General features: G+C 40.1%; 15 protein-coding genes across 15 annotated transcripts in view; 5 read left to right on the top strand and 10 right to left on the bottom strand.

Moving 5' to 3' along the window:
• The window catches only part of LOC310960658 (zinc finger protein 281-like), an 8,054-nt gene extending 5,299 nt beyond the window's left edge, over positions 1-2,755 (top strand). The window contains exons 6-7 of the mRNA XM_083932416.1: positions 1-21; positions 389-2,755. The exon at positions 1-21 is cut by the window's left edge and continues 98 nt beyond it. Coding sequence (XP_083788542.1) covers positions 1-21; positions 389-2,011 — 1,644 coding nt within the window. The 3' untranslated portion in view covers positions 2,012-2,755. The remainder of the gene's footprint in view (positions 22-388) is intronic.
• A 20,722-nt stretch (positions 2,756-23,477) lies between these two features.
• lrp2b (low density lipoprotein receptor-related protein 2b) lies at positions 23,478-63,426 on the top strand (the record flags this gene model as incomplete). Its single annotated transcript, XM_083932238.1, has 80 exons — positions 23,478-23,544; positions 24,516-24,626; positions 24,863-24,985; positions 25,453-25,569; positions 25,784-25,894; positions 26,737-26,853; positions 27,597-27,713; positions 27,999-28,142; positions 28,572-28,688; positions 29,113-29,241; positions 29,396-29,565; positions 29,828-30,051; positions 30,597-30,803; positions 30,945-31,147; positions 31,423-31,563; positions 31,944-32,153; positions 32,289-32,481; positions 32,807-32,932; positions 33,044-33,174; positions 33,754-33,891; positions 34,663-34,941; positions 35,046-35,285; positions 35,394-35,516; positions 35,689-35,805; positions 35,998-36,375; positions 36,485-36,733; positions 37,044-37,252; positions 37,374-37,558; positions 37,713-37,941; positions 38,083-38,260; positions 38,586-38,714; positions 38,837-39,003; positions 39,237-39,380; positions 39,847-39,956; positions 40,459-40,636; positions 41,044-41,257; positions 41,995-42,231; positions 42,327-42,518; positions 42,748-43,220; positions 43,617-44,064; positions 44,151-44,316; positions 44,417-44,575; positions 44,672-44,961; positions 45,423-45,626; positions 45,940-46,182; positions 46,309-46,434; positions 46,540-46,659; positions 47,033-47,164; positions 47,404-47,605; positions 47,716-48,011; positions 48,809-49,325; positions 49,413-49,568; positions 49,851-50,021; positions 50,156-50,379; positions 50,481-50,658; positions 51,077-51,273; positions 51,510-51,755; positions 52,280-52,408; positions 52,684-52,803; positions 53,135-53,251; positions 53,338-53,454; positions 54,311-54,448; positions 54,794-54,916; positions 55,713-55,841; positions 56,669-56,800; positions 56,986-57,111; positions 57,293-57,436; positions 57,540-57,705; positions 57,922-58,050; positions 58,425-58,645; positions 58,853-59,035; positions 59,468-59,587; positions 60,082-60,169; positions 60,293-60,529; positions 60,639-60,702; positions 61,328-61,465; positions 61,785-61,856; positions 62,120-62,203; positions 62,347-62,397; positions 63,400-63,426. 80 exons carry the CDS (start codon positions 23,478-23,480, stop codon positions 63,424-63,426), a joined length of 13,857 nt encoding a protein of 4,618 aa, XP_083788364.1.
• A 9,622-nt stretch (positions 63,427-73,048) lies between these two features.
• LOC310961235 (MAGUK p55 subfamily member 3-like) lies at positions 73,049-85,995 on the top strand. Its single transcript, XM_083933237.1, has 19 exons — positions 73,049-73,155; positions 73,679-73,797; positions 74,010-74,087; positions 74,249-74,329; positions 74,888-75,025; positions 76,230-76,311; positions 76,728-76,813; positions 76,937-77,011; positions 78,507-78,703; positions 78,839-78,903; positions 79,399-79,416; positions 79,730-79,771; positions 81,101-81,166; positions 81,405-81,563; positions 81,786-81,866; positions 83,277-83,370; positions 83,461-83,569; positions 85,273-85,392; positions 85,615-85,995. Exons 1-19 carry the CDS (start codon positions 73,119-73,121, stop codon positions 85,801-85,803), a joined length of 1,836 nt encoding a protein of 611 aa, XP_083789363.1. The 5' UTR covers positions 73,049-73,118; the 3' UTR covers positions 85,804-85,995.
• Positions 85,996-86,338: 343 nt separating this feature from the next.
• On the bottom strand, positions 86,339-91,451 carry psmc5 (proteasome 26S subunit, ATPase 5). The gene is made up of 12 exons (XM_083933299.1): positions 91,400-91,451; positions 89,640-89,711; positions 89,473-89,542; positions 89,254-89,351; positions 89,115-89,171; positions 88,649-88,879; positions 88,134-88,260; positions 87,826-88,016; positions 87,111-87,209; positions 86,918-87,028; positions 86,748-86,834; positions 86,339-86,493 (listed from the first exon to the last, which is right to left on the bottom strand). The coding sequence occupies exons 1-12, from the start codon at positions 91,421-91,423 to the stop codon at positions 86,440-86,442; spliced, it is 1,221 nt and encodes a 406-aa protein (XP_083789425.1). The 5' UTR covers positions 91,424-91,451; the 3' UTR covers positions 86,339-86,439.
• Positions 91,452-92,787: 1,336 nt separating this feature from the next.
• Positions 92,788-101,816, bottom strand: smarcd2 (SWI/SNF related BAF chromatin remodeling complex subunit D2). The gene is made up of 13 exons (XM_083932524.1): positions 101,240-101,816; positions 100,078-100,271; positions 98,838-98,880; positions 98,609-98,731; positions 98,002-98,121; positions 97,247-97,342; positions 96,150-96,251; positions 95,868-96,029; positions 95,499-95,596; positions 94,800-94,935; positions 94,573-94,695; positions 93,874-93,975; positions 92,788-93,746 (listed from the first exon to the last, which is right to left on the bottom strand). Exons 1-13 carry the CDS (start codon positions 101,375-101,377, stop codon positions 93,693-93,695), a joined length of 1,491 nt encoding a protein of 496 aa, XP_083788650.1. The 5' UTR covers positions 101,378-101,816; the 3' UTR covers positions 92,788-93,692.
• Positions 101,817-102,472: 656 nt separating this feature from the next.
• atxn7l3b (ataxin 7 like 3b) lies at positions 102,473-106,424 on the bottom strand. Its single transcript, XM_083932527.1, has 9 exons — positions 106,317-106,424; positions 105,751-105,798; positions 105,521-105,644; positions 105,256-105,388; positions 104,875-105,046; positions 104,400-104,500; positions 104,267-104,289; positions 104,051-104,096; positions 102,473-103,410 (listed from the first exon to the last, which is right to left on the bottom strand). Exons 3-9 carry the CDS (start codon positions 105,569-105,571, stop codon positions 103,331-103,333), a joined length of 606 nt encoding a protein of 201 aa, XP_083788653.1. The 5' UTR covers positions 105,572-105,644; positions 105,751-105,798; positions 106,317-106,424; the 3' UTR covers positions 102,473-103,330.
• Positions 106,425-106,717: 293 nt separating this feature from the next.
• LOC310960742 (nucleolar transcription factor 1-like) lies at positions 106,718-114,013 on the bottom strand. The gene is made up of 16 exons (XM_083932525.1): positions 113,772-114,013; positions 113,503-113,678; positions 112,100-112,177; positions 111,617-111,772; positions 111,459-111,523; positions 111,264-111,324; positions 111,025-111,074; positions 110,109-110,250; positions 109,982-110,023; positions 109,831-109,899; positions 109,471-109,514; positions 109,149-109,338; positions 109,004-109,051; positions 108,839-108,910; positions 107,605-107,670; positions 106,718-107,517 (listed from the first exon to the last, which is right to left on the bottom strand). Exons 1-16 carry the CDS (start codon positions 113,794-113,796, stop codon positions 107,473-107,475), a joined length of 1,329 nt encoding a protein of 442 aa, XP_083788651.1. The 5' UTR covers positions 113,797-114,013; the 3' UTR covers positions 106,718-107,472.
• A 2,179-nt stretch (positions 114,014-116,192) lies between these two features.
• On the bottom strand, positions 116,193-125,479 carry slc4a1b (solute carrier family 4 member 1b (Diego blood group); the record flags this gene model as incomplete). Its single annotated transcript, XM_083933176.1, has 16 exons — positions 116,193-116,919; positions 117,007-117,180; positions 118,233-118,402; positions 118,516-118,757; positions 118,867-119,033; positions 120,074-120,163; positions 120,279-120,527; positions 120,666-120,860; positions 121,035-121,183; positions 121,264-121,467; positions 121,567-121,777; positions 122,703-122,887; positions 123,020-123,062; positions 123,400-123,472; positions 124,844-124,979; positions 125,323-125,479. The coding sequence occupies 16 exons, from the start codon at positions 125,477-125,479 to the stop codon at positions 116,839-116,841; spliced, it is 2,526 nt and encodes an 841-aa protein (XP_083789302.1). The 3' UTR covers positions 116,193-116,838.
• An 11,325-nt stretch (positions 125,480-136,804) lies between these two features.
• ngfrb (nerve growth factor receptor b) lies at positions 136,805-166,400 on the top strand. The gene is made up of 6 exons (XM_083933290.1): positions 136,805-137,103; positions 141,654-141,795; positions 148,232-148,588; positions 159,850-160,090; positions 161,355-161,515; positions 162,368-166,400. The coding sequence occupies exons 1-6, from the start codon at positions 137,050-137,052 to the stop codon at positions 162,709-162,711; spliced, it is 1,299 nt and encodes a 432-aa protein (XP_083789416.1). The 5' UTR covers positions 136,805-137,049; the 3' UTR covers positions 162,712-166,400.
• Positions 166,401-175,219: 8,819 nt separating this feature from the next.
• LOC310960529 (IgGFc-binding protein) lies at positions 175,220-216,462 on the bottom strand (the record flags this gene model as incomplete). The annotated part of the gene is made up of 50 exons (XM_083932243.1): positions 216,445-216,462; positions 215,833-215,879; positions 215,650-215,673; positions 215,212-215,238; positions 214,645-214,668; positions 214,143-214,169; positions 213,251-213,369; positions 212,637-212,915; positions 212,395-212,493; positions 212,097-212,262; positions 211,353-211,753; positions 210,674-211,250; positions 210,000-210,583; positions 209,203-209,755; positions 208,518-209,116; positions 208,181-208,338; positions 207,670-208,070; positions 207,339-207,535; positions 206,664-207,059; positions 206,257-206,540; positions 205,239-205,516; positions 204,989-205,108; positions 203,858-204,042; positions 203,575-203,735; positions 203,159-203,410; positions 202,829-202,988; positions 202,639-202,741; positions 202,481-202,543; positions 196,019-196,134; positions 195,415-195,693; positions 195,036-195,131; positions 194,706-194,871; positions 193,558-193,958; positions 192,880-193,456; positions 192,207-192,790; positions 191,410-191,962; positions 190,730-191,328; positions 190,406-190,563; positions 189,865-190,265; positions 189,538-189,734; positions 188,771-189,166; positions 188,364-188,647; positions 187,997-188,274; positions 187,732-187,851; positions 187,398-187,582; positions 187,098-187,258; positions 185,403-185,654; positions 185,095-185,254; positions 184,891-184,984; positions 175,220-175,365 (listed from the first exon to the last, which is right to left on the bottom strand). Exons 1-50 carry the CDS (start codon positions 216,450-216,452, stop codon positions 175,220-175,222), a joined length of 12,495 nt encoding a protein of 4,164 aa, XP_083788369.1. The 5' UTR covers positions 216,453-216,462.
• A 9,353-nt stretch (positions 216,463-225,815) lies between these two features.
• On the top strand, positions 225,816-227,120 carry LOC310960531 (neurexophilin-1-like; the record flags this gene model as incomplete). The annotated part of the gene is made up of 2 exons (XM_083932245.1): positions 225,816-225,875; positions 226,383-227,120. The coding sequence occupies 2 exons, from the start codon at positions 225,816-225,818 to the stop codon at positions 227,118-227,120; spliced, it is 798 nt and encodes a 265-aa protein (XP_083788371.1).
• A 1,849-nt stretch (positions 227,121-228,969) lies between these two features.
• On the bottom strand, positions 228,970-243,672 carry LOC310960657 (speckle-type POZ protein). Its single transcript, XM_083932415.1, has 10 exons — positions 243,611-243,672; positions 235,175-235,378; positions 234,965-235,086; positions 234,346-234,497; positions 234,091-234,218; positions 233,823-234,000; positions 233,604-233,659; positions 232,501-232,623; positions 231,485-231,627; positions 228,970-230,721 (listed from the first exon to the last, which is right to left on the bottom strand). Exons 2-10 carry the CDS (start codon positions 235,250-235,252, stop codon positions 230,577-230,579), a joined length of 1,125 nt encoding a protein of 374 aa, XP_083788541.1. The 5' UTR covers positions 235,253-235,378; positions 243,611-243,672; the 3' UTR covers positions 228,970-230,576.
• Positions 243,673-245,975: 2,303 nt separating this feature from the next.
• cenpt (centromere protein T) lies at positions 245,976-254,864 on the bottom strand (the record flags this gene model as incomplete). The annotated part of the gene is made up of 13 exons (XM_083932247.1): positions 245,976-246,105; positions 247,226-247,330; positions 247,452-247,622; positions 247,766-247,862; positions 247,972-248,259; positions 248,747-249,859; positions 250,512-250,648; positions 250,768-250,825; positions 251,011-251,147; positions 252,760-252,853; positions 252,940-253,063; positions 253,149-253,269; positions 254,779-254,864. 13 exons carry the CDS (start codon positions 254,862-254,864, stop codon positions 245,976-245,978), a joined length of 2,661 nt encoding a protein of 886 aa, XP_083788373.1.
• Positions 254,865-256,318: 1,454 nt separating this feature from the next.
• ndufa4b (NDUFA4 mitochondrial complex associated b) lies at positions 256,319-258,637 on the bottom strand. Its single transcript, XM_083932401.1, has 4 exons — positions 258,472-258,637; positions 257,042-257,130; positions 256,815-256,875; positions 256,319-256,616 (listed from the first exon to the last, which is right to left on the bottom strand). Exons 1-4 carry the CDS (start codon positions 258,511-258,513, stop codon positions 256,560-256,562), a joined length of 249 nt encoding a protein of 82 aa, XP_083788527.1. The 5' UTR covers positions 258,514-258,637; the 3' UTR covers positions 256,319-256,559.
• A 2,147-nt stretch (positions 258,638-260,784) lies between these two features.
• On the bottom strand, positions 260,785-268,631 carry LOC310960467 (protein FAM117A-like). Its single transcript, XM_083932176.1, has 9 exons — positions 268,397-268,631; positions 267,980-268,261; positions 266,818-266,963; positions 266,048-266,167; positions 265,605-265,721; positions 264,901-265,029; positions 263,790-263,976; positions 262,551-262,722; positions 260,785-261,771 (listed from the first exon to the last, which is right to left on the bottom strand). The coding sequence occupies exons 2-9, from the start codon at positions 268,101-268,103 to the stop codon at positions 261,495-261,497; spliced, it is 1,272 nt and encodes a 423-aa protein (XP_083788302.1). The 5' UTR covers positions 268,104-268,261; positions 268,397-268,631; the 3' UTR covers positions 260,785-261,494.
• Between the last annotated feature and the right edge of the window lie 2,772 nt (positions 268,632-271,403).

Below are 271,403 nucleotides of genomic sequence, written 5' to 3' on the forward strand. Positions count from 1 at the left end.
CGCTGCGATACCTGCCAACAAGTAGGTTACACGTAGTGTGTTTAATAAATAGCCTACCACTGTTTTGTTTTGTAATTTAATTTAATTGGCTTTGTACATACCTATAATGCTTTTTGAATGATCCTTTTTTGAATAGTGTGTATGAGTAACATGCATTATTATCGTAAGCATGTGGGCAATTCAAAATGTTGTCTTTCCTCCCACACTTAAATCCCTTTATAAAGCCCTGTCTCAACAGGATTAGATGTCAGAGGTCAGGGAATGTCATGTTCTCTCATATAATTCAATGGTACATCAGCAGTTTATTTATATATAAAATAAAAATAAAAAATGAAAAAGCTCATATGCCTCTCTTTTCTTCATCTGTTTTCCCTCTGTCCACTTTTAGTTTTTCTCAAGAACAGACCGGTTACTGAAGCACAAACGGACTTGTGGAGAAGCCATAAAGAAGGGCCTGGACCCAAGCATGCTGGAGCTCAGCGAAGCGGAGTTAGGCCAGGGCAGCTATTCACTCACTCAGGGAAACTCTACCACCTCCGGACGCAAGAGGGCCAAGTCCAAAAATGGGGAGGGCGGTGAGCGCAAGAGGAAGAAGAATGCCTCAGCATCAACAGCCTCGTCCTCTGGGGGGATGGCCCGTGACCTGGGCCTGCAGGACTTCAGCATGGAGCACCCCTCAGGCTCTGGACCCAACATGCAGGGACGTACTCCCAAATTGGTCTTTAAAAAAGCTGGCCGCAAGGGCCTGGACAAGGGCCTGCTCTCTCTAGAAGACAGTGCTGACGAACACAAACGGTTGGGCCAGAAGCCTGACTCCATGGATCATGTGGAGGTTTCCGGTCTTGATAACATGGGTCTACTCCAAGGAGCCGGTGGAAACAAGCAGGGGCCTACTACCAGCAGCAACTATGATGATGCAATGCAGTTTGTGAAAAAGCGGCGTTACCTCCATGCAGTTAACAATGACTATGGAGCCGGTCCACTGCACATGTCATCTCAGGGCAATAGTGTCATCCAGGGCTCCCTGGGACCTGAGCCCACGCTGGCTATGCTGGATACTTCGCCTTTGGAACTCAAGCACGACAAGTCGGGCATTCCAGATGAGGTTCTGCAAAGCTTGCTAGACCATTATAGCCATAAGCCAGAGGGGACACACCACCATGACGTGACTTTCGACCTGTCAGACCACCCACACCACGTAGACCTCCAGCCAGCAGCCCCTGTTACCCCTGAACTAGAGGATGACTCTCCTAACGGTGGTGACAAGACAGCAGTGATGAGTGAGTACTCCAAGTTCCTCCTGCAGGCCCTGGAGCGCACCAGCCATAGTGGACCCTTCCCCAGCCTTGGCCAAACAGGGCCTTTCCCACTCCTGTCCAGCAGCTCCAGTCCCACAGGGCCCTTGTTCTCAGACAAACACGTGTACACCACCTCCCCACTGGATTGTGGCTACCCGCCTGCTGTCTCCTCCCCACTGCCCATCGTCGCCCCTTTGTCGAACTCCTCCTCATCCTCCTCAAAGTCCCACTATGGCATGCTCGTCGGGTCCCCCTCCCAGGCAGGCTACCACATCAGCTTGGAACCAACTAGCCACCAGCAGCTGACTCCATCTCAGGAGCTGACCGAGCAGTTGGAGAAGCAGCACTCCCCCGGCACCTTCAACCTACCTCCCCAGGACCTGACTGCAGCAACAGAGGGCTCCAAGGGGCAGCAGCCCAAGGCTGGAGGGAGCGCTGCACCCACCAATGGCTCCAGCTACCCAGACCTGTCCCCACTGAACCCCCCTAAAGAAGCCACGTACCAGATTGAGAACTTCGCCCAGGCTTTTGGCTCCCAGTTCAAGTCAGGGCGGCGAACCCCCCTGAGCTATGGCAGTGATCCTGGGGCAGAGGTTGACCACCGAATACGGACTCCAGTGTCAGAATTCTCAGGGTATACGAGTTTGTTAGCTGACGTCAGTGAGCCAGTGAGTACAGGATCAAAAACCCAGACAAGCCAAAGTTTCAGATAAGGGTCAAACGAGGTGAATCCAGTAGGCGGCTGTTCTGTTACTGTCCATACAGTCCCTATACCCATCCTAATTTTGTTCTTGTAGCAAAGTTATGTTTTTAAACACTGCCATTAAATGTTAATACAAAATGACCAGGGAGGGTCTTTCATGGCCTCAAATGCAATTTTTTAAAATATTCTCATTTTTATTATGTATTTAGTCGCTTCATTTTTGTTTAAGAGTAGTGATTTTGATATGAACGTACCGTAGATTTAAATGTAATTTAAAACATGTAGAGGGTAGCTATAAACTTGCTTGATTTTTTTTTTTTTTTTTTTTCTGAACCCTTGTGTTTTACCAATCATCATACCATTGTAAAGTAATAATGAATAATGTTGATAAGTTCAATAATAACATTTGTGGCAGGGAAAGGCCCAGAATTCAAATGGCAAAAAAGTATATATTGTCTGTTACAAGAAACGTATTAACTCAGGAAAATAGGCAAAATTGTGTAATAAGACTTTGTATTATGAGATGCAATTAGCACAGTTTTTACAGGTGTACTTTGAGACTACGAAGCTTTGATTTTGTGTTTTTTTTTTTTTTTTAAACTCATCAGAACAACAAATTACAATACATGATCATGTTTGGTTTCTACTGCGTGTAGCTTTGTTGAGATTATGGTACTGTTGTGTCAATGTGAAGATATCCACATTTCTTTTGAGAGCCGCATGTGTACACAAGGTAGTATAAATTGTAGTGGAGTTCAGCACTCAGCATGTTTTGAGGTGAAGAGGATGTTCGAACAAAGCTGACTGTTGCCATTAAAGGTGGAGTCTGTGATTTTAATCCAATAGGCCTTTTGTCAAATTCAGCAAAAATATGTCCTGTGTGCGCGCACTGAAAACAAATCTGGTGTACATACACAGCCCTGGCTCTGTTAGGACAAACAAAGATAGTGGCTCGGACCTGGCCACACAACACCATTCCAAACGTGCACAGGAAAGGTGAAGGGCCATGGGTGTATACAGAGAGACGGCAGGAGCGAGAGGACCGGTAAATCTGGTATTTGTTAGTGTGTGGAGTTCAAAGATCAACAATCTTCCAGAATCGCAGACTCCACCTTTTAAGCATCAGTTGATGACGCCCGTCTAACCATCCACTCCTCTGATTGTGCCTACCAGTGGCCAGTAGAAAAGATACAGATTTGCTGTTCCTCTGTCTCTGAAAGCAATGAACATCATTCTGTGATCCTTTCATCATGCTGTTGCTGAAGTGATTTTTTTTTTTAAGTCACCATTTTTCTAACTCCACTCCTTGCTGTTCCTTCTTGTGTCAATGGAATCAAACAAGCACTTTTTTAAAAAACAAATCATCATTGGAAGCAACAACTCATTCAATTTGCATATGTGATACGTGATTATTATGCTAATGATTATTAATTTTATTTTTAAGAGGAGAAAACTGTGAATGGGGGTTGGGAGGGAGGGAGGGAGGGAGGGGATGGTGGGTAGGCGTGTGGGCGGGAGGGAGGGCTGGGTTATTGTTTAATGGGGTTTGATAGGGGTTGACTAGGCATGACCATGGGCATCTTAATGTATGTTGTTGCTTTTTCTCAAGGGTAGAAGAGCGGGCTAGGGGGGACTTTTTTTTTTTTTTTCTTTCTTACGGTTTGTCGGGTGATGTTGTAAAAAGATGATTTGCCATAATTTTGTTATACAATATTCTGAGAGTACCTCTTTGTATTTAAGTGTTTTGAGAGATGGGCTGACATGCTGGAACCCTTGTATCTTTGAACCCATGGGTATGTTGGATGCATACCTAAACCCTTTTATTTATTCTTCACTGGCCACAACAGAACTCCGTTGCAGATATTTTTGGCAAGTAATCACCGGACCTCGACCCCCCTCGCTCCTTTCCTCCCCTCTACTTTTTTATGATTTTTTTTTAACCCCACTGTTGTAGAAATTGCAAGAAACTGCTTCATTAATACAGTTAAGAAACAAGACATGTTATACCCACCTCCTGTCCCCAAAATGCAGCCCTGCACTCACAAGAATAAACAATGGCCTTCTTTGTCTTCCGTGGCTAAAGCCATTCTATCCCGGCAGCCAGGGTTGATATTTAATTTAGTTGATTTCCTGTGAGCCGAGTCACCCCACCCCCCACCCCCTTTCCTTTTCCTATGTCTGTGAGCTCCACAGCCAAGAGACTTTGAAGCTGCTCAGATCACAGGGAACAAAGACTGACTGACCAGCCACCTCACTCCAAAACACACACTATGCTTTTTAAAGGAGAAACAAAGAGTGGGTGAGAAACTGAGAAAAAAAGACAATAAGATTGACCTAAATATACCTCATATCACTAAAAATGTAAGAAAGCAGGGACACGCATTTCATTTATGTAGTGGACATATTTGTAGTATAGGTCCGACATATTGTATAATCATTTAACACTGCCTGTTTACAATTATAGAGCGAATGACTCGTCAAAATGCAAATGTATGTCTTTTTTTTTTTCTTTCTGTAAAAACATCCACGCCAAGCAGTGTTGCATTCTAGATGCCTCATAGAACATTCATTTTTCTCATGTTATATCCTTTATTTTTGTTACTTGCCATATGTGTTTTGATATGATCTCTAGAAGGATATTGTTTACAAAAATGTACAAAAAACACTAAAAATGTGTGTTCTCAATTCTTTTTGAGTTTTTCTCCAGTATGCATGATAAAAGACATTTTTGTATGGCTTTTTTTTCTGACTGTCACCTCAATACCAAATTTTGTAGCAGAAGCCTCCCCATTCCCTTGTCTTATTTGTTCTAGACCCCTCGTGATATGATTTCCCAGGCTGTGTTATTGAGATGATGAACGGATTAGAGAAGCCAATAAAAACTTTTTGTTACAAAAAAAAAAAGCGCACGGTGTGGGATTTTTTGTCTCTCAAAAGCACAGATTCCCCAGCACTAAATGGTTTATTTATTGTCCTTTACCATGAAACTTGTTGCAACCACATGGCATCTGGATTTTACAAACAGTGAGGATATTGGTATTCCAAGCAACTATGGTGCCAACCATAACGCACTAGCTTGTTTGAAAGCGTGCTAAAAAACTCTCCAGAGCTAGGCTAAATTTTGGCAAGAGAAAAACTGGCATGCCAATCTTCAAGATGACCTGAAGATATCTGAATGAAAATGGGTTCTATCCACGTCTCCCCCTCACGTTACGATAATGGCATGCAGTTTTTCTCCAGCAGTACAAATATGCCTACTCTTGAATGGAATATTCGAACATTTCTGCACACTGGGGTCCCTAAACATTCTTGTAGTTACATAAATTGGGTATATCAGGAAAGCTCTGTGAATTCAATGAGCCCAATTGTATTCATGTGTGATGAATTTAATCCCCAATTACTTTGCTTGAGCTCACTATAAAGTGAACTGTTGTGACCTCTTGGATAATTGCAGCCTCATGAAACTTTACAACCACAAATTAGAAACCTGGAGCATTCAGAAGATGTACGGTTATGTATACTGACAATACAAGGTTTCTGAGCAGGTTCCAGTTCAATCGCTGAAAAAAATGCAATCCTTGAAGACATCTCCCAATGTCCAAAGTTTTTGATGCCACATTCTCTAAATGTTCCCTGAATATTCTCATACGTTTTTCTGGAGGTTTTAAAAACAAACAAAACACATTCCCTGAATATGGGGAGTTTTTTTTTATTAAACAAAACACTTAAAGAACCTTTAAGAAACATTCTCTCAAGGTTCTCTGGGAGTTTTGAAAAAGAAAAAACATTTGCTGCCTTTATGCTTCAACATGCACAGATAACACTGGCTTGCATTCGTACGGCGGATGCACCTCGCTCATACTGTGTGTGTGAACCGTCATATGACCGGGCTGCGATAATATAGTTTTATTTGTGAATTATTCAATTGTTTAGACACGAGGCTCTGCTGCCAGAGGATGGAGCTGTTTCCCACTGAGTAACTCAGGATTTCCTGACAGACATGAGCTGAGATTACATCTTGGCAGTTGATTTTATAATACCAGTTGCTTAAAGTGCTTTTTGAAACTAAATGTTGAAGTGTAAAAAAAGACACACGCGTACATTGACTCAATTACTTTACCTATGTACAAATTTGAAGGTGCCTCACTTGAGTGCTAGTTTCTGCTTTTTTTAAACTCCCCTTACATTTCAGAGGCAGTTTCAATTATTTGATAACTTCAGTTACATGTCATGTTTATATTGAACATAAATTAAAAAAGGTAATAAACTAATAAATTATGATGTTACATTATATATTAAGATAAAGATGTGTTGATCGCACATGCTACCCAGCAGATTAGGTATATTAGTTCAAATTAGCCCCTTCTTTACCACCTTCAACATTCAAGTAATGTACACATTGATGCACCAAAAAATGTAATGTATTAATATGTATTAGTCTGAAATGGGCTTCCTTTCAAACCAATATTTAAATTTGACTTTTAGAAGTATTTCTTCATGGGTAATGTGTTTCTTTTTCTTTTATGTGTCACATTTTTAGAAATGAACCATGACTTATATAAATATAATATAGAATAGAATATAAATATTTTGTTCCTTCTGCCCTGGCCCTGTTTGCTTTGTGTAATCTCCTTGAGTTCAGAGCGAAGGGTCTTCAGGGGAATGACTGGCACTGGCACCTTTTGCGAAGCTGGCATCAGTCTCCCTCCCTCATGAATCCTCAGGAACAAGAACATGAGCATGTTGTTCTAACTCTAATCACAATCATCATTGCCAGGAACAGCAGGTTGGGTGGGGTTAAGGATGGCCATAACTAAGTGACTTTGGACTTACAGTCAGAAAGAGGACCCAGTGGCCGTTATTGCTCTGCAATTGCACCTCTGTTGACTCAGGGCAACATGTTCATAAAAACCCGCTGGGGAGAAATGTCGCTGAAATGAAGCATTTACCTGCTCCGAAACTGTTGAGGTGATCACATCAGGTCAAAAGTGAAGTTCAAAAATTTAAAAAATCACTTTTGGAGGCATGAACTTTAACGTATGTTAAAGGATTGTGAGATAAATGATATCATTTATTATATAATGATTAATAATTTTTGTTCAGCAAAGCAATGGGATTTATGGGAAATGTGCTATTAAAAAAGCCTTAACATAGCAAGTAACTAAGTACAATTACTTAAGTGCTGTACTACAATTTTGAGGTACTTGTACTTTACTTGAGTATTTCCAATGTTTGCTACTTTATACTTTTACTCCACTACATATCAGAGGAAATATTCTACTTTTTACGCCACTACAATTATTCTAATTTATTTTAGATTCAGATTTATTTACACAAAATATTATCAATAAAGGAAATAACATATATTGTTATAGATTCAGCTACACCGAAGTCCATGAAGTAAATACAATTAGCTCCACCTTTATCAGCTGCAACATTAGATATGAACATTCATCTCTCAATAAGTATAATCAGATAATATATTATTCAGAAATGGGCCATTCCGCATAATGAGTATTTTTACTTTTTGTACTTAAAGTACAATTTGATGCTTATACTTTTTTTACTTTAGTAACATTTTGAATGCAGGACTTGTGGTATTACTACTTTTACTGAAGTAAAAGATCTGAGTACTTCTTCCACCATTGGTATTGGATACCCTTAATGTGATTATGTTGATTGTTGGGTGGAAAGTAAGGACTATCATGGTGATGGATAGAATCTAATATCTAATCTAATATAAGACCGTGACAATTTAAATGATGTATATGTCTATACATTAGATTCATATACAATTCAAGAGTTTACATGCAGATTAAAATTTTAAAAAAGTGCCTTTCTCAACTTATTACTATTGATGATGATGAAAAATGAAATTGATGTCAAACAAAGTTTAAAATCCCTAAAAACCTATACAACTTATAAGGCCATTAGAGAGTCAGAGCAGGTTCCAATCCAGCATTTCTCAAGATATTCATATTTTTAATAATATTGTTATTTTGCATTCAATGTGGAACAGATGGGTTTCTATTTATCTATAAACCCATTGTTTTGAAACCTATGGAAACCAGTACTTATCTGTTTTATCTTTAGGTCATTTAAGCCATTTTTCCACTGACGCCCAAGATGACGCTGAGGTGGTGCAAGACTCAAGTCGTGTCAATTCAGATATGCAGCTGGGATCGAAGTCAACCTGGAGATAAAATCGTTTTATGGTTGGTTGATGGGATGATAGGTCAGTTCTCACTCAATTGAAAACATAACTTCAGACTTGCGTTCCTACGGTTTTAAAACGCACTTTGATTCTCCAAATGTTATAACGCTCACTTTAAGCTCTTGGCAACCATCATTTTTTAATTGTTAAACCATTTAACACCATGATCCCATAGTCTCACATCATATGACGTCTTTGGATCAAAGGTCACATTATTCTTGGCCTAACCCCATTTTATTGGCCACATAGTTTCCGATAAGACGGTTCTAAGTGGGTTGAATAACTTTCTGAAGTCACATTTCTTGACCTTTGTTAGTAATTGGGCACAGCTTCTTCTGTGGGGTTGTGTGGAAACTGTCATTTTTGAAATGATCCTGGAAAGTAATCATGTTTGTAGAAGGCATTCAGGATTGAATGATGACGGGTGGAAGTGCCATAAATTCATAAAATGAAGGAATGCAATCTTTCTCTGCCCCGTTCATTGCAGCCCTTATAAGTAACTTATGAAGTCTGACGCAGAGATGTACTAAAAAAACCAAACTTTTTGCTTCAGAAAGAACCTGAAACTGATCATTAATGATGACTAACAGTGTTGCTCACTGTCACCGAGGTAGAATTTTTATTTTGGGCTGTTCTCATACTCATCCTCCAATTGGTTTCACATGTTTTTCAGTATGGAGATCAGTTCAGCCGTGAAACATGTGCGTGACAACACCTGGTGCTGCTGTGATTTGGTTTGATATTACATAAGGATATTGATAACAACCTCTGTTGCTCAACTCTCCTCTGATTTTGAGCTTCCTCTTAACCCAAGTACACTACAAATGCAGAACATGAGTTACCTATTCATTTATTCATCACTGACTCCTTACTGGCACAGGTCATTGCCTCCTTTTTTTGCTTTCCTCCTCAACTGTGCTTTCATGTAAAGATCGGCCACTCGATATGTTAAGAAAACAGAAATAATCCACTCTTCATGAGAAGTTTGGGGTTATAACATTAAACGCATAAAGAGTAAACATGTTCATGTGAATATTCAGGAAGTGAACAGGTTCAATATATGGCTATAAACTACTGTGTTCATGCATTTAGTCCAACCAAAGCTATAAAATGGATCATGAGATTTAGAATGAGTCCGAACTCTGAACAACATTAATTAAAAACTTATTTAGTGAAGAAAACTGTGAATATGATGAAATAAAGATCTAATGTGAGCCCAGGTCAGTTGTAGAATTTTAATTTGAATTGGATTTGAAATCATGTTTGAAAAAAGTGACTCTCATGCAAGCAAATGAGAAAAAAACACAAGTTAACACTTAAGAGAGACTCTTATTTTTTTTTAATATTTTTTTTTGTTGGCCTTTTCGTGCCTTAATCGATAGTGACAGCTTTTGAAGAGTGACAGGAAACCAGAGAGAGAGGGGGTGACATGCAGCAAAGGGCCACAGGTGGGAATCAAAACCGGGCTGCTGCGTTGAAGATTTGAACCTCTGTATATGGGGCGCCCGCTCTAACCACCGGTCACCAGGCACCCCAGAGAGCCCCTTCTTGTTCCCAATTGGACCTTCATTTTAGTTATGTCAGTTCCATGTTCTCATGAGACATTATCTTACCTGATGTGTTTTATCCAGGGTTGTTTTACTAGCCAGGAAGAGAAAGAATGAGGAAGACCCATTGCCCGTGTGAGTACTTCCTTTCTGGTATGAAACACAGAGGCATCGTAGCCTTTCCCTTAAATGTCACTTTTTGGTGTGTAGTCTTTCTAATTACTTGTTTACACGTATTTATTTGTCTCCTACTTTAACTTTTTTTTTTCAAATCTGTGACTCTCTTGACTTGCATGGTCCTTTAAATAGACAAACATCATCATTTGTGGCACAGTTCAAGTGGGATCCAAAAATAATAATTTCCCGCCATTCACTACTGTACATATGTTTTCTTTTGAGAGGCCACCCCAGCCAACCATGTCATGTCAGTTTCTTCTTTAAAGTTGGCCTATTAAAAAAAAAAAAGTGCACCGCGGCACTTTGTTGTGTTTTTATGAAAGCAACGTGGAAGCTTTTTTTAGCATCTTCTCCAGTGTAATTTTAATTTTTTTCTGATTTAGTAAGTCTTTGTTGAGATGATTTCACACTACACTACACTACACCTCCCAAAGATCCTTTTTTATAAAGAAAACATATTGGCCAGCTCTTCTTTTTATCTTTGGATTCTCTCTAGATTACGTTCGTCTGAGGTTGTGCTTATGATGCCTATAGTCACCTCTGTCTTAGTCTGGACCGGCTTTATATATACAGACAGAGACAGATCTATGTCATGGAAGATAAATGAACAGATAAATGGCTTGTAAGAGATGGAAAGAGAACCCACAAGTCTTCTTTTCTGGGCGGGTAATGTACTTTAGCACACAGTGTCGCCCTCAGAGGTGTGGCTAATGATTAAAACTGCCGGTGGAGAACACCTGAGCCCTAAAGCTTTGTCCACTCATACTCATACTCTCTGGCTGTCTTTCTTGTGGTGAAGTTGTGTCAGAGAGATATTTTCCAATGGCTCAGGATTTCAAGGTCTTTTTTGTCCTTTGGCTAGTTGCAGCCTGTCTTGGTAAGTCGCCTGCATGTTTGTAAGAACAAAACAATTTATAAATCTTTGTTAGTCGTTTCTGATCAGTGGAATAGGGTCAACTTTATAATTGAGGGAAATATCTGTTTGGATTATGTCCTAAATTTTCTCTTGGTTTCAGGTTTATATTAGTCACTTCCCAAACACTTTCATCATACAGCTTTTATTAGATATAAATAGATGTATGGCATTGCATTTCTTGTATATTATACATTTATATAGATCCAGTGATTGGAAAAACGAAAATGGAAAGTGATGATGTACTAGATTAAGTGCTGAAACATTGTTCTTTTAGATGCCAGTGTATTCATTTTCTAAACAGCCCGTTGTTTTCCATATTTTATGTCCGTTATTGCAGTTTTATTTTTTTCCTAATTTAAAATCAAGATATCGAGCTAGTCGGAAATCAGCAGGTACAATGAAGGCTCCATTTGTAAAATTGCTTCAAGCTTGACCTAACAACCATTTCTACCTCAGGATTGGTTTAGTGCACACACACACTCACACACTCAAATGTAAATATTTAACTGCGGTGTTGATGCAGACAATCTGACCTTTCCACATGACCCTGTTGTCACCTTATTTTACAAGTCTATTCTAATTAAGGAAGTCTCTTGTTCCTCTGTCTGCTTGCTTTACATGTTTGAAGCCTAAGTGATCTGTTTGGTGTTTATATTGATGTGCTTAATAATCATAATACCAATCCTGCATTCAAAATGTTGCTGAAGTAAAAAAGTATAAGCATCAAAATACTCATTATGCGGAATGGCCAATTTCTGAATAATATATTATCTGATTATACTTATAGAGAGATGAATGTTCATATCTTATGTTGCAGCTGATAAAGGTGGAGCTAATTGTATTTACTTCATGGACCTTATTTGGCCTTTGTTTTGTATCCACTTTGCATAAATATAGGGATATACATGTGTATTAAACAATACGTGTACCACAATGTGTATTGTATTTTGATGTATGTCTTTGTTTGATATGTTTGCATTAAGGAATCCCCTTATATCTGCACTATAAATGTGACATATTGCTCAAAAATCCTTATCCTTAGTTTGGATGTGGCTTAGAGTCCACTCTTTTTGGCACACGCCAATAAAGTGTTTCTGAATTTGTCAATGAACTGAAACCCTCTGAGGGCAGAACACCCTTACAGCTCTGTTAATACCACAGTGCAAATGTGCCCAGGATATTGTTTTTAGAACAAAGGCAGAACAAGCTCTGGATTAAACTTTCACTGTCTCAGCTTCAATGTATGCATGACATCGGTTAGTGTCACCTATTGCTATTGATGCCACTAACCTAATAAGCCGATGATTATGAAAGCACAATGTTCAGCCTTTTACACAGTTGAACAGCTGGACTTTTTCTATGCTATCTGTTTATAATATGGCAGGGCCACAAGTTCACCACCACCTCTATAAGCTGTGTCTCCTTGCTATGATTAGTCCTGTTTTTTTTTCCATCAGGTAAAGAAAAAGCACAGCCTATAAAGCCATAGTTCATGGTGGTGTCGCTAGCTCTCTTTAAAAAAAATCTGATAAATAATCACTATATTATTGATAAGTGTTCTCATGACATCTCTATATCATTATATCACTGAACAATCTGGCAATCAGCAATTATTATTTACTAAATGTTAAACTGTGCTATGTTAACCACAACAGCAGCTCCGACTACTACAACGGCATTGGCTACAACAACTACAGAAGCTCCGACTACTACAACGACATCGGCTACAACAACTACAGAAGCTCTGACTACTACGTCGACAGTGGCTACAACAACTGCAGAAGCCCCGACTACTACAACAACTACAGAAGCTCCGATATCTTTAACGACATCGGCTACAACAACTACAGAAGCTCCGACTACTACAACAACACCGGCTACAACAACTGCAGAAACACCGACTACTACAACGACAGTGGCTACTACAACTGCATCGATTACAACAACTGCAGAAGCACCGACTACTACAACTGCATCGCCTACAACAACTGCAGAAGCACCGACTACTACAACTGCATCGATTACAACAACTGCAGAAGCACCGACTACTACAACTGCATCGGCTACAACAACTGCAGAAGCTCTGACTACTACAACAGCATCGATTACAACAACTGCAGAAGCTCTGACTACTACAACTGCATCGATTACAACAACTGCAGAAGCTCTGACTACTACAACTGCATCGCCTACAACAACTGCAGAAGCTCTGACTACTACAACTGCATCGATTACAACAACTGCAGAAGCTCTGACTACTACAACTGCATCGATTACAACAACTGCAGAAGCTCTGACTACTACAACTGCATCGCCTACAACAACTGCAGAAGCTCTGACTACTACAACTGCATCGCCTACAACAACTGCAGAAGCTGTGACTACTACAACTGCATCGATTACAACAACTGCAGAAGCTCTGACTACTACAACTGCATCGCCTACAACAACTGCAGAAGCTCTGACTACTACAACCGCATCGATTACAACAACTGCAGAAGCACCGACTACTACAACTGCAGAAGCTCTGACTACTACAACTGCATCGGTTACAACAACTGCAGAAGCTCTGACTACTACAACAGCATCGCCTACAACAACTGCAGAAGCTCTGACTACTACAACTGCATCGCCTACCACAACTGCAGAAGCACCGACTACTACAACTGCATCGCCTACAACAACTGCAGAAGCTGTGACTACTACAACAGCATCGATTACAACAACTGCAGAAGCGCTGACTACTACAACAGCATCGCCTACAACAACTGCAGAAGCTCTGACTACTACAACTGCATCGCCTACCACAACTGCAGAAGCACCGACTACTACAACTGCATCGCCTACAACAACTGCAGAAGCTGTGACTACTACAACAGCATCGATTACAACAACTGCAGAAGCTCTGACTACTACAACTGCATCGCCTACAACAACTGCAGAAGCTCTGACTACTACAACTGCATCGCCTACAACAACTGCAGAAGCTGTGACTACTACAACAGCATCGATTACAACAACTGCAGAAGCTCTGACTACTACAACTGCATCGCCTACAACAACTGCAGAAGCTCTGACTACTACAACTGCATCGCCTACAACAACTGCAGAAGCTCTGACTACTACAACTGCATCGGTTACAACAACTGCAGAAGCTCTGACTACTACAAATGCATCGCCTACAACAACTGCAGAAGCTCTGACTACTACAACTGCATCGATTACAACAACTGCAGAAGCTCTGACTACTACAACTGCATCGATTACAACAACTGCAGAAGCTCTGACTACTACAACTGCATCGATTACAACAACTGCAGAAGCTCTGACTACTACAACAGCATCGATTACAACAACAGGTCTGAATGGTCAATCCGAAACATTGCCATGTACTGCACAACAACCCCAGTTCCTACAACCACAAAGCCTCCATTCAATTGAATTTGAAGAAATAGTCACTCTCTTTTTTTTTACAACTGAAAAAATATTACGTATCCCTCCTGTAACCCATGGCATCTCACAGATAATCTAGCCAGATCTAGAGAAACCTTTTAAATTGAATCTTTTGGTACAGTTGATTTTCTGTGTTGTAGTCATTTCAAAGTTAGCTGTAGGTAAAAAGCCTCTTGGCAATTGGCAGGTTATCTTTTACTAACTACTACATTGTTCTGTTTTAACCACAACCACAGCTCCATGTACTACAACTGCATCGCCTACAACAACTGCAGAAGCTCTGACTACTACAACTGCATCGGTTACAACAACTGCAGAAGCTCTGACTACTACAACAGCATCGCCTACAACAACTGCAGAAGCTCTGACTACTACAACTGCATCGCCTACAACAACTGCAGAAGCTCTGACTACTACAACTGCATCGATTACAACAACTGCAGAAGCTCTGACTACTACAACTGCATCGCCTACAACAACTGCAGAAGCTGTGACTACTACAACTGCATCGATTACAACAACTGCAGAAGCTCTGACTACTACAACAGCATCGATTACAACAACTGCAGAAGCTCTGACTACTACAACTGCATCGCCTACAACAACTGCAGAAGCTCTGACTACTACAACTGCATCGCCTACAACAACTGCAGAACCTCTGACTACTACAACTGCATCGGTTACAACAACTGCAGAAGCTCTGACTACTACAACTGCATCGCCTACAACAACTGCAGAAGCTCTGACTACTACAACTGCATCGATTACAACAACTGCAGAAGCTCTGACTACTACAACTGCATCGATTACAACAACAGGTCTGAATGGTCAATCCGAAACATTGCCATTTACTGCACAACAACCCCAGTTCCTACAACCACAAAGCCTCCATTCAATTGAATTTGAAGAAATAGTCACTCTCTTTTTTTTTACAACTGAAAAAATATTACGTATCCCTCCTGTAACCCATGGCATCTCACAGATAATCTAGCCAGATCTAGAGAAACCTTTTAAATTGAATCTTTTGGTACAGTTGATTTTCTGTGTTGTAGTCATTTCAAAGTTAGCTGTAGGTAAAAAGCCTCTTGGCAATTGGCAGGTTATCTTTTACTAACTACTACATTGTTCTGTCCACAACCGCAGCTCCAAGTACTACAACTGAAGCTTCTACACCAAATACAGCAGCTCCGGATACCACAATTCAAGATGCTAACACAACTTCGGCAAACCCGAGTACTACAACTACAGCAGTGCTTCTAGGTAATTCCACCTGTATTTTCCTGTTTTCAAGATTTCATTGTTTTTAGATGCAGACACAACTCTGTTAATAATTATAATTTTCGGGTATGTTTTTTTTCATCTTCTTTTGCCTCTAAAGGCCCTTGTGATGGAAACCCATGTCGAGATGACAGCAAGTGTGAACCTCGTGTGAATCATACCTTTGTATGCTTGTGTTTGACTGGTGACTACAATTATGTCAACAAAAGGTGTGAGAGTGGTGAGTATTTGTTTGCATACTACCATTGGTTGTTACTCCATGACACTTAATTACAATACCATGATTATATGAAATTAACTGAGATTGATGTCTGGTATTACCGGAAAAAAATGGACATTGAAAAGACCAGTGCTACATTTAATGAAATATTTCAAACGACATATTTTAAGCAATGTTCAATCAGACAAGAAAACCCAAACTGTAAATCAGTATATATGGAGCTGGAGGAAGGGGATGGTTATAACTTAGCATAGCAGAAACATTGGAAACAGTGGAAAACCACTATCCTGGCTCTACGGAAAGGTAACCAATGCAATCCATCTACCAGCACCTCTAAATTCAAACTATATATATTCAGGACTATATCTTGGGCAGGAACAGTTACTTCCTAAAGTCCTGTCTTTACCATGGGGTTGCTGGGAGAGGGGATTTCATCCTAGCTGTCTTAATGCTAAGCTCCCAGACTGTTGCTGGAGTCTCTAAGTTATTGCCAGTTATTAGTATTTCTTCTTGGTATGAAAATGCAATAATGTACTGTATGTTGTTCCCAAACTGTTAAATTATTCTTTAACATAAAGGTTTTGACATTAGGGTATTTTCAACTTTTTTAAGATGATATTTTGCTCTTTTAGCCAAAGTTTTCCCTGGACAACTAAGCCTGCCTGGATTAGAATACAAAGAGGAAATGTCTGACACGACATCAGCAGAATTTGAAGTAGCCTCCAAAGATATTGTGGCAGAGGTAAGCAATGCGTTCTCTCCTCTTTATATGGGGCATTTATTTTTTTATTGAGGTTGTAATACACACCCATTGCTTTGATGTTGTGTTTTTCATCTACTTTGCCAGGAGTGATACATATATTTATCCATGATTTGCACATATTCCAGTAGATGTTTAAACCAACAGCTAACCATGGCTGTTGGTGTATCTGGTGCAGTAGCAAATACTTTATGCCAACTGTATCATGGAAGAATTAACAAATTATAATTATTCATTTTCAGTCCCTTAAACACATTTGGAATTTTTTATGCAAAAATACCCTGAAGAAAAACTGTGGCATTCACCAGCACAGTGATAGTTGTTGATACACTTAGGTATTAACCCTGACGCATGTGGTAATGGATGTATTAGGTTGCAACAAAATAGGAGTGAAATTGCTCTATAAAGGGGCAGTACATTCCCAATCAGATGATGGCCTGAACAAAACTGCTTTTCCCCCCAAAACACAGCTGTCAAGAGTCTTCAACAAATCTGGTGATGGTTACTCTGGATCTACAGTGCTGAAACTCTCGTAAGTCACAGAGTCACAGTGGTATTTGCCCATGAGTCACACTTCCTACAGTATATTTACAGCATATTCCACTCACATTGCAGAACATAATCATTAATTGTGATTTTTATTTATATAGATCCACTAAAGACACCAAGTTTTGGTCAAGGAAAGCGCGTGGGGTCAATGCAGAAGTAGAGATTATCTTCACAAAAGATTCTGACAAAACAACAACAGAAATTAAAGCGGAGATGAAAGATGCCACCAACTGTAAAGACTGTCTACTGGCAGGAGCAGCTTTCGTTGGTAAGTTTATTCGCTAACTTTTACCAACTTTGGTTTAATGTCAGTCCTGCTGGATCAAGTTTGATGGTGAGATTGATCTCAATAACACTCAAACAAGACAGACTGGTTTTGAAGTGGAGTTTTGTTTCAAATCATTTTTCTGTCAAATATAGAATAATTAGTTGTGTGTGTGTGTGTGGGGGGGGGGGGGGGGGGTTAAAATGCCGAAACATCGGTTGCTGTGATGTTTTGAGAACTACACCCAGTTTTGTTTTGTTTCTGGGTTTTTTCAGTTTTCTGTTTCATGCTGTTGAGTCCTGATGAGCATGTAGTCTACATTGTTCCACAAAGTGTCTTAAAATAGGATTCCACTAGCATGCTTCTAGACATTGGATCATTTCATAGGCTAAATGTTGGTATAACATGTGGCTTTGACAAACTGTTCTTCTTGGTGTTTGTTGCTTGTAGATACTACATTTTTTTCCAGGAAGTTTTGTTTTTAATCCAATGGTTTTGTTTAACAGCTCGCATAGTGGCCTATCAATCTTTCACATAATGTATGCTAAATAATTAGCATGCACACTTGAGCTGTTTATACTGGGGCCAATCCTCTAGGTTATTGGGTTAGATAACCAATAGTCCAAACTTTTAAAACATAGAAGCAACGCATAACATTTAAAATATTGTGAAAGTCCTGATTTTAAAATCTGATTAAAAGTCTATTTCTGTAGGCCATTGCACATACAGTGGTGTACAGAGGATCATTAAGTCAATGAGTAATAATGTCTTACTGTTATGTTATATTTTGTACTATTTTATTTTAGTTAGTTTATTTAGGTGTAGTTAAGTGTTCTGACCCGTATCTTTTTTGGTTTCCTTCATTTAAAGAGAAGGATTTGTGTGAAAAGGAGCCCTGTGATGAGGAAACTACACAATGCAACTCAGGCGATGGAACTCATAACTGTACCTGTCTGGAAAATTACATTAAGACAAACTTCACTACCAACATGTGCATTGGTAAGCCCTTTAAGTGTGTGTGTGTGTGTGTGTGTGTGTGTGTGTGTGTGTGTGTGTGTGTGTGTGTGTGTGTGTGTGTGTGTGTGTGTGTGTGTGTGTTTGTGTGTGTGTGGTGTGTGCGTGTGTGTGTGTGTGTGTGTATGTGTGTGTGTGTGTGTGTGTGTGCGAGTGCGTGCGTGCCTGTGTGTGTTCAAATGACTACTCTAATCGTCTCTACTTTTGCAGCTTGTCCCAGTGGTCTGAAAGCCGAGGGTGATGACAAGTGTGTCAGGTAAGTGTTTAAATGTTCTGACAAACTTAATTATATTGCAACAACATCTCATGCAAATCATAGTGAGGAGGGAAAACCTGAGAGCCACCGTAAAAATGAATCTTTTTCTGTCTTTCAGCTGTCCATTTGGTTATTCTGGCTTTAACTGCAGTGAATGTGAGTATACAGCATTTGTGTGACAGTAAAGGCAAAAACAACAATGGCATGAACTGAAAAATAACATAATGACAATCTTTTTAAAATAATAAGTAAACGAATAGACGTGTTTTTTATGGATGAATTATTGACAACACATGTGTAACTGAAGAAGAACTAAAACATGAATATATATTTAAAAGAGAAGAAAAAAATAATCAATTAAAAAAAATCTCTCTTAAATTAATATATCGATATTTGGCACCAGTATATCAATAAGGTATTGTATTTTTTTTGTCCTACACCTATTGTTCATATGCAACTCCTCGCAAATGCAATATATGTTCTCGGAGAACATAATCCTGCTAAAATCCTTAAGCACATTAGCCATAAGAAAATTGATATTCCATTAATAGCACTGCATGGGAAGTAAAATAGGCTTTATGATACTGTCCAGCTGTGTATGCAACCATGCATATTTATATATATATATATATATATATTCTGTATCTAAACTGTTTGTAAGTAGATTTCATATAGAGGTTACATCATTTCCATGCTAACAAGATGCAAGACACTTGTTCATAAGACTTCAATATATTTTGAAATGCTCCCTCTGAAAAAGCTTTGTAACTTTCACATCAGAAGGGTAAACAGACTTGGAGATGTGAGATCAGGAGCTCATTATTGCTATGACTTGATTTGCCTTTATTGTGAAAACCTTTAAAGAAGGTTGTTGTTATAGTTATTTCAATAGCGTAGGCCTGTTATTAATGTCCTTGTCACTGTGTTTTGTTAGCATGGGAGCTGATTCTGTTAATTGTCGGCTCGGTGCTTGGAGGACTCCTGCTCATCACAATCATTCTTCTGCCTATAGTGGCACTCATGTGAGTTTCTTATCTGTTCACTCACCCTCACTTCTAGTTATTCATTATTGTCCCTGCCATGTCTTTGCCATCTTTCTCTCTACACATTAACTTTTATGTACCATCAGATTAATTATGAAACATTTTTTACTGTGACAAAGTCACATGTTGCTTTAACCCGCTGTTATCAATATATTGAGTCATAGAAAAATCGATTTACGAATGTAATGAAGACTATAATGCATAAATATAGTTACAGTAACAGTGAAGAATAATGTTAACTTGTTTTTATCTTATTAGAACCCGCAAGAAGAGCTCCAAGAAGAGCAAAAATGCAGAGATCGGGAAAGCTTATGTCAGCAACCCTCCTGCCAAGAAACCTTTGGGTAATAGCGGCTATGGCAATGGGCAGGCAGCTTCGATTTATGGGCAAGCCAATGGCATGTCAGCCAATGGCCTGTCAGCCAATGGTCTGTCAGCCAATGGTCAGTCAGCCAATGGCCTGTCAGCCTTTGCCAACGCTGGAGTGCCTAGGATCCCAAGGGCCACAACCACCAACAGCTGGGACAGCAGGACCAACCTGGAAATGACTCAGAGCAACAGCCGGCAAAGCCTGATCCCTCAGGGGAGGAACTCGGTGAGTATTCCTGTGTGTGTGTGTGTGTGTGTGTGTGTGTGAGTGTGTGTGATGTACAAAGAGGAGCAGCGTGAGAGAGTAGTAAGGGTAAAGTAAAGAAGGATAAAAATTTAAAAATTTGGGGTTTAGTCCCTGTAACAAAAAGAACTGAACAGAATATCTAGGATATACATGCTTGGTCTCACAATTCTCCCCTAAAGAAATTCTCTTTTCATTGTAGCGGCTATACGATGACCATAATGACATGAACCCATATGCTCAGGCTCGACCCCAGAGCAACCTCTATGCTCAGGCTCGCCCCCAGAACAACCCCTATGCCCAGCAACGACCTCAGACCAACCCGTATTCTCAGAGCCAAGGCTACAGCAACCCTTACTACAGGCAGGATGATGGAAGACGGTTCAACTAATGAGAAAGCATGAAAGGTGATCCCACAGTGACTTTTACCGTGACCAAAAACTGGTGGGAGTTTTGTTGGAAACACCTCAAAATTCTCTTTTTATCACCACTATGGTGAAAGTTGGTTGGTTGATGTGTCCTGTTAAAAAGTGTGAACTCTATGCTGACCAATTATAAGCTGTCATAAATCATCCCTGTCTTTCCTTGTTTAATCTTTGTGAAAGTTTGGGATATGAGATACACTGAAAGGTCTTTTGAAAGGTTTCTCAATATTTTATTTGTAATTCATTGAAATAATACTCTCTGAAGAATGTCTAAGTGTTTAATGACATTGAATCACAGAAATAAGGAGCTGTTTTATATCATTGCCCAGATAATGTCTCGTTTGTCTATGTATTTACAAGTCTCATTTCCTGTCAGGCTTGTTGTGATTGTATGTATTGGGTGTGTTTGAAGTGTTTGGACGTGTGCTGTTGTCTTTTGAACTTTTCTTATTTATCCCTTACCCCCTACCTTTTTAACTGGTTAAGTAAAGTTGAACCAAAAATAAAATAAAGCATTTGTTGGTAAAATGTGTTATGTTTACGATGTCACAATTTTCCTGTTTAACTCACTTTTGTGAATGAGACATGTTTTTTTTGGTTTGAATTCTGAATAGAATTTGTTATTCCTTCAAATTAGGGAGTGTTAAGTCCTTCTACATATTTCATAATAATTTGTGTAAAAATGTTTACATTGGAATTGTTTGATGTTCGATATTGTACAACTGAGAGTATATTTTGTTTATTTTAGCCCCTTTGATGTCCAATTGATACCAAGCTGTTAATTAACCTGAATAAAATAAAATTATATTTAGAAATATCTTACCTCTTGTAAGTTTATTATATATATTATATTGTATATTGTATTTTATTAGTTTTTCTTTGTCACTCATAATAGCTATATGGTATTTAATCCATTTGAACAATAAGGTTTAAATACATTAAGAACGACTACGTAAGGACTTTCCAGTACTTGTTTTGGTTGAATTTGCAAAAAACAAACAAAAAAACAGAGAATGATCCATCGGCCATAATCCATCCTGCCCGCCTCAAGGTCCCGGAGGCATGCACGCCCTGGAGGGACAGGAGCCAATCACCTTCTCTGTCCTTGTCCTTGGCGGTGGCAGTAGATGGTGATGGAGGCGGTGAGCTGCCATAGGAAGCACATCCTCTGACCTCTGCTGTGTTTTTTGATGAGAAAGCGAATGTTCAGCTTCTACAACATCTCCACTGTCTGTATAGCGTTACGCTCTAAGCTCTTCTGTCTGTGTATTTATTTTGGCATTTCCCAATTGATAAGATTTTCTGGCAAGACCTATGAGCTTTTATTACTGAGAATAAGCCTATGAAGCCTGTGGACGTGGTTATTTGACCGATTCCCGTTGCTTTTGATTTAAATTTCTTCGGGGATTACTGAGAATACTGATGAGAGTCTTGTCTTGCTTTGGACTAATGGTGTTTGGTCTCCTGGAAAATAGTACACAGAAAACACAATCAATCATCTCATTATTGTAATGAAATTAAATTATATATAAATAGGGCCCATCTTTTTAAGTGTTTTTGCTGATAAATTATGTCTTTATTTGAAGAAATAAAGGACATTAAAAGAAAGTGCACTGCTGTCTTTCCTACTGCCACGGGAGGGCGCCAAGGTATAACAGGTCAACATACAGTGTGATGCATTGTGGATTGGATGTCCGCAGGTGTTATAAGTTTGAGCAATGAGTTTTTCTGAAGGTTAACTTCCCTTTTAGTGTCCAAAATGGACAATGTTTCATTCAGGGTGTCCCTTTAAAGTTATAGTCCAAATATATTTCTACTGTTCATTCACTGATACATTCTTTTTATATCACTGTAGATCTACAGTTAGCGGAATTTGATCTAAAAGCCAATCATCACTTTTAAACAAATGTAATTTAAAACTGTGTCTACGGAGGTGAATCAGTTAGAAATACACATGATTTTAAGTTTCTGCGGGTTGAAACACTGTTATGTTGTAACCTTGGTTCTCTGAGGAAAGAGACTACCACACAGCATTTCATATTCCATATGTAGCCTACAGGGAATGATCATCTAAATACAATAACCTCGTATTGTTCATATCTGCATAAATTAAATGAAGTACTTATAAAGATACCTGTGTAGCGGTCATGTTTCTATGAAAAATATAAAAGTAGTTCCTAAAACTAATTTCTAAAGCACTGCTATTGTGCACAACTCATTCCCTGTATGTCATTTAAAAGGTGTCATGAATAATATTTATTGCAGTAATATTGTATTTGATTGCAATTCCTTTAACACCACATCTTTAACAAAAACTACTCACATACTTGTGTATACATCACATCAGATCATGTTCTTAAATGTCCTTTATGGGATGTAAAGAACTGATGAAAGACTGGTGGAAAACACTAATGATCACTATTTTAAGGGACTTTCTAGTCTGTATTAACTCTGGTTTCAGTCACAGACAGTGTTAACTTCCTTTCACAGTGTTACAAAAAACGAGTAGTTACTTTTTCTTGCTGATGTAGACAACATACCGACAGGTAAAAGTTAATCTTAGATGAAGTTTATGTAAAGGAGCGAGCCATAAAAAGCTGTATTACTCCATGTCACATTATTGGTCTGCTGGTTGCTCCTGGTTACACATCTCAGTCCCAAAGGCAATATCTTCACCAGGCTCATTAGCAGAGTGAGATTTAGCATGAGTGTACACACTTTGTCAAACTAACACCAAAATTAAATTATGGGCCTTATAGGTCTTCATCTTCTGTCTCTTCTACTGCTGTCCCAAGGAATTCAACTCACTCAAGGTATGTGTATACTAATCTAACAACAATAAGTGTCACAGATATGAAAACGAAATAGGTAGAATGATATCTATACTTAACGCTAAATAAGGAGCGAAGAATACTTCCACTACACTACAAAAGTATAATTTTAGGATTGTTTACATTATCACAGTGTCATTTGTCTATTTCGAGTTTCCAGGGATTTTATCTGTCACAATTATTGTATTTTTGAGCTGCACAAAAATGCTGAGATATTTGTACTAAAATGAGATGTGAGTAGTTTGACACCTCATGAGATCACATTTTTTTTGCAGTAATTTTCTTGTGAACCGACAGGGCTGCAATAAAAAAAACATCAACATGTATACTAATTATTAGTAGTAAAATTGTTTATTTATTTCAGTATATTTACTGCAGAAATTCACAATTTTTGCCTGTTTTGCATGTATCTTGAAAATGTGCTGTAAATATATTGTTTTGTGGACGGTGAAGAAAAGAGTTTGGTAAATGTGGTCTGACTGTTTGGTTCACACACTTAACACAGACTTGGTTCATTAACAGCTTTTGGCAATGTCACTGCAGTTCTGACCAATGCATATTAACAGCTGAGAAAAAAAACAGTATTCAATGAAATTAATTAAATGATTTTAGCTGTTAGTTCTGAATGTGCAAGTGATACAAAGTACAAGTCTTTGTGTGCTGATTCAAACATCAATTATGTATATAAATGATTGGCTGTATACTCCAAGGTCATAGGAAGGTACGGATGGTTCATTCATGGTTCAGAATTTACTGCCCTTTAAAGGCCGAATCACATGTTTTAAGGTTAAAATGTTGCAAGGAGAGTGTGTCCACAGCTGCCATAAACATGGTAACTCATTGGTCAAGGAAACAGTAAAAATCACTTTTTTATTTAGGCAACACGGACACCTGGCATTTTATTTTAAAACGGTATTTAATGTGTGAAGGACATCTGTTACTACAACCTGCAGGAAGTTGTGGCAGCGGGGAGTTTCAGTGCACTAGTGGACAATGCATCAACATAGCCTGGAGGTGTGATGGAACTAAAGACTGCGCAGATGACTCAGATGAGCTGAACTGCCGTGAGTATTACTACCAGTCACTGAAAACACAGAGTGCACCAAACAAAAACCATTAAAAAAACAGTGTTTCCAGAGATTTTGTAAAATTCACCACACAGATATATACAAACGTTTGTCAAATAATCTGTTTACTGGCAAAATAAAAAAGGATTGTACAGAAACATAAAACCATGCCTGAACACAGCACTATCATTTACGTGTAAAGTCTTCCATATTTGTTTTGTTCTTTGTGGCAGCACCTCCTTCATGCACTGCACAGCAATTTAAGTGTGTGACGAGCGGTGAATGCATCTCTTTGGGATTTGTTTGTGATGGAGAGGAAGATTGCATCGATGGCTCAGATGAGGAAAGGAACTGTGGTATGCAAAGAGATTATTTTTGTGCTGTTATCACACATATAGCATGAAAATTGGACATCACAGATGAAAAAAAGTTGTATGCATGTGAGGTAATGAAGAGTAAAACCACTAGGTGGCCACATCATCTAACTAAAGCCTTTCAGTAGAAAAATCCGGATCAAATTAAGCTTGAAGTAGTCCACATGCAAATCAGATATACGACCAAATCTTAAAACATCTTAAAACATAATTGGGATAAGAAAACAATTGTCCCAAACTTTAATAATTCCACCACTTTAGTAGAAAATACATTTATGTAGGTAAATGTTTTTCTGTGATTTCTTGATAAATGCTATTTATTCATGTCTTGTGTTCTTTGGCTGAAGTTGACAATCTCCCCATTGAGCATGTTGTCAATTTACATTATAAATAACAAGTTCGAAACATAGCATTTTGAAACAAAACCAGCTAACATGCTCTTGGTTCAGGTGGACGGACCTGCAGCTCAGACCAGTTCACCTGCCAGGAGGGCCAGTGTATCCCCGGCAAATACAGATGTGACCATGTAAAGGACTGTGTGGACAACTCTGATGAGAACAACTGCAGTAAGACTTTTACATCTACAGTGAATTTGTCACTGTACTTTGATGTCAGAAAAATTCACAATACTGATGTGAAGACTGCTGTTGAATAAAAGTGTTTACCCTTAAGCCTCATATCTCTAATAATTGAATGATTTTGACTGGGATCATTTTATTTGCCTTACTGGGCTTGAAATTGAGTTTAATCAATAGAATAACCTTCAGGTTTTTTTTGCAGACTATCCACGTTGTTCTGAGAAGACATGTGCTAATGGGGCCTGTTACAACAACTCTCAGCACTGCAATGGGCTGCAGGACTGCAGAGATGGCTCTGATGAGTTCAACTGCAGTGAGTAAATGAGACACTATCAGCAAACACAGATGTATAAATAGTAGTGGTGGTTCTGCAGATTTTTATACAGAAAGCCCTTTTAAAAGAAATGAATACTGAATACCCAAAATTGAATAATGATAACCATTTTAAAATGCTTCCTGTGCAAAATAGATGCTTAAGATGATAGAGCAGTGACGTTGCACAGTAATGTTATTCTTAACTGGGATCAAAAATTCTTCCCTGCTGCAAAATAAATCACCATGTGGACCATATGACAAATAATCTGTCAAATAATCCGTTAATTGTTCTAATACATACTGGACCACAGCTAAACACAGATGGCATATTGGAAGTGATTTGCTCAGCAGACAATATTATGTTCAAAATAAAAAGATGTATTATTATGTACATCTAAATTTCCATAATTATTTCTAATACAATATATATACTGTATATATACATATATATGATCATACATCATCATTGTTAGATATTTTTATATACAGGACGTATTATTATGGAGGGCTACAATGTCAGAGGGGGATTATCACTTCCGGTGGCCATATTTGTTTGGGAGGCTGCATTAACGTTAAATCTCCATTTTTGAGCAGCAGGGTGAATAATTTTATATCCAGCTGGAAATAAGAGTGGTCCAAGAATCGGGGCAAACATCTGTAAGTGTTGTCCAACGGTCTTGCGTCCATCTGTTAACCTTTGACAGTAACATTAGCGTAACATGAACGCATCGTCAATAGATACCGCTAACTTAGCTAAGCTAGTTAAGTCAAAACGTACAACGTTTGCAAACGTTTAAAAAAACGTTTGGACCATTTCTAAATTCAGTGTGTTGTTTTCAGCGACACACCACTGTCCCATCCACCAGTATGAGTGTGCAAATGGCCACTGTATCCCCCAACCCTTTGTGTGTGACCACTGGGACGACTGCGGGGACAACAGTGATGAGCAAGGCTGTGGTAAGGTCAAAGTGACTCGAAAGAGTTTCTTAACACAAGTGCAACTCTAATGACCATGATGATGCTGCTTTTTTTGTCCCGATTTCAGCATTTCTTCAAGTCACCTGAAATTGTAAGTGTTTTAACCCAGAGGGAAACAGTTTACTTATGTTGTCTTGTTAAAAGACCAACATATTCTTTAAATGGAAGAATTTCAATTCCACTGAACCAAAATTCAGTGTTTTTCTATTTCCAGGTTGTTCAACAGTTTGATGTGAGGTCCAATGGTGTATCATATATTTTATATTACTAAATATTGCTTTTTGAAGGTATATAAAAGTCTTCAGACACATGCATTGTCAAATTAAATTAAGATAAGTCCATATTTGACTGTTGCCCATTGGATTGGGTGTATATAACAATGGGTCAGTCATTTTTGTTTAAAGAGACGAACCATTAAAAAGATTGACATAAGTCTCAATGGCTGGGCAATAATCCCAAATCCAAACTTTTCAGCTGTTTGAAAAAAGCGTAAGTGTGTATCGGTTAGTACTGTATTTAATGTAAAGAAGAGAATACCTTTTTAATAGCCAATTTTATTAACATACTATTTGTTTGCCCAGAAGTTGTATAATAAAAATTATAATAATTACAGATATACAATATCATCAAAAAGTTACATTCTGGAAAAAATGGTGAGATTTTAAAATGTTCAATGTGGTGAAAGCCAGAATAAATAGGAGTCCTATCTATTTATTCTTCAGTGTACCAGAGCTGTAGTGGCGGTGAGTTCACGTGCTCCAGTGGCCGTTGTATTCCTCAGCGCTGGGTGTGTGACAAGTTCAACGACTGTGGAGACTACAGTGATGAGAGAGGATGTGGTGGGTACACTCATTCTTATGGATAGTTTTAACAGACAACATTTAGACTAACTTAGAATATTGCACCGCAGTGAGTTGTGTCGGTATAGGAGTAGTTTCATTCAAAAAGAATTAAAAGAAATGAGAAAGAAATCTTTGCTTGAAGTAATGGAATAACCCATCTTGAAACCATGTTAGCAGAAGACTTTAAATACTAGTTTGGGTAAATTGAAATATGGACACATCAAAATAGAAAACTGCTTTTTGCATAACTTAAACAATCACAAGTGTTTCTGTGGTTTTTAGATAGTAACTCTCGAGACTGTTACCCCGGTGAGTGGGGATGTCCAGGCTCGACGGCGTGTATACCAGTGGGCAAAGTGTGTGACGACAAACCTGACTGTCCTGGAGGAAGAGATGAGACAAACTCTACCGCACAGCAAACCTGCGGTATGTCACAAAGTTGTTAAGGTTTCATATGGGTTTGTGAGATCTAGAATACTGCCTATTTACTGTATATCTGTCATTATGCCTACAGGGAAAGTATTTGACAAAAAACACACTGAATTACTGTTTCCTTGAAAAAGAAATCTGGTCACATGCAGCACCTCACACATTTACAACACTTTCATAGGGCTATAAATTCAGACAGAGGGCTGTTAGACATTTTAGTCTATTATACTCATAAATGATTGTCAGAAGTCAGCTGTTGAGACTGTGGTATGATATCTGCACACTCACACCTGGTTTAAGATTAACTTCTATTGGGTAATTATCCTAGGGTTAACACTAATGGCCGCCAGACAGATCTCAGATAGAAACTTAAATTGCAGTCTAGATTCCAGCATGATGTTGATTTTATACGACTTTCACTCACAGGCCTGCAGCAGTGCTCCACCTTGAGTTGTGAGTACCTCTGCCACCCATCTCCTCAGGGAGGTGCTTGCTACTGCCCTGATGGTTTCACTGTTGCCAATGACAGCCGTACCTGTGTAGGTGAGTGCTATATGTCATATTTGTTGTTGTGAAAAAAAACTTTTCTATTAATGTGCACAGTAGTTAGGCAACACAAGAAAGTAGTACTATTCAACAAAAATAGCACTTAGTAACAATGAGGGGATGGATGGAGTTGGATCTTAAATCCTGTTAGTTCCTTAGTAATATAAATACATTTACAGGTTACTTAAATACGGGTTATTATTTAAGCTTACAAAATATTCCTTGTTTTGATGAAGGGGGCACAGAGCTTCTGGTCAAATACTCCCAGTTTTTTTTGTTTTAGCTTTTAACGTGAGTCAGCCTTGAAGAGCTAGAATTACTTGCTTGCTTACTTTCACGGTACTATGGCTGCACATTACTGGTATAGCTCCTCATCCTAATACCTACAACATAAAAAATGGCTGTTTGATCTGTCGCCCAGACTATAATGACTGTCAAATCTGGGGGATCTGTGACCAGCTGTGTGAAGACCGTCCAGGGACACACCACTGTAGCTGTGCTGATGGATACTTCTTGGAGCAGGGTCATGTCTGCAAAGCCAATGTGTCAGGTATTTATTTACTTCTTCTTCTTCTTTCAAATAACTTTTACTAAAAGTTCATGTTTTTCTGTAAAATTATTTTCTACATCAAGTACATCAAATATCAAAGATGACTATAAAGTTCTGAAATAAATTCACTGCTGAGGTGCATTTTGTTTACCAGCTGGAATGCCACAGCTCATTTTCACCAACGGGGGTGATGTGATGATGGCTGATATACACGGACGCTATGCCAGAACTCTGGTGCCGTCCCAGGGTAAAGGTTACGCTGTAGGGGTGGCATTTCACTGGCACAGCAACACAGTCTTCTGGAGTGATACGTATACCAAAAAGGTCAGTCTGGATCATTGTCTGGTGACATTTTGTGACAATAATATTCATTCTCCTTGCATTTTTTATAGTTTCTTTTATATGATTGCAAAACACCGGCTTGTGTATTTTAACTGCACCACTGTAGTCCGGCAGCAATATTTTGGCCACAGGGAACTTGTGCTAGAGCAGCTGTGGCTTATATGCTTTTCTTAAAGGCACTAAGGTAGTAGTTGAGTAAGGAAGAATAACCCACTCTTCCTAAACCCTTTTATTGTTTTGCCAGGTGTACTCTGCTAACTACAATGGGGGTAACATTAAGGAGGTTCTGACTGCTGCAGTACAGAGTGTCCAGAACCTTGCAGTGGACTGGATCAACTTCAAACTCTATGTCTTAGAGGCCACGATGGAGCGTATCGACATGTGCGACTTTGACGGAGGGAATCGGGTCACACTGGTGGCTGAAAACCTACAGACTCCTCGTGGCCTCGTCCTGGACCCTACAGTGGGGTGGGCTTTTAAATGCTTAAGTTCAGAGGTTTTCAAAGCGGGAGGCGGGCCCAGTCAATGGAAGTGAAAAATGTTTTACGTTAGTTACTGCATCGACATAAGTTATCAAAAGAAGATCATGTAGAATAGCCTAAATGTGTTTAATTTGCTTTTAGAGATAGTTCAGAGATACAGGGGGGATTTAATGGTTTTTCCCTATTTTAAAGAGTCAGAAACTAATGAAGGCATTAATTTACATGTCTTAGGACAGATTTTTTTTCATGCATCTGGCGTAGTCTGAAAATTATGTCTTGGCTCAATTATTGGAATTATTGGATTATCTACCGAATCATTGACAAATAATCTTGTTCCAAGCTTTGTCTGAGGGGAGGCCAACAGTCTCAGACTCCCCTGTTTTAGTCTTCATATATATATGTCAAGTAAATCAGTGGCAAACCCTTCAAGATTTCAAATGAAGGCTGTTAAAGAACTCTATAATTCTATCATGCCAAGATATATACCCTATAAGCTATCCCTTTAAGTCTTTATTTTTTGTTTGTTTGCAGCTACATGTTCTTCACAGACATGGGTCTATCTAGTGAGCAGATGAAGCTTGAACGTGCCTTCATGGATGGCAGTAATCGTGTAGAGCTGGTGAAGAACAGACTCGGCACTCCAACAGGAATTACCCTGGATATTGTCACCCAGAGGGTCTACTGGTCTGACAGCCACTTTGACACAGTGGAGACTGTCACCTACAGTGGTTTGGACAGGTAAAGGTTGCACTGAAAATGCTGTCAGTCATTAAAGATGTTTCCCCACCTGTAGTGTTACTTTAAGCTAAAAAAGACAAACTGTGAAACATCCATTTGTGCTCCCCTTGATGGCCATCCTGGGGTGCTGTTGTTTTGCAGGAAAATAGTCCTCAATGGTGCAACCCAGGCCCCACATCCTTTTGGAATTGCTGTGTTTGAAAACCACGTATTCTTCACTGACTGGACCAAGATGGGTTTGGTGAGAGCCAACCGGTTCAACGGCAGCAACGTGGCCCTCCTCTATCGTACCGCAAAGCGGCCGGGCCATGTTGTGATATCACACGCTGCCCTGCAGCCTGTTGGTAAGGAAGCGCACTTCCAAACTGTAACGAGTTCTGTGGTGAGAGATGTTCCAGAGTTTCTGCTGCTGCCATAGAGTAAAGAATGAATTCCTATTAACTTTTGTATGCCTATTCTATTTTGTTTTCCTGTTATCACACAGCAAATGATTATTTTAAAATACTGCCCAGAAAGTGCAACCCATTCTTTCATTTTGTTATACATTTTGGATCTCATTTGTTATGTTTGACATTAACACAACACTTCTGTCATAAAATTCCCACATTCTGCCTTTCAGTGATGAACCCTTGTGGCAGACACAACGGTGGTTGCCAGCAGATTTGTGTATTGAGTCACCGCACAGACAATGACGGTCTGGGCTTCCGTTGCAAGTGTCGCCATGGTTACGATCTGCACACTGACCGTCGGACTTGCTTTAGTGAGTTTCCCTTGACCTGAGGGCAAAATGACCGGTTACTCAGTTCCCAATATTCTGTGTTCTGCTGTTAGATGTGTGTTTTTTTAAATTAGTCATGAAACAGTCTATGAAAATTACAATCGTGTACACACATTTTCTCAATAGCAATGGTTTCATTTTATCTCATCAAAGGTAGAAATTCTAAAAGTTTTGCTATACATAATGATTATCAAAACAATTATAAACAGTATATTTAATTACTTGTAGGTTTGCATTACACTCAGTCCATTATATGCATAACACATTTTTCAGTTAGCTAACAAACAAACTGTGAAATCTGCAGAATTACATTTAGACAGTATCTTTACATGCTAATAATCCCCGCCTCATCCTTTGAACAGAGGTGAAGGACTACTTGTTGTTGGCCACCTCCCTGGGGGTGCGGGGAATCCCACTGAACTTATCCCTCCAGGAGGACATCACCCTGCCCCTGTCAGGACTCGGGACGTCCTTTTCTGGCTCTGCTGTGGAGTTCGACGGCAATGAGGAAGCCCTTTTCTACAATGACAGGTCCAGAGGCCTCGTGTATAAGTCCAACCTCAATGGCACTGGTGAATTTTATTACAATATTTGTGTTATAAAGCACCATTACAAGAACACATGTAAAGGTTGCAGAAGTACATTTTTGGCTCTATTCCCGTGTGTCACACGTCACTGTATTCATTTTCTTAATTTTGCATTCACAGTCCAACAGATTTTGACAGGCTACAGGGTGGGAACGATTGATGCCATGGCTTATGACTGGACCTCCAAAGTCTTGTTTTGGACCACAATCACCTATAGGACGGTGGTGGCTTTCAGAGTCACAGACAAGTCTAGAAGAGACATTGTGACAGGATTAAGAAACCCAAAAGGAATTGCAGTGCATCCCAGTGCTGGGTCAGTGCTCAAATTTGTAAGGTGTAAACACTTGAGAGTGATTGGTTTACTCTGAGGAGACTGAGGGACAGCGAAGGAATTTAACACACGGCACATTAAAGCACATTCACTGGTTTACAATCTTTGCACTGATACTCAGTATCTTTTTTTATTTGTATTCAAATGGTTCACTTAATACAGCTGTAATTGAATAGAACCAGGCTCCAGATGTCCGTTTATAATCCATAAAACGACATCACATTGAACTGATTTCATTACATTTTATTTTTGATTGACACTAAACATATCGGTCCTCTTTTATGTCTAATCAAACTTTTTTCTGCAGATACTTGTTTTGGTCAGACTGGTACCGTCCAGCAGTCATAATGAAAGGCTTCACTGATGGCAGCAATGCTGTTCCTCTGGTCAACACAACACTGGGATGGCCGTATGGACTTTCAGTTGACTATATGTAAGAAGAATGACGACCTAAAGTGAACAATCCTCAGGCTTTTTCAAGAAATAAAATAATATTTTCCTTTTATTTTTTGCTGACGGATTGCTTGTGAATGGTCTTCCACAGGATGGACAGGCTGTACTGGGTGGATTCCCAATTGGACCAGATTGGTCACATTGGCATCGAAGGATATGACCGACAGACATTTACCAATATCGGCCAGATCACTCAACCCTACTCCCTAACAATTTATGCAGGTGGGTTTCTTGGTTTTGTCCTCATGAGCCCCATTTATTTGTGTACACTTATATTACACATGCACAATATTATTCAAATTGTATATTATATTATTCGGGTTTTATCTTCAGCTTTGACATGAACTTTATTTTAAACCTCTATCATTACATGTGAGAATATTTGCAATCAGACCAAAACAGTGGTGAACAGAGGATAATTAAATGAATGTATAATATCAGTATATCCCATTTAAACAATTAATGATCAGTACTATAATAGTGTGTTATATTTATATGTATATACATACTATATTATATTTTCTTCCTGTCATATTTGGATGCTGTGTTTTATACCTTTATTTCTGCACTGACTGGACTGTATGTTCATTTTCTTTCTGTGGGAAATATAAATACCACTACCTTGGATGTATTTAGTCAAATGTTTAAAATATGTTGAGTTGACATTATTGTGCAAATAAAATGTAAAATGCCACAGGATACAATTGTGACTCATTTGTTATATTTTGTTAATGTGGATTTGTTTTCAGTATATTTGCTAGTTATTTTTTTTAAAAAGCAAAACCCATCTATTTCTTGCAGATTACCTGTATGTGTCTGATACAAGGACCAGAGCAGTGTTTGAGATGAGGAAGAGGGATGGAGGAGGAAACATTATGATCAGACAAGGAATCACCGGCATCATGAATGTCAAGGCCTACACAGCTGACCTCCACAGCAGTAAGTTCTTACACAAGGAATCTGCAGAAAACACTTCAATCATACAGTACTTGATGCAAAGTGGTGAATACAGGCCAAATTTCTGACAGTTTCGATAACTGTGGATGAAGAACAAGAGTTGCCTGTGTCGTGGAAATTTTCTGCTCTTGGTGAAGAATGAAATAACGAATTCTTGCCGGCCGACAAAGTTTATTTTCTTTGCAAAGAAAAGGTCAATCGACATGCGAGCGGTTCGAATGAGGAAAGACAAGTGAGCAAAAGAAACCTTGAACATTTATACCTGAGGAAAGCCCACTCCTTGAATGTGTATTACATCCTTTGTCTTACTGTGGGGTTGACCAGCCCAGACATCCTGCCGTATAATTAACAGGTCTGATCAACACAGTTTCAGAATACACAAGGGTTGAATACATCATGAGCGGTTGACTGTCTCTGAAACGTGAAATGCAATTACAAGGTCTAGACATTAAAATACACAAATGGGTAGAAAAGAAAAAGGGATCTGATATCTTGGGGGGAAAACCTTCTGTTCTGCTGTCTGAAAGGCTTCTCAAGGAAGAAGGAATATTCAAATTTACCATTACACCTGCTAGTAGGCAGGGGGAGCATCGAGAAAATGGAGCTAGAAAAGAAGCGAATTATATCCAAATCTCATTCTCGAAAAAGAATAATCAATAGCTGCAGGGCCAGGCTTGATACTCCAGCTTTGACTCAGTCAGGTATAATATTTCCATAGACCTGCTGACTGCTTTTTTATCATCCTCCTGACAGCGTTCACCAGCCGCTGCAATATGGTGCCCAACGGGCTCTGCAGCCACTTCTGTTTCCCAACTCCCTCCTACAGTCGAGTGTGTGGCTGTCCATACGGCATGAAACTTCAGGCCAATCAGAGGGACTGCATCAAGGATGACTCCATTCCCCCTCCTGACAACAACTGTGGCGACTATGCCTTTGAGTGTGACGAAGGCCGCTGCAGGCCCAACTCCTACCGCTGCGATGGAATTTCTGATTGCATAGATAAGAGTGATGAGGCAAACTGCACTGATACAGGTGAATATATAATATGAAAAACAAAGTGTGGGCGTTTTTAGAAGTAGTGGAAGGAAATTATTGAGCAAAACATTTTAATAAACCATCTTGTATCTCTTTACCAGGAGCGACTTGCTCTCCGTATGCGTTCACCTGCAACAACAAGCACTGCATCATGCGCAGTTGGCGCTGCGATGGCATGGATGACTGTGGCGACGGTTCTGATGAAATAAATTGCCCCACTAGGCTCCCTACCACTTGTGCTGCCAACTACTTCACCTGTGATAACAACAGGTGTATCTCTAAAACATGGGTTTGTGACGGTGACAACGACTGCGGCGATGGCTCTGATGAACACAACTGCAGTAAGTGTGTGGGGACTGTCCATTTTTAGCTCAGTCACTTCATGGAATACTGTGCGAAATGTTGTCTTGTACACAATTCTGATATATGAGTGAAATTTTGAATGACAGATTCAACCATCACTACATGTCCTCCTTCCTACTTCCTGTGTCCCGACCACCGCTGCATTTACAACTCCTACGTATGTGATGGAGACCAGGACTGCCTGGATGGCTCAGATGAGAAAAACTGTGGTAGGAATGACTATGACTTAACCTTTGTTTTTTTTTTTTTGTTGACCTTATTGAGCCGAATAGACAAATTTTTGGGTTCTGAAATACCATTGGTTATTTTTGCGTTTTAATTTAGTTTAATTTTTCAGTTTATGTATCTTTCACCTCTCATTTTTCTCCCCTCCACCTTAAGAGTTTGCCTGTGCATCCTATGAGTTTGCCTGCGCCAGTGGGGACCAGTGTGTCAGTTCGAGATATCAGTGTGATGGAGTGTTTGACTGCAGGGATCATTCTGATGAACGAGACTGTCGTAAGTTAGCAACACCGATTGGCGATATAACAAATATTGACAGTCGAGTTATTTAGTGATGTAATTACAACTGATTGCACCACTTTATATACCCTCAGCTTTATTGTTGATATAAAACTATTATTGACCTGAATAAATTAAAAGCTAATTAATACATTTTTTTAAATTGTTGAATACTTGTTGCCCCTTCAGCAACTCGAGGTCCAGGCCTCTGCCACAACAACGAGTTCCAGTGCCAGACCGATGGTTTCTGCATACCACATGGATGGGAGTGTGACGGCCATCCCGACTGTGAGGATGGATCCGATGAACACAACTCCTGCCCGGCCATCACCTGCAGACCGAACTATTTCCAGTGTACCAACAAGGTGTGCATCCCGGCATTCTGGTTGTGTGACGGCGACAACGACTGCCGGGACATGAGTGATGAACAGAACTGCCCGACCCCTCCATTTAGGTGCCCCTCTGGACAGTGGCAGTGCCCCACTGACCAGCTGTGCATTGACCTTGACAAGGTGTGCAATGGCCAGAGGGACTGCCCCAATGGAGCAGATGAGTCACCCATCTGCAGTAAGTTCTTAATAATAATGATGAAGCAAATTATGTTTTGTATATCATTAAAAGAGTTCTGAACAGCATCATAACTAAATTAATGCACAATACACTTCATTTCATGAAGACCAAGATGACTGTGCGCTGAACAATGGGGGCTGCAGTAACGGCTGTGTCCAAGGACCATTTGGGGCCCAGTGCACCTGTCCGTCAGGATTTCAGCTCCTCAACGACTCCAAGACCTGTGAGGACATAAACGAGTGTCAGATCCCAGGTTTCTGCAGCCAGCAATGTTTCAATGAGAGAGGGAGCTTCAGGTGCTACTGCTCACATGGTTACCTCCTAGAGCCCGATGGTCGCACTTGCAAAGCTGCAGGTAAGCAACAAACATTACATCACAAATGAAGCTACATTTAAACAATGCTGAATTGATGTAATGCCGAGGAAATATGTATTCTGGGTGTATTAACAGATGCTTATCTGTTTTTTGATATGTATATTAAATTAAGTTAATGAATAACTCAAACCATAAAATGCCCTAAATGCAGCATTAGCATAAAACAAAGTATAACATGGTAACATGAACAAAATGATATACATTCTTCTCTTTGTAGAGCATGGAACAGCACACACTGCACACAAAGATCAATTTGGATCAGAAACAAGATATTTTTTTCTGCCCTTAGACCCATTAGCAGCTGTACTTCTGGTTGCCAAGCGAAGTCAGATCATCGCCAACCGGATCAACATGAGACCCCCCCAGTTGCGTCCAGTGATTAGTGGTTCAAGCATCGTGACCGTGGACTTTGACCGCGTAACTTCCAGAATCTACTGGGCCGACGCCTCGCAGAAGAAGATATGGGGCGCTTTCCAGAACGGCACTGACAGACAGGAAGTAAGAGAAACAAAACACAGATGCGTTAAAGCAGGAGATTTCAACCACTGGTCACAATCTCGGAAGTGTATCATTTCGAGTGGTGCAACATTCTCAGTTCAATGTGCCCTTGTTGTTCCAGGTGTTCTCCACTGGTCTGATGGTACCAGAGAGTATAGCTGTGGACTGGGTGGCTCGGAACCTTTATTGGACCGACTCTTTAATGGAGAACATTGAGGTCTCCACTCTGGACGGTCGCTTTCGGAAAGTCCTCCTCACAAAGAATGTTACCAGCCCCCGCGGACTGGTTTTAGACCCCCGTAACTAGTAAGTAGAGACTTTTTGGGGGGAAACTGACATCGGCATTTAGATGTTTTTGATTTGATATTAAAACTAAGCTCTCTTTTTAATTATATGTTTCGCTTCATAATTCACCTTTGTGCCCCTAAACTGAAAGATAAATATGTATCATACCTCACAGCACCAACCTGATGTTCTGGGCAGACTGGGGTCAGAACCCCAGGATCGAGCGAGCTGACATGGATGGAGCCATGAGACGAGTCATTGTCAACACTAAGCTTTTCTGGCCCAATGGCCTGGCACTGGACTACACCACCCGCAGGGTCTACTTCGCTGACGCCTACCTCAAATACATCGACTACTGTGACTACGATGGCAATAACCGTCATCAGGTCATGGCAAGTGATATGGTAGGTTTAGTTTGAATCAGTTCTTTGAGGTAGTTCCACACTTTAAATTTAAGTATAACACTACCTTCTTTAAATCTTGGACGAATAAAGTTTTAATTTATTTTTTTACAAAAAACATCATCCCTGTGAACCACACATCAGGTTCTCCAGCACCCACATGGTATGACCATCTTCGAGGACAACATCTACTGGTCGGAGCGCTACACCAGCAAAGTGATGAGGACAAACAAGTTCCATGGTGGTAACATCACCATTCTGATGAACAATGTCTACCAGCCCATGGGCATCGTTATGGACCATCCCATCAAACAGCCCACAGGTAACTTCCAACTTAACAGTACGTATCGCTTACTTTTAGATTTCTGTATTGACGTGATGTAGTGTAGGAAAGGTAAAAGCACAACTAACGTGTGGAAAGAAAAAAATGCTGATACTAAAAAAATGAATCAACAGGAAATCCAGAACAAGAGAAAAAACATGGCAAGCTAGACACTTAATTCTGAGAAGTGAAGTGCATGTAAAAACTCCCCCACCACCGCTGCGTCAAATTATCCTTTTAGTATGACACCTTGGATAGTATGTGGAAAGTATGTCAAATGTTATATTAAGTCTGATTAAAGGTGACACTGTGGCTTTATATTTAGGCATCGACCCATGCAGAGAACACCTGTGCACTCAGCTGTGCCTGCTGTCAGGCATCAGACCCAGGTACTACACCTGTCACTGTCAGTCCGGTTGGAAGCTGGCTGCTGACAAACGCACCTGTATCAAAGGTAGGTTGTTTTTTTTCCTACAGCTTTTATCTTTTACAGCGTTATCCGCATCAGCATTCACAGGTTCGGACTGTGTTGAAGGCTGCATTCCTCTTGTCATGTGCATTTCTATTCTATTCCAGATGAGACTCCCTTCCTAATGGTGGTGAGAGATTCAGTGATTTTTGGCATTCCTCTGGACCCCGCTGACCCTTCCAACAATGCAATAGCCCCCGTGTCCGGCATCAGCCAGGGGCGCGACATCGACTTCGATGACCAGGAGCAGTTAATCTATTGGGTGCAGAACACTGTGAGTTTAGGACTTAATATGAACCTTGGAGACGTGTTTTATGAAATGGAATTAATACATTTATAAAAGTGTGATGACAGGCAGTTGTGTAAATTGTATACCATGTTATACTTGTATTCCTGTTGAAGAGAAGACAAAGGCTTGCGCTATGTATGTATTTTCATGAATTAGTTGATTATCTTCTGTTTCTACAAGGCTTATTTTGAACCATGGTCTCTTTGCTCTGATGTCAGGGTTCTATATGGCAAGTAAAAACCAGCGGGACCAATAGGTCTCAGTTTGCTCCAGCTGCTTTCATGGGCTCGCCGTCTGGTCTGGCGTTTGATTGGATAAGCCGAATAATGTATTACACCAATCCCACTGTTAAAGCCATAGAGGTAAGCACCTGTTCAGAAAAACAATTATGGATAATGTTGATTGTTGATACAATGGTAACTAGAGCTAACATTGTCAAAATTACTACAGTGTAACAAAAAAAACGAATGACTAGTTATTCTTTTACATCAAAAATGAGACTGTAAATTGATAGAAGGGGAAATCCAATCACCTAGGGCAAAATAATTAATTAGGGGGATAATGAAGATTTCATATGTGTATTAAATAAGCATGCATCCCTGTTTTCTGTTATAGGACAATAATTAGTTCAGTTACATTCATTACAGATGTATCTTGGATTGCTTCTTGGTCTGATTTAATTTGTGTATTCTTTATATTTAGAATATGTTTAATTAGTTTCCTTTACTAAAACGCTATGTGTGTCTTATATCAGTGTTTTATCACTTAATTTCTGATTTGACATCATCATTGTGCAAGTAAATAAACCAAACTTCACACTTCGATTAGGTTATCCGTGTGGATGGAAACCAGCACTATAGGAAGACCGTCATCACCTCCACTGGTAAACCAGAGGGAGCAGGAGAGCCCTTGGGAATAGCCCTGGATCCAGCTCGAGGGTAAAGCCTCTGTTCAACCTATGGAGCATTTGCTCTACTACTTGAAATCAGTGATACAGGAAAAACAATAGAAGGAACAAGTCATCAAGTATCAGTTTCTGTGGGTAAAATGGCTAAATATATTTCAATTACGTCTGCATTTCTGATGGCCAAAACAATACTTTTTCATTTACTTGCTGGCATTGGAAAGACAGAACGATAGACCAGGGCCAGATTAATTGGACAGCATTAACTAAGCAGGCAGTAGCAGGCTGACAAGGACAAAATGCTCTAGTTATTTGACTATCATGGAAAATGAATTCAACTATAAACAATAAAAACAATAAAAGGTAACACAGTCAGACATTTGCACCCGCATCCTAAAATGTTTCTACAGTAGGTAAAAAATCCCCTTCTCTGTATATTATGAATTTCCCACATAGCTTAATTTAATACATTTGATACAAACAGATTGATATCTAACTCATCAGTTGTTTCTCACATTTACACTTTCCCCTCACAGGAAATTGTTTTGGACGGACAAGGGGTCAAGCAATGGAGTTCCTCCAAAGGTTGGCAGTGCGGACATGGACGGAGGAAACCTCAGGAACCTCTACACAGGCAACCTGGAGAACATAGGATTTATCGCTGCAGACATCTCTAGCTCGAAGCTTTACTGGGGTGTGGCGGGCTCAGGGGTGGTATGTACACTATACGTCCATGCACAACATGTAGAACACAAATCTAATCATTTATATTACATTTTAGTGCAAGCTGCATTTGTGGGGTGTAGAATTGAATAAATTCTTCTCAACTGAGTTTACTCACTTTTTTATTTGTGAAAAAGTTACCAAAAGTCTATGTTAAACTTCATACTGAAACATGTTTTTGTCCTCCCTCTGTCCTTTTGATAATTAGAAATGTCACATTATGCAACAAGTGAGCTGCTCCCCAATAATGTGTTGTGTTCAGCTTTTTAATTCATGTTATCCTTGTCCTTATGTTATCTTTCGCTAATGTTTAACTCTTAGTTTCATCTCCAGCCTGGTCCTGATTCAACTACATTCAGTAACCTCTTCCTCTTCGCTCTCCTTCCTGGTTTGTCCAGATTGAGAGTGGCACTATGGACGGAGTAGCCCGAGTGACAGTGGTGAGTGGCCTGTCCCATCCGTGGGGGCTGACGATCCACCAGAACCACCTCTACTACACCGACCTGGACTACGAGGTCATTGAGAGGGTAGACAAGGGCACTGGCGCTAATATGGTGGTGATGAGGAGCGGCATGTCTGGCCTGCGTGCCCTCAAAGTGCACGCCAGAGACAGTATGTGGACTCACTGCTTTTTCATTTTTATCCACAGGTGTCTTTCCTTGAGCTTTTTGGTGTTTTCGTGCAGACTGTTACATTATGCAACAGATAATTTTTTCCAGTGAGTGAGTAGGAGTGTAGTGTCCTCCTCAAGGACAGCAGACAGGAGGATTGAGCACCACTTGTATCTCATCTTTTGAATATGCTTTTTCCTTGGAGATAAGGCCTTTTACCATTACATTTCATAACAGTTCTTCTCTTTTTAATCAAAATAAGAAAATAATTAGCCATTTTTGAAGATTGGGGGATTTTTTTTTTCTCTTTTATATCACAGTTGAATAATTTATCAATAATAAGAAAACACAACATGATCCGGTAGTAGTAAATAAAGGCAATACCTTTGAATGCTCTGTGAGTTACACCTGTGCATAATAACAAGTTGCACATGTTTTCAGAATATTCATAGTGCAAAATATATTTCCATACATGTACATGCTAAATAGTTAAATTAATACTGACGATAATAATAATAAACTTTCTTTATATAGCGTTACTTAAACACAGTTACATTGTGCATTACAATAAGACAAATCAAAACAACAGAAAATACCAACACCTATTTTTGAGCTGAACAGTAGCAGCCTCTTTCTCTCCTTCAGTTATTGTTTAATTGTACGTTGCATTACAGTAATATGGGCTCATACGATCTAGTAATTCTTGACTCATCATTATCTTTCTCATTCCCACTTCAGACTCAGCAGGGACCGCCAACGCCTGCAGCTCCAACAACGGGGGCTGTCCCCACCTCTGTCTTCCCAAACCAGGCAACCAAAAGACCTGTGCCTGCACCACAGGCTTTATCCCATCTCAAGATGGCTCCCGTTGTGAACAGTATGAATCTTTCGCAATTGTCTCCACCCCCAAGTACATCCGTGGCTTCCACATAAACAGCTCCGACCACTCTGAGGCTATGGTGCCTGTTGGTGGACGTATGTTGGCTTGATGTTGTTTTGCACTATGGTGTTGGCTATAAATACCAAATTATCAGTTGATACTAATTTAATTTAAAAAAAATCTTTTGCAGCTTCCTACTCTACTAAGGGCAAGTTGGACCTCCATATTGAATCTGGCTTTGTATACTGGACTGACAACAGCACCTCCACCTCGTACAGGGGCATCTTCAGAGCTAAAACAGATGGAGGGAGTTACAGTACTGTTCTCAACTCTGGTGTTGGAAGAGGAGGCATCCAGGGCCTCGCTGTAGACTGGGTTGCCGGTATTAAGCCACTCAATCATCCCTTCATTCATCCATTATCTTTACAGGGAGGCTCTAGGATCAAATATATAAACTAATCATCAAAAATCCTACATTAATAATTCAATTAAGTGTATTGATTTCATGTAGAACTATATTACCCTGTCAAGCACTGCAGTTGTGTACCTCTCTGCTTGCAGCAATCTTGTCTTGTCCTTGTCTTTCCCATCTCTCCATTAACTTTTTTTAGGTAACTTATACTTCACCAATGCCTTTGAGAGCGAGACCTTCCTGGAGGTGCTCGCCATAAACACCACCTACCGAATGATTCTCCTCAAGTCCTCCCAGGACCGGCCCCGTGACGTGGCTGTCAGCCCTAAGCTTCGCTACCTCTTCTGGACCGACGGTGGCCAAACACCCAAAATTGAGCGTGCCCTGCTGGACGGCACCAACCGCACTGTGTTGGCATCAGAAAGCCTAGCGTCACCTCGTGGCCTCACCGTTGATTACACCAGCGATTTCCTCTACTGGACAGATGATGTTCTTGATATGTTCTCCCGAATGGCTACAGACGGCACACAGAGGCAGATTATCCGGTATGGCAGCCGGTATCCATCACCTACAGGGATGGCTATATTTGGACACGACATGCTGTGGGTGGATAAAAAGCTTGGGAAGTTGTTACAGGCCAGTAAGGACCCGGCCAATACCGACCAGCCTCAGGTGAGAGTTGAATCTTAAACCTTACACTGAAATAACTAAATTGTTTTATATAACTTGCACAACTTGTTGGGGAAATACAATTTGTAGGCTCAAATATTACAGTTTACAATTATATAAAACAGAGAAAAACACAATTCTTTCATTAACAAGTTGGAGCAAACAAATGTTTGAAAATAACTGTTATTTGCATTCTTAGCCTTTATCAATAGTTTAAGTAGGTTTAGGAGCACCATCATTTTCTTGTGCCCTGATAGGGTTTTTGTAAGCGAGATTAGCTCAGAAAAGTACTTAACTAAAGAGGGAAACAGACTGTAAGACTCAACAATTTGTGATCCTGCTGTAAATGTGCTACGCCCATGCCACTAAATAACCAAACTTTTTTTTCAATGGTAAAAGGTAATTCGAGACAATCTTGATGGGCTTATGGACGTCACAGTCTTTGACCCTCATGTCCAGCCTACATCTGCCAACCTGGTGGGCTTTAACCCATGTCAAGAAGATAATGGACGTTGCCAGCAGCTCTGCTTTGCCATTCCGGACCAGGAAAAACCAGAATGTGGTTGTGCACATGGATCACTCCTTAGTAATGGAGTAACGTGTGGTTACGGACTAGAGGAGTTTCTAGTTTTCACTACAGACTACACGCTGAATAGCTTGAGGTTAGATCCTGCAGATCACAGCACCCCCTTTCCGATGGTGAACTTGGGCTACAACTTGATGGCTTTGGATTATGACTTCAAAGACAAGCGAATTTTCTTCACCCAATATATGGGAATTGGTCGTAGCAGAATTGGCTACGTCACCACGACATCCATCACCAGTCCGCCTGTCTTTTTAGCAACAAGTGAGTTTAGCATTAATCGGTACGAACCGATTGGTTTTTTTTTCTGTCTTTATTCAATATCATCTCCTCTCTGTTACACTGCTCAGATTTGGATGACCCAGAGGGATTGGCGTATGATTGGGTGCACAAGCGTCTCTACTTCACTGACTACTATAGACGCAATGTGCAGTCTGTGGGAGTGGATGGGATGAACCGCTCAATTGTCGCCAGTGCAAACCGTCCCAGAGGCATCATCGTTGACCCCTGCTATGGGTAAAAAGCAGCAGACAAATTACTTCACAGCCTAATGTCTACAGATTAGATATATGTTATTTCATTACTCACTCGTCTCCTCACTTATCACTCTGCCCAGTTACCTGTACTGGACTGATTGGGGCTATCCAGCTAAAATTGAAAGGGCCACTCTGGGTGGAAACTTCCGGACCTCCATCATTAACAGCGGCCTGACAACGCCCAATGGCTTGTCTCTGGATTACGAGGAAAGGATGCTTTACTGGGCCGATGCCTCATTGTATGTTCATTTTTTTAATAATATACTGTGTTGGAGCAGATCCCATACTGCTCTTTTTTTTTGACAATTCCTTTTCTCCGCTGCTGCTTCCCACAGAGATAAAATTGAGAGGGCCACTCTGACTGGTGGGAACCGACAGGTAATCGTGCAGGGGGTCATGTACCCATTCGCCATGACTGTCTTCCAACAGGACATCTTTTGGACTGACTGGACTGAGAGAGCCGTCTTTAGGGTCGGAAAGGACGATGGCTCTGGCTTTGCGGTGCTGGCCCAGGACTTGCAGTACCGGCCGAACGACATTCATGTTTATGCGGCATCTAAGCAGGAGAGCTGCTCCAGCCCCTGTCAGCAGTTTAACGGAGGCTGCAGTAATGTCTGTGTTCCCGGTAAGAGCACACTCCTCTTTGTAGGTGCTGCTAAACAAGGTACTGAATTCCCTCTGATAGTCCATTCTAGTGACACTCAACCAACAAAAAAGAGACAGGGATTGTACATTTTACAGGTGATTTTGTCTTATAATTTTTCAGTGCCTGAAATTCAGGCTTATAACACTTTTATAATTTTCTACAATAAAATCTTCCATAAAACCTCTTGAAGCTTTAATTATTAAAGGTTTTATTTTGATGGACACATTAAGGTAAGTGTTTTTTTTTCAAGTGAGTGCTTAACTTTTTCAATTGAGTGCTTAACTTGAAGAGAGAAGGTGCTCTTTAAGAAAGTGGAGAAAGTTTTGAACATCCTAAATAACACAAAGTGACACACAGCACTACTAATTAAGAAAAGACAGATTATCTCTTTCTTCCTCTCCATTCTTAAATTCCCTCACCTGCCGTAATCTCTCTTGCAGGTCCAGTGGGCCCAGAGTGCCAGTGTCCTCATCAGGGGAAGTGGTACCTGGCCAACAACGGCAAAGACTGTATCAAAGACACAGGGACACGCTGTCAGCCAGAGCAGTTCACCTGTCTCAATGGTAACTGCATCTCGGCACGCTGGAAGTGTGACGGACACAACGACTGCCAGGATAACTCGGATGAGCTGGAGAGAGTGTGTGGTGAGAGATGAGGTTCAATCTGACTTTAAACAGTGAATGGTTACAATATTGAGTGCGCAGATGGAAGCAAGCAGATTGTTTGCGGATACTGTACATATGATTTTTGGCACTTTAACCCCACTTTAGGTATCACGTGCTACACAATGCCAACTTGGGAAAGGGCTACACATTTTTTGCATTGGCTCTGACTCTAATATTGCTAAGATAGTGATGTCTGGTTGCAGCTCTCACTAGCTCTTAAAAAAGAGAAAAGACAGAAAGTCTAAAACATAAAAATATATATTTTTTACCCTCTGCTGTTCCTCCTGTACAGCTTTCCACACCTGCTCGGCCATAGACTTTACCTGTGACAATGGTCGCTGCGTGCCGCTCAGCTACACCTGTGACTACACTGATGACTGTGGCGACAACAGTGACGAGCGGAGCTGCCCCTTCCCCACTTGTAACCCCGCCACGGAGTTCACCTGCGGCAATGGACGCTGCATCAGTGCAGCCTTCGTCTGTGACGGCCACAACGACTGCCGAGACAACGCCACCTCCGATGAAATCAACTGCCGTGAGTGATGATTCTAAAGGATTAGTTTAAGTTCCCTTGATCACAGTTGTAATACCCACCTTCCAGTTATTACAATATGTTTCCTGTGTTGATGTTTTGGTCTTTGCCCTCCTCGACCCTCTCCAGCCGACAGGACGTGTCCTGCCGGCCAGGTCAAATGTGAGCGCAACAACATCTGCATCTACCCTGAAAACTTGTGTGATGGCTACAACAACTGTGGAGACAACAGTGATGAGAATCCTCTCTTCTGCGGTAAGTTGAACACTCAGCAGGTAAAACATAAACAGGACAAATGCTGAGTACATTCAGAAGAACTCTGCGTGGATAGATGTCAGAATCTGGGTTCCTGTTCTACAGCGGGTCGGACATGCTCTCCGGATCAGTTCCGCTGCGATGGAGTGAAGTGTATCCCTGAATACTGGGTGTGTGACTCCATCCAAGACTGCAGTGATGGGACAGATGAACCTCTTTCCTGTAGTGAGTTCTCTGCATTTACATTTGACATTTTGGCTTTTTCTTTTTTTTTTTTTTTTTTAGACAACTTCATTCAGAGCACATTCAGTGTCTTCATATCATGACAGGATTGCTGAAAGACAGATATCAGACCTTTGAATTAGTAGTTACACGTCACTACTTTTATCTCTTTTAGTATGATTTTTAGACTTGCATATTTTTTGCTTGTAACTGGTGTTTTTGCAGTTGAAATTTCCCAATAATATCCTGCGGTTACTTTTTTTATATAGTTTTTTATTGTATATAATTGGTTGGCAAGGTCACCTGTGTAAAAGAAATCATTGATTTGTGATCACTTAATGCATCTTGAAAATAATTAGCGTTTGTTCTTGTGCAGCGGATCAAATCAAAACATGCAGTCCCAACCAGTTCACTTGTACCAATGGAAACTGCATCCCCCAGTCACTGGTTTGCGATGGGAACAATGACTGCTGGGACAGCAGTGACGAGGCTGCTGAACTACAGTGTGGTGAGATTATTTATTACACTGTGTGAGAATAATACTGCTAGTATCTATTTTATGTGATGTGTCAGAGACTACAAACACTATATTAGAGCCATTTGTTGTTTTCTAAGCTCAGCCCCATGTCTCATTTGAATTGCGCCTCCTTATACACTTTAATCATGTGTGCTCTTAAAATCTTTACAGCTACATATGGTATCTCATAGTTCATCCATCAATTCTCATCCTCTCTCTGTCTCCTTCAGGCCAACGTACCTGCAGTTCCAATGAGTTCACCTGTCCGACCTGGTACCCCGGCCACCCACGCTGTGTGCCGCTAAGCTATGTGTGTGATGGGGATAAAGACTGCGCCAATGCAGCCGATGAGCTCCAGAACTGCCCCAACCGCACCTGCCATATGAACGAGTTTGCCTGTTCCAACGGGCTTTGCATCCTCCTCCCCTATCAGTGAGTAGGAAGTGTGCGTGAGTGAATAAAGGTAGACATTTGTTCACCAGTCTGGAAACAAAATTCACTTGTCTCTGAATAGAGTCTAATTAATTACTCCTCCTCCCCAGCTGTGACCGTGTGAACGACTGCGGGGACGGCAGCGATGAGTTGGGCTGTACCTATGATACATGTAGCAGCAATCAATTCACCTGCGGTAATGGAGCATGCGTCCCCGCCTCTTTCACCTGCGACGGTGAGAGCGACTGTATGGACGGCTCCGATGAAGCAGACAGCTTGTGTGTCTCGCCCCAGCCCACCTGTGCTCCCCAGCAGTACATGTGCAAGTCAGGCGAGTGTGTCGACACCAATAAAGTATGCAACGGACAGAAGGACTGCCAGGACAACAGCGACGAAAAAGGCTGCGGTGAGAGATGCGAAAATATATAGTTATGTGACAATATTGATGTGGTGAGGAAAAACAGCAACTTTCTCACACGACTGGGATATTTGGTTTCAAAAGCATTCCCATACATTCGCTTTTATTGTTTTTAATTTAGCGAAGACAAGCAATAGGGTTTCTTTCCAAGGTTATTCATTGTACTTAAATTTACATTTGTGGTGTAATCAGCAAGGTCATTTTTTGTTACAATTTTATTTACTGGTAAATAGTTACAATATTTGTTTGATGAATAACTTAAATTATAAATACATATAGGGTGAGAAGTGTAGAGTAGAGCCGCTGCTCCTTTGCATTGAAAGGAGCCAGTTGAGGTGGTTCGGGTATCTAGTAAGGATGCCCCCTGGGCGCCTCCCTAGGGAGGTGTTCCAGGCACGTCCAGCTGGGAGGAGGCCTCGGGGAAGACCCAGGACCAGGTGGAGAGATTAGATCTCCACACTGGCCTGGGAACGCCTCGGGATCCCCCAGTTAGAGCTGGTTAATGTGGCCCGGGAAAGGGAAGTTTGGGGTTCCCTGCTAAAGCTGCTGCCCCCGCGACCCGACCCCGGATAAGCGGTTGAAGATGAGAATAGATAAATACATATCCGCAATTCTGAATTGCATCGTGTGAATCAGTTCGTTGACAAATTGTTTCAACATAGTTTCATCCTAAGTGAGAATCTTTTTCACTCATTTAAAATCACATTGAGATCACTAAACTTGTGTATCTGTGTCACCTTCTCATTTCTTTTTTCCACTTTGTCTACCATCATCGCTCTGCTTAGGAGTCAATGAGTGTCGCAATCCGTCAGTCCACAAATGTGCCCAGCTCTGCACCGACACCCTCACCGGTTTCTACTGCTCCTGCCACCCCGGCTACCGGCTCATGCCAGATGGCAAAGCCTGCGAGGACCTTGACGAGTGTTTGAGCACACCTGCTGTCTGCAGCCAGATCTGCGAGAACAGTGTGGGCTCGTTCCACTGCAAATGTGCCCCAGGGTACCTCCGTGAACCAGATGGACGCACCTGTCGTCAAAACAGTGGCATTGCCCCCTACCTCTTGTACAGTAATCGCTACTACATCCGCAATTTAACCACTGACGGGTCACATCTGAGTATAGTCCTGCAGGGCCTGTCCAATGTGGTGGCGTTAGATTTTGACGACTATGAGAAGAGGCTTTATTGGCTGGATGCAGGGGCAGGAAAGATTGAGAGGATGCGTTTCGACGGGACCAACAAGGAGACGCTGGCGGATGACGGTGTAATAGGAGCTGAAAGCCTGGCACTGGACTGGGTGGGCAGGTGTGTGAAATGGGAGGAACTTCAGGCAATACTGTTGTTATGAGCATTTAATCAGTCTGGATGACCAATCTTTTTTGTCTGCTGCAGGAAGTTGTACTGGGTGGACGGTTATTACGGTTCAGTTCATGTGATGGAGCTGGATGGGCGCTACAAGAAGAGGCTGCTGTCAGGAGAGTTCACAGATGGAAATAACACTTATCTTATCAGCCGACCCCATGCTGTGGCTGTTAACCCTAAATATGGGTAATGACACGCACACACACACACACACACACTCCCTCACACACAAAGAAGCACTTCATCTGTGACTGACTCTGTTTAATAATGGAAAAATGATTGGAAATGCCTGATAATAAGTATTTACATAGGTAGGCTGTACAAACCCTGATATGAGGTACAAGTATTACTAGCTGTTTGCTATTTGCTGAAGATTTGTAATGGTAAGTATGCTATACAGTTTACTTTTGAATCCTTTGTTTGGATTTTTTCCCATCTTTCATTTTGTCTTCCTTCCTTTTTCCTCAGATGGCTGTACTGGACTGACTGGGGTGACACCGCATATGTCGGCAGAGTTGGCATGGACGGAAGCAATGTCAGTGCCATTATCACCACAAAGCTGGAGTGGCCTAATGCTCTGACCATAGACTATACCACCAACAAGATCTTTTTTGCTGATTCCCACCTTAACTTTCTGGAGTGAGTTTAGGGATTCAGACAGGAGTCCATTTTGAGTTGTCATCAATTATGCTTCAATTCACAAAGTTTTTCCTGTATAATAGCACCAGTAGCACTTGCAATATGTATTAACCCTCCAATGCTTCAACCTCAAGCTTTGCAGACATGGACGGGCAGAACCGACACCGGGCCATTGCTGGTACACTTCCCCATGTCTTTGCTGTTTCCCTGTTTGAGGACTATGTCTACTGGACGGACTGGAACACACACACAGTAGAGAAGGCTCACAAGTACACTGGCGAGCAACGCTCAGTCATGGGCAACAACACGCATCGGCCATACGACGTTCACATCTACCACCCCTACAGGCAGCCTCGTAGTACGTACATTTGAGCTGTAGATTTTTATATTCCCATTCTCTCAGTGGACTGCAGCTCAGAATTGACCGATGTATGATTTTTTAATCAACTTATCTCCCAGGTGAAAACCCCTGCTCCTCCCATCACCTGACCTGCAGTCACTTGTGTCTGATTGGCCCTGGTGGGCAGCAAGCTTCCTGCCAGTGTCCAGATCACTTCATCGGCCTCTCTGTGGGATTCAAGATCCAGTGTGTCGCCGATTGCTCCAGCACCCAGTTCCGCTGTGGGGACAATGAGAAGTCAGTCAAAAAAAGATCAGTCCTTTGGACAGTTTTCATAGTCCTTTACAAATCAATTCATCTCCCCAGCCTCACTGTTCTTTCACAGGAAACTCTATCCAAGTCTTTAAAGTTTTTTTATTCATTTATATGTTAATGCCATTTATTGCAGCTTATTGCGCAATAAATAGGGCTAAAGAAAGGCCTTTTTCAAAGCAAATTCTGTGTTACTCCTCCTTTAGTACAACTTTACTGGTTTGGTTTTCGGTCTTGAAATAACGCTATAAAGAGACAGGATGTAAATATTGTAGTTTATCTAGATTTCTGGTTCATTGTCAGTACGTTTGTACTGTTAGAAAGTAGTAATGTAATAATTTAAGTAGTAATTTTACATTTATATTATCTAAGCTAACGTGTTTGTGCACTCTGTTGTCCTCAGGTGTGTTCCTATATGGTGGAAGTGTGACAGCCAGTCAGATTGCGGTGATGGCTCAGATGAACCCCAGACCTGCCCTCCACGTTATTGCCCCATTGGCCAGTTCCAGTGTCAGGATGGCAACTGTACCTACCCCGGCTTCATCTGCGACGGCCACTCTGACTGTCCGGACAGTTCAGATGAGGATGCGGCTCTCTGCAGTATGAAAATTCACATTGTTACTGTATTTGACTGCAATTGTGTCGACGATCAGATAAAAACTTTGAATAGAAGCTCATCTACACTTCAAGTATTTCAATTTTAAAGTTCTTGTCGGATTTGATAAAGTACTGAAGAATAGTACATTTATTTGGCCAGGCTTTAGCTGAGAAGTCCTTGCAGTTTGGATTTACCTCAATTTTTCAAACACTGGTCAACCTGCAGTCTGCCCCCGTAGGTGACCACCGGTGCCAGGAAAACCAGTTCCAGTGTAAAAACAAGAATTGTATCCCTGTGTCCTGGCACTGTGACGGAGTGAATGACTGTTCTGATGGCAGCGACGAGGACACAGAGACTTGTTCTCAGAGGACCTGCCGACCAGGACAGTTCCAGTGTGCCAACGGGCGCTGTCTGCCATCAAACTATGTGTGTGATGCCCAGGACGACTGTGGGGATGGATCTGATGAGCCGTATGAAACCTGCAGTAAGTGGCACATTATGAGGCCGCCATTTAAGTGAATCACACATGAAAAGGATACAAATATGCTACCTAAACTGATGATCTTAGCCAGGAGAGAGAGTTAGGAAGTCTTGTTCAGTGGCTGTGGCAGGAAAGAAACCTGCAACACCCCTGTGATGAGCACACAAAAGAAAGACACTTCTGTAATTGATGACAGCAGTGCACTGTGGCAAAACAGAGCTGACAGTTTAATCAGGCATAGATTTATGTTTTTCACTGATGAATATAATCAATGTAGACTCATCCATGTCCCAAGAGGAGTCTGAGTGAATTAATGATTGGGTTTTTCCACATTTAAGAGACACAGACTATAGATCTTTTCTCCTCTCATCCTCTTCCTTCAGCTCTTCCTCTTTCTCACTTCTGTCTTCCTCATCACTTCCATCTTCTTGTGACCTTGTAACATTTTGTTTGTAATTTCCTGTGTCTCACACTCACCATTCTCACTTCTTTTCCCATGTCTCGCGTCTCTTTCGTTCTCTGTCTAGTGGGTCCAGACTACAAGTGCGATGAGGGCACCGAGTTCTCCTGCAAGACAAATTACCGATGTGTTCCTCAGTGGGCCCGCTGTGACGGCACCAACGACTGCATAGACAACAGCGACGAGCAAGGCTGCGGTCAGTGCTTGTGTCAGTAGATGTTTCAACATCAAACAGTGTCCCAGAGCCAAACAAGTTAAAGAGAAAATACGAGATAATGAAGACAAGTGCCAAATATTGGTGATGTAGGTTCTAAACGTACGGCTTTGTACAAGGCACAGCAAGTTATATATAGATCTGTATTGTATGAGCATATCTGGGGTTTTAAACACGGAGTCACTGTAGTCTTGTTTTTCTCACTGACCACATGTTAAATGATATATTTATTCGTTAATTTCTCTGTTTTCCAACAGAGGAGGTGACCTGTGATCCTCTGGGAGATTTCCGTTGCGACAACCACCGCTGTGTCCCCATCCGCTGGCAGTGTGATGGCACCAATGACTGTGGTGACGGCTCAGATGAAAGGAACTGCCGTCAGTGTCATATTTCTTAAATTGGATTATAGAATTTGATTAAGTGTTTTCATCTTCAGTATAGCCCTGCTTTTCGGAATATGAGTCAATCTGGGAGTTGCAAAAGACATGATAAAAATTTCCTTAAAGAGACACTTTGAGACACATGGGAACATGGGAATTTTGTTTTACTCATACTTACTAAAACAAGTCCTGCACTGTAGTTTTATATCATTATAGAAAACTATCTTTTTTTTGAGCCTGTGTAAGGTGTGCTTGAACAGAAAGGCCTCCTTCTGATTTCATACTGAAGATTTGTGTGTCTCTTTCTAATGGTGATTGTGGTGTATAGAGCCAAGGCCTTGCTCTGAAAGTGAGTTTCGATGTGACGATGCACAATGCATTCCTGGAAAGTGGGTGTGTGACCATGACAACGACTGCGGGGACAACTCAGATGAACGGGACTGTGGTGAGCAGGAGCTACACACAAACTTCACTTCCTTAAAATATTCTCTGTCATAAACAACACTCGTTACCGTCCTGGCTCTCCTCCAGAGTTGCAGACGTGTCGTCCAGGTTCCTTCCAGTGTGACTCTGGTCATTGTATCCCTGATGCTCTGCAGTGCGATGGCCGGCCAGACTGTCAAGACCTGTCAGATGAGACCAGCTGTCGTAAGTAAACAACATGAAAAATAATGGAGCAGTGCCTGGCCCTAACACATTTCAGTGTGCTTGTATTTTCTTTTTGTTTATGAGTGCGTGCTTGCGTTTGTTTGTGTGCAAGCTATCTGCATGTCCTCAGTCTTAAATTCTTCTACAGTATTCTACAGTACAATAATTAAACCACAGAGTAGCTTTACAAGAGCTAAAGGACTTTTTCAATGGACAGTTTGGGTTAAATCTATAATAGTTGCTTTTGTTTTCACATCCAAAGCACTGGTGTAGTTGATGAGGTGGGTGTATTACTAGGAAGATGGATAGGTTACAAAGGAGGAAATGTATACAATATGGACGCTGTCTCCCTGACGTCACCCATAGGGTGTTGAAGAGCTGTTATGAAGCTCAGTGTGGCTGGCTCGGAGGCTCCAGACATTGTCGTCTTGGCAGTGCCTAGCGCCACTGCTCCCTACTGATCCACCTGTCACTCAAACTGGCTGTACCCTTAATTTTGAAGAACTTTAAGCCTTAATATAATTTAAACAGGTGAATTATATGAAAATTCACCTCCACTAAAGTTGTTATTAAAGGGGAAGTTAGCTTTAGAGACCAAAACATGTTTATTTCTGTGGTAAAGTTGGGCAATTTTATCATGGAGGTCTATGGGGATTGACTTTTTCGACTTTTTCGCTTTCAGCGAACTGTAGTATTTGGTTTTAACAGTAGGCTGTGGTTATACTGGGCAGCTATTGAGTGCGACTGTTCCTGAAAGAGAGTGAAGAGTGGAGGAGCTGAGAAATCATGGAGTGATGACATCTGTTTGTAGTTGTTTACTTTAAGAAGATCTGTTGATTTTTCCATACCCCAACAGCTACTCGCTACCCAGGAGGCCGTTGGTGCCCCCAGAACCAGTTCCAGTGTGTGAACCATCTGTGTGTGAGCCAGGGCTGGGTGTGTGATGGCTTTGATGACTGTGGGGACCGCTCTGACGAACAGCTCAGTTTATGCCGTGAGAACCATTTGTTTATTGTGAATGACATGACACATGTCTGTATTTTTCTCTGTGTGATCGTCATAATCATTCATCCCTTAAAGTACATTACTAAGTATTGAGGATGTATTTTGAGCATTGTCATGTTAGTCATTTGTCTCATACATAGATGGGTAAATGTGAAAGAATCACCCGGTTGAATCTACCTCATATGTATCATATCATCATCATCAAGGTGTAGAGAGAAGACGAAGAAGAGTTTAAAGACTTGACAAGCTAATATGATTCAAAGTAGCAGTGGGTTTTTATTAATTCATACTCGCCGAGGTTGGTCTAAACTTGAATTTGTGTGTGTTTGACCAGTGAACGTCACCTGTGAGATGCCGTCCAGGTTCCGCTGCGCAAACGGCTACTGTATCTACGCGGGCTTGCTGTGCAACCAGAAGGACGACTGTGGCGACGGCAGTGACGAGACGGAACAACTCTGTATGACTCACACACATACACCATAAATTAGGTTTTGCGTACAATTTTATACAATTTTATTTTGTATATATATATATTAAAGACCAGATTTGTAATAAGGTAAGGTTCAGCAAATGCACCACCAATAATCAGTTTCAGGGATCCCCAGGGATTAGTGGGAACATCACTAATGCCTCCTGAACCTTCCTCTTTGAAGGCCAGTGAAATGGGAAATCCCAAAATGACATCAGCGTGTCTACACAGGACACAAAGCCTGAAGCATACAAGGGATAAGGAAATATTCTGTTTTATGGAATTGTTATACAATCAGCTTAAACATCAATCAGAGCAAATTATTTTGAGAGGAGATTAAATAGGTTGAGAGGGGAGGTGGACATCGGCTTGCTCTTTAAAGCCATTTGTTATTAGGGAGGAGATGGTAAAGACAAACAGTGGGAAAGCTCAAAGCTGTGGGGAAGCCCTCAATTGAGTGTGATTTAGTGAATATTGTATGAAATATGTTGTGTATATGCTATGTATATTGAGTAAACGCCTTCATTTGAGTACTCGACTGTGTTTGAGCATGGCCGTATACTGTATGTGCATGCTTGTTTTTTAGGTGTGGGCAGTCAACTCATTTTCACACATTGTTTTCATCTTCTTTGGTGTTTACACAGTTCAGGGAGTGAAGAGTGACACTGTAGAGAAAGCTCTAAAATTAATGTTAGACTACTGGAAGTGGACATCGGTGGGTTGTATACCCACCCACCCTTCCCTGTGCACTCGCGTTGACTCATTCTAAGTGTGCTGTTCTCAGGCCGCGAGCCCACGCTGCCGCCCTGTACACTGGAGGAGTTCAAATGCACCAACGGACACTGTGTGGCCCTGCCATACGTGTGCGACCACAATGACAACTGCGGGGACCGCACCGATGAATTAGGCTGCAGTGAGTAGCGTAACAAAACACCTGTTCACTTACTCTATATTATCCTCTTTTAATGTCAGTTTAAAGTCAGTTATTTAGTGCTGCTGTTAACTATGACCTCAGTTTCACCCTAATGTGTCAGTTGCAATAACTCTTAAGCAGATATCTCAGATGTTTGGGCTCTGGTATTGGAAAACATAATTATGTGTTACATTATGTACACAGATAATCACAGATAGAATGTCAAGACTACAGCAACAGAAAAAAACAAGATTGTTTAATAAAAGAAAATCTCATACTTATGATAATGTGAACATATGGTCTCCAAAATAAATTGGAGACGTTTGCCCATAATAAGGACTTCCACTTTTGGTCATTTTGACTTATCCATTCATCCATCCATCCAGTTTTTGCTTCTCCACCTAATTATGACTTCATGTCTCATAATTATGACATATAAATGTTGTAATTATAAGAACACTCTCTTACTATTGATCTAAAAAAAGATTGCATTTTGAGATCAGGCGGATGTTATAATTACCGGATCCTTTTCTCTTTTCTCTAACCTTGTAGCAAACATAATTTCAGAACAGAATATCCAAGTTATGGCCATAGACAGAGTTACTATCAGAGTTTGGTCTTAACACTACATGTGGACGGAGATAGCCTGTTGGCAGATTTTTGTTTATAGATATGAAGGTTCAGTATAAAGGTGCTGGGAATCATTGTGACCTGGATTATAATCTACAGTATATCCGAATTATTCAGACCTTTGGTAACAGCCATTGGTGGATTCCATAAAAATGTTTAAATATGTCTCATCTGTCCTCTGTGTTGTCCCGCTCCAGACTTTGGCCATGATCGCAACTGTGAAGAGAAGCTATGCCAGCATGAGTGCACCAACCTGAACGGCACTGGCTTCATCTGCTCCTGCAGGCCCGGATACAGAGTGGACCCAGACAGCCCCTACACCTGCCTGGGTACACACACACACACACACACACACACACGCTCTTTGGAGGCCTCTGAGGTTACATCCTTTTATTTATCTCATGGATAAACAGATACATATTTAATTAAATTATCATCATTCCAGTTAAAGATCTTGTGGGTTAAACTGTGAAAAACCTGAACTCTTTCTCACAATCTCTTCTCCGTCCTGCAGACATCAATGAGTGTGAGGTGTACGGCACCTGTCCTCAGGTCTGTAAGAACACCAAGGGCAGCTACGACTGTGAGTGTGCCCCTGGCTACCGAAAAGTAGGCAACGGGAACATGTGTGAGGCTGAGGGTGAGAAACTTTATGAGCTTAAGTTCAGACAAGAGCAACATACAAAAACTTGACATAGTAAAGCAATTCATCCAAGTTAACTTGATTGCTAACTGAAATGTTTTTGACTTGTATCTGTATGTATCTTTAAATAAATATTTTCAAGCATGTCAAAAACCGTGTAAATGTCTGTCTCCCTCAGGAGCGACTCCTCTGCTGCTTCTACCGGAGAACATTCGTATACGGAGGTTCAACCTGCAGACGGAGACCTACCACGACTTCCTTCAAGAAGAGGAGCATGTTATGGCCCTGGACTATGACTGGGACCACAACAACACTGGATACAGTAGGTCACACGCAGAGATAAATACTAGATAATACACGAAAGACACAAAACGACACATAAATTGGAGGATTTTACTTGCTGATGTCTTTTTGTGTTTTTTCAGGTATGGTTTACTTCACTCTAGCCAGTAAGGACTCTGTACCAGGTGCCATTAAGAGAGCTTACATACCCTCAGTAGATGACGGCAGTAACAACATCGGTGCTGCTGTTGACCTCGGCATTAAATACATCACCAGACCAGACGGCATTGCTGTGGACTGGGTTGGCAGGTGCATTTGAACTGAATTGTTTTTGAACTTTCCTGATTCCCAATCCTCCTGTACTGTGATGCATTCAGCTCGATCATTAGTTTATAAGTTGAAACACCTTTTTTAATTTAAAGATAATAAAGAATGTTATTGTCAAATAGAAATATCAAGCTTCTGGAAAGACTGTGTGTGTCAAGGCATATTTTGTAAACAGTTTTGAATTTTTTCTATCTGCAGGAACCTTTACTGGGCAGACTCCAGGCTGAAGAGGTTAGAGGTGGCCATGTTGGACGGACGCTACAGGAAGCAACTAGTCAAGACTGAGCTGGGCCACCCGTCTGCTGTGGCTGTCAACCCAAGACTGGGGTGCGACAGACAGGGCTACCACATCTGACTGACATATTGCAGTCAATTATGGAATATGTTTATTGAATATTAGTTAGATAGTATTGCTTTGTGTCACTTTATATTTAATTTGTTGGAAGTCCTTTGCTGGTAGAATTGTGTTTCCTCTGACACATTTGTGGATTTTTTTCTGAACTAAAAACAGTTTTGTATTTTTTCTCCTTTCGTGGAAAGTCTTATGTAAGGGAAAATCACATTCACACTACAGCAGAAATGACAGAGAATTTAGCTGTTATGCTGATGTATTTATCTGTCATGAAAAACATAAAAGTTAGGAACTTTTAACGCACCATATCTCAGATCCCAGAACTCTAATCTCTGCTACGTTCCTGCAGGATGTTGTACTGGGCAGACCGTGGGGACACAGCCAAGATCGAGTGCTCTTGGCTGGACGGTCAGGAGAGGAAAGTCCTGGTGGCCGATGGCCTGGGTTGGCCCACTGGTCTGTCAATTGACTTTACCAGCGATGACAGAATCTACTGGTCTGACTCCAAGGAAAGCCGCATAGAGTCTGTTCTGCCCTCAGGAGACGGCCGTAGAACTTCCGTCTTCAAAGGTGAGGATCAGGAAGGACAATCATGAAAGATGCCTGAGATGATAAATGTGAGACTAGAAATGAAATATTAGGTACATTAAGGACAATATGTTCATATGTGAAATCCTCATGAACCCTCATCATCCACCATATTCTATACATTCAGTATCTATCTCCATCATTGGGGCTCAGTTCAATTGTTCACACAATTTGTTTGACCTTTTCTAGATGTAAGAAACCCCTTCAGTGTGAGTGTATTCGAGGACCACGTTTATTGGAGTACTCAGGAGAAAGGCGAGGTATTTCGGCAGGACAAGTTTGGCCGCGGAGCCAAGACTAAGCTGCTGACTGCCGGGCCGTGGCTGACCCAGGTCTCTGTGTTCCAGCAGCAGAGATACAACTCCATGGCTTGTAAGCAGCGCACTCACTCCCATTCAAATACAGTAGCTCTAGACGGTTTTAGGCATGGAGTATAATGTGCATGTGTTTTTCTGTGGAGGAATTTTTATTTGTAGATAAACTATTTTATTATTGACTGATGTATTCCGTATTCGGCATGCACAAAAAATGTTTTTTATCAGCAATCATTTAGAAAGAAAGAAAGAAAAGTGACTATAGGAAGTCAACTGTGATTGATAGAAGTGAAAGAAATCATCATGGCAATGGCCAAATCAATAAAAAAGAGGATGGCAAAATTTTGCCTGCAGTAATAAAAAACACTTCTCCATCATTTTCAGATTACCATTATATTCTATTTATTTATTCTATATTTTAAAGTATGTGGGTCATTCACTCTTACTTGATGAAATAAAAGAATCAAAACAAACTTTCTTGTGTCTGCAGTGAAAAATCCGTGCAAAGGAACCTGCAGCCACCTGTGTTTGCTCCGGCCGGGAGGTTACACCTGCGCCTGCCCCCAGGGCACCAGCTTCATCCCTGGCAGTAACACTGAATGTGATGCTGGTAAGAAAAAGACCTGTTTATTTTCCTCAATATGTGTCGTACAAACAAGGGGCATCATGTGTTGAAGTTGGAGAAATTAATCTCAGACCTCAATTGCAGCGATATTGATATTTTACATAATTTTAAAGAGGGCAGAGATTCAATAGGGTTGAGAAATGCCGAATAGGAGGTGATATAATAACCTGACTCCTCAGCTGGTTCTGTGAAACAAACCAGCTGAGAAGGCCTGATTGGAAACTTCAAAACCTGGTAGGTGATTGGATGAACCACCTGTCTATCAAACTCTAGCCAGTGTCAATCAGGAGAGAGAAAACATCTTTTCCATCTAAGTTAACCTCTTAAGGAGCCGCTTTTGTTGTTTTTTCCCCGCCCCTAGAAAATACCAATAATATTACTAATTATTATTATTATTATTAATAATAAATGCTTGGTCATTTAGTATGTTTGGTTCATTCCGTTTATGTTATGATTGTTGTTCATATAAATTATTTCAGGGTTTGATCCACCACCCACCATGCCCCCACCATGCTTGTGTCAAAATGGAGGCACCTGCTACTTTGATGACAACAAGGCTCTTTGCAAGTAAGAAATGTTCTAGCCTTTACAACCTGAAGTGACTTTTTTTTTTACTACTCAGTCATGTATTGAACATGAGTGTGGTGTTTTGAAATGTTTAAACAGTAATGTATGTATTTTGTTCCACAGATGTCCTCCAGAGTGGACGGGAGAATCCTGTGAGACAAACGTATTCCATGTCGTCGCATCCTCAGTTGGAATAGCAATCGGGGTGACAGTATTGATTGTGGCCCTGCTGGTTGCTCTGGTCTATGCTGCCAGGAAGAAGCCCAAACTGGTGGAGGGGTTGTGGAACAACTTGCCCAGCATGCCATCCATGCCATCAATGCCATCCATGCCATCCATGCCCAACCTGCCGAGCTTCAGGTGAGATGGAGCCAGAAGAGCTGTCAGAACTGTTATTCCTGAAATGTTAGTAAATTATGTACAATAGCATGAAAGTACTTAATCATTTGTGTGTCTTGCTGATTCTCAGAAATGGTTCTTCTCCAAATGCGTCGACTACAGAGGAGGGTCAAACCAGGCTGAATTCAGAAGCGGTAAGTAGCAGAACAAAACATTCATGACATGTGACGTATGGGTATTATTAGGATTTTATTCATACTACTTCTCTCCTTGATACTCCTTAACAGTCTGGTTCCTTAGTCATACTCTTATTGGTTCATAGGTTTTCAATTTTTAAACAAAATTGATTTTGGTGCAGCAGTAGCAGAGACACTTTCAGTCGCTATATACACACTCAATATCTCCATGGAAACAAATCTGAACTCTAAATAGAATAACACTGTGTGAAGTTCAAAGAGAATGAAGAACACTTTCACTCATTCATCCTGTCCTCTAATATCCTCTCTCTAATTAATCATGTGGATGAAAAGAGGAGGCAGTAAAAAAATATTATTATTATTATTATACACGTTAAATAAACACAATGGTATGGTAATTTTTAATGTGATCTAAAACATTCAGATTACTTCTTACCGATCAGAACAAATGTGGCATTTTTCCTTATCATATTAAATCTAGTCTTTGGACACAAGTGGGTTTCAGGACGCATCCCTGTTCATGACAGGTGCAAATGTTTCATATGACTGCCAGTCCCCAGTGCTTCAGATAAACAATATTATATTCTCCGACTTGTTCTGTCTTCTTGTCGTCTGATGTCAGGTCCCCTGTATGTCTGTCTCCATGGTGGAAACGGATGGGAAGAGTTTTGAGAACCCGGCATATGAAGTTGGAGAAGAACCTGCTGCCACGAGCAACAGCGTGGTGGCAACCGCCTCCGCTCCTGATGGAACAGACAAGGTCAATAAACAGAAGTCACCGTTCACCTGTAGAGTTAATTGATTCTGCTTATACCACCTCTTGCATGCTGGCTGCATTGTGGATTTTTCCCCTGCTGCATTTTCATTTTGACATTTACCATTTTTTTTATATACTCACTATCATTCTTGCATCTGCTGTTTTTATTTTGTTTTATCACCCACCGAATGAGGTTGAGGTTGGATACCTATAGTACTTAGAAAAGCATAAAGCAAAAACATGACATTGTGCTCGAGTTATATAGTGTTAGATTTTAAAGTTTTAAATATATTTTCCCGTGATCCTGCATTTACTCCCTCAGGATAACATTAAAAATCCTTTGTATATGGAAGAAGTTCAAGTTGTGGACGAGCCCCCAAGAGCAGTCAACAAGGTCGGTTTCACATTCATCATTCAGATTGTCACACCAAAATTATTAACATATCTAATAACTCAAGGGTTACATTCTAAAATGAAGAAAATTCAGATGGAGAAATATCTATTGTTACACAATAAATCTGATCGTTATTGTCATGAATATTTTTCTAAGAGTAGATGTCAGGCCTTCGTGTCTTACTGACTGAACCCCAGAGAGTTTTGTTTTGTGTAAGGATCCTCAACTCGTTTAACATTTGTCTACCTTTGTGGCCATGTTAGGAGCCTTCTGAGAAGCCAGCATACGGCTCAGACCTAGAAGATGTTGACGTCACTTCTACACAACCAGCTGCTTTGAGCACACAGGTAGCCATGGAGACGCATGTGAAAATGTTACACAATGTTTACTGCTCAATATATTTGTAATCGTGTAATCTGTGTGTGTGTGTGTGTGTGTGTGTGTGTATATATTCCCAGTTATTGATGCATTTAATATCTCTTTTTTCTAGCAGTTTGAACCCATTGAGGATTTTGTGTCTTTCAAAAACCCCACATACACGGTGAGTTCAGAATGACAATAATGACTAATATAATGATAAACTCTGTGTATATAGCACCTTTCAAAACACAGTTACAAAGTGATTTACAATAGAAAATAGAACAAAATTAAAACAAAGAATGGAGCTCAAATTAATAACTGACTGAATGTAGCGGGGGCGGAGAGATGAAACACTGCATCGCTCTGGATTTATCAGGCCTGGATAGATGTTACTTTGACATGCAGCGCTGTTCTGCATCTGATGGTTTCATTTGACGCTGTAGTGTTGGTAGCAATTCACAGTTTACATTGTCCTTTTTGTAAATTATGTCAAAAAGTTTCAGTGATTCTCAGACTTCACCTGGCTATAAAATCAATGATTTAGTTTTGGAAATATTGTATTTGGCATTTATGTTTATGACATAAAGCTGCTTGGAAACAATTTATTTCAATTATTATTTTTTAATTTTAGTAATTGTGATCTTCCAACAGGAGCAAACACCAGATTCTGACATTTGATGTGACCTCTACATCAGAGATTAGACCGGACTGCGTTTCAGATCTGAAACCTCATTCATTCTCAGTGGAGGATGCAGCATGCTGCACTGCTGAAGTCACGGCACAACTCAAAGCAACTCAAACGCTGACAGTCAAAACAAATCAACTGAAACATTTTGTAAAAGAGAGAAATATTTTGTTGGCTATTACCTTGGGTGGACATAAATACTTAATTTTCCATGTATCTGTTTTTGTTGTCTACATTGACATGATTTAACTACGACATAACTAATGTGAGACTATAAGAGAGAATAAGTGAATGAAGTGAATAGAAACTTGTAAATTATGTTTGATTAGTCTCTTTTGTGTGTATGTATATTTTGATAGTGAGAAAGTGTATTAAAAACTATCATCATCATCACTGTATATTTGTGTTGTCTTTTAAATCCCTTTAGATAAATCCCCTGATAATGAAAATCATTACAATCTCCCCTTCCTTGTACCTGTCTTTGTGCACATATCACAGGAGGATCTGTCATTGCGTCAAGGCTGAGGCTCCCACTGGTGTTACCCACTGATCCAGCCACTGAATCCAACCCACTGAGCTAAGATGAAAAGCTTTCTCGTCCATTTAATGACACAGAGAGCCACAATTTGTGACCGTGATCACAGGGCAACAGCAGTGACACTGCTCCTCTCCCACTGACACAATGTCTGAACACATCAAGGTCTCTGAACAACTAGGCCAACCTGATGAGCGAAGCGATAAAAGTGAAAAAGAGAAGGATTGAAGAAATGTGCAGGCACAATAGGGAGGAATACAAAATAAGGGCTGTGACCGGTGTGTGTATATGTTGTCGTCAACACTTATTCATTGTCCGTATTTCATACCCTCGGTTCCCCACAAGGCATCTCTGACTGCCTGCCAAATCATGTACTGTACTGCTCACTGAGGGACAGTCAGACATGGAGGGAGGGGATGAATAGCAATAGATGGATTTGAGAGGGGCGGACCAAAGAGGCATGCATCCTGCAGCATGTGTGCACACTGTGCTGCCTTCATGAGCTGTCAGAAAGGGTACAAACACTCATTAATGATCCAACCAAGAGATTTCCATGATCCTTGAATGGTTGGGAAGTGTTTGTGGGAATACTAGGTTTAGGGGAAATAGAATTTTTTTTTTTTTTTTTTTTTACAGAACATTTTCTTTAACATTCAACAATTTAATTTATCATATGTTTCAGATACTTATCTAAACATGTATGTGAAGCCATTTCAGCTGCCCAAAAATGTCAGGGTGGTTGGTTTCAAAGCAGGTTCTAGTTTGTATGGAAGCCCATGTCCTATAGAAAAATATAAACAACATAAAAATATTAGTCGCACACATCCAAATAAGGTGCTGGACCAATAGAAGACAGCAATAACAAGAAAAAGTCTGCATACTCCACAAGTTACGCTTCAAGCAAAATGCTCTTCTACAGACTTAACTGCACCATTTTGGCAAGTCACAAAAATTTGAAATGCTAAGTGATGTTACGACATAAGTCAAGATTCTGGCTTTCCATAAAATATAAATTATGACAGGGTCAAAACTGACTTTGCATGTCGTGTTAAAATTATAATAATATAGCTTGTATATCATGGATCCCTATTTTTTTTTTTGTTTAGTTCTCAGTTGTAGCGTATGGAGGTAGAATTTTCTCAAAAAGATTAATACATATCAAAATGATATCTATAAATATGCATAGATAAACAAATACAAAAATGTGATACACATAAGTTAACTTATTTGTATGTATATGTATTAATCTTTTTGAGATGATTCTACCTCCATAGTAATAAAACTTAAACATAAAACCACTAATAGTCAACAATGATCAGTCAGGTCACTGGGCACACAGTTTAACTAATATAATAAAAGTGTCAAACAACATTTTGACACGAGACAACTCTACAAGACATGGCCACAAAGGTTATTCCACCCAGCACACGGCAGCGTTCGTCTGCGCGTCTTGGATGTTGGAGATTACGAGGAGCACCTGAAGGCAACACGGGCAGAACGAGCGAGTGAGGGCGAGAGCAAACTGAGTGACAGAGGGGGAAGGGGCGGCTCATGGAGGGATAGACAGGAGGGAGCAGAGACATAACAACCAGTCAGCTGAAGACGAGAGTGAGGAGAGAGAGAAATACAAAGAGAGAGAAAACCACGCTCGTGTTAGAAACGGAGGCGCTGTCGGGTTCAAAGGAGGCTGAGAGGAGCCCCCCCAAAAGGTAAGGATGCTTTAACGTGCACTGAACTCTGCACCAGCTCTGCACTGCTCATGTGTGCCTCACAGAGAAATTAAGGCTTCAGGTAGTCTTCATTTGCACCCATGTACACGAAGCGTCGCTCTGTTATTGCGTTAGTTAGGCTGTTTATACGTTTCCAAACACATGTCTGAGGAAAACCATGTGGAAAGCTGCCTGTGCTGCATGTTAATGGTGTGTTAATCACCCACAGGTGATGCACACCATCACCTGGGAGCGATTAACACATCCGATATTAGATTAAACTGCCATGGAAGAAGACCATCACAGACTCTTAAATCAGCTAATTAAAAGACTAAAAAAATGACCCTTCTCATTACTCCAACACACACACACACACACACACACACACACACACACACACACACACACACACACACACACACACACACACACACACACACACACACACACACACACACACAAAAAAACACAAACACACAAACAATTGGGGGTGGACATGACCATGCCATGCTTTGCTGACATGTTTTTTGTATGCTTGATGGCTGCTGTGGTGAGCAGGGGAGCCAGAGATGTTGAGTGAAGGCCGGGGTTTATGCACACAGGGTTTGGTAAACAAATGACTGGAATGGAGGCAAAATGTGCACCAGTACTTAAACCCAGTCAGAGGTTAAGAGAAAGTCTTAGGTCTACAAACATAGCTTCCTTTTATGATTATTTTTCAATGCAAATACTGTCCAATCAATTAATTAATTAATTGATTAAGAAGAGGTCTTTGTTTACATTCCCTTGTTAAAGCTTGATTTCCCCCTACATTTACACATATCACTATAAGCTCAGTGCTTAAAATCAGCCGTCAGTCGAAAAGCCTCTAAAGTCCGGCTCCCCACCAGCCAGAATGGCACTTTATCTGCCATCATGCCAGGGTCCCTAAAAACCTATTTTGACTGTTGAAATCCTGAAATGAGACAGACAAATGTGTCCCTCAGACACAGAGCCAAATTCAATCTCCCAACAGAGAAGTCATTCTTTATCCAGCTGTGTCTCAGTGGGCGAGTTGAAGGTGTTCTGAACCGACGTCTTCTTATAAGCCTCTTAAAAGCTGTTCTCCTCCTGACCTCCTCGGCACCTCATTATATTTCATTTCCAGCATTTGTATGCATCTAGAGCAGTTGAAGTAAAAAAAAAATCTCTCAAGGTAGCACAGATTAAAATTCCTCTCAGTTGAAACAGTGTGTAGGATTTAAAACGGTTGACTGGCTTGAAATATGAGAAGAGCTGAAACAATTTGATGATTAACAGGTAAATAATAGGCACATGTCTTATTTGTTTCAGTCTTTTTCAAGCAAAAATTGTGGCAAAGTGCCAATGATTCATGGTTCTTAGATGAGATGATTTGCTGCTTTTCTTTTCTTTTCTTTGTCATATACCATTTTAAACTTGATATATGGATTTTCATTTTGACTTGAGTGGAACAAAAACAAGGCATTTAAAGATGTTACCCTGAGCTTTAGGGATAGTATTTCTTGACATTTCATATATGTTTAATACTTTTGTTTTTCCACTTTAACAAATGGAAAGCATTTTGTTTTGATAAATACACTATATAAATATTTTGTGGAGTTACTTTAGATCATCTTAATACCCTTGTGAAATGTACAGCAGGCAACTCCCCAAACGGATATTGGAATGAAATCTGTTATATCCAGATATGTCAGATCAGCCATGTGGGTGGCATTGTAGGTGGTGTATGGAACACACACACACACACACACACACACACACACCAAAGACACACACATTGGTGGGCAGATGGCATCAGCAGTGCGTTGACGACCTCGCCCCTCTTTGTCTCCCTCTCGGGACCCGTCCAACAGCAAAATGAGTGATAAACAGGTGGCGTACATGTTTGTTTGTGTGTGTGAGAGAGAGAATAGAGAGGACAGCGACATGAGGTTAAGCTCTCCGATCACAATGCCGGTATAATAAAATAGTACGGCGACTTTACTGTGGATTTTACAAGTGCCTTGTTTAGTAGTGGGATGAATAATCTTGTCACAGTCCTCAAGTTTTGTGAATAAGAGGCAGAGAGACATCTGGGACAAAATCAACCAGTGGGAAACTCAGACAATCAGTCAGAGCATTAAAGGTTTTACTGTCATAATACAGTAAGAAGATGCATGTGATTACGTTAAATGTTTACATGATCCAGCAGTCATGTGAGCACCAGCAGCCAGGGGAAAACCATGAAATAATCTTTTTTTAAGAAGAAAGACATGGCTGACAGCTTCACTCTTTCACAATATTACTGCACTTTAAGGTTACCACAAGGTAAAAATTCTAAATAAAGTTTTCAGTATAACATTAATTTGTTTTTATTAGGATGTAAGCACACACCCTGTTTCTTTGTCTCCTTGAGCGACTCCTTCAACCCCTATGTTCAGAGATGATTAAACCCAAAACTTCCCAATTGGATTTAACAAATGATGAATGATGATACAATGAGTATGTCAGTGCTGCAAAGGTCAGACTAAGGTAATAATTAATGAACCTGACTAGCAAGTAAAAGTAAGCCAATTGACCAAATATAATTTTCCTGCTCAAACTAAGAGTCAAAATCAAGATGACAGCAATGCCTTAGAGCAAGCACGAGACTGGTGTAGATTTTAGTCAGCATTCAGTACGCTGTAGGGAAACTACGCGCAAATATGAGTAAATATATATATATTTCTAAAGAAAACCAATGTTACAGACCAGGGACTTTTTTTAGGCCAATGACCCCTTAGTTGACAGAGAGACTGAGCAGGGACCCCTACTAGTAGTACATGTATAAAATTGAGTTGCACATCAAGTTGAGCCTATACAATAAAGAAGGGCTGCCTAAAGCCTACACACATATACATGCATGGTTCTAACAATACTTATCTATTAAAATAATACGTATTTACATATTCAGTTACATTTTATTTATAGTGCCAAATCATACCAAAGTTTTCTCAAGACACTTTACACAGAGTCTAGACCACTCTATGATTTACAGAGACCCAACAATTCCCCCATGAGCAGCAACAAGTCTCACTATCTTTAATAATAATAATTATTATTATAGTTATTATATACAGTATTAATCCAGGAATCTTGAGCCCACACTGGCAACGAAACTTGAACTGTATATTTGTATATTTACAACAGACTTTAATGTGAACCTTGCATGTAGAAGGCACAGTGAATCATCACGCCTAATTATCTGAATTATGTACCTTACCTATAGGACAGTAAGCCCATCATCAACTTCATCATCAAATAATACAATGCCCACCCCTCCAGTAACTCTAGTAGACACAGACCCCCTGTTGAAGATTTATGTTAAAGACAATTACATTGACAGTTTACTGCTTCTAAAGAGAGTAAGGGCATTTTAGTCTGTGAAAGAATCAGAATTTGTGAAAAAAAAATTCTCTATTGATGTTTTCTTCCAGTTGCTTCTCCTCAAAGCAGTTTCAGTCAAAAGCAACTGGACTTGGTTATTTGTCTAGGAAGACGTTTCACCTCTCATCCTAGAGGCTTCATCAGTTCAGGTACACATCTGACCAGTCCCAGCCTGACTGAAATTGCTTTGAGGATAACGATGACCTGGACAAATGAGATCATTCACAGGCTTCTTCCAATTGCTTATTTTGTCTGAACAGACTAAAGCTGCGTTCACGTAGGATTAATTTGGGTGGGTCACCAAAAATGATTTAGGTTCATCCTGCGGGGATTCCATTTTTAATATGAGATACAGAAATGCTCCAAATCCTCACACTGGAAAAGCAGAAACCTACGTTTTGCAATGGAAATAATTTTTCGGTCAAACACAACTAATTCATTATTGAAATAATTGTTTAGTTTTCATTTGCTGTAGAGTTCTTCTTGCTTTAAATACAAGTGTATATCATCATTTTTCCTCCATTCTTATTACAGAAGGTAACTCAGTGCTACAGGGTCTGCTGCACCCTTGCTGCTCTTTAGTTTCTCTTCTAATCATCCAATCCTTTCTAATCGTCTTCATTGTATGCATTGAAATCCTCAGTGATGCACAGCTGCGAGCACTGCCGTCTTAAATCAAGGAGGCTCGATAATACCACCATATGGAGGGTGGTAACCTTAAGTATATAGATGATAGGCTCAGTGTGTGAGAGGAAAAAAAACCCAGAAAGATGTGGGCTTTAAGCTCTTCTCTGCCTCTTGTAATTAGAGAGCGAGAGAGTCGGATGGAGGGAGGGAGGGATGGAGAGAGGGAAGGTCAGGAGCGTCAGCCTAGGATTTACCTCTGAAATGTTGGCTTTGTTGTTTTTCAGTGGAGTGGGGTTGTGTGGGGGGCCAACAGACGGCACAAACAAAATGAAGTGTAATCCATTTTATTTAATGATAATTCACCTCTAAGTTGGGAAAGAATGAAAGTAATTACAAAAGCACTGAAGATGAGAACAAAAGGGGTATAACAAATACAATAGGTTGTGATGATCCCTTTAGCACCTGCATAATAATGTTCTTTCAGCCTTTGTGACCATTTGAACTTATTTGAGAAAATGAACTTTATTCTATTTACAGCCCAGCTTAAATGAGTTAAATGTATGTCTGTTTTGCTTGGTGTCTGTCTTTCCGTATAGGCTACTTTTAAATGTTAATAGTGAAGTCATTAATTGTTTATTCATTGTTTAAAATAAACGCTTAACGTCAGTAGCTATACATTTCACTAAAGGTAAAAGCTGAGATGGCATTTTTCCTGTTAATCTGCTAAGCTAGGCAGCATTAACATTATAGTTAATGTTGCATGAGAAATCAAAGCGACTTGCTCATTTCATTGCGTGGAATAACTAACTAAATAACCAAAGTGTTTTGTTTTTTTCATCAAGATGGATATTTTTAATTTACAGACAGCTGTAGAAAAATCCATGAAAAAATGTTGCTTTAGCTTTAGCTGAGGCTAACCGAGGCTATGTTACTAGCTAGCTTTCTCTTGTCACTGTTGCTTTCACTGCAGTTGGCCGTCTCTTCATTTCTGTTTTGGCCCTTTTGAGGGATTTAAATACAAATGACTGGAAGTCTCATCCTTTTAAGTCATTTCTTATGCAAAATTAAACGTATCTGATTGACATGATGGCCGCAGTTGCAGACCCTGGTTGCCAACATGAATACATATGTTATACCTAGTTTCGCTCCTGATTATGTGCACAATGGATTTTTTTTTTAAGAGTGCTGCTTTGTCAATGCCCCACAGAGCGAGTGAATATGACAGATATGCTGATGGTGGTGCAGCAGCATTAGACTGAATCAATCTGGGGGCGTTATTATTATTATCGATGCCTGATTGAGGCTCACTAATGGCATGAGGAGAGGTCAAGGGTCATGTGACGCTCCAGCTACAACATATTGTACTGTGCAACATATTGGTGATGCTATCCATCTGTCAACATGTGTGCAGAGGTCAAGACGGAATAAAGGAATAGTTCAAACAGGTTTCCTGCTAAAAGTTATGAGGAGATGTACTCTCATGACTGCACAGTAAATATTAAGCAGGAGACAGTTAGCTTAGCATTGCATAAAGACTGGCTATGTCCAAGGGTAACAACATTCACCTAGCAGCAATGAGGTTTGGCAGTGTTCTGGACTATTTCTAAGAAAGTGAAAGTTGCCATGCTAACCATAAAACCACAAAGTATTCTTTTTACATTTAGATTTTGTCACAGATTAAATTATATATAATGTGTTATACGTGCTTCAGAGGTGCTGCTAGGTGGAAGCATAGACTGTATGTGGATGTTGTTACTTTTGGATCAAGCTGTGCGCGCTAAACTAAGCAGCTGCTGTCTCTAGTTTTATATATGTATAACACCCAATTATAATGTGTAATAGTTCAGAGCAGCGTCTAAAGCTTATTTTCATCAAACCTCATCATTCTAATGCACAGTTGAATGCATTAAACATGGCTCCAATCTGTGCTTTATGTGCATGTGTCACCAGCTAAGTAAATGTCTGTTTGTGCTGTCACTGTTTAATCTAATTGCCACTTTGGCACAATGCCATCATGCCTTTTTTTTAAACTACAAATTTCCTTGCCAACTGTTTTTGTTTTCACCAGCCCAGCAGAGGAAATGTGACCATGAAGTGACAGAACATGACAAAGACTTAGCAGAAGACAATTGAAAATCGCCGTTTTGATAGAGTTGTCAGAATACTTGACATAAGATGGCAGAAAAACAAGAAACTCCCTCGCTCACTATTGTATTAATAGTCAAACCCTATTAAATATAATCTGCAGCGACAAAGAGGCTACAAGGCTGATAGATTCATTAATCTGTCTAAACAGTGAATCAATTTGACGAGCGCTTGCTACACTGCCACCATTCTGATCAGGTGCTTTTGTTTAAGGACATCTAACATGTGTTTGTGGTCATTGTTGATGTGTAGCAATGAGCCGCTGCAGGATTGTTTTGTCATTTTGATATCAAAGGAAATGTTGCTTTAAGAGGGAAATAACTACCTTTTGCAGTCAGTTTGTTTCCCATAGACCACCATGTCCACTGTACAGTACAATAATGTAATGTTTACTTTTTGAAAGTTGCTTTTACTAAAGCAGAAAACCACATAGTAAATGGACGAAGTGTAGGATGAAGACAGAGCAGACTCAAAAAATACAATATTCTCCTGCCATTATTATTACAGCGACCCTTCCACCTACACAGCCAGTCGCTCCAGAAGCAGTAATACGGTTAGAGCAGGAATACAGCAGGTGAAGAATATACCACTGTCACACGATTTACTGCAGGGACTTCTAATTAGGAGTCTGGATCATTGTCTTCACTCTGCCAGCTGAGGAGGGAAATGATCATCATCCAAAGAAAGGCGACATCCTCACTGTAAAATAAAGAATTAATGTCAGCTACCTTTTTTTTTTTATTGCTGCATTTGAATATAGAAGAAGAATAAGAAGAAGAAGAAGAAGAAGAAGCCTGTCAAAACACTTAGTTGGCCCGCTTTCTGTCCAATTTATCATTTGGACTAATCTCCAATCTTAATAGAAAAAACCCTGCACAAAATATAATGAAATTGAAAATCTTATCTTGATGTCATATTGAAGCGACATGCGTCACTGCCCACAGTGCTACACTAGTGAAGTGAATAATGTGACCCAATCAAAACACCATTTAATTAGTCTAATCTATGAGACAATTGAAATGTAAACATATGGAGAGTCCTACTGTAAGGTTGCCATGGTGACGGCCAAGGCGAAGCATTTAATTAGACAAAACTTTTCAGTTTAAACTGACCTCCCTTTCCTCTTGGTTTGACAGTCACAGTCTGAAATAAAACAAATGCTTCATGTGTCAGTAATGCAGAAGCAGCTATCACTTATGTTGAAACTTCAGCGCAGTAATGGGTGGATTCATCATTGTCGAAGCACGGCTGGCCGGTTCCCCCATCCAAATGTGTTTACATTTATAAGTCATTTTAAATTAGAAAGTATGCTTATTATTAATAAGTGAGCGCCATGGTACTGAAATCCATTTGTAGGACTTCACTGTGCTCTCCAGTAGCATCGGCAGACTTTTGCTTTTTGTTGCACTTATCAGCATGGAAATGATTTGTCATCTTTTTAAAACATCTGTAACTATGAGAACCGTAATCTTGTTTTTTTCAAGCTGGTGTTATTCCATATAAATATTTGAGTAGGAGTTATCAGAAAAAAATGACAATCATGAAGAAATCCCTAAATTCTGAATAAGATGCTTTGAATCCCCTTTTTAAGAATGCAGATTTAAATATTTAAGAGTCACATTGTGTTTATTTTTTCCCCATTTACAGCGGTGTCTGTGATTTTTCACCTTGGCTGTGCACAAGGAACAGAAGGAGCCAGTGGAGAGAGAGATCACTGGCTTTGTTTTCCCTCCCTCCCTGTTCTCCCCCTCTCTGCACCCTCCTGCCTCCACTGAATGATTGAAGCCATGCCCATCGTGTCTGCAAGCACAGGTACAGCCAGATCTAAATAATGAAAGTGCATTTTTAAATTGATTACATTTTATTGGTAATGACATTGGTACCAAAAGAGAAGCATAAAGAGCCTGTCTGTGAGTTTGCCACGTGTTTACCTAACATCTCCAACTCAACATGCATGCCAGTCTTATTTGGATCTACATAAACAGAAATTTGACTTCAAACAACCTACAATAAACGATAGTTCGATGGTTGGTTTCACTAAAACGATGGGAGCAAGGAGGATTTAGGACTTGGATGTGATTGACCATTAAATGGTAAAATAAGAACTTTTGAGAGAACGTGGGCAGGGCTTGGTTTTGGCTCAACTTGGTCACAAACTTTCTCACTTCTACAGCTATACAGTTCACTAACACATGTTTCTGAAAACGCTCTATAGGAGAAATATGCAATAACAGAAAGTAACAGAATCTTGATTCATATTTGAGTTCAGAGCAGTCATTGACACTGCATCAGAGACTCCTCGGCCCTGAGTGTTTTCTTTGTTTTTGATTCATAGGGCTGCATGAGACTCTGGCCCTGCTCACCTCTCAGCTCCACCCTGATGCCAACCATACAGAGGACCTGGTCTTTCTCAAAGATGTCTTCAGTGAGAAAAGCCTCAGTTACCTCATGAAGGTACAGCAGATATGTGTGTGTGTGTGTGTAGAAGTGTTTGTCAATGTTTGTGATTTCAGGCAAGGCTGTGTGACCTTCAAATCATGTTTGACAAAGAGACATCTAGTCACATGCGGTCTTCCTTTGCATGAAAAATAATTCTGCGTGTATAATGGTAAATTCCAGTGTGTGTTTGAGCATCTCTCTGTCTTTTTGTGTGCTTTACACCCCAGATTCATGACAAACTGAAGCAGTATGAGAAACACAGCCCAACTCCAGTTCTACACAGCGCCAGTTCTCTGGCAGAGGATGTATGTTCAATCTTTCCTCACTGTTTTAAAAACAAACTAAAGCAAAATATTAATAATAGTAATAATAATATTCTAAGTAGTATTAATATTGTGATCTTGAAAAGGCCGTTTTCTAAAGTAAATATATTTCCTGAGGAGATTTTCTGATTCAAATCGTCTAGCTGGCAGAAGAGATTCAGAACGGGCCGCTGGAGGACGATGAGAGAGAACTGCTTCTTCTGCTGAGCACTCCTCACCTCAAGGTACACACACACACACACACACACACACACACACACACACACACACACACACACACACACACACACACACACACAACCACACACACAACCACACACACACACACACATACACATACACACACACACACACACACACACTGTCTCTTTGCTTTTGACGTCCTCTCATTCCTCCTGAGGTTTGATCTCTGTAATGTCACTGCTTCACTGTGCTTTCACCCTGAGCTGCTCTGATTTTCCTCTAAGTTAACCATCTATTGCATAACACCAATGTCAGAGCTATCTTAATACTGACACAGACAAGACAGTGCAATTACTCTTATAAAGTGATTATGTTCTATATATTGGCTGTCTGGGTGGTAAGAAGAGAGTACAGCGTTGGAACCTGTACACACATTTTCAAAAGCAGCTAATGAAGCTAATCTTTCTTTTCTTTTTCTCTTCTCCCTGACCTTTTTTCTTTGCTTTATAGTTTGCTTTTTTCTTGCTTTCTTCATGTCCTCAGTTCAGGCTCTTCAATCTCACCCATCCCTGCATTTGTCTGTGTATTCTTTTGTAAAGGCGGTGCTGTCAGCCCATGACACAGTGGCCCAAAAGAACTTTGACCCGGTGCTGCCACCACTGCCAGAGGATGTGGACGACGACCTGGAGGAAGAGTCGGTCAAGATCGTCCGCCTGGTCAAGAACAAAGAGCCCCTGGTGAGTGCTGCCTCCCCCCTGAGGACATGAGGAAATAAGTGTCCCAGCTATTATTCTTGTGCCCTCAAGTGCAGCTTCAAAAACTCCATTTACTTTAATGGAGCAGCTCCGAGGCTTTAGAGAGAGCCCCAGGGTGTGAATGTGTGTCTCGGTGTGATGCTATAAAAATCCATTCTCAGGGAATTCCTTCAAGCAAAGGACAGAAAATAGATTTGGTGTTAACTTGTCAGAAACAGCTACTAGACTTAAAGGAATAGTTTGACATTTTGGGAAATACTCTAGATGAATATCAACACCACCATAATGTCTGTTAGGACTGTGTATTGACAAGTATCTGATGATTTAATATGTATCATGATACAGGGGTTACAATTCAATATATTGTGATACTATAAGCAAGGCAATATATTGCGATTTAAAAATCTAATTTTAGGAAACCTGTCAAAGTATAAAGAACACACCATTATATGCATACGTTGAGGCTATCAGCACAAAATGAACATGAAATACAAACAATGAAATGTCATTGTCTGCCACAAATCTCTGCATGTTAGCTATTAATTTAAAAAAAGGATATTGTGATTTTAAAAATAAAATCGTGATACTCAAGTGTATCACTGCTTTCTAAATTACACTCCTAATGTCCGTCCTCCAAAGCTGAAGTTACAGTCGCAGCCAGTTATCTTAGTTTAGCATAAAGACCAGAATCTGTCCCAATTAACTGTAGCAGTACCTCCAAAGCTTTCAACACATTATGTCCCGTTTGTTTAATTGAATTAAATGTTATAGTTCAAACAACTAAACGATTTATCAAGAAATCAACCAACCGATAAATCGACAATGAATATAATCGTTAGTTGCGATCGTTAATCGCTGTTACTTCATGATGAGCGGACAGAAGTGGTTGCTAGACCTTTCTCTATGATACAGTAATAAGAAATGTAACCACATGATTATAGCATCAAGAGCATGAAACGGCAGGAACCATGTAGCCAGTAGAGATAAAGCAGGAACAGGGAGGTGATCAATTATCAAAATCTCTAGTCACACAGTTTTGGCATTTACCACCGACCGTGTACTGTACAGGAAAAAGCCACCAACATGCACATGAGGAGCTGCTTTTACCCTTTGACCAGAGCATTGTATCAGCTCATTGAACTGAAGATGAGAGATGATGAGATTCATTCTTCATCTCTTACACCAGGGAGCGACCATCCGGAGAGACGAGGTGACAGGAGCCGTAATCGTGGCCAGAATCATGAGGGGAGGGGCAGCTGACCGCAGTGGTGAGACAAACTGTTTCAACACGTTTCATAATGCAAATGTTAGTTGTATTCTTTTATTTTCTCCGTAAAAGAAAAAACAACTTGCTGCCCAACAGAACTTCCTTATCTCTGCTGCTATACTGACAGAAGTGAGAAGATTATGTTGTGTAACCCCATGAACTGTCAACTGAGATCAAATCCTTGAGATTAGTGCCGCAAGATTGCATATTTTGAGATTACAAGGGATGCTCCTGGCTGTTGCCATGGAGATGTTATCAACTTCATGCCAACGGAAAATTGTCTGTTTTTTTTGTTTATATCTGAGCCTCATACTCTAAACCCTTCACGGGGCTACACTTACTGGGATTTTCTTTGCTTTATTTTGCTTGGCCAGTAGGCTTGTTTTCAGTCCACTGGTTTCGTGTGTTCGTTTCCAGGTCTGGTGCATGTAGGAGATGAGCTTCGAGAGGTCAATGGAAACACAATAACCCACAAAAGACCAGATGAAATTAGTCAGATTCTGGTAAAGAAAGAACAATTTTTTTTTTTTTGTCATATCGCATCACACTTATTCAGATACTGTGATTATTCACTGCTGATTACTGCGGGCACATGATGATGCTGCTGCTCTGATGTCTTTGATCAGTCCCAGTCACAAGGCTCCATCACACTGAAAATCATCCCAGCTGTTGCAGAAGACGACAAACTGAAGGAAAGCAGGGTGAGGACCCCTTTGTCTGCAACATTCAATTTACATATGCAACCAGTTTGCTTCAAAAAGGGTGAACAACCATTAACTCCTCCACCAGAAACTGGGAAAAGATGTCTATTTAATTGATTGCTTGATGTCTTTAATCATTTTTCCAAATCAAAACTAGACATAAGCATTTAGATTGCGTTTATTATCACATTTGTTTAATAAGACAAAAAAACGTAGACTTCCTGAAGGCAGGCTAGCTGTTTTCCCCGTTTCCAGTCTTTGTGCTAAGCTGAGCTAACTGGCTTATGGCTCTAGTTTTACATTTTAAAGGACAGATATTGATCTTCTCATCCAACTCCCAAAAGAAGAGCCAATATTAGCATATGTCCCAAAATATCAAACATTTCCTTTTAAAGTGGGCTACACGGTGGTGTAGTGGTTAGCACTGTCGCCTCACAGCAAGAAGGTCACAGGTTCGCATCCCGACCTCGGCCTTTCTGTGCGGAGTTTGCATGTTCTCCCCGTGTCTGCGTGGGTTTTCTCCGGGTACTCCGGTTTCCTCCCACAATCCAAAGACATGCATGTGTTAGGTTAATTGATGAGTCTGAAATTGTAGGTGTGAATGGTTGTCTGTCTCTGTTCGTCTCTCTGTGCCCTGTGATAGACTGGCGTCCTGTCCAGGGTGTACCCCGCCTTACGCCCGATGTCAGCTGGGATCGGCTCCAGCACCCCCGCGACCCCGACTCAGGGATAAGCGGTTGAAGATGAATGAATGAATGAATGAATGAATTCCTTTTAAAGCTACTACCTGAGCTTGACACTATTTTTTCTGCTCACCAGCGACTGTGGCTAGTTGTTTTCAAAAGTTACCAGCCACTCAGCATTCCTACTAGCCACAAATTTGTATACATAGTATATTAAGAAAAAAATACCCTATATAATGGGCAGCTTCTTCATAAAAAATGTTACAGGGATGTAGAAGATTAACTTGAGAGATAACTATACTGAAAAAAAACTGGCAAGATGAATACTGTCTGTTTTAATACAGCATTTATTAACTACATCATTAATCTATAACAACAATAAACACTGAAGCCTAGTGCAATTCAAATGCATACGATTCATAAAACACGGAACATTTAAATATTTTTATTTGACAGCCTTAGTAATGACTCTATATACAGGATATCTAAGCAGCAATCACATACAGGTGCATCTCAAAACATTAGACAATCATGACATTTGTTCCCCCATATATTAGATGAGTTACTGAAACACTGTTTTCTTTAGCAGTTTCAAATTTAACGTTTGTATTACAAATCACAAACGAAACCCCTTTTGCTTCTCCCCACGCTGTAAGAAAATTCAATCTGCGCAGTACTTTGTTTTCGGCCTCATACGTTAACCACCACCAGCAACTTTGTTACCCGCCACGGCTGAAATTCAACCGCATTTGGCAGGTGTTAATGTCAAGCCCTGGCAACCACCGCTAACAGAATTTTCCTGCTCCTAAAAGGTCTACCTTCGGGCTTTGTTTGACTACACGCCATACGAGGACAAGGCCACGCCGTGCCAAGAGGCAGGACTTCCTTTTAAGAGGCGGGACATTCTCCAGGTTGTCAGTCAGGAGGACGCCACCTGGTGGCAGGCAAAGAGGATGGGCGACTGTAACCTGCGTGCTGCTCTCATACCCTCTGCCCAGTTCCAGGAGAGGTAGTCAGCATCAACTCAGCATTTTACTGTCAACAAGATTACTGTATAACTCATTGTGCATTTTTTGAGAATGTCTGACTAGGTTACCTTTTTCATATCCTTTTTTTTTTTAATTATTATTATTATTATTCCCAGGCGCCTGAGATACAGGATGAAAATGGGTTCTTTCCCTGCCTCCATGTCGTCCAAAGCTCCTACATGTAAGCCTATTTCACTTTCAAAAAATGGTCTCCCTTAACCTGCAGTGTTACCATAAATGTGTAAACAGCTTACATGTACAGATACAGCTTGTATTGCAGGTCAAATCTAATCTAGCCAAGGAGATGCAATAAAGATAGATTATGCAAAAAGAAGAAGGCATCTGAGGTTAATCTCCATAGAAAAAACCTTAATCCATTGTTTCATTTCCTAATCCAATTCAAAAGTAAAATGAAACAAAGTGGTTTGAAAAACAACAGCTAGTGGTTAAGTCACTTTTTTTATGTATGTACACTGTGTTTGAAAAGGTGTTATACAAAGGACATAGGGTTTCTAAGTGTAAATGCAGTTTAGATAGACGTTTTCCAGAAAGGGAACATAAGATCACTGTAATGTAGACTAGTAGCAGAGCAGCAGTAATTTAACAGTATAGCAGTTGTAACATTGTCACTCTCTATAGTGATACTTTGTGTTATTCCTTGCATTGCTAACCTCAGATGATCGTGCTGAGAGAGGTATGTGGACAAACCCTCATGTTAGAAAATAGCACTCATCCCTGCATCTACTTCATGTTATCATGGTCAGAATTTCTATATGAAATTCTATCAGCACCCCCCCTAAAACTCAAAAAACACAAATTACATTGCACTTCTTGCTCCACAATTTATCCCATTTTTACCTTTACAGTCTCCTTTATTCCCTCAATATCTTAGTGATGTAGTAACTGCACTGTAACCTGCTGTGTTCTGACGTGAAAGTATCCTCAACATCGGCCGCTCCTCCTCCCCTCTCTTACCCCGTCTTCTCTTCCTGCATGCCGCCCTGCAGAAGACTGTGACAGTGAGGGTACTCTGAACGGAAAGGACATAGGTGAGGAGGCACAAGCAATTCAAATATACTAATGACTGCAACATCACATTTCTGCTCAATCTGTGTGCAAGGCCATTTTTTTCTTTTAGAACAGGGATTCTTAAAGTTTTTGACAACACTTTTTAATGACATACAATATTATGACTTTTTAAATTACATTTTTATAACAAACTTATAACTTTCTTGTGACGTGATGTCTTGCAAATTAGTCTGGTGGTGCACAACTCTTAATATCTTAAAATCATAACACTTCACTCCAGATTTATAGTATTCATTTCCTAATTGTACATTAGATTGAATAATTGAATTAGACTAGCATCCTGTCCAGGGTGTACCCCGCCTCACGCCCGATGTCAGCTGGGATCGGCTCCAGCCCCCCGCGACCCCGACAGGGACAAGCAGTTGAAGATGAATGAATGTATTTAATGGTTTCTTCATTATTTTCTAATTTTTATAGCATCCTCAGTGCAAAATAAATGTAAAAGTCATGAATTAACATAATAATGACTCATTACATAGTATTCTCTAAAGCATTGATACAAATTTGATATTTAACAGTTTAAAATCAGTAATGAGGTATTGCTCAGTCATTTATAGTTGAATTGGTGATATGGGTCCAGGGATAGCAATATTGTTCCGGTGTTTCCAGACTAACCTGACTTTTCCTCTAGTGCCAACATGGACCAATTTGTGACATTAGATGGGCTACCTCAGGATGAATTGTAAGGACTTTAGTGATCCCTTACCTTTTTTTTTCTTTAGCACCCTCATGTGCACATACACACTTGTTAGCATAACAAGATGATACATGGGGTTGGACACGGTCAAAATGACCTGGTCAACATCATTGTTGTGAGCATGCTGACATCAGCGCCTGGCTAAAGCAAGTACCTCTACAATAAAACACTTGTAATGATTTTGATGGACAATGATGCCAAAGTTGACGTGGTTAAAAAATAGCTGGACTTTTGATTTTTTCATGGTCACAGTTTTTTCTTCATCTTAAACATGACAGGATTGATAAGTGGCAGTGTATTCGTTGTGGGTGTATTTTCGTGCCCTTGCTTTGCACTTTTTGTTGGCGACTTGTCACTCTGGCGGGCTTTTTGCGCAGTATGCTAACAGTCCGCCGCCGCGCTTGTCACAGTGTCTTTGGGCCACCTCATGGCAGCTCATCACGCTGTGCTTCAGAAAATCATCTCTCCTCACAATACAAAGGTGCTTTGTTTGTGTGAGGAGGTAGAAACGTCATGCATGGCTTCCAAGCTTTGATTCCGTTTGATTCTGAGATTTAAGCTGGTTGAGTACATGGTCTAATATGAGCTGTAGTTTCTCCCAAAAGTAAGGCAGCCCCTGCCTTCTGTGGCCATGCTCTCTCATGGGATTTTTACTCAGGTACTCTTACTGATTTCTAACGGTGTTGTTCAGCGTGTCTGTGTTGTGTCATGTGTGGCCCAGGATTTGAATATAAATCGGTAAGAATATTTCAGATACTGATTTGAAACTAATGGAATGCACTTTGCTGTTTATTATATTAGTAACTTACATTTCTCAATGCCAAAGTTTGAATGCGGTCAGTGCGATCTGCATCTCTGTCTATGTTACATTTGTATTTGCATTTCTTTTACCACAGCTGGCCTGCGTAGAAGTTTCCGCCTCAGGAAAGATCGCCAGGGTTCACCGGGAGAACCTCAAACTCCAGACACCAATCACACAGAGTTCCTGATTTATGAAGAAGTAACACAATATCTGCCCCGCCCTGGTGAGAGGCCTCGCCTTATAGTACTGATAGGTAGGTTCACTGTGGGGTTCGATGACATTAAAGATGTATGATGGTCAGTTTTGGATCTAAATCTAAGAATATATCTCCCAAGTAAGAACTCTGAGTTTGGTTCTGTCACGTAAAAACCCTGTAGAAAGCAGAATCGACTTACAGATATTTTCCCTCGGCACAAATGATCGTGTTGTATAACCTTTTTATTCAGTTATTTATTGTGTTGTTATATGGTCACAGGTTCCCTGGGAGCTCGGATCACTGAGCTCAAACAGAAGGTGATCGCTGAAAATCCTCGACACTTTGGTTTGGCTGTACCTCGTAAGTCTTTATGTCTTGGAGATCTTTTTATGCTTTTGTACAAGGGATGCATGCTACTTTTATTTAGTACCTGTCAGTAGCTGAAAGATAGGATTCAAAATCATATGATTCCCCTGTTTCAAAAACCTTTAGTGACATTTTACGAAATACAATACTACTAAATTACTTTTTTGGCTTATTTTTTAGACACACTTTACTAGGACCTAGCTTGACTTTTTTCAGCAAGCTATGGTCTGACTGACAGATATTATATTTTGACTTTTTTGACATGCTTTACTATGCCATTTATTTTTTGGCTTATTTTTTTGGAGACACTTGACTAGGACTTTTCTTGACTTTGGTGCTATTTCTGTTCTAGACATGCTATCCATTGACTGATTTTAGCGTTTTTGGGACGTATTATATTTTGACTTATTCTGACATACTTTACTGTGACTTTTTATAACATACTAGGTATTTTTATGACATACTTTTAATATGACTCTTTATGACATACTATACTGGAGATAAAACATTAGAGAACAAGGTATTATTTCTAACTTTATTCTGAAATATTGTTGTGGCTATACCACTGCTGTACTATCATGTTTTTGTTTTTTTTAATTAACCAAGACACTTCATCAAAAACCTTTATTTTATGAGAAAAAAAGTGTGCAAAATTAGAGAATGTGTCAGAAGAGAAGATTTAAACAATGTTTTCTTAGGGCTATAGGATTAAAAAATGGGTAGAAGTGTAGAGGCCCTTGCTTTGAATGACTTCAGCACATCTGCGCCCATAGCAAATGTTTGTACTTTCCCTGGAGTACCTGTCAGTAGCTGTAAACTAGGATTTAAATCATAATAATCCCCTGTTGCAGACACTGCCACTGTCTGGATGTTTTTATGCAAAACTACACCAAAACCAGCTATCCATGGGAGAAAGGGATTGTTGTTCATCTCTGGTGCAAACAAAATGTAATACTTGAGATAAATGTGCAGTTTATAAGAGACCTTAGTGACAAACACACCTACCTCAAAAGTATCCAAAAATCGTAACACTTTAGAGCAAGTCTACAAAAACACACACTGAAACAAACACATTGAGTCGTGATGTTTTAATGCAAGACGTACCATGAATTCCTGTTGCTCAACATTTAAAAACAAACACATCAATTCACTGAGCTTATGTGACTAAAATAGATCATCAAGTAATGATTACATAGATTCAAACATCTATCTTGGGTCTGAAATAATCTTTTCTATCTGATCAAATGCATGGGTGTGACATCATCATGAGTAATGCATGACTTGTGAGTTACTTAAGCATACGTTTAGTAGCCTCATTATAAAGTGTCCACCCAGAAACACACAAAGATAAGATAATTATATTTTTGTCTTCCTGCTGGCTGTGTTTAAATGTGCGACTTGAAGACACCACTCGCGTCAGGAAGAGTAATGAGAGAGAAGGAGTGGAGTACCACTTCATAACTAAAGCAGTTTTCGAGGCCGACATTCAGAATGGCAAGTAAGTATTGGACACCGGATACTTTGTAAACCAATTGAGTGCAACAAATGATTTATATAATTCATTCATGATGGTGCTGTATTTTCACAGATTTATTGAATATGGGGAATATAAAGATAATCTGTACGGCACCAGTTTGGAGTCCATTCACAGAATTTTGGATCAAAACAAGGTCTGTCTGGTGGACGTGCAGCCAGAGGTTAGTATTTAAACGGACATTCAGAAATGCCAACTAAATACATTTATGGTTACAGTTGCATTATCTGGCAAGTACCTACTCTTTCTATCCGATATAGGAGCATGTGCAGACATACGGTCAGATATATTTGATGTAGAGGACAAGTATTAAAGATTAAACCAGTGAAATAATCCAGCGATCATCAAAAAGTGTGAAATGTTTCTTATTTGTCACCTAAACTTTATTTTTATCACACAGAGAGTGGTGCAGCTTATTTATCTGCCTCAAAGTCCCTGACAGTCAGTTCATGCAGAATGTGGTAGAGACGATTGTGATGAGTGCAGAACAGAAGCTGTATATATTCCAAGCTTTAGCATCACTAATTTGACAGTTAAAATAAGAGTTTTAGAGTTGTCACTGTGAACTAAGGGGTGCTTTCAAACTCAAGAAACTCCAGTTTTATTGGAGTGTAAAAGTCAATAGTATGTCAACAAGTTATATTTCATATTTAAAGTCAGTACAGTATGTTTAAAAAGTCAAACTTTCACAATATATTATGAACTGTTTGAGACAAATACAGTTCCCTACGGTTCCTAAAAATTTTCCAAGTCAAAATTCCATACTTAGTATAGTGTCAAAATAGGAAAAACAAAGTTGTGGTATCGTTTGTATCAAAAAATCCAGAAGTCATAGTAAAGCGTGTCCAAAAAAGAACCCGCAAAAAGGTCATATGTTGAAAAAAGTAAAAAATAAGTCAAAATATAATACGTCCTAAAATGCTTAAATCAGTCATAGGACAGCCTGCCCAAAGAAGTCATGGCATAATTTCTTGAATACAGGGTTCCTACGCATTTTCCATTTCAAATTTCCATACTTTTCCAGACTCATATTTCCACGGAGGATTTGTTGGTCAACATCAAACATCTGAATGCCCATTTTTTGGATGCTCATTATGTAAATAAATGGTCCAACTTTCGATGCGCATGTTACATTCTGACTATGTAGATATATGAGATACAATACATATGTGAAAATGTCTTGTAATTACTTAGGCAACATAATGACATAAGTGAATGAACTCCAAACAGAGACATGTTCAACGCACAGCATTTTCTTCAAGCTAAATGTTTAAAGAGTGCAATTAATAACTGTGAACCTGCAACACTACAGACAGTTACAGTAGGGATGGACAATTAACCAGGAACTACAGAAGAAGTCTTTGCTTCATTGGCTATTACTTAATACTGTATATTACTTGTAATAAAATGATAAATTAAAATAAATAATTAATGTAGACGACACTTATGGAAAAAACGGTAACCGTGGTAACCCGACACCTTTCTACAGCCAGCTTGATTAGTGTCATATCATCTACAGGTCGGCTATGTCGCGTTAGTCAACTTGTTTTGATTTGTATATATTAATATTTTATTTTACAAAGTGAGATAATAGTCTGGAAACAATACATTTATTTTCCCTTTTTCCATACTTATCTAGACCTGGAATTCAATACTGCGTAGGAACGAGCTACAAAAATTGGCATTTAACACCAATACTTTAATTGTTTCTAAATTGATTCAACAAATACAGTACGTATACTTTTAGGTCCTGCACGTACAGTACACACAGCAGAGAACATTTAACTCCTGTACAATGTAAAAGTGGTAAAATCCTTGTCTTTTGTGAAGTACCCTATATGCGTTGTTTTTCCCACACACATGCAGGCACTGAAGACACTACGTACTGCTGAGTTTAAACCATATGTTGTCTTCGTAAGGCCTCGCACCTATGAAAGTCAAAGAAAACTACTTGGCTCCTCTTCCACACTCAGCTCGGGGATCACGGTGAGTCACACGAAACACTGCTCAAAACTTGACAAATAAGACAACTTCATCTTATAAGTCCACATGCAGCCATTTCTGTTCCCCTCCTGATGGTGATCAATACACTGCATGCTCTGCACAGATGAGTGTAATTTGAACTTATCACTAGGTAAAATATACCTTAAATTATTATACCCATCTTAATGCTCTGAAAAAACATGTCTCCTTCCATCCCCTGACTAGGAGTACGACCTACAGGAAATGAAACAGTCAGCTGAACAGATGGACGAGTGCTACGGCCCTTGGGTGGACTATGTCTTGGTGAAGGACGACCCAGTCGGTGCCTTAGCTGAGCTCCAGGTCGTACTGGAGAGGGTGCAGATGGAGCGTCAGTGGGTGCCTGTGTCCTGGGTGAGGAGTTCATCTGCTTAACTGAGCGTGACTGGTTCCAGTTGGATCTTTGGACCACAGCGTGTGGAGGACAGATTAAACTGTAGGAAGCCTCTAGAGGTTCTGAGCGTTGGAGTCATCAAGTGTTAACTGCCATGCTAACCATTCGACACATCCAGGTTTGAGGTAGTTGGCTGAGTCCCATCAGTAGCTGCTATTTAATCAATCTGAACATCAAGCAAACCTTTCTGTTTTAGATTCTGCAGTGTGCAGTGACAGGCCTGTAGTATGTGCATGAAGAACTAGGTTCCTAAAGCAAACCGTGTCAAATATCTGCACCGAGTATGATCATACTATGTAAGACGTCTACTGTAATAGCAGCTATAATGTGAAGTGCCATATTTACAAAAGATAGTTGTAAAATGAAAGAATAAATCTGCAGACCATCTTTTCATGCTGGAGATTGTACTCATGTTACCCGACTTTGCTTTGACAAAAGTCTGAATTGAACAGGAGAAACACACAGTCTGCTATTTGAAGACAACGACTGAGAAATAAACCACTGCAAAACTATTTGGGGAAACCATTTACTCTAGAATGACAATTATAAACCAAACCATAAACAAAAGGAAAATATACATATGTTTTTGCATTGTGTGCAAGAATACACAAGGCCTTTTACTTCCACAGCTTCTTGATGGACATGTTCTTTTCGCTGTCCTTCTGCATCACCTGGTGAAGAGGACAGGGAACAGGTTTAGTAAGCAGGTACGAGTAGAAATGGTCATCATACAAGAATAAAATGTTTAACCTGGTCTTAAAATTTTAAGTAAGGAATTTACTTCATTCTACTCAGTACAGGGGGATGTGAGCTCCATTTTTAAATATTTACAACAATATTAAAAGGTGGATACAGGGCCAGGGCTGTGAGAAGTTGATGGATGTCTGCGCTAGGATACACTGTACAAGAGAAAAGTTGAACAAACCTTTGCCACAGCCATCTCAAAGTCCTCCTGGTTGACGTGAACTCTCCTTTCTCTCAAAGCGTACATCCCTGCCTCTGTGCAAACTCCCTAAAAAGACACATACAAGATAATTTAATAAAAAGGCCTGCATTTACCATCTAACTGCTACCATTTAATGGGTCAATTCTCACCTTAACCTCAGCACCAGAGGCTCCAGGCATCAGCTCTGCGATCTTCCTCAGATTAATGCCACGTGTCAGGTTCATCTTCCTGGAGTGGATCTTCAGGATGTCCAGACGGGCCTAATGGTGCGGGATCAAAATATCACACACAAAAATCCCTGCAGCATGCTTAAGTTTGTGAATATACAGTGCAAATGAGTACCTCTTCATTTGGAGGAGGGAACTCAATCTTCCTGTCGATCCTGCCTGGCCTGAGCAGAGCTGAGTCCAGAATGTCAATACGGTTGGTGGCCATAATAACCTGAGAGAGAACGTGAATTTGAGTTAATTTAAAACAAAAGCACGGCATATACTTAGAGTACTCGGGTAATTAAGTTGCTTTTATTCTTTGCATTTAGAGCAGTAGAGACCTGTTATAATCGGCATTTTAACATTTAATAACTTGATTATTACACTTTTATTTTTAAGTGTTAACTGATACATTAACTTTGACTCATTGATGCTATTATATAAAACAGACATAATTTCCCCTGGGACAATTAAAGTATTTCTGATTCTGAGATAAATGGATGACAATTTAACAGTTGTAAAATAAAATATGTCTTCATAGAAGTTATACTTGTTGAAAATAATGTACATAATAAACACTTTAGAAAAAGGTTCTTAAAGCTGCTTATAAACTTGTGTTTTGATTGTTTAACTACTGCTTAACAATACAAGGGTGCTACCAAACAAACATACTGTAACTGAGGGAGGGGCTTCCCTATGCGCACTTCAAACCCAAATTGTATATGCATAACAATGACTCAAGTAACTATATAATGAAATGCACATCGTCTTACATTTATAGTCAGTAAATACGTGAAAAGTTAATGTGATCCAAGCATTGGGAACTATGTCGTGCATGCGTGCGTTACCTTGATGTTCTTGGTGGCCTCAAAGCCGTCCAGCTGATTGAGCAGCTCCAGCATTGTCCTCTGCACCTCACTGTCTCCACCTGAGCCGCCCTCCAGACGAGACGACCCGATGGAGTCGATCTCGTCCATGAAGATGATGGAGGGAGCGTGTTCTCTGGCCATGACGAACAGCTCACGCACCATACGGGCACCTAACACAAGAGAGGGAGGAACCAAGGTTAAACCACCAGGTAGTTTTTGAAGAAAGGAATCATTAGATAGATAGGAAATTCATTAGATAAAAGTATTCAGAAGAGACAGGAGCTCACCCTCTCCAATGAACTTCTGGACCAGCTCAGAGCCGGACACCCTGATGAAGGTACAGTCAGTGTGGTGGGCCACAGCTCTGGCCAGCAGGGTCTTCCCGGTACCTGGGGGACCGTACAGCAGCACGCCCTGCACACATTCAAAGCAGAAACGAGAACCATCTGTACACTGACATGGAGACAACATGTGACTGGAGCTGCAACAAATACATGCATGTCAGAAAATGTATTTAAAGCTACTTGATAATTTATAGTTTTAGACACTTCAGGCAACAATGACAACACTTCTGGTTGCAGTTATTCAAAGGTGTTGAATTGCTGTTTTGTTTTTTTAGAAACCACACGAATAATTGAGACAATGAAAATTATCAGTTGCAGCTCTAAATCTCACTGGGGAACTGCTGCTGAACCTATTCCCAGACCTTTTTACAACAGACGCAAGATAAAAGAAGTTACCTCTTTAAGAAACTGTACCAAAAAAAGCAATTACAGCTCGGCTCTCTTTTAAAAGCACTCACCTTCGGCTGTGCAATACCTAAAGCCTCAAACAGCTCTGGGTGCTTGACAGGCAGCTCAATGACTTCCTTGATCTCCTTGATCTGCTTATCCAAGCCACCAATCATTTCATAGGTAGAGTCTGGCACCTTCTCCACCATCATGAGGGATACCAGAGGGTCCACCTTGTTGGGCAGGATCTTGTGCAGGGTGTAGCTGTCATTACGCAGAGCCACACGGCAATTAGGAGTTACCTGATGCGGAAATGAGAAAGGGATTCAGAATACTTCCATGTTTCCTGATAATTGTCATTTATCATAACAAAAATATGGCTTGAATCATTTGCCATTCAGTCTTGTGCTATGATGGTTACAAGTGAAAGGTATGTTTGTTTTGCAATTGTTCTTTTTTTGTAAATATAGCCGTGGGAAAACATGTCATGTATTTCGAAGAGCAATCATTATTAAGATGACAACAACTGATACTAACATCATTGATGTCAATGTTCTTGTCCACATCCACGACAAATTTCCCCTCTGGATGAACCTGAAAAGGATGAGGAGACATGTTAATTTAAGGTAGTACTCAAAATATAGGGTCTTCTTGTTAGTGTAAATACACAGCATACCTTGACCAGAACTTTCTTTTTGTCCATGACCCTAACCACTTCTCCTACGTAGGATCCCTGCTCCTGTAGCAACTGTAGCTCCTCACGAAGGAGACGCACTGAGAGACAAAAAGTAGAACTTTGATATTTTCATCCAATAGGGAAGGTCTGTGTAGAGCTTTATGTGATTGAATAATATTTCAAAACACACTGATATTGCAGTGATGAAGAAGAGTGTACCTTTGGCATTGAGCTCATTTCTCTGTGCCTGCAGACGTCTGAGATTCTGGCTCTTGTCATTTACGGTCAACTGTTGAGAAAACAGAGGTTCAGGATTGACAGGCAGCAGAAACTGTGCAATCCAAGGCACATTTACAGCTGCAAGTTTGCACATAATATCTTCTTACCTGCAACTCTTCAATCTTGGATAAGTAGTACTGTCGGAGACCTGAGCCACCTTTACTCTCCCCCATCTCCATCTGTCAGTGGAAAAAAAGAAATCAAACTTTATTTGACTTCAATATTAATGTATCTGTTGAATATTAATATCAGATAATGGTTAGGTCTGTAAAATGTAATTAAAAAAAACCTGAATAATATCCAATTTATAATATGAAACAGCAAACCATTTGAGATGGTAGAACCAGAAAATAGAACATTACCAAAAGTTGTTTCTAGTTAATTACTATATAAGCAATAAATCCATTGCTGTAATTAATTTTAAGTTGGATGACTTAAATTAATCGAGAGACTAAATATTTTCTAAAGGATGCCTAATCACGTTAACCACGCAAATGTAACGAACATCTGTGAAAACAACTTAGCACGCTGGATTAGTAGTGCTAAATGTTGATTTGATTAAGGTATTTGAAGACCCAGAAGACGCCCCCAGAGTTAAAACTGAACATGGAGAGGAAGTGTTCAGTTTTTATGCTCCACATATCTGAAACAAACTTTCAGAAAACTGCAGGTCTGCTGCAACTCAGTTCTTTTAAATCAAGACTTTTCTTTTTGCTGCTTGTACAGCACGTTAATTAATTTCTAGAACTTCCCTGATCTTTTGTTTAGTTTATTTGAATGTCATTATGTGTGATTTAAATGTAATTTTATATGGTCTTTCTTTCCAATGTTTTTAAATGTCCTGTGTGAAGCACTTTGAATTGCCTTGCTAATGAATTGTGCTGCATAAATAAACTTGACTTAAAGTTATTAAGTTTACAGGGTTCCTACACTTTTTTCAAATTCAAGCACGTTTCAAGCATTTTAAGATGCATGCTTTTCCACAACCTTACTATGGTAAACTTCATATTTATACACAATACTGGTTATTGCACTTGTTCAGCAAAACAAATAAGTTGTTATTGAGCAACCAAAATCAAGTTTTGTGGCTGCTTTCTACAAAAATTAAAGAAAAGTAAACCAACGTTTCATGTTTAATATATGCGATTAGTCGACGAAAATATCGACATAAATATAATCACCAACTTTTCAATATGTTAAAAAAGGAATTTAAGATGCAAAAGTAAAAGAAAATGTAGTCCCTCAAATATAGCGATCTTCTTTTCTCTGTGTAATAGCACATATGCTATCCCATATAACCTAACGTTACATTTCAAGCACTTCATTCAAAATCCAAACAATTTCGAAACCTTGAGAACACCTCGATAAAATCCAAGTGTTTTCACATATTTCCAGCACCGTATGAACCGTGAGTTTATCTGCTGAGTGCTGACTAACTTGAGGCTAGTTGGTGTTAGCACTGACATACTGTTAGTAGCAGGTAGCTAACGCTCGGTGATCCTGAAACCGTCAACTATTAGTTATCTTGAGTAGTATTTAACATCCATTGTATATGCTAAACGTAACAGAGGAGAGTGCCGTCGATTGTTGCTGCCAGTCTTTCCAAATAGACAATTGACAGCGAGCCGCAGCTAGCCAGTTGTTAGCTGTGTTAGCTACAATGAGACAGCAAACCGGCAGCACACTGACGTGACACATTCATTGTTTTGATTAAAGTCACATTTCACGATTTACAGCGGAGTCGCAAACACATCCCTGATCACGCCAGATTTAAAGGAAACTATTCGACTCAAAACACAACACTAACGTTTGTTTGATAATATATTACAAATAAAAACAGCAAAACGACAGAAAAAGATACACCTACATGATCAGTTCCGTCCACCTCCATCTTGGAAATCTCTGCATCCGCTTGACGAGAGGCGAACATCCGGAAACTTCTTCTTCGGTCTATTTTTATTTATAAATGCGCACATCGCCGCCTGCAGTCCCCTTCTTCTCAGCCCCAACCTCAAAGGTTGAATATGGAGAATGAGCAGAAAACACCATCTAGTGTCTCAAGATCATAGTCGCAACAACAAAGAATAATCCCAGCAGTCGGGTTGCCAGGTTTGTGTGTTTTAATGCCCTTGAACTCCTTTATCTCAGTCCATGGAGTGAATGATTTGGCCTATATTGACTCTGGTGTTTGCCCGTCTCCGGTCACTCAGCTGCTGGGACAAATAAGCAGCTGCAGGATTGACAAACTCCATTTCCCCCATTCCCCCAGTCATTGTCAAACTTGTCAAAAGAATTTTAAAATATTAATTCAGACTAAATGCAGTATATTTTTTCATGGAAAAGCAATACTTTCATTCTGTACCCCTCAAAATGTCCCATGGGTGTATTCGTTTATAAAAAAAAAATGTATAGCTTTTATTAAAAAGTCTACATATTCAACCTTTAAAGAATTTAAATTTTTTATTGAAAAGATTCAATATAAACATGACTTTTCTTACACATTCCAGAGTTATACACAATACCAAAATGGCTTTTTAAATGTAGAAATAACAATGTGAAACTTTAAAACAGAAGAGGGTAATTTGTTAAGCTAAATCATTTTATGGATAAAGTATTTTGCTAAGAAAATGATCAAATTAATTATGCAAGTTTCATCTGCCGGATATTTATAATTGTTAAAAATGATTAATAAATCCATCTTTATTAGGTTTAGCTTTAAAAGGTACCTCTGCAAATCAAAGGAAAAGTAACATGAACAGAATCTACAAAAACATGTTCAATAGTCTCCCCCCCACGATCATTAAAAGTGCATCTGTTATGTTAACCTTAAAGAAATACTGCTGTGGCTGTTGTTTCTTCATTGCCATCGCAACAGCATTTCAACTAACGAAACGTGATCTAAACGACTTTCAAACTTAAGTTACTTACACAAACACATGTACCATCTGTCGACAAATTTAATTCAGTGCACGTCTTTGGTCACATCTTTGCATTGTGCCATTTTCACTTTACAAGCTGAGCCGCTGATCTGTGAAGAGTGTAGGATGTATTTGGCAGAGCCGTTATTTGAGGAGTGGTAAACAGAGACAGGTAAAACCAGCTATACCTGTTATAAACTGCTGCTCACTCAGAGGCCCTGGAACACTTCGACCAGCCCTTACATGCACTCATGGCATGAACCCAACTTTTATCATACACCTGAGGCTGCACAGTTAAAAACATGGACATAAGCATACTTTATCATGAAATAACAAATGTTTGCAAGTATATTTATTGTAAAAAATACTCCAAATGTATAAAAGATAAAGGCATTTGACTGATACACAACATGCAAACATTTTACAAAGAGGCTGTACAGAAAAAACATTTGTACACACACCTTTCTCAAATGTTAAGTGCCTTATTCCCAAAACCCATTTTGGCACAGCGATACCTGTTAACATGGAATGTTTAAAGAAAATTCAGGAAACCCTCTCATACAAAACCTTAACAAAAAGCATTTCAACGAACAGTTAACTTGTGAAACTATAAACTTTACACAACAATTAGGTGCCCCGTTTTGTTGACACTACAACAGCATTCCTATTTTATTAATACCAGCTAACCTTGCTGGGAGGTATGGGTCTTTTAGGAAGAACCCATCAATCAACAGAGTGCGCCGCAGTTCCTCTTCCTGACATTAAACAATATCCCCAACAACCCCCAATACCAAATATATAACAAAGAACGCATGTAAACATATATATATATATATATAGCGATGTAATCCTTAATTCTTCCACTTGTTCTTAAATGTTATGGCTTTCATGTGAAGATAAACAGACACCCTTTTCAAAATAGCACCAATTCTTACAACTTTTTACGCAGATTGTACCATAAAGAAAACAGATGGCAAAACAAGGCAAAGATTATTTGAACAGGCTCAAAAGAACAGACAATGCAATGCAAACATACTTTGTATTATTAGGAAAATGTTGATCACTTTGGTCCCATTGATTTTAGAACTATTATCTTATATGTATGCCACCTTTCATACCATGTCAGTGAGGATGGCTTTGTGACCATTAAAATGGCAACAATTCAAAACAAATTTCCATTTCAATTGAGTATTCATTTCATGAATAAACTTGAGTTGGCCGTGACATCTCTGGAATATGTCTTTAGGTGAGTCGGATACCCAACACCTGCTCCAACTCTTGTCGTCTCTGCTGCAGCTGAAAACAAATTAAAAAAAAGGTAAGTGTTAAGACATTAACACTCGTAACAATACACAACTTACAATAAAACATCTCTCAAATATGTACATTGTTAAACAGTGGATCGTGTCGTCTAAATCCTTACTTTGGAGTAAACGTATCTGCCCACTGCCTCCGGTACCCAGGGCCCCTGGTAGAACTCAGTCCTCCTCTCCTCCTCTGGGTTTCCTGTCACATCCGTCATCAACTGATGGAAATAATAAATGTTATAATCCACCACGATGAACCACTATTTCATGAATACAGACAAATGTTTATCCCAAAATGCAAGAACAAAACAAAAAAAAGCGCAAACAATGCTGCAAAAATGTGCTCCCATCTGAATATTGTAACTCTGTTTTACTATTTATTGAATCAGTTTGTTTCGGCACAGGTGCAGGGAATTGTGGTCTTTGTCAGCTGTTTATGTGTCTTGGTTAACTGGCTACATATCATCATCGCATAGACAATAGTAAAATACTGGGAGAGCTATGCCAGGGATTTTTTCCACTGCTCCAAATGCAAATTGGAATAAAACGCTTCAAAGATTGGACAAAATATGTGAACAAACATTTGTTAGGGTTGTCAGGAAGTAACAACAGCCATATAAACGTAATGAAGTGGAGGGGAACAATACAATTAGACATCTACAGGACAACCTTACTGAAATACTTTGACAAATATTTTCTTAAATAATAATGAATAAAAAAACAAAAACATAATGCAATTGAGCCATACTATGTTTAAAAGAAGTAAAGGCTCCTGTGAAGAAACACGTACATTATTGTTGAGAGCAAATGTTTACCTTCAGATCTCTGCACTGAGACTTGAGCCAGTCTTGGATGAAGTCCTGTGGTTTATTGCTGAAGCTCAGCATAAAGTCTCTTTCGGTCTTCAGCTGGTTGATGTACTCAATCGTCTCATGAATCTGCAGAACAACCAGTACTGTATTAGATACGACATATTAAACAAACAACAATTTATTTTTGTATTCTGAAAGCCTGACTTGTGTGATTGCCTCGCAGGCCTTACTTTCATCTCCAGCGCAGCAATTTCCTGTTGGTTGGTTGTAGAGGACAGGAAACTGTTCATTTGGCCCTTCAGTGGGTCATCCACCTCCACCTCAATGTCATAGCACGCTGTCTTCTTCTGATCGGTGGGGTCCACACTGCTCACAGGAGAAGCACCGACAGCAAAACAGAATATAAGTTGGATTAAGGCGGCAAACAGCGATTCATTCATTATTTAGATTTATTTATTAGTCGTTTGGTCTATAAAATGTACAAAAATAGCGGAAAACGTCCCAGTTTCTCAAAGTCCAAGGTGATATCTTCTTTTGACAGTCAAATATATTCTATTTAATATAATATAAAAAAGAGGAATGCATGAAATCTCTGTATTTGAGAGTCTGAAAAAAACACAAAAAACTACTTAAATGAATAATGGATTATCTAAATAATTGGAGATTATTTGTCTGTTGATCGACTAATCGTTGCAGGTCTAAATTGGATTGTGATAAGGGAATGACTGTTGAAAGTCCAAATAATAAAGCTAAATACAATGATAAATATTTTATAAATGTCGTTGTAAGCAAGTCTTTGGAAAAACTTTGGAAGATTTTACATTTGCATAAAAAACACTTCTGAGTTTTTTCTTATACTAAAGGAGACCCTGACAGAACACGACACATGCATAAACAGAGAAAGTGGATAATGATCGACTCTCCCCTACCTTATCATATGATTGATAATGATGGGGTCAGGGTGCTGCAGCAGGCCTGCCAGTTTCATGGGAATTTCGGAGAACCTCATGCGAGGACAGCCAAAGATCTGAACAGCATTTGGTTAGAAAACAGAGCAAGTTTGATCTGCTGAAGGTAAAGTTTTGTTTTCATTTTGTCTCCCCACAAGCATAAAAACCCAAACATAATCTTGTTTTTTTTGTTTTAAATCTCAACATTTGCAAGGCACTGCACATTTGAAATAATACATGTACAAAGGATATGGAAAGCATTTTCAAATGCCAAAGCAACACTGGGAAATGAATAAGTGGTGAGTTAGCATTCTGCTGCTTGCTGTAGCCTCAAAACTTCCCCATTACCTGTCTGAAATAGCGGTTGCAGTTGATGTACTCCTTCTCATGACAATCCTGCAGCTTGTTGTTCTTGATGTAGAGCCAAAGGGCTTGCATGATGCTGGCCCGCGTCTGTGTGTGCACACCCAGCAGACGAGCCAATCGTGGGTCCAGTTTGTACTGAGGGGGCTGAAAAAAAAGAAGAAAAAAAAAAAGAGTTGGAGCAAAGGAACATGAAAAATGTAAGCAAGTCTTACCATCGAGTCATACAAGTATTTGTGCGATGGTAACTGAGCCCATGGATGGTACCTGGTGGTCGAGCATGAGCAGCAGAGTGCAATTAACATTCACGTCGCCGGGCCTTTTGACCTGGAAACCATCCGTCTCCTGAGTGGTTGGCATTCTGTGCCACTGAAAAATAAAGTAAAAAGCTTGCATTTTATGTAATAATGTATAATGTATATTAATGTAATCTTATATAATGTTAAACGTATGTATAAAAGTATGAAAGAACATAGTTACCATCAAACCTATATTATTATTTTATTATAAAAGGGTTTGTCAAACCAGGGGTGTCAGATATAGCTGAAAACAGAACAGAAAACTGCAGAGAAGTCATTTATTTCCATTTCTCAAAAGTCGCTTTCCTAATAAGAGTAGCCGGCCCTATGCATAAAATGTTTTTATAGATCCCATTTGCTTATGTACAGGCTACACTATCAAGCTGCCGTTGGAAAATATATTTGTCAAAAAGAATAAAAGTGGACACAGTGTAAGGTTTTCAAGTACCTTTCAGGGATCAAGGTATATTATATTATGTGCCACTATCAGACTCATTTCATTCTCCACCCTGACCAGAAAACACATGAAAATGGAGACATATTGTTGAAATTAAACTTTTTTTTCTTAAGTTATCTCAGGCTGGTTATCATCTGTTTATTTAATGTACTGTTTATTCATTCATGATGTTTGCAGAATGTACTTGTACTTCTTACTCTAAAAGAATGGGACAAATGTGGAAGTGTTGTTATGTATTGGTTACTATGGTTTTAATAGTCTGGCCTGCTTGAGATCAAATTGGGCTGCATGTGGAAACATGAAGGAAAATTAGTTTGACACCCCTGGTTTAACCCTATGTGTGGGTGGAATTCAAACAAAATCAGAATCAGAAATACTTTAATAATCCCCGGGGGGAATTAAGTCACACAAGGTTAGACTAAACACGGTGGGATATCTTCCAGATTCAAGAGCTCTTCATAGACGAAAGGGTGGGACCACTTTCTGACCAGAGGCAAATAATGTTCTGGGGATGGTGAACCAATTGGCAGCTGTAGAACATTTTGGTGTCTGTGTGCCAAACACGTTCTGAGGTGGTTACATCAAATGCCTTCAAATTGATGTCATACCTCTACTAAGTGGTTGTCAGGTCCATAGAGCTCCTTATCAAGCTCAATCACCAGGCTTTTGAAGAAAGATGAGAACTTCCTCTTCTGCTTGCCAGGCTAGGAACAAAACAAAGTGCATAAAAAAGTGTGAAAGAGACAGAGCAACAAGACTGTTATCTATGTGTTCTTATTGTGCTGTATCAGTCTGTGCAGCCACATTGTTTAGCTCTGACCACATTGGGGGTGGTGAAGCACTGTAGACAACTAGAAAAAGCTGTTGCGCCCCCGCCCTCTCTAAAGCCCTGTTAAAGTCTGTTTGCACAACATGACCTCTTTCACTCCTTCCTTCACATCCCTTTTTCTTTTTCTGTTACTCCATGCAAAAACTCCTACGCATGCCTAAACCAAAGGCAGAGTAAAAAAAAAAAAAAAGAACTGAAAAGAAAATCCTCCTTCATGTGGCCCCAGATGACACAATGAGTTGAGCTGGAATTGATGGAGGGAGGGGAGACTTGTCAGCTCATGGTTTGTAACGGCAAATGGTTTCAATTCCTTGTTTCAAAAGAGAACATGAGCTTGTGTGTGAGTGGGGAAGAGCTGTAAACACACATCTGGTATCCTGGTCCGAGCCAAGGACACAAGGCAACCAGAGCTGAGTGAGTGAAGTTTTCAGAAACGCAATAACACAGACTGAAATACTTGGGTCAGACCACACTGGGACAATGATGGTGAAACAAAGCAAAAAATAGGGAAAATTAGGAAAATTGTTCACGTACTTCCTCCAGAAGTTTCCCCTCCACTCTCAGTTCCCAGGAGGACACCTTCTCCGCCTCCTCGCCCTCTGGCTTGCTGGGGGTGTAGGTGTTGGAAATGTAGATCCTGAGCTTGCGTTTTTGCTGTCAGAGATGAACAAGCAGATATATCAGGAACTCCAAAACCGGTTTCTCAAACAAAAATGAACCATGACAAATTTGGGATTAAGACTCTCTCTTTTTTACACTGCACTTTGTAATTGGTAAAGACAGATCTTCAACAAAAGGGGAAAGTCATAAATTGGTCACTCAAGACAGTTTAAAGTTATAACCCTTAAAATACAGTACAAGTCAAAAGTTTGGACATGTTTAACTGTATTCATGAAATCAAATTCTGCTTCTCCATTCTATTTATGGGCGCCATTTTTTTTAAATCTCTACACCAGATTCAGATTGCATACGGCATGGGATTCAACGGAAAGTATGCATGCATGTAAAACAGCATTACAAAATGTTAATGCTTGCACAGTTACATTTGTGATTAGGCAGCACTTCATACAGCCTGAAAATTATCTCGAAATATCATTTTTATTATCTGAAAATCTGACATTGCACTCTCATGTAGAGGTACCATGATGGGTTTCTTGATGGCTTCCTGAATCTCCATACGCTTTCGGGCAATAGTCTGATCCAGTTTCCTCTCAAAGGCCAGTAGATCCATGTAGGCCTGGGACTCTGGGACCAGGTCTCGGATCTAAAGAGCCAACAACAGGACATGGATATTAAAGGAATACAGCCAACTGTGAACAAACTGAATCCATGTCAAAGTACTATTCAGAGGGTGGAAACCTCCTTCTTACCCTCTGTGGGAGAACCTTGTCAGCCATCTTGCGTCTTTTTGCCCTAAAAAAAGAAATCGCACCAAAAAGATAATAAATTATATAGACGAGACGATGTCCAAAGTATGTTTATTTTGCTAAAACAAATAAAAAAGTAGGCATACATGAATTGACCAGATGAACCATATGCTCTCTCTACAATACAGAAGATCCAATGGCTAAAAATATTACTAAAAAAAGGACATACTGTACTGTGTTTCCAATGTTGTGTCATGGTTTCTCATTTGCCCTTTTCAAAGTCTGACTTCATAAAAGCAGTTTTGTTTCTTTATTGAATTACATAGTTCCCCTCAATATGACTAAAGTGAATTTTACCAAGCTCTTTTATGAGTATTTAGGTTGCTGCTTCTGCCAGTGCGGCACGCCAATCCTCCTATACTGAGAACGTTGTTATGAGATAAGGCTTTAAAGACAAGAGGTTCATTGTGGATGAAACTGTAAATGCTGCCTCACATCATGGATCGCCATATTTATGAGCGTGGCAAAACCGATCAGTTTTGAAGTCAAAAATACCCGCTCGTGTCTGCTGCTTTGAAAGCAGAGGCCAGTCATGAGATACTCCCATCCTCCTGTCTGTGTGAGCTGAGCTGCTCTTTTAACCGCACGGACACTTCACGAACAGAGAAAAACACATCCTGAATGAAGTGTGGTGTTGTTTTATACCAAATTAGCCACTGAATCTTAATGCATATAAGACTACTATGGTTTTATGTATAAAAATATATATTTACAATTCAATGGTAACTTAGAATTTTTTGGTTTACCATGAAGTATAAGTTGAATAACATTTCTCACTGGATGTAATTATGTTCATCTAGAAATATTTGAAGCACCCAAACTTCCTGCTGTCGTTTTTGTTTTAGCTGAGGAAAACATTACTGGTGGGGTCCTTAAAGTAATCCTGTTTGCTATAAACATGAGGAAAAACACTCATTTTTATAGTGAGATGTTCCTCTGTAGAAAAGTCATGACCCTCATGAAGACTGATCTGGTATCATTACTTTATAAAAAAGTAATCTGTTCTGTTGGCCAAACAATTGATCTAGAAAATAATCCACAGCATAATCAAAAGTTAACATAACTGCAGCTTTATATTATGATATTTATGTCTAAATCCAGCAGCGCAATTCCACGACTTCCTCTGCATTATTCCTCTCCCACTCTTCTCTCACACAAACACTCTCACTTCTCCACAGTTTACCCTCGTCGCAGGCCTCCCAGTGCCTCTTGCTGCTGCTGTTGATGCAGATGAAGGAACCGTTTCCTCGAGGCGTCCATGCTTGGAGGCCCCATGCCTGGTCGCATGGACATGTTCCCACCACCATAAGAAGGTCCAGGCAGCTGACCGCCCATTGACATAGGGCCCCCCACTCTGTTGGATGACATCCCTTGGCGCTAAAAAAATAAATGAAATGGAAGCTGAAGCTTTAATTTCAGGTTGATAAGAATTTTGTGAAAAGTATGTGTAGCATAACTTAAAGAACGAGTCATAGTAAATGAAAACAAATAATGGAATATCTTGTATAAATGTACAGTAGGTGCAGATAGGATGATGTAGAGCACAGCCATTTTAACATTTGGTAAATCCTACCAAAAGCTTTTCCTAAATGGGATGTTTTATTGCGATGTGCACGTGAGTGTATACTTAATATTTTTACAATGACCCAGTCCTTATCTCATAATAGTGTGAAGAAAAAATCCTAATTAAATTGATTATCAACAATGTATGTGGATGCTCGATCCTAACACTTAACAGCTTAAAACAAAAAACAGATCCCATATGGCTCTAACTAACAAACATGAGGCAACTGTAATAGTGCATATTAACTAAATACCACGTGGAGCCACAGATGGTGGTACAACTGGGGATAATAGGTCTATATGCAGGCTTAGCTCTGACAGATGGTGATGATGATAAACATACTTTTGTTTTCAGGCTAACTGACAGTGGAGCCATGTGGTTTCCATTTTCACACATGCCCAAAACATTAATCTGTGATACTAATAATTACAATCAAACACCTAAATACGTATGGTGTACAAAGCTCAATCACTATAATGCCATCTTAAAAATGTTACATTGAACGTATTGGCGGCAGTAACGTTAGGTAATAACAGACCACATTTAAATGCGGAAGTAGTGTCCACACCTTGACGTTTGAAGAATAATGAGTTTATTCTTGCATTACTTTCTGTCAGTCATCAACTGGATTTCTGTTTTAACGAATATCTAAGACTCTTAAAAGGCAAAATATAAACTTTACCCAGTACAATCACTTAACAGATAACGTTAACCTCACCTTTAGCTTAGCAAGTTACCAAGTCCCCCTGTTCAATAAGGGGAAGTAAAGCAGAAAACTAACCTGAGGGTACTGGGGAGCGTTCATGTTCATGCTCCGGGAGTAGCCCGCTGGAGGCATCCTCATGCCCGCAGCATGCCCAACATTCATGGGGCTCACATTCACATTCATCGGGGAGAATCCTCCTCCTCTTGATGCCATCTTCTAGCTCCACAAGTGGTTAAAAAGAAGTGACGGAAACTTTCAACAAATGTATGTCCAACTACGAATCTAGTAAGCAACTAAATGAAGGTCGCAGGTACAGGACCGAAAGTGTCTACTTTACTTTAAATGAGGTCGGGTTTGTGGTTTGACAGCAAGCAACCCTGTCAACAAAAAGCTAGCTAATGTTAGCTCGGTTCCAACCGTCTCAAGTTCCGGGATTTACTTCTGCCTACAACTGCTTGTTTTCTGGAGAGCGAGAGGCGGCTGTTCTGTTGTGTGTCACCTCCTCCCTTGGACCTTACGTCTTCACATCGCTAACTAACTGCTATTTAATGCGAGACCGATTGAAAACATGATAATAACGCCCGACCTACGCTAAACTTAGCGTCTAAAGCAAAGTATTCCTGTAACTGCCTACATACACATACACATACACACACACACACACACACTGTGCCAAATGCTGCCTTCACGGATATCGGAAATGTTGACGTTCTAAATTTCAGCGGACGTTAACGGTCTAATTTCACTTGAAAGTGTGTCACATACCATCATTTCTAACACAGGGGTTATCGATGTTTAAATTAGGCGTCCTAAAGCCTACTCAATCAAAGTCTTAATCCTATAACCCATTCTATAACTCATATGCATTGTTTTTCTGCATGCCTTGTAGCGCCAATACACATATGTATCAGAGCTAAGATGTCGGAGTTTAGAAGGAGCCCGTGAAGGCAGCATAACTGTCTCCCCTGACAGTTTTCAGTTCTGGGAATACGGAACATTGTGATTAACTCTAGCTGCGTCAACGTTTGTGTTCACCATGTCTCGATTTAACTAAAGATAAGATCTACACATGAGATTATTTTTTTTACAAAGCAATATTCAATGTCTCATATAGACCTATGGATAAGTGTATTAAAATAATAAAAACTGTAACATCTCTAGACCCCTTCATTGGATCAACAGCATCCCCTATTGGCCATTTGGTCTTCAATTGTAAGTACTTAGGAGCAGTGTTACTCTCAAAACCCCATTCAGTTTCAAGTTAACACGAGATGTATAGACAGGTAACAAACCATTTATTATGCTAGACAGATGAAACAAACTGAGCCATGATAGCAGCAATTTAACTATTGGAATATTTACACTATCACATCACACCAACAATATATGTAACCCTTTACAATGTAAACACATGATACAAAGACATTTTTGAATGCTAGAAAACAAACCGACCTATCCATCAAAAATGAAACAAAACAAACCTGCCGTCTGCAGCAAAGGCTTGCTTGCACAGTTGGGCGTTCATTAACATTTTTTAAACTAATTTCCACAGGTGAATGACAAACAAAGTTGCTTCTCTCTCAAACACTGTATTGTGATTCAACTGAACAACTATGAGCCAGAGATTGAATGTGAAAATAAAAGACAAACCATTAGTAATGATTGTCTTTGACATTATTTTTCAAAGATCAGGATTTTAAGAGGTACGGACATTGAAGTACACCTAATGCCTAATCATTTCTGTATTTTAAAATAAACAACAATATACTGTATGTGCACATGTTCATTCACACACAGCTGCCTCTGCTCGACCGCTGAAAAAAATGACACCAGAATCTACTTCTGTGCAGTGAGATCGTAATTGGTGATATTCACTATTGGACTCCAGCAATAACATCTTAGACAAAATTAACTAAAACAAAATAAAATGAGTGTTGGTACAATGATTTGGTGAAAGAAAAGAAAAAAATCTGTCAAGTATACAGTGGGAGGTCTGGACTGCTTCTGCAGAGCAGCAAACGCCATGATTGTTACCTATAACATGGACGCCCATTGATTTCACAACATAAAGAACCAAGGGTGAAGTGTTACTGGTCTTCTCGTGTGCGCACGTCTGTGTGTCTGTGCACACATGATGCTAAGAGAATGTGTGTTTGTGGCTGAGTGTTATTGAGGGAACGCTTCATCTTTCATCAGCATGCGCGGGCTCTCCTGGTTGTCCATGCGACGTCTCGGACCCATCATGCCTATGGGGAACAAACAACAGGCTGGATGTTATTCATTCACAACAGATAATTAGAGTGATTAAATAAGTGTTTACTTAAATTCATTATTTATCTGATCAATGTATGGCATGATGGAGGCATAGAGGCCAAGAGATTATTCTGTATCCGTATTCGCCCTCTGTCTGAAATGCTCATTTTAGCGCCTGTCTCTTTAAGTCCACTTCCGGTAAAGCCCAATCTGCTCTGATTGGTGAGTGTTTCTGGGTTTTCCACATCTGCAGTCTTTGCACCGTCATTTCAGAATAACTGTAACGGCACTGTGGCGACCCTTTCTACCCTATGTGTAGTATAGTTGTGACATCACAAGGGTACAGAAGTCATGAAGGCTTGTTTAAAGACAGTTTCTGAATACAGACTGTGTATCTCTCTGTGGATTGAGCGTTTGGTTACTTTCACAGAATTTATATAGCACCTCGAACTTCTTTATAATAAAGAAGACATGGACATTTTTACAGTGTGGTACCTTTAAACCACAATAATAATAGCCAACAAAGTGATCGGTTTCCTTAAAACTGAACAGTGATGCTGATTTAATTAAATAAGCACACGAAATACAAACTGCAGACAACAAGGAGAAGTTCAAGGATTCCTTTCCACTTACTGCTCTTATGCTTGAATGATTTGGATCTTCTGGGTGAGTTTGGATTCTGAGGTGGGAAAAAAAAAAAAAAGAATATCAAGTTTGGGCTGACAAACCAGGAATAATAAGTGAACATTCAACATGTGTTTGTATGAATTAATTAATGATGGGGATAATAAAACAATGCAACGCTCAAAAAGATTGTTACATTAATCATTAGGGGGAAAATGAAAGTACCTTATCAGATTTCCTTTTCTTGGCTGTAAAAGAAAGACAATACATTTCAGATTAATAAAACACAGAGGATTGTACTGGTAATTAACATTCAGTATCACTAAAAAAGAGGTCAAAAGGAGCACCACTACATCACCTTTCTTTTCTGCACCATAAGACCAGTCATTATCATTGACATCGTCATTATCCTCTTGGTCACTCTCGGACTTGTTGTTGGTGTTGTTACCGGTGACTATTCTGTAAAAGAGGAAGAATAAGACATGACATACACAATGACACAGCACTACTCACTGCAAATAACAGTTTGATTAGAAAACAAATACAAGTACACACAATACAATACAATACTGAAGCTATTTTATAATGTTTTGTATCATTCTATTTTGTAAACTATATGGAGCAAAACTTCTCCGGTATACAGCACAGCAACTGTATAAAGTGTGATTAGACCGCCCAAACATGAATATGGTACATCTGCACTACAAAATCTGAATTTTCATACTCAAACAAAGAGGATGCATTTAACTGTGCTTACAGGACAATGGCAGGGGTGGACATCAATGCAGTATACATAATGGTTTTCACAGAGGTTAGCGGTTCCTCTCTCATACCTGCGATTGGCTATGCGGCTGCTGTTGCGTCCCATACCCAGGCATTTCTCAAGATGCGGGGCGAAGCGTGAGGCGGCGATGCTTCGGCTGCAGTTAGGACATACACACTCTTTGTTTTTCCACTGGTTGTACACCTGGCCGAATACATCCAATCCTGGCTGGTCCACAATTTCTGGAAATTTAAAGCAAACAATAGTTACATAGAATTCAAAATAGATCTAGATCTGTTGGCTTACAGAGAGATATTGTCTGGATGCATTGTTGCTATGTCTGGTTATCTAGTGTCATTAGTATGCACAAAAAACTATGAACTCACTCAGTTAGTTGTTCACTACCCTTATTTATGTCGACTTTATTTCACTAGGGAGACTTTGTGCTCACCAAAGTCTCTCATGCTTTCTTGGTCCGTGTCATCCAGGAAAAAATAGCCTTGCTTGACGGCCCGGTGGACCTCGAAGCAAAGTCCCAGGCATGCATCCTCCACCAGGTCAGACAGGATGTCCTGAGCTAGGCCCTGACAGGGGGGGAAACAGAGACACAAGTCAGGCCACACTGTCCTGTTTGTATCCTGCAGTATATCCACAGATGTACAATTCCAAGGTTGCTTGAACTACTATCACACTGTGGGGCCCTGCTCTTACAGTACCTCCAGCTTGCTGTTGTCCAGGCTGGACATTGAAACCTCCTCCATTTTCATTTGCCAGAACTACCAGATGAGCCGACACTGCTGTGGTCATGCTGTAGGGCAGCAAGCATTGACCAGAACAGGGCTGCAGCAGGAGGGGGAACACAGTTAGCATCACAGTGGCATTAAACCATTGAATGTAAATCAGTGCGTCGACATTTGACGCCTTGAAATGTGATGCAGCTACTTACAAACTGCACGCTGAACACCTCCAGGGGTTTACTTCCCACGTTTATAGCCTACGAATTACACAAAACAGAACAACTTAGCGTTGGTTTTGTCGCACAGTTAGCTACACTTTCAAACACACCGCCCTGCTGGTTCTAGCATTACTGTCCCGTGAAGGTAGCTTAGCCAAAAACCTGGTTGAGGAAAACAAAGACTGTGCTATGAATAGGTTGGGAGAATTGAACATGCCAGGAGGTTAACGTTACAAGAGGCGGTATCCTTAAAGTCGACAGCAGCTACCGCTACAAACTAAACGTGTCAAAATGCCTCACACTACGGCAGAGGAAATAGAAACATTGTAACACTTTTGTAAGTGACTTGACGGCTGAAGAATTACATTTTAACCACAGCGAGGCTTGTACCCCGAACCCAGCACACCGCTGCTGCTGCTGCTGCTGCACTGCGGCTGTTCGCCTCATCAAACCCCGAATCGTCCAAAACACACGCTCGTATCACAATATAAAGCCTCATCTTTGCAGGAATTACAGCAGTCAGAGCCACGCAAATACACTTAATTGTGTTTATTTACCTATTTCGGCAGGCATCCATCTTTACACCAGAGATCAGACAGTAGTAATCGATCGCTACACGAGTTTCCACCAGGCGCTTCCTTTGCAGCACTGCCGGGACTATTTCCTCACTCAACTATAATGAGTGTTTATCATCCAGGCCAGCATGTGACTGTTAACCATAGACTGTATTAAAGAGGTGTTAACCCGTGCCCTTTAGGGGTTAAATTGGCCCCATTGTTCGGCTTCGTTGTTTTATATTTTTGGAGTGGTTATCATAATGCATTTAATTCAACCCTGGACTGGTTTGAACACTGTTATTTGACTTTACTAAAGCAGGCAATCCAAAACGATTAACAGTTTTATAGAACATGTTTATTGGAAATAACATTTCTTTCTGAGATTGACAAACATGCGCAAGGATAAACCAATAATAAATACCAAAAAGGCCAAAGTCAATTCCTTAGTTTTTCCACACAATGGAAAAAAGTGATGGTAATCCCATAACTTTGAAAAAAAAACTGGCTGTACATTCTCTCTAAAAATATTTGTAAACACACAGTAGTAGAAAGAAATAGCAGAGATCAAGTGTGTTGGATTTACAGACTGCCTCTGATGCATCATGTTGTTTTAAAGACCAGATTAATCTGCTTGGGGGCCTGTTTCCCACAATCTTTGTGAACTATGAACAGGCAGATTATTAAATAGACCCAGGTTACAAAATAGTTTTGGAGATGCACAGCATGTGAGCAAAATGTAAAATGATATGATGAAGGGATCCTATTTTCACAATAAGGCCTCAATTTTTTTTAAATCGTTTGACTGTTAAAGTCTTTCATAGTTGACAAGGGCTATTTCCCAATTTACACACTGATTATTGTTTATCCCATCAGGAACACTTTACATTTTAGAGAAATACTCTTTCCTTAACAGTATTACAAATAATCATAATACAACAAACTCATCATCAAATAGCTGGTAAACCTGGGGTTTGTGTGGCCCCTGGGGGTCTTTGCAATCCCACCTTGGTTATGGAATAATACACTGGCGTATTGGTCATGGCAGCCCACCGGCCAACACTGCCACCGAATAATGTGACATTGGAGCAGAGTTGAAGAATCCAGCTCTGAATGTGACATGCATGAGTGCTGCTTCTGCTGTCCATCTCATCTCCATCTAAAACACCTTAAACGCGACTTCGTCTTCTGCGCACTCCTCAACCTGTGGATCAATAATTGAGAAATATAACATCTAGAGTTGCAGAATTACCTACAAAAGTACAAAAAAATAGTGTTTTAGTGTTTGAACCTTATAGAAATGGCCCTCTTCTTCTTCATCACTGCTGCTGTCTTCAATGTCTTCATCTTCTGAATCCTGTGTGACACATGAGAAATATGAAAATAGAGCTTTTAAAAGTAATAATCTCAAAGATTTTCATTGAAATAAACGTCTGTTAAATCACTATCTATTACCGACTGTGATGGTAATATGGCTTATTGCAATTTTCAAATCGCAGGAGCAATATTTGTTTAAGGTGAATCCATCACCATTTTAATGTTTTTTAATGAGCATAATGACAAAATTCCAATTCTGGGGTGGCCCGTGGCTGAGTGGTTAGAGCAGTCGCCCCATGTAAAGAGGCTGAAGGTCCTCGAGGCAGCGGCCGCAGGTTAGACTCCTCGCTCTCACCCCATTTCCTGTCTGTCCAATACAATAAAAGGCTTGAAAAACTGCCAAAAAATAATCTTTTAAAAATAATCAGAAATCCATCGGATATCACACATTATATCAATACCAATATCAATCAAAATCAGAATTAAGAAAGTTTCTTTTTGAAATGTTCAGCGCTATCTAAAACTATGACTTGCCTCACTTTGTAACACTGACTACTACATTAATCTAGTGAATTTATGCCATTAAGTAAACCTCATGAATGATTTCAGTTACAAGTACATACTTTAACTACTATGAACTTCACCGTAAGAAAGTCTGTACTATCAGAGAGCTCAGCATTTTTGTGGTTAAGAAGAGTTTATTAGGAGAAGGAGGAGAGGAAATGTGCTGATTGACAACCACTACTACCGCCTTGCAATGGAAAACAGCCCGGTTCACCACAATCCCAATCCAAACAAACGCAAAAAGAAAGATTCAGCCACCGACACTGACGATCTTCAAACCAGGGATATACAGGTCAGTGTATTCGAATCCATTACCAAAAAACAGGACGTTCTCAACAAGCTCCACCAGGAAATAGAACACACACACACACACACACACACACACACACACACACACACACACACACACACACACACACACACACACACACACACACACACACACACACACACACACACACACACACACACACACACACACACACACACACACACACACACACACACACACACACACACACACACACACACACACACACACACACACACACACACACACACACACACACACACACACACACACACACACACACTCTAAAAATAAACAAAAAATAAAAAGTTTATTTGATGTGTTTTGAACTTACTGATGGTCTGTATTGGTCTACATGTAGTTCTTTTTCCTCATCTTTAATGTTGACTTGGAGGTTCTGTGATTTCTGCAAAGAGAAGCATCCAATCTTAAAAAACGTTAAAGAAACATCAAGAAAGAAACAAATGGGCACTTGAATATGAGTACTGTAAGTGCTTACAGTGGGGTTACTTGTCTGATAAGCTCGCTGCTCTGCTGCCGACAATGTCTAAAAAAAAAAAAACGACACATTTAAAAAGGACCAAGTTTAAAGTTAAAAAAAATGCATAGAGTATAAAAAGATAAAAGGAGATGATTATCTATACCGTAAACCACTTCTGCAGTTTCACATAGTAGTTTTGAAGGCTTTCATCTGCTTTGTCTTTGTAATATTCCTTCTCCTTGCATGAAAGGTTCTTCCACATTTGGTTGGTCTTGGTGAAACGCTCTGTTGAGTTTGGGATTTTGTCCTTCAGAAGTTCCATCTGATTTTTGCAGAATATTACATTACCCGATCTGTGAGTAAAAAAAAATAAAAATCATTCACAAATTTTTCTGCAAGTAGACAAGCAAGATTTGATTAATTACACGTTTGAATTAATTCTGAGTATCTTTAAGGAACAAATGTTGTTTGACGGTCATTCTCACCGAGATGGCATCTTGGGTTCGCCAGGAAATTTCTTTCTTAATTTCTGCAAAAATGACAAATTGTATGTGTAAAAGAGGAGATCAATCCAAAGTAGTTTTTTTAAAGTGAAGAGAGATAACAGACAACCCCCTGCCAGATACAGTAAGCTTGTGAGCTGATAGATGAAAATGCAAACAAATACGTTCTATCAAATCAAAGAAAAGTTCCCCAAATCTGTTATTGTTAACCAAGAGTTAAAAACAGCCTCTTCTGTATTTTTTTTTTTTTTTTAATAGAAGTGACAGCATACATAGAAGTACTGAAAATGTGTTCTCAGAACTAACTACCAGATCTGCACAGAAACCATGAAATGACCTCACCTTATCCCGTGAAGAACTTTTGATACCACTCGTCTTTAGGATCTGCTCCCGCGTCTTCTTTTCAAAAGTCTGAGGAACATAAATGCCATCGTCACACAAGGTCTGACAGCATCAGCTCAATGCTGCAACTGTAGTCTTCTAAAGAACTTACCATCAGATATTGATTCAGCTTTTGTGTGTACTGGCTCCGCAACTGAAATTAATAAGAAAAGTTTTTCCATTTAGATTCAACTGATCTTTACTGTAACCCCACATGCGAATCTTTTCTGTGTTCATACCTCACTGCAGCGCGTACTGTACGCGTCCCTCTGGCTATCTGTCAAATCTCGCCAACGTTGGGCCCACACACTCACGTAGGAATTTCCTAAGACACCCGCCATGGATGCACGTTGCTCTACGCAGAATACATTATAGCCAGTCCTAGACACACACACACACACACACACACACACACACACACACACACACACACACACACACACACACACACACACACACACACACACACACACACACACACACACACACACACACACACACACACACACACACACACACACACACACACACACACACACACACACACACACACACACACACACACACACACACACACACACACACACACACACACACACACACACAAACAAACACACACACACACACACTATGATCAAGCTAAGTGTACAAGATAAAGCCAAGTCCAAAATACGGCAATCCACTAGACTTTTGTTGCAAAGTTTAATGTGTTTTGCTAGTTCTCCAAAGTTCTTCATATCTAATGACAGGAAACACTGAGGATGTATCTCTTTGTAATGCCGTGCCTCCTAGCAGATGATGCCGAAAAGAAAGTCACCTTTTCCAAATATGCGCTCAAAAAGCCGACCAGTATGAAGCACGTTTGAACTTCCATTTAAATATTTAACATGGAAACATGTGAAAATATTTAATTAAATTAACCACATCTCTACTATGTGCTGCTGTTTGATTAGCAGCGGGCCGTGGGACTGTGACTAAGTTCACACTTGGCCTTTGTCCCCTTCTGAACTGGTGCTGGTTCAGAATCAGAATCAGAAATACTTTAATGATCCCAGGGGGAAACTATTTCATTGTTCATTTCACTATTTAATTGTTTATGATCAAACAACAAATCAAAAAAACAGTGACTTCTGAGTTCATTTCCAGGTAGCTTACCGAGGAGGCTTGGGAGGCAGGCCATTTGCAACATCAGCAAGCTGTTTATCCTGTTTTAGCACGAGAGGTCACACACCAATTTGAAGATAATGAATGAATTATTAAAACCATGCAATCAAATATGAATCCTGCCAAATAACTACTGTTATATAAACAGTATTAAATCATATGGAAAATATATTAATACTAGGTTTCTACAGCTAAACCAAGAAACACTGGTTCATGTGACCATCACTTACATTCGACAGGCCTTCAGAGAGTCTCTTCCTCTTCTTGCTGTTCCTACCACTATAATATTTCCTGAAAGACAAAGAGTAAGTTTGACGCTGAACAAATGTGGTTTGGTCCAGGCTACTCGAGTAGAAGTATCCTGGACCAGACCACATTTGTTTATATGCTTTGGTGTGTGTGTGTTAATTGGTTAAATTGACAACCTGAATTCAAGCATCCTTCTATTGTATTCCTTTGATGCAAGCTCAAATTTTTCCACGTACGGAGCCTAGAAAATGTCAGAAATTCATTATTTTAATTTGGCGGCCTTAGGCAAATGAGAAGAGGCACCGTTTTTGCAGTAGCCTTTCACTGACTGTACCTTCTTTTCATCTGGGAGTTCCTTGTACTTGGTGATCAGGCACTTGAACATCTTTTGGTGGCTCATATTTGGGTGCTTCTCTTTAAACTTGGCACAGTTCTCCTCAAAAAAGATGGCATTTGCAGGGTTGGGTTTCTTCGGGACCTCTGGATGGACCTGCGGGAAGTATTACCCACCACAGAATAAACGTGTGGTGGTGTTGGACTGCTCTTGCGAGCAACATTTCAATGGGCAATACATCCGGATTTCTGTCTTTATCTGCAGTACAGGTGAGCACTTGACAGAGTGTATCTACAGTCAGCAAGGCAATACACCTCATAATGCTGGTCAACGGACCAGCAACATGAATGGCTACACTGAGGAGTCATTATTGTTTTGCAGGAGACACTGTTACTTTCATGATATTGAATATAAACTTAAACAAAGCTCTTTTGTATTTACAACATGGAGCTATCTAAAGCGTCCCTGTGCTGTTGTGCTTACCTTAGTTATATTGACAGGATTGGAGATGACATCTTCGGCTTCAACAATGAGCTCTGTGAGGGTCCGAGTCTTGCGCATCTGAGCAAGAACAACAAAGTTATTACACTGAACTGAAAAACAGAACAAAAACGGTCTTCAAACAATTGTCTTGTATATTTGAAAAATGTGCCAAACTACGAATGCACCGCCTTAATCAAATAGCTGGATCGGGTAATGCCACTAAAGGGGCTGATCTATTCAATTGCATTCTCTATTATCAAGATATTATTTTTTATAATTTGTTTATTTGGTACAATTTTTTACGGAGCTGGGAAAGCATTGTTTAAAAGGTATATGTAGTATAACTAAAAAAAACGATGTATATACTTATACAAAAGTAATCCCTCTCAATCATCACTTATGACCCAAGAGAAGTGTGTTATGGTGTCTGTACCTACAGAGACTCAGCCTCGATAATTCATATTTTGAGAGGGATGTTGGGTAGGCTGGGCCCATGTTGGTGTTTAACCAGCAGCCAATAACGACTGATGTTGTCTTGCACAAAAGAGAGTTATCCCAGTCACTTCCATGCAGTGAGGCAAACAGCGTATTAATTAAACACTGGTATTGATTGGTACCCAAACCCCAGGTGTTGGTATCAGGACTGAAAAAGTCACATTGGTGCATCTGAATCATGCATCTGCATAAAATCAGTGTGAAAGGACGAATGTTCATCACAGAGACAACACGTTTCCACAGATACCAATATACACACTTATTTAGGAATCCCCAAAGCAACGTCAGTCAAAAGCAACTGGACTTGTTTATTTGTCTAGGAAGACGTTTCACCTTTCATCCAAGAGGCTTCATCAGTTCATGTACGCATCTGACCAGGCTGGGACCAGTCCCAAGTCCAGTTGCTTTTGACTGAAATTGCTTTGGGGATAACAATGACCTGGACAAATGAGAACATTCACAGGCTTATTTTGGTTTTTTGGTTTTTTCAAGTTGCTCTGAGTCAGTTGTGCGTGAATACATCAGAACAAATGAGAACTCACTTCAGCTCTGGCCCTTGGATGATATTGGTAACATTGGTAACAGGGCTTAAGTACTGCATGATGATGAAGTATATGGTTGTGATATGATTTAAAGCAGGGGTGTCAAACTGATCCAGTAAAGGGTCGTGCTGCTGCAGGTTTTCATTCCAACCAAGCAAGAACACACCTGACTCGACTTACTCAATCACCTGAACTGTCTTCACACAGTTGATTTGTTGGACCAGGTGTGTTTTTGATTGGTTGGACTGAAAACTTGCAGCCACACGGCCCTTTACTGGATCACTTCGACACCCCTGATTTAAAGCATCAGAACAGAGCGGAGAAACTGCTTCTGTCAACAGAGTTTAGAGTTAAACTGTGACTCGCCTTCTGCAAAATACCTCCCCACTTTTCCTGGCATTCTTCAGGAGAGAAAGGGGGGAAAGCCACCTTGCTCCAGTCCATACTCTTCAGTCCGGTGAAATATGCGCTCATTATGTTACGTTGTGGGATGCTGGTCTTCATTGCAGCGAGAAGCCTCTGGGTGTTTTCTCTGGTCCATCCTGCACAGGGGAGGCAAAGGTCACAGTTTGATTTTGTGTGTAATTTAAGTTATTGTACAAAACAAAAAATTAATCATTTTAATTTATACCCACCAGTCTCAGTCTGAGTGTCATCCATTCCCCAACAAAACGTGTTTTCAGTAGAAGTGTTTTAGTAGCTTGACACAAACCTCGCTGCTAACTGCTGCTAACATACCTATCACGCTTCAGGTGCGTTAGGAGTTTTACTATGAGTGTTTTTTCACATAACGATACATTAAATAACTGTCGTTGTTGCCGTTACGTTGCTCAGCAAGACACAAACTCCACATGGAGCCGCGGGTAAGCGCACTCATCACTCGTGTTTTGGTTCAGTGGACAAGTTACAACATGTTTGCCTTCACTTTGCGTAGGCGGGTCCTTGCTGGAGATCAACCACTCAGAAGCGAGTATCACCCAGAAGAGCCAATGAGCTTACGCCTCTTCTTCTTCGTCGTCGTCTTCTTCTTCGTCTTCTTCCTTGTTATTGGCGGATTTGTTTTGGTGGTCGAGCAGCGTTAACGTTACACAGCGCCATCTATTGAGCCGGAAGAGGAATCAGAATCAGCTTTAATGGCCAAGTATGCACACATACATGGAATTTGACTTCCGTAGTTGAATCTCTCACACAGGTAGACATTTACAGAATAGACACTAAATGCACATAAGTAAAAAAAATAAAGAACTAAAGTGAGACAAAATATACAATCCAGATGGGAAAAATAGACAGGCATATGGAGCGAAAAAAAGTTGTATGGATATATACAATATAAATATATGTATTCATCCTTGTATTATATGAAGTAGGGTCTTATATATAAGTATACATATCAAAAACAAATGTACAGAATGAACATATGCAGAGCTAGATTTAAGAGGCAGTACAACAGATCAGCTCGGTAGCCACGTACCTGTTTCCCTCAGAGTATCTCCTTTTTATACTAGGAGTTTTCATCATCTGCAGTCACTAAGGCAACCGCAGAGGCACTCAGCTGAAAATTGCCAGTAAACAGGGTCACTGTTAAACCGAAACACCTGCAAGTCAGTCTTTTTTGAGTTTGATTCTGAAAGGTATTACTTGTCAGTGTGGATTCGTCAGAATTCTGCGGTTTTCACTGCTACACTGTTGCATCTGTGGCTGCTGGTAATGCAACCACATACAATTCTTCTGTACTGGACTATTTTCATCATCATTATGTTTTTTATTTTATTTTATTAGACGGCACAGAGGTCCAGGGCTATTCCCTTTGATAGCAAAGGGAAGGAAGCTGTTTTTCTGTCCAGTTTTGCTGGTTTACTAAGATCTGTAACGTCTGCCAGAGGGGAGGAGCTCAAAGAGATTGTGACCAGGGTGAGTGGGGTCTTCAGTAATTTTCCCAGCCCGCTTTTTGGTTCTTGCAAGATATAAGTCCATGAGGGAGGGCAAGGGGACACCAACGATTTTCTCAGCTGACCTGATGGTGCGCTGAAGTCCATGAATAACTTCCAAACCAGACGGTATTAGATGTGCAGAGGACTCAATGACCACAGTGTAGAAGATGGTCATAAGATCCTGCGGCAGGCCGTGTTTCCTCAGCTGCTGTAAAAAAGTACATCCTCTGCTTGGCCGAATCACTGCAAATATACATATTGTATTATATTATTTGTTAAGTTCACTTAGTAGTTCACTAGTTTATTGATATTATATTACATTATATTATACAATATATATCATATTGCATTATATTACATCATCTACTTTAGTTAATAACCTGCTTGAAATATCTCTTTATTATATATATATATATATATATATATATATATATATATATATATATATCTTTATTCAATTCAAATATAATATTACATCATATTATATTATATCATATTGCTGCCACAACAGCATTGTGTGGTGGTTAGCACTGTTGCCTTTACAGCAACAGGGTTCCTGGTTCAAAATTGGGCTGGGGCCCTTCTGTGTGGAGTTTGCATGGTCTTCCCGTGTCTGTGTGGGTTTTCTCCGGGTTCTCCAGTTTCCTCCCACAGTCCAAAAACATGCACATGTTAGGTTAATTAATGACTCTAAATTGCCCGTAGGTGTGAATGGTTGTCTGTCTCTGTTTGTCTCTGCCCTGTGATAGACTGGCGTCCTGTCCAGGGTGTACCCCGTCTCACGCCCGATGTCAGCTGGGATCGGCTCCAGCCCCCCCATGGCCCCGATAGGGACAAGTGGTTGAAGATGGATGGATGGAACTTTGCATCAAATACCGTACATGTGCTAGATAAAGATTTATTAGATTTCAGAGCACCCCCAAAATGGTCCCAGGCATATTCTTCATTATTGTACAGGTGTCAAAGTGAGAAGTAATCAATGATCAATATGTAAACAGCAATAGATATGATTGACAGAACATTTTATTGGTCACTGCTTCCCTTAACCGGAAGTAAAAGCCAACCACAACCAATAAAATGAAGTTGATGAATCTTTTGGGAAGTAGGTTTTTTAAATTATTTAATGAGACAAGGAGACAGCAGCATAACACAGAATATAAACTCAACAACACACAAAAATTCACAGTTTTCTCTCTCTGTGTATTACGATAGAGTGGTGTTGCTCTCCAGTGTTACTAGTTTGATCATTCTTGCTACAATAGCCACACTTGTCTTAAATCATTGCCTTCAAAATCGTGTATTACTTCATTCAGAGTTTGGATTTTACTCACATCAGGCGAGTACAACAATGACTTAAGTGTCACATGTATCAACATTACATTCAATGTGTGTGAGAATTTTTTATTTGATGGATGAGTGTCTCTTTTAATCGTCTGTGTCTTTCTTTTTTTGTAAAAACACATTGATGTTATATGAATATTTCCAGCATCAGTAGTGGGAAAAGCAAAGGCTATTAGAAATGAGACAATATAATACAAATAATTTACCTGAGTGACTGTCCAGAACTGTTAAGACCATTTTTACAATATATTAATGTTTATCCATAGACTCTTTAAAGATAGAATTTATATCTGCATTTTTCATGAAAAAAACACTCAAATATGTCTGTGCTCATAGGTAGATGAAACATTCAATTAAGCCACTTATACCATCATATATATATTTGTCAAAATAAAAGTATTGCTGGCATGATCTATGTCAAGGAAGACATTTACAATGGCATCTGAGATTCACAGTATACATCCTGCCCAGGCTCCTCCTCAAAAGTCACTTTGGCGTCATCAGCATCCAACTACAAACACAACAGACAGAAAAATGAATGCTTAATGCCGCTTACATCTGCAGTAATATATTTAGATGACAGGAGGTATCCACTTACACATTTCATTTCCAGTTCAGTGAAGAGACGGCCGGTCATAAACATGCGTAGAGGGATGGTGAGGATGAGTATAAAGGGAAGAGCGAGGGATACTGGACTTGATTTAATAATCCACAAAACTGCAAGGCACACAATCTGGATGGCTGTGAACAAGTGCATTCGTCCTGTGCTCACCTGTAGCCAACGTGTCAGGAATATTAGTTAGACTTCATGACTACACGCAAGTACTTTTGCCTTCTGATGTGATTAAGAGTAGAATAGATGCCAACACATGTGGCATAAGGTCTGTGTTCACATAAGAGAATTGTTCATAAAAATAATATGAGTAGAAAGGACATTCCCATTCAAAGGAACATAGCAAGATGAGTTTGGGTAATTTGTATGTGTACCAATGCCAATGCAACGTGTGAACTTCTGCATAAACCGACTTGCGACAAGCAGTGAGGTGAGGTTTTGCAGAAATGATCAAATAAGCAGTAGAGCGAGTGACTATTAGTAAGGTCATGAAGTATAGAGAGTCAAATTTAACAATGTAATGCTTTACTCACACATTATGTCACACTGTAGAAAAGCCCATTGCTATCAGCGGATGAGTGACAATTTTTATTTCTTTAACCAATGTAGCATGAAAGCATGATGAAATTAGCCAGCTAACTAGCCAACCAGCTGTACGCTTTCTAATTCCACCATGCTTTCATTCTATACTGGCTACAGAAATATTAGCGACATTGTGCAATCGTGACCTGGGCAACTGTACCCAGAGGGTCTGAGTGCAAATATGCCAATCCAAATTTCACAGCGCTTTAAAAGTGGCATGCTTTGATTAAATGTTGGCTGAGAGGTATTAACAACGAGATATTTGCAAGGACTGTACATACTGTCCGCTCGCTGCTGACCACAAGAAGCATGAAATCATACCCATAGAACCACAATGTGGGCGTAGGTCTGCGCACATCCTGACAAGCTGAGACACACAAGACTGTGTGTAGTAAGTCAGCTTAACAACTAAAAACAATCGCCATTTTCTTTTGTGCTAGTCGAATGACCACATAATGTCCTTTTTACTCTTTTTTATTATTTTGTGCCATTATTCTCAATAACATTACTCTTTTTACACAAATACTGATCTATATGGTGCATTTTCCATTTAAAGTGAAGCAGCAACAGTCCTAGAGTTCTAAAGCATCATGCACTATGCACTTTAGTACTTATGTAATCCCTCTTACTCTGGTGGCGTAGGGCTCATCAGGGTGGTATTTCTTAGGGATGAGCAGAAGCAAAATACGATCCCACAGTTGAATGCCATTGAGTGACGTAACTCCCATGTAAAGAAAGATCCCAAACAAGGCAGACATCGGAATCATCTTTAGGATGGGCTCCATCAGAATTGAAAGACCTAGACACAAATAGGCATTCAGATAAAGGATGATGTACTCTGTTTTAAAGACAGATTTTTTTGACATGCAGTCGAAGATTTAAAAGACACATGGACGATCAGACAGCACCTACCAACCAGCAACGCCACCAGAATGCCACTGACCCTCTGCTCCATCACCTTCTCAATCACAGGTTTTGTTCCTTTGCCCATGACAGTGAGGGCGTTGGCGTGGGTGACAGATCGCACCGTGGCAGCACTGAGCCACGGCACGCCAAATATTGCACTGATCCCTCCCAATCCGACTAAAACCAGCAGGTCGAAGTGGAAACCGGAGCCTTTGACCATCTTCCTCTCAGGTTTACTCACAATCAGACTTTAACAGATACAACATAGGAATCAAGACTGGTTGACATGAAACATGTAATGTTTTCTGAGCTTGATAATTCAGGAAGTGATGTCGTTGTCGAGATGTAACGACTCACGTTGTGATCTGAGACTCCAGAAAGATCAGAATGAAGACGAGCAAGGCTGGGACGCAGCATGCAAACATCAACCACACAGGAAAAGCCTGGTGCTCCCCGAAGGGATTGATTAGCCAGCCCCTTTTGGATGGGTTGGACACCATCAGACCTTTGGGAACCACCAGTTTCTGTTGAGAAAAAGCCAGCAGTCTTTGATTAAATCTATTAAATCTGGTGAGTTTTAAAGGATAGGTTCACAATTCTTCTCTGTCTTAAAACAATAGTGCCCACATGTGCGTGTGCAATTTGTCACTTGCTCATACTGGCCATTAAAATATCCCTTCCTGATGTGCTCTCAATGGAAGTGATGGCAGGGGGTGTCCAGTTAATCTGGAGATAATATGAGGCTTCAGCAGTCTGAGTTATTCATTTCAAGTGAATATTTCAAAGATACACACATTTTAGTACTTTTAGTGTTTCCCAGTGGTGAATTTTGTACTGAAAAGTAGAATAATCTTTGGAGTAAATTCACTTGATTTGATTGATTTGGTAAAGTAAAGCTTCATATTAGCTTCAAATGTAAATGTATTTTTGCACAGAAAGATGTGGATTTTGTCCCCCAACACACAGACTGAAAGCACATGGAACTGATCTTTTATTGGCCATTATGAACAATTTCTCTCACACTACACCTATCCTCCGCACCCTGAACTGGCTACTGGTGGTGGCTCAAATCCAGTTGAAGTCACTGGTCCCTGCCTTCTGTGCTGCGAATGGCTCAGGCATTTGCTACATCTGGGAGATGGTCAAAATATACACCTCAGCCTGGCCATTATGCTCTGCTACTGCCAAATGGTTTGCTGTCCTCACACTACAAGGGGGGACCAGCTACCCCAATAAAATTCAGACCACTGTCCTGGCCCCACAATGGTGGAATGAGCTCCCGATTGAAATCAAGACAGCAGAAACCCAAGACACCCTTTGTCGCGGACGAAAAACACACTGGTTCCCACTGTATCTTGGCTCACGAAAAGATGGGTAGAGACCTTTCTCTATCTCTTCTTTCTAAAAGTGTGGATAAAAGTGTCAGCTAAATGGAATTAATGTAACAACTTATGTATATGGGCACCTGAGTATTGTTGACTGACTTAAAAATGTGAATTCATCCATTACCATTTCAGGTGAATTATGCATATATTTAGCACATAAACTAGGCTGATGGGCAAACCTGAGTGTAGGTATCATTAATGTTGTAGTCCACGACAATCATGAGGAAAATGGCAATAGGCACACCAAAGTCACCAAGCAAACGTCTGACCTGGTAAGCACAGATAAGATCAATGGTCAAAGATTTCAAATTTTAAATAAACAGTTGATAATTAATTCATTTGTAAACATTTTTGAAGTTTTTACTGCCTGTGGACCCAACTCACCTTTCCAGGAAGAAAAGTGCCATTCTTGAACTGGCGCAGGAAATACGCAATAAAGAAGCAGCCTAACATGAGGCACATGGAGAGCAGGGCTGTGTTGGGGTAAGGTGGCTTAATAGTGTTGACAATAACAGTCATGTTGCCAGTAGCGTTGTCGTACATGACCATCTCTTCCACCTTTGGGTGCCAGGGATTTTCTAGAGTTTCATTCACATGATCATAATTCAGAATCAAAGGATGAGCCTTAAAGATCTAAAGAGAGATCAGAAGAGAGTAGATGAATAAAGATTATAATTTGGCCATGAAAGACAGCACTATAATCACAGAAATGAGGTGTCTCGGCTTTAATTTGGACATATGAAACGTGTGAAATGGATGAAGGTGGTTTACCCTCCCTAGCTTGGCAAATGTTTCATAGATAAAGATGAGGGAAATGAGGATGGAGAAGATTTCCTGGGTGAAGCGGGAGATGAAACGCACCAAGAAGCTGCCCTCAAAGGCCACGATGATCACCACAATGATGACCAGCCATACTCCAACCCACACTCTCCCCACAATATACTCAATATCCTGGGACTTGCAGAACTGGATGAAGATAACTGTGGATGAGTTGAACTCCGACCAAGCAAATTAATTTGAGCAATTGGCTATTCAAAAATGATATATATTACAAATTTGTCACAAAAACTAACTCAGCGGGATTATATGGATCAGAAGAGACTCTTCAGTTCACCTACATGATTCAGAGTTATAACTTACGGCAAAGAAGGCCTCCTCAAACACTAACAGAGGACCAGAGAAACCAATGACCAGGACGGGCTGAGCAGCAACGAAGCAAAAGATGATCCCGAGAACGCTGGTGGAGATGAGGAGCTCTGAAACGCCCATCATGTTGTCTACCTTATCGGCTGTATAGATGAGATAAAAGTATTTTTATAGCATGCACAAGAAATCGTCTCTTACAAATTAAACAAATATGCCTACATACCCAGCAGTCCTCCAAAGGTTATGGCAGGAGACAGGGCCGCGAAGTAGATGAAGATGACGGCAGCAAGAACCTGGGAGTTGAGAGCATCTGTAATGTCACTCTTGTAGTACTTGTAGCGCCTCTTTACGTCTCGAATCATCCCACCAAACGGGCGACCAGTACGGGACAGGGGGTCTTCAGGTGGGGGACCAGTAGAAATAGAAACTGTGGGAAAATAATTTCAATGTTGTTTATGCGTACGTGTGTGTGAAATCTAGAGCTCTAGTAGGTGCTACTGGTGTCTATTGATACGGTAGCATTCACCCCGGCGAGGTTTGGAGTCCCGACGGAGCGCGGATACAGAGGACTGGGACCTGTCCTGCAGCAGTTTCTTCTGAAAGTTGATTATGGAGCTGAGCACCGCTTCATTCTGGATCTCTGTGGGTGGGATGACGATGCTGCAGTCCATGAAATCGGCCACAGCGTCCGTCAGCTCACGGGCGCTCTTTGCCTGAAATGCTGCCTGATTGAACACCTTGGATAGAGATAGTGGAGGAGATATTAAGATTCACTGAAATTCAATTTTATTTTTAGTGCCAAATCATAACAAAAATTGTCTCAAGACTCTTCACATATAGAGTAGGTCTAGACCACACTTTATGGCTTATTTATGATTTACGGAGACCCAACAATTCCTCCATTAGCAACTTCAAGTTACAATATTAATAATAATATTGCAGGGTCAAGAAGGATATGACATAGTGTGCATATCCATTTCATACTATCAATAATTTTGTTGCATAATGGCAGTATATTTCTACATTCTATTTATGACTGCATCATTTTAAATTGTTCTAAAATTGAGTGTTTTGTATTGATAAATCCTGTCCATCTGAACAATCTAAATTATGTATAAATATATCCTGCCATTCAAGCCTTAACAGCACCTTGAAAATTATACAGGGAAAATAATTTCAGCTCCATCAGATGATCTGCAGTACAGCTGAGTATCATTTGTGTAACAATTAAACAAAATGTCATGCTGTTTGACAATGTGGCCTAAATAGTACATAAAGAGACAAAAGAATTGGTCTTATAATGGAGCCGTGAGGAACTCCATACATAGATGTTAGAAAAGTGTGAAGAGCAACACTGGGGAGCATAGATACCATCCCATGTTCTCAACCTTTGAAGTCACTGTACTTGTAGTCAGAAAATTAAATAGAAGCAAACAACTATTTTCTATGTAAAGATACAGTGGAGTAAAGAAAATAGTATGAAGTCACTTTCCCTCTGCGTGTGTTGTGTTCTGAGCTTCTCTGTTGTTAGTTGAGATGGACGTCCGGCCGTGAAAAAGCATTCTGAATTCACACATTGGGGAGAGCCGCTTGGAGCCGTTTTGAGTAGAGCACCTTTAAGATAAGTCTATTTTTATCTGTATAAAGTGTCAGGTAACTCACTTTGTCAGCCATTAGGGCTGCCATTGCACGGCCAGTCTCATGGTAGTCCATGTCAGTACTGCCGGGGCCAACCAGAGCAAAGACAAAGCGTACGGGCACCGGGGCTTCCAAGGCTGAGTCGAGCACCGCCGCTTCCTTCAGACGCACAAATATGACTGTGGGCCTTTCCAGAAAGTCCAAGGCTCCTGGTTCAAAGAGACAGAAATGTATTCACTAATAGATCCTCTCATATACTTAAAGACGCATACAACGCTTCTGCAGAAACAAACACATTGTACTCCAGATCCTAAATGACAACGATGCAAACACTGGCTTACCTACTAGCACCATGGAGGCTTCAACACTGTCAGATTCATCTCTCTGGAGGAACACAGAATGAACAAGCTTAGTGAAGAAACATTAGACTTTCCCATCCACATTAATATCACTATTTTTTTAAATGGCATTTGGAAAGTGTAGCTTATAATCTGTTCATAAAAATGTAATCAGCAGGTCAGATCTGATTACAATATTACATTTTACATAAGATATCAAGACTTGTTTCCCATCATTTAAAACTAAATAAGATCCACTAGTTACATACATAAAATAAGTGCAGTACGTAATTCTGCCATCATCTCACCGTTGTCATGTTATCAGATTATGTCATCACCAATCATACATTCATGTGGATGATATGATCAGTGGAAGAACCTACCCTGTCCTTGACTGAAAACTTCTGTAGGTCCATCCCATCAGTCAGGGCTTGGTTCTCTGGGTCATTCGATTGGCTGGAGGGAGAAAATGGCATGTGTCACTGGCTGTTAATGTGTCAGCCTGAAGAATGAGTTGTTATGATGACAGACCTTACTAATTATTCTCTGGTAGTCTCCTGTTCAGGAGAAGAGTGTGTGCAAACTTTGACCTGTCTAAGCAATCATTCCACAAAATAGGTGATTAGGTATGCAAATTATGTTACCTTTGGGCAGAACCAGGCTAATGATACATGTCCACAGTGGCGTTTTTGCACACTTGATGGGCTTGTCATTAGCAGTCTTCAATTTCCTCAAAATGACCAATAAGAAACTGAGAAAACAGGCTACACCCTCCTACACCTGCCATAGGTTAGACAAACGCTTCACTCGTGGGCTGACTGCTCTTGGATTTCAAAACAGACCAAAAAGGTTGCTGGTTTGTAAACTTTATCTGATATTACGTATATAGTTCACTGACGTGTTACTGAAAACATTTAATGCAAAAAATAAGCTATCTATTAGGCTGACAACAGTTAGTTTAAAAGATTTTGGGAGCTTCGCGAGGCGGAAAGTCTTGCTAGATACGTTTGATTTGCATAAAGTAGTCTGGGCCTCAACTTTATGCAAATGAGGAACGGGCAATTTGACGCTCGGTTGCTCGAAATCCACCACCACACTACCATCATTCATTGCACAGCGGCTTATAAAAGAGAATGAATTTTCTTTTAAAAACAGCTGTTAGGGCTTAAGGTAGTGAAAGTGTCATTCCCCAGCTGCTATGATGGTGTAGAGACGCTGAGAGTGTAGATGCAGAATCAGAGAAGGGCGCATAAAGAGACCGGTGCAGAACGTGACCACAGGTATAATCAGACAGAGAACAATACATTATAGATAAAGAGAAGAAAAAGAATGTGCTTTTTTGAACATTAAAGTATGTAAACATGTTTTAGTAGGTACCCAAAATGTAACTATGAACCTCAAAGCGAACATAATATGGAACCTTTCAAAACTCAGTAAAATGGACTTGGGAAACTTATATGTTCTGTGGTCTTTGATCTGAATGGCACAGACATTTTCATATTGATGTCTTTGCTTAGTGAACAATAATTTAAAAATACATTGGCAGTATCTACCCTTTTAGAGTGACCGGACCTTTAGCCTATATGTGTAAGGTAACTACAGTACACATTGGTCACCTTTAATAAAGACTTGAGCAGATTGGGACAGTGGTTTGGTGGTCAGAGGTGTTTCATAATTACACATTTGATTTCCACAATAGCTACGTGTTGTGTTGAACTTTCCCTGAGTATTACACTGGAACTCACTTGCAGCTTTGGATAACGGCATCATAAATGTAGGTCATTTATGTTTGAGTCATTGTTGTTGGGTGATGTCTTAGGAGGATACCTGCGGTTTTGAAGCAGAGATTTCAGCACTCCCTCCCGGTCTCCAGATCTGATCTCCTTCTTCTTAACCATCTCATTGACCATCTTCTCTGCGATGCTGGCCAGCGTTCGTTCTTCACAGTCGAAAATTGCCACACCTTGACAGAGAAACGTGTAGGAACATATTCAAAGGTGATCACAAAGAGGAGGCCAGTCGTGTTGTTGAGGCTTGAGGAAAGATAAAACTGGGTAGTTTAATCTACAATAATGCCTTATAATGTTTATGTTGATTATATTTTGTAATACAATTCTGAATCTGCAAAATAACTAAAGCTGTCACGTACATGTATGATGGAGTAAAAAGTACAATATTACCCTCTTAAAGTGGGTGAGAAGAAGTGTATAAAGCATAAAGTTCTACTTCAAGAGTCTACGGTACTTTCCATCACTGAAACTAACTATATATAGAGTGCCCATGTTTTCATTGATTTTCACACTGACCTGTGTTCATGGTGCGTCGGAGCTGGATGAGGCTCTTGAAGGTGAGGTAGGAGATGCTCGAGGACGCCCACACCCCGGCCTGAGGGTCAAAGCTCTCCTCATAGCCCGCCCATCGGCCCGTCTCCTGCCAGTAGCTCTGCTGCTTCTGGTCCTTCATTAGCTCCACGTCCCTCTGAAATCACAGAAAAGACACTCAAGTGAACACTGGCTGATGTGGACATGAACTTGGGACAAAACATGCTTGTCTCTCTGCGACAGAGAGAGCAAATCTGGACGGGGCAGGCGGATGAATTAAACATGCACACCCTACAATTACAGTTTAAGCACGTGGTGAACAACTGTGGTTCCACTGGCCACTTCCTACTCATCTGTGTGTTTCACTGTGAGTGAATATTTAGTCATCATCTAACCTGAAAATGGAAATTCGAAGTACAAACAGCTTTAAAATTAAGTAAATGTAAGGTATTTTTAGGCTTAAAGCAACACACGCATGTCCACGTGTACATTGAAAGGGCTTTTGGTTGCCTCCTCTCTTACCAAAGTTACATTATTTTGGTTGCAAATTCCATTAGTTCGTTTCTTACTGTCCCTCTACTGCAGCTCAAAGAACCAGAAGAAACGCAAGAGGGAACTAGATACTAGAAAGTCTGTGGTTTTGGTGGATTATCTCTTTATCTAACTCAGATTGTTGAAGCTTCATACTTGCTGCAATTTAACTTTTGTCATTTTCAACTGTTTCAATGTCCATAAGAAAACCATTGACTGTATCCAATGGTTGTTTTCAATGAAGGAGAGCAGGTGTTCATGTGTTTTGTTTTGTTTTTTAATCTAAATTGAACAATGTAGGGAATATGTGTACAACAAATGAACGAATGAATGGGAGTGAATTTAAGAACATACAGTTAATAAAACATTGCAAACATTGATAATCTGCTTTTATTAAATTTTATTTGTGTCTGTTTTGTTTCACAGCTGTTAAATATGGAAGCTAAGCACAATAAGCCCAGGCTTCAGCCTACACCTTTCTTTCTGTCAGTGAATATTACATTTGATGTTGTTTTGTTAGATTTTTTGATATAATGATTTAGTATTATTCAACTAATTTCATAACTGTAGTTGTGTTGTATTGTGCATGAATAACCTGTCTGGAAAAAATTAACAAACAAACTCACTAACTACCAATCTGACTAACTAATGTCAGCGAACACATACTATTTCTACAACTGTAATATTCAGATTTATTGATAGCTGTAATGCAGATGATGCTTTTCAAAACACAGAAAGGGTTTTACAGTAAAGATAACAAATAACCTTTAAAAAAATCAGGGTACAACAGAGTTAAAATGGGCCAGAACAAATAGGAAAACCTCTTCTGGTTAAAGTGAGTCTTAAAAGATGACTCCCTTGTTACTGTGTGTGTAATGTTATTAATTGCATTTGCATTTTTGTTTTCATTTTATTTTATGTTATGTTTTTCGACCACATTCATAGGAGATGCCATGATCTCATGAAAAAAATCATCTAATGTAATCATTCAGACGCACATTCACACAGAGTAATTTGGGTTTGGTGTCTTGCCCAAGAACACTTGGACATACAATCTGGAGAATCCAGCCAATCTTCTGATTAGTTGACAACCTGCTTTACCTCCTCAGCCACAGGAGCACAGAAAAAAGTCTTCTATTTGTGATTTCCTACATTTCTTAGAATGAGTCTGAACAAACCTTGTTGTTGCCTACAGCTAAAGGTTATACTTGTGGTTGAGGAGAGCTGGATCAGATAAAACCCTGTTCAGGCTTCACTACAGAAACACTGCTGATATTTTGGGTGTTGAATGTCACATGAAGCTGCTGTCATTTTTTTCATCTCCTTGGCAGCCGTGCGGATATGGATCGGGCTAATGTGGAAAGGGGATGTGACACTTCTATGTGTCTTTGAGGTAAACATGTCGTTCCGCTTCAACAACCAGCGGGCACCACGCTCTGGGCCACTAGTTTCCGGTGTGGACATCAGCGACGGCTCACCCAGGATGTTTGGACTATCAATACATGTCGTGTGCCTGAAGTAGGGATACAGTGTGTGTATGTGTGCGTGTGTGTGTGTCAGTGAGTGTCTTACCTGACACTGCACTGTGGATGGTGTTGATGTACCAGGCCGCTGAACAGACACAATGGACCCAGTTAAAAAAAAACCTTTCTTGTTTTCACCACTAAGACATTTTTTCCCCCAATAACACAGTAAATAATATTAACTGCTAGTATGTTCCCCATAGGATATTTGAGTGTTTGTGTTAAATTGTGTTAAAATTTGAATTAAAATGTGTGTGTTTCAGTGGATTTCGGAAACCCAAAATGATGTGGTTCATCCTAAATTTACTTGTTAAAAGCTTTGTGAGAAAGTGGTAAAGGTTGAAGCTGAATGAATGTTTAAATTGTTAAGATAAATTGTGCAGGAAATGTGAATTTAGGTCGTTGTTGGCGACCTCAGTCTTATGTAAGATATCTGAAGAGTGTCCATTCCATCGTAGATTTTACCGGAGCGCTGAAGTTGTGTGTGACAACAGAATGATTTATTTCCAAAACACAGCTGAGCAAAGGGGTGGAAGATTCAGATTAGACTGACTAGACAATGCGTGTATGTGTGTGTGTGTGTGTGTGTGTGTGTGTGCGTGCGCGCGCGCGTGTGTGTAAGTGACTCATCAAGAACAAAAATTGCACATTCTGATATGTACAATGAATACATTGTGTCACATGATTGTGTGTATGTGCAGTGTGCACACAGTGTCTGCAAATATTGTGTGTGTATATATTTGTGTCTCAAACACATGTGTGTGTATATGTATTGCTTTGGTTTTGCATGAAAATATGCATCTAAATCACACATTTCAAAAAGCAACATGTGCAAAATGTGCAAAAAAAAGTCTGTGTTTGTGTTATTAGCATTATGCATGTGGGAAGATAACTATTAATTCTTCAGCAAATTCAGACTTTATCTTTCCCCCCCACATTGCATAATTTGGGTGTATTTTTCTTAACTGATTATTCAAACACAAGTCAGGCCTTCCTTTAAGTCTAAAGAACTAAGTTGTAACATAACATTTAAGCAACACATTGACGTATAATATATGTATACTATAAAGATGCATTATGTAATGAATGTTAAATTTCCTCCCCAGTTGTTCCACATTATAAAGTTATAAAATCTAAAAGTTTCAATGCCTTCTGAATCTTAAAAAGCATTTGCCAAGTTCATAATTTGGGTAAGACATCTTTTAAAATGGTCCTACTGCAGCACTGAAAATAAGACAATAAACAGTTCCCATATCTTTCATTCGTTCGTGTGGAAATACAATATAAAACAGAAAAGGTGACACTTACCTCCTGCAGGCACTCAGCAGTGACAAGTGACTGACCCCAGAATGACAAAAAAGTGGGACTTTATAAACACAGCCGCTCTAAAGCTGCCTCTGTGTTTATGTGAGGGCGCATGCTGCCTGATAATGGGTGGGACTAACACACACACACACGCACGCACACATGTGCATGCACACATATTTCTCTCTGAACCACACATCTGACAGAGCGGCGTGTTCTCGTCTCACCCATAATATTGATAGTAAATACATATGACTTGGTATGTGCAGAAAACCAGTCGCACTGTGTCATTATCCAACCAGCATCTTATCACATTTAATGTCTGTGTTTGTGAGGACAACAAAGGCTTGGATTACAGTGCCGGACCTGCACACTCACCTTCAATAACACCGGGGTGAAGGGTGAAACTTTGGATGAAGACGCCTTTCAATCTCCTGTCCTCCTCTTCCTTTTCGATGGTCAGTATCTTGTATCTGTCCATCGCCTGAATCTGAGGCCTGAGACATGACAGTTTATTACTAGTGATCACCTGTAAAGCTGGCAAAAAGCTCTGAACCTGCTGGCAAAAACTAAAAGTGAAGATGACTTAGCTTACCATCTGAAAGAGATGAAACAAAATGAAACAAATTTTCAACCTTTAGATGTCCCATTCATTAAGCAATGTGTTGCAGAGGGGATTTACCTGCGATTATTCCACACACTTGATGTATACATGCATTCACACATGCATGGCTGCACATGTGCGTAACCGACATCTAGAGAAAATATAAACCCATGTGCATTCTTACAGATATCTGATAGGAAACTATGAAAGAAGTATGCATGCTTATATCAAAGAACACAAACTGTGTGGTACTTAGTCTGTACATCCTGTGAGATACCACATATTTTACAAAAACTCTTAATGATCCTGTGTCTGAGGTATGTTGACATCCAGTAAAAACTGAAGCCTCATTTACACTGCTGGTTTGTTGTGAGGCTGCTGTGCCTTTATTACGACTGAATGGGGAGACAGACATCCTTGCGTCTCTGAGCCGGCAACAGAGGTATAATCACAGAGCCCAACAGCACTGACCCAACGTCTGTGTGAAGGGGAAAGCCGGCAGGGTGTAAGAAACACAGAAAATGATGACGAGTCGACCCAAAGGCAGGTCAAAAAGTGACAGAGCAGCAGTCAAAGTGTTATTAATAACTTATAGAAACACTGCATGCGTGTGTAAAGGGCTTTAGTCATGTATGTTAAAGGAAGGCATGACTTGTGTTTGAATGATCAGTTGAGACAAATACACACAAATTATGCAAATTATGCAAATATGCAATTTGCTCTGCAAATTTTGCACATGTGTCTTTTTAGGTTATTAAAATAAATAGTTTCATACATAATTGTGATAAATCAAAATTCATTTTTTATAGATTAATCTATCTACATTAAGTCAAATATTATAATATATATATATATATATATATATATATATATATATATATATATATATATATATATATATATATATATATGTATTCTGAGGGATTCTTTAAATAACAGATCACGGTCAATTTTAGTTTCACTAGGTAATTTTTCTGATAATATGTCACTTTGACTTTGGCTGGTGAGGATGTGAGCGCCTCATAATGTAGAAATCTATACGTTTCACATGACTGCAATCTTTAAACTGTTGAGAGACGGAGCCAGAGGTGAAGAACACAAAAGTGCTCCTTCAACTACAAACATTATACGATCACATGGAATGGAAACAGGTCAGAGAGTATCAGTGGGGTCGACATAACTCTCCTTGCACAGATCGGTTATCTTGGTCCCAACAGAAAAACAAACCCTTTTGAATGAGTGATTCTTTCTAAAGCAGACGTTGCTGGCAGCAGGCATCATCACATGACTGGACACTTACAGGAAGTCACTGGCAGGACATCAGCAACAAGTAGTCAGAGGAGTAACAGGTAGGAGGCATGCAGGAGCCGGGTGGTGATCTGGCAAATCTGGAAAAAGGTTCTCTGCTGAAGAGCCGAGCAGCAGCAGATATGAAGGCAGGAGGCCGATGACAGAAGTCAGGTAATCAACGGACAGAAAACATGGCCGGACTGCATATCTGGATATCACAAGGGTATGAAAGGGGACATTTTTAATCACAGTTGCTTTATTTTCTGCTCAGTTGCTTGCAAAAAGCTATTACGTATATTATATTATATGAGTTTTAGTTAGTTAGTAAAGAATTAGATTATGATTTTTGGGTTTCCAGTTGTTGCTATGTTTTGAAAAATCAATTTGGCTGGTGAAGCATTGCCTTTTCTTTTTACTTTTTCAGTAACACCCCTCTAAGGTCTGTTTAACTACTTGCTCTCTGGACAAGAGCCACTGTGAATTCAAAGTATTATTATTAATGACTTACAAACATTCATGACTGCAGGTTTTATGTCTTATAAAAAGTAAGACATGGACGAATTACTAGAGTTTTTTTTACAACCCGTCAATCCAAAGGCTGTGAGTAAATGATTTAAAATCAATTAACCATTAATACCTATAGTACACTCCCCTTTAAAGCATGCCTTATTGAAACCACTGGAACTCTACATACTCACAGTAGAGATACTCACGGAATATGAGCTTCATTGATATGAAGGACAAAGCCTCACGTGCAAACACAAATATATAATCTTTCCAACGCCACAATTTGTAATGATAAATTGAATGGGATGTGTAGTCTCCGGACAGGATGATGGTCTTCTCATCAGCAGGGGGCAGCATTGTTTTAGTCATCATCAGTGAGAGTGGTGACGGAAATCTATGAGCAAGAAAAGATTCTTTAGTTTCATTGGTACAACCAATAGTGATCATATATATATATATTACTGAAGTCATGTGAAAGGCATTTTAAAAGCTGTCCAGAATCATGTGTTGAACTATTACCCATGAGATGCATTATGATGACATACCTTTGAAAGATGGGAGGATATTATAGACCTTTTTCAAAGAAATTTCATTGCTAGGTAACAGCCTGGGTCCTTTTCACATTCACCGCAACAGGGAATAAAATCTGTATTTCCCTTGAATATGTCCGACCAACTTTCCAACCATGTAGATATAAACTCTGGCATCAACCTCAAATACAAAAACCACCTTATAGAGTCCTTGAAACCGAACTGAACTACACCTGCATATATATTTCCTGTATCCATATTGACCACTGACCAATCAGGGGTGTCTTAAAGAGAAAGAGGGTGAATACAGGTATATTCAGACAGAGAGCATGCGGAAAATAAGGTTTTGTACATTAAAGCACATCAACAGCAGTAGAAACCCAAAATACAAGTATTAACCTGAAAAGTAGTATAATATGGCCCCTTTCATTTTCATTCATTCATTCACACAACGATGTTTTTGGTGCCTTGTTGTTATGGTGCACCTTCTAGCGGTCGACTTCGTAGTCCACTTCTGGTCCGTCATTGTCTGTCAGTCGATTTTCATTCACCCTTTTGTAATATATCATACGAATTTGTGTGCAGAACGTTTCGGACCTTATCGTACAAACATGCTCATGAGAATAAGTTGCAGTGATACACTACAACATAAACGATCCTGAACCTTTGTGTGATTTTTGTCTGAATTCAGCAGGTTACTATTGTGTCGCTGAGTGCATGTACTGGCTTCATATCGGCCAAATTAGTGCATCTCTGAATGCATAATGGGCTGTATTGACAGTCAACAGCCTGAGGCCCATTTTTACCCCAGTGATAAACCGAACTGCCTCTGCCCAAATGTGATCAATACAAAGGCCTGTTCACCCCCCCCCCCCCCCCACCAAAAAAAGTCCCTTCAATGTGACTCTCTTTACCAACAGAAAAACAATAAACTTTGAAATCAATATTTCTTTTCCATCTATCCAGGGAGGACATGCAGACGTGTTTTACATTTTGCATGGGCAGCACAAATGTGTATGCACACACATCAACGCATGCACACATGCTTTAAACATGACACCGACACTGTGGGACTTGTGTCGTCAGGGTTCAGGTCAGGTGACAGTTGACAAGTTCTTAGACAGAGGAAACTCATTCATTCGTTTATATTTACATTGAGATCTCTGGGGGGAAGAGACTTAGGTCCATGGTAATAGTAAAATGTAGAAATAACAGTGTTCTGGGGAGAAACCTCAGAGCATCTTTACATGTAGTAACACATATATCTTTAGTTACTACAGTTGTAATTGTATGTTTATGGTCCCATATTGTAAAGTGAGATTTACATTTCTTTTTTTAACTTATTCTAAAGCAGGTCAAGGTAAATACTGTGTGAAAGCATCACAACACACAAAATGCTCACAACCTGTATTCAGGTGCAATTCAGTGCCTTTAAATAAGCCGTCAGGACTTTTTAGCGGTAGAAAGTGATGCTACAGTGCCATTACAGTCATTGGCTGTAATGACGGCGCAGAGATGCTGGAAGACCAAGAAATGCTGACCAATCAGAGGAGACTGGGCTTTTTCAGGTGGTGGGCTTAAAGAGACAGGTGCTAAAATGAAGCGTAGGGTGAATACAAGAATATTCGGACAGACAGTATGAGAAAAATAATGTTTTTTTAAACATTAAAGCACGTAAACATGTTTTACAAACCTAAAATATAAGTATAAACTGGAAAATTATCATTATATGGCCACTTTAATGTATATTTGTGTCATTTTCAATGCACTTGTGGTACCAGATATATGTTAAAGAAAAGGCCAAAGGTCTCATCCGATTAGATAAAACAATGAAACAACCCTGTGATACTGAACAGGATGAATGAGTAAAGAAAAGGACCAGATTCCAATGTTAAAATAAGCAGAGAATGCTTATTGTTTTCTCTGTGAGATGAGGCAGCTAGTGAACACAGGATGAAAGAGAGGGCGTACAGCAACGAAGGAGGGAAAAAAGGGATAGATCAGATCAATAAAGCGCAGATGAGGGATTCCCACAGGAGCAGGAGCAGGCTTCGTTGCCATCTGGCCGATCCAAGGTTCACTCTGGCACAGTATGTATTATTTTACCCTGCTGCAGGCCCACAGCAAAATTAAGGATATCTGCGACGACTCACCAGCCCAAACCTTTATTGCACATAATGAGGCTAGGCTGTTCAACTTGAAGTTGTTTACCAAATACCCCACATCACAGGAATGCACTGCCTGCACTGCAGTTCTCTCTGAACACAATGTAATATCACTCTGATGCCAGTTAGTGGTGTGAGTGCTCTCAGACTAATTTAAGGACTTCCTTGGCTCGTCATATGATGCCCCTCCATTTATTACGGTGCATTAGAAGGAAAGCTCGCAAGGAGACTGCACGTGGATCACATTGCCGGTGTTGTTTGTGCTCCTCTGTTGCTGCTGCTGTATTGGTGACAGGTGGTCAGTGTTGGTAAGAAGAAAAACATCTTTCACATGTTGATGATGGATACACGTGTGTGCATGGGAGATAAAATCATGAAATGTTAAAAATGGGACATACATAAGCTTACCAAGACTGAGACAGAAGTAGATGTAACACACACACACACACACACACACACACACACACACACACGCGCGCGCGCACACACCCATACACACGCATACACACGCAACCAGCCACCTAGAACAGAATCCTTTTCTCGGAACCTGAGATGAGACAGTAAACGTCTCCTGGACCACCCATCCTCTGTCCACTCACTGGTGACAGATGGTCTGTGTGCGTGTGTGTGTGTGTGTGTGTGTATAAGTGTGTGTGTGTGTCTGTGTGTGCGTGTGTGTGTGTGTGTGTGTGTGTGTGTGTTTGTGCGTGCGTGTCTAGATCTTTATCTTTGTGTCCGTAGATACAGTTATGGTAGGTATCTCTTCCAGTAAGAAATATGCAAAAATAAAGTGGACCTCCACATTTTTTTTAGCTCCCTCTAACTTCTTATAATACTTATCATGAACATTTAAAGGGAAAGGAGCATTCAAAATGATTACTCACTCAAAATTATTATAAAAATGACTGTTATTGAAAATATACTTTTAACTGGTTCTATTTTTAGTGTATTTCTTTTTTTCTTAATTTCCCATTTCCCATAAGACAACCCTTATTTAATGTCAGCTTTGATTTTTTTTCCATCAGATTTGATAATTTCCCAAATATGTTTAAAATCAGTTACTCTAACTGGTTTAAAATACATAGAAAATATATTTTTAAATGTCTTGCAATTATTGTCACTATAATGTGAGTATAGTCTCCTATCTATTTTTTATAATTCAGTGTACTGTTGTCAACAGTCTCAGCCTTAAAAAAAAGAGTGATTTCATGTTAATCAGCAGTGATTCTCTTTACTGTACTGAATTTCCGAGGCCATACCCAAAAATAGATCAGTCTACAGTATTTTCCCCGCAATAAGTGACTCTAACACATTTCCTGTCAGTTTCTCTCTCTCTCATGTATTATTTATCCATCTATAGCAAACCCAGCTTCCTCTCTCCTCATCTTCTGCCCCCCTGTCACTGTCCTTACATTGTCTAGAAATCACTCTTTGTTCAAGACAGAAACATTATTCTTTCATCTTAAAACCACAGTTTGTACACCTACACGGTGTTTACCACCTGCCATCAAAACCACAAATGAGGAACTATGACCATAAAGACAATAGAAGGGGAAATGGATAGGTCACATCCGTAGGGGGGACACAAATAACATCACAAGTCAAGCACTGGACTACAATCCGCAAGGAAAGAGAAAACAGGGTGGGCCGAAAAATACCTGGCCCATGCTTCAAAACTTGGAGAAAATGAAAGTAAGCTGGCAGGAATCAAAAGCTCAGAAAAGAGGAGAGAGCTCATATATTAATGAATGTACAGTTCAGTACTTAAATTAAAAAAAAAAGACATTTTCACTAGGGAAAATTAGGCTTCTGCCTAAATGTCAAATGTCCTGGGCGGATCACAAATATGTCCTACTACTAAAAGTCTCCTTTTCTACTTTCACAATATCTGACACGACATAAATCTCACTGTGCTCCACCTGCTGAAACGTTATGAAGATGAACATTGGAGCATGTTTTAAAGTCTAACAAAACAACAATAATGGGGATTATTATCAAGCCAGAAATAATTTAGTCGCCTTAAGCATATCAAATGTTACACCATATGAAGAAGGAGATACAATATGATTTATTGCTGCAGGGAAATTCAGTTTGTGAAGGCCGTGCACAAACATGACGGACTGTAAAACAACTCTTAAACAACTGTCAGTCTTTTGAATCAACACAGTGAGCAGGATGGCATGTATAGTCATGATCTGAACTGAAGTAGAACGAGGAGTGCTCCCCAGTTTATATCAGGCCAACATTTGGCCTCAAGTGTCAGCCAGCCAACACATTACCTCTTTCTTATACATAAAGGCAGCAGTGTTTCTGATGGAGCCATGGTGTGATTCTGTTTAGTGAAAAATTCTGAAAAAAATGTTATGTTTTTTTCTCATCTACTGTGGATTGGTGGGAGGGATTCGGGTGTACCAACATCATACTCTGATTTAAGTTGCACATTCTGCAAATATCAGTGGATGCATACCTGTGTGGCTCTCAGGTTTCTGTGTTAAAGGTGCATTCACACAGAGAGGGAAGTGTGGATGTGGTGATGTGGCTGCTTCAGGCACTGTTAGGCAGGAGAACAAGGTCAGCTCAAGCTTCAGGGAGACAAAGGCAGCAATCTGCTGGATCTCCTTCAGTTGTAGAAGTTGTTCAAGGGAGTGAAAGTTGAGGGGAAGACGGCATTTAATCCACTGTCTTGTTTGCAATGAGACTTAAATTCCGTTGGCACATTGCAGCTTTGTGACCCACATTCTAAATGGGACGATTTACGCACGACTTAATTTGTCAGGTGATAAAAATTTAAGGCGGTAAATTTGTCCGACTCAGCAAGAACATCCCGGGGCATGATTGAAGCATTTAAAGAGAGAGCAGGTCCGTTTGTGTGTGTGTGTGTGTGTGTGTGTGTGTGTGTGTGTGTGTGTGTGTGTGTGTGTGTGTGTGCAGTGGGCGTGGAGAGGGAGATGGCTCCTTCCCTGATGCCGTTGAGCTGAGCGCGTCTGCCACATGAGCCTAGTAGGAGAAAAGCGCACCAGAGCCGAACATCCTTTGGGTCACTCTCAGCGAGTTTAATCCTGTGTGCAGCTACAGCTTCTGGATTGAGTGATTTCACGCACCTGTCAGCGAACAGTTACCTGGAGAGTTGTTTGTTTTTTTTTCCTAGAAGTGAACTCAAAAGAAGCGCAACGATGACAGCAGCGTTGATTTTACTTGGAAGTGACTGAGACATCTCGCTGCGCATAGCATCCGATTCAATTTACCCTTCTGTGAGGATGCAAAGGCGATACAGAATGAATTCCGCCTTCATAGCAGTGCTTCTTGGGTTGGTGAGTATAGCCCCTTTTACAACGTGTGTTAAATGTTCCCCATAACTTGAATAACACCTGCACAGTCCAATAAGGGGGTTCGACTTTAAGCGGTGGGAGCTTTTGAGAAACTCTTCTAGAGATTTTCCTCCTCCGATTCGAGGTTGGAAGTGAGATTTAACTCCCTTTATGACAGTATACATTTCAAGATGTTTGATCCCTACGTGTAAAAATGTCTTTAGCAGATCTTTTATGTCTGGAAACTAGAGGAGTCCTGTGTCCTCGCACCTGTCCTGTCTTCAGTCCGGGGCTGACAATGTAAAGCAGAGCGGATGTAGGCAGCAGACATTCAGGTTGATACTCTATCGCTCCAGTTGCTGGGTCTGTAGTTCCACCCTTCTCAGTTACATGTGGCCCTACAGACGGCAGGACAATAACAATGTCACAGTGGCCTCTGACTGTGGAGGGGCTCCCCAATTAACCATGTGTTAACTGATGAGGAGAATCTACTATAGGCCTATTTTTTTCTGTCTCCATTAGCAGAAATCATCAACAGAACTTTTGAGAGGATGCATGAAAACTCTGGGGAAGTCATTTCTTCTTATAATCTCCCTGATTTATCTCTATTTCGCTTGAGGCCATGCAGGCAGAGGAGGGAAATATATTTTCGAGGCTCCTATCTGACGGGGCATGGTCAGTCAGGGCTGCACAGCTTGTCAAGGTCCTGGTTAAAGAACAGGCTGCATCCCTGATACATGACAGCTGCTTCCACTGATGGGTATGCATCCTCTGCTGGCTCAGCGCATGCAATATTGATACGGCTTGTACCATCCCCCCCCGTCACTCTTCCTCTCCTCCTTTCACCTCACAATCACATCCCTCTCTTCTTCGCTGTCTGTCTTTTCCCTTTCACTTTATAAAGAGATGATGATTCAGTGTTGTTTGGGAAAGCATTAGCTGTAATGTCATTGCAGTTGGTGTTCAGTTGAGGATCCATGCTTGGATTGAAATAAGGTCCAGCTCATTGGAAGGCTGGTATAGTGGAACTCTAATGGCTTAACAAGCGCTGACAGCTGAGGTCCAGAGGTTAAGTGCCTGCAACTGAAAATTGACTACAGCATTAGTATGATTGGGTTGCTCTGAAGTTATGTGTCCAGATGCTCCTGCGCATGCTTGTGTGTGTGTGTGTGTGTGTGTGTGTGTGTGTGTGTGTGTGTGTGTGTGTGTGTGCGTGTTGATGTGAGTGTGTGATCAACTTGCTCTTTGATTTAGCTTCAGGGGGATCGGCTGACAAAAGTTGAACCCTCAAACATCCATCTAAAAACCAATTACAGGAAAAGTTGAAGTCAAGCTGCAACTTGCTAAGTGCATCCTTTTCTTTAATTCAACCAGCTATTTGCTCAAATCACATTACCCTCTAATTCAACTGTATGCACAACTTAGTAGTCATTAGTGATGCACTTTAATCTACATTTTCAGTCTTTGAAACACTTTGGTGTTGCACCCACACCCGGGGCTAGAAAAAGGTCAAAGAAAAAGAGTAACTCTGGAACTTGGAGTCATTTCAAAATTGCCAGTCAGTCATTTTAAAGCAGGTTTGTTCACATGTGAGGCTGTTTATGCCGTTGCACTAACGTATGCGTGCCGATGGGTGTGTACAATATATAAGGGGGCAGTCCAGGGGAAGCGTGTGTGATGACAGATTGGAATCATTGCTGCATGAATGCTTGTTGCGTAAGGTGTGTGTGCGTTTGAGGTAGAGATTGTGCTCAGGTGAAATAAAGAGAGTAAGATCTTTGGCGTTTTTAAGACAGATACATAAAATGTTTATAATTAAAACCAACAAAGTTATAGCACCTTTCAAACACAAAGTTACAGAATGCTTTACAATAAAAACATGATCAATAAGATAAATAAGATCCAGAGCTTAAAATATAACTATATGAAAAATTCTATTCGTTATGAAAAAATATACATTTATGAAAACCATTCCCATGCATATTCAGTGGGCTTCTGTATGTTTGGTAAGACTCAAGCTCTTACACAACATTGGAGGATTCATTCATTTAAAGGTCCCATATTTTGCTCATTTTAGGGTTCATACTTACAAACACACTTTCATTATTTTTCTCACTCTGTCTGTCTGAATATACCTGTTTTTTGACAATCTTAGCGTCTGTCTCTTCAAGCCCCCCTCCTGAAAAAGCCCAGTCTGCTCTGATTGGTCAGAGTTTTCAGGTCTTACGTATCTGCACTCTTGGTGTCTCTTCACCAGCATTGCAGCAGTGGAGTGACTTTAATGGCACTGTAGCTTCACTTTCTACCTATACATATAGTATAGTTGTGACATCACAACCGTACAGAAATCTTGACGACACAGTTTCTGAATACGGACTGTGTACATTTCTCTGTCGATTGAATGTTTTGATACTTTCACAGTATTTATATAACACCTCAACCTGCTTAATAATAAAAACCAACATGGAAATCTATTTTTTTTACAATATGGGACATTGGGAACATAAAAATCAATAAGACAAGAGTGGCAGTCTTTGTAGGGCAAGATCAATGTTTCCCATACGTCTTTCTGTTGTAAAAAGAGTAAAGTTTCAGGAAATGTTTACATATTATACCAGGCATACCTCGTGAAACATTTCAAGTAAATGTTTTCCCACAAAGCCAGAGATACATTCTTGAACATGAATACAGAGACTTGCAGGTGAACAGGCTGTGACATCATCAAGGGCAAAGGGAGACATGCGTGTTCACACAGACACACACATTATCAGCCAGCTGACTCAGAAGTGCCTGAGGGGACGCTTGATGTTTTTTGGAGCTACTCTCTCTTGTCAGTAGCATTCCACGCACACCTGAACCCTGACGATTTATGTCAAGTGTACCTCTTTCACAGTAATGCAGCCCCTCAATATACACACATGTATGCACACAAACACACCCTTAAACTGTGGTAATAAGTGTATGGCTCAACCTTACTTGAAATTCAGCAGGCAAATATGGTCTTGGAACAGTATTCAAATCCATAAAGAGCAAAAAAAACAAACTTGCGTGAGGACTCTGTAATTTACCCACACCGGTTACTTTTTAGGAAATATGGGATTAAAAACAAGTTTAAGATGCGGCTTTGTTTTGCCCTCTGATCTGGGGTTGCCTGTCAACCAGTTAGAGACACATTGCCCAACAGAAGTCATCCTAACCTCATGAATAACAATGATGTTTCTGGAGAAAATGAATGAGATACCTCTCTTCTGGCTTGGTTTAGGAGGGCAATCACTGTTTTTATCAAGGTTTGCTTTGGAGATCAAGGTGTGCGGAAGATAAAGAAGACCTGGTGTTAGTAAGGAAAGATTTAGTATGATATAATACAAAGGGTCACATAAACACAGACTTCTGGAAACATCCAGGCCAAGGCGTGAGTGTGCAAGGGCGTACGCACTCTCATGTATTTGCAAATGTAGAGGCACGTACAAACATCTTTCACCTGTCAACGATAAGATAAAGCACTCAACCCAGTACTGTTTGTAGAATGCAAAGGAGACATAATTCAGCGTTGCCTGACCTCACTGTGTGATTATGTCTACTTTTGTTACTGTATCCATGGCTTTAGGTGTGGCTAATACTTTTAAACGCACATAGTTGATGCAGCAAGGTTACGCTTAAAAGTCCAATATTGTAAAGTGAGATTTTCATGTCTTTTTTCAGGATAAAGCAGATCGAGGTGTTGCATAAATACTGTGAAAGTATCAAAACACAGAGAAACGCACACAGCCCATTTTCAGAAATTCAAACAAGCTGTCAGGACTACTGTACGGTTGTGATGTCACAATTATACTATATATAGGTAGAAAGTGCAGTTACAGTCATTTCCTTTCTGCAATGATGGAGCAGAGACACCAAGAGCACTGATGCAGAAGACCCAGAAATGCTGACCAATCAGAGCACACCAGGGTTGTTGTATTTTTACAGTGAGTCTTACATCCGTTTAGGGTCTGTAAGAATTGTGGATAACCCAGTGGTTTCCAAACATTTAACTTTGTGTCCGTGTATTTTTGTGCCCTTACACTACAGGTCCGTTGTGCCTATGAGTTGTAAGCAGTTCAACCAAAGAATAATTTTCCCTCGATTGTTTGATTTGAATACTTTCAGAAGATCGTTGAGGAAAAGCTATCAAGTATTTCAAAAGAACTGAGAAAACAGAGGTTTAACCTAGAACAATTGTTTGTATCTTAAATCTGCATTTTCTTCGTTCCATCCCATTAATCATCTCACACCCCCTTAGATTTATCTTGCAGCCTGTTGCACGGTCCTGACGCCTACGCTGGGAACTGCTGGTTTAGTCGTTCCAAAATAAATCTCAGCAGACCCCAGATAATAAAAGACAAAGCCTTTATTTCTATTGCTTTCTCTTGTGAAATATGGGACGTTACCACTTTCCGGTCTCTGGAAAATATCAAAATAGAAGGAAAAAACACTCTTTGGCTGATGTAGATGCTGCTGAATGTAAAGGTTACTTTGCTTGTCCCACTTTGAATGATCTTTCTGGTGATTTGCAGGTTGGGGCTCTGGCCAATAAGGAGGAGTGTGCGTCGGGCCAGTATACAACCAGCGGAGAATGCTGTGAGCAGTGCCAGCCCGGTGAGGGCGTCGTCAAACCATGTGGAGTCACACAGACTGTCTGCGCCCCCTGTCTTGACAGTGAGTAACACAAAGAACAGATTTCACACACACACACACACACACACACACACACACACACACACACACACACACACACACACACACACACACACACACACACACACACACACACACACACACACACACACATACACATACACACACACACGTCATGTATTCAGTTCTGGTTCGGTTGTGTTTTAGGGTTTCATCTGACACAGAAAACATAACATTGCTGCCACTGTGAAATTCATTCTGTAAGTTATGTCCTGCTCATAAAAATCCTTGACTGTTCTTACTGACCCTGGAGAAGTAGCATGGTTCAAACAGCAGTTTTTTTAGCACTGTAAATTACAGCAATGTTTCTGCAAGGTTTGAATTAGGATTAGGATGTTGCTTGCTGATAAAAGAGTAAATAAATCTTGACTTAATATCATGATGATAGTGGTTTGTGCAGTTTTTGCCAAAATAATCATGTTTTAGTATAAGATGAACAGTTAAACTGCTTTAACTAAACTGCATTTTCTTTTGTCTATTTGTAGTTGTGTTGGTTGTATTTGGAACTTTATTGATCCCACTCTTGGAAAGAGTTAAATGTTAAATGAAGGAGCTCAGGGGAGTTCAGGAAGATAAAAAAGACTAGTCTAAAGTGAGACTAGCAATTGATTGAACATCTGCAATGGGGGTCAAATCAAATCAATTTATCAAATCAAATCCTATTTGTATAGCCCTTTGCAATAGCCAGACAGTACCAAAAGTGCTTTAAATCAAAACCATAAAATAATTATTAAAACACAGGAAAGGTGCTACTATTGCTGCAGGGTGTTAAAGGCCCTCTAAAGAGCACAAAGTATGAAAACTGGCAGAAATAAGTTCACAGAACTACCCTAGCCAGAGTTAAATGCCAATCTAAAAAAGTGTGTCTTCAGCTTTGATTTAAAAAGGCTGAGGTCAATAGTGGTGCGGATGTCAGGCGGCAGTCTGTTCCCCAGTCTGGGAGCTGTGGAACAAACTGCCCCCTGGGAGGGTCATCCCAATGTTTCCTGGGTCCTCATTGTGAGAGATTGGTAAGGGCTATCTTCACTTTATATGGTAAACAAATATGAATGAAATGGTTGTTGAAAAAATGCAGTTCGAACGGTAAAAATCCATTCAGCCAACGTGGAGATATCAATGCCAAAAGTCATGAAAACCGTCTTGCTGTACGTGGGTGATTTCAACATTTTGATCTTACATGATGACATCTAACACTGACCAGAAGCCAGCGAGCCTGGTCTAGTAGCCTTCTAGTAAGTAGCAGTGTTGCCAGGTTGGTTCAAAAACATAATAATTAACCCGAGAACAATACAAATATAGTTTGTTTTTTTTAAAGTCAGCACTAACACTAAAGAAAGTACAGCAAAGGAATACAGACTGACATTTCTGGCAGTGGCTAAAAAATAGACTACCGTTGATTACCGTAAATGAATAGACCTAAACATCAGTTTGGATCAAATAATAGCATATTGTAGTCTTAATGTAAATCCTTAACTCATTCAGCTGCATGTCAGGAAGTAAACTAGATGCCAGGCCTAACTGTGTTCCAGCATTACTGCCCTCTTCGTGGCCCTTACCATGTATGGGAGAGAAGCTGTACTGGACTGTAAGACTTTATGAGGACAGGGATATTGAGAGGTTACAAGAGCGGGAGCATCTCCAAATGTTGTTGCAGTGGAAGATAGTTATGTCACAGTGATTATATGGAAAGCTAAGCAGTGTAGAGCTCAAAAGGATATTTAAGGATCTTCTTTAAGCGGTACATTTCTGCTCGAGTGAGGCAGGTCAAAGGTCATCTTGAGCCTGCAGAGCCCAGGATTGGTTCACAGCCAGTTCTTACATTGTTCCCAGAGTTCTTCCTTTTATAAATGTTGTGACTATCCTGCGTCCAGTCTAGGAAGTGGGTTTTAAACCTCCCTGGGTCAGTGAAGGATGGTAAACCCTGAGCCAGGGAGCCCCACAGTCAGAACATGATTCAGACTTAAGGTCATGAGAGAAGTCACAAAGAATGTAGACGTGGAAAAAATGATTTATTTGCATTTTTGTGGCTTCTTTGGAATTTCTCATGCTAATTTAAGTGAGCTCAAGAGTAACATATTTACAATGTATTGTTGCCTTGCATAAAAAAAAGCCTATGACTGTTTAGCATACATTATATTAGGTTCTGTTCGTATAAAAACTATATTCAAGGCTCAACATAATTTGAATCAGTGAGGTTAACTGTGTCTCTGTGGTTGCTGCTTTCTCTTGCACAACACGAAGGCTTTCAGGGTGATAACTGTTACTCCCACAGTGCTTGTTCTGCTCAGACATGAACACAGACAGCGACGGGATCTCAAAACTGCCATGAGGCCAGACAAGCAGTTACTCATGGAAAAACAGGAATGCAAAGCGGATAGCTCTCCATACAGGAATGCAAAGCGGCTAGCTCTCCATCAGATAACATCACAATGATATTTTAAGAACACATCAAATAAATAGATTAGATCAGTAATGTAGGCTGATAGAGTTAAGTTAAGTTTTTGATAGGCTAATCCATGTATTCGACCCTGGGTTATTCTGATTTGTCCCTTTACAAAAACAAAATTCAATAGAAAAAATGTAAGGGACTTACCTAAAAACAGGGGGGGTTGTTCTAAAGTTAGCTGCAAACAAGTTTACTACCTACAGTAGTAACCTATTCCAGAGTTATTGCCAAGGGAATTTCATAGCCTACCTTATTATGTGTGGAGTTATCCGGCTGTTAAGTTGTGACGTAACGGCATTCAAAGTATGATTTGCAGTGCCTTGTTCCCCGTTGTTTGAACAGATCTGAGTTCTAAACAACGTAATTGTCATTTTATCTCTTTCTTATGGATGAAAAAGGTGTATAACTGATGAAAGAGGTGATCGTAATTGTTCACATGTTCGGCCGTTTTATCTGTTTGGTTTCAACGGAGCGTTTGGACCTGGAAATCGTATTTTGAAAGGGTGTTTCGTCAGACCTCACTGCCAGATAGGCTACGTTAAATTTAAAAGCCCCCTTCACAACTAGCACATTCACTGATATTACCACACTGTATGGTATGTGGTACTGGTACTATTGCAGATTGTCGGCTAACGTAAATACTCTGTACTACTACCAACATCCAAGATAGTGTTACCAACCATTTACCAAACAAATCGCCAACAACATCTTCTGGGAAGCCTTCTTGTTAGGCTAAAATTCATTTTTGGGACAGGCCACCAAAAATGTGGACTGTTCCCCTGAAATGTCCCTGTGGGTCAGTAAATCTGGTCACATTAAAATATAGAATATTTGAAGTTTGTAGATACAAGCTTAAAGCACAAACCTCTGTCTTGCTTGTCTGAGTATGTAAGCTAAGCAGGTACAAATATAAGATAACTATTTGCCCCGAACATGCAGCTTTCCTCACTCTTTTAGCATAATATCATGTATGTAATGGTTGTGTGAATGTTAAATACAAATTATCTGGAAACATTAAAAAGTCAGGTGGAGACAACTGACAAAGTTTTAGCATTACTATGAGATCACTAGGTAGCTACAGCTGATACAATCTGCTAAAAGTTATTAACTTGTAATGACAATGTTGTTTTAGCATCTTTCTTATGTTATATCTGATAATCGTTACTGCTAATTTCCTTACTCCTAAAAACTGTCACCTACCATATGTCTTTGCACATTGTTGTTTCAGGAATATGTCCTACAGATGATAGCATCTAATGTGCACAAGCATCCATTTATAATAGGCAGACGGTGGTTTCCAGACAGCGTTCAGGGCTGGTTTCATTTAGTACAGATATTTAACAGGGGCCGGGCTAATGTGCTAAAAAGGAAGGCCGGCAGAAACGCACGGAGGAGTTTGGATGAATGAACAGATGGTAGATGAAATAGAGCAAGTACAGCTGGAATGGAGGCAACTTCTCAGCCAGCAGCTAATGGGTCCCACACACACACACACACACACACACACACACACACACACACACACACACACACACACACACACACACACACACACACACACACACACACACACACACACACACACACACACACACACACACACACACACACACACACACACCTCATACTGTGCAGTAGCGTGGATAAACTCAAGACACCTTATATGGGTGTTGAAAACAAAAGGTCGAATGTTAGAACAATGATACGATATGCTGAGCCAGGAAAAGACCGTCTGTAGCCCCCTCCTCCCTCCGCCTCCATCACAAGCCCCCCTCTGTGCTGCAGGCTAGCGTTATTAATGTATTGACTTGCATTATTGATGCATGGCATTATGATAATGGCTCTGAGAGCACTGGTGGGGAGGGAGGTGAGTGTAGTCTGAGTGTGTATGTCTGTTGTAAGAGAGGGAGGGAGATGCAGGAGATAATGGGGTGCGGGGGAGGTAATAGTGTATGACTAGACTAGTGACTGGATGATAGTTTGTTTCCTTGAGGACATAATTAAACAAAAATGTAAAGGACCAACACTAGACACCACCAATTTCAGATTCATCTCCAATGACATTCTCTACTTTCTTGTTCTCTCTCTCTCTCTCTCTCTCTCAGTGTCTATCTGTCCTCATCTAATTTAATCTCTGCATCATCAAAGTGTTCTCCGTAGTTGCTGGGCCAGTGATGCAGACTGAAAACTTGATATGCTATGAAACACAACCCACCGCTGTCTCCTACCACACACAGTTCAGTTTGAGATTACTTTTTTTTGTCTCCAAAATGATCTGGTACCAGCTTCTAAAATGTGATTATTTTCTAATTTTCTGTGTCCTCAATGATAATATATTGAATATGTTTAAATTCTGAACTGTTGGTTGGACAAAACAAGCATTTTGAAGACGTCACTTCAGCCTGCAAAAAAATGGATGGATATTTTTAAAATAATTTTCTGACAATTTATAGATAAAAAGTTGAAAAGTTAGTTGAGTTGAGTTAGCTGGAGTGCACAGTTATAAAAGCACTGATAAGGTGCAAACTGGTAAGCAATTGGGGCTGCAACTAACGATCATCATCGGTTAATCTGTCGATTAGTTGTTTGGTCCATGAAATGTCAAAAAATGGGGAAAAATGTGGATCAGTGTTTAAGTCCAAGGGGACATCCTCAAATATCTTGTTTGTCCACAACTCAAAGATATTCAGTTTAAGGTCACAGGGGAGGAAAGAAAACAGAAAATATTCACATTTAAGAAGCTTGCATCAGAGAATTAGGGCGATAATGGTTGGAAACAAATTTATCATCCGTCGCAGCTCTGGCAGCAATAATGTTTTGATTTAAAGCATATCTTTGTCAGTATAGTGAAATTAACATTAGTGTTGCAACTAACAATTACTGTCATTGTTAATTAATCTGCTGATTGCTGTCTTGATTAATGACTTAAAAGTTTGGTCTATAAAAATGAAGAAATTAGTGAAACATTCCTAATCACAATCTTCAATAACAATTTCTTATCACTTAAAACGATGGCATCAGATTTCTTGTTTTGTCCGACCAACACTAAAAACATTAAGCAGAAAATCCTGAAACGGAGAAGTTGGAACCAGAAAATATTTGGCGTTAACATCAACTAAACGATTAATCTACTACAGTAACCGTTTCAACTCTAATTCACATCCAAATAAATAAAAAGTGTGTTGTACAGAATATGCTTGTCAACGGTTTAGACATACTGTATGACACACACACACACACACACACACACACACACACACACACACACACACACACACACGTTACATATAGTTCTGTTGCATAATTTAGTGTGTTTCCCAGTTCTCTATCCAGCTGAAATACAATTCCATAAAACATGCAATATTGATTGCGTCCTCTGCAGACATATCTGTCAGGTATATAAAGCATTTGTGAAACATATGTGCATGCACATTTATCATCTAATCCTCCTAGTTTTTTTTAGGTTGCTGCTTATACATATTTTATTTTGTTAAGCACATTTTCTTGTGACCTCTTAAATAGTTAAATATCCACCAGGGGAGATGACCCTAAAGCTGAAATCTTGGGACAGTTTGACTTTGTAAAGCTAAATCCAAGTTCAGAAACAAACCTTTCCCAAATTGAGAAATAACATGGTAAACAATTATACTCCTTAAGTAAAGACATAAGCCTTTAAAATATGTAATAATAAAAGGAAAACCTAATAGAGAGGTACATTACAGTATTTTCAAGATGACTTTGCAAAGGATGCAATCAGTCTTGGAATCTGACTGGAAGTGTGGAGCTTCTACTTCAATAGAGAAGTGTTTGGCCAAACGATATAAACAGCGTGGAGGCGGAATAAGATTATGCACATTCTGCAAATGCTTTTAAAAGGATGGCTGAAGAAACAGAAGTCAGGCTTCTGGCACATAAAAAGTTAAACAGCTGTTTTGTTCCTTCTCCTTTCAGGTGAAACCTTCTCAGAAGACTTCAGTCACACAGAGAGATGTCAGCCCTGCACAGTATGCACAGATCTACTCCGCATGAAGGCGCCCTGCACAGACTCCAATGACGCCACCTGTGTGTGCAACTACAGCTTTTATATGAATGAACTATCTCAGCGGTGTGAGCCTTGCACCAAATGTCCTGAAGGCCAGGGCATGCTGTTCAGCTGTGAGTTTGACCATGACACGGTTTGTGAGGAGTGCACCATTGACACCTACTCGGACCAGGAAAGCTCTCGGGAGCCCTGCATCCCCTGCACCACCTGTGATGACGGGGAAGTGTTACAGCCCTGTACCTCTCTCACTGATACAGTTTGTCAAGGTAGGACATTTAGCTCACAGATGCTCCTATTGAAGTGTCCATTACTTCAGTGTACCAAATTATTGCCCTGATATACTCCAAAACTAACATCTACATAGTCATGATTATACTGCACATTTTTCATCTAATACTCCTATTATTTTTCTTTTTAAAGTTGGTGGTTATACCTACTGCTGAATTCCCATAGTAGTGTCACTTTGTAAAGCTGAATCCAAGTTCCGAAACACCCCCCCCCCCCCCCCCCCCCCAATTTAGAAATAAGATGGTTAACAATTGCACTTTTTGAGTGAAGACACAAGCCTTCTGAAACCTCCCCGCTAAATGCCACACTGCTCCTTTAAAGCAAAAGTTTGACATATTGGCAAATGTGCTTCTTTGCTGTCGTGCCAAGAGCAAAATGAGAAGATTGATAACGCTCAAATATGTGAGCTAGAGCAGGTAGTTAGCTTTGTTTAGCTTAGCACAAAAACTGGAAACGGGTAAAACAGCTACCCTGCTTTTCAGTACCTTCGTGTTTTTTTGAACTGGCACTTTAAAAATAGGCCATTAAGTTAAAAGATGTTTTAAACTTACAACACTAAACTTCATGCAGAGAGATGAATGAGGCATTCATGAGATTGTAAAATTGAAGTAAAATAACAACTGATTTATTCATCTAACAAGAAACTTAATCCCCTTGTTCAGAAATATATGATTTATTATTTATTTATCCGCTATGAAGCTAGCGGCTGTGGGATGACCCTATCAAAACTCTGGGCAAGTTTATCATGAACTTTTGTGCAAGGCCCCTCAAATTGAGTGATAGAGTGCATCAGCCGGGGTCAAGATGGCCTGAGAAGACTCTATGTGAGCACATATTCGCTGTCCAGCACTGTACGGACAATATGATGGACTGGACATCCACATTGTCAGCCACATAATCAGATCATTTCAGAGTGACACTATAGACATTGTTGACCCATCGACCTAAATTCCATGTCAAAGCTCGTCTCATTATCTACATGGACTCATCCCATCTACAGAAACAAAGACTACACTCTTTCTGGGTTAAGGGGTTTAGAAGGAGGTCATATCTGAGAAAAAGCTCTGAATTTCTTTTATATCATTGCACCCTGTGGGTATCACACTCCAAATCACAAATTCCTTATGACTGCAGTCAGTCCTCATTCCAACGACCTGATGCCTCACAGATTAAATCAATGCTTTTGTGAATTTACAATAAAAGGACTCTGTTGATCAGTCGTGTAGTCTGTTGGGGCAGCAGTTTGAAGGATGCTGTTATAACAGTGGTGAAGACAGAGTGAGTCTCAGGCTTAAGGGAGTTCATTGTGCCTCTCCCATGATCTTGGCTTGTGAGGGCTCTCAGTTTAGCCCATGGGGCTACTTGAAGGAGCTAGTGATGAGTAAAACAGATTTGGCCTCACATATTTGTTGACTATTTCTTCCTGTTTTTGTTTTTCTATATGTGCTTTGAGTTTTATTTTGCCACACTGGAGGATTTGTGATACTTAAAGGCTCTAAGGTCCCAACCTTGTACATTTAAATGAAAGTTGGCTGCTTGAGCTGGGCAAACACTGTGCGGATTAAACCTGATTTTAACCCCACAACTGTATTTTAGAGTCAGGTTAAATTTCCATCAGGACAGCTTCATTTTGAGGAGGGTCATGACACCAGATTTATTGCTTGAATGCTCAACAATACAGCTGTTGTACAAGTAGATTGGTTGGTTATTTTGCAGTTTCAGTTCCACGATCCTATTTTCTTACATGGCTGCTGTCAAAATTTCAAAATGTATAATCTGTAGTGAATTTACTAGTACTAGAGTAGCATTTTACATGTTGTAGTCTTGAAACTGTGCTGTGATATCTTGTAGCTGGGTATCAGTACTCTATATCTTCAAGGTATCACCGAAATAACCCACTACCAAGTAGCATTGTAACTTCTCCAATCAGATGATACCTGCATTTGTTCCTTTTTGTACACAGATCAGCGTGTCAATATGATATGATTAGGGATTTAAACTTTCAAAATGTATTGTGTATAAATAATTTGGATGGGGAGGAGTGGGGGTGGCATTTTATGCAACTGAACGCTTCCATTCACATGATGGGTATAGCAGGAATTAGAACAAAAAGGTATTAAATGAAGCAAGCGACTCTATTAGTATTACTTTAACAATACCCATCCCTATTCATAAAACTGAATATCGAAAATAGTCTGCATCTTCACAGCCATCTGCAGGTCGGTATTTTTTTTTTCATCTTACACTCTGTTCAAAACACGGCCTTTTTGTTTGAAAAGAGTAAGAGATTACAAGTTAACATTGTGTTCCTAGCTTTACTGATATTACTTTTCTCAGTAATTCTTCATTACTCTGACAGTTTGGGGGTTGTCTTATTCAGTGTCTTGAAAGCTTACATGGAGGTAGGTGTTAGCTTGGCTCAGAGGTGTTGGGAGGTGGTTAGCCTCTTCAAAATAAACGAAATGCAACTCTCAGTAACTCAAAAGTTGACTTATTTATGGTTAGCTGGCTTTTCTAGTGTTAGCCACTGGTATTACTCAGGAATAAGCTGAGTTTAACAGCTTCATTGTGAAGATGGGACTTCTGAAATTCTGCTGCGTGTAGTCACGCGGCTAAGCTAGCCGCTGGTGGTCAGTTTTCACACAGTAGACTCCCTGTGTTAAACCACAGTCTCTTATTTCATATTTGCTGCTCAGCTCTGTACTCACAGACCGGAATTTCTATCATTGGTCTCCATGGCTTGCTTTTATTTGACAAGCATACATTGTTTTTTTTTTAACTCTGTACCGTATTGTATTGTGTTGACTTAGCTTAAAGCTACAATTCGGTTCAGTGCATCAAATGGTGATATTTACTGTATGTTTTAAACTGTACATAGTCCCTTATATAAAAAAATTAAAGTTACACAACTTGTGGAACAACAGAGCTAGGCTGAGAAAGAAAGAATATGTAATGAGAAATGGTACTGATTACATTTTCTGTTTAGTAATAAGTTAAGTATTCATGTTGTAATGAGTTAGTGATTAAATGTTTTAACAATGGTGATCAGCCACATAACGACCGGTCAAACAAACTGTACAATGTGAACACAGTAGTGGCACAGAGTGGTTTAAATATACAGTGTGAGTTAATGCGGCCTACAAAATTAATAAACTACAGTGTCTGTCCAGCTTTAAAAGGACCAGGGAAAATACCACAAACAGAAAAGGTTATTTGACAAGCAGAAGTGGAAATGTATCGATGTTGATCTACCAAGTGCCCCGCTGCTGTAAAAAACATATTTCATTGAGGATGATGCTCTAATGCAGCCTGATTCAACTTGTGGTTTGAAAGAGAAGTGTGGCGGATGCAGAGATGATTCATCCAAGATCAAGATATCAAGAGCCAGAGCTCCAATACTAAAACATCCTTTAGATAACTAACACAGTAAACTTCATGATGAATGGGACTTTGCTGCCATTGCAGACGCACAGCTCACTGTGTATGGGCTTCGTCATCATGTTATTCCTCACTCTAACCCAATCATGTGCTCTTTATTTCTAATGTAATCTTTTTACTGAATGACAAGCTTTATCAGCTCTTACAAATCTGTTGTGCTGCCAGACGTCTACATCCATTAGAGTTCTGGAGTCAGGCAACATGGGCCTGAAGGCTAAACACAGTCAGGAGGGTGCAGGGAGAAAGAGGAAAAGGCCACTGCCTGTGAAAAGACAAGTCGGAACTTGAGACATTGGAGACATAGTTTAACTGAACATGGAGGGACCAGAATATCACCTTGACAGTACTGTAGGTTATCTTTAGAGTGAAAGTTGTTATTGTTTGGCTTATATTTGTGTTTAGGCCATTTGTGAATGATCCTCTTTATGTGGATACAAGCTCGACTGCTATGTGGGGCGAAAATTCAATTTCCTCCCACACTTTCAAAGGGATTAGTGGTTTGTTTTGAATCTTAGGCGGAAACTCACTCACTTCATCTCTCTGATGGTAAAACATGCTTATACCGACCAGACTTTATTACACTAGACCCACGGAGTTGAGGGTCTGAAGGCAAGATGCTTATCTAAAGGAGTGTAGTATGACTTCCACTCTTTTGCAGACTGCAAAGGGAGGTCAGAGGTTAAAGGTCATGGGAGGCTTGTATGTGGAAGGGGGCCTTTGTAGGAAGTTTAGGCAGTGTGAGTTTCTTGGGGATGTGCACTTAACAACATGGCATAACCCCCACAATCCTTTCAGGGGTCACAGCAACACCAAGACAAGTGAAGTTGATTAGCGCTCTTATTATGTGCCCCCTCGAAGTGACATCTACTGTTTTATCATAAATCAGCTAAGACAAACCAGTACTGTATGAGTCAACAATGTCTGCTATAAATTATATATTTATGCAACTAAAATATGTTTTTAAGAAAATGTAATTTCATCCGGGTCACATTTTTTGCTAAGATTATGAGGAAATATTAATTAACGTATCTGGCAAGTTGCAAAATGTATCTGTAAAACATCAACTGATAACGTACTTGTTTTCCAAAAACAACAACAAAAACGTGAATGCTATTACAATAGTAGACAATAGTAGGTCAGCTTGATGGCTCATCCTTGTATTTTCTGCAGTCAGAGCATCACTGTTTTGATAAATTAAATATCTGAGGGATTTAAAAGTACTGAGAACTCATCAGTATCCAAATATAAAGTAAGGCTATACCTGAAGAGTAACCTTAACTTTGGTTTTATTGAAGAAAAGGGCAGGCCTCCGCCTTTCGGCCAGTGTGTCATTCGTGGCAAGAAGCTAGCTAATGATAGCATGGATCGAAAATTGTAAAATGAAATGACAGCAGGAAATGGGAGACTATTGGGCTGGGTTACAGGGTAATGACCGTCAAACCCAGAGACTTATTATTTGAAAATACACTATCAATAGGAATGGCCAGCTAAAGCTAAAGTGCTGCTACAAGGCCTTTTCATATGGTTAAAGAAACCAGTCCCTGCCCATTCTTATCAGCCTGAGGTTTTGGCTACAAGCCCTTAAGGCTAGTGAAAACAGAGGTTTTCACTCTTCGACCCTGTTTCTCTTTCAGCTTGTACCTGACTGCGCATATGTGGGCTGACCTATCACCCAAAGCCTGAGTTGCTGGCCCTCTGGCAACAGGTCGAGGTTTTTCAGCACACATGCAATTTTATTATTCATGCACATACAAGCACAGAAAGGAAGGTTAAAGGATTAGTCAAATATGAGTCTGAGATATGGAGGCAGACAGGAACGATACTCTCCTCCTTGCACGGATTGAAATCAATGACTTTTTGGACATTAAAGATCTGAGACAGCATATGGATGAAGGTTGAGTAGTTGCGGTTAAGAGGAAGCAAATGGGGGATGGAAGGGTGATTGGACCAAGTGCATTTGGTCATTGAATTGATAGGTGAGTAGGAGGAGGGAGCTGTTTCCTTCCTGAGTTTGGTTGACCTTAACGATTGACAGGCTGCCCTCCAGAAATCAGAAAGTGTTATCTGCTAACTAGCCCCATGCACGGCACTCACAGCCAGACCAGTACCACTAAATCAAGACAGAAAGACAGAGGAAGGGAAAATGAGGAGAGATTTAAGGAGAAATGAGGGAAAGAATGAATGAGGCGGAGGGACTTTCAGACTGGTGCATGTGCAATCGACCAGAAGTTACTGTTGCTGTATACTTTTTAAGTTTTCTGTTCCTTCATGATGAATGAATGATAAGAAAGGCATATACAAAACAACGAGTCGTTAATTGTAGACAGAGGTAGTCAAAGTGGCGGCAAAATATGAAATAATGCAATTTGAGCGGAGCTTTTCTTTTAAACTTAACTCTTGAACTCCATGAAGCACAAAATACTTGCTGACTGTAGGGTTACTACAGTAGGTAGAAAGCTAGTTTTCTAGACATGCTAGCTTTTGCAACTTACTTAAGAGTAAACAAACGCACAGTTTCAAGCATCTGACAGACGGATAAAGAGAGATAGACAAATGGGAAAAATGATAAAGAGCAAAAGGCCATTGACATTTCTGATTTCCTGCGTCCAATGCATTACCACATCAATAGCTGTGAGGAATCGACCAGCCCCAGTCTGACTAAACAATTCACAGTCTTTGTATTGCACAGTCACTCATTGTGTAGCTATAGCTTTTCAACAGATCTACTGACTTATATCTCTACTGATTTGGGCTCCATGGCCACAGCTGACCTTCTCCCTTTAACCCTTTTGCTCCCTGCTCCACACAGTACGAGTATTGTGACGATGAAGGATGTTTTAAAGTCGACTGTGTCTCTTTCTCTGCCAAACAAGAATCAACCCCTTGTGGCAATAACCAAGTCTCCTGAAGACGCCTGTCATCTCCAAGGAATTTGCCCCTCTACATTCCAGGGGGAATATTTTGGAGGTGATTTGACATGAGTGGGCCGTTCTGGTCACAGGGTGACCACAACACTTGTGCTTTCGCTCGTGCCGTTCATTCTTTGCCAAAAGTTCTGCTTGAGGAGTCAAGATTTTGTCCTCATGATAATTGACAGTACTGTTGGAGAATTGTGTTTCTGCCAAGACATCCTCTCCGTGATATTCATCTTTTTATCTGTCATAGCTGCAATGTGGCATAAATAGGACATTTAATGGAATTTTTGTTCTGTTGGCTCATTTTATGTAGTTTTTTTCAACAATTTATCTTTAAAAATTCTTTACTAAAGTTCCACATATTTGGATTGTGTAAAAACATCATGAAGAGACAGCCTTTTCTATATTTTCTTCTTATTCATGATACATGTGAAGCAAATCTTTAGCTGAATTGTATGACAGAAAATAAATGACAATGAGAGCGGCACACAGGAAGGAAGGAATAGAGCGCTGCAGAACAGCAAGAGATGGAGAGAGAGAACAGATGCTGTGGCCTGGTCGATAAAAGCGATGGAGTTTCTTCTCTGCACTCTCGGGTTTCTTTGGTTGACCTCTACGAGTGCTGATCACATTCTGCCGCAGAACAGGCGCACACACACACACACACACACACACACACCCTGTACTAATTCACATGCATACACATTCAGGGGTGTGTTCAATCTGGAGCATGTGGTCAGAAAAATGAGATGGGTCATGTAAGGTAGGAAAAGGAGAAAAGAGAAAGCGTGAGGAAGAGGGAGGAGATAGTGACTCAAAAAATCACAAATATCGAAGGTGAATCAACAAAACAAGGGCAACAGCATTCTTCAATAATCTGCATTTATCCCCTGACTTGTGCTTGTTGTAACAACATGAATACTTTAAATTTGTGACCATTGGTGAAGGTGTTTCAGGTATTGTTGGGCAGGTCCTGGCAGCAGTCACCGCTGCTCAGGCGTAATGACATATAATAAAAAAAACAACTTGCTCGTGTCGGAAGCCCCTCCTTTTTCCTTTCTGTTTAACTCAGTCAGCTTCTTAAAGTATACGGTGTCAAAACAGCAGCAACACCTGTTTGCAAGAGTCTGTTTGCAAGAGGCTGGAATGACGAGTTTAATTCAGGCGTGGCTGCTACAGAACGGCCCACACGTACACACAAATACTCCCACTCCCACTCTATGCCTAAACACCCATGTGAGAGCAAGAAGTTATTTCTGTATAATTACTAAGGTAATGCTGGTATGTACACATGCGCCTGGATTCCAGTCATGCGTTTATCATTAACAGAGAAAGCCAGGAGGAAAATTCTAGTGATTTCACTAACAACCAAATAATGCTTAACAATAAATACAATAAAACGGTTTGTTGACAGAAGTTACAGTTGACTCAACCTGTAATTTTGACAGCTACACATCTTTCAGAGTTTTTGATCTTAATCACAAACTGCTGCTCCTATAATTTTAAAAGGCTGTTTGAAAGCACTGGGGGGTTTAGGTGTGGTTTCTATTTAGGTGTTGGGATCGGGGATAGAGTATCAAAGAAGACAATTTCAAGAACATATTTTCAACAGTAGAGGAAAAAGGAAACAAACAGTCATATTAAAAGAGCAATTTATCTTCCTATTTGACATGGATTATCCATGTTGTTGCTACTCAGTGGAAAACATGTAACTCAAAAATGCCATCGTCTTTTTCTAAAATTGTGATGGTGCATTTTTTTTACATTAGTCAATACAGAGAATTGTCTGAACCCAAAACAGAGCATTTAATCAGAAAACCTTAAAAATCACCAAATGTGGATTAACATGGTTTTTACAGGATGGAGATTCAATGTGTTATTTTGTGGCATAATTAATTCAAATTAATTTTATTTCATGCAACATTATATTTTCTCTCTGCTTAAATGTATGCTCTATATTATTTTGAATTTCATCAGTATGATGAAATAGTGCATCTGTACTACAGTATATGCATATTCTCTCCTGACAATGCAAGCAGTAGTTTTATGTGATGAGCTTTATATCTATTTTTTCTTGAAATCCCCATCTTTCTTTGCAATATTTTCTTAAATGTAATACTCATATTTATCTATTTTAACAATCTTTTTTTCTGATCCATGGATGGAGGTGATTTTACATTAGAGCTTGCCATAGGGGTACAGTTTAGAGAACTGAGCTGATCATTAAAATGTCTCAACCTGGTAATTCTTTGACTGAGAGCAGCGGTCCAGAAACCACCAGGCTCTCTGCATATAGTGCAAACAAGCTGAGCTCAGCAGGGTAAGGTCACTCCCCTCTGAGTTTTTCCGATGCGAGAGGTTCAGGAAAAGCACTTAGGGCACTGTTTTAAATATTCATAGAGGGAGGGAGAGAACAGTAATGTATAGAGTAAAGGATGGAATAATTGGATGAGATAAATGGTTAATGAATAAAAAGGAATAAAAGATATAACCAGGAAGGTTAGACAACAGTGATGGTGTGTTTACCAGCAAAGGAGGGCCTCACAGAGAACTGAAAAAGACCCAATGGGAGAAAAAAAGCAGCGTCCATGAGACTGATTGACAGGAAAGGAAATGCCTGATAGGATTGAGCAAAAGTGTAGCCAGCGGTAACATGGATAGAGAGAGGATTGAAGGATGAAGAGATGGGGAGGGGGCATTTCTGCTGGACAAAGACGATTTCTGTCAATGAATGGTGTCTGGTTTCGAGTGTGTGTGCGTGTGTGTGTGTGTGTGTGTGTGTGTGTGTGTGTGTGTGTGTGTGTGTGTGTGTGTGTGTGTGTGTGTGTGTGTGTGTGTGTGTGTAAATGAAGGACAAAAACTGTGGGATAGAAAAAGACAAGCCATGGTGGTAACGGTGGTGGTGTGTGTATGTATGCATCTGTGTTATCTACGGCGGCGAAGAGGAATATGATACGCTGCACTGCATATTCAGAAACCTGTCTTTATGGGTTTTTTTTACTCAGATATCAGCCCAATATATTGGTATTTTAATGAAGAGTACTCCACCCATTTAGCATTGTGCTCCAATAACATTGGCGGCCAAAATAAAAATTGAAATTGATGCAGCAGAACTAGAGATATCACCTTTTTATTCCACATTCTTGTTCTACTTCTTTTAGTAGCAAAGTGTCATGTGCCAAATAAAGAGACTGCTGTACCCCGAAAAAAATATCCCAAAGGTTGTTTATACAAGCAAGTTATTACGACTTATTATTAATTTAGTGGCTGTAGTTGAGAAGGACAAGTGATGTAGTATTAAGAGTGAAAATGGCCACATAGGGTGGAGGTCTGATGGACAAACCATGTACCGCATGAAACCACAAATCAATGATGACATATTTTAACTTATGTACATCGTGTGACCTTAACTTGTAAGTTACGTAACATACATAAGTAAGTGATGTAACAAACATACTCATTTAAACCCAAACCCTGATCCAACCAAGTAGATTTGTTGCCTAAACCCAGCCACGACAATGACACTGGCATTGTTTTCATCTTGTGAGTCATGATCAAAATGTGGTCCTAGAGACACCTACTGAGACACAGAGACACTTTAGAGTTTTTTGTGAGATGTTTATCTGTCCCGTTGTGGACAGAGTTTGTCACTGCGATAGTGGAACAACAAGACCAAACGAAGGCCGGTTTCAAAAAAAGGGAGTGATCTGAGAAAGGGGGCTGGAAGTAGGTAAGGGGTTCCCCCACTTTACGGCCCTGACCAGTTAGCAGATGCTGCCACTGCAATAGCCTCGCAACCGTGCAAGATATGGTCAGAAAACTCTACAGGTTTGAGATGAACAGAAAGAGTTCAAAGATGGGTGTGGTCTGAGAGAGAGCGCTGGAAGTAAGGTGGTAAGCAATAGGTCTGTAGTTAAAACTGCAACTGCGGCTGGGGTGCTAATTTATAAATGGTGTTTTTCTTGTATTAGGGGGAAGGCACAGTGAAGTAGATAACCATGCAGGGCAACACCTTTCCAACAAGGCTTGAGAGTAATATGACACCAGCATCATCATCATAAGACCTATTTTTAGTGAGAAAAAAAAAATCAATGGCATAACAGGTTAAGGATTAAAAATGATGGACATCCAGCATAATAAGTTAATAGGATGTTCAGTATATTGGTGTTGCCATAAAGTACTTCCTTAAAATTCCTTCAGCTAAAAGCCCAGCAGTCCGGTCCGTGTATCCATCTAAATGTTTTCACCTCATTCAGCGGCTCTCCTGAGGATTTTAGAGTCCTTGGAAGCCAACAGCATGATTTCCTGTTGATGATGTGAGTAACTGTAAGTAAGTGACAGGCGAGGATAGTTTTCCACATCCGCGGTGAGGAGCAAACATGTCTGCTTAGCGTTAATGGTGGGAGGAAAGTGGGCAGGACTGGATGGACCTACTTGCTCTTAACCCACGTTAATGGCCCCCTGGGGAGGAGGGGAAATGGCCGAGTGATGCGGGATGTGTATGTGGGTGTGCTTGTTGTACGTGTTTGCAGTGTGAGACACATTTATTGTTATACTGGTTACAGTGGATAGAGGCGAAAACAAGTGGTGGGGGAGGCTTGAAGATACTGTAGATGATATGTCTTTGTGTCATATTTGTAGCCATATTTAAATCTTGGATACAATTTTCCAATCATATCCTCAAGCTGAATATACCCTTATCTGCAGGGTATCAAAGAGTGTACAGCATGTTTCTCCATCTGCTGCCACTGATGGTGGGGCAACGTTTGGCCTGGAGGAGGTTTTCCTCTGAGCTGACATTTTAAAGTCTTTGAGAAAAAAAAGTCCTTTTGTTGTTTTGGTTTTACACCCCCGCAACTTTTTCTTCTTGTGGTTCATTCTCACAGCACCTACAGTTTACGAAGATCCGGTGTCCCCCACGCCCTTTACCAGTAACTCCACGCCCAGCTATGATGACTTTCCACCAGACGGCCCCCCACCAGAGGGCCCTACAGACACCACCACCACCACCACTAATGGTGATTCCAAGGAGCCGATCTACCACCTGAATGACAAACTCATCCCCATCTACTGCTCCATCCTGGCAGCTGTTGTAGTCGGCCTCGTGGCCTTCATCATCTTTAAGAGGTGAGGATGTGAAACTAAGTCAAAAGCACACAGTAAAAAAAACAAAACCTGATGACCCAGTGCTGCATTACAACATTGCAGTTCTGAGTATGACAGATCTTAAATTGTTTAATTTGATGGATTTTTAGAAGTGAAAGTATCCCGTTGTTTTAAAACAAAAAAAGCAGATATTTGAAAGATGTGATAAAAAGTAAATATGTATATTATTTTATTAATCATCTTGTGAGCCCTCAGATTTATCTGAGTGATCCTCGCCCCCAGGTTTAGAACCCCTGGCACAAACGATATGCTTTGATGTCTACTATATGGTTTGAATCGTTATCTCGTCCCTCTGTGTTTCTATCTCTGTGTTTGCTGATAAAAGTAAAATATAAGTCATATTAAATATTCTAAATTTTCAACAGTCCAAGGGAGAAATATATACAAAAGTGCATAGACAAACAAAACAACAAAATCCATTCAGATTGTGAATTTCCGTCGTTACATATTTAATGAAATCATCTGCTGCTTTTCTGGATGACAGCACACTGTTGTCCTGTGGGTCACAATATGGTCTTTTTACTCTTGTCTCATATATTTGAAACCCATGCCTCTCTCTTAATGCCTGCGTAGACAGTGCAACGTTAACTGTTAAATTTTGAATGTACGATATGGTTATCCAACCATGTTGTATGGCAAGACAAGTGTTTTAAGTCTATACATTCAAGCACTTAGGCTTCAAGACAGATCTGAACAGAAATGGGTGAACAGGCGGCAGCCTCTGGGGCTGAAAGATGAAGCCAACACCAAAGGGCAGCAACTGCAGTTCCTCGAATGGCCACTTGAGGTTGGCTTCAAAAGCGAGTCAATCCCCAAAGACCCCCATGATAAAAGGCCCAACTGCAGAAATAAACCTGTTTACAGCCTGGTTCACAAATACAAACTGCTGTGATCTCCATAGCTAATTTCACTTTTCATGAAAACTGTACTCACCCGTTTAAATTATATTAATTCTTAAAGTTATGCATACAAAAGGGCATGGCTGATTTGAGTGACAGCTAGGTACTGTTACAGGTGGCAAGCAGAGACCAAGCAGAGAGTTTGGCCTGGTTGAGCTCCATCCACGCTCCACCTCTTTGCCCTTTTTTTGGACAGGCACTGCCAAGATGGTGACAGCAGGAGCCGCCCACACTGAGCTTCGTACTGGGTTTTCAGAGACATATTGGCTGACGTTACAGAGACTTTTTTACTCCTCCCCCCTCTTTTCTGACTCATTTTCATTCAGGTGGAACAGCTGTAAGCAGAACAAACAAGGAGCCAACAACTGCACAGCCAACCAGAACCAGACGCCATCACCTGAGGGAGAGAAGCTGCACAGTGACAGCGGTATTTCTGTGGACAGCCAAAGTCTGCAGGAGCAGCAGGGCCAGACTCAGGCACAGACAGGTAACACACTAATACCTGTACCTGAACAGAGGCCACTCCTGTAATAACAAGAAACACAATAGCCCTAATTCATCAAACCATTGTACTTAAATTGGACGTAAGCACGCTTCAGCAAAGTCAGTGTTTATTTGCTGCTGAATGCCTCTGGTAATGAGTTTCTTCTCATCTATAAATCAGTCTGATGGGTTACTGTGAATGTACGTACAGACTTAACACTGAGCTGTCCCATTTCCCCTCTGGAATGAATCGTTTCATGGCATCACCTTGAATACGACCTTTACTTACTATCTTACTGTAGCAAATCAGAAAACTTGGATAACAACACTGACAGAGCTGAATTATTTGTTTGTTGTTGGGTTTTTTTTGCACCATGTGCCCCTGGCAATTTCCAGCCCTGCCCTGACAAACCAGTTTCAGAGAATTCAGGACTTTTGAAACATGCTTATGCACATATGGAAGAAAATAAAAATGGTGCAAGCAGGAGAAAATAGCAGTGCTATTTTAAAGGTCCCATATTATGCCCATTTTTAGGTTAATACTATATTTTTTTTTCATATGGTCTGTCTGAATATACCGGCATTCACCCTCTGTCTCAAATGCTCTATTTAAATGCCCCCATCACTTCCTTTTTGGTAGTAATTAAAAGTAATTAAGTAGTTACAAATGAACAGGATGTAGGTAGAATCCTTACTGTGTTTCCTTAGTCGGTTATAGAGAGTAATTTGTGGGGATTTCTCAGAATATTTTGACGTTTTAATAAAATATTTAAGTATTCTTTCATCACACCAAGCTAAATATACTCAAATAAAAAATTCAAATAATGAAATGACCTTGTTTTTTTCCCCTCTGCAGTTGTCACCGTGGATGAAGAGCCCTGTTTGCTCCTTCCTCTCCACACCAGAGAGAAAGTCGAGAAGCTGCTGTTCAGCGGCAGTGAAGGAGATCACTGCAACCACATGGAGGACAGCGACTGGTGCAACCTGGCGGGCCTCCTGGGATACGAGGAGGAGCGGATCGCCACCTTCCAACAGGAAGAGCATCCTGTCCGCGCTCTTCTGTCTGACTGGGCGAGCAAGGACTGCGCTAGCATCGACACGCTGTGCACGGCGCTGCGCAAGATCAACCGCAATGACATCGCCCAGAGTCTGGTGCTAAGCCCAAGTGCTGCAAAGCCCACCGCGACTTCTGTGGTGTGATTTAAGCTTAACAGTGAGCAAACAACCTTAACCTTAAATATTCTTCTATGGCCTCCCTCACTGTATAACTGATGCTAAAAATGCTTTAAGCTATTCCCTCATGAAGCCAGCAGTCAAAAATCATGAGTCCTGAAGAATAGTTTCATGTTTAATCGAGGAATAAGACAGGGAGAGATTAGGTAAAACACCTGAATGAATATCAACGTAACTAATCAAAACAAAAGCCTTCACTTAACCATCAGGATGTGCTTATAATCATTCTTTCTCACATTTTAAAAGCCACACAATGTAAAGCGTTAGGAAAGTGTCTATAAGATTTCCATTTTTGAGCCCTGATATCCACTTGCCTTTTGGTACTATTTTACATCCAACTTAGTGTCTCCTGACTTATAACCATGAAGCAGCAACAGGCTTAGAACTGAACTAAACGCGGAGACCTGGCTCTTTCATTCATAAAACTAGACCCTATGCATCTTTATTCTTAAACAGTCATAGTCAGTTTGTCTCTTACTTATAGTGTTCATAAGCCAGTGTTTAAATGTTACTTTACAAATCTATGCTACCAAAGAGGAGCAAACGTCTGGAGACCATACCTGACAAGCGACATTATTTACATGCCAAGTTAGACAACCTGAGGAAGGATGCTTGGACGTTGAACCTGTTCTCATTTCGGCATAAACAAAGTGTCCAGCTATCTTATTTGAAATACTTGTAACTGATTTAAGACATTAAGCTACAGCACACGGGGAATTACTCTCAACTAAGTGGTTTCTGCAGACTCTTCCTTTTTCCGACAAGTGCTTTAAGAACTGCTGGCTGGACTTTGCCAATAGGTGGTCTGTGTGGGGTGGGCCATTGACCGAGGCAACATGAGACACTATTCTATGTGCTCAGACCTATCTGCATAACACAGGAGCTCCCACACAGACCCCTTCAAACTGACCCTGAAAAGGGAAGGACGTGGAATTCAAAAGTAACAACTATGTAGACTGTATGTACATAGGCAGACAAGTGCACACAATACACATACAGTGTACATACACACATAGACCTACAGTATGTAACCATGCATGCATGTACTGCACACACACACACACACACACACACACACACACACACACACACACACACACACACACACACACACACACACACACACACACACACACACACACACACACACACACACACACTAACACACACACTAACACACACACACTAACACTCTTAATCGTCGTTGATGACACAGACAACTTCAGATCTTGCCATATACTGTATGGGACACTCTCAAGAGGGGACCATATGTTGTTTAATCTCATTATAGTAGCCAATATAAGGTTCATCTGTATCTTTGAATGCCTAAATGCCTAAAATCCATTTAATTTGCAATGTGTGATATAGATGGCTAACAGTTAACAGCATGCAAAAACTAGCAACTCTTTGAAAAAAACGCATACAGAATAATCAGGATGCAAAACAAAAACTCCAGTGTTTTCCTCTTTTTCCTTTATTTCTCAGGGTATCTTGTATGATTGTGTCACTACATCAATATAACACATATAAATGCACCCTCTATAGACACTGTGTTTATTCAAAGCAGTGATTCTTGCAACTGACAATCCTTCAAACAGGTGAATAAGAGAGTTAAACGGGCCAGAGAAAAAAGAAAAAGGGTGTCTTCTTTCCTCATTGTTTGAAACAATGACCTCTGGATAAAAGGCAAGTCAGTGGAGACATAAGTCAAAGGATGTGGGATGATCCGACTGAGGGACGGCGGAAAAGTTTTGGATTACTTAAATGTAAAAGGTGAAACCCAGGATTCTGCACTTGTGTTAATCAGCTTGTTTATGTTTAAGCATGCATTCCTCTCCTGATGGCATGGTATGTGCTTTTTACATGTTGTGTTGCACCTATTTGGGTTGTATTTGTCAAAGCATACTTCATTTATTTTTTTTATTATGTTGATATTATTATTCTGCCAACTGAGGACCCTTAGCACCTATTGGTTTTCTTCCTTTTGGGGGGGAAATAATTGAAGGAGCAAATAGTTTACTATACTAAACGTACCTTTATCACCAACTTCATCTGTTACTTTCAGGTACAGATTGTACATTGTTACTAACCACTAGCATATTGAGCTTCTCGCTGTAGTGTTACTTTAAATGAAGGTATTCTCACTCTACTCTCTACGGGTTATGTATTTTAATTCCTAAATAACAACTGTAAATTGTATTATGTTTCTCTTATTGTTCTAGAGTCTAGTACTTAAATGTGTAATTATGTATGTCTGTTTTGCATCACAAGTGCCTGGGAACTATTTCAGGTGTTCGCTGATGTTGTACATTAGTTGTTTTTAGCTGTTTTTGTAAGTACAATTTATTTGGTTTTTTTTTTTAACTTGTAAATATTTGTCTTTTTCTAGTTTTTATTTTAGTTAAAGCCTAGAAGGCTCTACTGTACATAATGTATGTGAATGAGACGTTACAATATCAATGATGTCCTAGTTTAAAAGCATAAAAAGGGCAAAAGGAAGGTAGGTGCCTTTGTGAGGTACATAGGCCTAGTACAATTAACAAATCATTCACTGTGTATTTACGCAGTGTGTCATTAAGACCAAACATTAATGGGGGACACAAATTTAAAGACATTTAAGGTTAATCGGAGCTGGAAAGGCTCTAATGAAACACCACCTGCCACCAAACTCAACTTTACAACACTATAATACACTGATTTGATCGCCCGATACAGTAAGTCAAACATTTTGCAGTGTGACATTTTTGGAAATATGCTTAGCTTTCTTACAGAGAGTTAGGCCTAGATGATAAGAGCAATATGTGATGTTCAATATAAGGATACAGCCAGCAGCTGGCTAGTATAGTTTAGCATAAAGACTGGAAACAGGGGAAACCAATAACGTAAATAGTCTGGTGCTGGGAGGCAGATTATTTCCTTTGGACAGAGCCAGCTTAGCGGTTTCCCTGTTTCCATGTTTTATGATGTTAGGCTAAGCTAACTGACTGCTGACCACAGCAGTATCAGACAGACGGACTAATTGAAAAGTTATAGAAAATTAAATATGGTAAATTAGCAGTTAGCAGGACAGAGAATACTTGACAGATGCTTTCAATAATCGCCATTACTGCATATGCCCACCCTGAAAGCCCTTATTACTATAACTCAGTCAAGACTATCTTCAGAGGTGTGAACTGCTTCTGAAGATGGAGGCTTTTTTTGGACAGTATTAGTTGAATTGATAGAAATGAGGGATTGAATTGAGTAACAGTGACCACATTGAATTGCATGTATAGCTACAGTAAACCCAACTTAAGTGGACAGGTCATGATATTGCACTTGATAATTACAAAGTAGTCAGATGGAGATTTGAGGATGGATGGGGGCTTAAAGGCTGTGTTTGGAGGATAAGGTATTTTAAAAGCCCTGGTGTTTGTATCGTAAGATATCATACAGATTTTTGTGCGGAGCTCTTCGTACGATATCATACGTACGGACCTGTTCATGAAAATTTGTTGAATGTAGCTCATGGTGACAAGACCGACAGTGCACCCAGACTGAATTGTACAGATCTGAGAAATACTGAATGTTCCTTGTATACTAATACATATACTGTACAATACTTAATGTGAATTTACAAAATTCCACCAGAAAAGCAGTAAAACCAATAAATAATAAAGCTCTTAAATCCAATGCAACAATGCATTTTCATTTTCATTTCATTAACCTTTATTTAACCAGGAATATTCCCATTGAGATGTAACATCTCTTTTAGGGATCCCTGGCCAAGACAGCAGCGTAAACATACGTTTCACATTTAAAACCAAAACAACACACAACTAAACATGACACACAACTTAACATGATAACAGCATTAAAACTAAAAAAGCAGATCCGTGCAAATTGTATTTAAAAAGTCCTTAATCCTGCTTTTACAATGGTCTATGCTAATGAGGAAGTCCAGTTTGAAATGATCCTGTAGTTTATTCCAAGGTAGGGGTGCTAAATATTTAAAAGCACTTTTACCAAACACAGTGTTGGTTCGAGGAACATAAAAAGACTGCTGGAAAGGCTGCTCTTGCCTCCACAGGAACAAAAGCTCAGACAGAGGTGTCCTTGGGCAAGACACTGAAACCTGAATTGCTCCTCGTCCTGCGCATGGGAGTGTAGATGTGGCATGAATGGCTAGATTCGATGGTATGTAGATGTCCACTGCCATCAGTGTGAATGTCTGTGTGAAATTATAAATGTGACAAGTAGTGAAAAAGCGCCTTTAGTAGTCAGAAGACTAGAAAGGCACTATATAAGTACGAGTCCATTTACCATTTACCATAAAGAATCAACCAACTAGGGGCTGCTATATAATAGAGTAGGATGAAATACCATATAGATTTTTAAAGATTATTTAGAATGTATTGGTTCATGTGGATTATGTATTTAATAGCATATTTATTTATTTAATATTGTACACTTTGGAGCTTCATGGTTGTGCCCTGGATCCTTTTGTATTTTGCCCTCAGGGTGGAGAAGGTCTGTGCATTTTCCTCAAAGGCCACTAAAGTCCTTCTGACATGTAATCCAAGCCAAATGTGACAGACTGATTACTGGAAGCTTCAACAGTTGCAGCCCAAGGAGGGATGGAAGAGGAAGGGGGGACTGAAAAGGGGGAAAAGTAGGATGACTCTTCAGCTTCATCAAACTGACTGCATGAATTATGGCTTTGCGTGTGGCCTATGTGGCAACAGCAATATAATACTATGACAATAAAAAAAACAGCCTGTCAATGCAATTAGACTTACTCTGGTGAGTGATACGGCAAGGTAATGGTGTGTGAAATGACACATGTTAGCACAGGTTCCCACTGGTTTTGTACTTTTATGTCACTCTAGGCTTAAACAAGCAATAGTATTAGAAGTGTGAAAATATTGTGACGGTTTAATGTGCCTTAGGGTTGAAAAGTAAACTATTATTTGTTTTAATTCATATATGTACCATAGAAAATTCTAATTGATGTTGCCATTTAAAAAAGATTAAGACTTTATTAATTACCAGAAGAGAAATTAGCATATAACAGAAATACAAGAAATAGTCTAAAGAGGTAGAAGGGAGATAAAAACTTTAGATAGATAGATAGACAGACAGACAGACAGACAGACAGACAGACAGATAATGCCATTAAAAATACAGTCAAACCATCCACAATTACTTTGTAATGAGAAAGTCAAACTTCCTGTTCCACTAGGCTCCCAATCCAATTAAACTTGATATAAGTTAGCAACAGTCTTTCCCCTGTGTTCTTTCTAACTCCATCTAGACCCGTTTCTGCTTGTTCAGATCAGAACTGGCATCAACAGGTTCTGACCCGGTCGCAGTACCCAGGATCAGTTTCTAAGTGAACCGTGATTCAAATGGAAAACATATTCTCCAGCTAACTGCTGCTAACCTCCAGTGAGTCGTTAGTGAGGAATGTTTGATGTGGGAAGGGAACCATGTGTGCAGTGACATGTGGTGGTGAAAGAGGATAGGCCTTGTTGAGTTTAAATGACCACTTGAGTTTTGGCTTCATGTGGAACAGAGCGAAGAGTTGAAAGTGAAAAGTTATCTTTGCTAAGTCTGCAGAGCAACACTATTTATTATAATGTTAGTGGCAAATTTACATCATCTTGAACACTTCTGCATGCTGATATACATTATATTACGTAAGTTCCTCTTAGGTGATTCCTTCCTCATGATGTTTATTCTGAAAAGATGAATTTGAAGGCTAAATTATGTCACAAGGTTACATTTAATGTTTAAAACATTAAGCCACCGTTTAAGGAATACTTAGCTTTAATGCTGCTTCTTATTCTCTTGAAACTTTGAAACAAATGAATTCTCTTGTTGAATAAAATGATAAATGCATAACATTAGACTGTTATACAGTACATTTAAAAGCCCAATAAGCTATATTAAGAATTAGGTTGATCAAAGTATATAAGAAAGTTTTATGTTGAATGTAAAAATCACAAAAAAAGAAAGAAATACATTGACAGAAAGAGAGGATAATAACAAAATAAAACAAAGACACCTGAAATAAAGAACAAAAAGCTATGACAAAATGAACTTAGAGGAATGGAGAAAAGGTGATAATTCCAGTTCACTTGGCTAATTTACAACATGTTATGGTCAGTTTTATGACTCAGTTTCAGTGTGGTCTCAGAATAACATAAAGCTTATTTACTCTACATATCACCTCTGGGATAAAGTGAGAACGAGGAAACAGGACTCCCTCTGGACCGTCCAGAAATGTGAGGTTGTGAAACCTTTGCCATGTGAAAACCACAGGTCTCGCACAAAATAACAGCACAATACACAAGTATTTCTGCAGAACCTGAAATGGTAAGAAATGCTGACTGGATGGTAAAAAAACAGCCAGGCTGAAGAGTCAGAAGCAGATTTAAAAACTCCATGTAAGTTATTAGAAGTCATAGGAAGTTTGGGGTCCCCTGCTGCCTCCACTACCCGACCCCGGATAAAGGGTTGAAGATGAGAATGAGAATGTAAGTTATTACAGTATATTATACATGGTACAGTCAAATACTTTACCTCAGTCTTCTGCCTTTTGTTCCTCATACCGTACCATACAAGTTCAGGCTATTCTCATGCAGTTTTCGTACATATAACAACGAAAAGTAATGCCCAGTAACTTGTGTGTATTACACATATTTATTGTGTGTGGATTCCCAATAGTGATAGCATGGTGGCTTGGTCAGGAGGGAGGTTGGGATAGTGGCTGGCTCAAAACACAGGACTTTAAGCCAGAGGAGCGAGGTTCCATTTTGGTCTGCACTAAACCAATTCACATCCTAACCAAGTGTTTTTCATGCCTAACCCTAACCATCATCTTTTGTTGGCTAAAATCGTTGTTTTTTTAGTGTTGTTGAACTTCTGGTTTAGCGATTTTTAGCTGCCTTTTTTCCCTGATCCATTATGGCTTTTCTTCCAATCCTAAACCCTTATCATCACCTCTTGTTGGCTAAAAGCTGTCACACAACATTGTTTTTTGTGTGTTGTTGCACTTCTGGTTTAGCGTCTCTTGACTTACGGTCTGGTCCTGCGGTCCGTCAGTCTGTTTTTCCGCATGAATTTCTGTGCATAAGTTTTCGTAGAATTTGGTACAGAAATATTCATGAGAACACGTTGACAAGTTGGCACAGTGTTTTTTCAAAAGGCTATCATGAGATGAGGTCAAAAGGTCAAAGGTCAGAAGTGTCTTCATCTTTACGACCAAGTAAGGCGCATCACTCCAAGGTTCTCAGTAGACGCTCATGATGATGTACAACTGATGCAGATCATTCCAGACGACGGCACACGTGTTCTCTTTGGTTATGGAGGAGTTTAACAGAAGATCAAACAAAAGGTGCAACCTTTGAAAGTAGCAAAATGGTGTTCTTGAACAGGGCAGTAGAGAAGAAGTGACTGATCTCCTCTGGAGTCAAAGGTCTGTGTCTGACAAAGTAATAGAGGTGGAGCAATTTTCTTTTCTTTGTCAGGCATGAATGTGAGGGTCGGTTTCAATCTGTGTTCTGTTTACAGTACATTGAAGGTTGGGTTTGAAAGGATATCTTCCTAATACAGCAAATTAATTCAGAAACAGTTTCTCTCCTCTAACCATACAGCAACATTCACACACTTATGAGGGTAAACCAAAAAGCCAGGTTGTTAAGAGGACTGTGATTGTGAATCTTGACAAAGTTAAACACCTACAGCACGTCCTCATTCACAGTAATAGTAAACTCAAGCAAGGGCTCCAGATGCGAGGAATCCAAATACGATCTTTTACTAAACATAACTGAGTAGTTGTTTTTTTTTAATTCACAATGTTAAAGAATTTAAACATGACTTTGTCCATTCCAAAATCAGGTTTTTAATCAAATGTCACCAATAGACTGTAAAAAAATACTTTTTGGTTGATTTCCTCTTGACTAAAACATCAATCACATGTATACAAACGCAATACTTACCTTATGTTGACATTATTTGTGTTTTTGGTGTTTTTGCATGTTACTGTAAATCCATCCTGTACTGTATACTGTATGACACATGGAGATCCTGCACAGAGTTCTGGCTGTGTTCTGGTGTTTACACTTGGCTACTCAGAGGGGACCACGTAACCCATCGCTTTTACAAGCTGTCCATCTATAAAAATGAAGTGATGTGGTTTCCCACTCTGTTCTATTATTCTGCTCTTCTTCCTCCTCCTCTCCCACCTGCCTCTGTTTGCTGGAACAGAGAGTGAGCCTCTGCCAGCAACGCGCACAATTAAGTGAAGAGTGATGAAATTATATCTCCGGCCCGGACAAATGGAGGGATGAGGGGATAGAGAGGCAGAGAGTCCATTCTGTGTCCCTCTGGGACCAAGGGAAATTGTATTAGGCTTATAATAGAGCCATTTTTCACCTCCATCCACATCAGTCTGTTATACAATTTCTCCTCCTGTCTTTTCCTCTCTCCTTTCTCCTCCTTAAAGATGGTGCATCATGGTTTACAGTCCTCTCCTCAGAAAACCCTTCTCTTTTCTATGAACTCTATTCTCTGCATTGTATTTCACCTGTCTACTCTCTATCGCAGTCCCCCTACTTTTATTTCACTGCCATATGATGAAAATGAGACAGAACGTGCCTTACTGCCCTCAGAAAAATGCAGTAAAAAGTCACAAAAGTGCATTCAAATACAGTATGAAACTGATCCAACATTAAGTAACACTTATACAAAAACAATGTACAATGCATTCAACCATGAAGATACAACCCAACATTAGAATTATGGGAGTACACATTCCTTAGAAACGTCGTGAACTGATGGATTATAAAATGTCTGCGGCCTTGAATCAGGTGATTAAAGCTTCACGATGGTGATGTGCTTTGCAGAGGCACAGCTTTTATTGTCCACAATCATTCCATTTTTGGCAACGTTGAAGCTTTAATGTGTTTAGTAGGAAGTGACAAAATAAGGACCATTTGACACAATTCAACGAGCGTCATTTGGAAGCTCGTAATTGGCGAGGCATTCCAGTTGGTGGCTTTTTCAGCAAACAAGAAAGTATTTATTTGTTTATCATGGGTTGGTTCAAGGGGAAAATGTCATTAAAACCTTACTGGTTTAATTGCATTTTATGTAAAACCACATATATTCCCTTTTTCTATTTGTGTCCCATCTGCTTACCAGGTGGTACACACACATCAGCTGTGCCATTAGAAAATATTCATGTTTGCCACAGATTTCATAAGAATGTCACCCAGGAAACAGTTTTGAAAGAGAAAATTGATCTAGTGGGAACTACATCAACAATACGTCAACCACAGACAGAACCATTGTTTAAAATGTTGACTTGCTTCATCACGTTCATGTGAATATTTTGGACATGCTTCCTCCTTCTTTTGTTCGTCTGTCCTGACAAGTGACTCACTGAACCAACAGAGCCTTAACGTCATAACAGAAAGAAAAAAAAAGATCTACAGCACGATAGCAATCACACTAAGACAACCATGATATCTCCAAAGCCTGATCTGCACCTACAGGTACAAACACACTGCTTGAATGACACTGATACTCTGAGCCAGATGTACATTTCAAACGCCTGTCAAAGTAGCTTTGAAACCTTGTAAGCACTTAACATGAAATAAGAGAATATTAGCAACGTAACAACTTCACATCCATGATGTCTCAACTAGAAAGTAAGAGCAGTATTGACATGTGTTAGAATGAAAATATGTTTGAGGTAGTAAAGGTATGAGTACTAAGAGCTTGAAAAGGAGTGCTTGCCCTGAACAGCTTTATATTGTGAGAACTGACAATAAATACATACAATTTAAAGAGAGATGATGCAACTACTAAAACAGCACAATATGTTCTTACAAATGAAAAGAGTTAGGCGTCTGTTGACGTGTATCAAGGATTGTGACACCAAAAAAAATGTATCCACTGACTTACAGTTGTCACATAAGTCTATGGGAAGAAAGTTTTTTGGGGCTCAGTTGCATGTGTGATCGGACACAGAAGTTGTAACTCCACCGTTTGGCATGTGTCAAGTTGGCTACAAAGCCCACCTCCCCAGCCGGGGGCCTGCTATGATTAGTAGCTTATGTCGCTAATGTTGGCAGACTTTAGATAGATACTGCTGTGCAACTAATAACTGAGTCAATTCATTGACTTTGTGACTCTACAGGTGCTATTTCAATTGGGAGATTTATAGTAAAGCGAGTAAACTAATAGCATCGACCACAATAAGTGAATTGTAAAAAGTCTTTGGTAATTAGACCCCACAGTGATGATATGATTAGTTCAACAATATTCTCCCGGGGGTCTAGACACTGGTGGTGGTGAGAAGGTGAAGAGAGTTGGCTGGGGATCTGGATGAAGGATGTGGAGCAGGATTGGGCATTGGATGTGATGGAGACTGGAGGTGAATGGGGTGGAGGGAGGGTTGTATCAATTCACACTGAAATGACAATGACAACAGCAGCAGAGAGCAGATTTAAAGTTTGCAGCAATAATGTGATAGGCTAAGGGAAACTGTGACAGAATCTTGTTGGTGTAACGCCCGTAATCAGCAGATGGAGTCGGAGCCACAGTGTGGGAGACAAAGATTGTGAATGAACGAGAATGTAAAGGGAGTGTTCCCCATTGGACTCTCAAATGTTATCATTGAAGGTCTGTGGATTCAACTGTAGTTGGGAGCTCTCTGGCTCAAAGTTGGAAACCACTCCAGGTCAAGTCTGTGGTGAGAGCATAGACTGTACAAAAAAAAAATAATGGATATAGCCTCTCCGTTGACGTCTTTTCTCTCAACTCGATCCAATCGTACTCACCTACAGGAGTCGCCATCTTTTCAGATTTTGTCTCTGCCTCATATCCTCTTACCAAAAAAGGGCATTGATATGACGTTGGGGGGATGGAGATACGTCCATCTGGCTGATGTATACATCTGAGGTGAGTGGATAGCACTGTTGCCTCACAGCAACCTCCTGGTTCGAATCCCGGTTGGGGTCCTTCTGTGTGGAGTTTGCATGTTCTCCCTGTGTCTGCGTGGGTTTTCTCCAGGTTCTCCGGCTTCCTCCCACAGTCCAGGAAAACACTATTGTGGGGGCTTGGGTGAGAGGTGTTTAAACAGAGCCAGACTAGCTGGTGCAGATTAAAATTTATGGTACAGACATGAGGAAGATATCAGTCCTCTCTCCTAAGAAAACAAATGAGCTCATTTACCAACCAAGATTTCTAGTGCTTTGAACGTATTGCCAAACATTGTACCTGAAGGTCTTCTGGGCACTCATCCAGCTTTTGCCAAAACATGTTAACAGGATGGTTTCTTCAAGACATGCATTATTTGTGAACTGTCCACTATATCTGTTATCTGGACGGAGCATACAGGAAACTAGAACTCCGTCCCCATATACTGCCTCATGAAATCGGATTTGCCTCCAGAATAGCTGAGGACAAGCGTTGATGTTCTGCATCTCATATAATACACAGGCTTAAGTTTCAATCCCAGCCATCTCTGTGGTGAATGCAGGTATAGAGTGGTGATCACGATGTCACATTGATATGGCCTCTAAATAAAGGAGTGATGTAATGTTGCACTGTGGATGTGGAAAAAGGACACAGGAGCAGATTATTGTACTCCAAAAGATAATACAGCTCTCTAGGATGACATGGACCTTTCCCACATATTTCTCGACATCCAAGAAAGAGAAACAGCCTGTGGGTTTTGGTACTTCATCTCTCTGGTTTTTTTTTTGTGTAATGAAGATACTGATACTGTACGAGTCAGGCAAGACATTTTTTCATAGCATCCTGTGAATAAAGAACTTATAGTTCTAGAGATGCCAAAATCTTAAAAGGTAAAAGGTTAAAAGTGATCCTTTTGGTCTACCGTTTATATGCTAAGGATGCAAATTTATAAAGCAATTTCCCGAATGAGTTTTAAATGGGCTTCTTAATAAAATGCAATCCTTCAGGGAACAATACTTCCCATAAAATGTGACAATGCTCAAGAATCTGGTGGTTAGAAGGTCCAGGATATGACCTTACATGGTGAAGAATCCTGCAAATGTACGTTTCTAAGTTGTTTCCACTGTATTGTTCAGGTATGTCCATGATCTGTGATGACAGACAAGAGGCCCAATCGGTCAACATCAGTTTTAGTGTTGTCCTGAGGCAGAATGTGTTGCAGCTTGTCTGTTTGTGATGTACGCAAACTGCATTGGGGATTTTGAGAATCAAGAGTGGGAGTATTTCTAAGAAAACATAAGTGGAACCCAAAACACCTCAGTGACACTTGATAAGCTTGGTTAAGCATATACACAGAGGGACGCACGCCTCGTTGAATGGTTTTCACGCCTTCTGAATGGTTGAAAGACAACTGATTCATCACACAAAAATACAGAACAAATGTCTTTGAACGCCCCTGTGTATCCTAAGGGATCTTTGGTAATCCACTGTTTAAAAGGCTTTCCTTTCAGTTTAATTCAGTAAGGCTTGGATTGCTGATGTCTGTGTACCACTCAGCCAATAGCAGAGTTTTGCAGCTAATGCTGGTGGGGCCCATCTGCAGCACCTGTGGAGGGCTGGCCCGTCCCTTCAGGATAAATACAGCTGTCAGAACTGCAGAAATAAGATCAGGGACAAAGTTATGAGAAAGTTAAGCTCTCTCTTTGTAGTTAAAATGACATGTTCTGAACTTTTTGGGTGCGCTTGGACTTAGCAGTAAATAAAGTAGACTATAAACCCCCGGGCAAACTTAGGGCCCCTTACACTGTGAAGGTTGGGCTATCCCGACCAGAAATGATAATCATCTTTGTTCTTCAATCACAAACAGTAGATTGCAGCATGAAACACCCCCTGATCCAAGACTATATACTGCACTAAATATCACACACTTGCATGGCTTGAAATCTCCTAAAACTTGGATAACATTTCAGTCTCAGATCCAAAAAAACAAATGTGTTACGAGAAGAATGTTCAGAAAACAACAAATGCAAACACGGAAACTATATCGCAGCCATACTAGCACAAGAATCTTTTGGCAACTTTTTTTTACATGGTTTCTATTGTGTTTAATGAATGAGACCCTTGTCTGTCTGAATAAATCAAGTTTAATGTTACTGCCCTTTGTTCTCTTGCCTCAAGATGAGATGACGAAGTGTCTTAAATATGCCAATGCACACGGACATGTTCAGCTAGAGCTTTGCCAAAAGGGTCATTGGCGGTTATTTTGAGCAGAAGTGAAAACAAACAGAGCTCTCTCTAGTTGTTCCATGTTATAGTGGTCCAGTACAACACTCATCCTGCAGCTCACGTTTGCTTTGTGTTACGATTTACAGGTGACACATTCAGGAAAACATCAACACCTGAAATCGTTATTGTGTAGCTCAACCAAGATTTTACTAGGCCAGACTCACTGCCTATCACAATCTATTAGATTCCTTATCTAAAGATACAGATTAATCCTACTGTATCTATGGTCCTTCATTTGGTTTTGTCTGTACACTATCCACAATATCTACACATCTTGAGGAACAGAATCCTTACACAGATTCCGATACACAATCACATATCAACATCACGTCCAAGTTATATTTATATATATTTATGCGTCCATGTGAACAGTTGAAAGTGACAAAAAAAATCAAAAGGACACTCGTTTACCCTCAGGTGATCTCCTCCTCTTCAGTATGGGCCGTGACCTCTTGGGCCGAGTTTAACCAAGAGGGTCATCATGTCTGTCTGGCACACAAAACAACAGATATTCTGGCATTCAGCCCTGTTCGTCTCAATCCCATTCTCCTCTTCCCATTCCAGATTTGTTCAGAGGCATCGCCGAGTGTCAGGTTTAGCTACAGTATCGGCTGTCAGGGATTGGAGTCAGATCAAAGTGGGATAGTGAAAAGAGCGAGATCAAAACCCCGACTCCTAACCGTACAAAGAAGCTAAGACGCAAACCCCCCTCCCCTGGGAGTTGTAATGGGAGCGGCCGACTTCCCCTGTGCACTACAGCCATTTGGGCCAACCCGAGGGAACCACAGCGGAGGACAGCATGCAGCCAATGATGAGTCCTTGCATAGCATGGGCCAAGGCTAAACGATCCCTATACCTTACCCTAGTCAAGTGCCAACTTACTGAAACTCCTGTGCTGACCCATCAAAATATATGTCCTGTGATTTGTAAAACTCATTAATTGCAGCACATCCTACACTCAACAGACCAACGTGTTCTCATCAACAGGTTTGTAGGATATTGTAAGAAAAATGAAGTGCAAAATTTAAATGATATCTTACGAAATATGATGTCATAATTAATGCAGGCAACTGGAAGTGGATTGCGACAGTTATGTTTCATTACGTTTAGGACACAAAAGGTGACGGTTAGGTTTGGCATCAAAACAACTTGGTTAGGTCGTCATTGGGCTTAGTAATACCGGCACGCGAACACCTGGCGCCCAGGCAAAAGTCTTGTGTTTTGGGAACCATTCACCACCCGACCTACATGGAGATCAGCAGTCTTATACTACGGCACTTCATTTTAATACATGGATTACACACACAAAATAAATGCGTGAAATACACACGAATTGCAGTGCATTCACTTCTAGTTATAAATATGTGAAATACACACAAACTTTTGTGCATTTCTTTTCGTACATCATCGTACGAACCCTGAATGATCACAGCCTGAACAGACCCACATTCACCCCATCCTTGTTTGTGTCAATCTAGTGTTATCCTGTCTGCTGCTTCATGACGAACTGTCCTCCTCTTCCCCCTCCGAAACCAAGAGAAAATTGAGTTAGAACCGATCCGCTGCCCAATTTATCTCAAATCCTCAGCGATGCAGATCTAATTTCAACCTCTTAGTACCACAAACAGGAAGAAGAAGCCAGTCGATAAACAGCCCATGGTCACTGTTGGAGGGAGTGAAGTGGTGGTGGTGGTAAGGGGGAGGAAAGAGAATATGGTGACACAGTGGAAAAGGAAAGAAGGAGGGTTGTCATTATCTTTTGTCCAGTCCATCACTCACTCCATCAACCTCTGGCCTTCTAATTCCTGGGATAAACTTAATTAGAATATGTAGGCAAATTAGCTAAAAGCATTTTAAGTATATTGAAAAATCTCAGAAAGCTGCATATAATGTGGTCTGACCAAATGATGTGGCAGCTGGACATGGTAATTACATTTTTCCCACTACACATGCATACTTCACATATATTCTGAAATTGGCTTCATATACTCAAATATGAAGCCAATGCCAGAAGCATGTTAGCTTAGCACAAAAACAGGAAACGGAGAAATAGGTAGCCTGGTTCTGTCCAAATGCCCTTTTCATTTTAGTGAGCTTGGTGTCGGATTTTGCTACCTTTTGAGACCTTTCCTCCTCTTTCTAACAATTGTCCTACACTGAGCTAACTAGCTTCTGGAACTAGCATAAAGAGATAAAAGTGTCATCGATCTTCTCATCTTATTCTCTACAAAAAAAGCAAATGACCTCCATATTTACAAAAATGTCGAACAAAACCTTTCCCCAAAAAAATCAAGAAATTGCAGTTTCCCCTATCAACACTGTGTTAACACAGATTCACGCAGCAAGATGCAATACTGCACAACTGATGCCTGAATTGTATGATAAGGATATAAAGCCTGAAGCCCGATGCTCCATGTAGTGAACACTGTAAAAACATGAATCATATGGGAGCAGGCAGGGGGTTTCTCAACGGATGAAGAGTAAATATTTTTTTTTTTGCTTACTGTCACGTTTTGTCTCTGTCCTACTCTTCAGCCTCATTCCCACTTCCTCAGACTATTTTCAAGTTGCAATTTTCCATCTGTCCACCAGATGCTCCCAGACTTTCCCACCTTTCCCGGTCACCTGACTGCAACATCCATCTACACACCTGTTCCCACTTCCCTCATCTGCTCTGCCTGGTTTCACCGCCCACCTCCTCACCTGCATCATTCAGTCACCCACTTTCCCTCTGATTAGATCCTCCGGGCCTCTGTCAGTTTGTCATCATAGTTGTTTGCTGTCCTCCAGTTACTTGCCTGCTTTTTACCTCCCTGCCGGAGCTACTGCTATTTTGGATGTTATTTTCAATAAATCACTGAAATCACCCTGCTGCTATCTGTCTGCATTTGGGTCCAATCCCTGTTCCTGTATCAGCACACTTACACTTAATACGATTTAGTGACAATATGTTTTAAGACAACTCTTTAGCGATTCACTGAAAACTGTACTGCAGGTCTGACGACTAAAGGAAGCATGTCTTGGGTTGGCAGCAAAAGCAGATAGCAAAAGGAAGCGCTCTGTTAGACCTCTGATCTAATATTTCAAATGGATGGATTCTGGAGATAGCAAACAATATACATCATAATTATGGCATGTAATGGATTTTTAAGGATGAATAAGCATGACCGCAAGCAAATAGGAATTATTAGGGAAGAATAAGATATGATTTCCTTTTTGGTTTTATTTGACTTTGAATGGGACAATAGAAAAAATATGAACAATGATGAACAGCATTTCTTCTCTCTTGTGAGATGTAATTTCCAGAGAATAAAAATGTCACAGTAAATCCACGAAGAACACAGCATGAATGAAAGTCACGGTACGTATATTTCACTTTACAAAGTGCTGATTTTTCACACATGGTTTGCTAAGTCAATTTCATGACTTCTAGGATTGCAGCTACAGTCCCCTGACTGTCCAGCCTTCTCAGGGGTATAGAATTCACCAGGGAAATCGAATTACCCTTGACAGAAACAGTAGAAGGCCGGGTATTTCTCTATCCAGCGAGATCAGATCAAAACAAAAGGCCATGTGAACAACTAGAAAAACAAACAAAACGTCTCTTTTTTTTTTTTTATTTCTGTGCACACAGAGTTGATATACCTACAAGTATACCTGCTGATCACAGGAAGTCAATGGGCTTGTCAGTGTTAGAACTGCTTTTGTCTATAATTAAAGATTTAAGTTTAATTTTCCAAATACAGTCATTATGTCTATTTTTCAGTTCATCTTCACCACGATTGATGTCTCCTGCTGTAAGGATTTGGCAAAGACTACCCAGAGAACAATAGTAACAACAATAGAACTGACTTGCCAGTTGCAAGCCAGCTCTGGAAACTGCAAAAATGTCAGATTAAAAGCAGTAATATCTCACTGTTAGCCTCTAGTGAATAAATTATGATTGATTGAATTATTTACATGGCTGTCTTTAAGAAAAATGTTGTCATGTCAATATGAACACGTTGCAATATCTATTAAACCCTGATTGGCAGGAGACACTTTTTGGCCTCTCAACACATATCTTAAAATATATCACAAACTTATTTGCCCATGGAACCCCATAAAACATTAAATACATTGTTTTGTTTCTAGATGGCGTCATGTAACACCCTAAAGTGTAGTTAAAATTCTTGGTACGAACTAAAATGAGTTAAATATCAAGGGTTAATGGGTTTTTTTAAACAACAAAGTAAAACTTCTACTCAATAAAACTTGTTTCACATAAATCATCTCTGCATAAAGAATCCCAGAGGCCGAATCTGAGACAAGAGACTCAAGTTCAGATGTAATTATGCTGTGAGCTCCGTTGTGGTCAGTGGTGCTGACATGAGGGGAATAGGAGAGGTCAAACGTCAGATGGGACCATTCCTGACCCCTGCAACTCACCACACAGGGGACTTTATGAGCGAATCCAATTAAGCCCACTAAGCCCTCAGCATCTTGTAAAAGTCAACAAGCTATCACTCATATTTCCCTCTCTTCCCCATCCACCATTTTCTCCGTCTCTCTCGCCATTTTCCTTGTCATCCTGGGTCTCTTCTTACCTTCCTCCTGAGACTAAAAACTCCCAGGCTTGCTTCTAAAAACAGCTCAGATCCTAAGTGAGTATTGGGTTGTTGGCTCTGAGTTGGAAACTGTTTGGTAGACGATCGTTGCAAGGAAATCAGACCAAAACAAAGGAAAACTCTTTAATGATGGCTGTGTAGATATATTAATAAACAATTTAAACTCAGAAATACATATTTGAGTAGTTGCAAAGAAATCCTTAAAAATTTAATGCTGATTACCAGCTTGTTCTTTTCTTCCAGCCATCTTATATCTACAGCAGCTGTACATCAAGGAGAATATGATAAAGGTATCGCATGACAGCAGTTTACAAGTAAAGGATAAACTATGGCTCGCCACATATGGATGTTGTTAAGGTTGACATATGTGGATGGGTTCAAAAAGGTGGGACAAAACCTGTGGAGCTTCAGGAACTGTTTAGTTAATTCAATTAGATACAGGACAGATTAGTTAAAGAAAAGACAGAATAAATGGGAATGAAAAGAAAATATGTGGTACCAGAGAGGGGTTTAGGGACCACATGCATTTCAGGAAGATACATTATACCTTTGGTTTTGAGGGTAGAGAGTTCACAAAGAGTCTACTAATCAGGGTTGGACACTGCTTCCGATTCTTTGAAGCACCTTGAAGTCATGTTAGTTTGGTCAGTTAGTCGATCGGTCCATCGTTTTTTTTCAGACTGAAATATCTCAGCAACTATGACTTTGATGATCCCATGACTTTTCATCTAGTGCCATGATGAAGTTGACATTTTTGGTCCCATCTTGATCCCATCTTGTCACTCTTGTTAAATACAAGTCAAAATATGTAAATATTTTAAACAACATTAACTGTTAGAGTATTACAAAGCTGAAGATAAAGGGCTTCATAGTTAAAAAAAAATCTCTGGCAGGTGATTGGCTAAACCATCTGTCTATCATAATCTCACCGAAGTCAATCAGGAGAAAAGAGAAAACAACTTTTTCCATATAGAAAAGCCTTCAATGCCGTTATCTTCTTTCAATGAAGAAAAAAATTCAGTAGCAAGATAAGAGGCCCTACACATAAAACAAAGCAACAACAATGTAGTTAGCGAACCCAGAGTTTTTTAGTGTTTTGAAAGACTTACTAACTGGCCCCTGTATCAACTCCTCTCATAGTAAAGTCCATTCAAGCCGATTACCAAAGTCAATCCAAAAGGAAGGAGCCTATTGGTGCTTCGTTTTATGTGGAGGGACTCTTATCATGCTGCTGCAGAGGTTTGGTGTTATTTTGAGCAGTATTAGTGGTTAAAAAAGACGTTCAGGAAAAAAATTGTCTCTATGGCTTATGTGATGTATAAGTGCTGAAAAAGACCATGGGATGATTTTGCGCTGGAATTACACTTTAAGTTATTTTACAAACTGTACGTACAACTTTGAACTAAGGATAATTTCCTTTGCTAGTTTAAGTATACCTTTAAAATAGTGGACTTCCACTCTAAACCTGCCTTGTCATCCTGTGGAGCTCAGGCCCATGGTTTCCTGTAAAGCCTGGGCATGACATCAGATTCGTCACAAGGCTTTTTCTCAACAAAGGATGTCTGCTAAATAATGACTTCCAGATATCAGTTCCATTGTGTACTATGTATTATTTCTTGTGAGCGAGTCTCCGTTTCTCACTCGCATTCATGTTCACACATTGACTCTGAAAGCGTGCAAATGCCACATAAGCCATAGGATTAACCTATCATTTGTACACTGTCAGAGGAGCTAGGCTATTACATGAGAGACACGGAGTGATCAAACAATGACTCCAATATAAACAGACAGTATAAAAAGGGTGTTGGTCCTGTTTTGGGTACAGTAGTAGACTGTGAAAATTGCTTAATAATATTATACACGTGGCCTACAGTCTTTTTCCATTAAGCCAACAGATGTGAAACCTGATCTGTAATATAATCTGCACCTAACTTACCTGGATTGACAGTAGTGGACTGTAGAGCCTATGTATTGGACATAGTGCCCCTCTTTGAAGTCTACTGTATCATACGGCAACACCAATGACAAATTACATGTTATGGGTGTCTGGTAAGTGTTATGTCTACTGTAAGACTTACCCCGTACGACTGAGGACACGTTGACTGACAATAATGAATTTCACCCCCGAAGAGAAGACACGGGACACATGGGCTCTGTCAGCCTACACACTCAGCCCGACAAAGGAGGTTCAGTACAAAAGAGAGAAACCTGACCTTTTTTATCACTGACAGCTTCTTTCATGTCAAACGAGAACCATCCTGTATTAATGGTTTGGATTGTGGTTATTGTTATGTTTATGTGTCCTGTAAATACATCACTGTGATAGCATAGTGGAGTTTGCTTACCTACTAACTAATATTTCTAGATGCCTCTATGCAATTTAAAGATATATCGTCAAACTTTAAGTAAATAAGTTGCACTATTAAAAAAAAATTCTAAATGTATTCAGTCAAAAGAATTCATATCTCACACATACAGAGTTAAAGGTCCCATATAGTGAGGTTCATATTTGTATTATGGGTTTCTGCTAGAACATGTTTACATGCGTACTGCTCTCATAGTGTGTTTCTGAATATACCTGTGTTTACTCTGTCTGAAACATTTTGTTTTAGTTCCTGTCTCTTTAAGCCCGCCCTCCCGAAAAAGCCCTGTCTGCTCTGATTGGTCAGTGTTTCTGGGTCACCCACATCTGTTCTCCCGATGTCTCTGCACTGTCATAGCAGCTGGGGAATGACTGTAGTGTACTGTAACAGCACTTTTTTTTACCTATATACAGTAAAATATGGTGACATCACAACCATACAGAGGTCCTGACATTTCTTTTAAAGGCACAGTTTCTGAATACAGGCTGTATGCATTCTCTTTGGATTTAGGGTTTTGATACAGACATGTAGTGATACATGACAGTATTTATAAAACACCTCAACCTGCTTTATAATAAAAAAAGACATTGAAATCTTTCTTTTTACAATATGGGACCTTTAATCGTTCATATTAACCTTGATATTAAGGATTGTCACTAAGGAAATATAGATTTAATTATAATAAAGAATCACTGCAAAAGCCCAGAGGAAATAGCTGATTAACATGAATGACACTACAAAGACGACAGCAGCAGACACAGGTTTCATGAAAAGAGCCATATACGTAACCTTATGCTGCCCTCTAATGTTGAAAAGAAAAATGACTACATCTTTAGACCTCAGAGAGGGACACAAATCAGGAGTAATTTACCGGACACATTTCTAGATCTTCCATAACTTCTATAACTTTTTTTAGTAGATCACAACAGAGAAAAATAACTGATCTTGATTCTTAAAACTGTGCTCTGTGATTAAGTGACTGCTGACTGATTAATGTGTTGTGGTGTCATATGTCATATTCACATTTACTCTTTGTGCGCCTATATATGATCTCTCTAGATCAGAGTTTTGGCAGTCAGAAAACTGACAAGCAGGGTCAGCAGGGAGGTCAAATGGCCTGGAGCACTGCTCGCTTTCATCCTTTTGCCTGCAAGAGAACAACCAAAATACCAAACTCTAACTTCCGCTGTTAAATAAAGAGGTACTTTTCCACACATATGAACACTTTGCTGATGTAAATCAATATGTATTTGAGCCTCTTTACTCAGTATTTTATTCACTTCAAGTAAGTCAACAACTTTTCATAATCCACTTAATCCAAAAAAAAGTATTATAATTGAATATATGAGAAATATAACTTTTGTGCTTAATTTAAAATATATTTTAAATGCTTTTTTTTAATAAAGAGCACTTTAAAATAGATGCCATTAAGTCTACTTTAATTCAAAATAAGGATTCTGCGATTCTTAAAGTGTTAAGTCAGTAAAAAATATTGAACATTATTGTTAATGTATTGTAAATTGTGTACTTTTAAAGTAAGTATAGGCTACTTAACTGTGAAAATGTATAGTGGTAATTTAGTGTACTTATGGAAAGTATACTTAGTTTATTGTCTTTTTAAATCCACTATTAGTGTAATATAATTTCATTATCATACTTCTAATCAATTATATTTCAAAAATGTATTATCAACACATTTATATTGACTAATATATATTGTATTTTTTCACCTTAAGGGTGTCTTACTTAATTGTATTAAGGTACATCGTCAGTGGTATTCAATTCAAGTGGATCCATAGCACAGAAAGAAGGTAAGACCAATGATATATTATTGGTATGCATTGTTGTGTATTTCAGTATACTTTTTTAAAACCTTGGATCTACTGTTAAAGAATACAGAAGCTATGAAAATGAAGAGTTACCTTCATTCAGGATTAACGGTCCTAGTGAGATGGCTGCAGTGTCATGATGGGGAATATCCCTCGCCACTCTTGTGTGGTAACCTGCATAGCAATGCTGCAGGAAACAACATTACAAGTTTACAGCTGTTGTAGCAGGTTCTTTATGATTCTTCCAACCCTACAACAAATAAGTATAAAATTGCACATAAGTAAGGGGGTACTTACAGCTGTGCAGTTGTTGTCTCGCAAAAGACACAGGTGGACCTGGCAGTGCAGGTAGATGGATGAAAAGTTGGTAAAGGTGAACATCCTGAAGGAGAACCGGGACACAGTGGAGATGCCATTCTGAACCAGCTCTACTGTACTATCAGCTGGGTTGGGACACCTGGAAGTTTGGAGAAGATGGTAGAAGTTACAATGTTACCTCCACGACTATAAACTCTATTTTATAGTTTTAAGAGTTACTTTACAGTATAAGTAGCTTTTTCAGAATCAGTGTGGTACAACAAGGAAAAATCGTAATATTTCCTTACTCTGCAGTGAGGAGATCCCAGCGGACAGGGTAGCTGACATCATTGAAAGGTGTGGCCCAACATGAGTCCAGAATAGTGGAGATCTGATGTTCATCGACTCCTTCTGTCTGCACTTCGATGTACAACCTCTGGTCTATTTCCATTTCTATGTTACCGTTTCTGGTCAGGGGGAAGCGGAAGCCAGCGTCCTCGTATGGGATCATTCTCAAATGATAACGACCCCGGCCTGATGGAAGCCTCTTGTTCAAAATGCTAAAGAAATCAATGTTAAAAGACGGTTTAAAATCATGTAAAATATGTACAATGAGTAACTTATATCCACAACAATTAGATTATTAGGTCGTAACGATGATGCAATGCTCAGCAATTTTGTAGCTCAAGGCACAGTCTTAAACTGGTTCAAGTCATATCTACAAGATAGGAACTATTTTGTCTCCATTGGCGACTTTGTATCAGAACAAACCAACGTAACGTGTGGAGTCCCCCAAGGTTCAATCTTGGGGCCGACTTTATTTAACATCTTTATGCTCCCACTAGGACAAATCATGCAAAATAATAACATTGACCACCATTGCTATGCCGATGACACCCAAATCTATGTAGCGCTATCACCAAACGACTATCGCTCCATAGATCGTCTGTGCCTGTGCATTGAGCAAGTCAAACACTGGATGGTCCAAAATTTCCTTCAACTAAATGAGGATAAAACTGAGATAATTGTTTTTGGTGCTAAGAAAGAAAGGTTTAAAGTCATCACCTTCAATCACTGTCCCTGAAAACCTCAAATAAAGCCAGAAATCTTGGGTTATTATGGATTCTGATTTACATTTCGACAGTCACATCAAATCAGTAACAAAATCAGCCTACTTTCACCTAAAAATGTAACAAGACTTAGAGGGCTCATGTCAGCTCAAGACTTAGAAAAACTTGTCCATGCCTTTATTACCAGTAGGCTAGACTACTGCAACGGTCTCCTTGCAGGTCTTCCCAAAGAAACTGTCAGGCAGCTACAGCTTGTTCAGAACGCTGCTGCTAGAGTTCTAACAAAGACCAGAAAATGTGAGTACATTACACCAATTCTTAAATAATTACACTGGCTTCCTGTACGTTAGAGAATTGATTTCAAAATCCTCCTGCTCACATATAAATCACTTCATGGTCTAGGGCCGAAGTATATCACTGATATGCTCCCACTACACAAGCCTTCTAGATCACTAAGATCCTCTGAGGCCAATCTGTTAGTGGTTCGCAGAGTAAACTCAAATCAAGGGAAAGCATCTTTCAGTCATTATGCAACAAACAGCTGGAATAAACGTCCTGAAGATGTGAGACTTTCACCCTCTCTGACCACTTTTAAAACTAGACTGAAAACTTTTAAGTTCACCTTAGCTTTCTGCTAAATCTTTGCACTTTTAACGGCCGCACTGTTTTTATTATTGTCTATGTTTTTATTCTCTTTGTCTTTCTGTAATGCATTTTAATTCATGACATGTTGTGCTGTGAAGCACTTTGAGTCTGCCCTGTGTATGAAAAGTGCTATACAAATAAAGTTGCCTTGCCTTGCCTTGCGTAAATAAATTGATACAATATAACTTTATAACAGAATCGAAACAATCTGAATTTTCACAAGTAAGCAGTGTTTTAGGTAATAAAAAAAAACAATCCATTCAAATGAGATAGTATTACAGTTGTCACCTCTCTACAGGGTTGATGCCCACATCCATAGACAGAGCCTGGGCCAGAGGGTATTCACAGGAAAAGTGCAGGTGGATGCTCTTCTCACGGCTAATGAGGCCCTCATGAGGGTCCACATCGCCCCGGATGGTGTTCTCATACATGAAATGGGTCCCGTTGCTCTTTGAGAGGTAAATGACAAAAGACTTTTAAGTATTTTTATGCAATACGCTTCTTATTTATGCATATAAAGCTTTGCATTGGAAAGGTTTACATCTAAAATGCTCTTTAGATTGTCTGTAGAGAAAGCACAGGCTGTACCCTGAGAACTGTCCCACACAGCTTGTCGTCATTGTCAAAGGTGAACACTAGTCGTCCGTCCTGGAGAGTCCCTTTACAGGAGTCATCTCGGAGATGGAGGGCGCTGGAGTGGAAGCCAGCCTCGAACAGCTGGCAGCGCGACACTGACATGGTGCCTGAACTTCTCACACAAGTGATGGACGAGTCTATAAAGGAAAATATATGTAAGCTTGAAAGGCAAAAAGAGGCATTTGTTCGGTTGTAGGGGTCATTATAGGCGAAAGTCTAATGTATTGTATTGTCTTACACAATCTCATCAACTGAAAAGAAGCGTTTTAAGAGGAGCAGCCCTCACCGTAGCTCTCATTGTTGGGCCGGTGATGGTGTTCATCACAGAAGCATCCGTACACACCGTCCTTCTCACCACACCACTCATACTCTGTGCAGTTCAGCAGTTCACAGGGGTCTGACTCAGCTATGGAAATAATTAGGAAAGGATGAGACAAGGAGCAATGAAAATGAAGCAAAATAGAAGATACCCAGCCACCACATGTACAAATGAAAGGTTTTTCTTAGGAATATTCCTTTTTCTCGTCAATGGTCTTATTCGCCCAGTGCACACTTACCACACTGCAAATCAGAGCGCCACTCTGGGATGTTCAACCCCAAAACAGAGCAGGTTCTCTCATAGGCTGAGACTGCAGAACACAGCATGCCATTGGCTGGAGTGTAGAGGCACAGATCGTAGACACAGGACGTGAAAAATGGCCGGGGGTCAGAGTGCAGGTGACAAGCACTGAATGGGCCGCTACTGTTGGCGATGACACTACAGAGCTCAGAGTATTCTTCCATAAAGAGGCATTCGCTCAATCCATTGTCATCATCTGTGGATCCACATCTGGAAAAGACATATCGTGCGGCTGTTATGTTATTGTCTTCTGCAGTATTCATAAAACCATCCACATCCAACTTTTCATAACACCTCACCCTGTTTGGCTTGTGGGCGACTTCCAGCTGTGTCCAAAGTGATTGTCATTTTGTGCCGATGTGCCATTGGGCAGGACTTTGTCATCTGTAGGATCACTGTTAAAGTTTCCACACATCCCGGTGACTCTGTTTTGACGGTGTTGGCCCATTCTGACCAGTAGAGTACTCTGTCCATCAAACTGGACAACCAAGTCAATGGCATCGACAACTATGTAGCTTCCCTCTCTCACCACCCGAGCTAAAGTTCCCAAAGTTGTGGGAAGAGACACATCATTTCCATTTACCTGGAGTGATGAGAGATTGGAGAAAGACAAAGAAGGTGTGAGGAGGAACTTGTTCTTAGCTATGTTTACTTCATACCAGACATATAGAGAAAGTTTTAATCCAGAAAGCAATTAAGAGTTTACCGTTACTCTTTTGTTGGGTCCAATCCTGGCATACGCTCTCTCTGGTTGATTTGAGAGGTATATATCCACTGCTGACACAAATGACACACGGTTGTTTCCACGGTGATTATTGGTGGCTACTACCTGAAACTGGGTTTCATTGGTGCCGTGGTTCCCACTCTCAGTAATGATGTAAGAGCATGTGCCCTGGAAGTGAGCTACTGCCCCATCAAAGGTGATGTAGTGTGGGTCCCCCCACACTGTGCAAGTAGACATTGCATCAAAACAGCCCAGCTGGCCATTTCTGATTGTGCACTCTTGTTCAGGGGTGCACAATGCAGCAGAACAGTGCAGGTCATTGGGAGCATGACATTCACATCGCTGTAAGCAACCTTCTGTCCAGAAGGACTCTCCAGCCTGAAGCATGTGAGAAAAACAGACACATCACATCTCATTGCCTTGTTCCTATTTTAAACAGTAATACAATTGTAAAATAATCACCCCTACACAGGGGCAGAGATGCTGGTCTGAAACCAAACAAACTCTATACTAAGTGCAAGGCTGCACCAATGGAATGAAATGATAAACACTTCTGTCTCCTAAATGGGTGGGCCATCAAAAGTGTAGAGAACATCATGCAGATGGATGAACATACATATGTATATGTGGATTGGCAGCTGCTGTTTATGGTACCAGTGAAAACAATGCAAATCAATGAAGTTCATTGTTCATTTTTGACATATAGATAAGTCTTTTCATTATTTAGTATTTACTGACATGTGACTTACATCATAGTAGAAGCCATCATATTGACAGCCACAGCTTTCTATAGGGACACATCTTATCCCACTGCGGAGAAAACCCTCGTCACAGAAACATCCTTCAGAGCAAACATGCTCACAACTGGCATCAACGCTGCTGGCACAGGTGTGGTGACAGTCGGTACCACACAGCTCATAATGGCTATTGGCTGGACATTCAAGTCCTTTAGAAGAGAACAAAAAAATGATGGCTGATGATCAAGAGTCTCTAAGCAAGTCTTAGAATACATGTTTTTGATTGTTCCCTAGGCCGTTTGTGTAGTAGATAATCAACATATTGACTGGTTGACTTACTGCAGGTGGTGTTCTGTCTCCAAGGGTAGATTCGAACATTAGCAGACTGACAGGCACTGACGTATGCCTGAATGGCCCTGCATAGAAGATCGTGGCCTTGATTTCCAGCCACACAAACATCAAACACACAGTCATTGAAATATGGTGCTGGGTCCACCTGCTCATGGCAGAAGCTGAAGGGGCCGTTGGCTGCCTGAATCACCTCACATTGAGCTCTAGCAGGTTGCTCATTGGTGCATTGTGGGCAGGAGGACCCACACCCATTACTGCAGGTGTAGTTCCCGCTCACTTTCCAAGCTGTCCCAAACTCATCTGGAGTGGTAACCATCATTCCAGACGGGGTGTTGAACTCATCATTTGGATTTCCATTGAAGTTTCCACAAAGTCCACAAGTTTTACCACTGTATTGATGGGAATATGTAAATACTTTCAGTGTCATGAATCAGAAGTTAGATGGGTTATTAAATTACTTGTATACAACCAAAAATAGTTTTAAGCATGTCAAAACATTCCAATTTTAGCTTTGTTGAATGGCAAATACCTGTAATTTCCAGGTACAGAGATAAACACTGTACTATATCCATCATATGTGACCCTCAAGCCAAAATCAGCACTGACAAATACACGAGGCCCACTTGCATAGATTGACACATGACCTCCATTCAAGAGAATAGGTAATTGTCTGGTTTCTCCATTCACCTAAAATAGAGAATATAAATCAGGTGTTTTTTCTACGACTTTCTCATTTTGTTATTTTTCTCATTACAAATTGTGAAAAGGTCTAATGTAATTAATTTAGATTAGATCTAAATTATGCATGGTAATCATCTGATGATAATTGTCAGACATTGTTTAAACAACTTACTTGAACCACACCACTTCTCTCCCTTGACATATGCACTCGATAGCCCCACACATTCACAAAAACTTCAGCTGTGATTGAAACTGGCAACCCACTCCATGGCTCATTCTTAGCTTCCACAGAAAACTGATGGAGTCCATCAGTGGCATTACAGAGGTTTGCCAAAACATAGCGGCAGGTTCCCTGGAAGTCATAGGCTTTGCCATCAAAGGTGAGGTAGTGAGGGTCACCAGAGGCAGAGCAGGTGCCATGAGGGTTGGGATGGCATCCAAACTCACCCTCCACCACACGGCAGGACTCCTGGGGACCACAGGAGTTGGGGATACAGCGGACTGCCCCAATAGCACCATTACAGGTGCACAAGCTCTGACATTCCTCACCATCCCAGAAACGCTCGCCCCCTTCCCGATAGCGCCCCTGGTGATGACATCCGCAGGCTGTAGGTCGTACGCACTGGTGGCCATTGAGGACAAAACCATCGTTACACTGGCAACCCTCCTGGCACACAGTATCACAGGTAAAAGGGAAAGAGAGGCTGGGACAGGCGGAAGGACAAGAGCTTCCACAGACTTCATGATGGCTGTTTAGAGGGCAGTTTTGCTCTAGAGAAAGACAAAGAAATTTATTCAGCAAACATCACTGATATTATATCAAAACCACCAACACCAAAAGAAAGTGCTTACCACAGTTAGTTGCATTCCTCCAGTGTCCAAGGATAACACCCTTTTGATGACACATTAGTGCATAATCTCTTAGGACCTCACATAGCGCTGATGCTGGATCTCTAGAGGCTCCAATAATCTGCACACATGTATCCACATGCTGCCGTGGGTCCATGATGGCCCAACACTGGACAAACGGCCCGTTTGGTGAGCTAAGGATGCCACAGTACTCACTAGAGTTGTAATTTGTTGTAGAGTTACCATTTACACTTTCCACACAGTGTGCAGTGAGGGACCCATCTCGCCAACTGTCCCCAAAGTCCTGAGAGTTGTTGACCAGAATACCGTTGGGTGTGCTGAAGTCATCATGTGGGTGACCATTGTAATTACCACAGAGTCCACCCAGTGAACCGTTGTAGATACCAGGTGCAGTTACACGCACAAAGTGAGGCCAGACTGTCTGCACTGTTACACCAAAGGAGGTGCGAAGGATGATACTGTAAATGCTGCTGTGGTAGATTTGGAAGCGATTGGACGCCGAGCTGAATGGTAATCTGATCTCCTGACCATCAACCTAAAGGGCCATGTAGACAAGATTTAAACAAATGTATGTGCTGTTAAATATTAAAGAGAAAAGATCACATGATTAAAGAACATTAAACAGTGCTAATAATGATATTAAAATTACTACACGTTTTTCACTGGTCAGCAATCATTTTGCCAAATTTGTCTTGATTAGTGATCAGATGCCACACTTTTAAAATGGTGGATGTATCACATTCAAATCAAGTCTTTTCAAAGAAGTTCCAATCACTTACCTGTACTCTGCTGCTACTTGCCATCTCAATGGACACTTGTTTGCCCTCTGTCTCAAACTTTAGCAACCGTGCAAAACCCTGTTGGCCTCTGGGTACTTTTTCTGCTGTCACCACAAAATGTGGATGACGAGACAATCCCATTACTTTGGCAAGGGACAATCGACACGCACCAGGATACTGGTATGTCAGTCCATCAAAAGTATGATATGACCCTGGGCCTCTTATCCAACATGTTCCATAGCTGTTTGGTCTGCATCCTCTTTCTCCTTCCTCAACACTGCATGATTCAAGGGGGCCGCAACCATGGGAATGGCAAGTCATGGAGCCATAACTGCAGCTACAACGTCTCCCACAGTCCTCGTCAAGTATTACAGTTTCCCCAGAGCGGTAGTAGCGACCCTCTAAGCTGCAGCCACACTGAGCATGAGGGACACAGACCCCAGCACTGAGGATGTAGTCTGAATTGCAGATGCAGCTCTCCTGGGCAGGGAGAGGGCAGTTGTGGGTAGAATTGGGATTTACACAGGTAGCTGGACATCCTGTGCCTTGGGACTCAAAGTGGCTGTTTGTTGGGCAGGGTATATCTAGACAAATAATACAACATTGATCTTGATATTATGGATATTTTACTCAAAGGATATTTGAAATAACGTTGATTGATGAACAGACATACCACAGAAGCCCTGTCTCCTCCAGCTTGGCAGCCGTACACCATTCTGTTGACACCGACTTGCATACACATTAAGGGCTTGGCACAGAATGGGTTGGTAGCCTTCTCCTACACACAGATCATATACACAGCTTTCCACAAAGGTCTGTGGGGGAAGTCGTTCGTGGCAAGCAGCAAAAGGTCCAGAGCTGTTCTGGAGGATACCACAATGGGCAGAATTGCTGTACAAAGCCGTCTGAGCCTCAGTACAAGCAGCACAGTCCAGACCTCCACACTGCGCCTCACAACCAGCCTCATCGTCTCCTAATGCTTGCCAGCTGTTGGCAAAAACCACATCCGAGCTCACAACCTCACCTTGGCGGGTTCGAAAGTCATCCCCAGGGTGATTGTTGAAGTTTCCACACAGGCCACATGTTGCATTCTGGTAAGTGTAGGGCACACTGATCCTAACATAATGATTTGTGTCATAAGACACCTCCAGGCCAAAGTCAGTACTTACGATCACAGAAAAACCTGACTCATAAACCTGGACCGTGCCGTTGCTCAGGGAGATTGGAGTGGCTGCAAAATTGCCATTAACCTGCAATCACAACAGCAAGTACATCAAGAGTAGTAAAAAAATATATTAGAAATCATTTGAAAGAGTCTATGTTTCAGTATAAACACAGTCAAATCACGAACCTTAGCCACACCAGGACGTCCCTTGACAAGCTCAATGGTTTCATTATAGACATACACTTTGACCAGTCGTGTCCAGGAAACATGACTGCTGCCCCGGTGCTCGTTCTTGCCTTCAACTCTATAGTAGGCCAGGCCATGACCACATTGCTCAGAGAGGACATAAGTGCAGGTGCCCTGGAAGTGAAACACTTTGTCATCGAAGGTATAGTAATGTGGATCTCCACTTATGGTGCAGGTTCCTCTCTCCACTGTCTGGCAGGAGAACTGAAAGTCAGTCGGTTGGCAGATTTGGGAAAAGCTGCAGGGTTGGCTGTGGCACTGCAGGCCTGCTGAGGTGCAGGTGCATTTCTGTGCACAGGTACTGTCGCTCCAGAATGAGTCACCCAGCTGTACAGGTTCACCTTGAAAAGAATGAAAGGAAAAGGTTTCTTAAAGGTATAGACTTTTATGTGCTCACACTATTACATTGAAACCATTACATTTGTGAGAGAAAACAGTTTTTGGCATGCTAGTACTAAACAATTGTGCATTAAATCAAGGCGCTCTGCCCAGAGCTTTGTGGAAATCTGGAAAGCCATAGCATTGATAATCCCTCATATTCTGGATTTTTGTTTGAATGTGTTTGTCCATTTAATGAAGAAGGAATTCTGACCAATATCACGACCAGTGTCTTTCAATAAGTTACTATTGTAAGTAAGTAATTCTATCTCCAGGTGTCCGCCCTCGGCTTTATTCCCCGGAGTAGTAGTCTCATTAGCATTTCAGCTTAGCTTTATAGCCTTTGCTATCTTTGTAGTTTCGAAGCAGGCTTAATTTCCTCAGCCTCACTGCACGCGGCCTCTTTGCCCATTATTTGACTAGCTGGTGTCAGGCAGAGTCAGGCACTACCAAGATGGCTAGCACCACCGGGAGGTACTCACCTTTCATTTGGCTCTTCAGCAAACTCATTTGTGACATCACGAAGACTACATACATATTTTATACTGTGCATTTGTGTTAGTCTAATGTTGCTGTTGCAAGATTAGTAACTTATTATTTGTGAGAAAGCCTTTCTGTCAAGCTAGCACAAGAAGAAATTACAAAAACGTAGCTTCTGGTTATTGGTTTGAGACTCAAATTTTACCTTTACCCTCATTACATGATCATACCATTGAAAGTGCAGCCTCTTGATCCATGGTCGGTCCGGAATGCCCAGCGACCAGGTACATTGACATTGCTGCTCAGGCGGAAATTCGAGTTACTGCCTGTTGCAGTGCTAGAGAATGATCCAGGGATGGTGAAATGGTGAGCTGAGTTTATTGTATCGTAGCCAGCCTGCAAATATAAGTCATAAAAATAAAACGTATGTAATTAGAATTCGTACATTTTTCCTTGAAAAACTAATATGTAGGCTTTTAAATATACAAGACATTACCAATGTTGGGTTCATATTTAGTCATAGCAACTAAATAAACATATCATAAAGTAATGTATCCGACCTGCACATTCAGATTAGTTGAGGCTATTATCCCATAGTTCATCAGCACAAATGAGTACTGGTGTCCAGAGATCAGTACAGCTTGGACAGTTGTGCGCTGGAAAAAAAAGAATGAATTTTCATATGTACTGCTTTTTCTATGCTCAACCCTATACTGCAGTTCATATATACTTTGTAACAACAATTTCTCAGTGCATGATGAATAATTGAATGAATGTTCGAAGAACAATGAATTAATTAATTGCAATATCACCACCACAATCCTCTATAACATGAAAACTAAAGGCACTTTTAGGACATTGTGTTTGGCATTAAACCTGTTACAGCATGTCTTTAATATTTCATTGTATTTTCACTATTCTGAAAGTCATTTGACTTACTGTTCCTGAATTTGGATAGTAAGCCACCTCATACCAAGTTGCAACAAAGACCCAGTTTGCATTGAAGTTCATGCTTGGAAAGTAGTCATTAATGTCCCGTGTAGCTTGTTGGAGGACACTGCCACTGGTGTATTGGTTGTAGTAGACCTGACCAATTTGCCTGTTATCGAGATCTGTCCAGAATGGAGCAATGAAGTCTTTGGGTCCATGTAGTGGGAACCTTTGAGGTGAATGTGTACTCAGTGGATTGTCAAATGTCAAATGTCCATTGTGGTTGACCTGGAAATAAAAGAGTAGATTTTTTATTTTTGACCAACTCATAAGTGCTTATCTTCAGCTGCAATTTATATAAGCACATACAGGCTCAGATTTTGCAGAGTAATAAGACTGGTGTTCATAAATAATAGTCTTAGATGTTGCAAAATACAGACTACCACCTTCTATAGTGATCAGTAGTACTATTACATATGCATTATATATACAGCACAAACTGTGACTTCTTATATACATTTTGCAATGCCCTTGTATTAGTTTGTGCTGGAAACTGAATTTGACCAGAAAATATTTTCACGGCTATTATTTTGTCCAAGGTAATTTTACATACATAAATTTGACGATATGTCTGTCCAAAATAGACAAAAGGTCGCTGCAGGATAATCCGTGGAGAACTTCCATCATCCGATCGAGAGCTTGCAGTTCCAGATATTGGGTAGAGGGGTCCTAGGTCACAAAAATATGAACACAATATAGTGCATTGGTTTAGAAAGGGGCCAGTAATCTGCAAACCTTTTATCCACAAACTATGTATTTCATGGGGTGGACAAACTATTAGAAACACCCCTCAGTGAAGTACAATTCAAGAACACCACAAACAGGAGTTTCCAAAATGAAGTTAAAGTTGAATTAACATCCCTCTTAAGCAGTTTCAACCAAAACAAAACACGGTTGCGTTGTAACTATAAACTGGTAACTCATTTATAGTGAAATTTTTTATGCACCATGGAATTTTTACTCTTTACTAAGAGCATGTACGGTATGTATGAATGATGTATGTATGATGAACTGATCAAAATAAAATGTGAAAAAGGATTCAACAGATGTGAACTTACTTACAACCTGAGGACTCACCACATCTGTAAATGAAACAAAAGTAGACAGATGAGTCAAATAAATGAATCGAGAGTGTACATTATTTTCCCAAACCAAACAAAATTGTGAATTTCACAACGCAGATAGAATTTCAAAAATAAAATAAAACAAAATATAATAAAATAAGTTAGATTACTTACTTATCATCCACAAAAGCAGCACAAACAACATGATTTGATTGGTCATTCTGTCAAGCACCCAAACCAAATCTGCAGATCCAACATAATGAAGTTCATTTACATTAAACCATAACAATAACATACTAGCTAGATAGTCAAACTTTTTTTTCTTCTGTAGGTTAATCACCTGTTCATGTGTGCTGTTAGTTTCCTTCTCGTCCATCTGAGCCTGTGGGGCTGAAACAAGGCTTTATATAGTAAAAGCTGGCACAGAACCATAAACCTGATGTACGAACCAGTTACAGAAGAACTCGTTTGTTTTGATCTTTTGTGAGGGGGGTTTGACAGTTTAAATGGATATTGGTCAATTTGTTCTTTCATGACCAATTAACCAATCTGTACTGTTGTACTTTAATGATGATGGATAACATGACTATTAAACTATGCTCAGCGTAAAGATTGGAAGATGTAATCTAAAATTCTACCAAATGCTTGAACATTTGATGTTTCTCACCACCAGTTTACAGAATGACTTCACTCACTATTGTGGTTAATATTGCACTCTGTCCAATGATTTACAGCAAAATCTCAGTAAATCATTCTCAAAATATTAGAGATGGGAAATACTGTCAAGACTAGAGGTCGAATGTTTCTTCCTTGTAGGTATGACTGCAAGTCGCAAAACTGTACTTTCCATTGTTCAAGATCAATAAACCTGTACAGAGACTTGCTTGAGATACATCAGGTAAACAGTAAGAGTGACTATGATGTCAGCTTTGGTTTTCATAAGTTCAGCTATCATTGCATGTTGATGCAGTTTCATCACGTTCATTAAATTAAATGTTATTTCTATTGTCAAAATCATAACAAAAGTTATCTCTGGACACTAGACCACACTCTGATTTTTTTATGCTTTACAAAGACCCAACAATTCCCCCATTAGCAAAAGGCAACAGTAACAGCAACAGTGTCGGCGAAACCCCCCCCCCCCCCCCCCCCCCCCTTTTAACAGGCAGGAACAGCTATCCGTCTTGACCACACTACAATTATATAACTTAGAAGCAATTATGTTAAGACTGAAGGTTTACCTCTTTCAAACACGTTTTTGGTCTCTGCAAATTAGATGTCACTACATCTGTTATTTTAATCAGATGTTGTATTGTCACATAACCAATGTGCAAGGAGTCAGATTGGGATCAGAGCCACAAAAATCAGGACATCCCTAATTTAAGCATCTTAACAGTCAGACTCAAAGCCTGAGCAAAGACTACAAGTCTGTAGTTGTGAACTTTAAGTGACTGTTTGATACGTTCTTTCTCTAATTAAACTAATTCCAAATAAATTAAACTGGTCACTTTCCCTATTCATTTATAATGATTTATTAATACATCACCCAGCCCAAAACTGATGGTGTCACTGTATTTACAAAATATTGACATCCTTGTTAACTGGCAACAACATTTTCTTGTTTCTGTGTTTATTGTTAGGATAAAATAATATGGCTCCCTCGTACTGTGAGGATGCGCTGTGATACATCGCAGTTGTTTTGTTTTAGTGACTTGAATGTTTCAATGTTTGCTGAATGTTATCATTTTTATGATCTTATTGATTTTAATCTTTATGATGTTGTACTAGTTTCACTTTCTACAATCAGCTACTGAAGTAGTCTTTTGTTTGATGTGGTTGTAACATATTCAATTATGGGAACAAACTAAATGTCCTCTTATGCAACAGTTATGACTTGAGTTGACCTGGATTCCCATCTACAAACAGTTCTTTATCAAGCAGGAAGTAAAGGAAGAAGCCAACTGGCGTAAAAAAAAAAGATTTTACAGTTTTTACAGGTTGTCAATAGCCAAGCCCATGCCTTGTTCTCAAAGACATCACTTTTTATCCTGAGAGATTCCAAGAAAGCAGATGATTATTATGCTACTTTTAAAAAAAATTTGTCAACCCACACAATCCACGGGGTAAATGTAATCGAAATCTATATTGTATGATTTGTAAACCCCTCTTTATGCCACAACTCAAACCGAATGGTGCAGATATGGTTCAAAATGAAGGAACAAGGAGAATGTTATTCAGCTATCCTTGGTTTTAGGACAATCAGAATCAGCCATTTCAACAGATGAGTAGTTGATGTGTTAATTGTTTCACAACACTAAGGTGTTTGCCCTGCATCAACACTGACATCTGATATTTCCATCCGATAATCCCTTCCTTACTATAAGCAAGCCACAGGTAAAGCAGCGAGAGAGGAGTAGAGACTGCTCACAACAAATTTCTTCTAGTATTGAAAATGCTTATTTTAGGAAAATCAATGTTAATCGACAAACCCAGAGAGCTTCAATGAAAAGAACTTCATAAAATTTGGATTTTGCAGTACGCTTCGTTTATTTATTACATACATAAATCTAATTATACACGTGTCTAAAATACACCAAAAGTCGTTGCAGGGGAATTGGAGGAGAACTTCCAAACAAGCTCTCGATCAAAAAATTGAAGAGGGATCCTAAGAAAGTACAGAAGATGACACATTTTTAAGAGATATGATGGTTATGTAAATGCATCAACAGAAATAAAAGTGACTTTGAATTAATTTGAGCTAATCAATCAATCAGTGACCGCATACACCATCAAGAATGCATTGTCCTGAAAATTTGTTAGATTTGTTTGCATGCACAGAACAAAAAACAAATAAGCTATTATATAACTTATATGGCTTATTTCCTCCTAACTGGCAAGCAAACAAAACTGTAAACATCCCCTATAGGTCCGAGGTAATGATGGTAATAAAAATAATATTTTGACAATGTCAGTGAAATTGCTAATTGTATTTATTTTAGCTGTCAGTGCAGTGTGCAGGGAATCAGCACCACATTTAAAGGAAATGCTATCATCACGCAGCAAGCAGTTTCAAAATAAATTAACAAACTTTTCATGTGTGATTCTTTTGTTCATACCTCTCATCTGCGTGGGTCTGCAGTGTTGCAACAAGGCTCTGTAAACGCTGGCACAGTCCCATAAAACAGTTTGATAAGTTACAGGAATATCAGACAGATTTAATCAAGACAATGGAACCAAACACCCCGTAGTGTATTACAGAGATAGTTTGCAAAGTACAATTTTTGTAACCCTTTAGGAATAATGAAGATTATCAGAATGTGTTAAGCAAAAACAAAAAGGAGATGTAATATTCTACCCAAGGCTTAAGTACTTGGAGTAAGTTGTTAGAAAGCTATTTAAGTGTCAAGATACTTGTTCCAAATAAGTATTTAACATGTTGAATCTCAAAACAATTCTGCTCACCGATGTAGAAAAGCATGAACTAACACACTTTCCCGAAGTGTTTCCTCTGGGGTGACAGTGGTATATATATATATAAACTGCAATAATCAAGTTGATGTGAAAAAAAGGTGACCGGTGGAGGACAGGAACCACCAGCCCAAGATGAGAGAATCACCGTAATGATTGGACATTTCCAGTCAACCTCTTTTTTTTTTCTTTTGCTATGAGGACAATCTTTCCCTAACTTTAACCACAATCTTTTAACTATCTAAACCTAACCATATCTTAATGATGCCCACATCGAGGGAGATCTTTGGAATCACACTCCAATCTCAGTCCATATGGGGACTTGAACCTGTGACCCTTCAGTACCCAAGCCAGGTCTCCCACAGACTACTGCGGAACAATTTAGGCTAGTTACAAAAGTTGAGGAAAGTGTAATGTTCTGAATTTAAGAGACTGTATAATCAATTTTGTTTATACATAAACCACTAAAAAGTATTTTTTACATCTAGATATAGATTTGGATGGATACTGTCCCATATCCAGACAGCATCTTTCACGCAGAGGAAATAAGTGAAACACCTTCACCCACTATGTGCTGTTAATTTATATCTCTTATTTGTGTGTCTGTATGTATATACAGTATATCTTCTGTTTATATTTCAGTTCTGTGCTTTTTTCAGGGTTCAACATTTAGTCGATTTCTAGTTACTGCCACACCTTGATACAGACAATTCCTATCCTGCCTGAAAATAACTGGAGTAGGTGTGTGTGTATCAGTGTATTGGTGTAAAAATGTCCATATCCAGATGAAGGAGTGGTGCTCGTTGTGTTTGTCCACCCTGGGTGGAATTTTAATAACTGCCAGGTAGATGATTAGCAATCTCAAACCCCACACCCCTCAATAATGCTTAGATCATTAGAATAAGAATTATTATTATTGTTATTATAAACACTGACAACAGTGGAAGGTTTTTTCTGATTTCTTCAGAGCCAGGTAAAACCAGTGTAGTTGGTCCAGGGTATTTTAGTTAACATATTTAGCAGTGAATTTGTTTCCAGTAATCTCTCTTGTGAAAAGTGAAACTGTTCATTTTAACTTTTGATTGCCACAAATGTCGTTGTTGTTTGAATGTTTGGATATTTCATTATACAGTAAATTAGAATATTGATAATTTATTGCAACGTTGGTAATAGCTCAAATGTCTTCCAATGTGATGTAGTTTAGTAGTACAGTGGGTTTTCTTTTAATTAATCTGGGTCTTTAATATTGACCAGTGCCCTATCCTTGAAAAAAGAAAACAGGGGTTACGACGACATGTGAGGCGACCGCTCATTTAAAATAACAATGGCGGATCCTAAAAAGGTTAGCTTGGATGCTGTGATAGCATCAGTTTGATCAGAACTGGAATTGTTTTTCTGAATTCAATGAAGAACAAAGAATGGCACTATAGGCTTTTCTCTGTGGAAAATATTTTTTCATCTTTTCTCCGGATTGACTACGGCAAGAGTTTGACCTACAGATTGTGAAGAAGGACCTGACAATTCATTGTTGGGGATGGCAGGGAGCAGCCAATCAGCGCCTTAGTTTGGGTTTCTGGACAGACTCCCTGAATGTATGTCCCAGCATCTAGGTTTCACTTTAGTTTGTGGTGAATGTGGCTGAAGCTCTATTAGTTTAATTTGGGGATGTGGGATTAAATAGTCTTACCTCAGTAAGTCTGTAATTTCCTATGTTCAAATGTATTGTCTCTAAGAATACAGCAGAAAGAAGGCTGTTTAAATTCACATGGAGTTTGTTAAAATGTTTGTTGTTGTAAATCAAATTTGTGCGTACAAACGTTTCATGCATTCAAAGCTTTGTTCATAACATTGACATGCAAATTCTAATTCATTCGAATGCTGTATCGTATTATAGTATCTGAATAATAGTAATCTGAATAACATTTCCAAGTCAACATTTATTGTGTAAGATAAATGTAATCATTTCACAACATTAAATGATGTGCACTGCAATTGTCTTTTCTTTTAAATTCTCCTTCACATCTTTCCTTGACCTCATTACATTCATCGAGGTCAAAGAAAAGTGGTTAGGAAAAGATAGATCCTGACACAGCAGCTGCAGAAGCTTCAAGAAAATGGTTTCTTAGGCAAAATGAGTTCCTAGGCAACATATGAGATTCATACTTCATTCATAGAAATACTTCATTTCATTTATAATTTTATCCTTCATTATACTTAATCACTTCATTTATGACAGATATTTTATGATAAGAACCTCCACCAAGAGACCAGGGATACGATAGATAAACATGTACTTTAGTATGCTGCACTGCTGTCCCCTACTGCTGGAGAGACATGATTACTTCTACTTTTCACCTTATCACAAAACAAAGCTCAAGGACAAAGAGAAAAAATACAAACAAAAAGCAAAAGTTGAATGAAGAAAATGTAGAACATGGATCATCTTTGATCACCCTAAATCAGAGTTTTGACAGTCATCAAACTGACTAGCAGGGACACCAATGAGGTCAACTGGCCTGAAGCACTGCTCGATTTCAGCATTCTGGCTGCAAGACAAGAACCAAAGTTTACATTAAATGTATAGATCAAGCTTTATGTCATTTGAAGAGTACAAAAGTTCTGAAAAATAATGTGGCTTTACCCTCCCTACGTGGTGTCAGGGTTAGTGGTCCTAGCGAGAGGTCTGAGGTTGCATGATAGGACACATCCCTCCCAACTCGCCTGTGGTTACCTTGGTTGCAGTGCTGCAGGAAAACAACAGAGGCTTCTGATGATGCACCTGTTGACAATCAGTCTACACTCCCTACAAACACAAACACAGTAGCACTTACAGCTGTGCAGTTGTTGTATTTCAAAAGACACAGGTGGACCTGGCAGTGCAGGTAGATGGATGAATAGTTGGTAAAGGTGAACATCCTGAAGGAGAACCGGGACACAGTGGAGATGCCATTCTGAACCAGCTCTACTGTACTATCAGCTGGGTTGGGACACCTGGAAGACAGGAGAAGATGACAGAAGTTACGATGTGTGAGAGTTGTAAAAGAGAGGATGGGTGGAGCAATTAAAGAGAGGCCCTTATAGAGCAAATACTTTTTTTCAGACTTTGGCAATCAAGAACCAGTGATCAGAGTGATAAGACAAGATTGCAATAGCTCCTTTACTCTGCACTTAGGAGATTCCAGCGAACGGGGTAGGTGGCAAGGTTGACCGGTGTGGCCCAACAAGAGTCCACAAGGGTGGACATTTGCCTTGCATCGACTCCTTCCGTCCGCACCTCCACATACATCCTCTGGTTGATTTCCATTTCGACGTTGCTGCTACTGGTCAGTGGGAAGCGGAAGCCAGCGTCCTGATAGGGGATGATCCTCATATGAAACTGTCCACGGCCTGATGGAAGCTTTTTGCTCACAATACTGCAAAGAAAAACACGTTTTTTTTTGTGCAACCCTATCAGTACATACACCATGACGTGTCATGATGGACAGATGTGAACTATAAAGAACAAAGGACTGTGTTGATTGCATTGATTTAGCAAAATATAAGTCACTAAAACATGAGGAGGAGATGGTGATGTCACCTTTCTACCGGGTTGATGCCCACAGCCATAGACAGGGCCTGGGCCAGAGGGTATACACAGCAGAAACGCAGATGAATGTTTCTCTGGCGGTTGATTAGACCTTCATGAGGGTCCATGTCACCCTGGATGGTGTTCTCGTACATGAAATGGGTTCCATTGCTCTTCAAATTGAAATGACAAAACATTACAAGTTGTTTTTAGTTGTAATGTGTCTTCTAGAGAAAAGTTCTATCTAAAATTTTCATCGGTCTATGTTGATAACATTAAAGTCTATGGACTGTACCCTGAGAACTGTCCCACACAGCTCGTCGTCATTGTCAAAGTTGAACACCAGCCGTCCGTCTTGGAGATTCCCTTTACAGGAGTCATCTCTGAGATGGAGGGAGCTGGATTGGAGGCCAGCCTCAAACAGCTGACAGCGCGACACAGACATGGTTCCTGAACTACTGACACAAGTGATGGACGAGTCTGTAACAGAGGGATAGAAATTAAACAATGTCTAATATCACAGTTTAAAAGGTGCACTAACCAATAATTTTAGATTACTAATTGATCAAATGATTAGACTCATTTGAAAGGTGGTGCCTTTAGTGACAAACCCACAGAGAATATTGTGAAGGAGGATATAACATAGAAGTACAGGACTCACAGTGTTGCAACAATCTTATAGGGTTATACTTGATGCCAGTTTAAATCATTGCAACATTGTTTCTGAGAAAACTTATTTCATCATCAGTCATGTTGGCATGATGGATGGTTCACAGTAACACAATACCCATGAGCCTCGGCTGCAACTATTGTCGCCAGTCAGGGGTGTATAACAGATCAATTGAATTCATTCAAAATGACCCAGGAATTATAAAACACCTTAATAAACACCTTAATCTTTAGTTTGAAATGAACCCTGGGAGTCAAAGCTAGATTCAACCTGTTTTAGCAAATATATAATAAACCAAAACCTAAATGGATGCTATTGTTCAGTGCTTTGGTTTGTTGTGCTTTGTAGATGTATGAAGATTAGATTCAGTTTCTTTATTTGTACATGCAGGTAAATTTGGCTTGCAGTGAGAGACATTCATACAATACAATAAAATAAAATAAAAAACAGTAAAATAGCTACACAATTGTCATCAACCTATCATCATTCCATGCTGCCTCATAAAGTAGATTAAATATGTAGTGGCTACCCTCAAAGTGCACGGCATAAAGTGCATAAGTGGCACTCATCATATCATCATCGTCACCATCAAGATCATCATCGTCAACACCGCAACCATCTTCAAGGGATCAACAAGTTCATATTAAGATGTATGATGGCTGCAGGGACAAAACTCGACCTGTGTAATGTCTACTACTCATCTTACACATTACTTCAGCGAAAACAAAGCAGTGTTTTAAGAGGAGCTGCCCTCACCGTAGCTCTCATTGTTGGGCCGGTGATGGTGTTCATCACAGAAGCAGCCGTACACACCATCCTGCTCACCACACCACTCATACTCTGTGCAGTTCAGCAGTTCACAGGGGTCTGACTCAGCTATGGAAATAATTAGGAAAGGATGAGACAAGGAGCGATGCAACTGAAGCAAAAGATAAGATACCCAGCCACCACATGTACAAATGAAAAGTCAATTGTCAATTGTCTTATTCGCCCAATGCACACTTACCACACTGCAAATCAGAGCGCCACTCTGGGATGTTCAACCCCAAAACCGAGCAGGTTCTCTCATAGGCTGAGACTGCAGAACACAGCATGCCGTTGGCTGGAGTGTAGAGGCACAGATCGTAGACACAGGACGTGAAAAATGGCCGGGGGTCAGAGTGCAGGTGACAGGCACTGAACGGACCGCTGCTGTTGGTGATGACACTACAGAGCTCCGAGTATTCTTCCATAAAGAGGCAGTCGTTCAATCCTTCACCATTGTTATCATCTGTGGATCCACAACTGGAAAAAATATAAATAAAACACTTTGTTTATCTTATCAGAATATATTTTTCTATAATATACTGATACTGTTATACTGTAAAATACTGATTTTTGTAAAAAAGTCAACTGATGATGATATATTTTATCTACTACCATAAGTCAGCGTCGACAAAAATCAATGACAAAATTAGTCACCAGCAAATATAATTGTCAATAAGTGTTCACATCACAAGCCGTCATCACAAGGCTGTTTCACACTGTGGAGATGAACTACATCGCTTTGTATACATATGAGAAATCTCGCTTTCGACCTATCTCTGCTCAGAGTAACATTTTGTTAATGCACAAGCAGATGAAGAGGAGGCATGGTGGAGTTCTGGATGATGAGTTCAGAATGATGTGCACAGAATTCATGGCTCTTTAATTTTCTTTTGTTATCAAGGAAAAACTTTAAAAACATTTTTTCTGGCCTGTGATTCCTCTTTTAAATTTCTTATATCAGAAATATGTAGTAGTATCTTCAACAGCAGCAATGTTTATTAACATTATTTTTTATTGTTTTTATTGTTAGTTAGCACATGACACCAAAACAACCTCAAGGTAAATTGAAAAGCTGAAAGCTAAACAGAGCCATTTAGTAATTCATTATCCAATAAGTCAACTAATTATTTAAATAATCAATGACTATCAAAAAGAAATTAGTTGCAGTCCTGATTTTGCTTGTGTGGGAAACTTCACACAAGTCATTTTTACCTCACCCTGTTTGGCTTGTGGGGGACTTCCAGCTGTGTCCAAAGTGATTGTCATTTTGTGCCAATGTGCCATTGGGCAGGACTTTGTCATCTGTAGGATTGCTGTTAAAGTTTCCACACATCCCGGTGACTCTGTTTTGACGGTGTTGGCCCATTCTGACCAGTAGAGTACTCTGTCCATCAAACTGGACAACCAAGTCAATGGCATCGACAACTATGTAGCTTCCCTCTCTCACCACCCGAGCTAAAGTTCCCAAAGTGGTGGGAAGAGACACATAATTTCCGTTTACCTGGAGTGATGAGAGATTGGAGAAAGACGAAGAAGGTGTGAGGAGGAACTTGTTCTTACCTATGTTTACTTTATACCAGACATATAGAGAAAGTTTTAATCCAGAAAGCAATTAAGAGTTTACCTTTACTCTTTTGTTGGGTCCAATCCTGACATACGCTCTCTCTGGTTGATTTGAGAGGTATATATCGACTGCTGACACAAATGACACACGGTTGTTTCCACGGTGATTATTGGTGGCTACCACCTGGAACTGGGTTTCATTGGTGCCGTGGTTCCCACTCTCAGTAATGATGTAAGAGCATGTGCCCTGGAAGTGAGCTACTGCCCCATCAAAGGTGATGTAGTGTGGGTCCCCCCACACTGTGCAAGTAGACATTGCATCAAAACAGCCCAGCTGACCATTTCTGATAGTGCACTCTTGTTCAGGGGTGCACAATGCAGCAGAGCAGCGCAGGTCATTGGGAGCATGACATTCACATCGCTGGGAGCAACCTTCTGTCCAGAAGGACTCTCCAGCCTGAAGCATGTGAAGATTTAAAATGAATTGTGTGCTACAACGTACATTAATAAGACCAAAAGACTTCTGAGCGCAAAAGGGAATGGGAAAAAAATGTTTGCTGCCCATAAACATTCAGAAGACAGTACAATAACAATAATTTTTTAACAAGCTTCACAGAGAACTATGGGCGTGAACCTTCATCACAAATCTGTTTTAACTGAATACTCTCTGGACCCTGTTTGGGAAAGTTGATTGAGAAAGCTCTGACGTTTTATTAATTTGTAGATCATGACTTACATCATAGTAGAAGCCATCATATTGACAGCCACAGCTTTCTATAGGGACACATCTTGTCCCACTCCGGAGAAAACCCTCGTCACAGAAACATCCTTCAGAGCAAACCTGCTCACAACTGGCATCAACGCTGCTGGCACAGGTGTGGTGACAGTCGGTACCACACAGCTCATAATGGCTATTGGCTGGACAGTCAAGGCCTTTAGAAGTGAACAAAAAAATGATAGCTGTCGGATGATCAAGAGTCTCTAAGCAGGTCTTAGAATACATGTTTTTGATTGTTCCCTAGGCCGTTTGTGTAGTAGATAATCAACACATTGACTGGTTGACTTACTGCAGGTGGTGTTCTGTCTCCAAGGGTAGATCCGAACATTAGCAGACTGACAGGCACTGACATATGCCTCAATGGCCCTGCATAGAAGATCTTGGCCTCGATTTCTCGCCACACAAACATCAAACACACAGTCACTGAAATATGGTGCTGGGTCCACCTGCTCATGGCAGAAGCTGAAGGGGCCGTTGGCTGCCTGAATCACCTCACATTGAGCTCTAGCGGGTTGCTCATCGGTGCATTGTGGGCAGGAGGACCCACACCCATTACTGCAGGAGTAGTTCCCGCTCACTTTCCAAGCTGTCCCAAACTCATCTGGAGAGGTAACCATCATTCCAGACGGGGTGTTGAACTCATCATTTGGATTTCCATTGAAGTTTCCACAAAGTCCACATGTTTTACCACTGTATTGTTAAAAATAATGAAATGCATACGAGGCAAAAATATGATTGAAGCTACATGTGTTAAATATTTGGTATAATATTTATTATTGGCTACAGTTAATGGCAGATACCTGTAACTTGAAGGTACAGAGACAGACACTGTACTCCCTCCATCGTATGTGACACTCATGCCAAAATCAGCACTGACAAATGTGCGAGATCCACTTGAATAGATGGATACACGGCTTCCATTCAAGAGTATTGGTAAGTTTTTCGTTTCCCCATTCACCTATAACATTGGAAAAACAGAAGACAATGAAGTGCCATGGATTTGTATTTGTATTGCAACTATTAGGAGGTTTTGAAAATAATAGCTGTCAAATCCAATGTAGATTAAAAATAGATGTAGATTAAGATGAACGAATTGATGAAGCGTTTCTTCAAGGATTTTAAATTTGTGTCTCTCACCTGTACCACACCATGGCTGTCCCTTGACATATGCACTCGATAGCCCCACACATTCACAAAGACTTCAGCTGTGATTGAAAATGGCAACCCACTCCATGGCTCATTCTTAGCTTCCACAGAAAACTGATGGAGTCCATCAGTGTCATTACACAGGTTCACCAAAACATAGCGGCAGGTTCCCTGGAAGTCATAGGCTTTGCCATCAAAGGTGAGGTAGTGAGGGTCACCAGAGGCAGAGCACGTGCCATGAGGGCTGGGATGGCATCCAAACTCACCCTCCACCACACGGCAGGACTCCTGGGGTCCACAGGAGTTGGGGATACAGCGGACTGCCCCAGTAGCACCATTACAGGTGCACAAGCTCTGACATTCCTCACCATCCCAGAAACGTTCGCCCCCTTCCCGATAGCGTCCCTGGTGATGACATCCGCAGGCTGTAGGTCGTACGCACTGGTGGCCATTGAGGACAAAACCATCGTTACACTGGCAACCCTCCTGGCACACAGTATCACAGGTAAAAGGGAAAGAGAGGCTGGGACAGGCGGAAGGACAAGAGCTTCCACAGCCTTCATGATGGCTGTTTAGAGGGCAGTTTTGCTCTAGAGAAAGACAAAGCAATTTATTCAGCAAACATCACTGATATTATATCAAAACCACCAACACCAAAAGAAGGCAAAGTGCTTACCACAGTTAGTTGCATTCCTCCAGTGTCCAAGGGTAACACCCTTTTGTTGACACATTAGTGCATAATCTCGTAGGACCTCACATAGCGCTGATGCTGGATCTCTAGAGGCTCCAATAATCTGCACACATGCATCCACATGCTGCCGTGGGTCCATGATGGCCCAACACTGGACAAATGGCCCGTTTGGTGAGCTAAGGATGCCACAGTACTCACTAGAGTTGTAATTTGTTGTAGAGTTACCATTTAACCTTTCCACACAGTGTGCAGTGAGGGACCCATCTCGCCAACTGTCCCCAAAGTCCTGAGAGTTGTTGACCAGAATACCGTTGGGGGTGCGGAAGTCATCATGTGGGTGACCATTGTAATTACCACAGAGTCCACCCAGTGAACCGTTGTAGATACCAGGTGCAGTTACACGCACAAAGTGAGGCCAGACTGTCTGCACTGTTACACCAAAGGAGGTGCGAAGGATGATACTGTAAATGCTGCTGTGGTAGATTTGGAAGCGATTGGACGCCGAGCTGAATGGTAATCTGATCTCCTGACCATCAACCTAAAGGGCCATGTAGACAAGATTTAATCAAATGTATGTGCTGTTAAATATTAAAGAGAAAAGATCACATGATTAAAGAACATTAAACAGTGCCAATAATGATATTAAAATTACTACACGTTTTTCACTGGTCAGCAATCATTTTGCCAAATTTGTTTTGATTAGTGATCAGATGCCACACTTTTAAAATGGTGGATATATCACATTCAAATCAAGTCTTTTTAAAGAAGTTCCAATCACTTACCTGTACTCTGCTGCTACTTGCCATCTCAATGGACACTTGTTTGCCCTCTGCCTCAAACTTTAGCAACCGGGCAAAACCCTGTTGGCCTCTGGGCACTTTTTCTGCCGTCACCACAAAATGTGGATGAGGAGACAATCCCATTACTTTGGCAAGGGACAATCGACACGCACCAGGATACTGGTATGTCAGTCCGTCAAAAGTATGATATGACCCTGGGCCTCTTATCCAACATGTTCCATAGCTGTTTGGTCTGCATCCTCTTTCTCCTTCCTCGACACTGCAGGATTCAAGGGGGCCGCAACCATGGGAGTGGCAAGTCATGGAGCCATAACTGCAGCTACAACGTCTCCCACAGTCCTCGTCAAGTATTACAGTTTCCCCAGAGCGGTAGTAGCGACCCTCAAAGCTGCAGCCACATTGAGCATGAGGGACACAGACCCCAGCACTGAGGATGTAGTCTGAATTGCAGATGCAGCTCTCCTGGGCAGGGAGAGGGCAGTTGTGGGTAGAATTGGGATTTACACAGGTAGCTGGACATCCTGTGCCTTGGGACTCAAAGTGGCTGTTTGTTGGGCAGGGTATTTCTAGACAAAATAATACAACATTGATCTTGACATCATGGATATTTTACTCAAAGGATATTTGAAATAATGTTGATTGATGAACTGACATACCACAGAAGCCCTGTCTCCTCCAGCTTGGGAGCTGTACACCGTTCTGTTGACATCGACTTGCATACACATTAAGGGCTTGGCACAGAATGGGTTGGTAGCCTTCTCCTACACACAGATCATATACACAGCTTTCCACAAAGGTCTGTGGGGGAAGTCGTTCGTGGCAAGCAGAAAAAGGTCCAGAGCTGTTCTGGAGGATACCACAATGGGCAGAATTGCTGTACAAAGCCGTCTGAGCCTCAGTACAAGCAGCACAGTCCAGACCTCCACACTGCGCCTCACAACCAGCCTCATCGTCTCCTAATGCTTGCCAGCTGTTGGCAAAAACCACATCCGAGCTCACAACCTCACCTTGGCGGGTTCGAAAGTCATCCCAAGGGCGATTGTTAAAGTTTCCACACAGGCCACATGTTGCATTCTGGTAAGTGTAGGGCACACTGATCCTAACATAATGATCTGTGTCATAAGACACCTCCAGGCCAAAGTCAGTACTTACGATCACAGAAAAACCTGACTCATAAACCTGGACCGTGCCGTTGCTCAGGGAGATTGGAGTGGCTGCAAAATTGCCATTAACCTGCAATCACAACAGCAAGTACATCAAGAGTAGCAAAAAAATATATTAGAAATCATTTGAAAGAGTCTATGTTTCAGTATTAACACAGTCAAAATCACAAACCTTAGCCACACCAGGATGTCCCTTGACAAGCTCAATGGTTTCATTATAGACATACACTTTGACCAGTCGTGTCCAGGAAACATGAGTGCTGCCCCGGTGCTCGTTCTTGCCTTCAACTCTATAGTAGGCCAGGCCATGACCACATTGCTCAGAGAGGACATAAGTGCAGGTGCCCTGGAAGTGAAACACTTTGTCATCGAAGGTATAGTAATGTGGATCTCCACTTATGGTGCAGGTTCCTCTCTCCACTGTCTGGCAGGAGAACTGAAAGTCAGTCGGTTGGCAGATTTGGGAAAAGCTGCAGGGTTGGCTGTGACACTGCAGGCCCGCTGAGGTGCAGATACACTTCTGTGCGCAGGTCCTGTCGCTCCAGAATGAGTCACCCAGCTGTACAGGTTCACCTTGAAAAAAAATAAAGAATAGTTTTCCTTGTAAGGCAAGGATTTCAACATGCAGAGCACTAGTACCACTTAAACCACCAACCACGTTTTGGGGGTGTTTTTGACTTTTTGAGAACTGCTTTGGAATACTAATATAAATCAATTAAATTAAAAATGAAGTTGCAACTTTAATAATCTGTATGTCATCATATTCTAATGTAACAGCAGTTCAGTGCACAGTACTCAGCTGTGTGCAGCATATACAGTAAAACAGTTTTCATTGGTTCAACAAGTACAGATTTATTGTATGATGGTCACATTATGTGCATCACTCTAAAGAAGCACCTCCTGGCTCTGATTTTACCATTGAATGTGCAGCCTCTTGATCCATTGTCCACACGGAATGCCCAGCGACCAGGTACATTGACATTGCTGGTCAGGCTGAAACTTGAGTAGTTGCCCGTTGCATTGTTAGAGAATGAACCAGGGATGGTGAAATGGTGAGGAGACTGACGCGTGTCATATCCAGCCTGTAAGTACCAGTCACATCAATAACTTTTATTCTTTTAATCTTTGCCATTGCTGCATTCAGAATTATGGTAAACCTGGCATCTTAAAAACATGTTTTGCAGTACATTGTATATAATTGCACTGTCTCTAACCTGCACGTTGTGCCGTGTTGTTATGGCTATTATTCCATAGTTCATCAGTACAAATGAGTACCGGCCGCCAGAGATCAAAACTGCTTGGACAGTTGTGCGCTGGAAAGAAAAATTGAATTTGTTATTATTATTATTATTATTATTATTATTATTATTATTATTATTATAGTAAACATAGTAATAGATCAAATACACACACACACACACACACGTACTTCCCCATTCAACACAAGATGACTTACTGTTCCTGAATTTGGAAAGTAGGCCACCTCATACCATGTTGCAACAAAGACCCATGTGGCATTGAAGCTCAACCCTGGGAAGTACACATTGATGTCCTCTGTAGCTTGTTGGAGGACAGTGCCACTGGTGTATTGGTTGTAGTAGATCTGACCAATTTCTCTGTTGTCTAAATCCGTCCAGAATGGAGCGATGATGTCTCTGGTGCCATGCAATGGAAATCTTCGAGGAACATATGTACTAAAAGGCGCATTAAAGGTCAGGTCCCCGTTGTGATTTACCTAAAAACAAATAAACCATTTCTCAAAGAATTAGTAGGCATCAACTTCACTCACTGACAATTACATGTTATCGAGTATAAACATTTTTTTTATTGCAATAGTATTTTATACCATATTACAGATACTGTATTATAGTATAGCAATTCTTCGTTGGAAATTGAAACATTAAGGATCAGTTCAAATTAAACAAAGTCTTTTTAGTTTGATTATGTATTGTGCTTTTTTCCCTCTGTTATTAACTTATTTACTATTTTTTGCACATTTACAAAACAGTTCTTATCATAGAATTGATTTGTTAATCATCATATAGTTTCTTAAAATATTTCTTTACATACGTAAATCTGATTGTAGAACTGGCCAAAATACACAAACGGTCTTAGCAGGAAAATTAGAGGAGAACTTCCGTCATCTGTTCGAGAGCTTTTTGTTCCAGCAATTGGGTAGAGGGGGCCTTCTGTAGAAAGAATACAACAAAGATAAAATGTCCTATCATATTTTCAATATTTCTAGATCAACACACCTAACCAATAACAATCCATATTAGAGGCTATTACACATATGAGCCATTTGTGGACATTTTTATTACTAAACAGTCCAACCTGAACAGAAAACAATAAAACAACAAATACACCATTCTATTAAGGTGAACTAGGGTCCTGGTAATACTTTCACTATCAGTCAAAATGATTCCGATGAAAAAGATCTAATTTTAAAAAAAGCAATTCAACACCACCTGAATACCTATCTGTGTACTTCATAGAGTCAGTACGCCATGACATCAGTGTTAGTGGTACCACATCCCAGGTGCAGCCAGAGGGGGGCAGTGAAAAACGCCTTTCAGCCCGTTATCACGTCCCTTGTGATGTGGCACCTCTCAAACCACCACACCCTTAGCTTTTGCTGTGCTATATGAATGTTACACCAAGCATTGCCATTGGCGTAAACTGTGTACCATGATATAGCAGAGTCACGATTCTCCAAATCCATAACTCAATCTGACTTTTGGTGCCCAATTTAAACTTCTTTTTTTTAAGCACTGACGGTGATGCTACTGTTAAATAGGTGATGACAGTAATGCAAATCAAGTCTTGATTCATAAAGACAAGCCGCTCATTGGTTTTCTGTCCTGACAACTGTCACATTTTAAAAGATCTTTGAATAAAGATCATGGTATCATGTGCGATATGACAGCATGAACTGTGTGAACAAAGTACATTTTTAACTTACCTGAAGTAGGAGGAGGAGTCGGCATACCTGAAAACAAATGTACAACTGTTTCTCTTTCCTTTTCCTTGGACACATGAAAACAGGCAGGGGTGGGGAGAGGAAACATACTGGAGAATCCACGATCCTGACTTGGATTTCAATGACTGAAATTGTGACACGACCCTATTCTAATAGAATTCATGTATGATACTTGAGGATATGTTGTGATGGCTTACAGTCATTATACTTGGTCAATTTCCACATTGGCTTAGTGCATGTGAAAATAAATATGAATAAATATAAATGTGTATATATATATCAGAATTAGCGACTAGTGACTCAAATTTGACTTGACAAAACTACAGCCAACATATTCTTCTGTGAAGCCACTCATTCCTGCTAACAACCAAGCATACAGCAGTGGTTTTAGCTGTAATCCAGCAGTGATAGGTGTAACCTTGGAGTAATAACTGCTTTGAACTGTGTTAAGTGTATGAACAAAAGAACAAAAGCCTCAACTTACGTGTTCTCTGAGTAGTCACCATACCTACGAAAACACATGAATTAATATTATTGGATGAAAAAATCAGTCTGCTAAGATCAATAAAATGTTGCTTATTGATTAACTAACACTGATGACATCACTGTTAGTGGTACCACATCCCAGGTACAGCCAGAGGGGGGCAGTGAAAAACGCCTTTCAGCCAGTTATCACGTCCATCGTGATGCTGCACCTCTCAAACCACCACACCCTTAGCTTTTGCTGTGCTATATGAATGTAACACCAAGCATTGCCATTGGTGTAAACTGTGTACCATGATATAGCAGAGTCACGATTCTCCAAATCCATAACTCAATCTGACTTTTGGTGCCCAATTTAAACTTCTTTTTTTTAAGCACTGACGGTGATGCTACTGTTAAATAGGTGATGACAGTAATGCAAATCAAGTCTTGATTCATAAAGACAAGCCGCTCATTGGTTTTCTGTCCTGACAACTGTCACATTTTAAAAGATCTTTAAATAAAGATCATGGGATCAAGTGCGATATGACAGCATGAACTGTGTGAACAAATGACATTTTTAACTTACCCGAAGTAGGAGGAGGAGTCGGAATACCTGAAAACAAATGTACAACTGTTTCTCTTTCCTTTTCTTTGGACACATGAAAACAGGCAGGGGTGGGGAGAGGAAACATACTGGGGAATCGACGATCCTGACTTGGATTTCCATGACTGAAATTGTGACACGACCCTATTCTAATAGAATTCATGTATGATACTTGAGGATATGTTGTGATGGCTTACAGTCATTATACTTGGTCAATTTCCACATTGGCTTAGTGCATGTGAAAATAAATATGAATGTGAAAAAAAATATAAATAAATATAAATATATATAAATGTGTATATATATATCAAAATTCGCGACTAGTGATAGCAGTATTAGGTGTAACCTTGAAGTAATAACTGCTTTGAACTGTGTTAAGAGTATGACCAAATGAACAAAACAACAAAAGCCTCAACTTACGTGTACTCTGAGGAGTCACCGTACCTATGAACACACATAACACATAAATACATTTATATTATTGGATGAAAAAATCCGTCTGCTAAAATCAATAAACAAAACTGAGTTAGTTAATTTATGTGAATGCATCAATAGAAATAAAAGCGAATTTTATTGAATTTTATCATTCAAATAAATACTTACTTATCATCCCCAAGAGCAGCACAGGCAACATGATTTGACTTGCTATCCTGCAAAACTCAAAATTCAAATCTGCTAAAAAAAACAAAAACAAACCTGTATATAAATGAATTACAAAACAAAATGTATCACAAGACAACTAGAAAGCATTCACAAATAGTACAATTGTTGTACAGTTTTAATAGCAAAAGCTGTTTAAAGATTCAAATTCACATTATTCCAGATATTTTTAATAAACATTTACTAACTTTAAGTTCTGAGATAAATACTAATAAATAAATAAATATGACAGTATCTTATTATCTAAGCCTTATCTTGTTTAAAGAAATTCTGGATCTGCATCTGAATCCAGATCTTCATAGATAATAAATCACTTTTTCTTTGGCTCATCCTAATTTTCTATGATTTTTAGTTTTTTTATAAATTAGCACCAGCCACACGTCAAATTGAATTGTGTCAATTGCACTTACAATTTAGAGAATGTTAACCGAGCCAAAGCCAAATTGAGAAATAGTGTAAAAGTATCATTTGAGTTGTTACTATAATTCAGATGGAAATCAGCCCCACTGGTTTAGGACATGCTATAGAATCATTAATACAAAATAAATGAATTACCTGTTCATATGGGCTTCTCTTGTTCTTGTACCTCTCATCTACGGTTCTGCAGCGCGGCATTAAGACTTTATGTGGTAAAAGCTGGCACAGTCCCATAAAACTGTTGCTTGACCAGTTACGGGAATATCAGATGGATTAAATCTTTCTTCCTCATTACAAGTGAACAAAACATTCCATTGTGCATTAAGAATAATGAAGATGATCTGACTGTGCTCAGCAGAAATAAAAAAAGGAGGTGTAATATTCTACCCAAGGCTTTAGTACTTAGGCACGTCAGGGCAAGTTAATTCATATAGCCCATTTCAACAAATAATATAAAAACAATTTAAAAAGGGGTATTTATTAACATGTTATATGTCAAAACAATATTGTTCACAGGAAGGTTTGACTAATTACAGAAACTCTAAAGCAGGGGTGTCAAACTCAGGCCTGTGGGTCAAATCTGGCCGCGGTGTAATTATATTTGGTCCGCAAGATCATATCATGGTTCTGTGAGAGCTGGCCCACGAGTATAAAGCACATAAACGTCTACTTTTCTGTTGACAAACATGAGCATCCATGCTACCAGTCTCTTTTGACAAACTTAATCCAACCCTCCCCAAAAATGGCCAAAAGAAAGATGGAAAACAGGAGCTTTTCCACACCGGTGGGAGGCAGATTATCTGTTTATGAAGGTAAAGACATAAACATTTCAAATCTGGAGAGAAGGGAAAACATGCACATTTGCAGTCTTTTTTTTTTTTAAAGTAAATATTGAGTTTGGCCTGCCACTTTTGTCCAAATTGTCTCTGAATTGGAGTTTGACACCCCTGCTCTAAAGTTACGTGCTCATTACTACGGTACTACTAAGTTACTAAGTATTAAAGAACACAAATCGCTGGTGACTAACCACACGTTTGCAGGATATCTATTCAAGCTAGATAGTTTTGGCTTTATCTGCCAATGTTTTGAGATACTCATCTCTGAGATTTCTGCCTCCACCCTGTGCAATGCGGGCAATAAAATGATCATTCTATACTTCATACTACATGAACAATTTCCATATGGTATATTTATAAGGGAGTTAACATTTCCAGTCAACCTCTCAGTTCATGTTGTTAGAGTGCTTTGAAGTCTTACTGACTGACAAGTTATTTACAGGTGTGAACACATTCTGATCCAACGCCCTCTTTAGTTTCTGTTTTGGAAAGGTGGTGAAGAGTTCACCTACTTAGGGGATTTAGAAAATATGCCCATCATTATGCATAAGTTATTGTGAATAAGTTGTCAAGCGTAGTGCACAGTAGCTCAGTGTAATCTATTAGGGCAGGCCTGGCCAACCCGCGGCTCCCGAGCCGCATGCGGCTCTTTGCCTGGTTTCATGCGGCTCTAACGTTCATATCGAAGTTTGGGTTTGTGTTTTTTCTAATGTGCGTGTTCGCTTCGCTTGAGTTCAATACGGTACTTTCGCCAAACGCGCATGCGCGTTAGATGAAAATACGGCAAAGTTTCCCAGTAGGGACAAAATCTTTTGAGTAAACAAATTGTGTCAAGTTCGCCTTCAAAATGGCAGGGAAAAAATGCACAGCCAAACGAAAATATGAAGATGAACACAGGACGTTTTTAACAGAATGGGAGAGTTTATATTTTTTTGTTGAGCGTAATGGCAAGCCATTCTGCCTTATATGCCAGGCGTCATTAGCGCATTTCAAAGCGTCAAATCTTCAGCGCCATTTCAGCTCACTCCATGCTAACATCGACCAGGAATTTCCAAAAGGAACTGAACTTCGCAAGCACAAGTTGGTCACTTTGAAAAGCCAGGCAGAAAAGCAGAAACAGTTTTTCCACAAATTTACGAAGTCCTCAGAGACCGTAACGCTTGCATCGTATCAACTGGCTTGGAACATTGCGCGGGCTAAAAAGCCATACAATGAAGGGGAGTTCGTTAAAAAGTGCCTCAGTGACGTTGTTGAAATCTTGTCTCCTGAAAACGACAAGCTAAAACGAATGGTATCAGAAGTCCAGCTGTCCCGCCACACTGTTGAACACAGAATATCGGACATTAACACGACTATTGAATCACAGTTGCACTCTGCCCTTCAAGCATGTGAGTATTTTAGTGTCGCATTGGATGAGAGTTGTGACATACAAGACAAGCCTCAATTGGCAATATTTGCACGATCTGTGTCAAACGATTGTGTGATCAAAGAAGAACTCCTTGATATTGTGCCATTAAAAGACAGAACCCGTGGCATAGATGTGAAAGAAACAATGATGGCTGTATTTGCGAAAGCAAATCTGCCCATACAGAAACTAACTGCAATAGCCACGGATGGAGCGCCAGCCATGATCGGGTCTGTGAACGGGCTTGTGGGGCTGTGCAAAGCTGACCAAACATTTCCCGAGTTTTGGAATTTCCACTGCATCATCCACAGGGAGCAACTCGTGTCTAAATCATTGAATTTAGACAACGTCGTGAAGCCTGTGATGGAAATCGTCAACTACATCCGTACACATGCGCTTAACCACAGGCAATTCAAGAATCTTATCGCTGACCTGGACCAAGAGCTTCCAGGTGACCTGCCGCTGCACTGCACTGTGAGGTGGCTATTGAAAGGCAAGGTACTTTCTCGCTTCTTTGAGCTTTTGGATGCCGTGAAACTGTTCATGGAAAAGAAGGACAAGGACTATCCCGAGCTCTCGGACCACGAGTGGATTATGGATTTGGCCTTTTTGGTTGACATGCTGTGTCACTTGGACAGACTGAACCTGACCCTGCAGGGTAAGTTAAAAATGCTGCCTGACCTGGTGCAAAGTGTGTTTGCGTATGTCAACAAACTGACGCTGTTCAAGGCACATATTCAAAAGGGAGATTTAACGCATTTTCCCACTCTACTAAAAGCCACGGGCACCAGCGTCGCCCTGAATAAGAAAAGAGCTAGATATGCAACACTGGTTGAAAACCTGCACGAAAGCTTCGTGACCCGGTTCCGTGATCTACAACTGAAAAGGCCACAGATTGCATTCCTCGTTGACCCATTTAATGTGGAGACGCACTGTTTGAAAGCCCCGCTAGTCACAGATGAGGCTGCGGCTGAGTTGGAGATTATCGATCTTTGTGAGGAGGAGCAACTGAAACCTGCTTTAAGGGAAGGGGTCATTGAGTTCTGGAAAAGTGTGCCAATGGAAAAATACCCCAATGTCAAACGGGCTGCACTTAAGATACTGTCAATATTTGGGTCAACATACGTCTGCGAGTCTGTGTTTTCTACCCTGAAACACGTGAAATCAAAGCATCGATCTGTTCTGACTGACACCCATGTGAAAGAATTGCTTCGAGTGGCAACAACTGAATACAAGCCAGATCTGAAGAGGATTGTTCAAGGCAAGGAATGCCAGAAGTCCCACTAAGCACCATGCACAGTAAGAGAAAAAATATATTTTAATTATTATATTTTTGTTTGTGGACTTGGTTGAACTGAGAGTTTGTGTGTGTGAGACAGTGCACACAATGTTCAATGTTGAAAATGACTGGCCCGTGGGCTATAGAAGTCAAATTCTGTCATTATCATGTTGGTGTGTGACATTTACAATAAATCTGGCTAAGCAGAGGTCTGTGTGTGTGTGAGGAAGGGATGAGGCGATGTTCATGTGTGCCCATGTGTATGATGTGGCTCTTTGCGGTAACACAGTAAAAAAATGTGGCTCTTAGGCTCTGACTGGTTGGCCACCCCTGTATTAGGGGATTTATCCACACGTGACAGATGCGCATTGTTTTTCCTAAAAATACGTGAATAATACAAATGAATTGAACATGAATTTAGTTAATTAAGAGATATACTTTCATGACCAGGCAAGGAAAAGAAAGTTTATTTATGTAGTCGATTAATAAACTGCGGCAGTTTTTAAAGTACATACAGTGCATGCATTCGATATAGATAGGAACCAGATCTAGATGTGACCAAAAGTTCAAAAGCACATCCCTCAATAGGGATTAATTAAGACTTAAAGGCAAATTTATATAAGATATTAAAAAAAGTTGATAATTGAAATGTTCTTCACAGAAGAAATCATCTTAATAAAGACTAGACTATGAAATAAGTGTATGCACGCCACTAAATTAAGTCTTCAATTATAGTCAGACATCTCTCATGTGGAATAGGAGTGAAATACCTGCTCTGTGGTGGGGGGATCTACAGCTGCAGCTGCCCCACAACTGTAGAGCCTGCACTCACAACAACTAGTTTTAAAGTTCCTTTGTGTTATTTTTGTTAGAGTCGTCCTCCCAAAGTCCAAAGATCATTTATTTCCCGCTAGTATATTAGAACGTGAAAATATCTGAGCAGGCGTGTATCAGCAGGAGGCTATGGTTTACTAGAAAACAATGTCTTTAAAAGAAACAACCTGTCGAGGTAATTTAAGTCTAATCTGTTGTGCCAGATGGAGTGTTTTAACAGCATAAAAAATAGGCAAGACTTCCTGAGTGACCCGATCACAATTGGACAGCTCCATTTCAGTTCACACCTAAGACAGTGTCTTCGCATGCTCTAGAGCAGGGGTGTCAAACTGATCCAGTAAAGGGCCGCTTTGGCTGCAGGTTTTCAATCCAACCAAGCATGAACACACCTGATCCAACAAATCAACTACATGAAGTCAATTCAGGTGCTTGAATAACTCAAGTCAGGTGTGTTCTTGCTCGGTTGGAAAGAAAACCTGCATCCACAGCGGCCCTTTACTGGATCAGTTTGATACCCCTGCTCTAGAGTGACCACTTGTGATCGGCTCTCACTTTCCCACACCATATGCAAATAAACATGTGGGTCATTCCCATTTGAAAACAACACATGCATACAAACATATTTCAATTGAATGCAAAGTAGGCCTAAAGAAAAAGCATTGGTTATAAACTGTGCCGATGAGCTCACTTTTCTGTGGTATACCTGTGTAATATGTTCTGGTACATTTTATGACTAATATAAACAAGGGTTATGTGTATCGCCTTTTCGAGGCAGCTGCAGCGGACAGATCAAAAAGCAAATGGGCGGGTGCCACAACAACAACACCCAACCATTAGCAACCGCAATGATAATTGTATCCAAACCACAGGATTCCTTTTGAGAAATACTTGGTGGATAAGGATGTTTAAAAAAACCAAAAAGATCTATAGTTATGAATCATTTCAAAGTTGTTAATATAAATATAAAACACAGTTGCAAATATAACCATTCTAGATATCTCCAAATTTATTTCATTTCGCGGTGAAACCTAAAAGAGCGCATTTGAAAATAAATAAAATAAAGAACTGCAACCGTACATGGTGGAATGACGGATAAGTCAAGACTTTAGGGCATGTATAAGTTTCGTATCTTGTTTGTATGCAAGGATGTTAGTCGATCAAACACCCAGATTAAAAGCAGGGTTCTCCCATTTACAGGTAAAACCAGTATGGGTAGCTGGTTCAAAATCTTAAGCAGTTTTTTCTTTGTAATTGCTGACTGGCAAAAGTGAAACCATTTATGAGATTTTCTGATTCGCAAAACTGTCATTAGATTTTGCACACTAAATGAATCATACAGGATTCATTAATAGCAATGTTGGCAATGACACTCAAGTGTTTTACCTTCCAATTACAGTACATCACTTGTCCTACTTATATGTATGAACAGTGAATTAGAACAGCCTTATCTGTCCTAAATCATTTATCTCAAACATATCTAAACCATGTAACAATTTGGCCACAATTAAGCACACTGACCATATACAGTACAGCCATATACTCGGTTTCAACCTCTTGTTGAACTGAGCGGTGTCTCTCCCCCAGGTAATACATTTCATCAGATTATACAATAAATATCATTGAAAACTGTGACACATTATGGAAATGTATCCTTGTCTGTGTGCGTGTTTTTTGGTTCAGATATGTTGGTATATTCTGGCAAGACTGTTTTATTTTGTTCAGTCTTGAAATGATGATGAAATGAAAATGTCTGCTGACGCCGTTCTTTAAATAAAAATGTTTATTACAGAAAGTACAGCATCTTTCAGGTCATCTAGAAAAACCTGCAGAGCCTCCGGCCGATCTGTGAGAACTCTGCCCAAATGACCAACACTCTCAACCTTAATGGGAGTGAGGACAAAGAGTGGACCCAAACACATCGGGTTCTTCATGATAAACTAACATGTGTCCTGTTAACAGGGTAAAGGGAACCTGGGAATGAAAGATACACTATAAGACATAATTCATAGCACTTCTCTGGATATTTTAAACCAAGCCATATGGTATGTCGTGGACACACACATTAGGCCTATGAATATTTAATGGTTATCATTTACTTCATGTTTGTGAGTATCTAGTTTGAAGGATTTTATAAAAACCAATGATAATCAGGAAACATGCTCAGCTATAACTGGAACACACCGGAGGGCTGCTGAAGCACAGCTTTGCCTTCATTTGGTAACAGTCAACAGGAAAGTTGCTGGTCGCTGTGTTAGCTTTGTCCTGAATTGGATATTTGATATATTCTAAATATGTTTCCTGTAAACTCCGACACTAGAAACTGAATCCAAGAAAAACAAAACCTGCAACACGATCTGAGCCACAAGCTAAAGCACACTGGAGGGAGGTGGGAGATTCTCCAGGTGCTCGTTAATCCAATAATCTGTGAGCCAAAAAAAGAGATTCACAGCATGTGAATAAACTACCTCACTACACTCCTGTTTCATCTTCATTTTTTAACTTAATGATGGAAATGAGTTGTTCGAAAAATCGAGGTTGCTAAGGAATTAAGTGTGTGTGCAGCTGCAGAGATCTAATCTGCCATGTAACCATCAGTCATATTTTCCTGTTGGTTCATTGGCATCATTTCAAATTATTTGCAGCCATGTACCTGCACAAACCATTTAAAGAATGTTTTCCAACAAAGTGACATGCCATTAAAGTGTCATTAAAATGTCAGTAGAAGAGTCGTAGTATAGTATAACGAATATGTCATAAAAATGTCATTGTCTAGCGTAGATTTATCACCCAAAAGTGGAGACATTTTCCAATCGTTTATATAATTTTTTCATGTAAACCATTTTGAGAATGTTGCTTTCTACCCCCACGACAATAAAAAAAACACATTATTAGAGCTTCGGTTGGGCGCAAATGTCATTCAATTTTGCTTAAAAGTGAATGAGAACAGTCGGATCAGTCCGTGCATTACTGGTCTCAAACATAACTTAACCATGTCATGTGATTTGCTACATCAGTACCCAACAAACAAATATTAAAGGGACCTCTACAGATGAACACTTAATACCCAGGAAGTCACATGAAAGACGTATCCTTGTAAAACCAGAAAACTAAAGATTTCAGTGACACACTTACATGGGACATAAACCGAGGGGAGTAAATTTCAATAGATTATACAATAAACATCATTGAAACCTGTGAGACGTTATGGTATTTCATCTTTGTGTGTTTGTGTGTGTGTGTGTATGGGTGTGTATATGTGTGTGTGTGTGTGTGTGTGTGTGTGTGTGTGTGTGTGTGTGTGTATACACCCTGGCATAGCACTTACTGACAGTCAGTACATTCAGGCACGGCACCTGATGAACCGGCTTTTCAAACTTAAGGTTTTAGTTGTATACGTCTTCTTGAAAAAGCGGTTTCATACAGAAACAAAACCATTACATAATCATATGAAACCCTTAAACACTTCAATATATGCAGAGAAGTCTTAGTAGAGCCTTAAAGTAAATGGAACAGCCGTTTTTCTAATATTGGCCATTTATATGGAACAACGTCCTGAGGTAAGACTTTCCCCCCACATTAAACTAAACTTTAGAAAGTAAAACATAACTCAGAAGGGGCTGGAAGCACATCTAGTCTTTCTCCCTCATTGACAAGTTCTGGATCTGGCCTTACCATACGAGCTCTATAGTTTCAGTTTACTGAACCCTGCCACAGTCAGGCCTAGACTCAGATGAGGAATATGTTGTGCACTAAAATCTGTGACTAGCAGACGTATCAGAACGTTAAGTGTAGTTAGCATTTCAACGGAGCGCTTGGACCCGGAAATCGTATTTTGAAAGGGCGTTACGTCAGACTTAACAGCCGGATGATGGCAATGCATTTTCATAAACAACAACAGTGACATCAAGTAATCAAACTGGCATTTAAAGGGTTAAAATGCACTGTCGCCTCCCAGCGAGAGGGTTCCTGGTTCGAATCCCGGCTGGGACCCTTCTGTGTGGAGTTTGCATGTTCTCCCCGTGTCTGCGTGGGTTCTCTCCGGGTTCTCCGGTTTCCACCCACAGTCCAAAGACAGGCCCGTGTTAGGTTAACTGATGACTCTAAAAATTGCCTGTGAGTGTAAATGGTTGTCTGTCTCTGTTTGCCTGCGCTAAACTGGCGTCCTGTACCCCGGCTCACGCCCGATGTCAGCTGGGATCGGCTCGAGCTGACATCGGGTGTGTCACTGTTTTTCTTTTAGAGCAAAAATGTCCAGAGATTGAAATAAACTTCAAATGATCTCCTCCTTTAGTCCCTCTCACTCCTCTTTCTCTGCTCCTCCATGCTGCTTCTGTTAATTGTTTCACCCTCCCCCTTACCTCACAGGTAAGTCCCATATATCCCTTCACCACTATTCTGTACTTTTTTTCTTTTGTTTCTTCCGTTCTGCTACACAATGGCAGGATATCCTAAGATATCTTCAGAGATTCTCTCACACACAATGAACTTAAACGCCCAACCGTTTTTTAAGGATAATTCGTGTAGCCGATGATTTATTACTCTGAATATCAAATGTTATAGCAGTATTTAAGTTTTCAGGGGATTCAATCGTCATGTATTTAATAATGGGATAGTTGCATCTAACTTGACTGCTTTCTTACAGCTCAGCCTGCACTTTGCTATCAGACCACAGAGTGGCAGCATCACATTGGAGTCTTGGATGAGTTTGCCTCATATGAATCAAAAAAATTCCCATTTTAAAAAGCATTAATTAAACAATTTCATCACCCAGATCATGATGCAAGGTGTTTTTTTTAGTGACGGAGAGAAGGGGAGGACATGCAGGGTGAGTGCATGTGTGTGTGTATGTGTGTGTGAAGAGAGAGAGAGAGAGAGAGAGAGAGAGAGAGAGAGAGAGAGAGAGAGAGAGAGAGAGAGAGAGAGAGAGAGAGCAGACACAGCAAAACAGTTAAAACCTGGAGATCTGACAAAGCCTCCCAGTGTGTGCTGTGAGTGGAAGCCCAACACAGAAGGTTTCCTGCTGGTCCAACTGTGTGTCTTCACCTGGTGTTAAATAAGGATGCAGCTGTTTAACATGGACTTTCAAAACTTAACTCAGCCTAAGTGAAGTTCAGGGGAAAGTGGATGGATCTTAAGAAAGGAATTAATGCACTATATGGAGATGTTCGCCCGGCTGTGCTTTCTTTGGATACTCCTGGAAGGAACCTTTTCTTTGGTAAGTAAAAAAAAAACGAAAACATAAATTAGATCCATGTTACTTTAGAAAAAGTGATATCTGTACACACTCTTTTGTAATCATGTACAGATATGTTTCACATAGAAATAATAACTTTTTAAGCCACCATATACCTCTGTAAAATGATTAGATATTTAGCAGATTTACTGTGCAGGCCAAATACACTCAATAGATGAATACATGCATTTTTTGAGTTGTTGTTAGATCACCTACAGGTGCATCTTACAGGCTATTGCATCAATCATTTAAAATGCAGCTATACCACCATACATACTTTTACTTTTGATGCATTTATTTAAGTTAGTTGAGTATTTTCATCATTGTGTTTTTATTCTGTCTTGATTGATTGTTTTTTTTTTTTACAGTCGTTTTAACCTAAAATATATACATTTGGAGCATTAGTGTTAGTATTAACTTAATCCTCGAACAACCATACTAATCTATTTCCACTTTAACTCCAAATGTCTCTCCTGATTTTCTGTCTAGTTGGTTCTGGGACATCATGCCAACTTCACCTTCAGCAAAAGAGCATCAACTGAACCCACCAGAGACCAAGACCCTTCTTTACAGAAAGACTGGGCGCTTCAAACCCAGAGTTTGATTCACAACAAAAAACTACCCGTCCGTCCTTTGATTCCTCTTTCAAAGCAGGGACTTCTGGAAATACTTGGAGCAAACTCCCAGTCACACTCCAACCCAGCCTTAAAGGTAAAGCTCCGTCCCGTCATGAAAGTCCATGGAACGTCTAAATTGTCCAGGACGTTCAGTTGGGGGGACTTTTACTCAAACATCAAAACAGTCAAACTGAATTTGCTGATAATGGGCAAGATCGTGGATCACGGGAACGGCTCTCTTGGGGTCTACTTCCGCCACAACTCCACAGGTGTGGGCAATGTGTCGGTCAGCCTCGTCCCACCCACGAAAGAGGTGGAGTTTGATCTAGAGCGCCAAAGCGTGGTCAACCCCAAAGACTCTAAGACGTTCAACTGCCGGGTGGAATACGAGAAGACGGAACGCAACAAAAAGGTGATGCTGTGTAACTATGATCCGTCCAAGACGTGTTCTCAGGAGCAGACCCAGAGCCACGTAACCTGGATGTGCTCCAAACCCTTCCAGGTCATCTGCATCTACGTGTCTTTCTACAGCACAGACTACAGACTGGTTCAAAAGGTGTGTCCAGACTACAGCTACCACAATCCAGGAGCCTACCTGGCCATAGATTAACCAGAGGTCAAGGACACTAATGGAGAGTAACTTTTCAATAAATCCACAAAGAGAAATCCGGTGTGAGCTGCTCTGAAGGGACGAACGTTTTTAAAGGGACTCCAAAGTTTAGCATTACTCTAGAGAATGTCTTAATGTTTGTATTACAGTTTACCAAATCCTTAAATGTAGGTTTTAGTGCAATATCTTGCTTGTTGTACACTATAAGAGTTGTATAAGACTGTTTATGAAATGTGTATAATTAAGGCTGCAAAAGCCACTTTCATTATCAATCGACGTGATTATTTTTTATGAATTAATTCATAATTAATTGTTTGGTTTTATGAAATCAAAAAGTTGTGAAAAATGCTCAATACAATTTTTCCTATCATAAGACAAATAAAAGCAGAAAATACAAATAAATGAAAGGAGCAAGGTAACTATCTGAATTTCTTCTTTTTTAAAAGACGTGACTGATTAATCGATTCATGAAAAGCTGCCAAATTAATTTTCTATCAACCAATTGGAAAATCAAGAAATCCTTTTTCCTCTACACATAATTCCTTCAAAATTATTTTGCAGTGCTAATCGATAGCAAGTTTTTGGTTTGCAAGAGCCAAGCGGTAAACTCAGGGGTTCAAAATTGAAGCCAAAAACTGCAGTTCCTTGAATGGCCACTTGAGGCTGGCTACAAAAGCGAGTCAGTCCCCATAGACCCACATGTTAAATTTGACAAGCTTTACAACAGAAATAAACATGTTAACAGCCTGGTACAAAAAAAGACGTTTTTGTACTCATAGCTAATGACCCTGTTCATGACAATTAGGGTGAATTTTTATGTAACCAACCCATTTAAATTAAGGCTTAACATTCTGCATAGTGTGGCTGCTTTGAGTGACAGGTGGGTAGCGTCACAGGTCCATCCATCATCTTCATCATCCGCTTTCCCCAACAGGGTCATGGGGAGCAGGAGCCGATCGCCGATGACACTGGGCATGAAGCAGTGTAAGCCCTGGACAGAATGCCAGTCTAATCGCAAAGCACATAGAGACAGACAGAGACAACAATTCACACTCACAACTACAGGCAATTAACCTAACATGTGCATGTCTTTGGACTGTGGGAGGAAGCCGGAGAACCCGGAGAGAACCCACGCAGACACGGGGAGAACATGCAAACTCCACACAGGATTCAAACCGGGTTGGGAGGCGACAAGGGCTAACAACCACACCGCCGCCGCCGCCACAAGTGTACAGTTAAATTTAAGTTTAATAAAACAGACTACAGACTGTAGGCTTCATTTGGCCCATCACAGCTCATCCACCTTTATGAGTCAAGCACTCATAGAGCTTCATTTGACTCTTCAGGAACCTGAAGGTGACGTCACAGAGACAAGACTCTATACAGTCTATGGTATGAGCTAATATATTAGTAAAAGTTTTTTTTTAAACGTGCACTATAACATACATTCCAGCACTGTACAGCATGTCCTTTGCCTTCAGTCCAACTGTCACCAGTGTGTTTTGAAGGAGTTTATGTTTTGGATTGTGCAAAAAACACATGGGTAAGAAACATTAAAAGAGATAGTTTGCAGTGTGGTTCGAGTATGGAGGAGCAGACAGAAATACAGGCATGGAAGCTAAGCAATGCACTTCTGTGGACAGGAACAGAAGCTAAATGTTAATTAACCATGGGAAAAAATCAGTTGAAGTGTACGCTATATTTATAATGTTTTCACTGTCCTAAATCCTCTTTATCTTCTCTTAGGTGTGACCTGTTTCTGTTAAGTCCCATAATCAATTCCTGTTGTTTTGTGTGGTAGCTGAAAATAATAAATACAAACACGTAATAATACCAGACAAAGTTTGCATCGCAGTCAATACAAAATAGTTGTGGTTTAATCTTTTGGGAACAAAAAATGGCAACAACTAAGTGTCCACTTCTCATAACCAGCAATATCTACAGGAAAGAAAACAACGGTTCCTTCGATCAATTACCATTTTCCACTAGCAGATGATAACTTTAAATGTATTTCATGTGGTATGCCTTGGTGTGCATTTTTTCACATTCTGATCTATTCTGAACATTAAAACGTGTTCATTTCAATTTAATTTGCCCTCAGTCCCCCTTCATGCCTGCAAAGAAAACAGCTTTTTTTTCCTCCAATGTCACGGTTGAAAAGCCTTTTTGTTTACACAGCTTCAAAAACACTAGAGTCTGTACAAATTCCTATGAAAAAAATAGAAATTACAGTTCTGAGGGGGGGAAAAAACAAATAGGAAATCCATGATAACAGAACATTAACATGCCTGATTGAATCCCAATTATTACTCGTTATTTTGTTATTTCTGGACATCCTTTTCCCTCCATTTTGTCGTCTCTTGCTTGATTTGATCTGTTGACACCTTGGGTTTTATTTTCTCTCCAAGGCTACAAAGATAGATCCCAACACAAAATACAATTTCCCCAAGAATGACATCTAGTTGTGCATTGCTGTTTCCTGCTTCCTCTCTTACAGTCCCCCCCCCCCCCCCCCCGGCTATTTTAAAAATGAAAACGGACGCAGAGTTCTATATGGGAGTTTCTGTCACTTGCTGATACATCTTCTTAAAGGGTACTTGTTCTTGGTGGTCCAGCTGGGTCTTTAGTCCATGAAGCTTGCTTCAATGTGTGTTGCCTACAGTATTTCTACTTTACTGCTGGTAAGGGTTGGCGAGGGGTGTGACTTTAGTGCAACGTTTCCCAACTTTCTTTGGGAGGAATACTGAGGAGTTTGTCCCATATCTGCTTTTTGACTAGCCCTTGTTTGTCTTTCTGAGTGGTGGGGGGGGGGGGGGGGGGGGGGGGGGGCTTCTAGTTTATAACTAACAGGCCCAACTTCTTCTTCTTCTACAGTCCCTCACAGGGCCATTTGTCCATTAGGGGGCTTCTCTGGCTGCTCTACTCCAAACACCAAGAACAGAGCAAAAAGAAGCCTTATGATAAAACAGGAAGTTAAAGACTCAATTTATCTGCACTTGTCTTTGAAGCCTCCACATTTCAAGACATCTGGCTCTTGTTTGGGTTGTTGTGTTCAGTCCTTCCTCCCGAACGGATTCCAGAGTAGAAACTAACAGAATGTCGAGGGATTCGGCTTTCACACACTCAGGGAAAAGAGCACAATGTCAGACCTCACTAAGCCAGGGCTGAGGAGAAAAGGGGAGGCGTGTTGTGTTTTTTTGTAAACAACAAACATCCACTTCACAAGCCCACCTGTTCCTGCCTTCCACCTCCTCTTCCTCCTTCTTCTTCTTCCCTCCATCTTTAGAAGAGACTAAATACAGCAGGTTTGGATGGGGCAGATTCGGGGGAGACTTTGGGTAGTGTAGTAGGTAACAGCAAGGGGCTAAGGTTGTCCCTGTGTGAGGGGGGAATTTGTATGTCTTTGTTTGAATATGCATGTGTGTGTGTGTATGCACAAGTGTAGACGTCTTGCTGTTAGGATTGTTTGAGGCGCTTGCGTGGGGGTCCAAGGAAAGGGCACTGGGCCGAAGCCAGGGAGCGGTAAGCTTCAGCCACCAGGTGTGGATGAGACCCCACCATGGACTTCCAACCTGCTGTCTCCATCACCTCTGCAGCATGGCTGGAGGACGGAAACAAAAACACATATTAATTTAGGGAAAATTGATTCGTAAAATAAGATTATTATAGGACGCCGTCATTCTGTTGATTGGGGTCATTCTATAATCGAGGACAAGATTATTTGTTCAAAAGATCAGATATTCTTATTGAATTTAGACTACCACCAACTCCTACACAGAGTGTTGCATTATGGGTTGTTTGTAGTGTCTTCAAAGAAAATTAGCATATCTTCACAACTGAAGTACTGACACTACAGTCTTTTCTGCTTGAAAAATTACTTCCACTGTTTATCAATCATCATCATTTGGGCCAATTCCTTTTTCTGACGATCAACTTTTGATCAACAATGGTTTCATCTTTATAAATATAAATGATGAATTGTGTGTAGTTGATAGCGCTAACTAATCTGAAGGAATATGTGTGAGCTGAACATCAGAACGGACACATTCTTTCATCTGAGTCAACAGATGAGGTGACAACAGACCCAGTGAGGAGTCAGGTTGCCCTGATTCCTCTGAAAGCTTCGACAGGGTATAATAACATCTGACAGAGCACTCCATGATAGGACATGTGAAATTAAATTATTAAAAGTGACACCAAGGGATGAGGCGAGAGGGCGAGACTGAGTGCTGGTACCATCATTAACGATGCCAAGATAAAGAAGAGACAAAATGTTCAGTGGGCCTCTTGATGATCTGTGAACCTGTAAAAAAAAAAAAAAAGGTGCTGTGGATCTAATTATAAGCGATGGTGTGTGAACTCACTAGTTGATGAAGTCGACGGCCTGTGTTTTGAGCTGGTCGGCGCTGTGAAGGTCAGCCAAGATGAGGATCTCAGCTGCGTTTTCCACAGACAGACTTGTGCACAGCGCGTCCTCGCACATGACCTTCAGTCTCTCAAGAGCATACTGAAAGAGAGAGAGGACACAAAGTCGGTATACTGCTCAAAAATGTCAGTCCATCCAGTATGAAACTGTGTTACACAGCGAGTCTCCAATTTGGTCTCATAGATGAGGGAGTTCAGCGTGAAATCACCAGACTGTTTCTTGAAATCCTGGTGGCTTACTGGGATGATTGGTTTCGTGGATACCAGGCACTTAATCCATCTTATTACCTTATACTATCAGAATATCTGAAATCTTACAGTGTATGCTGCCAACAAAATAATATGAAACTCTCGTCACTTTAAATACAAGAAAGGAGACACCTAAGATACATATACGAGTTATTGATCCCTAGCAGGGAAACTCTTTTGTTGCAGCTGTACATACAGATAAGTATAGAAAGTAATAGATAAACAATAATAGGTAGATGAACTAAAATAGAATAAAGGGGAAACTATACATAGATAGATACATAGCTGTATAAGGAGAATTATATGGGTATTTGGACACAAAAATGACATGGTAAAGTGGGTGGTGCTGATAAAAGGACAGTGCTGGGATGCTAGCAGCAGAATCAACAGCTACTGTTTATGTTAACGGTGTTCACCAGATGAGATGAGATGGTTCAGTAGTAGAACTAATTAAAGGTCTCATATTGTAAAAAGGGATTGTTTTAAATTATAAAGCAGGTCGAGGTGCTATATAAATACTCAATATGAATGTGTAGAATATGTAGTAACAGGTGCAGTATGCAGCATTAATGACATTGACACCATACAATCAGTAGAAATAAAATATCCAGAGCCAAATAGCCCACAACAACAGATTCTATCTATCAAGTAGCATTGTCTCAATATGTCAAAACATAGCAGTGCAGTAGTTGTATTGTTATATTACCTTGTCAGCGGCTGCCAGCAAGTCATCTGCCATCTTGTCAAGGTTGGGAGCCTTGTCTGTGTAAATGAAGCACATCATCTCTTTGAAAACCTCCGGCTCCACATCGTTGATCTCCACGCGGTTCTGGACAGAAACATATAAGGAACGAGGCGGTTAGATTTAAGCGTTTCACCATGAAGCTTCAACTACAGTATGTTCAATTCCTTCCAATTGTTTTGTTCGCCATAAAAGAACAGTTATTTGTGATTCTGGGGCTGTGTTCGTAAAGCTTCCTAGAGCAAAGAGTTGTTTCCTAGTGACAGAATTCTAAGAAATTTGAATTTATGATTTTTTCATGGTATTTCAACAAGGGCTTCATTATATACATACATATTAGATAAATGCAATTGCAGTTTACGCATTCTACTTTTACTTAGCAGACTCACAGTATTATATATTTTACTTTGTACTCTATTATTTTAGTTTTAGATTTTTTTGATTTTAAAACATTTTTTAAATTAATTTTAGATAATTATATATTAAACTACTGAAGCTAATTACTAACTGAGTCATATAATATATTTATTATTATAATATTTAAGAGCACAGTTGGAATGAGCCAGAGATAATAGAATTTGAACTTTTTTCTACAACTTCCTGCATGTTTAAACCATCATTTGAACATTTTTTACTCTACATTTTAAGTATATTAATGACTGAGGGAAAGGTTTTAAACTTTACAACGTTTGTTACATAAAATCCAAAATGGCCTTGGTTTGAAAAAAAAAAAAAAAAGAAATATGTGCAGCTTCACCTGCAATTTAATTTCTTACAGTCACATGTGCACAAATGAAAAAAAAAAAAAAAAGCAATTCTCTGCTTCTGCAGCTTTGTCAGTGAAGGATGAATCCTGACCCCCAAGTACGGCAGGACAATTTCATTTCAGGTGCGCTATCATTCAGTTTCACCAAACAGCTCTGTGCTGCAGCCGTTTGACAGCACACAATCCTTCACTCATTTTAACCCCTGAACACAGCAGGGAAAATGTGAGCTGTTGAGCCACTGAGGAACAAAACACATTTATTTATGGGAATAAAAAAAATGCTTTACTACCATGGGCTCACCTTTTTGCTTTCTTCCATCTCATGCTCAAACATGGCGCTGAATACAGGGGAACGTGCTGGAAGCGGTGATATGGAGAGATATTAGGACAACAGCACAAATGTTAATTGTGGAATCAAGTAACAGTTGGAGAGCGAACCCACAAACTGTCAAACATTTTTGTTTATTTTTTTTAAACTGGAGGAGCAAAGAAATCACATGGGGCGCGTCTGACTCTGTACCTGCCAGGATGGCTTTGTGGGCCTGAAACTCCTGTCCAGCCACACACAGGGAACAGTCTGTGAAGCGAGAGTTCTCCCACAGGCCCCCGAGCTCATCTGCTAGCCGGCAGTCAGGCACCTTCACCATGTTCATGGTGTTCTGCCCAGATATGTTGACCGAGTCCTGCACCACACTCACCTGAGGGAGAGAAATTCAATGAAATTCAATACTCCGAAATGCATTACAATGACAGAAGGTATAGGCCAAGAAGAGTGCTAGCCGGTATACCTCACAAAAGAGCGTGAGCTTGTCGTCAGGTAGAAGACCATTGGCCTCATCTAGGAGGAAGTCTCTCCGGATGAACTTCTTAAAGCCCCAGTCTTTCCCCTGGACAAAGCGATATGCTCTCTGGCTTTCTGTAGGCAACCACAAAAATCACCAAAAAGTAAGTCCAAGTAAAGATGCAATATAAAGCTGTGAACTAAACTCCCCAGGTGGTATTAGATCTTGAGTTGAAAAGGTCATGCTTCACACGTGTCTCACCCATGGCTTTGGTCTCCTCCCCCTTGGCGTTGAGGATGGAGAACTTGAACTTGGCGCGCACCTCAGCTTTCGGACAGCTGACCAGCAGCAGGTAGAGAGACAGGTAGTCTTTGCTCTCCTCATCCAGGCCCTTAGGATTCACTCGCAAACACCTGATGGTGGTAGAGGGTTCAACAGTTAACAGGGTTCCTACACTTTTCAAATTCAAGCACTTTTCAAGCATATCAATGTGCATTTTCATGCCTTTGCAGCACCATACAACTTATTCATCACATTAAATAAGATGTTATTGTCCTATAAACAACCAACATGATGTTTTGAGACGAAAGGAAAACTAACTCAACTAATAGATCGACAGATATATAATCACCAACTTCATCAAAGGTAATTTCTCATGCAGAAATGTCAGAAAATGCTGTTTTCAGTCTCTCAGATATGCATCTCTTTTCTCTGTGTTATATCATTCATCTCTTCAAGCAGTTTCAAGCACTTGATGCATTTTGGTCTGCGCCCCTTGGAAATCTAACTGAGACATTCCAGATCCTTGAACACTGCAGTAAGATTATGAATACTGGATATTAGATGATGAAACAGAGCAGCTCTCTCTTTGCGCGCCCACCATTTCAGCTTGTCATTGGCCCCAGAAGAGAAGGTGGAGCTCTTTATGACCTCGCCCATCTCCTCACGACAGAAGCTGAAGTTGTTGATGGTCCACATGTAAGAGAACTTCACCACTTTGATCTGGGAGTGGCAAATAGAAATTCAGTAAAGGTCAGACTACTTGATTTAATTTACTAATTAAAGATAACAGTGTTAGTGGACATTTTACCTGTGTGTAACACCAGCTCTCGGCCACGGGCCCGCTGGACATTTCCGCAGGGGGAGGGGGACTCGGGACTCTTGACATTGCCAGCGTGACAGAAGGTGTCAGGGGCAAGAGGGTGAGGAAAAGGAATCCGTCACTTCCACTTGTCAATGCTCACTCCTGATGTCCATCTGCATCAGTACACGCCAGATGGAAGCAGTTTGCCCCCTAGAAACAGACAATGCGAGTGTGATTAGTTGAGAGAAGGAGGCTGGCACAGAAAAAAACATGATCAAAACAGCACATCATGCAACACACAGGCACTGTATCTTTCATTAATCCAGTTAAGAGTCAATATCATTTAATTCACACAGCCACACTGCCTGCTACTGAGGTTTGTGGTGTTGTGGCTAGATGAATTGTCCCTGACCCGTTGGGGGACAGCAGAAGATCGATGGCCCATGCCTATTGTAAGATCAATAGCCGCTGCAATTGCAATTAAGTCTCAAAAATGAACTGTAAATAAACAAGCTGCCTCCCAGGACTGTGGTGGTGGGGGTGGGAGCCATCGTCCAAATCCAAGGTTTCCAAATTACCTTCAAGTCACACAGTCAGGGGGAGGCTTTACAGATTTGTGATACACACTTCCCTCCACACACACACACACACACACACACACACACACACACACACACACACACACACACACACACACACACACACACACACACACACACACACACACACACACACACACACACACACACACACACACACACACACACACACACACACACACACACACACACACACACACACACACACACACACACACACACACACACACACACACACACACACACACACACACACACTAACAACCTTGAAAACACAGCTTTATACAACGCACTTCACTAAGCGATGACAACTCATTAAAATCACAAGGTAAATGATTGCAGCATTCTGACCACCATTTCAATCTGGAACTCAGAAATATCCCGCAAATATAAAAATCTACGCATTAAAATAAGACTCATGTTTTGTATAAATATATACTGCATTTCATTTATCACCAAATCTGATGAAAACAAATAATGCATTGCCTGTGTAGGCAAAAGTATGGACGATCATTTAGTATGATCATTTATTGTCTTTCAATAGAATCGTATCGTGATAAAAGCATTTATGGAGATATCGTGATATACAATTACCTCATCTAAATTTATAATTAACACAAACCGTTCTGAGAATCTGATGTTACAGAAATTGAATTAATATCTTTGCACCTAAGTTGTAAATGAGAAAATACTCTACTAAATTCATGCATTTATTTCACACAGGAGTACACAAAAAAGGCTTCACCATGTGGTTATTTCATATAGACTATTTATTTATTAATTTAATTAATAGAAAACATGCTGTATTGTGATATACTGTATATCGGGATGGAAGACTTCGGCCATATTGTCCAGCCCTAAAGACTGATATAGCTGATATGGAGGAGTCATTCCCACATACATCGTGCTGCTGTTGTAAATATTCACCAGAACATCACAGTGGATTAATCCACCACTATTTATCATGTTTGAATGAATGAATATATTCAAATATCTTTTTACTCACAAATAGTAATTAAGATCTCACAAGAAGCCTATATCATTCTTTAATAATTGTGATTAAAATATCAAGCGTGTCCTGGGATAGGCTCCTGCTGGCAGTGACCATAAAGAGAGTGAGCAATTTGGAGAGAGTAAGGCAGGAGATTAAAAAGACTGCACTTGAGAAATTGTGGAGCATGAAGACATCACCCCAGTGAAAATGGCACATTTGATTTGCTGTAGAAATTTAATTATTAACCATGTATCAGCAGTATGAACAGACATCCTTTTCCCTGACTCATACAGGAAAATAACCCAGTGAAGGAAAAAATACACCCGCAATGCCCACCACTGCAAAATGCACATCACTTGAGTTGGGCTGACAGGGTTTCAGTGGCAGTGAAAACTAGTGGTGTCAGTGCCTCATTATGATAAATGTGTACACCTTTTGTGGGGGATAAGGACAAATTACCCATCGTTTGACACCTTCTTGATCCAATGCCATTCATAAAGCTTTTTCATTTTGCTGCAAGGTTGGTGGCTGCAGAATGTTTTTCACTCCTATATAATACGTGGGTTTTTTTTGGTCATCATACCGTTAATCTTTTTCCACTGTTCATACCATTTTTCCCCCCATTTCACCAATCCTCCAACTCTTCATCCGTCTCTACCTTCCTCTCACACCCACAGCCTTTAATGTCTTTATCCATAAATTCAATATAGGTCAAAATGCTGCACAACCAATTGTGGCGGCTGGGAGCTGAACGTTCTGCTGCTGCTGATTACACTGAATGAAGGTGATGCTTTGACAGCGATGCTGCTTAGAGGCTGTTTGGCTTTTTGGATGAGGCAGGATGTTTGTAGCATGAATAACCAACTAAACAGTCTGCTGGAACTGAGCGATACTACTTAGTGACAGTCAAAGCCTATTCTTGAGGCAAAGGGGTTTTTACTGGAAAAAAATATGAGTGTAAGTAAATCTAGGGTTGCAAAGGGGCGGACATTTCTGGAAACCTCCCTGAATCTTTCCACGGGAAGTTAAGCTGGGGAATTTTGGAAATAAGGGAATTTACTGGACATTGTGGTTATTTAAACAAACTGTATCATATCCAAACATAAATGTAAACGTTTTGTTCTGTCATAAGGCAGACTTCCATGCAAAATAATACAATTAAAAAACATTACATTTCAACAGATGTATTTGTAAGTAGAACTTTATCATGTTTTAATTATTTTATCCAACAATCAATTCTATATGTGTTTGCCTCAATAGTCCAGGGTTCTAGAAACCTCCTGTGCATGTGATAGAGGAATCTTGATATCTGGTTGTTTTAGTCAAGATTATGCTAAAATATATTTACCCCAACTGTATTTTAAAATCCCTGTTTATGGCCAACCTCCAATTTTGTAAATTCCAGGTTTATTCCTGTTTATTCCCATGTAAAGTTTCCAACTTTAAAAATGTTCTGGATTTTGAAACCCTCAGTATATCAGATCATTACCACTTAGAGTATCTATTATACCGTGATTCAAGTCCAGATATCTAGTCCAATGTGATCTCAATGTACTAAGAGGAATTTGTCATGTGCTGCTCCAATTACATTACTAATTCTAGTCAACACAACACAGTCTTTAAGAGTCCAGTGCATGGAGGACCAACCAATCTTGATTCTTTAAGAGTGGCAACTGGTAGGATGGACTGAGACAGAGATAAAGGAAGGGGGTACGGGGAAAGAAAATGAAAGTAAAGTGATGGAGAAGCCAAATGGAAAAACAGGTGGCAAATGAAAAATGGGCCACCCGTCTGTGGAACCATTCGAAGAGATAAATTGCCAGAAAAAGTGGTTAGATGGAGACAAAAGAAAATCAAAGAGAGGCATGAGAGAGAAATCAAATACAGATTCTTGGAAAGAAGGACTCTGATGAAGACACGCTGAAACAGTCCCAGTCCAACAATTTACTCCTCAATTACTCATGAACTGAAATGAGAACCAAACACAGATCCCAGTCCCTTAGAATCCTTAAAGTTCTCCTCAATCAAACTCCATTTTTGATTTTATTCATGGTTGTATGTTTTTTTCTGCAATAGCCATTCAATGCATTTATGAATCAGAAATCTCTATATTGTAGTAGTTTGTAGAGGCAGAGTCTGTCATTCCCAAGATGTATTCAGACTGCCAACCGAAGCATGGTGGATTCTCAAGAAAACTATGCATGCATGTAATGATTACGATCCAGTTCAATTTTATCACACCGATAACAGCCTCAGTTTGTTATTTACTCTTTACCCCGTGTCAGAGCAGCAGTAAGTTACTGCTAATGCAAACTGACCGTTTCCCTCTGTTGCTGCTTCACATTAAAAGCATTTAACCATCAAAACATGGAGATGGCTTTTACTAAGAAGACGCCACAGGAAACGCAATGTATTTGGCAGAGAAGTTAGCACTAGCCGCAATAATTTGTCAAAAATGTGACTAAAGGAAATCAAGACAGTGGTCATTTTCTGCATTTTTGTTCAGACAACATATGGGCCTTCATTTTGGAACGGAGTAATGAAAAAAACAGCAGCTGCATTGAGCTGTTAGATGAAGAGCTACACCAACAGGCCGCACATATCCAACTCCACGGTAAGGTTACCAAATCAACCAGGAAAATGTTTTTCTCTCCCCTCAAATGACTTGCAATCTGTAACACCGACATCTGGGAGATCGATCAAAGACACTTCAGTTTCCCCCCCAAAAAACTACCACCAGCACAGTGAAAAGATTCTCAGGAGTTTTCAGCTGAACTTTCACCAATCTACACACTTAACACCAATATCCATCGATTACTGGTGTCATTAAGCGGACAGAGCTTTTTAAAATGTTATGGGTTGCAACATCAAAACTATCAAACACAAATCATTTCAAAATCAAGGAGATGGTAGGAGAAAGGAAATCAACCGATGAACTGTTTGATCATCGCAAGCTTAGTGAAGAATAAGGATAGCTTTTTTGTAACCTGACTCTCGCCAGATGAATTTCGTTCCGCCTCTATTCCGCCCTTGACTCCGCCTAGCTCCACTCAACCATCTGGGATCGCTCCATAGCAAAGTGATTTCAGGTGGTCGAGCCAATCAGAACTGCCTGCCGGGGTTTTATAGATGTGACGTAGCGGAGAAGCGACTGTTCTGATTCAGACAACAATGGCGGCTCGCATCAAGGAAGCAGGCGCCAACATCGATGCTGCTATTTTATCTAGCGAATATTTCTACACCAGAGAATGGCTCTGAAGGCTTTTGTTGGTGGAAACGATGTTTTCACCCTTCTCCCGACCGGGTTTGGCTTTCCCCTGCGTCGCTCTCATCAGCGGCAAGGGTTGGTTTCGAAGTGAGTGGTTGAAGTAGTGGGTCAATAAAGGTGACGGACAAGTGGTTTATCCAATCATATGCAAGGATTTTTGATAAGGCCCAGACTCTTGAAGTCACTTTCCTATGGAGCGATCCCAGATGGATGAGTGTAGCAAGGCAGAATGAAATTCACCCGGCGAGAGTCAGGTTAGCTTTTTTGACCATCCCCCACTAATCCTGTGAAGACGAATTAGACTTAACGACAAAGCACTGTTTATATAATCAAAATGATATTTGTGGCCTCAACAACAGGCATATATATGTCCATAAGACAAAAATCCATTAGATAGAGGTATGATACATAAGGTGTTAATTATGACCCAATGCTTTTTACAGATTTTTCACTCCCGGACCAAAAAAGAGAAATCAATCTTTGCTCCAAATTAAAGACCGGAGGTATGGAGGCATTTCAGACGTCAATTTCCAGGGGGGATGAGAAAATTGCAACCCTTGTCGAAGTGTCAGTGAACACAATGTCTATTTCCAAAGCTTTGGTCTTTGAGGACTGCAGTAAGCCACAGACAAACCTTAAAGCTATAATTGGTACAGGGACTGGGGATCGATTGCACGGCACGTGTTGGGCCTCTGTGGGAGTGATTTCATATTCTGCCCTTGGTCATGGTGCTCCTCCTTTCCTAAAAACTCAATCTCAGAGAGGTATGAACTATTGATTTTGCTACAGCGATCGGCTTGCCTCACTCTCATCCCTGAATTTGTGCAGACCCACAATTACATTGAAGGGGATTTGAGCGGGCAAAAAAGCATTAGCACCCAGGCCTCACCTCCTCCCTGTACTTCCTCACTAAAGCCCTCCTCACTTTGCCAGGCACGGGAGGTTAAAGGGAGGAGAGACCTCAATGCATATCTAATGTCTCTCGTCACCCGTGGCTCACACCATCGCCAACAGTTACACTTGACGTGTTGACCTCGAAGGGCAGACCCTCCTACAGGGCGCAAAACTCCAGTCTGAAGGTAGTCCAGTTATTGAAGCCTGCAGAAGGCAAGGTATGACTCTAATTACACTATGGTCACATACTGTTCCGTAATTTGGTCATAAACATAAAACGTCTCATGCCCCTCAATTTACCAGATGATTTTAGCGTCGCTGCTTACCAACAAAAGTTCCAGCATGTCATTGTTTCTCCAGTTAAAACATTTTTGTTGTCATCTTCGTGTAAATGACCCTTCTTTTTAACCTTTGGATGTTTTTTCTGGTTTATATGTTTATATGTGAGTAACCAGCAGATTAAAAAGGCAATACATCAATAGATTCATTACTATTATTTTTGATTATTATTAACAATAGATTATTGTGTGCTGGCTAAAAGTAAAGGACAAGCTCACAGAGTGCCAACTAGGGTTGCACGAGTTTTCAAATAGCATTAAAGAGCATAAAGTGTGACAAACACTGTTGTCGGTGTAGGCAAGTCAATGCTTCCAGCCCCATTTGAATGTTTTAGGAAAGGTGCCACTAGATCGTGTCCACATTACAAAAAGCTTCATCACATTCAACTCATCACAAAAAAAACCCCCAGAAATCAACAAGCTACTACAAAATACTATTTACAACTAATTTCTTTTAGCCACTTATGTAGGGTTACAATCAAATTGTGCCTCAATATCCAAATATGAACATGTTTACACCAGTCAGCCACACAGCAGACAACTCAGCCACTGGATTGTTTATGTCTGCGATTAACGATCCCTCTTAATAGGGTTTGTGTTATTGTAAGAGCTAAATATATAAGTGACTACTGGAAAGGTCACACGTTATCTACTTGGGAACATTTTATAATACTTTGTTAATTAGGGACAAAATAAAGGTTTGGGACTCACTTTTATGATACAGAAATTTTGATTACATGCAGTGGAGAGTTGAAAACTGATTCGAGACTTTAGCCGTACTCGTCTACATTTCTTTATTGCACTGGGGACAAAATGCACAAACGCAGGGTGTTTTCCTTTGGGTCATCACATTAAAAGGTGAGCTCAGCGAAACTGAGTTAAGTATGCTCAGTATGTCTGGAAGGCAAAGAAATAGACTCAGGAAAAAACTTAAATTGAAGACAGTTTTGAATCTGCAGGGTGGCAATACTTTCGATATTCGGCAAAAAAAGTTGCAAAAGGGACAAGTAAAGATTGCAAGTACTGCAAGACAATCAATCCCTAGGGTTACTACTACTACTTCAATTGATGCTTCTCCAAAACTAAATTATTAGAAAAGGAGCACACACAGCGGCCGGTGGATGAGTGGTTAGAGCAGTTGCCCCATGTAAAGAGGCTGAAAGTCCTTGAGGCAGTGGCCGCGGGTTTGAGTCTGACCCTTTGCAACATGTCTCCCCCTCTCTGTCTCACACCATTTCCCGTCTGTCCTATCTAATAAAAGGCTTGAAAACTGCCAAAAATTATCTTTAAAAAAAAAAAAAAAAAGAGCCCACACAAAAGGCTCTAATGCAGGAGCCTTCAATGTTTTTGAGGCCAAGGACCCCTTAGCTGAAAGAGACACGAAGCAGGGAAATAGAGTTGCACATTAAATTGGGCCCAACAGCTTGGGTGACCTAAAGCCTGTACACACAGCGTTTTAAGGTGCGTACAAAGCCAAGATATTACAATGATCATTATTAACATATTCTCATATTTGTGCATCATATGTTAATGATTAACATACATTATAAAGGCACATTGAATCCTTCAGCTCAATTGTATCTGTGCATGGTTACCTTGCCTAGAAGCCAGTAAGCCCATCATCAAGGTTGTGTTAATGTATTTATTTATTTTTCCACTATAATAATAATTCTTTGCATTCATGTTAATGTATATTTTCAGACAAATGTTTGGGGAAAAACGTTGGAAGAATTATGCTCTAATGATCATGCACGGTGAAGGCTCAGCACCAAGCCTCTTGTTTACCATTTCTTTTAACCACATATATATGTTTTATATAATGTTAACATGTAAAATTATATAATACTGCGGTTGAAATGATACTGCCGTTATTTTCTATTACTTTTAAACGTATTTCTATTACGTTATGTAAACCAACTAAGCTTTTAATAGTATCAGACGATGCCAAGGGCTGAGAGTGACAGTTGATGTAGGCGGTGACAGTAGCAGGTAGGTAACCTGCTAATACACATAATCAATGATACCATACTTTGAGATGGCTCTTCACTTTAACTACGAGTAAACACCAGTGATCTCATACAGAAAAAAATATCCCATATTGATAAAAAAGGTGTGATACCTTAAAGAATATATATAAATACTGTAAATAATCCGAGCAGATTGACGATAGCACGCCCGCTAACTGATGATCGGGTTAGTTAGCTCGCAGCTAACCTAAGCCAAACAAAAAGGTCGGGGGAATTGTCCTAAAAACTGGAACTAAAATTACGACACAACAGGCGTCATAGATTAATTTAAGTCTTAAGTCCGTATATTAATTATACATGTTTTATTTATCGACGGGCTTACCTTTGTGTTGTGTTAAATTATGACGCTAGTTGTCCGGGATCTTGTTGTTGTTGGCTAGCAGGCTAACTGTCTGTAAAACTGACAGACATGTAGTCTCGCATAGAGCGCCCCCTGCTGTCTCGGAGTCATTTTACAGCCCATTAATAAAACTAAAAATTATCTTCTTTATATATATATATATTTTCTCTTCCTTTCCCGTTTTTTGATGTGAAAAAACAAGTTATATTACTGTTATGTTAAATAACTTGACATGGATGCTTGGGTCAGCCCATTTACACAATAAAATATATTTTTTTTTTTGCCTGTTTCTGATGTGAAAATTAATAAGTAGTTATATAGAATAGAATATAATTACTTTAATGATCCTAGACTGGGAAATTATTTTTGGGTCAGCAAATAAAAACTTTGTACATAACATAAATAGAATCCAATATATACATAGTGTATATATACAGTGCACAGTGTGCTATAAACAATTATAATATATACAACAAAATATGCAAAATATACTATAACAATAATAATATATACAAAAAACAAACAGTAGAGAGAGCAGAGTTCTCTGTCAGGCAGAGGTGAGAGAGTTAATATAAAAAGTGATGGATTGTGGCAGGAAACTTTTCCTGAGTCTGTTGCTACGACAGCGAAGCTGAAGCATCCTTTTGGAGAAGGTGCTCCGCTGTCTGACCAGTGTGAGTTGGAGAGGGTGGAGAGGATTCTCCATGATGGATAACATTTTTTTCAGTGTCCTCCTCTCCACCACAGCCTCCAGAGTGTCCTGTTTGCAGCCAATCACAGAGCCAGCCTTCCTGATCAGTTTGTTGAGTCTGTTGGTGTCGCTGGCGCCAATGCGGCTTCCCCAACAAACCATAGCAAGGAAAAGTACACTGGCCACCACAGACTGATAAAAGATCTCCAACATCTTGCTGCACACGTTGAAGGATCTCAGCTTCCTCAGGAAGTAAAGTCTGCTCGTCCCCTTCTTGTAAACAGCTTCAGTGTTAGATCTCCAGTCCAGTCTGTGGTTGATGGTAACACCCAGGTACTTGTAATCCTCCACCGCCTCCACATCCTTTCCCAGAATACACAGAGGTTGGAAGGCTGTCATCCTCTTCTTCCTGAAATCTATCACCATCTCTCTGGTCTTGCTGATGTTCAGCCACAGGTGATTCTGTCCAGTCCACTTCACAAATATAATAATAATACCTCTGTTATGTTAAGTTAAAGGACATGGATACTGGGGAAAGTGTTTAATTTTATCACCATCAAAAACAAATGAATCTTATTTTAATCAGCACACTGGATGAGCTATTGCTTTGTGCAGAGATTAACAGTGTATCAACGAGGGGATCAGCTGTTATTGGTTTGATTTAATTAAGATGTAGATAGAATCAATCTCTACATTGTCAGCTTACCTCGAAGGTGTCTTTAATCTTTATTGTCATGCTGGTGAGATTCTTCCATTAATAATCCGGCTACATTGCTTCACTTGTGTAAAAATAATTAGTTTAAACCAGTTGGACTGATTGCGGTAAGGGTTAGTTGTATACATTTGCTCCCCCATCTGGTGGACTAGGGTGAAGCGCTGTACAGCATGACCTGCCAGGACAAATCCCTTTCCAGTGTACTCATAAGAAAGGCGTAACTAGGGCAGCTTTTCGGTACAAACTCTATAACCTGACACTCTGTAAATGCAGAATTTAAATACTTCAGTAAGGCATGGTCAAATATTTTTAAAGGAAAACATGTGGCCCGGGAAAGGGAAGTTTAGGGTTCCCTGGTAGAGCTGCTGCCCCCGCAAGCCGACCCCGGATAAGCGGTTGAAGATGAGAGATGAGAGATGTAAATGGTATTCATTTGCATTATCATACAAATTAGCTTTCATACAAATAATTGTTTTAAACATGTTTCTTTACATCGGTCAACAAAGTCACTCAGCCGGGGGAATATTTCAGATAAAATGTGTAATTTATCAATGAAAAGTGAAAAACAACTTTATTTTATCTATTTATTTTTTATCTGTTAACTTAAGAAGCCTGCACACCCTTCTTCGTCAGAAAAGAAAGTATATGCATAAAAGGATAAATGAGGAGAGTTGACAGACTTGTACTTATGTTCTTTGAAGTGATAATAACCTGTCCCCAAATGTTACAAATTTTTAGAAAGGCAGAACAAGCTATACAGAACCACTGAATTCTTATCAACATAATATGTACACATTTACATAACCTTTATATTCTGATTAACAACATTGAAAGGAAACTTGCCCAAATCAAACGCAGTGTAAGTAAAAAAAAAAGAAAAGGTGTAGCTGTTCAAGAGATGAAACCACACCTGAAAACAAATGTAGCTGTAAATGAAACATTCATCTCCTCTTTTTAGGGATGACAACGTTTCCACGGGTTGCAATGGGGATCAGGAGCTTGCGCTGGTCCATACGAAGATATTTTTCAATGAGCACTTCCAGTGGCACCTTGTCATTTACATGGCCCTGTCTGCAGAGAGCAAAACACACCAGTTACATGTTAAGAAAACCAAATTCAAATGAGGAAGATGTGTGCTCTCATAGATCTCATAGAGAGTTGCATAGCTCCTTATGGTTTATCCCTCATGTCACAGGCAGATGTCCTTTTCTTTAGGCTTAACATGGAGCTCAAGCTTGCCATCTAGAGGTCAGTATTCCCCTAGTGTGGAACAGTTATTTATCCGTTCTGCTTAAAATATTAATATATGTCTGAGAGAATTACAGCTGTCTTTATACCTCCTTCATTGTCAGTTGATGAGTTTGACGTCTCAGGTCTGTTAAGAATCCAACAAGCATGTAAATGAACCATGTTTGATTAGTGCACTTGTGGTTTTAAAGGTTTTCAACAGGCATTTGATTTTGTTTTATTAAAGCGGGACATATGCATTATTTGTATTTTGGGTTTCTACTTAAACATGTTTACATGCTTTAATTTAAAAAAATGTGGAACCTTCAAATGACTATGCAGTGACTAACTGGCCCTATGCTGATAGTTACAGTGGTGTGTTGAACTGTAAGAATAAGTCCTTGATGCGCACACCTCGAGTTGTCCGTTTATTGCTTGCTTCTTCAGTCCTCTGCTTCTTGTTGAGGTGCTAATAAATGTGCAAATAACTTAAACTATCTTTTGTTTTTATTTATTGTGTTAGTCATTCATACTCTGCTTTTGAGTTACATGCGTGCATATGGTAAGAACTGTTTTTTCTCTCTGCCGTTCAACAAACACACGCAAACTACACACCTGTGTCATAGATCACTTAATTTCTTGACGTGACCCATCTCCATCAAGTTACCACCCCCTTGTGATGCCATATACCAACACACAAAGTATCTAAATGAAGCTTTCAAAAAATAAACCAAGAAACACCCAACTGGCTCAAAGGTGTGACAAAAGGTGTTATGACATTTAACTTTAAAATGAGGCCTGCAGAATTCATGCAATTAACTGGCATTCACGTCATTTCAAGTGTCCAAGACGTTGCAAATGATCACAAATTTGTCAGTCTTTGTTTTTTATCTTTTAGTTTCTTGTTACGGTAAAAACTTTAGATGGCAAAAAAATCATCATGCCTAAAACGCAACATGCCTACCTTTTCAACAGCAGTTCAGCATCTTCGACCTCTATGGTTTTTCTCTTTGCCTGATTAGCATAAACCTCCAAGTCCTCAGCCAGTCGACCGAAGTATTTATCCATTCTGTTAAAGACAGTGAGTTACAGTGTAGAAATCCATGATGTCCTCATCATGCCCCCCAAGGGGTTAGGGTGTTGCTTAATCAGTGCCAACAGTCAAAACCTCCGCAGTTATAGTTACTTACATGTCATGAAGGACAGGGTACACATCTGGAGAGACCTTTGTTTTGGCAAAGTGCTTGAACACGCCCATAAGGTAGCTCTTAGGAAGGCCCGCTTCCTTTTTAGCCGGCCCTTTCCTCCTCTGTCTCACCGGCTTTGGTTTAGGTACAGGAACAGCTTCACCTGTACGACTGCTGCTATAAAACATATCAAAAGAACGTATATACTATGTATGGTTATAATGTAAAATTAATGCTAGCTTTTCTCTTTTTGTTTGTAAAGTAAAAAATAAGAAAAATGGACTATATATTATAGTAAAGCACAAAGTGCAACTTACCTGGCTTGAATATTCTTAGAACCCGGAGAAGCCGGATGATCGGGCTGGAAAAAGGTAATTTTCTGTCTGACAAAGTCTGGAGTCCTACTGGGGATCACTGACGATTTTAGAAAACAAAAACATGTTTTATTTTTATTTATTTATATATATATTTATATATATATACACACACACACACACACACACACGCACACACACATACTGACCATCACTCTCTTCGTCATCTTCTTCACTCTCCCACTCTTCGACCTGTTCAGCAGCGTCTTCCGGTGAATCGTCACTCAGGTGTCTACTTTCTTCAGCATCGCGTGCCATCTCCGGAAGATCAAAGGAGTTCTCTTTATCGGCGTCAGACTCGGCCTCTGTACCTGCAGCCTCTCTCTGTCCTTGAGTTGAGGACTCGGGCAAATCAGTGATCCCAACATGAAGCCCACCACTCTCACGGCTTCCCAGTTCCAAGCTGCTGTGCGCTCTGGACTTGCCATCAGAGCAGCCTGTAAGCAACCAACACGTAGGACTTTAAAATACTTCGACATGCATGTCAGTTTTATTTAGAGCTGGGAATAAAGCAATATTATATAGCAATAATTTGCAACCATCATTCAGATATTTTTTATCCACCAGGCGTGATATTCTAAAACTCAACTATACTGTATTAAATATCAGTATTGCAAGGATGGCTTTTTAGTTTACAGCTCTGAGTTTGTCTTTGTTTTACTTAAATCACACTACTATATCCATACCAGTACTGATACAATTAGTGCATTGATCAATCAGTAATCCACAGAAATTAAATTGCCAACCATTCTGAAAATGGATTCATTGTTTAAGTCAAAATGCCAGAAATTTGGTGGATCCACTTTTTATGATGTGAGGGCCTGCTGCTTTTCTATTTTAAACAGCTATATTGATAAGAAAAAAAAATGTTGTGAGTCACAGCCCCTAAATCCTCAGTAAGATTATAATCTTTGACACCCTTACCTGCATCTGTGGCGTCTGCTAACTCTCCCCCTGTGTCTGTGACAGGCAGAATGAGTCCACCCTCAGAGCGATGAGCCCTTCGACTGATGTGTTCCACGTCGCTTTCCAGCTGTTCAGATGCCTCCTCACCATCTCCTTCGTGTTCGTCTTCCGGTTGAGAATCAGCCAAATCTCCCTCTTCTTCAGACTGAGTATTGGCTGCAGGATCCTCTTGATCACTTTGATTATCTGCAACATCCTCCTCCTCCTCTTCCTCCTCTTCCTCGGTCTGAGACCTGGCTGCAATATCCTCCTCGGACTGCAGGTCGACGGCAACTTCTTCATCTGGCTGGGAATCAGCTCCATCTTCTTCTTCTTCTTCTTCTTCTTCTTCCGTTGGAGAGTCTGGTGAAACCTCCTCTTCCTCAGTCTGAGATATGGCCTCGACATCCTCTTCAGGCTGGGAATCAACTCCATCTTCTTCTTCTACAGTTTGAGAGTTTGGTGAAACCTCCTCTTCCTCAGACTGAGATTTGGCCTCAACATCCTTATCAGGCTGGGGATCAACTGCACCTTCTTCTTCTTCGGCTTGAGAGTCTTCTGCATCCTCCTCTTCCTCCGATTGAGACCTGGTTGCAGCGTCCTCTTCAGTGTGAGAATCACCTGCACCTTCCTCCTCTGTTTGAGCTTCCACTCTGTTCTCCTCTCCCTCAGACGTGGCGGCAGCATCTTCAAGTTGACCATCAGCTGTACTCTTATCATCCTCCTTTTGAGATTTAGCTGCATCCGCATCTTCCCCCGACTGAGAAAAAGATTCATCCCGATGTTTGGCCTCCTTTTCAGTTGGAAATGCATACAGTGACTTCTCTTCCCCCAACTTGCTCTGCTTCACCTCCATCCACTCCTCCTGATCTATCTGTCTCTGAAGCTGAGACGCCATCACCGTTGGTTTGTCCTGAGTTGCAACCACGGAAAAGCTGGAGGTCATGGCATCAGGCTGAGCGTAGAGAGCCGTGTTACAGTGGAGGATATCAGTCGTGATATCAGGTTCGCTGAGTTTACTTTGGCCCAAAGTGAAGTCCTCAGAGTAGGCGGTCTGACTGAGAGCCCGCTCCTCCTGCACAAAGCTCACTCCTGGATGACAGGAAGACATCGCAGAGAGCTCAATTAATTTCATAGATGATGCACTATTTGCTCCTCCCTTCCAAAAAGAAACAGCCTTATTTGTTTCTTACCACCTGCTTGCTGAGGCTAGAATTTAAAATAAATTTAAAAGAGATGCTATATACACCAGAGGGGGACAAATTTAAGTGAAAAAATGACTTGGTGGTGAAACCATTAGTTAATTAATAAATCAATAAAAAAAAAATTGTCAGTTTCAAATTAAAAACAGTTGTTTGGCTGCGGATTAGTCAGTGTGAAATATTACAGTCATACAGTTAAAAATTTGGGTTCTACAATTCTAGTCCAATACACACATACAGCAAATGTCCCCTCAAGGCCTGCTAGCTGTTCATTCTGGCTCTGTATACGCTATGGCTGTATAAGACAAAGGCAGTAAGACTGAGAGGGACGGTAAAAAAAAAAAAAAGGAGCAATGACGGCAGGAGTACATTTGTTTGGGTGTTGAGTTCAAACATCAACAATCTTTCACCTTTAAACGGCTAATAATAACTTTAACTAATACATTTAATTAATAATCAGTGCGCTCATTCATCTGTCATACATATGAACACACATGGAACAAAAAGGATGCTGCAAAGAATAATGGAATGATTATAATCACCTCCCATTTGCCTTTTATTCACAGCAGCGCCAAATTCCTCCTCTGTAATTTTTCGACGGTTAGAAACTCTCCTCTGCAGGCCCTTTTTCTCAGTCTGAACATTCACAAAGGGTGTTTTTAGACTCAGAGAAGTGGAACTGCAAAACAGATTGGACGGAAGACAGTTAAATTATTCACATTAAAACTGTAAACAGCAACCTCACTTTTTAACATGACAAGTAAAACTACACAATCACACGGCGATTTCTTTTTGTACCTTGACAAAGAAAGTGATGAATGGTCGGCTATTGATTCTTCATTTTCCTCCTCAACATCTGGAAGGACAAGCATTCAGCTAGTCGGTTAAACATACATCATAACAGTTCACTGATATAGTGAGTATACTGCGTAGACTCCACCCCTATTGTAAATGCAACAATTTGTGACAACAAACATCCATAGATACGTACAAAAATCCCATTAAAATACAGAAGCCTATCAACAGTGACTTTAACCTTACCGTCTCCATCTTTAAGACGCTTTTCAAAAGCGGTTACGTTAAGGCTCCGACGTGGTCTCTTCCTGCTCAGTCCTTTTGCGGTGCTCAATATGTTGCCAATGGTCACGTCAGGCAAGTCCAACCCTGACAGCTCGATACTGAAAGTCAAGCAAATATTAACATATACATAACACAACATAATGGAGCCAGTTGCATAAAAACTTAATATTGCTGAAGAGAATGCAAGTCAGAGTGGGTGTTATTATAGCCCAGCGATGACTTAAAAGTCGATTCCTAGCTCACTCGGCACCAATAAAAGTACTCAAAAAATGTGCACATAATCCATTCCTCAAAAATACTATATCAATCTGGCACGAGGCCCACAAATGTTTAAATGAAGCTCCTAAACTTTCAGGTTTCACACCTATTTGGGGAAATGAAACCTTCAGAGCAGGAAGATGTAATATGGGATTCAAACATTGGATGGTAAAAGGACTAAGCACAATAAAAGACCTGTAGAATGAAGGGACTTTAATGTCTTTCCAACAATTAATGGATAAACACAACCTTCCCAAGGAACACTTTTTTAAGTATTTGCACATTTGAAGCTTTATATATTCCCAAATGAAGACTACCTTAGAACCTACATTAGGCTATTTATATGCCAGAGGTCAGCTGTCAAAGTTTTATGATATACTATCAGGAGGCTTTAAGAAAAACTCTTTATCTTTATGGGAGAAGACGTGCCTTCACGCCCAAACCCAAACGCTAAATACCAGATTTAAACTGTTGCAGTATAAGTGGTTGCTCAGGACTTATATTATTCCAGTTAAATTATATCATTTTAATCCTGAGATCCCTGATATGTGTAGTAAGTGCACTGAAGAAACTGGCACTCTCTATCATTGTATGTGGGAATGCTGGAAACTGCAGGTATTCTGGAAAGAGGTTCTAGGGCCGACCTCTAAATTGACAGATATTGTTGTTCCCATTGAACCTAAAATGTGTTTAGTAAACATATACCCTGAACCTTTCCCAGTAAATGCAAAGAAAGGCTTGTTGCAAGCCAAACATGTAATTGCCTTGACCTGGAAGGACACTCAGAGACCTGATTCTACACAGTGGGTTAAGGAGATGTCTTGCAGTCTGGCACTAGAAAATTTGACTTACATAGCAAGAGGGAAAGTTGAGGATTTTTATGAGATATACAAATGCCTGGAAACAGATAAGCACTAGATATACCATTGCAGGTTTGCTTGATTCTTGCACCACAGCTAGAGTACTAAGAAGAATAGGAAGGTGACCAAGTTTTATAAATTTCCTTTGATCCATCTCATTATTATTATTATTATTATTATCATCATTATTATCGTCATTAATATTATTATTATTAGCATTTTAACTCTAATGCTATTACGGTACTTATTAATATTGTCGTCATTATTACCCCCTCTTTATTTCAATTTAATGTACTTAATGTGTGATTTTATTATGTATTATTACTATTATTTTTTTACTTTATTTACACACTTATTTATTTTTCTCTAAAAGTAATGTTGGTTAAGAGAGGGCGTGAAGGGATTTTCCGACCGTCATTGTTTGTTCATTGTGTATTGTTTATTATTGATCATCCAAAAACTTAATAAATTATGTTTTGAAGGAAAAAAAAGTTGATTCCTCACAACTGACATGATGCACTTATTTGAAATACTGTTGGATAGACATCCCAAATGTGAACAACATGGAATTTCTGTTACACACACAACTCACCTTGGACGCTTCCTCGTAATGCTAGTGTCAGCTGACGATGTCTGTTGCTCTTCTGATGCAGCTTTCTCATGAACCACAGGGGACTTCACAGGCTCTGAATCACATGACAAATGACGGGGGTTAAAAGACAACAAACAGCTGCAACGGTGTGTGTGAATAAAGACAGACACATGCACACACCTGTCTGCAGGAAGTTTCTGAGTATGTGCCTCGGTGTGTCTCCGTCGTCAAACAGCATTGAGGTTGGGGCCACGACTGAAGCAGTCCTCCGTTTAGTGGCGGGTAGGGATTTCCTGGTTATACTCTGGAAAGGAGGTACATAGGTCAACTTTAAGAGCATCAACCGATTGTCCACCATCAGCATTGACTCTGCCGCTCGCCTTCCTCACCTCACGCATTTTGTGACGCAGGCTGCGTCTGAGGAGGTCCTGTGGGGTTTGGGCACCACCATCTTTCTTGCTCTGTCTCTTGCCACTTCTGGTTGTGATGGTACTCTGTGCTTTGGAAGTGCTGAAGACCAGACAGCTCATAATTATTTCAATCTTGGATATAATGTCATTGAGATTTCTGAACAACTTGAAAAGCAAGAATTGATGTGGCATATTGCCCCACCTGCTGTGTCAGACTTAAACGAGTGTAGAAAAAAACATCTTTTCCATAGTTTTGCACTGTTTAATTTAAGCTTAGCAGTTAAATGCAGCAGTGGAAGAAGTCTTCACATCCTTTACTCAAGCAAAAGTACTAAAACCACACTGGGAAAATAATTCACAACAAGGAAAAGGCCTGTGTTTAAATTTTTGCGTAAAAGTATCTAAGGTTTATCCACTTAACGTACTTTCAACTGTAAAATATTTATTGCGCAGTAAAATGTTTCATGTCAGTGTTTTACTATTAGGCCCACATATAATGCTTTTGACTAATATGACTGCTTCAAATGTTTAAGATTGTGCAAAATGAACTTCTTCATAAACTGTTGGATAGTTTAATCTTAGCAATGCAGCATACGCTACATATAATCATCTTGTGTTTTTGCTAGGGCCCTCCCGTCCTGTAACCATGTATCTCTTTAAAGAAAAAGTCAACTTTTTATGGTGTGAGAAAAACAGCTGTTTTCAGCTTAGTGATGATGCATCTACCAGCTGATCCCAGATGGCCTTTACACAGTACATACAAAACATCTCAACACTTAAAGAAAGACTTCGTCCTTTAGTTTATCACAAACATTCAAAACAAACACATCTGGAGACAAATGGAGAAGTAATCAAAGCTGTCAGACAAATGTAGAGGGAACGTATCACTAGTCGGACGCCGTTCGCTGGTATTAGCCCTCTCTTTTACTGGGTGATCGCTACCGAAGTGCAAGTAGAATTAATCTACACACGTCTAAGAATCTACAAGTGAAGTTTCATATTTGTACAGGGGCATTTACATGTCAAACTAGTAAAATAAAGTGACCTTGATGAGAGAAAGCACTAAGAACGTTTGGGCGATGGTTTACATTAAAAAATGAAATGAAAAGGAAGACTTTCCGATATATATTTGGAGCTGTTAAAGCGTGTCATTTTATTGTGAAGGACTGAAGTATGGTCCCGGGTGTCTTGACAGCATTGATGCTAATGCGGAGGACCAGCAGCTCCCAGTGTTCACCGAGGAGACCGGGGTGTCCGACTAGGGCCAAGAGGAGCACACGGCCAATTCACCGGTGTTAGCTTCCTGTCGACCACTCTTGTAAACACAAAGCTGAATCAGCCCGTTAAAACGATATTTGGTTACAAAGATAAGAAGTTAGACTTTAGTTGTACACCATTAAATTACCTCAAAACATTACAACACCGTTCATATCCGTAGGTTAACCAGAAAGTCTGATAGAATTTAGCCAAAAACGGTCCGACTGGTGACATAGTTCCGCTAGTCGGGTAAAAAGTAAAATACGTGTCAGTTATTGAAATACAAACCATTTGACTTTCCTAGTTCCTTCCCAGATAAACTAAATAAAAGATTGAGATGTTTTTGAAGTACCTGCGGGTGATGGGAGTGCTGGGTGGCTCGGTGCTGAGGATATGTTTCAGCAGGACCCGAGCAGACAAGTCCTCCGTGGGATCCATTTACCGACGGAAACGAGACAGTCAGCTGTTGCTAAGTTATCTGACGGTTAACAGCGGCGTTAACCGTGTGGAGCTGCGGCTTCTTATATACTACACTAGTATGTTACCTACTTCAACATCTGTTACCCTCTGCTGACTGTTTAGTTGTTGTGTCTTTCGGTTTCAACGGATTCACTCCGTCCCGCGTTATTTTTTAAGTAAAATCTCGCGAGAAGACGATTTCTTCTTCTTCTTCTTCTTCTTCTCTGTGTTTGCATGGCGGTTGGCCACCTGCTGGTATGGAGGTCCGTTCAAAACTAACATAAATAGAAATTGAAAGAAGAAGAAAATAATAATATAATTAAATACATTTTAAAAATTAAAAAAACGTCTTCTATTCTATTCCAATTATCACTACCAACTGAGTGTAGTGTTTGAGTAAAAAATGAACGTTTTAAATGTATTTTTTTTTGTTGATTTGTGTGAGAACATTGCTTTTGAATCAGTTCCATTGTCTATTCAGAGTATCATAATGTCCTCACTAGTGTCACCGTCTCTAACAGCAAACTCTGCTGGCCACAAAAGAAATAACAGCTAGTGGAAATTCAAAAACACTACCGGGAGATGATCACCTCTGCAGGAAAACCAGGCAGGCTGGATGAAATAAAGCCCAACATTTAAAGCAGAACAGCATGTATTGTGTTTTTAAGGAGATGAAAATGTTTAAATTAGACATCAAGAGATGGAGTGTATGATAAAAGGACTAATTACCATATAAAAAGGAGATTATGAAAAAGATAGTGTTTTCCTTAAAATGTGTCCCGGGCTAGGAAGTAAGATGTATCAACAAACCAATGATACAACCTTTCTCATGAAGATTAAATAAGTTCAAATACTTGTTAAACTCTTGGTTGTCTAACCCTTTAAAGTTTAGCTTATATATTTAGACACAATTTAAAGATCCCTGTCACGAGGCTATATTTAAAGTAGTTTCATCTCTGTGTTAGATTTTGGAAAACAAAATAGTTTGAATGCCACTGTAGAACATAAATAAATCTAAGAAGTGGTTCATGAGAGATGTGTTAATAATGAAACAGAATCCGTGGTGGTCACCTCTCCTGGCCTGCTCTAGTGTCACTGAGGTGGACTACAATACTCTCATCAAATCAAAGCAGCTGCACTTTTCAGACACTGCTCTCCACTGTGGGTGTATTCTCCACCGACTGCAAAGATGAGGGACAGGAAATGAGTGGATTTTCCCTGCTGTAAGAGCTAATTACACCAAATGCTTTACAGTGTTTACTGTAATCTTAACATCAAGTGGCGCCTTTAATGTCACCTGATCTCATAACAATGACCTCAAAATAGCATCAAACAAGTACTGTGCTTATGAAACCCTGACGATGCAATTTGAAGTGTGCTTCAGTCCTCCGTCAAAGTCTACCGTGCAAAATAGTACACATGCAAGTGAGACATGAGATTTAAATAGTTTTAATATTTCACACAAAAAATAAATTCATCCATTAGTGAAACAGGTGGTTGCCTGTTTTATTACGTTAATACAATCATTGATAAGTGGATGATCCCTTTCCCCGCCCCTCACACTGGAAATGATTAACTGAATAAGTGTGATTTCGTTCTCATCCAGTGTCATGAGTTTGTTTTGTATTTGGCAAAAAGTGCAAAGGCTCCGCACACGATGTCAGAGATGGAGGCTTAGAAATCAGGCCTGTCCTTCTTCAGCTTGGAGTAGTCCATGTTAACTTTGAAGAGCTGGAAATACACAAACACATGTACACGATCAGTACGACAGAGGCAATATGGACTTTGAGGCAAGATAAGAGAAACGGCTTGAGGTTTCAATTTAACCAAGCAGCCACGTAAAGTAATACATACAAATGACAGATAGTGATCAATATGCGTCAAAAATGAATGAGTTATTAATGCAAAAAATACAAAAGAGGCTCATACTTTGTACTGCTGATTGGGCTCTATGTTGTTCCAGGGCTCAGGGTTGTTCTTGCGATCCCATCTGAGGACAAGAAAACTCTGTAAATGTGGAGTCATCTTCACATTTCTTTGCATAACACTTGAACACACACATACACAGATACACATAGGGTTTAATATAAAGCCAACTGAGGGCTAAAGAAAATACTGTAAGTTCATTATCTTTCTCAGATGTGATAGAGACTTACGAGACATCAGGGTTCTTCAGAGCCAGCCGACCCAAATACAGCATGCTCATGGTTGCCCCACCTCCGATGAAGATGAAGAGGGGGATGAGCTAATGGGAAAAGAACAGAAATTAATCCCAGCGCAGTTTTCACCCCAATTATAAATTAATTTGTGAGACAAAGGATGACTATTCTTTAGCACATTCTGGCTTGAGAGCCTTTAAAAAAATTTTTAAAAAGAGGACTTTTAGAGGTCTTGGAATGGGATCACACCAGCCATGACGCCAAATCGTCTCAGGGGCGTAAAGTGGTGGAGCGATGGCCCCTTCCGTATTTCCTGCCCCCCTACCTCAGGCCCCCTTGCACAGACCACACCTGTCTTTGAACTCTGCCTGTTTTGATCTCAACGACAAATCTATAAAGTTATTAGTTATAAGAGGAAAGTGGAGGAAAATGTAGCATATGATTGTTGCCCAAAGACTTTATCTGGCGTCCCCTTCTTGGGTCCCATCCACTTTTTATTCCATTGAAACAGCAAAATGACTAATATGAGGTACCAGTGTAATAGGTCTACTTTTTGAGTATACCTTTTATAGAATAATCATTTAGGCTGATTGTTTGAATGGCATGGCTGACCACTTAAGCTTTCATTAGGTTTCACTTTTCATGTTCATCATAACTTGCACACATTTCTAGCCAGTGGTCTATAAATACGGACGCTGCCGTAAAGCAAGTCGTTTCACCCCGTCGTCCTTGGATAAAGAGACTCTTTAAATACTGTACCCTGGCCCTATAGTCACGGTATGGGGAACATACAGTAGCGTACGTGCTGCAGCGACCTACACACATGGCTGTGGGCATGATGAGGCATTTCTCTTAAAGGGAGGGGTTTCTTTTTCATATCACCAGACGAGATTTAGCACTCTTAATAATCTATTCAAATAATGTATCAATGATGTATTCGGAGATAGTGATTCATTCATTTTGAGAGTCAAATCAAATAAAATAACCCTGTCAAACTCAGAGGGTGGCACAGCAACGCATATAATCTACACATAATACAGGATTATAGTGATGAGAACGGAACATTAGTAGGCCTATTATATGATACAGCCTAACGTGGAAATACTGGTGTTAATTGCTTGTATCGACCTGTAATCTGCGGCTACTGTCGAGGAATTAGACATTTCTGCAATCAGACATATTCATCTTACTCTGCCGCATACTGAAGATACAAAATACATTTTAAAAGACACATTAAACGTGGCATTAATTGAGGAAAGCTGCACGAATACATCATTAATAATCCCACCTCAGATAATTAAGGTGCGAATTTGAAAAAACGGGCGCGCGCATTACAACCATCGCGTCCTCCACCCGTCCTCACGAGCGCCTTCAATGTCACCGGGTCGTTCACGTGTTGGAAAAGAAATAAGTGTGAAAGGACTCACAGCTGGGTGGCTCTTGAGCTGTTTGGCGACGACCCCCAACATGTCGGGCTATCCGCTGACAGGGTCCGTTAGAGCGAATATCTGCGGGGAGCTGCGCTGTTTCCTGCAGGTCTTTGAATGCGCTCGGAACGGCACAACACCTCCTCTGCTGTCTGCTGTCAGCCAATCCCACAATGCAACGGCAACAGCTGTATGCGACTGTATATCATGTAGGCTCTATGGAAAGTGGAGCACTTAAACTCCACATTCTCTGTCCTCGTGTTAAAGATCGTTATTAAAGAGCACACTGTCGCTTACACACCACAAATGAGCTCTAGCCTCTCTGTTTCCAGTATAGTTCATTTAAATCCTAAAGAAATAAAAGCATAATCTCACATTATGCTCATGTTACTCCTCTGTGTATTTGTTTTTATAAACTGTGAACATCTAGATCACTGGTTCTCAAACTGTGGTACTCAAGCTCTCTCTGGTGGTATTTGAAAAAGTCTCCAAAATAAAAAAAAGGAAACAATTAATTATTATACCAAGAAAATACATACTTTTTTGGGGTCCTTGAAATGTAATTTAAAATACGTTGAGCATTTCCTGTCATATTTTTGTTTATGGAAAGTTAACAGCAATTTACAGAAAAATGACGGCCTCTTTGCAACCCTAGCTGTGACAGGTTATACCTCAGTGGTAACTGGAAGGTAGGAAATCAATGACATGTCTTGGTATGTTTGATCAAATAGTTCAATCATGTAATCAACGCTGAATTGGGAGCTAAACTGGGATGGCAACATAGGTAAAAGGTAAAATGATTGGTTTGAAAACACTGACATTTCAGTTCTGATGCTACTCCTTCCTACAGCGTGACTGCGGATAAAGACGGTTCATAGTTTGAGAACCACTGTTATAAATAATTTGACAGCAATGTAAATTTGACATTATAGGGAATTCATTTAAAGGTCCCATATTGTAAATAGTAAGATTTCCAAGTTGTTTTTAAATTGTAAATCAGGGGGAGGTGTTTCAGGTGTATCAAAATTATTAGTCCACAGAGAAATGCACACAACCCGTATTCAGAAACTGTGTTTTTTAAATGAGCCGACTTCTGTACAGTTGTGAGGTCACAACTAGAAAGTGCAGCTACAGTCATTCCCCGACTCCAGTGAGGGTGCAGAAACCTGGAAACACTGACCAATCAGAGCAGACTGGGCTTTTCTAGGAGGGAACTAGGACGGAGCATTTCAGACATAGGGTAAATACAGGTATAGTCAGACAGATGGTACGACAAAAATAATTTTCCTTTTGAACATTAAAACATGTTCTAATGGAAATCCAAAATACAAGTATGCATCTGAAAATGAGCAAAATATGGGCCCTTTAAAAACAGTTTAGTCCATGTTCTGATTTCACGATGACCTAAATCAGCTCAGTTTCAGACGACAGGTAGAACACCTCTCTGCAGACGTTGGAAATTCAGAACAGAGTTAGGACTAGTTTAATAAATGACAAAGACAACATCTTATCAATCATATTTATGTGGACAGAACACAGAACCTGAGATAACAGCACGTCCCCAGCATCCACACCGATTCATAAAACATTGAAACTGAGGCTTATTTGAAAAAAAAGAATGTTTCCATCCATCAGTATTTCACCAGGATACTAAAACTAGAAGTTAGTCAAACAATCAGACTAGTTAACTTTCCATTCATGTGCACATGCAAACAAAACTCCTGTCAGAGACAATAAACCCAGGACTAAGAAATGGAAGGAACGTGTGCTCCTCCACATAAAACCCTCTCCTGGAAGTGCATAAAAATCCACCCGATACAGTAACACCTGCCTCAATTGTACTGACAGAACAAAACTAAAAGTAACAGGGTTTTTTTTTTAGCTTATGTTGCAGGTAATTGAAAAAGATGTAGAAAATACACATAACTACTCTTAAAGTACAAAAGTGAATATAAAAATAAGAATTGCGACTCAAAAGTAGCAGTTCAATTTGTGCAAACATGTCTACCAGAAATAAAACTATTTGAACATTAACATGTCAGCTTGGCAGAAGAAGAACATCTTGACGGATCTACACCACTAAAACTGGTAAGGTAGTCAACTAGGCTGTGAAACCCCAAAGCTATCAAGCACACATCTAGAACATCACACACTAACAGATGTGCATCCATTAACACGTGCACAAATTACTTTTCTCCAAGTAAACAATATGACAACAAAAACGTATATGTACAACTTTTAAAGCAGGAAGGTGTGAGCTGGAGCGTTTAGGTATTGATATTACCCAAGTCCAACACCTGGAAAATTCCCTTCAGTTTCCAATAATCAAAATATGATCTCATTGTGTCTTTTCTTTATCGGGTAAATTAAAAAGTACCCAACTGATTTGTCGTGCTTTGTACACCAGCAACAGGTGCAAGGTCAAGTTAGGTAAAAAAAAAATTAATTTGCAGATAAATATCTTTGTATACTTAAAAAAAACAAGCAAATCTTATCTAAGTAGGGTTTTTTCGTACTTGACCCAGGATTGGGACATTTTAGGACAGATGATGCACTGCAGACAAAGTTTAAAAACCAGTATAATAATAATATAAGAGTGCCTCATGGCTTCTTTGGGAAAAAACTGAAAAAAATGTGAAGCGAGTGAGGGAGTCAGTCATCCAACAAACCACAGTTCAGATAGAGTTAAAGAGTGGAAGACTGCCCCGTCTCTCTCTCACACTCGTGTTTGGCCAAAAATATATCTTTGGATTATGAAGGGACAGAAATGGCTTGATTTTTTTAAACGTCACAATGCCCAGACACCGAAACAAGTAGCTCATAAAGCATATCCATTACATTGCGTACAATATTAATTCTTTTTTCTTTTTCAATATTATTTTTTAAACAAAAGATTATTTTAAACCTGTATAGAAAAGGAATGGTCCATTCCTAAAAATAAAGCATCAACAAATCTTTCCCACACCAAGGAAACATTTGCATTAAGCATAATCATTTCCGCAGAATAAGATCTGCAGCGGTGATCAGAATGCGAGGCCCTCCCCGGAGTTTTCTCCCATGACAGCGGTGTTGGCGACGGGAGGATCTGGAGGAGCGACCCGGTTGCCAGAGGATGTTTCCTGGCTCGAGCAACTGCCTGCTGGAGAGACAGCAAGGCTACGGAACAACAGGTCCATGGAGGGGAGCAGGGGCTTCAGGAGGCTGACGGGGCAGAAAGCTGAGCCCCCATGGGGGGTGAAGTTTACCTTGTTGGGGTCTGGGCAGGAGGAGATGAGGGCTGGCTTGGGCTGGCGTGGAGTGCTGCAGGATGAGAGGAGACCGGCTATAAGAAACCTATGACAACAGCAATATCTCAAAGTGTAAGTATTAGAAATGAGGTTTGATGACACGGAAGACAGTTATTGTTAGTGTCCATGTCACAAGAAGTTGTCCCAAACAAACAAACTTAAAAAGTAGTCAGTCCTCAGGATTAGAGTGTGCCGGGGTTTATTTTACCGTCTCCTTCCTACACCTTTTTGGACAGGTTATATTTATTTTATGTTTACAAGAAATTGTATATCAAGTTTTCGACAAGTTTAGTGTTCATTTTATTTAAAATAGGTTTTACTTTGGCATTAATGCTACAGTAGTGTCGTAACAGTAAGGATGGGGGCTACACTATACTGAATGTCTTGAGAAAAGTTGTTTTAGTTTTTTGACCAAACTGGTTCTAGCACATAGATTAAATGTCAGGTCATGTCCAGATGCAGTATGAATGGAGGAGGATCACCAACAGAGGGCGCCCACACACTGACTCCAGTTTCAATTCAGATACATGTGGAATTAAGTTGGGGAGCCAGGTTATTTCAAAAAGAGTCCTATATTAGATCTTTATCAGAGTAGAGGTAAGAAAACATCTAAAGGCGCCAAGTTTAGACAAGGAAAAAAAATATAAAAAATTGAAAATATTATGCAATGCTAAAACGGTGGAGTACTCTTAATAGCTCCTACAAACTGGTGAGCTCTGTACTGTAGGTGTGTTCAGGGTCTGAGAGAAGAGAGAAGTCTGTCAATTTTGTTCAGACGCAGAACAAACGTACCTGGTTTCCTCCCAGACTCGGACCTTCTCGCAGCCCTCTGGAGGCTCTCTCTGGAAGCAGCAACTTTTGTTGGGCCCTGGGGAGGACGACATCAGCAGAGGCAGGGAGAGGTCCGCCTCATTTTGTGAGGAGAATGGAGACAGGAGGCACATCTCTGCACTGTCTATCAAACCTGAAAACAGCAGGGAAAAGACAAGGTTGGTCGAATCAAAGAGAGACAGAGACAATGACATATAAAAAACCTATGTTTATCTTAGTTTTAGATAGTATTCATATATATAAAATAACTGTAGTTTGATCATTAAAAGGAATTGTGTCACCAATACCAAGGATATTACTTTTGCTGAATTAGTGGCTTAATGTTTAAGATTGCTTTCAACATAAAAATAAATCTATTGTTTAGACTTGCCATGTAATAATAAAATCTTTCACAAACAGTATGTCATGTATTAGTCAACATTTAAATGGGAAATGTGTAATACATTAGTGTAAACTAAGTATGCACATTCAATATTTTGAGATCATTTTTTACTTGCAAAACAAAGTGCTCCTCTGTGACCATGAAAATGAACCATCAACATGAACTATAGTGCATGTGGTTAAATGCTTTGATTAACAGCCAATAGCAGCACACAAAAGCCCTAAAGAGTCTGCAACCTGTCATTTTGATTTATTCATGTATGTAAACTTGCAAAAGTTATAAAATAAAAAAAAGTGGTCTCATCTGGGACAAAGTCACCTTTGTTTTGCTGATAGTGATGCTTAATTAAAGCAGAAGAACAAAGATTGTAAATGTCTGTAAGATGAGACACAGCAGCAACTGATAAAACATCCACATCATCAACAAACCCCCGTGTTAATGCAAGTTTGCAGGCGTGTATAAAAGTTGCCTGTGTGATTGTACATGTATGCAGAGTGGTTTTCTGATTTGAGGCCATTTCTTCGGTGGTTGCAACAGGTGCAAGTGTCACAGCAGTTCACTTTCCCTTTTATTTTCTAGCAATTCTCCACTTTAGGTTATTGCCATTTGGCTAAAACTAGGAACTTCCAGGTACATGACTGAAGACCTCCAGTTTAATGTTCAATCAAACAACATTTTTCCAAACAGTGGACCGTACAAAATGCACTGTAAAAAGGATATTGTGGACAAAATATAAACTCTTTCCGACATGCTGACAATTACATTTACACGTAACTTGGAGCCATCAAACGGATAAATTATACTTATATATAGCTAACCTTGGTGCAGGTCCAGAGGTGCATCTTCACAGCTGGGTGGAGATGTGGAGATGTTTGTGGGAGAGGAGCTGGGCGAGGAGCAGGAGGAAGATGAGGACGGGGGTGAGGTGGCGGGGTCGCTCTGCGATCCGCTGCTGCAGCTCTGTGGAGGAACCGGAGCCCGGTGACCATCTGGCACCTCAAGGAGCTGCCAAGACAAGAAACAACCCTGCGTGATAATCCAAATCAGATAGTATGCTCACTTTTCTGGCAGCTGGCTTCACAGTAGCAGACTGATGACTGAGGGCGCACTCACACTGTCAATTCGTACCGTGCCTCCTGCGTTTGAGTGATTGTCCCCCCTCCCTCCTCCCCCGGCTCGACTGCTTCTTGCTTATACATCATCACCCCTCGGAGATTAAGTTTTGTCTGGCTGTTTTTGAACATTTCATCTGACAGAATCTGCACTGTTTTTAAATGTCCGTCGCAGGTAACCAACCGTCTTATATAAAATAGACGTCAGTACCGCTGTCAATGCTCGCGCTCTTACACGTGCGCACGCTCTTCTCCGTACATGTGCATCCGTGCTTTACAAAAGCCCAGCTTTCTCAACCTCCGCAGCCGGAAAACGTGCCGTGCCTGGGGGTGGAACAGTTGTACTCACACTGGTCAAACAAACTACACTTTAGCCGTGAAGTGTGCTTGGGCACAGTATGAATGGACAGTGTGAGCGTGCACGAGACAGAACGATAGGTTTTCTAATTGTGAGTTATTGAGTTGAGGAAAATGTTGTGCCATCCAACAGCTGACATCCCTGATACAATCTAAAAATGTCAGCGAGCCTTTCTGGGTCACCGGGTCTTATCTGTGGGTTGTCTGCGTAGTGATGAACAGAGAAGCTGTAAAATTTTGACCAAGAACATCAAAAATAAAATTAGGCCCTAACTTGCACCACAGCACAGGTAATGTCATAGAGAAAGAGTAGTTCAAATGGTGACTGAATAGCTTCTTTCTTAAAAAATTTAAATAAAAAAAGCTCAAATGAAGCGTAAAAAAAAAAAAAAAAAAAAGTATAACCATTCCTGACAAGTCCTTTTCACGTGTATGCTGTGTGGGGGTAGGTGACACTTACCCTGTGCTGAGGATGCGGTGGCTGGCAGATGAACATGCCCTCCAGCTCCTGGTTGAGGCCCTCCACACTGCACCGCAGTCGAGGGACCAGTGTAGACAGGGGAGCGAGGGGGATGGGAATTGGCTGAGTCTGAGGACACAAAAACAAGTTGATGGAATTTAGTCTAGTTCTCTAGTCAGTTGTTCCTGTTTGCTCTTGACGTATAGCAATGAACTATTTTTATGAGGAGTGCCCTGTATATAAAGTTTATCACAGTAATACTCTGAAGCACTCTTACGCAGTTCCGAACACACAGTTTATGAGAGATAAATAATAAAGCCAAATGTGCTACAGAGATGACGGCAATCAATTTCCAGTGAGAATGGGGTTTGTAATCTTTCTCACTGGTTTGTCATGTCCCCACATTTTGGTCTGAAACCACCTCAGCCCAGTGGAGTGTGACAAAGCGCAACAAGTCAGTGCAGACCAGCTGCGCAGAAAAGCAGAAGCGACATGATGTAGTGGTCTTCCTGTTACTTCAGTGTTTTATTCCATTTACTTCCTGAGATGAGCTGTGACTGTCTTAGTTCACTTTGATGAGAGTGATTCAGTGATTAGGCAGGCTGCACCCATGAAGAACTATGCCTGTAAAAGGTGTGTACACACACACGCGTGTATGAAGTCACTTAGTGCAGTGTGATTATGTGGGGAGGATGCTACGGTACCCGAGTAGTTCCTAGGCTACAGCTCCCCTGAGGATATCCATGCGGGCGATCTTTGTCATGCCCCCCTGAGACCGCAGGTTTGCTCCGCTGCTGCAGCTGTTGTTTTAGTTTAGCGATCTGCAATGAACAGAGGTTATTGTCAGTCAACAAGCACAGATGAAGCCCTTTAAACCTACAAATGTAACTCTTTATAACAAGGGTCCCTTCTTAAGCATGTATTTAACATTTTAGTGGTGATGATCGGATTTATATTGTGATTTTGATGAAAGATGTCAAAAAGGGAAGTTTCTTTGCAGATGAGATCATTTGGTCTCCTGTTGCCCAATGCTGTAGAAGTAATCGTGTCAGGCCTTTTCTTCCCCAAGAGCTTGTTCTTTTGATGTCGCATTTAGCAAATCTGGTCATTACAAACACACTTGAGTAACAGTCAGGCAGAGATTCACCTCCCGCAGATGCTCAGCGCTGCCCCAAGATGCCGACCGTTTATGGCTGCTGCTGCTGCTGCTGCTGCTGCTGCTGCTGCCTCTCCTGCTTTGGGATTTATCTGACCACGAGTCTGGGGTCTGGGGGAGGAAGAGAACCACTATAAAGAACTAATACTCTCCAATTAAGATTACATGTGACAAATAAATAAGCATATATATTAAAGGTTTTAGCCTGAAGCTGCATGCTGATCATGTTTAAAAGACTGCAAAGTGTTACGCTGAAGTCCCACGACATAATCAGGACTTGACACATTTTTCAACAAAAGCTGCACACTTAGCACTGAGCTTTTCTCAAAGGCTGATCTGCAGCCACAGCACACCATTCACACCCACAGACTCTGTCTTTGCACTTGTCGAAGAGCGAAAGAGCAGGAGAAACTGAAAAACAAAGAAGAAGGGGGAGGATGTGGGCAACCGAAAAAGCAGTGGCGAGTGCCTGCACACAGAGCAGAGAGGATGGGTGCAGCCAAAACGGCCTCATCAGCTGACTTCAGGGACTGTTGTCATGGCTGTGGTTCTCACTCTGTAATAGCTGTGCAAGCACCGGACACTCCCTCCGTCTCTGGCAACTTCCTTCTCTTTAAAACTGCAATCTTTTAATATGACTCAAACCTCAAATGCACTAATGACTTTAAAGACAAAAGTCTGAATACGAGACATGTGGTAAAGTCGTGCATTCCATTCATTTCAGCATTATTTAGGTCACACATTCTTCATCTGGAGCCGACCTGGGTGGATTTGTCCTTGCGAGACAGGCTGCTCTGGCCCTCTGGTTCTTTGGGCCAGTGTCCCTGAAGGTACGGCCCGATGATGGCATCAAGAGACATTGTCCGCCTCATGCCAGAGCTCAGCTGGTGTGGTTTGGGCTTTCCAGCTGTCAGAAGGACACAGCTTTTTAATTTGACATGCAGCGGACACATTGAATTTTCCTGTTTTTTATGAAGTTTGCATAAAGATGGTGGCAGAACTGGTGCATTTTTTAATTAACCCATTATTTTACCCGACATGTCAGAAACAACGCAACGCTGCTGCTAAAAATAACTCCTACAACCAAATGTTGAATCAGTCAAAAAGATGTAATGTAGTTAGAGTAAGTAAGCTTTGATTTACTTTACCAGTAACAACATCTAGAGCTGAAATTAAATGATTACAAGATGGACATAATTTAACAGTCTTAATAAAGATATTATTTCAACATTAATAAGTCCTCTTTTATCCTCTCAAATATGAAGATTGTATAAGAATATGAAAACATAACCCTGGACTCTGGGAACGTCTAAGCTCCTCTATGGATATTTTCATAATTTGTCTGATTTCGTAGACTAAACAGTAAAAATCGATCAAACAACGACATTTGTCAGATTAATTTGTAATTAAAATGACAATTTATATTGTCATATCTACATGGTAATGATTGCTAGGTAGTATTGTTGTCCATACTATACTGTTATATAGTTTATTTCTATTTTATTGTTTTATTATTCCATTCCAACATGATGGGCAAACACATTAACAATAATATGTGATATACCAATGTATACATTTACATAGAAAACAAAATAAAGCCCTTTAACAATGAATGAAAAGTTGAAAGACCTTATTTTGAAAGTTGTGTTGCAGATAAGAGTTAATGCAGAGACTTCCTCGTTGGCATTAATGAATGTTTTATAGATGCTGCTACAGATGTTTCATAACGTAATTAGCTTTACTAGGTCATCGAATTAGAAGGGAATAAGTACTTATGGGTGGTGCAGCAGGTGTGAAACCACATCTTAAGTAGGTCATATTAATTCATTTTCACATTTCCTAACATGGCATCACATTTAAAGCTTATATGGGGACATGCACTGTATATGAACCATGTAGTGTGACAGATGCTGAGCTTCATACCTGACTTTCCATCTCTCTGGTTTGGTCGAGGCTTGCTGGCCAGCTGATAGGGAACAGTGGCTTTGAGGGGCTGTGGACCCAAAGTGACTCCTCGGATCTGTGCAGCTCCACTTCGTCCAGACATCTTTTTTTTTTTCTCCAGAAAACAAATCTGGGACAATTAAGCTCCTAACTTGGGTGAAAAGAGCAGTGGACGTCCTGCCTGGTGGAGATGTGGGGGGATGCTCTGTGGAGAAACACTGGTGGTGGCTGCAACCCTTCCTCCACCGGTGATGAAGACAACTAAAAACCGTTACAAAAGTCAGTTTTGAGTAACACAGACAACATTTCCACGTAAACACAACCACCAGAAGCGTTTAGCTCGACAAACGAGACGTTTCTAACAGCGTGTGGTGAAGTCGTCGGCGGTGAACATACTTGTTTTTTCTGACTTGTTGTGTGCGAGTTAGCAGCCTAGCAAGCAAAAGTTTCTTTGTGAGGATGTTGAGATATTTTCACCCCCGCTGTCGAACAAGGAAGCAGCTCCAGTTTCAGAAAAAGTCACTTTAACGTAAACCCCTACGTCTTCTGAGCAAACCTGGATGTATATTTCATTATGGTTTGGTCGGACTGCGGCGTGTTTTAGTGGCCCAGAAAGTTGCTCACAGTTCTTTCAGCCCCTCGGCGTTTTTTTTTTTTTCTTGTCTGAACTCCAAACACCTCCACCACCACCACGCTGGTGTGGATTTAATTATATGCGGGGGGCGGGGTCCAGCTCAGCATCTCGCGTTTGATTGGTTAATGAAGCCCACGACTTCAATTCTATTGGTCAATCCGCCGTCAATCCGTCAAACATCAGACAATGTCATTTGCTGTCCCCGCCCCTAATTCATATCTCAGATTAACTGATTTTGAGCCGTTAAATTCGTGTTGTGATACCACATTTGAGCCTTTTACGTCTTTTTCAACTATTAAACGTGACCAAGACAACACATGGACTGCTGTTTAAAAACGATGCAAGTCATTGACGTTCACCAGTGAAGTGCACTTTGGTGGTCTATGTATTTAAAGGGCCATACCAGTGTTTGCAAGTTTACCCCCCCCCCTTAAAAAAAATGCCACAAATCATGTAGTCTTTACTTTTATTTCAATATTTCAGATTTATTTCAAATGTATGGTAAACAATGTGAGATTAAAAAAACATAGTGTCCCTACTTTTCAAGGTAACCATTGGTTTCCATTCATTTGAGTAGGAAACTGAACCGTGCAGACTCCTGAAACTCGATTGATTTGTAGTGGTGGAATAATAGTTATAATAATAATAATAATAATTTTATTTAGAAAGCATCTTTAAAAACAGAAGTTTACAAAACGCTTTGACGGACAGAGCAAAAGAAAAAGCATATAGAAATCCATACACATATGCATACATATATACACACCTCAACAGAGCAAGAGAAACGATAGGATGCTTTTTAAAAAACTGTAAAAACGACAAATGAATAATAAAATAGGAAGTAAAAATGTTTAGGTAAAAAGACACTAAATAGGTCATAAAATAAGAATAAATAAAGAAATAAAATAAAAGTTAAATTAAAAAGACGACATCACATAAAAGTCTATAAAAATGTGTTTTAAGCAGTGATTTGGGATGTCACTAACTATATTTAAGTACTGTGGCTGACTTAAGTTTGATATCGAGCTACAGACTTTACCTGTGTATTTCCATTTGATACTACACTACATTTTGGAAGTCAATATCATACTTTTGGCTCCACTACATGTATTTGATATTAGTTACTTTGCAGATTCCAATCATTGACACAAACATATAAATTAACTAATAGATTATAATGAATACTTAGTTATGGATCAAGATTCAGTATTAAAAGTAGATGAAATTAGCTCCACCTTTACCAGCTACAACATTAGTGATACTTATTATTAGCGGTGCATCGTTAATGCACAACTAATCCAGACATATTATTGTAATGTGAAATTCTGAATAATATTCTATATTATATAAGTAATTGTACTCTTGGCACTATAAGTTTAATTTGATTCTTATACTTATGTACGTTTACTTACTGTAAGTATGGTTTTGAATGCAGGATTTTGACTTGTATCAGAGTATTATTGCTGTATTGATACTTCTACTGAAAGGAAAGGTCTGAAAACTTCTCCCACCTTTCTTGATTTTTTGTAATCCATCAAGCCCACATTCATTTTATTTAGTGTTACGCTATCGACGTATAGTGGTGCAATATACGCGCAGATTGATTTGAAATGTCTGCACTGCATTACCTCATAGCAATAATGTGATTTGACAAAGATTCATGCAGGAATGATGTTCTCTGTGATGGATTACAGTTCACTAAATAATTTTCACTCTGTACAAAATGAATGGAAACCATTGGATACCTTATAGTAGGAAAATAAGGTATCATTTCTAAAACACTGTGGCATGGTTAGCTGTGATGAGAAGATCATCACCTTCATTCATGGTTAATTATTTTATCATACTATCCTGAGGCCTATTAAATCACCCCAGCTGGGCGTGTGTGCACCATTTGGGTGGACTGTGAAGTGGTTTTGGGTGGTGTGTGCGTGTATGTGTGAGACAGTGTGCGTTTTTGGAGATAAATGTCCAGACTCGGTGAAAAGGGAGTGGCAATGGTGGGACAAGAGAAGGGGTTAGAGATAACATGGCATGCGCCTTAAGGGGCAGATCCTAGACCAGTAAGGCACCCATCCTCCCCTCATCTAAACTAAACTGACCCTTATTGTGCACATACTTACACGAGACCTCGGCCCACGCTTAGATAACACGCTCGTGTGTCTGACACGCCACAATGGAAGTAAATGTGCTTTATCACAGACGGCTGAAGTACTGAACCATGTGTTTGACAGCCTGTTCATCTGTCTAGTGCAACTGCAGCCAACAATTGATGTCACTTTCACAAAACAGCCAAAGACAAAGCCAGATAACCAAACCCAACTTTTCACGACCCTCCAGTATCCATTCATTTCACAGCCAGGCAGTTAATTGGACAGTATGTCGATCAGGAATGTGTCTCCTGCATAATGCATTTCCATCATTTACCAAAGGACCTTCAGCTGTTGTGTGTTTAGCTCTGTGTGTTTGTCTGTCTTAATGAATGAATGATCCTAACCTATGGCCTCACATAAGCTATTTCAAACCCATTTGAAGAAAGACAATGTTCCTGCTTCACAAAGTTAAGCTAAAAGCGGGACATGTAAACAAAAAGTGACCTCAGCACAGGGGGGAAGCATGTGTTGGGTTTCTTGGACCTACAGTCCATGAAATTGATGTGATGTCATAGAGCCCGTTTGATTTCGCTTCCTAGTCTGCCGTTTTTGTGTCTGATCAGCAGTTTCTGAGCGGCCACGTGGCAACCAACATGACATGCAGGAAAAGGATACT

Source organism: Echiichthys vipera, assembly GCF_963691815.1.
Source record: "Echiichthys vipera genome assembly, chromosome: 18".
NCBI lineage: Eukaryota > Metazoa > Chordata > Actinopteri > Perciformes > Trachinidae > Echiichthys > Echiichthys vipera.

What these genes read in the sequence shown, in the direction of transcription:
- ngfrb (XM_083933290.1), top strand. Translation starts at nt 137,050, where the DNA reads ATGCAAAGGCGATACAGAATGAATTCCGCCTTCATAGCAGTGCTTCTT. An exon ending in TAGCAGTGCTTCTTGGGTTG is followed by an intron (nt 137,104 to 141,653) that starts GTGAGTATAGCC and finishes GGTGATTTGCAG; the next exon opens with GTTGGGGCTCTGGCCAATAA. An exon ending in GCCTTCATCATCTTTAAGAG is followed by an intron (nt 160,091 to 161,354) that starts GTGAGGATGTGA and finishes ATTTTCATTCAG; the next exon opens with GTGGAACAGCTGTAAGCAGA.
- smarcd2 (XM_083932524.1), bottom strand. Translation starts at nt 101,377, where the DNA reads ATGGCATCAAGAGGAGGAGGATTCTCCCCGATGAATGTGAATGTGAGC. An exon ending in ACAAGGTTCTCCCACAGAGG is followed by an intron (nt 98,732 to 98,837) that starts GTAAGAAGGAGG and finishes TTGGCTCTTTAG; the next exon opens with ATCCGAGACCTGGTCCCAGA. An exon ending in GCAGATACGTTTACTCCAAA is followed by an intron (nt 93,747 to 93,873) that starts GTAAGGATTTAG and finishes ATTTGTTTTCAG; the next exon opens with CTGCAGCAGAGACGACAAGA.
- atxn7l3b (XM_083932527.1), bottom strand. Translation starts at nt 105,571, where the DNA reads ATGAAAATGGAGGAGGTTTCAATGTCCAGCCTGGACAACAGCAAGCTG. An exon ending in TGGACAACAGCAAGCTGGAG is followed by an intron (nt 105,389 to 105,520) that starts GTACTGTAAGAG and finishes CCCCCCTGTCAG; the next exon opens with GGCCTAGCTCAGGACATCCT. An exon ending in TTATGGTGCAGAAAAGAAAG is followed by an intron (nt 104,290 to 104,399) that starts GTGATGTAGTGG and finishes TTTCTTTTACAG; the next exon opens with CCAAGAAAAGGAAATCTGAT.
- ndufa4b (XM_083932401.1), bottom strand. Translation starts at nt 258,513, where the DNA reads ATGTTGGGGGTCGTCGCCAAACAGCTCAAGAGCCACCCAGCT. An exon ending in AGCTCAAGAGCCACCCAGCT is followed by an intron (nt 257,131 to 258,471) that starts GTGAGTCCTTTC and finishes TTTTCCCATTAG; the next exon opens with CTCATCCCCCTCTTCATCTT. An exon ending in AGCCCAATCAGCAGTACAAA is followed by an intron (nt 256,617 to 256,814) that starts GTATGAGCCTCT and finishes GTGTATTTCCAG; the next exon opens with CTCTTCAAAGTTAACATGGA.
- LOC310961235 (XM_083933237.1), top strand. Translation starts at nt 73,119, where the DNA reads ATGATTGAAGCCATGCCCATCGTGTCTGCAAGCACAG. An exon ending in TCAAGAACAAAGAGCCCCTG is followed by an intron (nt 75,026 to 76,229) that starts GTGAGTGCTGCC and finishes CTCTTACACCAG; the next exon opens with GGAGCGACCATCCGGAGAGA. An exon ending in AGGGGCAGCTGACCGCAGTG is followed by an intron (nt 76,312 to 76,727) that starts GTGAGACAAACT and finishes GTTCGTTTCCAG; the next exon opens with GTCTGGTGCATGTAGGAGAT.
- LOC310960467 (XM_083932176.1), bottom strand. Translation starts at nt 268,103, where the DNA reads ATGTCTGGACGAAGTGGAGCTGCACAGATCCGAGGAGTCACTTTGGGT. An exon ending in GCAAGGACAAATCCACCCAG is followed by an intron (nt 266,168 to 266,817) that starts GTCGGCTCCAGA and finishes TTCCTCCCCCAG; the next exon opens with ACCCCAGACTCGTGGTCAGA. An exon ending in GCGCTGAGCATCTGCGGGAG is followed by an intron (nt 265,722 to 266,047) that starts GTGAATCTCTGC and finishes TGTTCATTGCAG; the next exon opens with ATCGCTAAACTAAAACAACA.
- LOC310960657 (XM_083932415.1), bottom strand. Translation starts at nt 235,252, where the DNA reads ATGTCAAGAGTCCCGAGTCCCCCTCCCCCTGCGGAAATGTCCAGCGGG. An exon ending in CCACAAAGCCATCCTGGCAG is followed by an intron (nt 233,660 to 233,822) that starts GTACAGAGTCAG and finishes CACCGCTTCCAG; the next exon opens with CACGTTCCCCTGTATTCAGC. An exon ending in GCCGTCGACTTCATCAACTA is followed by an intron (nt 230,722 to 231,484) that starts GTGAGTTCACAC and finishes TCCGTCCTCCAG; the next exon opens with CCATGCTGCAGAGGTGATGG.
- LOC310960742 (XM_083932525.1), bottom strand. Translation starts at nt 113,796, where the DNA reads ATGGATGACACTCAGACTGAGACTG. An exon ending in AACTCCCAGATGAAAAGAAG is followed by an intron (nt 111,524 to 111,616) that starts GTACAGTCAGTG and finishes GACATTTTCTAG; the next exon opens with GCTCCGTACGTGGAAAAATT. An exon ending in CTGCCTCCCAAGCCTCCTCG is followed by an intron (nt 110,251 to 111,024) that starts GTAAGCTACCTG and finishes GTGTGTGTCTAG; the next exon opens with GACTGGCTATAATGTATTCT.
- psmc5 (XM_083933299.1), bottom strand. Translation starts at nt 91,423, where the DNA reads ATGGAGGTGGACGGAACTGATCAT. An exon ending in AGGTGGACGGAACTGATCAT is followed by an intron (nt 89,712 to 91,399) that starts GTAGGTGTATCT and finishes TTCCACTGACAG; the next exon opens with ATGGAGATGGGGGAGAGTAA. An exon ending in AAAAGAAAGTTCTGGTCAAG is followed by an intron (nt 89,172 to 89,253) that starts GTATGCTGTGTA and finishes CATCCTTTTCAG; the next exon opens with GTTCATCCAGAGGGGAAATT.